The following is a 288,358-nucleotide window of genomic DNA, read 5'->3' as shown; positions in this document are numbered from 1 at the left end:
TACACATATTGGGAATTCAATTAAACACCACTGACCATCTGATTGAGAATTCAGAGTCTAGAGTAGCTGACTCAATACAAACATATGGCTTAGTCCCCATCAAAGGAAAAATCAAGTCACTGTATTCCCTTCTCCAACGCTGAATCTCCTTTGCAATGTGGGAGAAAACAGAAGTGAACTAATAAAAATAGACCATGTAACGAAGATTAGGGAACAGGCAAACGGTAGAATACAAAATTTCTCTAATTTTATCATAAAATCAGAGTTCTTCAGCTAAAGATCCACAGTGAGATACTTCTTAATTCAATTCAATTAAATCAATGCTTACTGAGCACTACTTCAGGATATTTAAAATGAGGAAGACACAATTTGAGCTCACACTGCCAAAGGCTGGGGGATAAGAGAAGCATACAAATGACTATGTGAGGTTGAGGGATGTTAAGCGTTAAAAGTGAAAAGAAGGGAAGAAAACAATATTAAACCACCTTTAACCCTGTAAAGAACTATATGAAGTATTTATAGATAAGCAAAACAAAGGTTCAGACAAGGTAAAAACATTTTTTCAAGGTCATATAGCAAGTATATAGTAGGGTATAGATTCAAATTCAGGACTAACTGACCCCAAAACTCAATCTCTCCCAAAGGACATATAAATCATCTCTGGTTGGTTAGCTGGATGGAGGTTTGGAGGCTGGTAGAGAGAAACCAGGAACCGTTTCTTAGGGAGGCAGTTATTTCAGGTAGCACTTGGAAAAATATATACAATTTTGAAAAGCTAAGATGTTAAGGAAGGAGAACAATTCCAGGGGAAACAGCATAAGGCACAGAAATAGGGTCAATATTTGGAGAGTGTACTTACTTAGTTCAGATAATCTACAGCACAAACTCTTTACAAATAAACATTAAATTGGACACACGTTTTGGGGGCCAAATATTGAGGTTAAGTGATTAGTGCATTAATCCAGGCAAGAGTCTAAACTAGGATTTCAGCAGTTAAAAAGGAGAAGGGGGACTGATGTGAGGGACAATATGGGAAATTACTCTATATTTACTCCACATTTAGGGGGGAAAAAGGCAGGGAAGTCCAATAAATGAGTTTGAATTAGGAAGGGAAAATTATCCCTGTCCCACCCTCTTTTGCCCTATAGAAGTCAAGAAGTTGGCAAACTATGGCCCACAGGCAAAATCCATCCCACCCTCTGTTTTTGTAAATAAAGTTCTATTGGAACACAGCCATGTCCAGTCATTCCTGAATCATCAATGACTGCTTTCACCTTGCAACAGCAAAAACCATATGGTCAATAAAACCTAAAATATTTACTTTCTAGCTCTTAACAGAAAAAATCTGCTGACATTTACTCTAGTCCCACACCTTATAAGCTCTTTCAGTATTTTGTTCTGATCTAAGTATGAAGCTTATGTGGCTATTTCTTGATTGATCAATTTCCAAGATTATCATTTTAATTCCTATCATAGTAATTGAGAAGTTGGCTCTCTTACACCATCAGCCTTCTTCCCACTCTCCCCGCAACACACACACACTATTTTCTCCCAATAGGAATACATATCTAAATCAGTAGTCAGTGTTTAAAACATCACTATGATATTCTTCATTATTGAGCCAGATAATGTAATGTGATTGTTTCCATACTTATAAAAATGTCTTTCTGAAGTTAATAATTATCATTTGTATCACTTACCTATCACTGTTTTATTCCAAGTCCAAAACGTTTGTCAACTGTCAATTTTTTTCAAATGTTCAAACCTACCAAATCCTTCACTGCTTCTATTTGTTCCTCTCAAAACCCTCCACAGTCCTCCATCCTTTTTCTCCAGTCTGGACTGTTTGCTCTCTAAGCCTAATAAACAGCTATTTCCACAGAAACTCTTTTCTCTGCCCTCCTATATTGAATCTTTTGTTTCCTTCATCCTATGTCTTTCTCTTTATTGATTTCCTCCTCTTTTTTATGCAAGTTCATCCTCCAGAAGCTTTCTATGAAAGGACACATAAGACATAAATGTTTTAATCCTTCTATGTCTCAGCACTTCTTTATTCTATCCTCATATCTAATCAATAGTTTTGCTGAATAATGAAATAATGCTGAAAATGATTTTCCCTCATAATATTTTTAATATTTTATTTATTTATTTGGTTGTGCCAGGTCTTAGTTGTGGCAGGTGTGCTCCTTAGTTGCAGCTCACCGGTTCCTTAGTTGAGGCACGTATGCTCCTTAGTTATGGCTCACTGGCTCTTTAGTTGCAGCATGTGAACTCTTAGTTGTGGCATGCATGTGGGATCTAGTTTCCTAACCAGGGATCGAACCTAGGCCCCCCGCATTGAAAGCGCAGAGTCTTAACCACTGCACCACCAGGGAAGTCCCCCTCATAATTTTGAAATCTTTGCACCACTGTCTTCTACAATCCACTGTTGCTATTAAAAGTTTGATGTCATTCTGATTTCTATTCATCTCTATGTGACTTCTATGTTTTCTTTTTCCTTTGCTTTATATACCCTCCACAAAGCTTTCAGGATTTTACTTTAATTTTACTTTTACTTTAATGATGTTCTTAAATTTCAGCATGATGTGGTTTCACAGTCTTTTCTCATTAATAATGCTAGATACCTGGGGAGTCTTTTCAGACTACAAACTTTTATCCTTCTGTACTAGGAAATTTTCTTGCAATATTTCTTTGATAATTTCCTTCAGGCCTTTTTCTTGGTCTCTATTTGTATCAGTTATCTATTGCCACAATAATGATGCCTAACAAAGCATCCTAAAATTCAGTGGCTTAAAACAATAATCATTTATAATTGTTCTGGATTCTACCAGTCAGCTAGGCAGTTCCACTGATCTTGGCTGGGTTTGTTTAGGCAGTTCTTTCTGGTCTTGGCTGGGCAAGAAATTCTGTGGTGGGCTGGCCATTAGCTGAATTAAAATGGCATTGCTAAGATAAGGCCCTGTTCCATGAGTCTCATCCTCTAGCAGGATAGCTCAAGCACGTTCTCATGATAATCACATAGGTTTCAGACAGGAAGCAGAAATGTATTTTAAGCTTCTGTATCAAATTTTCTACTCCTCACTGGCCAAATTAAGTCTCAGAGTCAAGTCCAAAGCAAGTGTCAGAGGTCACCACGAAAGGGCTTAGATATCCACATTCACATGTGGAACCCCTATTAGTCAGATCTCAAGTATGCTGCATTGATCCTCTAATTTCCTTTTCTATCCTCCTGCCCTCCAGTGCCTAGCACCGAACTTCAGTAAATATTTTGATGACTGAAAGAACTCAGAACTCAGTCAATCTAAATGTACGTTCTCTGTAACTCAAGCTATGTTATTGGTTCATGTTTTTTTCAGTGACAATGTAATGAGCTCTTAAAACCTGTAAATGGCTGTTCTAAAAATAGGCAACAGCCTCTAAGGTAACTATAGAAAGAAGAGATTAAATGCCAGGACTCCAGAGTTAGACAGGAAAAGCCCTTTTAAAGGCTACTCTGATGTGCAGTGTCAAACCACACTGTCCCCCTGGGGCACGGGGAGCAACAGGTGATTAAGACTGGTCAGGTTGGGTTGGAGACCATACTGTATAGAGATCCAAGTCCAGAAAACAAGGGATTAAAGTCTCCCCATTTGCCATGGTGAGAAACAAGCCAGGAAGCTTTGGAACCAAATGGGGGCAACAGTGTCTGAGGTGTCAAAAGTCAGGAAGGAGCTAAGGACCTGAGGACCAGTGTATCATAGCACTGCTGAGAAAAAGGCAAAGTCTCAATGGTGAAGGCAAACAAAGGGCCTGGGAACATAGTAGGTGAGAGAGCAGAAGAGAGAGTGAGTTTGAGCCTAAGGCAGGTTTCACTTGATTGTTGAGCTATTTGCCCTAGGGCTTAGAATATGAGTGAAGTGCTTTTCATCTGGATTTCTCAACCTTGGCATTATTGACATTCGGGGCCAGATAATTCTTTGTTGGGGGTGGGGTACAGCTGCCCTCTGCACTGTAGGACTGTTGCAGCCTTAGCCTATGCCCACTAGATGCCAAAAAATGTCTTCAGACATTGCTGAGTGTCCCCTGGGAGGCAAAATCACCCCTGGTTGAGATCCAATGTTTTACCAGTGTTTGAATCAAGTGGCCGCTGTTGACTAAAGAAAGGGTGAGGGGGAACAGTGATTATAAATGACTCTGTAAATGTTACATATTTTCATATGAATTCCAAAAGGAATCAGGACCAAAGGTAACCTAATCATGAACACAGGTTGGCAGAGATGAAATAAATACCAAGAAGAAGTTTTTGTATTTGCAAATGCATGAAATGTGAACTATTTTAGATTATAGTGAAGAAACAGTGTTTGGAGTAAGGAGATTGGAGTTGACATAATCAATAGCTTACAACTTAATATATAAGACAGATATGTAAATAAATTATTCATAGTTAGACTGATTATAATCAGATTATCCCTATGTTATAGCTTTAAAAAAAAGAACTCCTTCTTCAGAATTGACAAAAGTAACAGCCTCAAAATAAAAGTATACAGAATGAATGAATGAGCAAATGAACAAGCAGATGGATAAATAAGAAATCAAACACCAAACTAGTAAAGCTTTTTTTGGGTCTTAGGCAAGATGTGGTACATCATATAAATGAAAGCTTCATTATTCTACTACATCTCCTTTCATTTTCCTTAAATGTCATTCTCACTATAAATGCTAATTGGTTTAGCATATATAATAAATTAATCTGGTGGTAGAATAATTCTATAACACAATCCATGCTGGAAAATCTTTGCTTCTCAGCTTTACAGATAATGAAGCTTCTAAATAGATCTAGCCCAGTAGTCTGTGCACAGACCAGACTGATACTGGGCTAGAGTGCACCATACAGCCTCTCCAGACATACAGCCAGTGTCCATCTGATTGGTCAGTGCTTGTGCCTTATCAGTTGTTAAACAGTTTTAATGTCATGTTTGATTGGTACAGTTTCTCAATTTTAGAGCAACAGGCTCGGTTCCCAAGAAAAGGGATCATAACTATATTACATTCTTTCTCCCTCTAAAAGTATAAAAATACTAGTTACCAACTGAGCTAGCACAACAGATCCACCGAGTTGGACTGATTCTGCCTTTAACACCTTGTTAATTCATGATGACAATTTATTCATATTTTAGTTGCTTTGAAATATCTGATGCTACCACTGAGATAATCTCCATTCCTCATGAGACGGAGTCATATAAAACTGGGTTTGAACCTGAGCACCATCAGGGTCTGTCTATGTGACCCTGCGCAATGCGATGTTTAACTTCTTTTAAGGTTGAAGTGTATATAGGACTTTAACCACATGCAAATGAGGAAAATAATACCTCATAGGTTTACTGTGAGAATCAATAAGGAGATGATAAATCTATGATTAGCATACACTAGGTGCTCAAAGAATACAAGCATTTCCTTTAATATAAATTTACTGAGCAAACTTATCTTACAACTCTTTCCTCTTTGCTTAACCTTCTTTAGATTCTTCTACTTTATCAACTTGTCATTCATTCTTTCATTTATTCGAAGTTACAAAGAGCATAAACTTATCACTGCCTCTCCTAAAACATCTCCCAGATATCTCTGGAATCCATAGTGAAAAGTAGAAATTATGGTTCTAAATTGGCCTTCACCCTGAAAAAACAGCTTGCCTTTGTTTTAAAGTGTCCCTCCACCATCTCTGACATTTTCCAGCATTGAGGAAAGAACACTATTGGCTTTTAAGTCAGGCAGTCCTGGATTCCAAATCCAACTGTATTTCTTACTTAGTCAAGTTACTTGGTCCAGTTACTAAATTTCTGAGTCTCAATGTCCTGCAAACTAACACATATATGCCAATGAGCACAGTGCCTACGAAATAATAGGTACTATAGCAAATGATTTAATTTTTCTCAGCACTGAGGTTGCTAACCAAACCTATGTTCTCAGTCAACAATTTCTCTCAAAGATACAATCCAAAAAGATATAGTCCAAACCATATGCCATTATCATGCTCTGTTCCACAATTATTCACTCATTTAGTTATTCAACAAATAATTTTCTGAATGCCTTATATGTTCTAGGAATAAAATAATAACATTTGTACAGCACTTTAAAGGATAACTAAGCCAAAGTTTCAGGACTGAAGGAGCTCAGGGTCTAGTGGGAAGGCAAACATGCAAACCAACAATTACAATGCAGTATGCTAAGTGCTAAAAATAGAGATGTGTGGCTTCCCTGGTGGTGCAGTGGTTAAGAATCCGCCTGCCAATGCAGGGGACACAGGTTCGAGCCCTGGTCCAGGAAGATCCCACATGATGCGGAGCAACTAAGCCCGTGTACCACAACTACTGAGCCTGCGCTCTAGAGCCCGTGAGCCACAACTACTGAGCCCTCGTGCTATAACTACTGAAGCCCACGCGCCTAGAGCCCATGCTCCACAAGAGAAGCTGCCGCAATGAGAAGCCCGTGCACCACAACGAAGAGTAGCCCCCCTCTCTGCAACTAAAGAAAAGCTCGTGTGCAGCAATGAAGACCAAACGCAACCAAAAAAATAAAATAAAATAGAGATGTGTACAAGGTGCAGGGATGCACAGAAGATAGAGATCAGGCAAAGTTTCCCAGAAGAGATGATTATGCTGGAACTGAGTCTTGGAGGATGAACAGGGCTTTGCAGAGCACACAAGGGAAAGATGGGTATTCCAGGGGGAATAACAATAGAAAGCGCATGATGCCTGCTGACAATGCCAAGTACAGAAATCAGGTATGGCTGGAGGATGCTGTTGCAGAGGACTGGTGGAAAATGTGGCAGGTTGGAAGGAGCCAAATTACAAAAGGCCTCAAATGATACTCCAAAGAGTTTGGACTTTATTCTTTAAGCACTGGAGAGTCACTGATTTCTAAGTCAGAGAATAACATATTTTAAAACAATTCCTCTAATGTCAGAGGAACGAAAGGGGAGGAAGGGCTGACATTGGAAGTGGTGATAATGAATGGATGCAAGTGGGAAGAGAAAGGTTCAAGGACCGCGCTGGGGTTTCTAGCTTAGAGGAATGGTGCACAGTGGTTCCACTAACACAAAGGAGCCATACAAGTGGCAGAGCAGAACTATAGGTAAAGATAATGAACTTTTTGGAGTTTCACACCTCCACTGAGAGGGAGATGTTCAAAAGACCATTGGGAACAACATTTCTGAAGTACAATAGAGAGGACTAAAGTTGAGATATAGATTTATGATAGATATTTGGGCGTAATAGTTTTTTAAAAGCAAGGAACATGCCTTTTAAAAGAAATGTAATTTGTTTAGACTTCTCTCTCGACTTCAAATAAAAAGATTACAAATTTAAAACCTTAGTCTATTGCACATATATTACACTTTAACATAAAAAACATGAAAAGACATCAACATATTAATGAAAACAGTAAACCCTTACCAAAGATAAGTATTTTATATTCATTTACTTATCACTTTTTTAAAGCAGTCTACTAACTAGTAAGGACATTCTCCTTACCTATAAAATTAATATATTTCCAAAATAATGTTCACATGGCAAAAAAAAAAAAAATCATGCTTCATCTTCTGAATAAACAAGTGTGTTTAATTTCCTGAGTAAACATTACTCGTACTTGACACTGAACAGAGTCCAAATTCACTGAAGGAGTTAAGAAATTTCTAAAATCCCAGGAGCAATAAGCCTCACCCAGAGAATCTAGTCAAGAGCTTACTGTAAAGAACTAAAAGTCAATGTCATACCAAAATTTTAAATAACATCATGCAGCCCTCTATTTAATAAATTATTTCAAAATCAGGTCACAATTGACAGACACACTATCTTGGGCAGACGGGAGAGAGTAGATAAGCAGAGAAAATTTCCTTTTCTCTAGTGAAGCATGTCCACCAACTGTCATATCTGGAAAACAGCCAAAATGAGCACTTTATTTGCAAAAAGAACAGGAGACTCTTGAAATACTGGCAAAATGTGTGGTGTATAAAATATGGAATGTAGAGAATTCTTTTAAGATTAATTTTATGGATATTTGGAAATGTTTCTAAGACATAGATTAAAAGTATAAGTCCATCCATGTAACAAGCTCTAAAAGCCAAAGGTAGAGAGAGCCCTTGAATCCCTGGGGATAATCTTTACCCTTTTCTTCTAGATGGTGACCATCTACCCAGGGTTAAGGTCCCCTTATGCACTTCCAAGGCAGATATCTGGCCTCACAGATATTTACCTGAATTAGTCACATGAGTTACCTTGAGAAAACCATGGTAAAACTATGTCTCTTTCTCTTAACTTTCTTTTCCTTATGTTTCTTAACATTTCAATTCTTCTTTTGTCATAGAGCATTTTCTAGTTTCCTGGCTACATGGCTTACCAGTGAAAGCCGACACAGATGAGTTGCTGAGAAAAATAGCTGAACTATTAAGAAGGAAGAGAGAAAAGAGGAAGGGAACCTAGAAATGTTAACAATGAGAGGAAAACCCTGGACTTTGTCCGCATCTGTATAAACTTGTAACTCTAGATTAGTGTTCTCAATTCAGCTCAGGGGCCATGGGCAACTAAGAGTCACCAAAGGTTTTCTAAATGGACTTCTCACTGATCTAAAACAAATGCATACTAAAAATGTAATAGTAGGAGTCAGGATAATGTTCACAGCCAACAACCAGGGAAAAGAGAAGGGTAAGCAATCATTTTGAGTACCTTTACTATTAGAAACTCCCTGGCAGTTATAACATTTCTACTAACAGCATTGTCATCTTGGATAAGGTGCCCAATTGTATCACAACGTATTCTGGCTCTTTAAATAAGTGAGGGAAGCATAACAGAGGGGAAATGGGAAAGGTAAGGCGAAGAAAGACTTCTGGGGACTTCCCTGGTGGCACAGTGGTTAAGAATCTGCTTGCCAATTCAGGGGACACGGGTTCGATCCCTGGTCCAGGAGGATCCCACATGCCGCAGAGCAACTAAGCCCGTGCGCCGCAACTACTGGCCCTGCGCTCTAGAGCCCATGAGCCACAACTACTGAGCCTGCGTGCCACAACTACTGAAGCCCGCGCACCTAGAGCCCGTGCTCTGCGACAAGAGAAGCCACCGCAATGAGAAGCCCACACACTGCCATGAAGAGTAGCCCCTGCTCGTCACAACTAGAGAAAGCCCGTATGCAACAATAAAAACCCAACACAGCCAAAAATTAATCAAGTATAAAAATTTTTTTAATTAAAAAAATTTTTTTAATTTAAAAAAAAAGAAAGACTTCTGGTTTCAGTGTATTCTCTCAAGAAGTTCACAAAATAGTCAAGGTAATAAATTTTTTCCACATGACCTTTTTCTTAGATTGTGTCCCCTTTTCCCCCCCCAACCATGAGGTTGAGCCCAAAGAGATCCAGCAGCCCCTAGTATATGCTCTGTGCTCCTGTCCCTCTGATCCTGCTGCCTTGATTCCTGGTCCTTTCAACTCCTGGCAATTCAACTTTTACTTGATTCTACAAGATCCATACAGTCCTATAAATTCCTATTTCAGTGTAAAAGAGCAAGCAAGCAAGACTTCTGAGGAAGGTTACATTAGATATGGATCTTATACTCTTTTCCTCAGCTACTTTCCATCAGAGAAACAATATATGGATTACATTACTGAGAAAATAATACCTGTCAATCCCAGATTCAAGAATTTTGGAAGGATTTCAAAGGGAATAGGGTATAGACAGGATAGATACTCTGTGTAGTCCCATGTTCCGCTAACAAATGTCACAAACTACAAAGTTCAAGAACCATTTCTATGGAAGCCCAAAGATTCCATTAAAATAGAAAGCCAAGATACAAAAAGGAATACTATGAAAAGGTCATATGTTATTACAGGTATACTGATAATAAAAAAAGATAAGAAAGTAAGAAAAGAGTAGGAATCATGATCTCTTCAGATCCCTATTATCTTACACATTAAGTATGTTGTTTAAATCCAGGCCTGTTTGGTTCCGTTACTAGCTAGTAAAACCAAAATTTTAATCATCCTTCCATTGAAGTTGTCTTCCCAGACCTAGAAAAGGAGAGTAGCAATTGATAATACTGCCTGCTGCTTATTTTTTCTTGGATTTGGCAGGAAAAGCTGAAAGGTCTTTTAAAGTACAGAATATAACTGCAATGAATTATTTCTGAAATGCTCTCAACTATTTTCTTCCCACTTTTTGCAAATAAAGAGGGTATTTTTCAGCTATAGCAAATGCTTATTAAAGAGCTTCCTGAAAGTTTCTTTGCTTAGATTTGTTTCAAGGAATTACAGAATCCTGATAATAATTTAAAGTCTGAGAGATCCCCAGTATAAATTACCTACTGTCTTGGTTCATTTGCAGCAATAATCATTTTTATAAGACCTATGCAGATTTACCATATGTTAAAATATACTTGGTCAATTTCCTAACATAATGCTTTTGTGACATCTTGAAAATCATAGTGGGAATATCATATAACAAGAAAAACATACCTCACAGGGAACTGTACCTAATGCACTGTGGTAACCTAAATGGGACGGAAGTCCAGAAGGGAGGAGATATCTGTAAGTGTATGGCTGATTCATTTTGCTGTGCAGTGGAGGCTAACACAACTTGTAGAGCATCCATACTTCAATAAAAATTAACAAAAAGAAAAAATAGAAAAACCTACTTGCTAAAATCCTTATCTCTATCAAATTCTGCAAACTCAACTCCCTCAAAGAATGACAGTTTCTATCTCAGTGCTTTTATAACTTTTTTTCTGCATTATCATCATCTTACTGAAATTCTTGGGAATGCACTTCGCTGACAATTATGATAAAGAGTTTCAGCTAAACAGAGCAAAAAATACATAACGATTTTCTGTCTCTCAGTCAATCTGGACGCCTACTACATATCCACAACAATAGACATGAAAGAAAAGCTCATAAAAAATACAAAGTGCTGACCAGCCTAACAAGTTATCATCATCTGTCCTCCAAAATGCAAGGAGAAGTAGTGTACAAAGAACTGCCACACAGTACTCAAGCTTTGGTCATAATCTCCATGTTACCCAGAATTCTTAAATGCCAATAGCCTGATTTTCTTCCAAAACAAGGCTACCTGCACTGCTGACTTGGAGAGATTAGTAATAGTAGTAGTAGTAGTAGTAGTAATAGTGTCATCATCACTGATGTTAAAAAAAAGAGCATTATGTTACTCTCCTCTTCCACTTCCTCTTCCACTCTCCTCTTTTTCTTCCTCATCATTTCCCTTCTCTTCCTGAACAATTCAGTCCTTAGAGCCATTAAGTAGGGCAGAGAAAAGGAGGCATCCACACCAGAAGAAAGAGGGAAGCCGCAGTGGCCTACAGTGAAGCGATAGAGCCCAAGCCAGGGGAGAAGGATGACGGGATTGGGGACAGCTGACACCATATTGGGGTGTCAGAGCTTAAGCAAGCTGGAGAAGGCATCCTCATACAGTAGTGGATGATGTGAGAGGGTGAGAGCCCAAATAGGGTGAAAACGGTGTCCATGTAGTAGTGGCAGAGGGGAACATCCTGATGTGGGGTGTCAGAGTCCAAACAGGGTGAAGACTGTATTCACATACAAGGGTCACACCCAGTGCAGGGGGATTAGGCTCTAAGAAAAATTAAAAAGGTATCCCTCTGTAGATGCCAACTGGCATAAGGAGTCAGAGCCTGAAAAGGGCAAGAGGGTTTCTGTGTAGGAGACAGCCTAACATGGTGGCAGAGCCTGAGTGGGGCAAGGAAGACAATGATACAGAGAGGGTAGGCAGTAGAGGGAAGGATTGGTTACATACAGGGGAATTTATCAAATAAGTATACGTACTAAAGCGAAGCGAAGCCAAGTTTTTCACTACTGAAAATGGAAGTTACAAATATAGGCAGGGAGAAACTAACATGAATCCTGCCTGTGGAGTTGGAATAGAATTAGACATATCATTGTAAACTCATGGATTACAAAAAATATAGATATAGATGTTAATATGTGTATCTTTGTATGTGAATATTTTTTTTCACTCCCGTGCTGAGATAATCTGAGATAGGTGACATGCCAAAAGCAATGAGCATACCTAGCACCCAAAATCTTAACTTCTAATTACCATTTTCCAATAAAAGGAACCATAGCTTCTTGGAGAAATGGTTGGTTCAGGACTGAAGCAGAGAAAGATGAGTCTTGGAACATTTTATGATGCCAAAAGCAAGGAAATGATGAAAAGAAGTCAGCCTGAAAGGACTTGTACTGGCTAAGTTTGGGACAATTTAAGTATCAAAATTAATAATGTCAATAATGCATTATAACCCATGCAATAAAATAATAAACCATGAATCCATATGTATTTACAGGCATACCTCGTTCTATTGTACTTCACTTTATTGCACTTCGCAGATACTAGATTTTTTACAAATTGAAGATTTGTGGCAACCCTGTGTCAAGGAAGTCTATCGGTGCCATTTTTCCAACAGCATTTGCTCAATTCATCTCTCTGTGCCACATTTTTGTAATTCTTGCAATATTTCAAGCTTTTTCATTGTTATTATATTTGTTATGGTGATCTATGATCAGTGATCTTTGATGCTATTATAGTATCAATAATTATTTCGAGGGAGGGAGACATTCAAGATGGCAGAGGAGTAAGATGTGGAGATCACCTTCCTCCCCACATATACATCAGAAATACATTTACATGTGGAACAACTCCTACAGAACACCTACTGAACGCTGGCAGAAGACCTCAGATCTCCCAAAAGGCAAGAAACTCCCCCACGTACCTGGGTAGGAAAAAGAAAAAATAAAAAACAGAGACAAAAGAATAGGGATAGGACCTGCACCACTAGGAGGGAGCTGTGAGGCGGAGACAGTGAGTTGGGGGGGGGAGGGGAGCTTCGGAGCCACAGCGGAGAGCGCAGCAACAGGGGTGCAGAGGTCAAAGCGGAGAGATTCCCGTGCAGAAGATTGGTGCCGATTGGCACTCACCAGCCCGAGAGACTTGTCTGCTTACCCGCCGGGATGGGGCAGGGGCTGGGAGCTGAGGCTCAGGCTTCCGTCGGATCCCAGGGAGAGGACTGGGGTTGGCTGCGTGAACACAGCCTGAAGGGGCTAGTGCGCCACGGCTAGCCGGGATGGAGTCCGGGAAAAAGTCTGGAGCTGCCGAAGAGGCAAGAGACTTTTTCTTGCCTCTTTATTTCCTGGTGTGCGAGGAGAGGGGATTAAGAGCGCCGCTTAAAGGAGCTCCAGGGACAGGCACGAGCTGCGGCTATCAGCGCGGACCCCACAGATGGGCATGAGATGCTAAGGCTGCTGCTGCCACCACCAAGAAGCCTGTGTGCAAGCACAGGTCACTCTCCACACCTCCCCTCCCGGAAGCCTGTGCAGCCCGCCACTGCCAGGAACCCGTGACCCAGGGACAACTTCCCCAGGAGAACACACTGCGCGCCTCAGGCTGGTGCATCGTCACGCTGGCCTCTGCCGCCACAGGCTCACCCCGCATCCGTACCCCTCCCTCCCCCTGCCCTGAGTGAGCCAGAGCCCCCGAATCAGCTGCTGCTTTAACCCCGTCCTGTCTGAGCGAAGAACAGACGCCCTCAGACAACCTACACGCAGAGGTGGGTCCAAATCCAAAGCTGAACCCCAGGAGCTGTGCGAACAAAGAAGAGAAAGGGAAATTTCTCCCAGCAGCCTCAGGAGCAGCGGATTAAATCTCCACAATCAACTTGATGTACCCTGCATCTGTGGAATACCTGAAGAGACAATGAATCATCCCAAAATTGAGGCAGTGGACTTTGGGAGCAATGAGATATATTATTTTTTCCTTTTTCTCTTTTTGTGAGTGTGTATGTGTATGCTTCTTTGTGTGATTTTGTCTGTACAGCTTTGCTTTCACCATTTGTCCTAGGGTTCGCTCTGTCCATTTTCTTTTTTTTTTTTAAGTATAGTTTTTAGTGCTTGTTCTCATTGGTGGATTTGTTTTTTGGTTCAGTTGCTTTCTTCTTTCTTTCTTTTTTTTTCTTTTTTTAATAATTTTTATATTTTTAATATTTATTTTTTATTTTAATAACTTTATTCTTTTTTTCCTCTTTCTTTTTTTCTGCCTTTTCTTCTGAGCTATGCGGCTGACAGGTTCCTGCTGCAGCAGCCAGGTATCAGGCCTGTGCCTCTGAGGTGGGAGAGCCGAGTTCAGGACATTGGTCCACCAGGGACCTCCCAGCTCCACGTAATATCAAATGGCGAAAGTTCTTGCAGAGATCTCCATCTCAACACTAAGACCCAGCTCCACTCAATGACCAGCAAGCTCCAGTGCTGGACACCCTATGCCAAACAACTAGCAAGACAGGAACACAACCCCACCCATTAACACAGAGGCTGCCTAAAATCATAATAAGGTCACAGACACCCAAAAACACACCACCAGATGCAGACCTGCCCACCAGAAAGACAAGATCCAGCCTCATCCACCAGAACACAGGCACTAGTCCCCTCCACCAGGAAGCCTACACAACCCACTGAACCAACCTTAGCCACTGGGGGCTGACACCAAAAACAATGGGAACTACGAACCTGCAGCCTGCAAAAAGGAGACCCCAAACACAGTAAGTTAAGCAAAACGAGAAGACACAGAAATACACAGCAGATGAAGAAGCAAGGTAGAAACCCACCAGACGTAACAAATGAAGAGGAAATGGGCAGGCTACCTGAAAAAGAATGCAGAATAATAACAGTAAAGATGATCCAAAATCTTGGAAATGGAACAGAGAAAATACAAGAAACGTTTAACAAGGACCTAGAAGAACTAAAGAGCAAAAAAACAGTGATGAAAAACACAATAAATGAAATTAAATTTCTCTAGAAGGGATCAATAGCAGAAAAACTGAGGCAGAAGAACGGATAAGGGACCTGGAAGATAAAATAGTGGAAATAACTACTGCAGAGCAGAATAAAGAGAAAAGAAGGAAAAGAATGGAGGACAGTCTCAGAGACCTCTAGGACAACATTAAACCCACCAACATTCGAATTATAGGGGTCCCAGAAGAAGAAGAGAAAAAGAAAGGGACTGAGAAAATATTTGCAGAGATTATAGTTGAAAACTTCCCTAATATGGGAAAGGCAATAGTTAATCAAGTCCTGGAAGCACAGAGAGTCCCATACAGGATATATCCAAGGAGAAATATGCCAAGACACATATTAATCAAACTATCAAAAATTAAATACAAAGAAAAAATATTAAAAGCAGCAAGGGAAAAACAACAACTAACATACAAGGGAATCTCCATAAGGTTAACAGCTAATCTTTCAGCAGAAACTCTGCAAGCCAGAAGGGAGTGGCAGGACATATTTCAAGTGATGAAAGGGAAAAACCTACAACCAAAATTACTCTACCCAACAAGGATCTCATTCAGATATGACAGAGACATTAAAAACTTTACAGACAAGCAAAAACTAAGAGAATTCAGCACCACCAAACCAGATTTACAACAAATGCTAAAGGAACTTCTCTAGGCAGGAAACACAAGAGAAGGAAAAGACCTACAATAACAAACCCAAAACAATTAAGAAAATGGTAATAGGAACATACATATCGACAATTACCTTAAATGTAAATGGATTAAATGCTCCAACCAAAAGACATAGACTGGCTGAATGGATACAAAAACAAGACCCATATATATGTTGTCTACAAGAGACCCACTTCAGACCTAGGGACACATACTGAAAGTGAGGGGATGGAAAAAGATGTTCCATGCAAATGGAAATCAAAAGAAAGCTGGAGTAGAAAGCTGGATATTTTCTCATATTACACAAAATAGATTTTAAAATAAAGACCGTTACAAGAGACAAAGAAAGACACTACATAATAATCAAGAGATCAATCCAAGAAGAAGATATAACAATTTTAAATATTTATGCACCCAACATAGGTGCAACTCAATACATAAGGCAAATGCTAACAGCCATAAAAGGGAAAATTGACAGTAACACAATCATAGTAGGGGACTTTAACACCTTACTTTCACCAATGGACAGATCATCCAAAATGAAAATAAATAAGGAAACACAAGCTTTAAATGATACATTAAACAAGATGGACTCAATTGATACTTATAGGACATTCCATCCAAAAACAACAGAGTACACTTTCTTCTCAAGTGCTCATGGAACATTCTCCAGGAGAGATCATATCTTGGGTCACAAATCAAGCCTTGGTAAATTTAAGAAAATTGAAATCATATCAAGTATCTTTTCTGACCACAACACTATGCGACTAAGTATCAATTACAGGGAAAATTCTGTAAAAAATGCAAACACATGGAGGCTAAACAATACACTACTTAATAACCAAGAGATCACTGAAGAAATCAAATAGGAAATCAAAAAATACCTAGAAACACATCACAATGAAAACACAACAACCCAAAACCTATGGGATACAGCAAAAGCAGTTCTAAGAGGGAAGTTTATAGCAATACAATCCTACCTTAAGAAACATGAAACATCTCAAATAAACAACCTAACCTTACGCCTAAAGCAATTAGAGAAAGAAGAACAAAAAAAACCCCAAAGTTAGCAGAAGGAGAGAAATCATAAGCAGATCAGAAATAAATGAAAAAGAAATGAAGGAAACAATAGCAAACATCAATAAAACTATAAGCTGGTTCTTTGAGAAGAAAAACAAAATTGATAAACCATTAGCCAGACTCATCAAGAAAAAAAGAGAAGACTCAAATCAGTAGAATTAGAAATGAAAAAGGGGAAGTAACAACTGACACTGCAGAAATACAAAGGATCATGAGAGATTATTACAAGCAACTATATGCCAATAAAATGGACAACCTGGAAGAAATGGACAAATTCTTACAAATGCACAACCTTCCGAGACTGAACCAGGAGGAAATAGAAAATATGAACAGACCAATCACAAGCACTGAAATTGAGACTGTGATTAAAACTCTTACAACAAACAGAAGCCCAGGACCAGATGGATTCACAGGCGAATTCTATCAAACATTTAGAGAAGAGATAACACCTATCCTTCTCAAAGTCTTCCAAATTATAGCAGAGGGAGGAACACTCCCAAACTCATTCTACGAGGCCACCATCACCCTGATACCAAAACCAGACAAAGATGGCACAAAGAAAGAAAACTACAGGCCAATATCACTGATGAACATAGATGCAAAAAACCTCAACAAAATACTAGCAAACAGAATCCAACAGCACATTAAAAGGATCATACACCGTGATCAAGTGGGGTTTATCCCAGGAATGCAAGGATTCTTCAATATATGTGAATCAATGTGATACACCATATTAACAAATTGAAGAATAAAAACCATATGATCATCTCAATAGATACAGAAAAGGGTTTGACAAAATTCAACACCCATTTATGATAAAAACCCTCCAGAAAGTAGGCATAGAGGGAACTTACCTCAACATAATAAAGGCCATATATGACAAACCCACAGCCAACATCGTTCTCAATGGTCAAAAACTGAAACCATTTCCTCTAAGATCAGGAACAAGACAAGGTTGTCCACTCTCACCACTATTATTCAACATAGTTTAGGAAGTTTTAGCCACAGCAATCAGAGAAGAAAAAGAAATAAAAGGAATCCAAATCGGAAAAGAAGAAGTAAAGCTGTCACTGTTTGCAGATGACATGATACTATATAGAGAGAATCCTAAAGATGCTACCAGAAAACTAGTAGAGGTAATCAATGAATTTGGTAAAGTACCAGGATACAAATTAATGTAGAGAAATCTCTTGCATTCCTATACACTAATGATGAAAAATCTGAAAGAGAAGTTAAGGAAACACTCCATTTACCATTGCAACAAAAAGAATAAAATACCTAGGAATAAAGCTACCTAAGGAGACAAAAGACCTGTATGTAGATAACTGTAAGATACTGATGAAAGTAATTAAAGATGATACAAACAGATGGAGAGATATATCATGTGCTGGATTGGAAGAATCAACATTGTGAAAATGACTATACTACCCAGAGCAATCTGCAGATTCAATGCAAGCCCTATGAAACCACCAATGACATTTTTCACAGAACTAGAACAAAAATGTCACAATTTGTATGGAAACACAAAAGACCCCGAATAGCCAAAGCAATCTTGAGAAAGAACAATGGAGCTGGAGGAATCAGGCTCCTGGACTTCAGACTATACTACAAAGCTACAGTAATCAAGACAGTATGGTACTGGCCCAAAAACAGAAATATAGATCAATGGAACAGGATAGAAAGCCCAGAGATAAACCCACGCACCTATGGTCACCTTATTTTTGATAAAGGAGGCAAGAATATACAAAAGAGAAAAGACAGCCTCTTCAATAAGTGGTGCTGGGAAAACTGGACAGCTACATGTAAAAGAATGAAGTTACAACACTCCCTAACACCATACACAAAAATAAACTCAAAATGGATTAAAGACCTAAATGTAAGGCCAGACACTATAAAACTCTTAGAGGAAAACATAGGCAGAACACTCTATGACATAAACTACAGCAAGATCCTTTTTGACCCACCTCCTAGAGAAATGGAAATAAAAACAAAAATAAACAAATGGGACCTAATGAAACTTAAAAGCTTTTGCACAGCAAAGGAAACCATAAACAAGATGAAAAGACAACCCTCAGAATGGGAGAAAATAGTTGCAAATGAAGAAACTGACAAAGGATTAACTGCCGAAATTTACAAGTGGCTCATGCACATGAAAGGATGCTCAACATCACTAATCATTAGAGAAATGGAAATCAAAACTACAATGAGGTATCACCTCACAGCAATCAGAATGGCCATCATCAAAAAATCTACAAACAATAAATGCTGGAGAGGGTGTGGAGAAAAGTGGGCCCTCTTGCACTGTTGGTGGGAATGTAAACTGATACAGCCACTATAGAGAACAGTATGGAGTTTCCTTAGAAAACTAAAAATAGAACTACCATAGGACCCAGCAATCCCACTACTGGGCATATACCCTGAGAAAAGCATAATTGAAGAAGAGTCATGTACCACAATGTTCATTGCAGCTCTATTTACAATAGCCAGGACATGGAAGCAACCTAAGTGTCCATCGACAGATGAATGGATAAAGAAGATGTGGCACATATATACAATGGAATATTACTCAGCCATAAAAAGAAACAAAATTGAGTTATTTGTAGTGAGGTGGATGGACCTACAGACTGTCATACAGAGTGAAATAAGTCAGAAAGAGAAAAACAAATACCGTATGCTAACACATATATACGGAATCTAAAAAAAAAAAAATGGTTCTGAAGAATCTAAGTGCAGGACAGGAATAAAGACACAGACGTAGAGAATGGACTTGAGGACACTGGGAGGGGGAAGGGTAAGCTGGGACGAAGTGATAGAGTGGCATGGACTTATATATACTACCAAATGTAAAATAGAGAGCTAGTGGGAAGCAGCCGCATAGCACAGGGAGATCAGCTTGGTGCTTTGTGACCACCTAGAGGAGTGGGATAGGGAAGGTAGGAGAGAGATGCAATGGGGAGGAGATATGGGGATATATGTAAATGTATAGCTGATTCACTATGTTATAAAGTAGAAGCTAACACACCATTGTAAAGCAATTACACGCCAACAAAGATGTTAAAAAAAAAATTGTTTCAAGGTGCCATGAACCATGCCCATATAAGATAGCAAACTTAACAGATAAATGCTGTGTATGTCCTGACTGCTTCACTGACTGGCCATTCCTGTCTCTCTCCCTCTCCTCGGGGTTCCCTATTCTGAGACACAACAATACTGAAATTAGGCCAATCAATAACCCTACAATGGCCTCTAAGTGCTCACGTGAAAGGAAGACTCAGTCATCTCTTACTTTAAATCAAAAGCTAGAAATGATTAAGCTTAGTGAAGAAGATACGTCAAAAGCTGAGACAGGCTGAAAGCTAGGCATCTTGCACCAAACAGCTAGCCAAGTTGTGAATGCAAAAAAAATATTCTTGAAGGAAATTTAAAGTTCCACTCCAATGAACACACAAATGATAAGAAAGCAAAACAACCTTATCACTGATAAGAAAGTTTTAGGGGTCTGGATAGAAGATCAAATGAGCCACAACATTCCCTTAAGCCAAAGCCAAATCCAGAGCAAATGAAGTCTGAGAAAGACATGAGAAAGCTGCAGAAGAAAAGTCTGAGGCCAGCAGAGGTTGGTTCATGAAGTTTAAGGAAAGAGGCCATCTCCATCACATAAAAGTGCAAGATGAAGCAGAAAATGCTAATGTAGAAGCTGTAGCCAGTTATCCAGAAGATCTAACTAAAATAACTAATGAAAGTGGCTACCCTAAACAACAGATTTTTCAATGTAGACAGAACAGCCTTACATTAGAAGACAATGTCATCTAAGACTTTCATAGCTAGAGAGGAGGAGTCAACATCTGGCTTCAAAGCTTCAAAGGACAGGCTGACTCTCCTGTCAGCCTGTTAGGAGCTAAGGTAGCTGGTGACTTTAAATTTAAGCCAATTGTAAATCAACTACACTTCAATTTTTTAAATTAATTAAATAAAAATAAATTGAAGCCAATGCTCATTTACCATTCCAAAAAATCCTAGGGCCCTTAAGAATTATGCTAAATCTACTCTGTCTATGCTCTATAAATGCAACAGGAAAGACTGGATAACAGCACATCTGTTTACAACATGTTTTACTGAATATTTTAAGCCCACTGTTGAGACCTACTGCTCAGGAAAAAAAAATTCCTCTCCAAATATTACTGCTCAGTGACAATGCACCTGGTCACCTAAGAACTATGATGGAGATGTACAATGAGAGTAATATTATTTTCACACCTGCCAACACAATGTCCATTCTGCAGTCCACAGATCGAGGAGTAATTTCAACTTTCAAGTCATTATTTAAAAAACATATTTTGTAAGGCTATAGCTGCCACAGATAATGATTCCTCTGATGAATCTGGACAAAGTCAATTGAAAACCTTCTGGAAAGGATTCACCCTCTGGATGCCATTAAGAACATTCATGATTCATGGGAAGAAGTTAAAATATCAACAGGAACAGGAATTTGGAAGAAGTTGATTCCAACCCTTATGGATTACTGAAGGGTTCAAGACTTTAGTGAGGGAATTAACTGCAGATGTGGTGGAAAGGGCAAGAGAACTAGAGATGGAAGTAGAAACTGAAGATGTGACTGAATTGCTGCAACTCATGATAGACCTTGAACAGATGAGAAATTGCTTCTTATGGAATGGCAAAGAAAGTAGTTGCTTGAGATGGAAGCAACAAAGGATTTAGAATATTACACAAACTTAGTTGCTAAAGCAGCAACAGGTTTTGAGAGGATTAACTCTAGTTTTGAAAGAAGCTCTATTGCGGGTAAAATACAAAATAGCATTACATGGTACAGAAATCATTCGTGAAAGGAAGAGTCAATTGAGATGGGAAACTTCATTTTCTTATTTTAAGAAGTTGCCATAGCCATCCCAGCCTTCAGCAACCACCACCCTTATCAGTCAGCAGCCATGAACATCGAAGGAAGACCCTCCACCAGCAAAAAAAGATTACAACTCACTGAAGGCTCAGACGTTGTTTAGCATTTTTAGCAATGAAGTATTTTTTTATTAAGGTATGTACCGTGTTTTTTAGACACAATGCTATTGCATATTTAATAGACTGTAGTATAGTGTAGTGTAAACATAACTTTTATATGCATTGGGAAACCAAAAAATTCATGTGACTTGCTTTATTGTAGTGATCTGGAACTGAACCCACAGTACCTCTGAGGTATGCCTGTAAATAAATAAATGAATAAGAGAAAGTTTGATGAGGAATGGGATATTCACATAGTGTAAATGTACTTCCCCACAAAATAGTTTTTACAAATGGAAAAAGAGTAATTGTATATAGAGAAGTCCGACAGACACTAGTAAAAGCAAGTGATTAAAGAGAACATTATCAGAAATAGGACAAAATCAAAATCACATGCCATCTGATAGGATACAATGAAAAGAACACAGCATCCCCTCTGTGATATTCCTACCAAAATGCATGAGAAAACATCAGGAAAGCCCAAATGAGGGGCATTTTACAAAATAACTGGCCTATAGTCTTTGAAAAGTATCAAGGTCATAAAAGTCAAGGCAAGACTGAGAAACTGTACCATACTAAAGAAGTTTAAAGAGGTATGACAACTAAATGTAATGGGTGATTTTGAACTGGATCCCAATGATGCATACCACTGGCACACCTGAGTGGGGTCTGGGGGTTATTTCCTGATTTTAGTAGATGTAGTGTGGTTATATTGGGAAATATCCTTGTCTTTAGGAAGTAACTAAATACAAACTAAGGTATTCTGGGGTGCTAGTACATTAGGCTGGCAACTTACTCTCAAATGGTCCAGGAAAAGAAACAGTTCTTTGCCTTGTACTTCCAGGTTTTCCTCAAGTATGTGATTATTTTTTTAATTTTTTAAAGAAAACTATTTGAGAGTATATAGTTCTATCTTCAGCTGTTAAAGAATTACTTAAACCTGATTCATGATCAGATTCAGATCATACACTGGTATGCAGTGGAAGATGAGAGCCAAATGTTGACACTGGACTAAGCCAAAGAAAAAGTTGAATTTATGAGCTTTCAGACCCTAGTAAAATTAGACACTACTATATAGTTAGCTATCATCCTATGTGTGCAATTTTTGTAAGGGCCTAAAGAGAAGTCTATTTTCTATCCTCCAAAGCACCATCATCATGGTAAATACACAGTACACACCCTCAAAATATTTGTCAATTAATAATGCTTTAAAAAGAAAGATAAGGAAAATATTAATGACAGGCTTATTAGGAACCCATTAACCACATGGATTATAGCAGAGCACATACAACTCCAACAGAACACAATCTCTTTCTGTTCAAATTAGCTTCGTGAGGAATGTAGAAGATAAGAATAAAGGCTACATCTTTGGTGACCAGAACCACTCCTAAAAGTAGGCAGGAAAAAGTAATCTCTATCTCTGCAGTCAGGAAGACTGGACAAATCATCATCCCCAATGGCCTGTCTTGGTGCCTATACCATTAACGATTTAGGCTAAGACAATGTCCCTAAAGAAGTTACCTATTAAAATGCAAATACCCCAGAGTTCCCATTGAAATAAAGATACTCTGAATCTATACAATTATTCCTTGCACAGCCATTAATGTCCTAGTAATAATAATAATCATAACAGAAGCATGCATTTGAGTCCTCCTATGTGACAGGCACTGTGCTAGGTACTTTATATAAATTATCTCTACTTCTTACAACTCTACAAGACAGGTATTATCATTTCCACTTTATAAATAAGGAGACTAAAGCCGAAAGAAGTGGAATAACTTGCCAAGGGCCAAAAATCCATTCAATAGCAGTTTTCATTCAATCCCAAGATTCAGACTTTTTCCATTACATCTTGCTGCTTCTTTCTACTATGTCATTTGCTGTTTTTGAAAATGGAGATCTAAGGCATGAAGGAATAAAATGTAATATAGGAAACTTTTTTTGGTACAGGGTAAAACTGAATGAGAGTTCTGAGTTCCAGATAAAAGAAGCCAAAGAATGCCTCACAACCAAGACAGAAAGAAAGGCTCTGAAAAGGGACAGAGGTACACAGAAAGAGAGGAGGTGAAGGTCCTAACTGCCTTGGTTCCTTGGTTTTTCTACACAGCCTAACACTAGACTTGATGAGGTCCCTGAGTTGTTAATGAGCTCAGTTAAGAACTATGAGCTCAGATTTATCAGCTTGAAAGAGATACATTATAAAGTTTATTAAGTGAGGACTATGGTGAACACTTTATTTTCCTCCTTTTGTAAGAGGGAAGAAATAAGGAGATATAAATCACACCCATCTGAATCACACCCATCTGACAAGGTATTAGACCACCTTTGAAGACAACAGAAGTTATATAACATCAAGTGTCTAAGAAATTTTGGATAAAACAATTTCACCCTGTTTCAGGTGAAAATGATGACTGACAAAGAAATATTTTAAAACATCTTTGACTAACTTAACATTGAATTCAGTTTACTGTTTACATGCCATCAAGAAACGAATGTAGGACTTCCCACTGGACCTACTTAACCACTGTAGGCCCAGTGGTTAAGACTCCGCACTTCCACTGCAGGGGTCGCAGGTTCAATCCCTGGTGGGGGAACTAAGATCCCGCATGCCACACAGCACAGCCAAAAAAATAAAAATAAACTTAAAAAAATTTTTAAACTTGGTAAATAAAAAAAAGAAACAAATGTAAAGCAAAATACTGCCTATAATGTGAAACTGTATGATGAGCAAAAGCAAAAATAATGAGAATTATGCAAGATCTGAAATACGTTACTATATAATTTTGTAGAAAATGTACTTTCTATTTATATACTGGAATCATATTGGCATTTTCATATTTTAACCAAAGACATACATTGGTCCCTATGGAACAAGGAAGCAACATGGACAATAAAACGATCTCTGGGATCAGAAAGACCTGAATTTGAATCTTGGATCTGTCACTTACTAGCTTTGTAACTTTGGACAAGTTATTCAATTTTTCTGCTCTTTTACCCCATATATAAATATGGAGTTAATAATAAATACCTTTCAGAATAGTGATTCCACTTCTAGAAATGTATATTAAGAATATAATTTTATTGAAAAGATGATTTGTATAACAATGTTCATCAAAATATTACTTATAATAATAACAAGTTAAAATATCCAAGTATCGAGTATTAAGGGAATGTTTAAGTAATGGTATATACATCACCAGATCAGTGGTTCTCACACTTTACAGAGTACACAGCAATTAAACTAGGGAAGCTTGTAAAATGCATATTCCCAGACCTTATACCCCAAAATTCTGATCTAGTAAGTCTGAGATGGGAATAGGAAATGCATATTTTTAACAAACGACCAGGAGTGATTCTGATGGAAGAGGTCTATGAAAATTCTGCATTAAATGGAATACTATGGTGTGATAAAAAATGATTATGAAGACTTTGGAATAACACTAAAAAAGTTTGATATATTACTAAGCGAAAAATTCAGGATTCAAACTGTACACTCTATCGAATAGCAACTACATTAAACATACATAGGAAAAAGTTATTTTAGCAATAGGATTGGAATGATTTTTACTCTTCTACTCAATTTTCTGAAACACAGTCATGCTATTATCATAAATGAATAAGTAACATATCAAAATTTGAAACAAAAAGTCAACGGATCTCCATGGCCTTCAGATTAAAATTCAAACTCCTAAGGGCAGCACACAAGTACTTCAATCCCCAGACTTACCTCATATCCATGCTCTGTAACAAACTACTTCTAATATCCCACATTATATATATTCTACATTTTCACACACAATTATTAAATATACTGTTCCTTTTGCCTGAAACACCCTTCCTGCAAATTGTCAACCTGACAAACTCCTACTCATTCAACAAGATTCAAGAATCACCTCCTCTCTGAAGTTTCCCCTGACAACTCCTCCAAACAGACTAAAGGTATCTCCTCCTTGTTCCTGGCATTCCTGTAGCATTGTTTGAGACTTCCATCACAGCACATATCACACTGTATTAACTCTTTGTTAAATATTCTCCCATTATTCTACAGGTACTTGTTTGTAATTCTTCACCTTCTCCATTATGTCTCCAAAGTTTCTATGAAATTCAGAGTAACAGACCACTCTGGTCACTAGCCAAAGCAAGCCAACAGGAAGCAACTCTGTTCTAGGCTACTCCACCACCATGGAGTTTACCATGCCAAAGAACATCTCTGCATAATTCCTGCAGCTCCCCACAAACAAACTCCCACTCACTCCCATGCCTCCATACTAGAAGTAAAATATCTACACAAAACAGGGATAATTCTCTAAGTAAATATAGCAGTTTTTTAGTATATTCAAAACATAAGATACTAAATTCAGCATATTTATATGCTACATGAAACATTTCAAATGCAGATTAGTAACTAGAGGTATCAAACAAGGATTCAAAGTGGCTAAATACTAATTTGGGGGGGAAAAAAGAAAAAAAGAAAAGAAAACTTTAGTGTGGAAGAATGCTAATTGGGATCCAGGGGACAGAACTTCAAACACCTCCCCAGTAGTAAAACATGGGTTTATGAAAAAACCTACATATTGAGTAAACTTACAACATGAATTTTTTTAATAACAAGAAAATGGATGTGGAAGAATTTGAATCTAAAACCACATTAGATATTAAAGCTCTTATACAATTCTATTCTATATCTTTGTTATAATAAATGAAAACATCTTAGGAATAATTTCCGGAAATAGGCAAAATATATACCATATGCTGATACCTAAGATCAGTATATAACAGATATCCAATAAAAAGTTCTAGGGACTAATCAAGTAGCAAAAAAAAAAAAAAAAAAAAGGATTTTCCAGCACCAGCCCTATGCTATCCTATTTCTCTTGACTCCAATCAAATCCCTTTCCCCTTCTACAGCACCAGCCTTGTAAGAAGAAAGGATAAATGACCACCTTTATCCAACCCACACCTGCAAATCTGAAAAATCCATCCCATCAACTCTGCCATTGGAGTTCCATAGCTTTAGTATTTTGGCCTAAAGTTTTGTTTCCTCTTTAAATGAAAATACTAAAAGAGCTTCCTCTTCCTAAAAGCCTTTACCAGTCAATCATATTTCAGTATGAATTGTCAGCACCCACAAATAATTGGTGGTGGTGGGGTAAGGTTAGGAAAGGCACTGAGTCCATGACGTGTGAGGAGAAATTAACATTGAGATATGCAGGAAACTAGAGATGATGAAAGCAAACTCTGTAAACGCCACAATTTTGAAGGTGCAATTTTTGTTCTTCTTAATCTACTTGTCACTATACACAGCCCACCCCAACTCAACTCCTCACACAAAATCTGCTACTCTTGGAGAGGGACAGTTGGCACAAAAACTAGAGGCAGGTTGAACCTGTACTAACTAGAATGGAGAAGAGACTTCCTTTCTAGAAAAAGAAATTTGAGCAGGAAGGGTTAGAGGAAATGGGGTGCAGGGAACAGAAATATCAAGCAGGCAGCAAGAAATGAGGTTGGCTGTTTATGCCCACAACCATCAGTCAAGAGATGATCCAATTTAAGGGCAACAAGTTTAGGCCAATTGTTTCAGCTCACTTAACTAGAAGTAATTAACCACTTTAATTAAAGCTGCTCTCACAACACAATAGAACCCAGACAATTCTACAGCACAACTGAATCAAAATTCATTCTATAGACAGATTCATAAAGATATGCTGTTAAATAATAAAGCACTATATATAAGAAACACTCTCAGAGGTGAACTTTGGAGATTACAGTAGAAGGAAATGAGGAAAACAAAATTTATCCTTTGACCATATATTTTGATTCACCCTCAAAAAATCACACAATTGCAAGCCTCACCCAGGTTTAACACAAATGTAGAATTCACCTGCTGTCCTACTGACACAAAAGAAGAAAACCGGACTCTAAGAAGAGTTCTTAGATCTGTGTTACACAAAAAAATGCATTGGGCTGTCAACTGGCATTGTGCCTCTGGCTGCCATATGGTTTACATGACCATGTCATCACAGACTAGAGAAAGAACTGGCACACAGATGAGTCTTCTGTGTAAATTCCTGCTTTTTCAAATGTAAGATAATCTCTCATATCAACATATAATGAATAACCAAAACTCATCATATTTTAATTAATTAAAAGCATGCTGCAATATGTTCAAAATGGAAACCAAAGACACACTGAAATGCATTAAATGTTAAATAGCTTCAGGTTCTGTAGGTTGAAATTAATCTTTTCTAACCCATGATTTGAATTATAGTCAGCTTCCATTTCTAGTTAAATACTCAGGAAAATGTTCTAAAATAGCCTCTTTGAAAGAATTTTCCAAAATTACCTCAAATGCATAATTAAGTAAATTATTTCAGTATACAACTGAACTAATCAAATTGTGTTTACTGTCACCCGAGAGGTTAAATTGCCAAGGTCAGTAGGCACACTACTGAATACTGTAAGTTTCTGCATTAATGTCAGTGAAGACCTACTTCACTCATCTGCAACTGTAAGAAACCACTGAGATGCACCAGGAATTGGGCGATGTAAAAACGGACAGGTTGAGTAGTCACCAGCTGGTTGTCCTAATTCCCTGCTACACATCAGCCTCACAGTTTTGAAGAGGGAGCTGAAAACCCTTTAGTTGAGAAAGAGGTCAATACCAAAATTCCCTCTCCTCTCTCCTCACTCCCCATCATGCAGCTGGCACTGTTCACTCTGGCAGACACAGCTCCCTGAACATAATGGTGCAATCACCACTTCAAACACCATTACTATCTAAAATAGATAACCCACTTGCAACTTGACTATTTTTATAGATATAACATTTCCATGCAGTTTAACTGCTCTATTTGTGATTTATTCCATTTAACTAATACAGTTTCCCTGGAAATGAGTACCTTATATCAGAGTCCCAATAACCACAATTGCCCAAATAGTTGTGAAAATTACAATACTTCCAAGTTGCCTCTTATCTCCTTGTATCCATCACCAAAAACTTCATGAACTGAATCCTGAATCTGAAAAATTGATAAGCTCTCTGGTTTATATACCTTTGATAACACGAAGATTATTTTTTCCTCAGTTCTTACTGATATACTTCTTCACACAGGAGTCTTGAGAACTGGATTCCTTATGTTCAACAAGAATTTACTAAATACACTTTACATAGTATTCGACTCTTTGAGGCATTAAGAAAATCAAGTAAATTTGAGGTATTAACAAACTTTTTACTGCTTTATCAAAGTACAAATAATTCTTAATCTAGACTGAAAAAGAAATAATTTAACACAGTTTAAATGGGAATTATTTTTGTTTAGATTAAAAGGTAGTTATGCCAAAGAGAGAGATTTTAAAAAGCTCTGCAGCTGTCTCATGAAAGATATGTTAAATAAAATGAAATTTCACATATAATATGAAGGAAGAAAAGGAGGGAAGCAACTCAATTTGAGTACTCTAATGAGCTCTGATGAGCTCAGATTTTTTTAAGGATGAAAGAGGGTGGCGAGAAGTAAAACTGAAAACAAACACAAAAGTGAAGTTGTACACTTGCCCTAGAAAAAGGCTAATGTCCTTTTCAGCTAAGTTTGAAAAAAGGAGGGAAGTAATAGAAGTTCACTGCTATGACAGCTAATGTAACTTTAATCTCTCACAGAGTAAAACTGTGGATGGTTTTAGACCACAAGAGAATCTCCTAAGACATCTAACAACACCAAGAATCTGATTCTTCCCAACATCTACTTTGCTCTTATCCCTAGTGAGAATCATTTTCAAACCAGAAAGGATAAACAAATAATGCTAGGAGATTACTGAAGCTCCAAAAAGACAGAGATCATAAGAGACACTTAGCTGCTTTAAATGAATCTAAGTATCCAGACCCAAAAGAATTAAAAGCAAGGGGGTAGAACGAATTTGCACAATACTAGGCATCATCAATGGTTCGCTATCAGAAACAAGCTATAACAAAGTAGCCTAATTTTCGTGGAATTTATAGACTTACTACTACAGGGGTAGATCAAAGGAATGACAAACAGAACATAATGTGAATATAGAAAGGCAATAAAATACCTCATAATATTCAAACAGATATATTGGAGAGAAACAGCTGGCTAATAGTTCTGTTAAGTGGCTTCAATGTTAGTAGGAAGACCAAGCATAAAGATTGCCATTTTTAAATTTATACCCATCTGAAGAGAGGTTCTTTAGAGGTTTTCCTTACACAATACATGTTCGCTGTAGAATACTGGAAAATGCAGATAAGCCTAAATAAATAAATAAATAAAGATCACCCACAATTCCACCATTCAACAAAGAATACTACTTACATTTTGGTGTTTATCATTCCAGACTTCTTAATGTACAGTATAAATGTTCACACACACTTATTCTTTGTTAAAGAAAAGGATCATACTACAAATGCTGTTCTGTAACTTTTTTTTTAATTCAAATATATCAAGTCCCAGTATATTCTATACTGGTCAAATGACACCTAGTGCATTTTGTTCATTTCTGGTCACCACATTTGAAGAGAGTCACTGAAAAATTTGAGAATATGAAAGAAGAAAAAGAGGGTAGTGAAAAGTATAAAAATGTAAGTTCTTACCACCTATGCTCTATTGCCACATGACAACAGGCTGCTAAAATCTTGGGGAAAAAATAGATTTATAAGAAAACAATATAGCTAAAGAACTGCCCTGGCTACTTTGTATTGACTCATAAAGCCAAACTAGTACCAACTGCTGGAAATCACAGGGAGGTGAATTTCAGCTCAATAAAAGATGAATTTTTTTAATTATTAGAGCTGTCAAAAATGGAATGGATGGATCTAGCCATTGCAGGGTTTAACAGAACTGGAATAACTGGTAAAGGATGTTAGAGGTAAATTCTCTAAGTAAGAAGTTGGATGAAAAGGCCCCTTTCTATTTTAAGATTCTGTGGTTCTAATGGAAAACTTACTACAGAAATTTACTCCTAGTATAATGTGAAGCCAAACCCTTAGTAATTAAGGCCTTAAGACAGAGAGTCAACAAAATGGTAAGGAAATGGAGATACTTAGTCTTGATAACGAAAGTAGGAAGAGGTGGCACTAAAGACTTTAAAATTGTTGAAGCATTGTTACATAGAAGTCGAGATTAAATTTATTCTGAAAAGCTCCAAAATTTAAAAACTAAAAACAAAATGTAGCAGTTCAACAAAGGAAGATTTCAGCTCAATGGAAGGGAAGGGAAGGTTTACTAATAAATTAGAGCTTTCTAAAATGAAAAAAAAGAAGAAATAGAGTCAAGTGCTTTAAAGCTGTGTGAGAAATAACAGCACAATGATGAACACCAATGTGCATTAATTTCTTTATACCTCATTTAATCCTTACAACAGCCCTATATGATAGGTATTATTACTATTTCCACTTCATAGAAGAGCACAGTGAGGCTTAGAAACATATTTATATTTATTCAAGGTCATTCTTACTATTGCTAAAACTCACAGTGTCACCCAAACATACCTGATTCCCCATCATACAGTTACTGCTCACTTAGTAGGTAATATGTGATCAAAAGCATCTTCAGGAAAGTCTTTATCTACTGATCCCTCAAAGGGCAGTCATGAGTTGTTTTTTGGGTTTTCTTAAGCAAAAAAAAAAAAAATTAAGGATTTTTAAATTAAATTATTATTCATAGCAAAAAAGTGTTCAGATTAGACTATCTAATTGGCCATGTACCTTAAACTTCTGCAAATAAAACAGATTCAATGAGTAAGACTTAAGACGCAGTAAGGCAAATCTGAATCACAGAACTTAAAATCTTTGCCATTACTAATTATGTGACCTTAGGCAAGTTCTTAATCTTCCTACCTCTTTAGTCCTTCATCTGAGAAATGAGGACCAACATCTTAAGGTTGATACAAGAATTGAATGAGATGACACACACATTTAGCACAGGTTCCAACCCTATTACTACACAACACAAGTAATAAAGTAGGGCAGGGGAGTACCAAACCTATTCCACAATTCATTCCAAAATAGTTTAAAATTTTGAAGTGTCATTATGTTTGAAGGAAAAGGGATAATTATCTATTATCCTGTAAATAAACTTTTGATGACAATCATTTGTGATATAAAGTGACAGCTAAATAAAATGTGCCTTCTTAGGAATTTCATTTTATGCAAAGGATCACCCAAAGAATATAATTTCAATTCTCATTTTCCCCAAAGGCGCTGTTTTAGTTATTTATTCAGTATGAGATAGATAAATGCAAGTTTAAAGGTTATTGTTTTTGATTTTGATGTTTTACAGCTTGGTTCAAACTACTCTAATGAACACATTTTTTTTTAGGTTTTTTGTTTTGTTTTGTTTTGTTTTCTATGTGCATTCTCATTGTAGGGCTACTATTGCTACCTCTGACAAAATCAGCAAAAGAGAAAACCTCTCATTCAAGAAGTACATTGGGGTCAAAATTTTGATGTTTTATTTATGTTTACCAACATTAAATAGTTGCTATTCTATTCCTAAAATTTGACATCTATTCTTTTTTTTTAAAGGCACAACTGAGAAGGTATTTAAAAGATGTTTACCTTTAAGTTCTATCACAAAGATAAGCTTTTTAAAACACCATTACTCTCAATGAAATTAACCAAAATTCTCACTGTTCTCAAAGAATTCTTTAGTGTTTTTCCAAAGAAATTGATTATTTTTAGAAACCTCTTTCAGGATATAGGTTTCTAGCCATAATTATTTTTATCACTGATATGATCCACTGGCAAACATACTTATTTTACCTGCAATTTAAAACTATAGCCAAATAAACTGCTTCTGTATACACTACCTGTGACTAAGGGCAAGTACTAGAGCTATAATCTGAAATATGTACACATTGTCTACCTGTGATTTTTTTTATGACTTCTAAGCTCTTTACATGCCACAGTTGAAAACCATAAGTACTTAACTTTCTTTTGACCCTTATTTGTATCATCAGTAAAATTAGAAATGATAAATGATGCTCTATTCTTTGTCCAAAGTATAGAGCCAAATGAGAAATATACAAAGAAATTTGAAGTACATGTTTTAAAAACATATTTCAATTTGATACTTGTAAAAATTTTTTTGGAGGATGTGATTTAGCTCTTTGGCCAGTCTTTGTAGAAGAAGACATACATACTCACAAGAGCAATGACATACAAACTCAGTCCTTTACCTTACATCTCCTTTCCCTCATATCTCCTAAAGAGAGCAATCTGGAAGGGGCTGGCATTATTAGATTCAAAATCCCCGATGGAGTTACAGAGAGCAGAGCTATTTTGAAAAATTAAAACAGTGACATGGCAACAGTCCAGATAATAAAATGAGTCAAGGTTCTACAGGACGTAGAAAAAATGAAAAGAAGTGCCATCTACTTGTGATTGAAAGTGAAAATTACTCAACAAGGGAGTACACACAAGAGGCATCACTTCTAAGACTTAATGAAAAAAAGTCCCATAAATATTCATTGTTCTGAGGTGAACTGTCATTCCAATAAAATGTCACTGTCAACAAATATAGATGATCACGTGGAGCTTTCTAAAATCCTATCAACTATATTCCAACTAAAGTCATTACACTGTAATAGAAATATTCTCATTTACCCTATTGGCCAGGACTGTAAATAACTGCTTTATCTGACCACCACAACATATGAAAACTTGTGTAAAGAACACAATGTCATCACCCAAAAGTTTGTATTAAGCACCTGTCAAGAGTAGCAAGAAACAGTTTTTAAAAACCAAGAAAATCACTTGAGCTTAAAAAATTTTTACAAGTACAGTTGAGCTGTCTAAGAGATGTTTTAGGGTGAAGATATGAATGATGACTGATGCCTCCAAAAATATCCAGGGTAAACTGAATAGCCATGATTTTAGAAACTAAATAGCTTTCCTTGAATTTTATCTAGTGAATATTCTTCAGGCGTCCTCCCTCACAACTGATTTCATTTGCCCATCAATTCAACTTTTGTTTTTTCAAATATGTAAATCAACCCTGCTATTTCCAAGGTACTGCCTGCTGAATAAAGACCTTGACTTTTTTTTAAATGTCATCTTAGAAAGATTCTCCAAGCAATATTAGTCTCACCTGGAACATCTTCCCATTAAAAGGCCTCTACTATATTCCATACACACTTTCCCAATCCCGACCTGGCATCCTTCATCCTGAGATATAATAACCAAGTTTCACTCAGCCATGTCCAGGTGGCTGAAAGTACTGCTGGGGCTGCCTAACCTGCCTCATCAAGTTTTACACACACCCTGTACTGATGACATCTCATCAGAAGGCTCACTTTCTTCATTTTGGGGGATCATATCCCACAGCACAGCAAATGCCTTCTGCAAGAGAAGGGTAGCAGCAACCAAAGGCTGTGGCTTTTGCAGAATAATTGCACGCACGCAATACTTCTTTGCCAATTTCATTTAAGTAGACAAAAAAAAAAAAAGGCCGGGTTCGAAGCAGAAAATATATAATAAACACTGACGTAAAGCGGGTGAAACGCAGAAATTCTTCCAGCAACACTAGTACATATATAAGTTCTGCACCACAGCTCAGAGAAAAGTAGCTACCGACGCATTGATGGAAGGCTATCTTAAAATTACTCAAAGAATCTAAGGCATCAATCTGACCGGGAGGTGCATGCCTCCTCTCCATACACACATTCTGTTTTCCTACCTAATTTAAGAATGAATCGCTGGCAGCCACCAGGTGCAATAACCATGAGGAGCAGGACGTATCCATCACAATGCACAACGAGGTGTGCAGACCCGGAGCCGGTTCCAGTCCTTACCTTAGCAGATTAGACAGGGGCAGGGGTCCGGATCCACCGCCCAGGATCCCTCCTTTCCTGCCAGACAGGAGTTTCTCCACCAGAGCCACATTTCCAGTGCGAGCAGCTTCCAACAGCTCCTGGTCCTTCCCCATAGTCTCTCGCTGACTCCCTCACAGAGTCCTTTCCCCTTCGGGTCCTCCTCCCCGCCCACCCCCACTGCCCCCAAATCCAGGGCCCTCCCCGCCCCACCCTAAGATAATGCCAGAGCTTCGGCACCGGGAGATGCGTGCAGCCCCCAGCCGGGGACACCACTCTCCGCTCCTCTTCGGGGCGCAGCTTTCACAATGAGAATCAGACCATGTCTTGGAAAAGGGTCTGGCCGAGCTGGGAGCCGCGACGCGCCCTCACAGCCACTCCCCTGAATTCCCGAGGCCTGGTTCCCGCGGGTGGGGCGTGAGGGGGTGGGGACCGGGGGTGCTTTTGAGGAGCGGGAGGAGGATGGTGAGGAGTGAGGAGGTCGGAGGAGGAGACGGAGACCGTCCTCGCCTGAGCCCGAGCACCGCGAACGCCCGCGGCGGCGGCGGCGGCGGCCCGCGCGCCCTCGCGCCCCGGCCCGGGTTCTCCTCAGCTTTCGCGCCCGGCCCACTCGGCGGTTAAGGCGGCGGCGTCCGCGGCCCGCGGCGGAGAGAAGCGCGGCGGCGGCTGCGGCTGTAGCGGCCGCGGCCCGCGCCGAGGCCGGACGGTGAGGACGAGCCGCGGCGGGCGCGTGCCGAAGGCGGCGGTGGCGGCGGCGGCTCGGGGATGGGATAGGGAGGGCGGACGCCCGGGTCCGTCGGCTGCGGCGGCGGCAGCTCTGAGGCCTGGCGCCCGGGGCGGCCGTCGCGCGCGGGGGGCGTGTGCGCGCGGGCAGGTGCGGCCAGTGAGTCCGTCCCGAGTTGGGGGGGGGGGGGGGAGGGGAGGAGGTGGGGGCGGGGCGCCGGGACGAGATTCTCCTGGTTTTCGTGGGCGGGGACCCTCCCTCTTACAGTCTCCTTGGGAGAGGTTTAACCGTGTGAGGACTGGAGTTCTCCGGGCCGCTGCGACTCCTCAGCCGCGCGGGCGCCGGCGCCACGCCTCGGGTCAGTCACGACGCGTGAGGAAAATCCTCCATGTCCGGGATGGGAGGCTGGTGATGCTGGGAAGGAGCCCTTCTGCCACCGCTTCTGTCGGTGTCCGGGTGACTGGACCGGTTTTCGTCCTTCCGTTTACCTCCCGAGACGACTGAGACCTGCGCTTGCTTAGAAAGAAGAGGTTTGTTTTCTTCTAGTTTCTGTGACACTGGCCACTGAATGGTTTGTGACTGTTCCAGTTTTTCTAAGGTCTTTGATCAGTCCTCTATTTCAGTTGGGCTTTGAGGATCTGCTGACTTGTGAAAATACCAGGAAAAAGGCTCTCATTGAAAATTCTAACACATTCACACTGGGAAAAAATATAAATGAGCATGGATTAGACACCCACTTTAATTTGCATATTCATCAGCAATTCATTGTGCATGGTTGGCTTGATTTTGTTAGCTGCTCTCCTTGCCCGCGATGGAGAACACGCATTTATTTTCTTTTGAAACTTCATGTGACACCCTATGCGTTGCCTTGCCCTTGGAATAGACTTCATAAATGTTAACTTGTTGATAATCAGTTGGGAGGAAAGGGACATAATGGGCGCTTTCCTCACAACAATTGAGTGAACTGGATATTACTACCATATATCCATTTTGGTAATGAGGAAATAGTGGGTCAGAGGGTTAATTAAATTTCTCAAGATGCTGCATATAGTAAGTGGCTGACAGAACTGGACCACAGAACTGACTCACTGCTAGCCCGTGCTTCTCCCCATATACCTTACTGCCCCCATGAAAAAATAAAATGGACAGACAATAATTATCACAGACATTTGATGAGCGGTTACTAGGTACCAGGTACTATGCTAAGTTTTTTTCATGTTATCTCAGCCTTCATAACAATCCCATGAGATGAGTACCATTTTTATCCTTATTTTACAGATGACGACACTGATTAGCCCAAAATCATGGAGCTGGAAAGTGAGCCAAGACTCAAATCCATGACTGCCTGCTATAGGCGGAAATTTTAAGTAAATAACTGGAGAAAACTTAAAGGACATTCAGAAATAAGTAACAACAAATGTATATGTTAACATTTTTTAATGAAATTTAGTATTCTGAGATTTTATTTGAATGGTTCAAAGTGTTAGGTATATTGTGGTTGCTTATGGGAGGCTTCCTGAAGGAAGTAGATTTTGAGCTAGTGGGTTTTTGTTTTGTTTTTGTTTTTGAATCTGTTTTAATAATAAGAGGATATTATATATGATAATAATATGATCCCTGATATACTGGGACTAGCAGACCAGTTAAAGAAACAAGAGGTAAGGAGCCATTAATTTCATTTTGAAAATGGCACACAGAAATCCTTCTTCCACTTTCCTAATGTTGCCACCTAAGCAAAACATATGTATCCCAGAATATACTATAAGTATTCAGTTGGTCAGAGCTAAAAATAAACAATTTTGAGAAGCAACAATGTTTCATCATGGCTGAGTTAGTGATCAGGAGGGTCAACTCCCAATGGGAAACCATTAGTAATGATTTATTCCAAGAATCAGTTCCACAGTTCCAGGTACTCTAGTGGTATATGATACTCCAAGCCAGTTTTCAACTTCAAACTCTTTGTTTGTAGTTACATCATAGTTTCTTGTTGAAGAAGACAAAGGCTTGACTGCATGGGAACTAACATGCAAATTAAAAGTGAAAACATTCTTCCAAAAATCTGGAGAGGCCAAAAAAAAAAAAAATTCAGATTTTTTTAAACATCCAGATTTCATCAAGGTATTGTGCATCTGTGTGTAGTGGAAAGAGCCAGAAAATCTTGGGAACCAATTGCACAGGCTAGATCTCAGTTGGCACGTATGTAAAATGAAGTTATGTCTGATGGTCTCCACTGGCCTTATATTGTATGCCTGTGATGAAATATGGTCTTAGTCCATTAAGTTATATGCATAATTGAAGCTAGAAATCAAGTATGGGGATAAATTTGAGATCAATTTCTATTCTGTTTTAATAACAAAAATAAAAAGATATTTATTCTCCACATTTTTCTAATTGAACCTTTTTTTTTCATCAAAATCTATTTTGCTATTCTCAATGGACAGTATTAATTATAGTAAATGTATATATGTACCAGGAACAATACTAGAGTATTTTTTCTCTTTTTATTTATTTTTATATATAACATATTGTGTATATATACACATGTATATATTGTGTATATATATATATGTCATTATACATGTATATTACATATTGTTAGATATTATTGTATATATGTTTTATATACACATACAAACCAGTCAGCATTAAATGAGACAAAGTAAAGAATCTAGTATTGTTCCTGGTACATAATAGCATAATATATATATACTAGATATTATAATTCCTGCAGAAGTTCTGAATCCCTTACTCTAAAGTCTGATATACACAGATGTAATTCTGTATACTTTTTAGCAAGTTGAGAATTATTGCAAGTCACTCCTCTTGGGGTTGACTAATAAAAGAAGGGACTAGGGGTTGAGACTAGAAAAGGGAGATAAGGCAAAAGACAAAGCAAGTATAAGAAGCCTTTGAAAACATAAAGTGAAGGAACATGAATCAAGATCAATCTTAGAACTGCATACCAAGGTCTGTTTGCAGTGAGGAAGAGGAGAAGATGATGTCTTATAGCATCATGTTATCAGCTGAGCTAAGATAGGATAACTCTGTGATTTAGGGAGTGGGTTTGGAAAATATCTACTTTCTCCATCGTGAGCTCTACAGTTACTCTGCATAACTGGGACTGTGATAGGCTGTGGGACAGAAGTTAGCAGCTCCAGGTTACAGAATACTATGAAGATATTAGGCATCTGAATAGAACACCAAGTTCTTGCTTTCTGCATTCCATTTAAGTTTGTCTCCTCATGCCTACATGGCACAAACTTGCCCTTCATCGTCTTCCTGAGGAAACCCAGACACCAAGCATATCATCATGTTTGCAGTCTTTCTGAATTTATGGTCATGAATGTTGAAGGCCATGGAATGTCAATCACCCATCTTCTCCAGGTTCTAACCGACTGAGAATAGACACAAGGAACCAAATGAACATCTCATTAGAGTGTCATCTTTATTACCTGGATGAGGTAAGTATCTAATATCCCACAAAGTGCAGGGATCCATACTAAAACTAGACTGAAAATGAGACTAGGAACTTCCTCTCTGTAAATGTGCACCCTGAGACCTGCCTGTGGAGAAAGTTAGATCTGAAAATTCGTATAGCCAGCCAGCCTAAAGCATGTCTCACAAATGGAATCAGAAGATCAGAGAGAATGATAGGTTTCTAGGGCTGCCTTTGGAAAGCATCCTGAGACACGTACTGATGCCCAAGTATGCCCACCATCTTGTTACGTAGCAGAAGAGAGCCCACTGCCCTTCTTAGTGATCCATGAGACAGGCATTGCAAGAGAGAAAGCAAGCCAGCATTGAACCTGTATCTTGTTTTAAAGGAAAGTAATCCCACCTACTGGTAAAGTGATTCCAATGGAAGCAAGTAGGGAAAGAAAGCAAAAGTGGGTTTCCCTGGTGGCGCTGTGGTTGAGAATCTGCCTGCCAATGCAGGAGACACGGGTTCGAGCCCTGGTCCAGGAAGATCCCACATGCCGCGGAGCAGCTAAGCCCATGCGCCACAACTACTGAGCCTATGCTCCAGAGCCGGCGAGCCACAACTCCTGAAGCCCGCACGCCTAGAGCCTGTGCTCTGCAACAAGAGAAGCCACCACAACGAGAAGCCCGCGCACGGCAATGAAGAGTAGCCCCCGCTCGCCGCAACTAGAGAAAGCCCACGTGCAGCAACGAAGTCCCAACGCAGCCAAAAATAAATAAATTAATTAAATATATGAAAAAAAAAGAGCAATATAAAAAAAAAAAAAGAAAGCAAAAGTGTTTGCTATAATACAATTCCCTCTTGGAAAAAAGGAGAAGTTTCTTCTCCCCTAGGGAAATTTGATGTGGAAAAATAAGGGTTTCCCCCAAGACCATCACATCACACCGCACAACATTCCACCACCATCCTGCTGATTCTGTCATTAACTTCCTCCTCTCTCAGAGCCCCCTGTCTATGTGCTACTACCTTTGAAAACCTGTGTGCCCCACAGGTGACCCAGTACACAGCCCACTGAAAAATGTAGTCTTGTCTCCAAACTATTTCTCACAGAGAGAAACCCCTGAAATGCCAAAAAATAAATTTTTACCATCTCTATTTATTTTCCACTGAGGAAAAGAGCTAGCATCCTGATAAACCTATTACACAATCTCTAGAGGGGTGACTAAGAAGACACAAAGAATGTAATATGCACTTTTGGAATCTCATCTCATGTTTCTCAAGGGCTAATACCTCCTTCTTACACCCCATCCTCTACTTCTGTCTTTCTCCTACACATGGGTCACAAACTTTTTCATTAAAGGGCCAGAGAGTAAATATCTTCAGCTTTGTGGGCCACACAGTCTCTATCACACTACTCAACTCACCATTGTGGCATGAAAGTAGCCATAGGCAATATTCAAAACAAACGGAGTGTGGCTGTGAACCAATAAAACTTTATTTATGTATACTTAAATTTGAATTTTGTATAATTTCCACATGTCACAAAATATTCTTCTTTTGACTTTTTTTCAACCATTTAAAAATGCAGGGACTTCCCTGGTGGCGCAGTGGTTAAGAATTCTCCTGCCAATGCAGGAGGCACGGGTTCAGTCCCTGGTGTGGGAAGATCCCACATGCCGCGGAGCAGCTAAGCCCATGCGCCACAACTACTGAGCCCATGCGCTGCAACTACTGAAGCCTGCGCGCCTACAGCCCATGCTCCGCAACAAGAGAGAAGCCACCGCAATGAGAAGCCCGCGCACTGCAACGAAGAGTAGCCCCTGCTCGCCACAACCAGAGAAAGCCTGCGCAGCAACGAAAACCCAACGCAGCCAAAAGAAATTAAAAAATAAATAAATAAAAGAAAAAAATAAATAAAAATGCAGAAACCATTCTTAGTTTACTGGCCATATAGGCCATGGGTAGGTTTTGGTCCATGAGCCATAAGCCTACAGATTTAGGAGTGACTTATTCTAAAGCCCTTTTGGGGGATACTTCTTTGCTTGGCCGAATTGTTTAGAGGGGGGAGGAGGGCAGGAGCCTGGAATCAAATTATCCCCTCAGGCAGCCAAATATGCCCAGCCTGGGCAGAAAGGAATGCTTCCCATCAGCAAATCATCTCTAACTCTCTCATATCTCAAGGAAGATCCTTTCTTGAGATGAGCAGAAGACTTGTCTCCAGAGGAGATACTTAAACTGAGACTTGAGAGATATATGGCAAAGGGAAGCAGGAGGTGGAAAAAGAGTGTTCCATGAAGAACACTGTTTGGAAGTCTGTACACTTTGCTCTTTAGAAGGCAGTTGGGAATTATACTCTCAGAACTAAATCCCTATGTTACCTCCTGCCATCTTTTGCTTTACCTCTGCTCCTATCTTGTAATAATTCACTCACATCTCCCAATCATGTTTGTATTGTTTATGGAATTTAAGTGTATTATTGTTATTGAATGTTCTTAATTTCAAAATTATATAAAGTATTATACAAGTACTTTTTCTAAAAATGAAGTTGCTTTTTCACTTGCATATATTCTCTGATTCTTTTTTTTTTTTAATAGGAGTTCTTTTCCCATTTTTTTAAAAAGTCTTTATTGAATTTGTTACAATATTGCTTCTGGTTTTTTTTATGCTTTGGTTTTTAGGCTGTGAGGCATGTGGGATCTTAGCTCCCCCACCAGGGATTGAACCCACACCACCTGCATTGGAAGGTGAAGTCTTAACCACTGAACCGCCAGGGAAGTTCTTCTGATTCCTTTTTTTTTTTTTTTAATTTATTTATTTATTTATTTTTGGCTGTGTTGGGTCTTCGTTTCTGTGCGAGGGCTTTCTCTAGTTGCGGCGAGCGGGGGCCACTCTTCATCGCGGTGCGCAGGCCTCTCACCATCGTGGCCTCTCTTGTTGCGGAGCACAGGCTCCAGACGCGCAGGCTCAGTAGTTGTGGCTCACGGGCCCAGTTGCTCACGCGGCATGTGAGATCCTCCCAGACCAGGGCTCGAACCCGTGTCCCCTGCATTAGCAGGCAGACTCTCAACCACTGCGCCACCAGGGAAGCCCTGATTCCTTTTTTAATTGGTGATATTTGCCCACTTCAAAGGAGCTTCCCTCTTTCTTCATATGAAAAAAAAAAACAAAATAAATAAATCATGGCTTGTACGTTTTTTAATGTCTATGTATACTTTATGGATCAATGAAAAGGAATGGGAGTTAGCTGCATGAAACAACTTGAAAATAAAGCTAAGCCGAATGAGAAAATATGAATAGTTAATTCTAACTATAATCATCCAGCATACATATGCTTTTTAATTCTCTTACACTAACAAAGAAACATGTGCAACTAATTCTCTATTTATTTACCACAATCCAAAGTCCTCCCACCTTCCATATTCATGGACCATCTTCTTCCTATTACCCAGCTGAGGTCCAAGCCTGCCAACTGGGGGACCAAGCTGGGCTGGATTTGCAGCCAAGAACAGAAGGGGAGTAATTGTGAGATTTTCCTGGACTCAGTAGCTAACATTATCTGACTAAATGTGTCTTCTTCTACATTGGTACCTAAATGCTTTCCAAAGCACTTTTTCTGTTATACCACAAATTACGGTTTTGTAATTTAAACACACACACATACCTAGAACTGTGGTCAGAAGACCTGGGTTTCAATCCTGGTGTGACCTCTTCTTAGCTTAGAAAACTTCTAGAGCCATCAGTCCATAGAGAAGTATAATACATACCTTTACAAGTATATCAGTTTGCTATGGCTGCCATAACAAAGTACCACAGACTGGGTGGCTTAAACAACAGAAATTTATTTCTTCACAATTCTGGAGACTAGGGTCTTCAAGTTGAAGGCAGGTTTGGTTTCTTTTGAGGCATCTTTCTTTGGCTTATAGATGGCCACCTTCTCCCTATGCTTCACGTGGTCTTCCCTCTATGTGCATATGTCCTAATCTCTTCTTATAAAGACACCAGTCTTATTGGATTAAGGCCCATTCTAATAACCTCATTTTAACTTAACTACTTCTTTAAAAACCATATCTCCAAATACAGTCACATTCTGAGGTACTGGGGGTTAGGACCCCAATATATGAATTTAGAGGGGACACAATACAGTCCATAAGAGGGTTGATGGATGTTTTGTGGATCAGATTAAATGAGATTTAAAAAATGAAGGCACTTGACTCTTAGTAGATATGCGATAAATGCCAGTTAAGTCTAAACAAGTAATTTTTAAAATATCCATTTTATATTATTATTTACTACAATTTTTATAGTATCCATATCTAATGTAATGTTATCCAGAAACATTTGATGTTGAAGGTAAATTTTAAATAAGAAATCTGTACTTCCTATAGGGATACACAACTACAATTCTGTAATAAAGTAATCCAAAATGCTTGAGTTAATTCCTTCACCGCCTTTGAGAGTCAACAGTAATCAGGGAGAAATTACTTCCCTTCAGTATCCGTGTGATCATATTGTTTATGAGAATCATAAAAATTTTCTCTTTGGGGGAATTCTGAGTATTTTAAACATCCTAGTAATTGCAATTAATTTTACTCAAGGCTTTGTTTCTAAACTAGAGTCAAACTTTTAAGTTTCATAGCTTGACATAGAAATCCAAAATGTGTATAAACGTGTATGTGTATGTATGTGTTTCCCACGCATGTAGAAAAACAGTAAAGTTAGAAAAATACTGTGGTAGTCTTAATAAATACATTAATAATCAATAAATACTACATCAATAAATGCATTATTACTATAATTCATACATAAAAGTATATGAAACTCTCAGTACTTTTGCAGGGACCTAGTCTAAACAGGAAAGAGGAAAGATAAGGACCTCCCCAATACTCTCAATCATTGAATTGCTTTTCTTAAAAACTATCAGCCCAGTTTTTTTTGTTTTTTGTTTTTTGTTTTTTTCTTGTGAAACATAAGCATTTAAAATATGTTATAATTTTGTAACTATGGTACAATATTTCTTCATTTTCAACACTCTGAGAGCTGCAAACCAAAAACCAAATACATACGGCTTAGCCTTCTCTTTTCTCTGAAAGACCATGACAAGTGGCAATTTCTATGTGTTCAGAAACTTAGAGGGTGCCTGAGAAGTCTGTGGCAGCCCAGTTTTATGATGATTTTCAGTAGCTGTGAAGTGTCCATTTAATAAACAGGATCACATGCACTAATAGAAAAGTACAGATATTACTTGACTCAAATAAGTTTGCTCTAAGAATATGAATGAAGGAGAACAAAGAATTAAACCATTTACAGAATATGCGACCTGAAAGAAGTATTTCACTTGTATGTTTCCTGGTTGGAATATGTTGTTTTAGGTGAAGGAACCTATAAGCAAAGATGATTACTGCAGCCCAAGTTGATAAGAAAAACATTGTAAACACCTAGAGTCTAGAAAAAAGAAAAAAATGAAATTATTTTCTAGTATCTATAATTATGGAAGCAGCATAGAGAAAATTCCAGAGAGTCCAGGGAATTTGGGAAGGATGGGGAAAGAAAATACTGAGACATTCAAACCGCTAGGGTAGGTAGGGACTCAGCGAACTACTTCTCTTAAAACACTATGAAATGGGCTTCCTTTGTGGCACAGTGGTTAAGAATCCACCTGCCAATGCAGGGGACATGGGTTCGAGCCCTGGTCCGGGAAGATCCCACATGCCACAGAGCAACTAAGCCTGTGTGCCACAAATACTGAGCCTGCGCTCTAGAGCCTGTGAGCCACAACTACGGAAGCCCACACACCACAACTACTGAAGCCCGCATGCCTAGAGCTCGTGCTCCTCATTGAGAAGCCTGCGCACTGCAACGAAGCCCCAAAGCAGCCAAAAATTAATTAATTAATTTTAAAAATAATTATCAAAATAATTAATTTTTAAAATAATTATCAACATAATTAATTTTTAAAATTATTTTAATAATTATTTATTATTTTTAAAATAATTATTAAAATAGTTAATTTTAAAAAACACTATGAAAGAGATCAACACATTAAAAACACCCCCCACATAAAACATTTAAAACTCACTCCACCGTATAACCTTCTTCTCTAGATATACATCACTTTATACTTGTAAGAATGTGGTAAGATAAACAAACAAAAAATCCTCCTCTCCCATTCCCTTTTCCCTTTGTTCCTCACCTTCAGCAACCCATCTCCCACGATAAATAAATAAATAAATAAATCAAGTATCCCATTGCTCAAAGGAGGTACCTGGTAAATAACCTCAAGTTCTCTTCCTGGCTTTTGGCTTCCAAAATCTTAGGCCCTTAAGAGAAGGATGAGGCATTTCAAATATGAAGAGGGGGAATTGAGGATAACAGGGTTCCTCACCTCACCCCCATCCTGGAATAGAAAATTGAGACCACCCACACCCATATAGCTTAACTACTGGTACTGAGAACTGAGGTCACCTGTGTCAACATGACTTTTAAATTTACTCCAGGAAATTCTTTCCCAGGAAGACAATGCTATTAACCAATAAATAATTTCACTGTTTCCTTCAGGAACTTCCTTGAAATGAATTTATCTTAACAAAATCTTTGCTCATCTGGGTAAATAGCCCCTTTTTAGGATTGTAGAGGGGGAAATGTGCTTTAATGGAGAACTTTGCACTGTTTAGAGCACACTCTTCTGGGTTATGTGATTCCGATTATGTGGAGGTTCTGTGCCTTTCATTGCCTGTAAGCTACTTCAGAACTCTGTAAGTTCTAGATAACTGATAGCAATGCAGAATAATTCTTGCCTATATACCTGCAAGTAAATTGTCCAATGAATGTCCACTAATGTTTTGGAGTAAAGATCTAGCAGAGGTGCCATCTTATAGGACTAAGGAGGTGTAGTATTTCATCTTCCCATTTTCCTATATTCCTCCTAATTCTTTTTTTAAATTAATTTTTATTGGAGAATAGTTGCTTTACAATGTTGTGTTAGTTTCTACTGTACAGCAAAATGAATCAGCTATACATATACATATATCCTCTCTTTTTTGGATTTCCTTCCCGTTTAGGTCACCACAGTGCATTAAGAAGAGCTCCCTGTTACTATACAGTATGTTCTCATTAGTTATCTATTTTATACATAGTATCAATAGTGTATATATGTTAATCCCAATTTCCCAATTCCTCCCAACTCCCCATTCGCCCCTTGGTATCCATACATTTGTTTTCTACATCTGTATCTCTATTTCTGCTTTGCAAATAAGATGATCTATACCATTTTTCTAGATTCCACATATAATAAATGCTGGAGAGGGTGGGGAGAAAAGGGAACCCTCATGTACTGTTGGTGGGAATGTAAATTGATACAGCCACTATGGAAAACAGTATGGAGGGTCCTTAAAAAACTAAAAATAGAACTATCATATAACCCAGCAATCCCACTACTGAGCATATACTGAGAGAAAACCATAATTCCAAAAGACACATGCACCGCAGTGTTCATAGCAGCACTATTTACAATAGCCAGGACATGGAAGCAACCTAAATGTCCATCAACAGAGGAATGGATAAAGAAGATGTGGTACATACATACGATAGAATATTACTCAGCCATAAAAAGGAATGAAATTGGGTCATTTGTAGAGATGTGGAAGGACATAGAGAAGTTTTGGTCCAGAACAAGAAGTAAATTTAAAAATGTATTCTTCTTCTAATAGTAGATGAAGATAGGTAGAGGAGACAAAGATGATGAAAAGTAATAAATAACTAAATATAGATTTATTCATTTATACATTTTTATTCCATGTGTAAATTATTCTATTAATTTTGTCAAATAATGTACTATATTTTTCAGGTGACTTAACCAACACTTCCCTTAAAAATATATCTATAATTTTAAAGTATAGACATTCTGATCTCAAAATTAGCTGTACAGGCTTCCCTGGTGGCACAGTGGTTGTGAATCTGCCTGCTAATGCAGGGGACACGGGTTCGAGCCCCGGTCTGGAAAGATCCCACATGCCACGGAGCAACTAGGCCCGTGAGCCACAACTACTGAGCCTGCGCGTCTGGAGCCTGTGCTCCGCAACAAGAGAGGCCACAATAGTGAGAGGCCCGTGCACCGCAATGAAGAGTGGTCCCTGCTTGCCGCAACTAGAGAAAGCCCTCGCACAGAAACGAAGACCCAACACAGCCAAAAATAAATAAATAAATTAATTAATTTTAAAAAAAATTAGCTGTACAAATACATTTTTGATTACTTACACATTCCTGAATTTGTTATAGACATTTGAGATAAAGAGACAACTAAACTCCAAATAAATGAGTTTTACTGGAAACTTTACTGTTATATTAAATTCATAATCCCACAATTCATTGTCTGTTACTCAAATCATGATAGGTATCAAATTATTTACAATATGATTAAGATTTTTAAATATTAAAACTGTACTGCACAGAGATAATTATGTTTTGTAGAATATGGATTGTTAGGCATTTTTAATTGATGCTTATCAGCAACAAGTTATTTGCTGAATAGCAATCCTTTGTTTTTAAGAGAACCCCCCTTAAGGTTTAATGTATACACGTTTAAGATCATTTTGAAGCATATTTATATAACATAAAATTCACCCATTTTAAGTGTAAAGTAGTATGGTTTTAGTGAGTGTATAGAGTTGTGCAACCACAACTAGAAATAAGTTTTAGAACACTTTAATCAACCCTCCAAATTCCATTATGCCCTTTTGTGGTCAAGCTGTCCCTCACCCCCAGCCACAAGGCAAGCACTGATCTGCTTTCTGCTGTTATGTTTTTGCTTTTTCCAGAATTTCATGTTCATATTTCATATGTGTTTTGTGTCATTTATTTTTTTACTTATCATTATGTTTTTGAGATTCTTCTACATTGTTCTGTATATCAGTAGTTTATTCTGCTTTACTTGCAGTTATATTCTGTTGAATGTATATGCCACATTTTGTTTATACATGGACCAGCTGATAGATATTTGAGTTGTTTCTATTGTTTGGTTATTATGAATAATGATGCCATGAACATTTGTGTACAAATCTTTGTGTGGACATATATTTTCACTTCATTTAGGTAAACCCGTAGGAGTAGAATTGCTGGGTCATGTAGTAGGAGTACATTTCAATTTTTAAGACACTGACAAACTGTTTTCCAGTACCTGCACCACTTTGCAATTCCACTAGCAATGTATGAGCGTTCCAGTTGTACCATATCTTCACCAACACTTGACGTTTCGGTCTTTTTAAATTAAGAAATTCTAACATGTGTATAGTAGTATCTTACTGTGGTTATAATTTGCATTTCCCTAATGACCAATCAAGTTGGGCATCTTTTTTTGTTAAGTACCTGTACAGATCTTTTTCCTGTTTCTTAAAACTGTGTTATTTATATCATTATTGAGTTGTAAAAATTCTTAATTAGATGTGGACACAAGTCCTTTGTCAGATATATGCTTTACAAATATTTTTTCCCAAGCTGTAGTTTGTCTTTTCATTTTCTTAACAATTTCAACAAGCAAAAGATTTTAATTTTTTTGAAGTCTACTTATCATTTTTTAAATTTATGGTTCATGCTATTTGTGTGTTGTCCCAAGGTCATGAAGGGTTTTCTCCTATGCTTTATTCTGTAGGATGTATGTGTTTTTGCCCTTACATTTAGGTCTGTGATCTATTTTGAATTAATATTGGTTTATGGTGTGAAGTAAGATCAAAGTTCATTTCTTTTCCATGTGGATATACAGTTATTCCAAAAACATTTCTTGAAAAGCCTATTCTTTTCCAATTGACTTTCTTTGATACCTTTACTGAAAATCAATTGACCACATAAGTGTGGGTCCATATCTGGATTCTCAGTTCTGTTTCATTGATCTATATGTCTACCCTTATGAATTCTTTCATTTTTAATCTTGAAGAATGGGATAATGTTTAGAGAAAAATAATCATGTTTGATACCTTCCATTGAAACATACAATTTATCTAAATTTAAATAAAATAATAGGCAAAAAAGGATGATTAATCTTTCTTTAAAATGTATTCTTTACTACAGTTTAAAGCAAAAAGGATAATTAGATCATTTTGGATATTTTTACTGGATGTGGAAAAAAATAAATGGAAAAGCCTATTGTCTGAGGCAGTAAACTATTATTAACTACTGTGCTGCTTATATTCATTAAGAAAAAATTTCAAATTTAAGAGGGTTATATAAACATGATTATGAGACAATTGCAGCATAGTAAGAACACACATAGTTCCTTTAAACTGGTTAAAGTCTTCAGCCATGGATGAATTACATCCATGGGTATAAAACATAGTACTAGGTGATGTAATGACAGGATCATTGTCAGTAATTTTGAGAGATGGAGAAGAACACAAGACTTGCCAGAAGACTGAAGATGCACAGATGTTTCCATTTTCAAAACATAAAAAAATAGATTGCAGAAGCTAAAGGCTAATAAGCATGATACTGAAAGCTGGTACAATTATAGAAGAGATAAAGCATATATTTTATCAACATCTTTTCAAATGATCACTAGAAGAAAAATTAATTTTTTTCACCAAAATTATTAAATTACACACCTGAAAATGGCTAACATAGATCCTGAATGACTGGGACTAGAAAATATCTTTTTTAAAGTAAAACAACCTCAAACCTTTCTCTGGGAAATCATACAATGGGAAGAAAGAAAATAAATGAAGTAAAAAATAATGGCATCCAAACAAAATTATTTTTAAAATATCACATGTAATTCAACACTTAAAAAATGGAAAATCTTGATGAAAGGTACTAATCTCAAATTATAAAAATTGATGTCTCCTCTGTGCATGTTAAGTCTAGTGACGCCAAGTATAGACTAAGAAATACCCAGAAGTTGAATTTATGAGTTTGGAGACCAGGGAAGAGTTAGGGCTAGTTATATGAATCTGGGACTAGTCAGTGCATTTGTGGTATTTAAATCCATGAGACTGGAAGAGATCACCTAGGAAGTGAGTATGGACAGAGAAGACCAACAACTGTAGAAATTCTCTTTTTATTATTTCCATCTTCACAGTGAAATAATAATCAAAGTCATGGGCTTGAGTGGAAGGAGAGGAGAAGGAGTGTTGGAGGTTTGTGGAAAGAGGAGGGAAGCATAAAATAGTTGAAGAGTAGACCTGTGAATATAGAGGGATTAGGAGGCAGCCCTGATGGCTTAGGAGTGATCGGTGGCCATAAATTTAAAGCAAAATCAGCAGAAGGATCAGCAAAAGAAGCAAGAATTATTGAAATGACTGAGGAAAACTTTCAGTGTTAGAATTGAATCTGCCAAGTTAAAATGCCAAAGGCCAAGAAAAATAGAGACCAACGTCTATACATGCTGTCGGGACATTTTAAAATTTTAGATATTTTAAAAAATATTGCTAGCAGGACTTCCCTGGTGGTGCAGTGAATAGGACTACTCTGCCTTCCCAATGCAGGGGGCCCGGGTTCGACCCCTGGTCAGGGAACTAGATCCCACATGCATGCTGCAACTCAGAGTTCACATGCCACAACTAAGGAGGCGGCAAGCCGCAACAAAGGAGCGCACATGCCGCAACTAAGACCTGGCACAACCAAATAAATAAATATTTTTAAAAAGTATTTCTAGTAATCAGTCAACAAAACAAGTTATATTTCAAGGAACAAGAATCATGCTGACCTCATATTTCCCTGAAGAAGCAATGGAATAACATATAGAGTTAAAGTTGTGTACCAGGAAATTTTTAGTTCCAAGAAATAGAAAATGCAACACAACTAATATAAACAATAAAGCAGATTTATTATCTCACATAAGAATTTCTAAATTGGCTCTGAGATTGGTTAATTTAGTAGTTTAAGGATCTAAGTTCTTTCCATCATTCTTTGCCAAGCTCAGGGGGATCAGTCTTGCCCTGAGTTAATCATCCTCTTGTTCATAAGGTGGTCCTGAAGTTCCAGGCATTACATGTAGACATGACAGCATCAAGCAGAAGAAGAATCTCACTGGTTAGTGTTGTGTCACATATCCATTCCTAAGCCAATCACTTATAAGGGCAATGCAGTTGGCTTAGTATAGTGCGTGACTGGGTGGAGAACGATAGATTACCCAAACAAAACCAGAGTTCTCTTAACAAGGAAGAAGGAGAAATGGCTATTGGGTAGGCAACGAACAGTGCCTCTTTCATGAGAGGGAGAAAATATTGAAAATATTTTGAATATATGAAAATATTTCATGAGAGGGAGAAAAACCCGAAAATAAAAAACCCACTTAAAAGGCACTAAAAGGCTTCCCTGGTGGCACAGTGGTTAAGAATCCATCTGTCATTGCAGCAGACATGGGTTCAAGCCCTGGTCCGGGAAGATCCCACATGCCACGGAGCAACTAAGCCTGTGTGCCACAACTACTGAGCCTGTGCTCTAGAGCCCGTGAGCCACAACTACTGAAGCCCGCGCGCCTAGAGCCCATGAGCCACAACTACTGAAGCCCGCGTGCCTAGAGCCCGTGCTCCGCAACAAGAGAAGCCACCGCAATGAGAAGCCCGTGCACCACAACAAAGAGTAGTCCCCGCTCACCACAACTAGAGAAAGCCCAAGCACAGCAACGAAGACCCAACGCAGCCCAAAATAAATAAATTAAAAAATTAAAAAACCCAACCCACTAAACTATGAGTTTTTATGAGGACATATTCTCAGACATAAAAATACTTCGAAAAACTATACTACCCATATACCTGTCCTGAAATTTTTTCTTGAAAATATTGCAGATGACTGAGAGAAGAATCAAAACAACTCAAAAAGGGGAAATCATGTTATGAAAGAGCTGGTAATCAAGTAAAACAAAGTTAAGTCTAATTACTTGTTTTTGATAAGTATCTCTGCAAATTATATTAAAAACCAAAGGCTTAAATGACATTTAAGCTGCTACCTGAAAACAATATTTAGACAAGTGAAGAATTGGGAGAAGAGCATTACAGACAGAAGGAACAACATGGGAACATTTCTTTAAGGCTGGAGATAAACACAAGTTAGATGAGGCAGGAGTCAGATTGTGCTGAGTCTCATGAGCCATGTTAGGGATTTGGAGTTTTATTTTAAGTATATTGAAAACCGGTGATATATTTTAAGTAGAGGAATGACATATCTGCATTCTATTTTAAGAAGATCATTCTGGTTGCTCTTTAAAACAGCAGATGGGAGGCAGGGCAAGGATGGAAACTGAGAGGCTATTGAAGGTAAGAAATCATATTGCTTGGACTGGGAAGAAGTGTAAATAAAAATGGTAAGCAATTGATAAATTGGAAATATGTGTAGAGAGACTCAATAGGACAAGCTGATGGATTGCATGTATATGAGGATAAGTTGAGGGAGATTGGAGAAACAAAGATCCAAACTTTTGGCTGAGTGGGTGGTAGTGCCATTTACTAAAATGAGAGATACCAAAAGATTATCATGTTGCATGTTAACGTGGGGAGAAGAGAAAGGGAAAGGGGGACCAAGAGCTCTATTTTGAACATTGTAAGTGTGAGATGCCTATGAAACATCCAAGTGAAGATGTTAAGAAGTTCAGAATAGTGGTCTGAGCGGGAGATATATTTTTGGAAGTCTTGGCATATAGAGATATTTAAAACTACAGTAAATGAATGACATTACCTAAGAAAAGAACAATGAAATTCCAGCACACAAAGGTTGGATAGAGAATAAGAAAATAAAGGAGATATAAAAGAAACAAGCAATGAATTAAGAGGAAAACCAAGACAGTGTTGGAATCATGGAAGCCAAGAGCAAGAAGGGAGTATTCAGTTGTGTCAAAAATTGCAAAAAGTCTCATAAGTTGAAGACATGCACATTTTCATTAGATATAGCAACATAGAGGCTAATGATAACAAAAACAGTTTCAGTTGACTAGTGTTGGTGGGGGTGGAACTTCAGGTTGCAGTGGAATTGAGAATAAAGAGAATGTGAGGAAGTGGAGACAGCTTGTTTTAGATAACTCTTCTGAAAAGTCTGGCCATGAAGAAGATTGGAACAATATCTTGGAGATAGACTGGAGAGACACAAAGGCTCAAGAGAAGTTTTTTGTTTTTTAATTTAAGGATGGGAGATACAAGTATATATATTTTAAAAGATGTATTATTTATTTATTTTTGGCTGCATTGGGTCTTAGTTGCTGGCACGCGGGATCTTCATTGAGGCATGTGGGCAGGATCTTTCGCTGTGGCCCACAGGCTCTTCGTTGCTACGTGCGGGCTTCTATCTAGTTGTGGCATGTGGGTTCTCTCTTCTCTAGTTGTGGCGTGCGGGTTTTCTCTTCTCTAGTCGTGACGCGCAGGCTCCAGGGCACGTGGGCTCAGTAGTTGTGGTGTGCGGGCTTAGTTGCCCCACGACATGTGGGATCTTAGTTCCCTGACCAGGGATTGAACCCTTGTCCCCTGCATTGTAAAGAGGATTTTTTTTACCACTGGACCACCAGGGAAGTCCCCACAAGTATATGTTTGAATGCTGATAAATGATCTGATAGTAAGAGTTTGAAGATGTGAGGGAGATGGGGTTTAATTGAAGGAGTGTCTTCAGAAGACTTTAAACCCATCATTAGATTGAGAGAATGGAATTTTGGTATTTTCACCAGTCAACATAGTTATTGAGTGCTATGTGCCAAGCTCGGTTCCAGGCACCAGTGCTGTGAGAATGAAGAAGACAGCCAATAAACCTGCCCTCAAAGATTGTAATTTCTAGTGTGGAAGAATGAAAACATGTAAACGAGCAAATGAATATACAAGATTATTTTGAATATTGATAATTGCTATAAAGCAGTCAAGAGAGAGTCCATGTGTTAGAGCCAGACCATGCTCTGCAAGCCTCCGTATATTATCCATCAGCCAAAATCAAATGGGGGCTTCCAAATCTTATGGGATCCAGGAAAGACTCCACTTCTCTTTCCTTTAAGACTCATAGCCTCACCACTGCCTTTATCTCTGGGACCAAAAGAACAAACATCCTTATACCCTTGATCCCTATTTATGTCATTCATCACAAGCCATGGTCTCCTTACACATCCCTCACTCTCCAGCCATTAATCCCTATACTGATCTGTACATCACCTTTCCTGATTCAATCTTCCATCCCTCTCCAGCACCCAAAACCTTTCCCCCGTGAGTCCTTCTGGAACTCAATTATCAGCAAAATCACATTTCCTTAATGTCTTCTTTAAATATTCCTTTTACTGACTTTATCTTACTGAAACCCGTCTCTCTCCTAAGGCCCCTGCTTCAGGTAGTGGCAGTTTTTCCTTCCACAGTCTTCATATCACAGAGCCTGGAGGTGGGGTAGGTGTTCTGTAATTTATTAATGTTTCCAGAACATTTTCCCTCCCTCCTCTTTTGAAAAACAGTCACCTTTGAATCTTGTACCATCAGACCACAGCATCCATTACCCACTCTTGTTGACGTTACCTTCCAACCCCACAGTTTACTCCTCCTTGATCCTTGAACATTTTAGCTCCTGGATCACTTCACTCTCTAAGACTCCTCCTGTCATTAATCTTGGGGATTTTAAGATTCTCACTGATGAATCATCCAACACCCTGCACTCTCAGTTCTTTGGTCTCCCCACTTCCAATGACATTGCTTTTCACTCTTTGTTAGCTACTCACTCCTAAAATCATTTTATTAATAGATCTTTCATTACCATTAATTAACCTCTACATAATCTCAATTTCAAACATCCTATCCTCCAATCTCTACCTTATTTCTAGAATCCCAACTCCAAACACCCTTCAGTACTATTGGGATCTACAATCCATTGATCCTACCACTATTTTATCATATCTTACCCTCTCATATCCTTACTTCTCTCTCTCTACTCAGGTATTATGGGTTGAATTGTGTCCTTTCTAAAGATATGTTGAAGTCCTAGTACTCCCCAGTACCTGTGAATGTGATCTTATTTTAATATAGGGGCTTTGCAGATGTAATCAAGTTAAGATGAGGTCATTAGGGTGGGCCTTAATCCAATATGACTGTTGTACTTATAAAAAGAGGAAAATCTGAACACTGACACACAAAGGGAAGACAACCATGCAACAACAGAGGTAGAGATCTGAATTATGCTACCACAAACCAAGGAATGCCTGGAGCTACCAGAAGCTAGAAGAGGTGCATGGCCCTGCCAACACCTTGATTGCACACTTCTAACCTCCAGAACTGTGAGACAATACATTTGTTATTTTAAAGCACTCAGTTTGTGGTATTTTGTTACAGAAGCCCTATGAAACCAATACCCCGGGTTAAATTATTGATATATATGGTCAGATGATGACATCATGATAAAAGTTATTAAATGGCCTAATGATGAAATCATTCCCATGCATACACTCTGAGTTCCCTTGCCTTTCTCTTACTTTATTGTATTTGGCTAAACAATAAACCCTGGTTAAATCCCATTTTCAGCTTTCTTCATGACCACAGTTGCACAGTAAAATGTGGCTTAAGAAAAACACACAACCATGTTGATCGATCTTACTTAAAACACATGGTGATTAAATGCAACTGGACCTGAATGGTGCTTGCAATCATATTGTCTTTCTCTACTCCATTCATTCTTTCTCCTATAAAACTATTTCAGGGACTTCCCTGGTGGTCCAGTGGTTAAGAATCTGCCTTCCAATGCAGGGGACATGGGTTCGATCCCTGGTCGGGGAACTAAGATCCCACATGCCGCAGGGCAACTAAACCTGTGGGCCACAACTAGAGAGCCTGCATGCCGCAACTACTGAGCCCTCGCACTCTGGAGCCCGCGCACCACAACTAGAGAGAAGCCCAAGAGCCGCAATGAAGACCCGACGCAGCCAAATAAATAAATAAATCTTTAAAAAAAAAAAACAAAAAACTATTTCATATCTCTCTCTCAAAATCTCCAATAACTTCTCCCTAATCCTCATTCTTAGTAAATGTCCTCACTATTACAATAACCTTCATAAGAAAATTTCCACAAGCTCCCATGACATCATCTCATCTATGTGAGTTTGTCCCCATGTTCTTTGCCTTATATCCATGCTCTTGGCTAAAACCAGCCTTTCCCTTTACACAATATACTATCCCCTCTTCCCTAATCAAAGAAATTGCTCTAAAAATGTCCTTTCCCTCCTCTATCATAAAACTTTCCCTCCCTACCAGATCATTTCTATTAGCTATTATTTCTCCCTTCTTAAAAAAACTAATCAACCACCACTTTTTCTTCCACTTCTCTTCCAGCCATAGCCCTATCTCCTTTTCTCCACAAAATAACATTTATTTCAGTTTGCCATGACAGTTGCAATTTACACTTAATTATTTAATTAAATATTGGTTTAATTATTAATAGTGCCCTTTTCAAATGTGTTCCAGTTTGGATTGTAAATTACATAGCTAGCTTACCTTTTGATGTAAAACTCCTTGAAAGTGTTGTCTGTGCTCATTCTATCCAATGTTTCACCTTTCATTCTCTCTTGTGCCCCATTTCAAAAAGGTCTTTTCCACACTACTCCATTGAAGCTGTTTTCAAGGTCACCAGACATGTCCTTATCCTTAAATCTGATTGTCAGTTTTCACTCCTCACCTTTTTGAGCTTTGAGCAGCATTTAACATAGCCAGCCATTCCCTCCTTCTTAAACAATTTCTTCATTTGGCTTTTAGGGCACCACTTTCCGGTTTTCCTTCTGTCACTGCTTCTTGGTCTCCTGTCCTGGTTCTTCCTCTCCTCTCTGAACTCTGAACAGTGGACTGGCAAACAGCTCAGTCTTTAAACTTCTTCTGCTTTTTATCTATAATCATACCCTCCTTACTCTTCTCCTAAGCTACTTAGGGAAGGAACTAAAACCCATCTCACGTCCCCCACAACACACACTCAGAGTAAAGAGATGATCAAGCCACAGTAGATGGTTCTTAACTTTGTGTAAGGAAGAGAGTTATCTTCAGGGATTGCATTTTGCTGAATATGGGTGTGCATCACAGCTGAATGGTTCAGGAGCAGAGAAGCTGAACACTCCACTAGGCATTTTGTTGTTGTTATTTGTGGGCGACAGTTACTTTATTATAGAAGAATATAATAAAATATTATAGATATAGATATACAGATATAATAAAACAATAAGTTATTATACAATGACAACATCACCATTTTAAAATCTCTAATGAAATAATGGATATAGGCAGGGACCACCAATCACTACTAAAGCCATTAGGTGAAAAGTCGATAAGAAAGTATAAATTTGAGAGATTAGGCTAAGAGAATTTGAATCCACTAAGGAAAGTAAGTATCACTAAAAGTGGGGTAAACAGGCTTTATGTGCATTTGCTGTGATATAATATGAAGTATACAGGGCCACCTATAAAACATTCTTGCCAAAAAGAAAAAAAGGACCTGAATTCAAGCAAGACTCTAGCTCTGACTTCCAGTTTTCTGTTTTTTTTTTTTTAATCTTTATTGGACTATAATTGCTTCACAATGGTGTGTTAGTTTCCGCTGTATAGCAAAGTGAATCAGCTATACATACACATATATCCCCATATCTCCTCCCTCTTGTGTCTCCCTCGCACCTTCCCTATCCCACCCCTCTGGGTGGTAACAAAGCACTGAGCTGATCTCCATGTGCTATGCGGCCGCCTCCCACAGCTATCCATTCCACACTTGGTAGTGTACATATGTCCATGCCACACTATCACTTCATCCCAGCCTACACTTCCCCCTCCCCGTGTCCTCAAGTCCATTCTCTACATCTGTGTTTTTATTCCTGTTCAGCCCCAAGGTTATTCAGCACCATTTTTTTTTTAGATTCCATATATATGTGTTAGCATATGGTGTTTGTTTTTCTCTTTCTGACTTACTTCACTCTGTATGACAGACTCTAGGTCCATCCACCTCACTACAAATAAATCAATTTTGTTTCTTTTTATGGCTGAGTAATATTCCATTGTATATATGTGCCACATCTTCTTTATCCATTCATCTGTTGATGGACACTGAGGTTGCTTCCATGTCCTGGTTATTGTAAACATAGCTGCAGTGAACATTGTGGTACATGACTCTTTTTGAATTACAGTTTTCTCAGGCTATACACCCAGTAGTGGGATTGCTGGGTCGTACGGTAGTTCTATCTTTAGTTTTTTAAGGAACCGCCATAATGTTCTCCATAGTGGCTGTATCAATTTACATTCCCACCAACAGTGCAAAAGGGTTCCCTTTTCTCCACACCCTCTCCAGCATTTATTCTTTGTAGATTTTTTGATGATAGCCATTCTGACTGGTGTGAGGTGATACCTCATTGTAGTTTGGATTTGCATTTCTCTAATGATTAGTGATGTTGAGCAATCTTTCATGTGTTTGTTGGCAATCTGTATGTCTTCTTTGCAGAAATGTCTATTTAGCTCTTCTGCCCATTTTTCAATTGGGTTGTTTTTTTTTTTTTGATATTGAGCTGCATGAGACGCTTGTAAATTTTGGAGATTAATCCTTTGTCTGTTGCTTCATTTGCAAATATTTTCTCCCATTCTGAGGGCTGTCTTTTCATCTTGCTTATGGTTTCCTTTGCTGCACAAAAGCTTTTAAGTTTCATTAGGTCCCATTTGTTTATTTTTGTTTTTATTTCCATTTCTCTAGGAGGTGGGTCAAAAAGGATCTTGCTGTGATTTATGTCATAGAGTGTTCTGCCTATGTTTTCCTCTAAGAGTTTGATGGTGTCTGGCCGTACATTTAGGTCTTTAATCCATTTTGAGTTTATTTTTGTGTATGGTGTTAGGGAGTGTTGTAACTTCATTCTTTTACATGTAGCTGTCCAGTTTTCCCAGCACCACTTATTGAATAGGCTGTCCTTTCTCCTTTGTATACTCTTGCCTCCTTTATCAAAAATAAGGTGACCATAGGTGCGTGGGTTTATCTCTGGGCTTTCTATCCTGTTCCATTGATCTATATTTCTGTTTATGTGCCAGTACCAGACTGTCTTCATTACTGTAGCTTTGTAGAATAGTCTGAAGTCTGGGAGCCTGATTCCTCCAGCTCCGTTTTTCTTTCTCAAGATTGCTTTGGCTATTCGAGGTCTATTGTGTTTCCATACAAATTGTGACATTTTTGTTCTAGTTCTGTGAAAAATGTCATTGGTAGTTTGATAGGGCTTGCATTGAATCTGCAGATTACTCCGCGTAATATAGTCTTTTTCACAATGTTGATTCTTCCGATCCAGAACATGATATATCTCTCCATCTGTCTGTATCATCTTGAATTACTTTCATCAGTGTCTTACAGTTTTCTGTATACAGGTCTTTTGTCTCCTTAGGTAGCTTTATTCCTAGGTATTTTATTCTTTTTGTTGCAATGGTAAATGGAGTGTTTCCTTAATTTCTCTTTCAGATTTTTCATCATTAGTGTATAGGAATGCAAGAGATTTCTCTGCATTAATTTGTATCCTGGTACTTTACTAAATTCATTGATTAGCTCTAGTAGTTTTCTGGTAACATCTTTAGGATTCTCTATGTATAGTATCATGTCATCTGCCGACAGTGACAGTTTTACTTCTTCTTTTGCAATTTGGATTCCTTTTATTTCTTTTTCTTCTCTGATTGCTGTGACTAAAACTTCCAAAACTATGTTGAATAATAGTGGTAAGAGTGGACAAACTTGTCTTGTTCCTGATCTTAGAGGAAATGGTTTCAGTTTTTGACCATTGAGAACGATGTCAGCTGTGGGTTTCTCATATATGGCCTTTATTATGTTGAGGTAAGTTCCCTCTATGCCTACTTTCTGGAGGGTTTTTATCATAAATGGGTGTTGAATTTTGTCAAAAGCTTTTTCTGCATCTATTCAGATGATCCTATGGTTTTTCTCCTTCAATTTGTTAATATGGTGTGTATCACATTGATTGATTTGCATATATTGAAGAATCCCTGCATTCCTGGGATAAACCCCACTTGATCATGGTGTATGATCCTTTTAATGTGCTGTTGGATTCTGTTTGCTAGTATTTTGTTGAGGATTTTTGCATCTATGTTCATCAGTGATATTGGCCTGTACTTTTCTTTCTTTGTGACATCTTTGTCTGGTTTTGGTATCAGGGTGATGGTGGCCTCAGAGAATGAGTTTGGGAGTTTTCCTCCCTCTGCTATATTTTGGAAGAGTTTGAGAAGGTTAGGTGTTAGCTCTTCTCTAAATGTTTGATAGAATTCACCTGTGAAGCCATCTGGTCCTGGGCTTTTGTTTCTTGGAATATTTTTAATCACAGTTTCGATTTCAGTGCTTATGATTGGTCTGTTTATATTTTCTATTTCGTCCTGGTTCAGTCTTGGAAGGTTGTGCTTTTCTAAGAATTTGTTCATTTCTTCCAGGTTGTCCATTTTACAGGCATATAGTTGCTTGTAGTAATCTCTCATGATCCTTTGTATTTCTGCAGTGTCAGTTGTTACTTCTCCTTTTTCATTTCTAATTCTATTGATTTGAGTCTTCTCCCTTTGTTTCTTGAAGAGTCTGGCTAATGGTTTATCAAAATTTTTAATCTTCTACAAGAAGGAGCTTTTAGTTTTATTTATCTTTGCTATTGTATCCTTAATTTTTTTTCATTTATCTGTGATCTGGTGTTTATGATTTCTTTCCTTCTGCTAACTTTGGGGTTTTTTTGTTCTTCTTTAATTGCTCTACATATAAGGTTAGGTTATTTGAGATGTTTCTTATTTCTGAAGGTAGGATTGTATTGCTATAAACTTCCCTCTTAGAACTGCTTTTGCTGCATCCCATAGGTTTTGGTTCGTCATGTTTTCATAGTCATTTGTTTCTAGGTATTTTTTGATTTACTCTTTGAGTTTTTCGGTGATCTCTTGGTTATTACGTAGTGTATTGTTTAGCCTCCATGTGCTTTTATTTTTTACAAATTTTTTCCTGTAATTGATATCTAGTCTCATAGCGTTGGGGTCGGAAAAGATACTTGATACGATTTCAATTTTCTTAAATTTACCAAGGCTTGATTTGTGACCCAAGATATGATCTATCCTGGAGAATGTTCCATGAGCACTTGAGAAGAAAGTGTATTCTGTTGTTTTTGGATGGAACATCCTATAAATATCAATTGAGTCCATCTTGTTTAATGTATCATTTAAAGCTTGTGTTTCCTTATTTATTTTCATTTTGGATGATATGTCCATTGGTGAAAGTGGGGTGTTAAAGTCCCCTACTATGATTGTGATAACTGTCAATTTTCCCTTTTATGGCTGTTAGCATTTCCCTTATGTATTGAGGTGGTCCTATGTTGGGTGCATAAATATTTACAATTGTTATATCTTCTTCTTGGATTGATCCCTTGATCATTATGTAGTGTCCTTCTTTGTCTCTTGTAGTAGTCTTTATTTTAAAGTCTATTTTGTCTGATATAAGAATTCCTACTCCAGCTTTCTTTTGATTTCCATTTGCATGGAATATCTTATTCCATCCCCTCACTTTCAGTCTGTATGTGTCCCTAAGTCTGAAGTGGGTCTCTTGTAGACAGAATATATATGGGTCTTGTTTTTGTATCCATTCAGTCAGTCTATGTCTTTTGGTTGGAGCATTTAATCCATCTACATTTAAGGTAATTATCGATGTGTATGTTCCTATTACCATTTTCTTAATTGTTTTGGGTTTGTTTTGTAGGTCTTTTCCTTCTCTTGTGTTTCCTGCCTAGAGAAGTTCCTTTAGCATTAGTTGCAAGGCTGGTTTGGTGGTGCTGAATTGTCTTAGCTTTTGCTTTTCTGTAAAGGTTTTAATTTCTCCATCAAATCTGAATGAGATCCTTGCTGTGTAGAGTCATCTTGGTTGTAGGTTTTTCGCTTTCATCACTTTAAATATGTCCTGCCACTGCCTTCTGGCTTGCAGTTTCTGCTGAAAGATCAGCTGTTAACCTATGGGGATTCCCTTGTATGTTATTTGTTGTTTTTCCCTTGTTGCTTTTAATATTTTTTCTTTGTATTTAATTTTTGATAGCTTAATATGTGTCTTGGCATGTTTCTCCTTGGATTTATCCTGTATGGCACTCTCTGTGCTTCCTGAACTTGATTGACTCTTTCTTTTCCCGTATTAGGTAAGTTTTCACCTATAACCTCTTCAAATATTTTCTCAGTCCCTTTTTCTCTTCTTCTTCTGGGATTCCTATAATTCAAATGTTGGTCTGTTTAATGTTGTGCCAGAGGTCTCTGAGACTGTTCTCAATTCTTTTCTTTCTTTTTTCTTTATTCTGCTCTGCTGTAGTTATTTCCACTATTTTATCTTCCAGGTCACTTATCTGTTCTTCTGCCTCAGTTATTCTATTGATTCCTTCTAGAGAATTTTTAATTTCATTTATTGTGTTGTTCATCATTGTTTGTTTGCTCTTTAGTTCTTCTAGGTCCTTGTTAAACGTTTCTTGTATTTTCTCCATTCTATTTCCAAGATTTTGGATCTTTACTATCATTACTCTGAATTCTTTTTCAGGCAGACTGCCTATTTACTCTTCATTTGTTTGGTATGGTGGGTTTTACCTTGCTCCTTCAACTGCTGCATATTTCTCTGCCTTCCCATTTTGCTTAACTTACTGTGTTTGGGGTCTCCTTTTCACAGGCTGCAGGTTTGTAGTTCCCATTGTTTTTGGTGTCTGTCCCCAGTGGCTAAGTTTGGTTCATTGGGTTGTGTACGCTTCCTGGTGGAGGGGACTAGTGCCTGTGTTCTGGTGGACGAGGCTGGATCTTGTCTTTCTGGTGGGCAGGTCTGCATCTGGTGGTGTGTTTTTGGGTGTTTGTGACCTTATTATGATTTTAGGCAGCCTCTCTGCTAATGGGTGGGGCTGTGTTCCTGTCTTACTAGTTGTTTGGCATAGGGTGTCCAGTACTGTAGCAGCTGGTCGTTGAGTGGAGCTGGGTCTTAGCGTTGAGATGGAGGTCTCTGTGAGAGCTTTCACCGTTTGACATTACATGGAGCCGGAAGGTCTCTGGTAGACCAATGTCCTGAGCTCGGCTCTCCCACCTCAGAGGCACAGGCCTGACACCCGGCTGGAGCAGCAAGTCCCTGTCAGCCACATGGCTCAGAAGAAAAGGGAGAAAAATAGAAAGAAAGAAAGAAAAAAACAAAAGAAAATAAAATAATTAAAATAAAAAATAAAAAAATTATTAAAAAGTAATAAGAAAAAGGAAAAGAAAGAAAAAAGCAAGAAGACAGCAGCCAAACCAAACAACAACAAATCCACCAATGATAGCAAGTGCTGAAAACTATACTAAAAAAAAAAAGAACAAAAAACGAACAGACAGAACCCTAGGACAAATGGTAAAAGCAAAGTTATACAGACAAAATCCCACAAAGAAGCATATACATACACACTCAGAAAAAGAGAAAAAGGAAAAAAAATATATATATATATATAGAAAGGAAGAGAGCAACCAAATCAATAAACAAATCTACCCATGATAATAAACTCTAAATACTAAGATAAACATAAAACCAGAAACACATTAGATGCAGAAAGCAAACCGCAAGTCTACAGTTGCTCCCAAGCTCGGAGAAATTTCCCTTTCTCTTCTTTGTTCGCACAGCTCCTGGGGTTCAGCTCTGGATTTGGCCCCGCCTCTGCATGTAGGTCACCTGAGGGCATCTGTTCTTCGCTCAGACAGGATGGGGTTAAAGAAGCAGCTGCTTCGGGGGCTCTGGCTCACTCAGGCCAGGGGGAAGAAGGGGTACGGAATGCAGGGCAAGCCCGCAGCAGCAGAGGCCAACATGACATTGCAACAGCCTGAGGTGCGCCGTGTGTTCTGCCGGGGAAGTTGTCCCTGGATCATGGGAACCTGGCAGTGTCGGGCTGCACAGGCTCCCAGAAGTGGAGGTGTGGAGAGTGACCTGTGCTTGCACACAGGCTTTTTGGTGGCTGCAGCAGCAGCCTTAGCATTTCATGCCCATCTCTGGCATCCGTGCTGATAGCCACAGCTCGAGTCCATCTCTGGAGCTCATTTAGGTGGTGCTCTGAATCCCCTCCCCTCCCACACCCCAGAACAGTGGTCTCTTGTCTCTTGGGCAGATCCAGACTTTTTCCCGGACTCCCTCCCAGCTACCTGTGGCGCACTAGCCCCCTTCAGGCTGTGTTCACACAGCCAACCCAAGTCCTTTCCTTGGGATCTGACCTCCGAAGCCCAAGGCTCAGCTCCCAGCCCCCACCTGCCCTAGTGGGTGAGCAGACAAGCCTCTCAGGCTGGTGAGTGCTGGTCGGCACCAGTCCTCTGTGAGGGAATCTCTCCACTTTGCCCTCTGCACCCGTTGCTGCACTCTCCTCCGTGGCTCCGAAGCTTCCCCCCTGCCACCCCCCATCTCCGCCAGTGAAGGGGCTTCCTAGTGTGTGGAAACTTTTCCTTCTTCACAGCTCCCTCCCAGAGGTGCAAGTCCCATCCCTATTCTTTTGTCTCTGTTTTTTCTTTTTTCTTTGGCCCTACCCAGGTATGTGGGGAGTTTCTTGCCTTTTGGGAGGTCTGAGGTCTTCTGCCAGCATTCAGTAGGTGTTCTGTAGGAGTTGTTCCACATGTAGATGTATTTCTGATGTATTTGTGGGGAGGAAGGTGATCTCCACGTCTTACTCCTCTGCCATCTTGAAGGTCTCTCTCTTTTTTATTTTTAAAATTCTCAGTCTTGATGGTTGTAATTCAGTATTTTGAGTTTTTTGTTACATCAATAAAACAGTCCTCCTAAGTGGTTGCAAGAAGAAGGTTAATCACTTCACTGTACTCTCTTAAACTCCAAAACACTCAGGTATATTTTTTCACCTAAACAATCAAATATGTCTTCACATAAAAGTGAAGAATTAAAGTCAAGAATGAGAAATTTTACTTACCATTCAATCAGCTTAATATAAGTTATTGGAAAGAATGAATTGACTTTTGATTGGTGACACAAGCAAAGTGAAAATAAATCCTAATGTATAAATTACTTACTATTGCCTTTTAATCTAAATGGTTTCAAAATCTTTTAAAACCCCGATTACTCCTCTTGGTGATTTAGTGATACATTTTTTTTTTCTAAGACTAGAAAAAACTATCCTACTATACAAATAGAAAAAAAAGACATTTAATTGATTTCATATTTCTTAAAATTTTTCTCATAAAAGAGTTTCAAATCCTCAGTCCTACCAGCCCAGTAGTGTGGGCAGCACTTATATTGAATTTCAATATTGTAACATTAACATGAATTTCCCTCCAGTGTACAATGATCTATTAGATAATATCTAATGGTTTATAAAAATCATCATGCTTACATTTTTGCTTCATGTTATCTTAATTTTTGTGCTTCTCAAAAAAGCAGCAAAAATTTTTTTTAAATGTCAAGTATTATAGTTTAATGAAGAAATCAGTGTTTAAAAACATTACTTCTTTAATGTTTCTATATATATCCTGCATAATTCCAACTTTGGGTATTTTATTCTAAAAGGAAATTGAAACATAGCTCAAAATTTATTCTCTTCAGCATCCCTGGGTGCAAGGTAAAATGAGACTGTTAACACCTTCAGGATTTAGGCACAACTGATCCTGTGTATCAATTTCTCAAAATTGAAAAACTATTTCAGCCACTACGTTTTTGGCCTTATTTCCATTCTGTTTAGCTGACAGGACTGGCAGATCTCAACAGCCACAACACCATATGTTACAATCAAAGCCAGATGACATTCTGGCACTGCAGTGGCTGTATGAATCAATGTGCTAATTTTCTCTTTTGTGATGATTTGTGATAAATCATCTAGAATTTCAAGTATTTAAAATTCAGAAGGACATAATATGGCAAATTTCTCCATTCTCCATCTTTTTCTTTCCCTATGGACTCAAGGAGTCTGCCACTTTTAATAACTACGACCTCCTACTTTTATGCCTATGTTCCATTTCCCCTCGATCCAACTGAGAGGAAGAACTCAATACCTGAAAGACATCTTTGATACCTCATCCATTCATTTTATTCTTTCAACAAATTTATTGAGAACCTACTATGTGCCAGGCACTGTATGAGGCACAAGGAATGCAAAGTTGAACAGTGACAACAAAAACACACACAATTCCTGTCCTCATGGAGTTTACAATGTAGAGGGTCTACATTAATCAAAAACATATAAAATTACAAAGGTGTTCAATGCTAAGTAGTGGTATGTGTTCGTGTGATAATGTATAACAGTGGGTCTTACTCTGGTGAAAGAAATTAGGGAATGCTTCCCTGAGGAAGTGATGAATGAGCTGAGATCCAAAAGACAAATAGGAATTAACTAAGCGATGAAAGTACTTCAAGACAAAGGAATAGCATGAACAAAGGTTCCTATGGTGGAAGAGGCACCTTGATTCTCACTTATTCCAGACAGTTAAAGTGCAATGAGGGTAGAACACAAAGAAAGTGAAACATGGTGCAAAATGAAACTAAGAAGTAATAATAATAACTAACCTCTATTAAATGCTTTTTAAGGTGATGTGCCAGTCATTGTTTTAATATTTTGAGACATTAACTTATTCAACGTTCAGAATTATAATATAAATAGTGGCCCTAATACATAATCTCATAGGCAACATAAAATATTTTTGTTTTAATCATAAGAGCAATGAAACACCATTAATGTGTTTTAAGCTAGAGGTGAAACTGGGGGTAGGTGGGTTGCCTTGATTAAAACAGCACTTCAAAAAAGAGAATTCTCCCTGCCTATAAAAATGAATCAGGAAGGCCAGAGCAGCTTAGGAAGACCAGTTAGGAGTCGACTGCAGTAATTCAGGTAAAAAGTGCTGATGGTAGCTTAGATTAGGAAGGTGGTAAGTGAAGAGAAGTAGACAAATTTACAAGGTAAAATAACAGGATGCAGTAGTGAACTGATTTGGGGGTGGGGGGTTGTAGTTAGGGAGAGGAAGGTGTCTAAGAGGAGTTCTAGGTTACCAGCTTGGAAACCAGGGTGATGGTGGTACCTTAGATTGGATACGTTAATAAAAACTTAAAGAGGAAGTTTTAACCCCTGTACTGACAAGTACTGAATAACAATAACTACAATAAAAATCCAAAAGGAGTTTCTGGTTAATTTTTTCACATATATTTGCCTGCAATCTTATATAGCCATTCTTACACGGCTTAAATAAAAATAATGTTTCATTACAACTAATGTCACATGGTGATCTTTTGAATTCTAGGATAAAATGAGAAAAGAAAAAAAATACAAGATGCCAAGAAAATGTTTTTCACATACGTAAAATTAAAAAGGAAAATACAAATATCATTTTCTTCCCCTGATTACTAACATCTCTGCTAGGGACTTAGCAAAGACATGGCAACTTTATATCTAATTTGTGGTCATTTAAAAACTCTGGTAAGTTTATTACAGGTTGATTCCTATATTTCTCACACAGCTAAAAAGGTTGAGGTTAACTTAAAAAAAATTCTCCCCTTATCTTTTAAATAGTTTGAATAATACACACATCATACACACACACACTTTAAAAGTATTATTATTTATGTTTAAAAGAAAAACAGATAAAAGACCAACAAGTGATTCCTTTCCCCACCTCAGGAAAAATCTGTGAAATAAGGAATAAGATAAAATAAAAGCATATAATTGGGATTTAAGTAAAAAGAGCAGGTTATTGTGATTTCAGTCAAGTCAGTTGTTCTGTCTGAGCCTTATGTTTTTTTATTTAACTTTTAAAATGTGAATAATACCTACCTCCCAGGTTTGCTGTGGGAATTACATAATGCTTTTGGAAGTGTTTTATTAATTTTAAATCTCTATAAAAATAGTAATCACTATAAATTTTTAAAAGTCTAACAAAGCATACAGAATATTCAGATCCACATTAATTATCATCTCTACTGTTTATATCATTTTCTTGAGAAGGTCAAGTAAACTGAAAATAAGAAAAACATTCAGCATCTGTAATACTAGATAATTATAACACATAAATTTAAAATTCATATAGAGCAAATAGCTCAAGTCTGAGAAACACTGCAAGCTCTGAAGAAGTTAATGTCCCATCAATCCTGCTTTTCTATAATAGAGACTGCTTTTGTTGACGATATACCTACAGATCAAAAGTACTCTACTAAGGATATAAGCTATACATTTAAAATATTTAATTAGACCTTTGCTTTTAATCTAAAACTATATAATAGTCTTAGATTAAAATGGTTTAACAGGATTTTTAAAACACTCTGAGGTAAAATAATAACAATTTAACTTGTTCTTTGCTGTATCCTTAGCTCCCAAAACAGGGCCTGTATTTTAAATAATGTTAATTAAAATGGACATTACAGAAAAAAAAAAAAAAAGGCCAGTACCATTTTCAATAAAATCTAAAATCACTCCAACACTTAATGTAAAATGAAACATGTATTTCCTTCCAAGTACTTAGATAGAGGGATGGCTATATAAGTCATGCCAAACAAGCAAAGCACCATAAAGTGTCCGAACATGGTTGAAAATTTGAAAATTTTCAAGTATCTTAAAGAAAGAGCAGTCCAGCTGTTTCATGTTCTATCTTGGTTATATTTATGTTTAAGAATGTGAATTTTAAAATAGACCCCACTTAGTTTAATTCTATCAGAAATATATTTTAAATTGTTAAAAGCCTCTGTTTCTTAAATACTCAAACTTTTATTTCATAATGCATGATTGAGATTCTCTCTCGTGTTGGTTTCAAACTTAACAATCCCTAGAAAATAGAATTCAAAATTTACCAGTTTTTCTTATTGTAGAAGATAATATATATAAGTCACATAGAACTTTAATCAAAACTAGCATTATAAATTTGACATGTGCAAACATCCACCTGTTGTGATACTACAGGAATGGTATGAAATTGTTTTATGTACGTGAAAAGAAAATTCTCTGAAAACGTTCCCTTCCTTAAATAGAGGAAAGATGAAGGTAAAGAACTAATATAAATAGTATTAGTTAAAATTCTTACAGTTACAAATGCTGCTAAATTTAGCAGGATAGTTAAATTACTCTTTTACTTCTAACGATAAACGTTTAAAGGAATGTACAAATAATGCTTTTTAAATCAGTTGGCCATATACTCTAATGTCTTGCTTTTTTACAGTTTGTGCTTTTTATTTTAACATTTGTGCCATCTTCTTTGTTGAAAATTATAGCTTCAACTTACACAGTTTACCCATCACTTCAAATGATTCTTTTTCACATTTTCAAGTTACTTCATAAGCGCAGTAGGGTGATGATTTCTAGAATTTTCAAACCCAGCCATTAGATATTTATTAATTTGACTGGATTTTTTACAGTAATTAAATATAGATTTAAGTACATAATTTTAATAACATTTAAAATGTAAGCCTCCTTTTATTTTACATTAGCCCTAAACGCATCTGAATCTTTGTAAATAATAGTAAATTATTAACAAATAGTGATAAATAGTGGGAACACATAAGATTTTAATTTTTCTTTTTTAAAAATGCCTATAATGTAATATCAAAATTAGGAAATGACATCTTCTATTCATTAGGCAGGTAATTATTTTACAGTATGCGTTGACTTCCCTATATCACACCAGTTTAAAAGAGGGTTAAACCCCAAAACACAAAACAACCAAAAGACTGTAATGCCCGTACCTAGTATTTTCTAAACTGGCTTTGGAATAGTCACCACTTCATCACATTCTATTTCATTTTATTGTCTTTTCATGAAAAGGAAAGTCTTCCACTAATTGGTAACATCACATTATAAATATAACCACCATACTCCAGAGCTATAATTTAAGTTTCTGACTGCCACTCCTGCTATTCAACTGTCATCTTCTTTATGTGATGGAGAAGAGCATCTTTTTCCAAGTGAGCCTCTGCAAGAGCTGTTTTAGCTTTAGCCAATTCCTGTTTAAGAGATTCATTCTCTTCCATGAGCTGAAATGATAAATTTGGAAAATAAGAAAACTTAACCATTTTCAGAAAACACAAACTCTTTATATAGTATCAAAGGTACGACACATGAGTCAGTAAAATTACCCAATGCTGGTGGGGATGCACTTAAGCTGAAAACTGCTTTGAGAAGTTATTTGGAAACACATACCAAGCACTTAAAAATGTCCGTAAGTTTTGACCCAGCAATTCAAAACACTAATTAACTTCTAATTTCCAAATCTAATAGTGATTTTGTTTAATTTCAATTTCTCTTAAGATGCTGCTGACCTCACCACTCCTTGTTAAGCCTCTCTCCTCTTTTGCCTTTTATGCTACAGTTCCTTCTTGTTTATCCCTCTCTACCTATGGACTTTTCATCTCTTCCTCAGCTGTTTAAGAACCCTTAAATTTTTCATATTCTATTAAATTCCATAATTGGTCGCCTTCTCTTACCACTGGAGCCACTCTCTTAGATGCTCTCATCTACTCCTGTGGTTCCAATAACTATAGATAGCCTGATCCAGCACAAGCCTCTATCTTGAGCCCCAGACCCACATTCTGAATATCTCATTAGACATTTTCATCTAGATATCAATAGGTCTCCCCTCATTAAGACTTGGTTCAAGCATTTTATCCTCTTAGAACCATTCCCTAACCCCTAACCAGGAAGATGTGATAAAACTTTCTCCACAGGAAAACACATTTACACAGATATATTAAAATAAATTCGTTGAATTTCAAAGAGTTCTCAGACCTTTTAGTACCAGCTTAAGAATGCCTGCCTTACAGACCAAGTTGGGTATTTCACTATACTTCCCAAACTCTAGTACATATAACACATGAAACAGTATGTTCTGACTACCATTTACATGCTCCTGTCTTTCCCACTAAACTTTGAGTTTCTTAATAGATAGGGAGTGGTATACTGTTACAATTCTATATCCTTAGCTTAGAGTTGACATCCAACAAATCCTGTTAAACAGATGAATGAACTCATTCTGTGGTTCTATCATAGAGAATTAAAATTCTGCTGGACAGAATTTTATAACAGCAAAAAATAAGAAGCAACTCAAATATTAACAAATGTTAAGAGGAACCTTTAGAAATGACAATACATCCACACCCATATTAATCTGCCACTAACAACAAATATGAAGCATCAACTATACTTGAATTAAAAAAACAAATAAAATACATATATGAAGCATACGTAGCAATATGGAAAATATCTGTTAAACAATGTTAAGTAAAAAAAAAAATACAGTTATATACACTAGAATAGTAATTGTTTAGAAAAATTATGGAAAGAGCCTGGGAGGAAAAATTAAAAAATACTGATAACACTGTAGGAGGTTACAATATGTTAGAGTTGTTTTAAAATATTTTTCCAAAGTTCTGAAATATAACAATACTTTTGCAACTTAAAAATAAGACAACAAAATGAATATATCTTCCAAGAAGCCTTCATAGATTCCAGAAACTGGCACTGTCCCACAGTTACTCCTTTATCTTCCATCAGACTACAACCTCTGTGAAGGCTGGGAATGTCCATACCTTGCTCAACATTGTATCAACAGCATCTAACACAGTGCCTGGCATATAACAAGCACTCAACAAATGTTAAATAAGTAAATAATGTCTGAACTATTTAATATTTATTTTAATTGCTGAAACTGAATGAGAATGAACTAGTTTTTCCATTACCTGTTCCCTAGTAAAGTCAAAGGAGCACTCAGGAAAGTTGACTGACCGAGAAGGCCAAGGAACCTCTGGGCTCGTCTGAGTGGCTTGAGTGACACCGTGTTGTTTTTTCAGATCACACTTTCCACTGGTAAGCAGCACTGAATCACTTTTGACATCTTCTTTCAAATCATTTCTAGAGTTAAGCATCTGAGAATCTAATACAACAAATAAATACTCAGATAACATTTCTAAATACTTGATAAATCTTAAGTTCTCTTGTGAAAAACTAATTTAAAAATGAGTATCTCTATTAGTAGGAAGACATTATGAAACAGAAAAACAATAAAGTCAATAAAAGAAAAAAGCTCATTCATTGAAAAGATGAACAAAATCAAAACCAAAAGCTCATCTGTTGAAAACATGAATAAAATTGATAAAACCTTAGACGGACCAAAAAATAAAAAAGGAAACAAATTACTAGAATCAGAAATGGAAGAGGGGACGTTACTATCAACCTAACAGAAATAAAAATAATTGTAAAGGAATACTGTGAAGAACTGTATACCAATAAATTAGATAACTTAGATGAAATAGAAAAATTCCTACAAAGACACAAGCTACCAAAATAGACTCAGTAAGAAATAGACGCAAATACAACAGGTAAAGAGATTAAATCAGTAATCAAAAACAAGTGATGGTGCTTCAGGTATAGCCAGATACTGGAATTCATATGATGTCCTCAGGAGTGTCAATTTAGGAACCTGACTCTCTCTACTTCTCAGGTCCACTTTTCTTCTCTTCTGGATTAGTTCAGTCATATGATGGCAAAGGTAGCCTCTGGTGACCCCAAACAAGTAAGTTTTACAGCCTGTGAACCCTTCTCTCTCAGTGTCCTTTTCAATTCACAAAAAAAGACTCAGAATGCTTGGGTCACAGTCCATTCATGTATCACTCAGTGTCCCAAGGGCTGAAATCTTTTGATCGGCCCTGCTGGGTCCCATCTCCATTTTTGTGATAGGGTCATATGATTGCTAAGTCCACCAAAATCATTTGCAACAGTCATGATAAAAAGGCAGTTCACCATATCAAATTATATTGAGCAGACAAAAGAGTAATACTGCTCAAAATAATTTTTCCCCTTAAAAAGATTTCCAGAAGGGGTTAGCTAAGTCAAAGAACAAAAATATTTTTTAAAGCTTTTGTTCATATTGCCAAATTACCCTCCATAATGGTTCTATCAATTTTACCCCTATTCTGTATATATAAAAATGGAGTAGTACCATCAACATGGATAAATGACATCAAGTTGAGTTTTAGTCTGTTCTTGGGTTCATTATATTACAGTGGTCTCAAATCAGAAACTACTTTTTACAATATTGTCCTGTACTGATTATGTTTTTAGTAGTATTAACTAGGAAAAAAACTACAAAAACTGTTGTATTGGTTCAGACTAGCATACGATTCAGCTTGGCAGTGACTATAAGAGAAATCCTAAAGTACTATGCCATGGAAAAGCCAAATTCTCCACTCTTTCAACCTCAAAAAATTAGTAACACCCCTAAAATTCTACTTGATTACAAATTTATAACATACTTTTGGTTTTCAAACTTTTAGAGGAGCAAAACTCTTCTTTTAAATGAAATCTGACATAGAATGCTAATATGAACTAAAAAAAAAAAGCTGAGTTATATAGGCTGTAGTGAGGAAAATAGAGGGCCCAAGGCCCATTCTATTTAGCCTATATCTCACTACTCATGGGATCCTAAGAATAATGAAAAAAACACTGATCAAACAATTCTGAAACCCATTTTATTTCAATCACTGGGAAGTGGAATGAGGAGAGAAAAGGGAAGGAGAGGAAAAGAAGAGAAGAGGAAGAAATATGGGAAGAGAAAAAGAAGGAATGAAATAGAGGAGGAGGGAGGAGAGAGAGCTAGAGAGTGGAGGAGACAGAGGAGTGAGGATGGGAAAAGAGGAAGAGGGATGTAGCTGTAACTGGAGATAAAGACGGAGAGTTAGCTGTGAGTCTGTTTTGCATATACACTCATTGGTAGTACCTTTTAGATTCCACATATAAGTGAAATCATCAGTATTTCTTTTTCTCTGACTTATTTCGCTAAGCTTAATATTCTCTAGGTCTACTCATGTTGCTGTAAATGGCAGAATTCATTCTTTTTTTATGGTTGAGTAATATTCCACAGTGTGTATGTTTTTATATATATATATCTCATATCTTCTTTATCCATTTGGGTTGCTTCCATATCTTGGCTACTGTAAACAGTGCTGCTCTGAACAGAAACAGACTCACAGATACAGAAAACAAACTAGTGGTTACCAAATGGGAGAAGAAAGCAGGCAGGGGCAAATGAGGAATATGAGACTAAGAGATACAAACTACTAGGTATAAAATAGATTAAAATAGATAAACAACAAGGATATATTGTATAGCACAGAGAAGTATAGGCATTATCTTGTAATAACTTTTAATGGAGTATAATCTATAAAAATACTGAATCACTATACTGTACACCTGAAACTAATATAATATTGTGAATCAACAATACTTCAATTAGGAAACAAAAAGAGGGAGAGATAAGTAGGGAGGAGCAGGTAGGAAGGGAAAAGGAAGAGATAAGAAGGGGAGGAAGGGGGAGGAAGAGGCAGGAAGAAGCAAGTGTAAAGATGGGAGGGACTGGAAAGGGATAGGAAAGGAGAGAACCTGTAACTGACAAGGGTAATTGGAGTCTATTACTATAGAAAGACATATTTCCTTTTATTTACTTTAAAAGAACTTCTTTCTAGTTTTTAAGACAAATTTTGATGAACAAATCCATGCCCCTCATGGATGAAATGTGCATCTTACGACAATGTACATTTTTCCCCTAGCATAGGCTCTGTTAGTTATTTTCTAGATCTTGTACCTTGGACAAGCCATTCAACTTACCTAAACTTTAATTTCTTCATTTGCAAAAAGGAGATGCTAAGAATACTTGCCTTAATTATCTCAAAGGGTTATGGTAAGAATTAAGTGAGTTAATATTTAATGTAAAAAACTTCACAAACTGGAAAGCATTATTCAAATATTAATTGCTGTTAGTACCACAGTAGGTGTTCAATAAATATCTGACTTTAAATCTAGGTTTTAACAGTTCTCTGTTTATTCAGACAGAAGATGTCTATTCATTTATCTTCTCTGAGTGTCATACAGGCACTCTTCTGAGTTTAGGTTTTACACTTTTCTTTAGGTTTAGTAATTTAAAAATTCTTCCCTCATTCCCAGTGAGGAAGTATTATGGCAATGATTCTAAGGCTGTATATGGCAAAGAGCTGTTCATCACAGACCTTTAAATATACAATGCCCCATCCTACCCCCAACATTCCAATATAATCTATTGGGAGGTACTCCCTCACAACACTTTTGCTGGGAGTCAATGTCACAATGGCCACTGTCTCAGATGGGAGTATGCCAGGTCCTAGGTGTGTTGGGTGCAAGACATGTTGAGAGACAGGACACTACTATTAAAAGTAATTAACAATAGATGGCATAGGATATACACACATACCATATACACACACACACACACACACACACACATACACAACAAACATTTTCCATCTTTTTCTCTTATAATAGTGTTATTAGGTTACTCAATTAGTCATATTTCACTGGAGCAACAAGAAACTGTAGTATACCTTTGTAATTTTCTGAAAAATTATTTTAACTTTCTCTTTACTGAAAAACTAGTCTTTCCCAAGAAGTGAGGAGTACTATGATAAGTGGCAATAAATAAATAAATAAATAACAAAAAAAACACCTATTCCTTCATGATGAACTTTATTTAATCACATCCAGAGCAGCTGCAAGTATACCTCATAGTACACTAAAAGAACAGGAAGGAGTAAAGAAAAATATTAGGTAAGCTGCTATTATCACAGCAACAAACACCTAAAACTAATTTTTGAAACATCTACTAGTCAGATTATTCTGAATGCTCCTGTTTGCTAAATAAATTTGTTTTAAGGGAGAAAAACTCAGCATACCTTAAAATTTCTTTCCTTATTTTTCTTTTTTGGCTGTGCCACGTGGCTTTCAGGATCTCAGTTCCCCGACCAGGGATTGAACCTGGGCCATGCAGTGAAAGCACCGAATCCTAATCACTAGACCACCAGGGAACTCCCATACCTGAAAATTTCTTAAAGAGCTATTTGAGAAAGTAGGGCCATTCAAATTATTTACCCAAAGTGCTTCAAAATTCTAAGAAGCAAATAAAACTGTTAAATACTTGTTTATCATGGCTAATATATTAATTTGAGTAGTATTTATGATACATTATCATACAAGCTTTATGTGCGGTACATTAGACTATGTGTTATATTACATACATCATACACTAAAGACCCTCATACAATTCATTTCCACATGATAAGAAAAATAACATAATGTAATCTGCTTCATGATATTGCTCTTAGGAATACACTGAAATAAAACATGAGACACTCTGTATAAAACAAAGCATACTTGCTTATGCTTAAAACATGTTGTTCTTTCCAGAGACAATGGAAAACTACTTTAAAATAAATTGTCTTAAATTTTGTACAATGCTAATATCCTGAATAACACAACAAACTTTTCCATCGTCTCAATGAGCTTTTGAAAGGTACATCAACAATTTACAGGACTTCCCTGGTGGCACAGTGGTTAAGAAACCACCTGCCAATGCAGGGGACACAGGTTCAAGCCCTGGTCCGGGAAAATCCCACATCCCACATGCCACAGAGCAACGAGGCCCGTGTGCCACAACTACTGAGCCTGTGCTCTAGAGCCTGCGAGCCACAACTACTGAGCCTGCGTGCCACAGCTACTGAAGGCTGCACGCCTAGAGCCTGTGGTCTGCAACAAGAGAAGCCACTGCAATGAGAAGCCTGTGCACAGCAATGAAGAGTAGCCCCCACTGGCCACAACTAGAGAAAGCCTGTGTACAGCAACGAAGACCCAACGCAGCCAAAAATAAATAAATATTTTTTTTAAAAGTAATGCTTAAAAAGAAAAATTTACATACATGAGTACTGCTGCTAAATTTAAATAATACCCTGAGTTTTGATGCCCACTTAAAGAAAATCTAGGATATGCTTTTCTCTAACATTTCATCACTACCTAAATGGCTTTGCTGAAAAGATCCAAGTGTCACTGTTAAAACATGACATAAGAAAAATTATATTCCTAAAATGTAAAACATTTGATAAGGAGCAAGAGTTTTCAAAAATGTAAGAAATGAAGTGTATAAAAATGTGACATATTCTGAAAAGATAAATATGTGATTTTTTTTTTTTTTTTTTTTTTTTGGCCACACCGCGGGCCATGTGGGATCTTAGTTCCCCGACCAGGGATCGAACCTGTGCCCCCTGCAATGGAAGCGCAGAGTCTTAACCAATGGACCGCCAGGGAAGTCCCTCATATGGGACTTTTTTTTAACCCATACAACTTTAAAGACAAATCCAAATGGACTTTCCATATTGAAATGATCTTCATGCAAATATATGCCCTTGCTGGACCAGTGATTCACTTTTGCCTTAGCTACTACATTAAAATACAGTTCACAATTGGTAAAATATGTATTGATATTTGACTAATTATAAAATATAGATAAGAAATATAGGGGAAAATACAGAGAAAATTTTTTCAAAGCACCTTGATTTTAAATTAGTTTTTACTCATTAAATTGATGTCTATGTAATTCTTTATTTCTCCATTATGTGTATGCAAGTGGATATTTTTCTTCAGATATTTTAAACCTCTCATTTAAAACAAATATTTGTTTTTGTTTTCTTTAGCAAATAGTAATCAATCTCACTCAGTTGCCAATAAATCCCCAAGAATTAGAGCAAGGATTGTTTTAAATTTTGTCAAGTATAGATATTTTATTTGGGACTTCCCTGGTGGCGCAGTGGTTAAGAATCCACCTGCCAATGCAGAGGACACAGATTAGAGCCCTGGTCTGGGAAGATCTCACATGCTGTGGAGCAACTAAGCCCGTGCGCCACAACTACTGAGCCTGTGTGTCACAACTACTGAAGCCCGTGAGCTTAGAGCCCGTGCTCTGCAACGAGAAGCCCACGCACTGCAACGAAGAGCAGCCCCCACACCGCAACGAACACCCAACGCAGCCAAAAATAAAATAAATTAATTAATTTTAAAAATATTTTATTTTCTGCTACATTTTTATGTCAATGACAAACTTTATTGCACTGATATCAGAGAAATGGCCTGCATGAACTCTATGTTTTGGAATCTGTTGATATTTTCTTTGAGACTGAATTAATAGAGAAGTTTTATGGGTATTTGAAATTACCCGTTTGTTGAATTCAAATATATATATATATATATATATATACACACACACACACACACACACACATATTTATATTTATGTATCTATATTTGTACTCTGAGAGGCATGTAAAAGTTTCTCTATGATTGTAGCATCTCAATATGATATGATTCCATTTCTCTTTACTTCAAATAGGTTTGCTTTATATTTTTTAGTTATGTTGTTAGATGGATAAAGGTTTATGACTGAGGTATGTTTTGGGGGATCTTTTATCAATATGAAATCTCTCTCTGAGGCCAATGACTTTAAGAGCACCTCAGTAAAGAAGATATATAGATGGCAAATCAGCATATGAAAAGATGCATACATCATATGTCATCAGGGAAATGCAAATTAAAACAACAGCATGCCACTACACACCTATGTAGAATGGCCAAAATCCAGAACACTGACAACACCAAATGTTAGTGAGAACATAGAGCAACAAGAAATCTCATCCACAGCTGGTAAGAATGTAAAATAGTACAGCCATTTTCTTACAAAACTAAACGTACTCTTACCCATAAGATCCAGCAATCACACTCCTTGGTATTTACCCAAAGGAGCTGAAAACTTATGTCCACACAAACACCTGCATGTGAATGTGTACAGCAGTTTTATTCATAACTGCCAAAATATGGAAGCAACCAAGATGTCCTTCAGTAGGTGAAATAAACTGTGGAATATTCAGACAATGGAATATTATTTGGCTCTAAAAGGAAATGCGCTATTAAGCCTTGAAAAGATATGGAGAAACCTTAAATCATATAACTAAGTGAAAGAAGCCAATCTGGGACAGCTACATACTGTATGATTCAGGTCTGACTCTGGATATCTCTTGAAGGTAGAGCTGATAGATTTTAGGTGACCTACTATTTTTTACTTCAAAGATCAGGTTTTTAATTTTCAAGGATTTCTAACTGGTTATTTTCCATAAAAGCTTGTTCTTGTTTTGAGTTCAAAATCCTATCATCTGTCTGAGGATATTAATTATATTTCTTTAAAAGTCTCAACTTTTCTTCAGCACTCTGGAGCACTGGAGCACTCTGCTCTGCTTTTTGTGTAAGACAGACCTGCAGTTTTGGGCTCTAAAGCATCTGGGAGCAAGAGCCATACAGCAAACCTAACTTCTCACACCTGAGCTATCTTCACCTGAGCTTTTACCAGTAATGAAGCTGACATTTTGATCTTTCTTGGCCTGACTTCTATGTTTGCTGTAGCTGTTCCCCAGCTCCAGAGAGGAAGGACTCTTCAGTCAAGAGTGCCCCACAAACTGCTTCTACCTCAGCAATAGTCTTCTCTTTCATGGTTTCTGGCTACAGATTTTTCTGGTTCGCCTCTTATCAGTCCCTCACATTTCACCCTCAAGTAGCTACTAACAAAGTGAGGACTAGAACACCTAGGTCTACCAACTCAAGCTCTTTCCACTACTCCACACTACCTTAGAAGACACAGTCCTTACATGAGGAACCTTAGAAATCTTGCTAGAATGGAGATACAAGCACTAAAACAGAACTAAATACACAGCAATATACTATAAGTAACTAATGTATGGAGAATAAGTACTCAAGAATTTTAAGAAGTCACATCAAGTTATAGAGAAGGGTTCGTTGAAAAGGAGAAGCTTGAGATAAACCTGGAAGGACTTCATTCAAAACACATTTGTAGAATAGATACTAAATCAATTGTAGATGAGTTATTCCTGAGCTAGAGGTTCATACATGGATATTTTAACACAATGTCCTCAAAGTGTCCCTAAATCATCTACTACTACATATGCACACACATATAAAATAGTATATAAAAAGTATGAGTGAAAAAAAAAACAATCGGCATACTAATAATGTCAAATTTCAGTTAAATGTTCACTTAAACTGTTTTCATATATACCTCTGATATGAAAAGAGCCATCATCATTTCTCTCTACCACAAGATGATCAATATGAACAGTTACAGGAGCTGGTTCAAGGGATACTGTACTACTACGAGGACTGTCATCCTACGGAAAAGAGAAATAGTATTGGCATGTTGTTATTAAAGTAAAAGATAAAATTAATCATCTTCAATTAATCATTTTCTTAAACACTACTTCAGCCAATGATATTCTTAATGAGTTCGAAATATATCTTTAACATGCTTTAGTTCATACAGTGAGAAAACTGCTCATTTTATTTTGATATTTTCTAATTTCTATGAAAAATCTCTACATCATCACCACAAAGACCAACAAGTTCATATTTCTAGACATGAATCAAAGTCCAGGTAGGCAAAGTGAACATTTATAACATGAAAATATAAAAATATTTGTTAACATACTTTTAAATTTATTTTTGTGTTAGAAACTTGTATCTTCATTGGCATCACTGTTGCAACAGTTTCATCTTCCAAAAAATGTTGAATATTCATAAGAGAAGATATAAGAAACTCAGTGCTAAAGTTTTCTATATGGCACTGCAGAAAGCCATTCTTTTCTGCAAGCAAAGAGTGTATTACAGCACCAGGCCCACTTTCAAATCTCAGAGTAATCTCAGGAGAGGATTTAGAATGAATTACAGCTTTATGATCTGAAACTGTGAAAAAAGAACAAATAAAAATTATAACTTTGTAGCACTACTCAAAAATGTCACTCTCAATTATTTGTCATTAAGAGGTACTGTCACTTTGTACAATGTTAAAGCAATAATAAACTTTTAATATTTACACTTAATTTATATTTACAGTACATATACCACATGCACCCAACCCTAATTTTCCCAATTTCCATTTTTATAGACAATCTTTCTACTGCAATGATGCTGCCTTGTCTATACTTTTCTAAAATATTTATTTATTTATTTATTTTTGTCTGCGTTGGGTCTTCGCTGGTGTGCATGAGCTTTCTCTAGCTGCGGCGAGCGGGGAGCAGGGGCTACTCTTCGTTGTGCTGCGCGGGCTTCTCACTGCAGTGGCTTCTCTTGTTGCGGAGCACGGGCTCTAGGCGTGCAGGCTTCAGTAGCTGTGGCACACAGGCTTAGTTGCTCCACGGCATGTGGGATCTTCCTGGAGCAGGGTTCGAACCCGTGTCCCCTGCATTGGCAGGCAGATTCTTAACCACTGTGCCACCAGGAAAGCCCTGTCTTGTCTATACTTTTATATATATTTTTATTTTTTGGTAACATGGAAAAACAAGCCATGATATAAATCTGATGATGCATAACTCAGATATTTTGAGTGTGTCTGAGTGTGTACATATCTATACATTTATAACGGACAACTGTCATGAAGAAACAGTCATGGCATTTAAAGTGACTCAAGCCATTTCTCAAGTAGTGACAAAAGCCTAAAGTTTTGTACATTCTTCACTAAAATTGGGCCCTTAAATAACTGGAAAAGCAAATAGAGAAGACCCTATTAAAATGTTACTACTAGAAGACAATCTTGAAACTAAAATTATAGCAAAGGAAATATATATATGTTTATATTTATATTTACATTTATTTATGCCTTGGCCTTGTTCCAAAAAAGAATTTGAGGTGGCTTACAGAGCTATAAATACTTGAGTTCAAAACAAATTTCTTTAATTTCAATAAACACCCATAGAATATCTTTAAAAATAAAAGTTCCTAGTGGAACTACTTAAGTGAATTGGCCCTCATGGTAACTATTTTGTTTATTTTACATTACCTAGCTCCAAAAAGAATAGGAGAAAACATGCACATGGTATAATCAGATTAAAAAAATAAGCAGGGAATGGAAAAGTAAAGATAGGTGGTAAGATTATTAACTCAAAATACATTATTTAAATTTCTGTGCCAAAGGTAGACCAAAAATAACTTCCTAGCAGCAAAAAGAAAAATACGATCCGTTTCACAATTCATAGAACCCGTGAGTTAAAAACAAACTGTTCTGAAAAGGTGAAGCTGTTTCAGTTATTGAGGGTCAAAGTTATCTGTCCCATGGGCCCTCATAAGAAGACCCCATTTATCAAATTCATGATGGAAAGATGTTTAATTTTCCTCAGTATGCGTGTGAATACTCTAGTCTTACAGAAGTCAAATGTATATATATTTATGAAGGGGAGAAAGGTGCAAGAAATTAAAGATACGTATATTTATGCACCAGGGATACATCTCCACATGCAACATAAAGTGGAGAGTTGTTTTTAAAACTTTTATTTCAGGTAAAAAATGATATTTAATTAATGTTAGCACTATTTATTAACAATTCAAAATAAATAAATAGTATAGATACTAGAAAAGATCAAAAATACTCCTAGGGAATCCCCTGGTGGTCCAGTGGTTAGGACTCAGTGCTCTCACTTCTGGGGCCTGGGTTCAATCCCTGGTCGGGGAACTAAGATCCCACAAGCCGCATGGGACTTCGCTGCCAAAAAAAAAAAAAAAAAAAAAAGACTCTCAAAGAATTCTTTAAACAATTAAGAACTCGATACTTTAATTTTTTAAAATAGAAGGTAAAAGAAATGGTCACAAACTGATCATGGTTAGTGTTCTTTCCTGTACCAAGAAAAACAAGAGTTAACTAACTTGTCTATTTAACAGTAAGAGCAATTGAAAACAAACAATTTGGTAAATGTGATTTTATTTTGCCTTTTATCTATCCATATGTCTACATATGTCTATCTACACACACACACACACACACACACACACACACACACACACTACTCACTCCAGGGAGCTGAGAGCCAGCCATAAATAATTTCAAACAAAAAAGAGTATTTAGAACAGAGATAAAACAAAACAAAATTCTCATTAGTCAAAAATCACTCCTGCTTATTACCTTTTATGCCATGAAACTTATATTAAGGTCTTCCTATTAAAGGAATCCAAAGTCCACCCATTATAGAAAAACAAAAACAAACAAAAGCAAAAACAACTTTGCAGTTTTAACTGTTCATGTCAGAGTGACAGTGTATATAAACTGTAGATCAAATACAATCTTTGTTCATATGGCTTATTAATGTTTTAAATGTTCAAGCTAAACTATTTTTTTCTCCTTTTCCCTTTATTCTCTTTCCCTTTCCTTTCTTTCTTGTTATTTTGTTTATTTTTAAACAACCAAGACAGCTGTGAAAAAACAAGGTATTAGACAGCACTGACTGTATAACCCATATATATAAGGCATTTCAAAATGATTTCTTCCGTTAGGAACAATATGAAACAAAGTAATAAGTGGGACATGGTAATAAGTGGGCTATAAAGAGAAGTAAAAAACTGTGAAAAAAGTGTTTGTGTTGGGTATAGAATAGGGTCTAGCTTTTGAAATTTTACATTCAATCTTTTTTTGTTGATCTTTCATTGACTACAAAACCTTTCCAACTATATACTTATCTTCCTCCATTTTGTATGCTATTGGGATTTACACCTGCTAATATGAAATTCTTGAATTTTTTTTTAGGAGAGACATTGTAAACTGCAAGGCCTACACATAGAAAAAAGCCAGGAGCCAATTTTTTTCTGTGATGCTGGTTTATAGACAAATGGCACATTTACTTGCAACTCCCAGGATGTGAGGTGATAGCATACGTATTTAATATCATGCAGGACTATATGTATTTCAACATGTTATATATCAGATATAGCATTCTGTGTATATAGCAAAGAAAAATATTCCAGCTCAGTGACTTTTCAAAAGAACACTGTCATTTAAATTTCTTAGTATAACTATTTTAATAAATTCATTTCTTTAAATAACTGAAAATCGTAGTGATAATTCCATATAAAGTTTGAGAAAGGGACAGTTTAATGTGGTATGCCTCGTCATACACTGTGTATTTTGTCGCTTATATCCCTCTATGTCTAAGTGAATGTGTTGATCTTAGAATGAAAAACCATAAGAACAGGATACGTGATTTTACCAAATATCAAGTAACACGCCAGACTCAGGAAATGTTTGCTTATAAGCAAGATAATGGAATATAAAAACTGACACTTATTCTAGTGTAGAACTAACTTTGACCTTTTAGGATTACTTTATCACTCTTTTAATACAGAAAAGATTTTAGTTTTCTCAGACCTATCATCTCAAAGAATGGGACGACTGAAAAAGTAAAAGATGAACTTAACAGCAGAAACAGAAAGAAATGAGGGAGTACCTCTTCAACAGGTTATGTTTCTAATAACTTAAAGTACTTTAGTGAAATATGGTAATCTGAAAGAACAAATCTCTTGCATTATTATAAATAAATGTCATTTTCCTTGAATTCATTTATATCAAAGACAGAATTGCTGATGAATCATATGGATAAAAAACAAAACAAGTTTAGGCTTCCTTGGTGGCGCAGTGGTTAGGAATCCGCCTGCCAATGCAGGGGACACGGGTTCAAGCTCTGGTCCAGGAAGATCCCACATGCCGCGGAGCAACTAAGACCATGCTCCACTACTGAGCCTGTGAGCCACAACTACTGAAGCCCGCATGCCTAGAGCCCATGCTCCACAACGAGAAGCCACCGCAATGAGAAGCCCACGCACCACAACGAAGAGTAGCCCCTGCTCGCCACAACTAGAGAAAGCCCCCGCGCAGCAACAAAGACTCAACTCAGCCAAAAATTAATTAATTAATTAATTTTTAAAAATTAAATTAAAAAAAAAAAGTTTAAATCACATTAAAGTCTTACCTACTGGACGATTACAAAGGTAATGCCGTAGACTGATATTGCCTAACTGATCTGGTGTCACTTGGTCCACTTGAAGACAGATTTCCATATCTTCCCCTCGGATGTCAATTTCTCCATTAACACCAATAATTTTAAACACCACAACTGACATCTAATAAGGATTGCATAAATAATATTAGAATACCAAATAATTCAAAACAAAATTTAGGAAATAACACAGGGAACTACTATAACCTCTAAAAATACAACTGTGACTTAATAAACCAAAAATATATTTGTGATCAACAGAAAGCAGCTATTGCACTACAGTGATAAACTTCTACTTCCTTTCTTCCTACTTAGTCAAGAGAATATTTTTTGGTCACAAAGATTAATTATATGACATTTCTGTGTGAAATTATTTTCACTAAAAGCTGAACTTATTTTCTAAGTCATCCATAAGAATATTTCGCTGGGTGAAGATGGCTTAAAATAAACCAGTAACATTTCTTTTGTAGACAGCCCTTAATAAGGACTGACCACCATCTTTACTATCAAACTTTTTCAAAGTGTATTTAAATTGAACTAAAATAAAGATCAAAATATAAAGAATTGAAAAAAGAAACATAGAACCTTCCCTCCTCAATACAATAAAAAAAAAATTTAGAAGAGTGAAATTCAGAGAAAAACAATTCAGTAAGAGCAAAGGAAAAATTTCAAGAGTAGAAAGAGCAAAGTAAATCACCCACAATCTAAGTCAATTCATTTTACATATTAATGTCTTTAAATGTGTACATATTGAATATGAGATAAAGTTGGTGGCATTTCTCTTCATAGAATGTCTCAAAAGATTACCAGGTCATCATGATTTTCTTGAGCACCCTCTGAATTTGTACTGATGGCATCTGGAGAGGTTTCACCATAATTCTGTAGGTTTGCACTGGCATTTGCCCGATCTGCTGGGCTCTGGTAATTTGTAGTTGAGTTCTTTTTAATACCTGAAATAATACAGAAATAAACTACTAAATTAAAATCAGTTTACACATGGTCCAACAATGTTACATTTATCTAACCAAAACAGACTATTTCTTCAACACTTTGTCAAGCACAGCCATGTTTAAAAGACAATAAGCAAAGAAAAATTAAACTGTGGTTAGTTAGCAAATAATAAGAAATAACTTCCCACAATAAAATGTTAGAGATACTAAACCCTAAACTTAAACGGTATGAAATCTACCACAGCCGACCACAATCTGTGTTCTTCCCATTGCAGGTGTGGTGCTGGTGTTACTAGCAGGTTCCTGGTCAGCCAGTTTTGCCTCCTCTATTCTACCCGACATTCAGTGGTCCCAGTCTGACCACTTCATTTCCCTTTTCAGTATCCTACGGTTCTTCATCTACATGAAGTTAATGCTACTACTGTCAATGTGATTGTTCTCCATCCTTATCAACCTGCCTTAATTTCTCAACATGCTATATTTCAATATTTCTCAAACTGTCTGTGGTAAAAGGCAATTAAAAAAATTTTTGGTGTCCATAACACATCAATACTTTTTAAAAATACCATAAAAATAATTATTGAAAATGAATCGAGAAAAATCAGAAGAACCAAAGACACAAAACAAAGCCTCAATTTTTTTTCACATCAATCTTGCATGGATTCTGACCTTATTTTTTAAAAAAAGCTAATAATTCTGAATATGATTTCAAGGATTAATTCACTGAATGATACAAGCAATCAAGTTACTCTTTCACTAAATCCTTTTGCTTAAGCGATAGTATTTTACAAAGCTTTACTTTGTTGTTGTTGTTGTTAGAAACATCTTTATTATAAGTCTTCATAACACTTCAGTGCATGCATTATAGAATGAGTATCACTTCCATTCACTGAAACAACACTCTGCTGAATGCAGCCTGCAAGTAGCTGGTTAAAAATTTCTTTTTTTTTAGATGTACATTATAATTTGATATCTGTATACACTACAAACTGATCACCACCAAAAGTCTAGTTTACCATCCATAACCATACAATTGATCCCCTTCATCCATTCTGACCATTCCCCTACCCCCTTACCCTCTGGTAACCACCAATCTGTTTTCTGTATCTATAAGCTTGTTTTTGTTCTGTTTTCATTTGGGTTTTTTAAAAAATATATCTCACATATGAGTGATATCATATAGTATTTGTCTTTCTTTGTAATAATTTCTTATTATATTTACTGCTATATAATTAGGTTCTAACCCAGTGCCTGACAAAACAGTAGGTGCTCAATAAATTATTTATTGAATGGATGAATAAAATGATTTTTAGGGCCAGGGAAAATGCATAAATACAACTGTGGTATGAGGAGATAATAAACTCCCATTTCACAGGGAGTTCCTAACATTGCCAGAGGTTAAGATTTCACAGATAAAATAATATTTAAGCTAAAGTAAACAGAAAGAAAAAAGAGCACTCTAGGCACAGGTACAAAGGCTAAGGAAGTTTGTCATAGTGAAGAGATTGACAGAAAGACTGAAATATACTATTGTATAATTAAAGTGTAGTAAGCATGTGGGAAAACAGCAGAAAAGGTAAGCTGGGGCCATATCACATGGAGCAACTATCAGTAATGTTAAGTTTTTTAAACTTAATAGTCTTATAGTTGTTAGAAGTTATCAGGACTAAAATGGAAATTGACATGATAGTACATACATTTTTAAAAGAATATTCTGCCTGTGGAATGAAGTATGAACAAGAAATTGACAAGAAGAGAATTGGGGAGACTAGTTAGAAGCCTGTGGTGGAGTGGTACTCCAGCTACGCATCTGTTCGTTTATAAATATGTATGTATATTCAAAAATATGTACTCACAATATACCTATGTATGTATATGTGTATGTGTATATATATGTGTGCATTAGTGTGCATATGTATAAACATACATGTATATAAAAACACATAGAAAAAGGTCTGGAATTATGTCAATATATACCAAAAGTCAGTGGTAATTACTTCCGGAATGGGGAATGGTATCAGGGCAGAGTAAGGGTGGTATTAAAGTGATATTCTAGATATTCCCGTGACATCTGATTTTTTTTAAAGAGAAAGCATTCATATATTTCTTGTAAAATTAAAACAAAACAAAAGAGAACTCAGAAAAAACAAGTCTTTTCCCAATGAAAATCAATTCCTTTGACAGAAAATTATTACAGTTCAGGAGAATAACGAATGTACAGTCACATATCGTCCAAGTGTTACACATAAAATTAATGCCCTTGTATTTTTCAAGACCCTAAAAACAGCCTACTGCTGGAATCTATTCTAAGACAGTTATTACAAATGAAGACAAAAATTTATGAACAGTGATATAATTATAGCATTTTATAGCTGTGAAAAAACTATAAACCATCTAAACATCCAGTATCAGGGAAACAATTAAAAGGTCAGGGTACATTCTTATGACAATTTAATATAGACAAGTGATAAAAAGCAGGTTGAAAAACCATATATGTGATGTAATACCAAATATACATATATGTGAATATATATATATACATTTATAAGATAAATTATAATTGATATCTCTAGATTGTGGGACTTTTGGGTTATTTTATTTTCCAAATTGTAGTTGTTTATATTTTCCAAGTTTTCCACATTGAGTGGTAGTCACTTTTATTAATTATTTAATTTTCAGAAACAAGAAAATCACTGATGCTTTTTAAGAGTAAGTAGAGATATTTTCTACAGGAACACTGTTTTTGAAGCATCATTTGATCATAAAACAGAAATCCTCTATTAAAGTAGAATTTTAAGCCATAAGGGGGCAAGGGAACTAGGCAATAGAGCTATCTGTGAATCTAGAATAGATTTTTATGACCCATATCAGTAACTTGTCTACATTTAACTGGTAAAGTATGCTGGAAAGGGGATTGCTATGAATTGCCTACAAAAGTGTTGGGTTAAGGCTTTTAGTTTACATATAGTAATCATTTCCCAAGTCTGGGGTACTAGCATAGCATACTGGTTGGTTAAAAGCTGAGGTTCCTGAGTCAGACTAGCTGAGTTCCAAATCTGCCTCTATTACTTCCTGACTGTATATTCATTTCTCTAAGCTTCAGTTTCTAAAGCTATGAGCCTTTCCTTACCTAAGCTGTTTTCAACTACATCAATAGGTTTATTACTCTTCATACACAAAGTAATTCACATTTGCCTCTGGTCTCTTAAGCTTCAGGGTCTGTGGCAACTATTCTCTGGCTTTGGTCCATGGTTTTATTCCTGTTCACAAAGTCCCCAATGCCTTAGTGGTGGGGATGCATCTAATACTAAGTCATTCCTAGTGGTCTGTACTAGGGCATTAGTTGCTTCTGAATAAAATAGGGGAATCATGTAGTTCCATCATACACTATCATGTATGAAAGAGAATTCTGGTTATGGGAATTAACAGATCCAGTCTGGAAAAATTCCAGTCATAGGAGCACATAGTTGAGAATTCATCATGCAAATTAAGCCTACCTAATCAAAATTCCAGATATAGGAGTCCCTGTGATAGAGGCTAGTAGAATTAATGTTGTCTGCTTTACGATCTAAATGACTGTATATAAATAATTGTTGGATGTTGTCCATAAAAAGGAAGGGAGTATCTGGTCAAAAGAAGCAATGAAACAACCATTAGAAAGTTAGGTACAATGCTCTTTGTATTGTGCATGTATGTGTGTATAAATAAATAAGTCTTTTTGGGCTGTGATTGATTATTGAATATAAATAAAAAAACTTAAAACACCACTTCTAAGATTTGTGTATATATAATATGAATTCTTAAACTGTATTGCTTTACCTTTTTCCAAAAATATATGACTATCACTTCCATCACTTTCTAACAACTGTTCTTCCAATATCATGCTGTCAAGTGAAATGGTATCCAGTGAGGTTTGTGAGGGGCTTCTTCTCATGTTCTTATAAGAAACAGAGAGTGGAGCCATGTTGGGTGGGCAACGTTCCTTAGGCTTTCTGCTGTTAACAAACAAAATTATCAGAAAATCATCATGTAAAAGGAAAAGAATTCTTTCTAAAGAATACTTCAAACAAAATAAATATATATTTATATAGTATACACAATTTTTAAAATTATATAAACTTAAAGTATTTTCATATTTTGAAAAACCTACTCTTCCATGTGTTAACTCTAACAATGCCATATTTATCATGGTTTTCTGTCCAAAGCCAAAATATACTCATAAGTACATGCACATGTGTGTGCGTGCATGCACGCACACACACACACACACACAACCCCCACCCCAAATTCTACACACACACACACACACACACACACACACATATACACACACAAATAAAACAAACCTCCCACCCCAAATTCTAACAGTCAGTTGTTACCTTAAAGATGACTGTGATTTAAGTGTTCTGACTGTGGGTGCTTCTTCTTTACTGATTTCCATGTTCTCAGAGAGTGAAACTGTTTCTGGAAGCAAATCTTCAGCTTTAAAGATTGACTCTATGGTTTCATTTCCTTTACTAGTTAAACTATTTGAAAGTATGTTCTGATTACCACCATTATCAAATGACAGCATACTTGAGTCTTCTCTGTAGTTTAAGACACTATTTGAATCTGTATAAGATGAATCCTTTTTGCCACTTGTTTCTGATCCAATTTCTCCTGAGCCACTTTTGCAAACAATTCCACTACTTCCATCTTCGCTTATTTTCCCTAAATTTTTATCTGATAAATAATCCAGAAAAGAAATACCTTTTTGCAGATTTGTATCACTAGCTGATTTAAAAAGCAAAGAATCCTTCAAAGGGACATGGCTAAGGTCAATACTCATAGATCTGTTGTCTGACATATGATTAACAGTTACACTTCTAATTTGTTTTATACCACTATTAACTTGTTTTCTTTTTGAAGACAAAAATTCTCCATTTTCTGTAGGCAAATAATCAGGAACCACTGGACTCACACTTTCAGAAACAGGAGACTTAAGACTATTTGCTTTATCTACTGGATGAAGCAAAAGAGCCACTTCCGCACTTTTAAGTAAAATTCCAATGCAAATGGATGTCTGACTAGCTGGATTGCCAGTCACAGCTTCTACATCTTTTCTTAAATTCTCTGAAAGCAAAATAAGTGACTCGTGGAGGAAAAGCAGGAGCAGATACTGGTAGTGATTGATCTGCATACTGACATGTTTATGAATGTGAACCAGGACATGAATATCTGCATCTGATGATGAAGAGGAAAATCTTAAAAATGTATCTGAAGGTTTCTGACTACCATTTGTCAAGGGATCAGACTCTGTACTATAATACTCCTTCAAGAGCTTTTTCCGCTTCCATCGGCCAGTCAGATCACTGGACTCACTTTGTGATGTATTTAGAGATATCTGATTACAAGTCTGCAGCAATTTTTGTGACAATGCATACCTTTTTGGTTGACAAATCCAGATGGAAAGAGGGAAAGAATCTACAAAATTTATTGGTCGTCCTTTTCCACTTTTCATCCCTTCATAATCTATCCAAAATTGAGAAAAGTACACAGCCCAAACATCCGTGGCAGCAGAAGTTTTAAGAGTGTATTTATTCAACTTAGGAGTAACATTTCCTTTATAAACTTCATGCAGTTTGGTATCTTGTTCATGAGCATGTCTCTGGAAGATTGGATGCAGAAGATTAAAATTGTCACCAGATTTGGGGAAACTGGTATATGTTTTACTGAAAAAATCACAATCTTTGAAGTCTTGAAACAAAGCTTCTAAATCAGAATGTCGACAGTTTGAACAGTATCTTGTATTTGTAGCAATCATTTCTGAACTCTGAATAGAAATTGCATGTGGTTGATCTTGATGACATTCAGAAGATTTCATTTCAGAAGGAATGACAAACTAGAAGAGAAAAAACATTAATCTAGTCTGACTTACAAATCCATATATCTTGAAGATAAAACAATCAAGAGCATGACTTGGTTCAGGAATTCTTTTTGACATTTCACCCCAAAACACTAATTTTCTATCTTCACATAAAATACTCTCCCTCCCAAATCTTATTAAACCAAATGAAAAAGGCTTAAATGATTAACAACTAAGAAAAGAAACAAAGGAAAAAACCCTATAAATAATGAATAAAGTACATAACACACATATACATATTTGTAGACAATATATCACAAAATAAAAGGAACAAAACTGAATTAAATCAATTATTAAATGCTTACTATGCCCTGAGTATATATACGCCCTGAGTAAATAAGAAAGCACAAAGTTTGGAAAAGAGAATTTTTTGTTACGATATTTTAAATCCAAGTGATTTGGAGGATGACTAGATAAGTAAATGGAATGACTGGAAAACTGTCATTAGAATCACTTTTCTGGGAGAAAACTATTAATAAAATAAACTTAGGAGTATAGGTCAAACTATTTAGTAAAATTATTTTCTACAGATAATTAAGCCCAGTCCTCAAAATATTCACAACAAAGAGTTCAAAGTGACTGATTTTAAAACTCAAACTGCCCATATTCACAAAATGTAAAGATCATTATGTAATTGTGTTTTAAATTATAATTATAAATGTTATAAAGTGTGTCTCTTTATATTGAATATTTTAAGGTCTTTGAAACGATCTTTAAAACATTTCTGCAATGCAACTGTTGAGTATTATTAATCTCATTTTACAGAGAAGAAATTAAGGGTATGTAAATTTAGTCTACCAGCAACAGAGCTAGAAACTGAAATATCCATCCATGCCCAAATCTTACTCTATTTACTACACTATACTGTTTTCTTTTTAAATTTTAGCTTCCTTCCTTTAAAGTTTAAATATCCATGGAATTCTGATTATCAACTACTTGGCTATAATAAAACACAACTTTCTATTATCTTTGGATATTAATAACAATAAATGTAACAAATAAAACCCAGATATAACTTAAAAGCGTCACTGTATTATTTACCCTTCTTAAAAAATTTCTATCAGCTCCAGTAAGAAGTAGAAAAAAAATGATATTTAAATTTATTTCTACTGCTTACCTCCAAATGGATAAGCTCCAGTAAGAAGTAGAAAAAAAAAAGACATTTAAATTTATTTCTACTGCTTACCTCCAAATGGATGAGCAGGGGGAAAAAAAAAAGAAGAAAAGTAGAGAAAGAAGGGGTGGGGAAGGGCGGGGAAGCAGTCTCTTAAAGCTTCCATAATTGAAAAACTGAAATTAAAATTCAAATTTCAAAAACAAAATTAATATTGCAATGAAGTTGACTTATATTTGAGCACCCATCTTAAATCCTGGAAATAACTTTTCTTCTGTAAAAATGGGTTTGTTCTCACAGCCACTTGTTTATATGGTACCTTTAGCATTAAGCCATCAACTCGAATATCAACATGCTCATCAGATTTTGAATTGTCATTCAACTTGTACACAGCCATAAACTGATTAAGACTCTGTTTTAAATCCAACAGAAACTGATTTAACCATAGAATACTTCTTTCATCCACAGTAAACTGTAGTGCATTCAGCTGGCTATAAAGGTTGGGAGATGGAACTGTGGAGAAAAAAAATTTTTAAAGATTTTTAATAAACTGATAGTTCTAAATCTTCCCTGAGAACACAAAATACATTTTAACCAAGTTTTATTCTCCTTAAATTAAGATTAAAAGGTTTTGCAATGTTATTTACAAGATTAAAGTGATACTACCTGTAGATGATAGCAAACACATTTGGAGAGACAGAAAACATCTTTCATTGCTTCACTAATGGAAAAATATGCAGTTTAAATGCAAATCAATTAAGAAAATGGTAATAGGAACATACATATCGATAACTACCTTAAATGTAAATGGATTAAATGCTCCAACCAAAAGACATAGACTGGCTGAATGGATACAAAAACAAGACCCGCATATATGCTGTCTACAAGAGACCCACTTGCGACCTAGGGACACACACAGACTGAAAGTGAGGGGATGGAAAAAGATATTCCATGCAAATGCAAATCAAAAGAAAGCTAGAGTAGCAATTCTCATATCAGACAAAATAGACTTTAAAATAAAGACTATTACAAGGGACAAAGAAGGTCACTACATAATGATCAAGGGATCAATCCAAGAAGATACAACAATTGGAAATATGTATGCACCCAACACAGGAGCACCTCAATACATAAGGCAAATGCTAACAGCCATAAAAGGGGAAATCGACAGTAACACAATCATAGTAGGGGACTTTAACAACCCACTTTCACCAATGGACAGATATCCAAAATGAAAATAAATAAGGAAACACAAGTTTTAAATGATACATTAAACAAGATGGACTTAATTGATACTTAAAGGACATTCCATCCAAAACCAACAGAATACACTTTCTTCTCAAGCACTCATGGAACATTCTCCAGGACAGATCATATCTTGGGTCACAAATCAAGCCTTGGTAAATTTAAGAAAATTGAAATCGTATCAAGTATCTTTCCTGACCACAGTGCTATGAGACTAGATATCAATTACAGGAAAAAGTCTGTAAAAATACAAACACATGAAGGTTAAACAATACACTACTAAATAACCAAGAGATCACTAGAGAAAAGAAAGAGGAAATCAAAAAATGCCTAGAAACAAATGACAATGAAAACACGACAACCCAAAACCTATGGGATGCAGCAAAAGCAGTTCTAACAGGGAAGTCTATAGCAATAAAAACCTAACTCAAGAAACAAGAAACACCTCAAATAAACAACCTAACCTTACACCTAAAGCAATTAGAGAAAGAAGAACAAAAAACCCCCCAAAGTTAGCAGAAGGAAAGAAATCATAAAGATCAGATCAGAAATAAATGAAAAAGAAATGAAGGAAACAATAGCAAACGTCAATAAAACTAAAAGCTGGTTCTTTGAGAAGATAAATAAAGTTGATAAACCATTAGCCAGACTCATCAAAAAAAAAAAGGGAGAAGACTCAAATCAATAGAATTAGAAATGAAAAAGGAGAAGTAACAACTGACACTGCAGAAATACAAAGGATCATGAGAGATTACTACAAGCAACTATATGCCAATAAAATGGACAATCTGGAAGAAATGGACAAATTCTTAGAAAAGCACAACCTTCCAAGACTGAACCAGGAAGAAACAGAAAATATAAACAGACCAATCACAAGCACTGAAATTGAGACTGTGATTAAAAATCTTCCAAGAAACAAAAGCCCAGGACCAGATGGCTTCACAGGTGAATTCTATCAAACATTTAGAGAAGAGCTAACACCTAACCTTCTCAAACTCTTCCAAAATATAGCAGAGGGAGGAACACCCCCAAACTCATTCTACGAGGCCACCATCACCCTGATACCAAAACCAGACAAAGATGGCACAAAGAAAGAAAACTACAGGCCAATATCACTGATGAACATAGATGCAAAAAACCTCAAAAAAATACTAGCAAACAGAATCCAACAGCACATTAAAAGAATCATACACCGTGATCAAGTGGGGTTTATCCCAGGAATGCAAGGATTCTTTGATAAATGCAAATCAATCACTGTGATACACCATATTAACAAACTGAAGGAGAAAAACCATAGGATCATCTCAATAGATGCAGAAAAAAGCTGTCAACAAAATACAACACCCATTTATGATAAAAACCCTCCAGAAAGTAGGCATAGAGGGAACTTACCTCAACATAATACAGGCCATATATGACAAACCCACAGCCAACATCGTTCTCAATGGTGAAAAACTGAAACCGTTTCCTCTAAGATCAGGAACAAGACACAGTTGCCCACTCTCACCACTATTATTCAACATAGTTTTGGAAGTTTTAGCCACAGCAATCAGAGAAGAAAAAGAAATTAAAGGAATCCAAATCAGAAAAGGAGAAGTAAAACTGTCACTGTTTGCAGATGACATGATACCTTACATAGAGAATCCTAAAGATGCTACCAGAAAACTACTAGAGCTAATCAATGAATTTGGTAAAGTAGCAGGATGCAAAATTAATGCACAGAAATCTCTGGCATTCCTATACACTAATGATGAAAAATGTGAAAGAGAAATTAAGGAAACACTCCCATTTACCACTGCAACAAAAAGAATAAAATACATAGGAATAAACCTAGCTAAGGAGACAAAAGACCTGTATGCAGACAACTATAAGACACTGATGAAAGAGATTAAAGATGATACAAACAGATGGAGAGATATACCATGTTTCTGGATTGGAAGAATCAACACTGTGAAAATGACTATATTACCCAAAGCAATCTACAGATTCAATGCAATCCCTATCAAACTACCAAGGGCATTTTTCACAGAACTAGAAAAAAAATGTCACAATTCGTATGGAAACACAAAATACCGCAAATAGCCAAAGCAACCTTGAGAAAGAAAAACGGAGCTGGAGGAATCAGGCTCCTGGACTTCAGACTATACTACAAAGCTACAGTAATCACGACAGTATGGTACTGGCACAAAAATAGAAATATAGATCAATGGAACAGAATAGAAAGCCCAGAGATAAACCCACACACATATGGTCACCTTATTTTTGATAAAGGAGGGAAGAATATACAAAGGAGAAAGGACAGCCTCTTCAATAAGTGGTGCTGGGAAAACTGGACAGCTACATGTAAAAGAATGAAATTAGAACATTCCCTAACACCATACACAAAAATAAACTCAAAATGGATTAAAGACCTAAATGTGAGGCCAGACACTATAAAACTCTTAGAGGAAATCATAGGCAGAACACTCTATGACATAAATCACAGCAAGATCCTTTTTGACCCAACTCCTAGAGAAATGGAAATAAAAACAAAAATAAACAAATGGGACCTAATGAAACTTACAAGCTTTCGGAGAGCAAAGGAAAACATAAACAAGACAACAAGACAACCCTCAGAATGGGAGAAAATAGTTGTAAATGAAGCAACTGACAAAGGATTAATCTCCAAAAGATACAAGCAGCTCATGCAGCTGAATATCAAAAAAACAAACAACCCAATCCAAAAATGGGCAGAAGACCTAAACAGACATTTCTCCAAAGAAGATATACAGATTGCCAACAAACACATGAAAGGATGCTCAACATCACTAATCATTAGAGAAATGCAAATCCAAACTACAATGAGGTATCACCTCACACCAGTCAGAAGGGCTATCATTAAAAAATCTACAAACAATAAATGCTGGAGAGGGTGTGGAGAAAAGGGAACCCTCTGGTACTGCTGGTGGGAATGTAAATTGATACAGCCACTATGGAGAACAGTATGGAGGTTCCTTAAAAAACTAAAAATAGAACTACCATACGACCTAGCAATCCCACTACTGGGCATATACCCTGAGAAAACCATAATTCAAAAAGGGACATGTACCACAATGTTCACTGCAGCTCTATTTACAATAGTCAGGGCATGGAAGCAACCTAAGTGTCCATCGACAGATGAATGGCTAAAGAAGATGTGGTACATATATACAGTGGAATATTACTCAGCCATAAAAAGAAATGAAATTGAGTTATTTGTAGTGAGGTGGATGGACCTAGAGTCTGTCATACAGAGTGAAGTAAGTCAGAAAGAGAAAAACAAATACCATATGCTAACACATATATATGGAATCTAAAAAAAAAAAAGAAAATGATTCTGAAGAACCTAGGGGCAGGACAGACAGAAATAAAGACACAGATACAGAGAATGGACTTGAGGACAGAGGGAGGGGGAAGGGTAAGCTGGGATGAAGTGAGAGAGTGGCATGGACATATACACACTCCCAAATGTAAAATAGATAGCTAGTGGGAAGCAGCCGCATAGCACAGGGAGATCAGCTCAGTGCACTGTGACCACTTAGAGGGGTGGGATAGGGAGGATGGGAGGGAGACACAAGAGGGAGGAGATATGGGGATATACGTATATGTATAGCTGATTCACTTTGTTATACAGCAGAAACTAACACACCGTTGTAAGGCAATTATACTCCAATTAAGATGTTAAAAAAAAAGTATGCAGTTTAATCTAAAACTAACTGTATAAATAAGAGGTATTGTTTTGATTTCTTTTCCTATTGTTACAGTCACCAAGAAGCAAACTTCAAAAACTTTACCTTCTTGGGACTCCCCTGGTGGCGCACTGGTTAAGAATCTGCCTGCCAATGCAGGGGACCCAGGTTCGATCCCTGGTCCGGGAAGCTCCCATGTGCCATGGAGCAACTAAGCCCATGCACCACAACTATTGAGCCTGTGCTCTAGAGCCTGCGAGCCCCAACTACTGAGCCTGTGTGCCACAACTACTGAAGCCCACGCACCTAGAGCCCGTGCTCTGCAACAAGAGAAGCCAACGCAATAAGAAGCCCTCACACTGCAATGAAGAGTAACCCCTGCTCGCCACAACTAAAGAAAGCCCGCGCACGGCAATGAAGACCCAATGCAGCCAAAAATAAATAAATAAATTTATATATATTTATATATATAAATATATATATTTATATTTATATATATAAACAGAAACATCTTATTGGGATGTGGAGGTGCTTATCTCTGAGGATAGTAAGGAAGTGGGTTGCTGAAGCGATCATGTCAAGGGAAGAAAGGGGAGGGAATCTCAAATACAGATTGAGTGATGATGGCAGCCACAGAGAGAACTAGAGAGCAAATGTAGTCCAGGATAGAAGAACCCTGACTCCATATCTGGGATAGAGGAAGAAACCTGGTACACTAAGCAGTAGAGAGATCTAGTTGCAGTTTCTAACAGGGGTCTACTTATGAAATAGATTACTACATAGCTATTAAAGATATTTAAAATGAACTTGTAGAAACTAGGATCATTAAGGGAAAAGGACAGGATGTAAATCAAATATGTTAAAGAAACGCATACATTAAAAACAGGACTAACAACACTGTACTTAATGTTGTGGTCTGAAATGCATCCCCTCAAAATTGATATGCTGAAGTTCTAACCCCTAATACCTCAGAATTAGCTGTATTTGGAGATAGGGCTTTTAAAGAGGCAATTATGGTAAAAATGAGTTCATGTGGGTGGGCTCTAGTCCACTATGACAGGTGTCATTAGAAGAGCTTAAGAAATGGACACACACAGAGGAAAAACCATGTGAGAAGACAGCCATCTACAAGCCAAGGAAAGAGGTCTCTGAGGAAACAACACTGTCAACACTCTGACCTAGAACTTCTAGCCTCCAGAACTGTGAGGAAATAAATTTGTTGTTTAAACCACCCAGTCTGTGGTATTTTATTATGGCAGCCTTAGCAAACTGATACACTTATGTTAGTAGAAGTTGTCTCTAAATTGTAGGCTCACAGGCATTTTTCAAATTTTTGGCATTTTCTCTTTTTTTTTTTAATATAATGAATGCATGTTACAATTATAAAAAAAGGTTATATATTTTTAAAGTTGGATCACTTAACAGAAAGGCAAAATGTGAGGACTGAAAATGGATCCCTATACACGGGGATTCAGTATACTATGTTCTTTACTTTTGTATCTGTTTGAAAATTTCCATAATAAAAAGTTGAAAACAGTTAAACGTAAGCAACCAATTTCACTCCTAGGTGGCTAAGATTTAAATTGCTGGGAAGGAGTTTTATATTTTTATCAGAAAAAAACGTATAGATTATAGAATGGGATTATAATTCCCTTGGTGCATGTTAACAAAACTGATAGAAATAAACCTAGATTAGAAGTCTGAAATCCTGGAAACTATAGGCTTTAGTCTGAAGAAAAGTTACTAGTTCAATGAATGAGACATTATTTAAGGAAAACAATTTGGGGGGTGGGTGTTGGAAACAATGGGATTATCCAATTACAGGTAAATAGTTGTGAATAACCTGGGGAGGCAGTGAAATATAGTTGGGGGGAAGGGTAGGAAGAATTTCGATTTAAAAGACCTATACTTGAGTTTCAGCTGTGCCATTTTATTCTTCACAAGGTGCTGAGCAAATGCCTTAACCTATCTTAATTTTCTCATTGTTTCAGTCAAGGAGGTAGAAGAGAAAACAAATTTGAAATACACAAAAGAATACTGAAAAGCATGATGATGGTGAGGAGATTAGATCCTAAAAGGTCGTTACAAATGAGGATTAAAATGTTAAAATAGTTTGACATCTCTTTCTCCAAAGTAATTTCTTTCTCCAAAGGATATCTTTTTTTTTTTATTTAACAACAAAGGCATGAGCATCAGAAATTCCCTTTGAAACTAAAAACCTATATTAAGTGAATATTAAACAAACGACCTAAGTAGGTCAAAGAATCTGGAGTTCCACTTTAAAAAAATTTTTTTCCTCAAATAATATAACCTATTTCGTTTAAACACTTTTTCTCAACTATGATTTTCAAACAAAATAATGAAAAGGTACCACATAAACAAAGGCAAATTTTAGTTTGAAGAATTAGATGAACTGAGACAATAGCAAAGAATACAAATGTAGAATCATAAAGTAGCTTACAAATGAAAATTCATGTAATTCAATGTTTCTAACAAAAGACAAGTGCCAAAAGTTGTCTAAGGTATACATCTGGGTATCAAAACCTAGCCTCCCAAATTCTCTATAACTAAAAGGATAACTTCACTATTCATTTTTTAATGAAATAGTTTTATGTAGCTGAAATATAAATGAAGTTTTACTAAAGAAAAAAAAATGACCTTATTCTACAATAACCTCTCATTCATTCTTTCATTTAACAACAGCTACTAAGAACAAAAATGAGTCAAACCTCAGGGATAAAATGAAGCATGAATACTACATGGTTCCTGATATCAAGGATGCTACAAGCTAGTAAGGGAAAAGAACATATGAACAAATAATAAGTAAAAATGCTATACTAGAGTTATATACTAAACACAATGATTACAAGGGTAAAGAACAATGGACTTTTTTCTTTTTTCACATTTATAATACTCGAAAACTTAGCAAGAAAAAATCAACTTCCCAAGTAATGGACAAACAATAACAAAAAAGGAAACTCTCTTACTTGGAAAATCCTTTCCATCTGGATAGTAATATTCTGTGAATTCTATATAGACAGCTGACATTTCTTGTGGAAGATACAGGGATTTTTTATTGCAAGAAATCATACTTTTGGGTGAGGAACGACATTGTTCTGCTGTAGAGACCTGAAAAAAAATAATTAAGTGTATTGAAGTAACACTAAACAAAGCCCTTTCCAAAGAATTTATGCAACATGGACAGTACTTCAAACTCTTAAAACTACTTCCAATAATTAATTAATTAATTGCCAATGTAATCTTTATCATATATTTAATTTCATATTAAATTATTTTAAAATAATACCAATTAACTTATTCATAAAACTATAACCTCTTTGGATTCTTATTAATTACAAAGTCAATTCTGTACAATTTTCTTTGCAAACTTACTACTTTGAGCCTTACAATAACAGATAGAAAATTTCTGTAAGACAATACAAATAAGTTAAGTGGCAGAGTCAGGACACAGATCCAAGTCCTCAAGACTGAACTGCTTCCCAACTATGTACTTTATAATAGTTCTTTACCATAATTCATTGTTATGAAAAATAATATAATTATATACAGAGCTTTAGTTTAGAATAACAAAAAAATTACAGAGACAGACAGTGGTGATGGTTGTACAGCAATGTGAATATACTTAATGTCAATGAACTGTACACTTAAAAATGGTTAAAATGATAAATGTTATGTCATGTATATTTTACCACAATAAAAATTAATTTAAAAGTAACAGTACAACTATAAATGCTCCTGTCAAATAGTTCGAGCTCTTAAATTATTTTTCCAATAGACTATTAGTTTTAAGATTCATGTTACACATTTTTCACTCTCTGCCCAAAACAGTTAATTTATAATCACATCAAAAACTTGTATACTAATTTCTCCAAAGTTCAACCAATAGCATTTTATCAGTTTCATTTATTTATGCTTGTTTAGCAGACCCAGGAATACATCTCAAGGTTATTTTTTTTCATTCATTCAACAAACATGTATATTTCTCATGTGAAGTGGAATGACTCTTCAATGTTTTATTTGTTTCCCCTTGTATAAATTGCTAATCAAACCTTTGATTATTTGTACAGTCTTCATAAATTTAAGTCAGTTCCTTACATTGTCTAATAAGAAGCTTTTCTCTGCATACATGGAAACAAATTCTTTTCAAATCCAGAGTGTCAAGTTATTTTATATAGTAGACAATAGCCTTTTTCCCTTTTCTTTTAATAGTTAAAAAGTTATTCAAATTGGGATGAACATACTATCTTATTTTCTTCCAGTTACTTTTGTTTGTTTTGTTCTGGTGTATTCGTGTATGTGGGATTTCTTTACTGTATTTCATTCTCAATCATATGGGATTATGGGTGATTCCCCTTCCCCATTTCCATATGAATTTATTCAAGTATAATGCATTATATAGAGAACATTAAGAAAGAAGCAATTGCACAATAAGAAAGTAACTCTTAAATCAGGGTATCTCAAAATTGGCACTATTGATATTTGGGGCCAGATAACTTTGTTATGGGGGCTGTCCAGTGCATTGTAGAATGTTCAGCAGCAACACTGATCTCTACCCACTAGATGTCAGCAGCAACCCCCTCCAGCTGTGACAACAAAAATTGTCCTCAGACATTGCCAAATGTCCTCTGGAGGGCAAAACTGGCCCTAGTTGAAAACTACTGAGTAAAATGAAAACTTTCCAGATAAAACTAAGTCTCAAAGACATAGACTTATCAAAATATACAAAAACAATTCACAAATGATAATACATACTTGAAATCCTTTATTTAAAAAAAAAAAAAAAGGGTCATAGTTTTACTGTGTTGGTCTCAAGGGTTGTGATGTTAGACCATGTTGTACCGATTATAGCCTGAATAAGAATGTTAGTATAAATAGGACAGAGTTCTTAGCTATAAAATTATGTTCACAGTATAGTCAATACTTAGTAGTTAATTAAGGAAAAATCGTATTTTAGTTTATTCCACTAAGACCTTTGTGTAATAAGTAATCTGGCCTACAAAGAGAGGTCTGGCCTTTGTCCCTACTCTTGGGAGGTAATTCTCTTTTTTTTAATGTTTTCTTTTTAAATTTTTTTTTTTGGCCGTATCGCATGGCAAGTGGGATCTTAGTTCCCCGACCAGGGATCGAACCTGCGCCCCCTGAACTGGAAGGCAGAGTCTTAACCACTGGACCGCTGGGAAAGTCCTGGGAGGTAATTCTAAAGTCTTGGAATTTCCTATTCATGGTAGACCCCTGAGACCACAACTGATAGTTTATGCTCACAAGATGACTCAGAATGGGACTGACCACACTTGATAGTCTTAGTAGTATTTTAAGTCCACTTGTAGAGACTAAGTTCAACTATGTGGGCAATATTTCATACATACTGTTACATGTTCATCCTGGGAGGCTAATGTGTCCTAGGGACAAGGAAATACTGAATTTGGAGCCCTTTGAAACTCCACTCTATGCTCTCTTCCTATGGCTGGTTCTAATTCGTATTCCTGCCTTGTAATAAATGTGACTGAGTATAACTGATTTCGGCGAGTTCTGTGAGTTTTTCTAGTAAATTCTCGAATCTAAGCATAGTTTAGGGAAACCCCAGAAACTACAGTTGGTGTCATTAGCCTTGTGCAGACTTGGCAGTCTGGCAAACTGTGCCCTTAACCTCACAGTTTGCCTAATTCTGGGTAACCATATAAATGAAAATTAATGATCTGGTATTTTCTATTCTGTCTAATTTAGCCATTTCACAAAACTGGTCAAGATGTTTTTAAATAAAATGGTGGCACTGGTTTATAAGAGTTGTTTGCAGGAGATACTAAAGGTGTTTATCAGAAGATTTAATTTAAGAAATAAAACATACCTGGTATATATTGAAATCTGCAAGTCTAACCACAACAGAACTAGACATTAACTTAACTTTGGATTGTTGAGGTAACACTGTAGGCGTTTTGGAAGTCCCTTTCAGAGTTGAGTCTTTCTCTGTGGGAAACAAAAATTCCTTTTAATTTATAGTAAAATTATTTTTTACCAGTCACTCTTTTATTACTAAGGCAGCTACTAGAAATATAGATGAACCCTAATTTCTCAAACAAGGTAACATATGTGGAAATACTTTATATATAAACTGATATAAGAACATAAGTTATTATGATGATTACTCTTTTATTTTGTGATAATTATTCTTTAAATGGGAATCATACTTATATCACATTGAAGAAACTCTCATACAATAACTTTTGGGTGGAATTCTTGTTAGAAAGAGGAATCTACCTGTCATTTAAGAGTCTGAAATATTCTACGTGGGTATTACTTTTATTAGTCATATTAATTTAAAAAGTGCTTTGATCTATAAGCCTATGATCTGAATGAGGTACAGGCTTTTTAGACATTAATTAAACACCATATTTATTTACAGAAAATATCATATGGTGAACATACACACACATTCACACAGATACACACACCCAATTAATATTAGGGGAATGACATAATGTTGTTAGAGGTAAAATACCTGTTTGTGTGTGCTGGGGAGAGGCATGTGTTGGGGATTCAGGAGGTGAACCTACATCATGATCCTTTACAGCCTGTTTAAGCATTTCAACGTTGCACTCAAATTCATGTAACAACTCGTTGGCCCAACCATTTTTTATTTTGGTTGCATCACTAAAATACATCCAATGATTACAACTATCTCCTGTAAAATGAATAACAAGTATTTCACTGAAAAATGCACACTTTTCATTTATTCCATTATAGCAAAGCTTCTAATGATAAATATTCATTTTCTCAAGAGATTCTTTAATCTTCCAATAAATTTGCAGCTTTCACCTACTACAGACATTAATCTTCCTAGAAAATATGAGTAAAACATTTAGAATGGAGGGAGTGTCAAAAGCAAATAACCTGGGAGGGTTTCTCTCTAGAACCCATCCTTGGTAGAACATCACTCAAAGTTTCAATAAGAAGCAGCACTGCTGGTCAACCTTCACTGAATGCTCAATCCCTGGCATGCCTCCATTGAATGGAATCCCAGTAAATACCATACAGGAAAAAGTCTCTTCATCAGAGATTTGTTGTAAACTGCAGCCATATATATATATATACACACACACATATATATATATATGTATGTATATGTGTATATATATATATATATATATCATATATAGGAATTTTGGAGGAAAAATTTTAAATCAGGATTATTAGGTTTATCTGTAGCAATTAAGAAAAGTAGTATCTACATAAAAGGGTTAAGAAAATAAAACCTACTTTATGACTTAAAGTTTTACCTTCTAAGTAGGAATGATTTCTATGGTAAAAATTATTTTCAGTATATGTAAGTCACTTATGAATCAGGAGGTCAGACTGTAAGACAAAGCCCTTCAAACAAAACTCTAAACAAATAGTACAACCTTTAAATTCTACCAGGTACTGACACACAAATGACAAACACTGGGAAACTGAAATTTGTGAAGAGAAAAATTTTTATCACATTTTAAAAGTTCTAGAAAACTCATTACAGTTATTTGTATGAATTAAAAAATAAAAAGCCACATATCACCAAAATGCAGAGATGGGTATAAGGTCAAATTACTTAATTTGGCCATAAACATACATATTTTCATTTTTATTATTTGGGGGGAACGTGCCTATCAATATGTGATTATTAAAGAACCTATTAACTCTTATCTATTGATGAAATTTAGAAAATACAAAAAAGTTTTTAAAAAAAGGTTCCTGGAATCCTACAATTTAACTAAAATCACTGTTATCCTTTTGCTTTATTTTCTTTTTTGATTTTTGAATATATATAATTAAAAAATTCAAAACAGATTAATAACTTGCTTTTGTCATAATTAAGAAAATAGCACAAATATGTCTTCTATATTCTAATTTTTTTAAGTTTTAAATCAGTTTACAATATTTCCAATTTCTAACAATTATATTTACTAATAATCTACATAAACCTCAATATAAGATTCATGAATATTTTCTATGGCAATTATATTTTCTTGGTAAGATACTGCTGGGGGGGAAATAATAAATGCCTTGATCTCTTTTCTCCTTAAAAAATTAAATTAAAACAAAATAATAAAATAACAACAAAATGAAATAAATTGGCTATATAATTTAAAAGCAAGATTTACATCTTTTAAAGAAATTGTTATACAAACCTGCTTTGTGATAAGGATAATAATCTATAGTTAGCTGTGTAAAAGACAGTTGCATAGCCCCTCCAGTAATACGTCTGTTTGACTCTGGGAAAAGAAAAAGATGAAATTGAAAGAGAGACAGAGAAAGAAGTATTAAGCAAATATAAGAAACATTTCACTTACCATACCTGCAGTCCAAGCAGTGATAACTGTCTCTCTGTTACCAAGGTTAATTCAATAAGGATTTTAAGAAATGCAATCCAGGGACTTCCCTGGTGGTCCAGTGGTTAAGAATCCACCTTGCAATGCAAGGGACGCCGGTTCGATACCTGGTCCAGGAACTAGGTTCCCACATGTCGCAGGGCAACTAAGCCCTCATGCCACAACTAGAGAGCCTGCGTGCCACAACTACAGAGCCCATGTGCTCTGGAGCCTGCACGCCACAACTAGAGAGAAGCCTGTGCACCACAACGAAAGATCCTGCGTGCCACACTAAGACCCAATGCAGACAATAAATAAATAAATAAATACTTTTTTAAAAAAGAAAGAAATGCAATTCAATCTAGTAAGTATTTATTGAGCCCCTATCCCCTGCAAGGTACTAAGCTAAAAGGTGAGGATACAAGAATAGCAGAACTTTTATATTTACAGACCTAACCATATGCCAAACATTGTTTTAAATTTTTTAACTGTACTTATTCATTTGCTCTTCATGGCAACCCTATGAAATAGATACCATTAATATTATGCCTATTTTCTAGATAAGAAAATTAAGTAAATAGGCCAAGGTCATACAATCAGTTAGTGTAGAGCTGGTTTTGAAACCAGGAAATCCTAACCACTACCTTATATCATCCTGCCTCTTGTTGAAGAAGCAATTGAATCTACTAGGTTAGGTAAGTTTTCTAAAGTCACACAGCTATGTTAAGATTGGAAGTATCTAAAACTCTGTTTCTGTTTTGTTATGTCTGTTCATTTACTTTGTTTTTTAGATTCCACATATAAGTGAAATCATACAGTATTTGTCAATAGGTGATTGCCAGAGGACAGGGAGATAGGGGAAGAAGAAAAATAGGTGAGGGAGATTAAGTGGTACAAACTTCCAGTTGTGAAATAAATGAGTCATGGGTATGAAATGTACAGTGTGGGGAATATAGTCAATAATTACATAGTATCTTTGAATGGGGACAGATCATAACTAGACTTATCATGGTGATCATTTTGAAATGTATAGAAATAACGAATCACTATGTTGTGTAATAGGAACTAACATAGCGCTGTAGGTCAACTAGACTTCAAAAGCAAACAAACTCATAGAAAAAGAGATCAGATTTGTGGTTACAAGAGGCAAGGGGTGAGGGAAGGGAGAATGCGATGAAGGCAGTAAAAAGGTACAAACTTTCAGTTATAAGATAAATAAGTACGAGGAATATAATGTACAGCATGATAAATATAATTAACACTGCTGTATGTTGTACATGAAAGTTAAGAGAATAAATCCTAAGAGTTCTCATCACAAGGAAAATTTTTTTTTTATTTCTTTAATTTTGTATCTATATGAGATGATGATGGTCACTAAACTTACTGTGATAATCATTTCATGATGTATGTAAGTCAAATCATTATGCTGTATGCCTTAAACTTATACAGTGCTGTATGTCAATTATATCTCAATAAAACTAGAAGAAAAAACAAAAATAAAAAATAAAAAGGTAAAAAAGAAATCCGAAGTAGATGAAAAGTCAGTTTAACTCCAACATAAAAATCAAACATTAAGACAGCATAGACAAATCAAATACAAATTAGTATAGAGCTATGTACACACTCTCTATATTAATTTGTTAACTGCAATTTATCTCAACTGGCAGAATTTCTAGTACAGATCTACAATCCCTTATTTAAAACCCTTGGAGCCAAATGTTTCAGAATTCAGAACTGTTTTAGATCTTATTAAAGTAATGTACGTATATCTGTGTATACATACATATATATGTATGTATATAAACACAAAACTGCCAGCAGGTTCTGAGGCAGCACTGAGTAACAAAAGATAGTAATTCTGCAGCAAAACTCAAGTATTTACACTAAGTGGGTATAAGAAAGATGATAAATAGCAACGTGCTCATTTAGATGAAGTTTTGCCAGCAAATGAATTCTTTACAAACTTGTGAAAAAGCATTTCAGACCCTTCTGGATTTTAGAATAGTAGAGAACTGATTACAGATCTTTAAGATGAGGAAGCTATTTTGGTGGAGGGGTTTTCTCCTTAAATAACATCATTTAGCTTATTCTATGAGGGAATATAGAGGGAGGAACGTAAAAGAGCTGAGAAAACACTTTTCTCTGTTTTTTTTGCTGATGACTTAACCTTGACCCCTCATTTTGTTATTTTGGTCTGTTTTAACTTTTTCTGATTTTCCTTTCAAATCACTAAAGCAGAAGATGCCAACTACAAGCCAAATGACACAAAAGGTAGACAAACAAAAGACAGCAAATCTCTCTCCAAACTCCAAATCTTCCTTACCTTTTCTGCTCCACCCTTTTATCTGGTAGCTGATATCTGGCTGCCCTTTCTGAAAAGGCAAGGTAACTTCTATTGCTAAGTATAGGAGCAATAGAAGTTACAGGGGTTGGTCTCAATATTCACTCTCTCAGCTTTAAAAATTCAAAGCAACAACTTTCAAAGACATAGATTCTGATTCAGGTCTGAGGCCCCACGTTGGATGTCTCCATTTAAAAAAGATTATCGGGCTTCCCTGGTGGCGCAGTGGTTGAGAATCTGCCTGCCAGTGCAGGGGACACGGGTTCGAGCCCTGGTCTGGGAAGATCCCACATGCCGCAGAGCAGGTGGGCCCGTGAGCCACGGCTACTGAGCCTGCGCGTCTGGAGCCTGTGCTCCGCAACAAGAGAGGCCGCGATGGTGAGAGGCCCGCGCACCGCGATGAAGAGTGGCCCCCCGCTTGCCGCAACTGGACAAAGCTCTCGCACAGAAACGAAGACCCAACACAGCCGAAAATAAATAAATAAATAAATAATTATTTTTTTAAAAATTAAAAAAAAAAAAGATTCTCAGCTTGATTCTCATGCTCACCAAGGTGTGAGAAACACTGTCCTAGAGGCAGGACCACCTGATGAATCCTTCCAACACTTATGGGCCAGAGACACCCTCTGGAGGAGGAACAGAAATGCCCAGCACCTAGAGTATGGAACCACAGATTTTCCAAGTGACCAAGAGCAGCTCCCTGTTAACCCCGTTACCTGTGTTTACTAAATAGGGAAAAATAAGAGAAGCAAAAGCTAAAAGGAAAGAAAAAACCTTCCTAACTGGGATTTAGCTTCCTGACCAAATTTAGGGAGGATCTGGAGTAAGGAGACACAAGAAATGTTAAACAGCCACATAGTTGTGTTTATATGCCCATAGGGTCAGAAAAATGTAGATAAACCATCATGCTGAAATACATGTGCATCGCTTTTCGGCGTTTTGGCTAAGATCAAGTGAAAATACATGTGCAAATAATTATGAATTGAGTGTGGACTAAAATTTAATTTACAGACAATTTCAAAATTATGAAAAAGTTAATTCCAAGGCAAGTCTAATTTTTCATCAACCTCTAAGGATGTCCGTCGTGAAAAAAAAAGTAATTTTACCATTAGCATTGACAGCTAACAATTAATTATGTTGAGGTACTAACTATTAAAGCAAAATAAAATTTTATACCAATATACAATGCTTAAAATTACACCTTTCATCTACATACCTCAATGAATAAAATTATGACTAGTTATCTTAAGAGTACAGACTACATATTGCATACAATAAACAATCCAGATGTGTAGTAAATTCTAGAAAAACCAAAAAGAGTTTCAAATAGCAGCTTTTATTATTTATTACCTTTTTCTTTAGCATGAATATCATCACATATGTGTAGATCTAGATGAGAAATCACTAAATGATGGGAGGTTTCTTTAACATCAAAGTCATTGAATAGTTTCACAATTGCATCATTTAGATCAGGAGCATTTGAAGTCTGTGGTGTCTTCACTTGCTGGGTAGATGGGGCTACCGCAGAGCTCTAAAAGATTCAAAACTGCCTTAGCACTGCAAGTCAAATATTTGACATTCCCCACTCAAAAAAACTTATATATTTTTAGTAATAAAGTCATAAAAAAAAAGCAAATACATTTTCTTTTGTATCAGTAACTCAGTTTACTAAAATATTTTCTGAATTATGTAGGAATAAAACTAAAACCTAAAAACTGGAGAACTGTAAATAGTTTGAATATGAACCCAATATGTTTTAGTAAATATTTGAATAGCTATATTTATAGCCCTTCCTGTTTTAGAAAATATATTTTTAACTATTAAAGGCAGCTTACTTAAATATTATTAGTTTTATATATTGAAAAAGAAAACAAATGTGAGCCCTGTATACAACAGCTATATACACTATTGTATGTCCTGTAGAAATAAATCATTACTTTGTAAAAGCATTTGTGATATTATTTAGTACTATACGTGCTCTCATGCCTCTTAAGAGGTGTGGTATGTGCTCTGAACTTGGATATCTGAAGAAGCCAGAAAGCAGAAAAGATTCATAACAGATTGTGAGTTCACATTCTTTTCTCCCCAAAGAGAAAAAACAGAATACTGTTGAAGTATAAAGACATCTGTGAACCTCCAACAGCCTAAAATAACTCTGCATACATAAGAATACTGTGAGATGATATGTACATGTTAGCCATAGAACTATACATGAAACTCTGGTAACAATTAACAAAATGAAAACCAGATTTTTTATTAAAAATATTTTAAAATTTTCTAATTAAGAACAGTTTATTAAAAGTATAGTTATTTACAGAAAATTAAAGTACTATATACATATAGCTTGTATACAATATACATATTCTAAATAGTAAGAACTATGGTCATACTGTAAAAGAATTTCAAAGTGTACTTGGTAAATGAGAATCTCTCAATGAAAATGATTGGGGCCCACAGTATTTAAAGAAAAGCAAAGATGAAATATAGTTGTGAAGGCTTAAATTCTAGGGGCTCAAGTAAGCTTTTTTACTAATTAACTGTTAAACTGATTGCCATCAGAAAAATCACTTTTTCTTATGTTTTCCCCCATCTACTTTCAAAGTCTTACAGACTATTATTTATGTCTATGATGGTACTGTTTTGAAAGAAGACACTCTCCTGTATTTCTTTAATCATGTATCCTCTTTTTCATCAAGACGAATACTGATACAAATAAAAACATAAGCATTAATCTCCCTACAAACACTTTTCTTCATACTGAGGTAATTTAGGTTTTTGGATGCCATTTGTGGGGGGAAAAGTGGGCCACTATAAACTCTTTTGCCTCATGAATAATCTTAAAAAACTCTTAATTTTCAAGTTTGTAAAGCTCTCAAGTTATAAAGTTGAGCAAAGGAAAACTGTCACCTACTTCACTCTCTAATGCACTCTCTTGGTACCTCAAGTGATCAGGACATTCTGTATGATAACTAAAGTAGTGACGTGACAACTACTACCCAAGAAAGAAACTCCACAGTAATGTGAATGGTTAAGTACATCTACTATAAAATATTATGGTGTGACAAAAAATACTAATTACAAATACTAATGACATGGAAGAAAACTATAGCCATTTGCTACTACATCCTTACTAAAACTAGGGAAAAATGCAGATGCTTAGGCAAAAAATCTGTAAGGAAATACCCCAAAATGCTAACACTGGTTTTGTTATGGTGGTAGGATTACAGAATTTTGTCCTTGTTTCTAGTTTCCTAATCTGTATCTTTATCTAGCTTCCTAATCTACATTCTATTTTATATAAACATATCCACATATTGCACAAGTAAGAGCTACAGTAACATCAACACGTTGTCTATTGGTCTTTAATTTCAATTACCATCTCTGTTAATGACATCCTAAGCTACATAAATCCTTATTGCAAGCCTTAACAGACTAGTGTTTATGTCTATGATGGTAATATTGTAAAATATTATCTCCTGTACTTCTTTAATTATTTTTCCCACTCCAAAATGGAACTCATTATTACCTTTTCTCAGCCTTACCTCCCCTAATCAAACCTGCTTCCTTCTGCATTTACTCTATTGGCTAATGGAATTACCAATTATTTGAAAAGTTCTCAACTCTTCTGTCTTCTTTATCCTCAACTGGTGAAAGACTCAGATATCTCTCCCCAATTTGGCTTGTTTTTTCTTCTTTCAAACCATTACCAGAGGTCCAAGTCCACCCCTCCCCTAGAATCACAATCTTCCTACTCTTCAGTCTACCCTCTATAATACCACTATGTCATACTTGACTTTTGTTTCCTATTTAAAAACTTCCACTGGCTTCTGCATGCCTATAGGAAAAGTAAACATATAATGCTCATCATGTCTAGTTGCCACTTACTTCTGCTTAAACTCAGGCTACCTGCCTAGGAAAACTCTATTCTATGCTATGGTCCAGTATTCTGTTCATCAAACTTTTAAAATTAGGTTCCCTTGAAGAATTATGAAGACATCTTATTGGATAAATATTAATTATTGGTAGAATGATACAGGGTTCACCATCAATTCTCTGTTTGTTTTTATCGTTTAAAGCTCTGGGAAACTTTGTTCACATAAATAAGTAGATTAGAATGAAATGAATTTTGTTTTAGCAATGTGACACGATTCTTTGAACTCTTTCAAGTTACATGCCAGGATTCACAAAGTGATCTATTGCAAAAAATTATTTTTAATAGTCTAGCAGCTGACATTTATTAAACTTCCTTCAACTGTGCTGAAAGCAAAGAAGTGGGAATCACCTAATTTGTTAGTCTGTCATGGGTCATTCACTTCCAACATGGACAGCAATATTTCAAATTGCCTGTCTTATTTTCCAGAAGTTTTTGAGTTAAAACCCTCCCTTCCCCACCCCCCACCCCCAACAAATCCATCAGAGTAAGAAAGAGGATGAGTAAGAAGAACGCCTTTCATTTGTAAAGTAGGATACTAGGATACGAGTAATTATGGAAAGGGAGAACCAGTCTGACATCTTAATACAAGAACATTCTCACGTAGCCCAAATTTAAGAAAGAGTACAAATCAAAATGGAAGATGTGAAACAATTTCTTTAAAACTTGGAAAGTTGTCATATATTCACAAGGCATGTGTACCTCACTCTCAGAAATAATGCTCTAGGAACACCCAACCCCTTATCTTTATCAGAAAATACCGTGCTCTTTAACACCATCATACTTTGGCAGATTCTATTTCCTCATCCAAAATACCCTTTCCCTCACCTGGAAACTTCTACTCGCTTTTAAGACTTAATTTCATTATCCTCTTCGTGAAACCTTTCCAAACTCCCCAAGCAGTTGATTAAAACTTCTCTGTGCTTCTCTAATCTCCTCATCCCCATTTTTAATTCTGCACTCTAGCATTTACGTTGAACTGCAATGATTTGTTTTATATTTGATTCCCTATTACACTGAGATCCTTGAGGGCAGGATCAGACAATATTTATTTTTACATCCACAACATGTAGCCCTGTACCTTATGACAAAGCAGACAGGCAGTAAACAATGTCAATTTGATAGTCACAGGAAAGCCCATGCACCAGCCAGATCACCAACAAGCTATATATCTAAGATGTAATTACTCTGTTTCTAATGAAATAATTCGTAGAAGTATGATTTCACAATACCCTTTAGTCTTTATTGGATAGATATAAAAAGTCAATTGTACTTATAAAATTATCAAAAGACGCTACACTTTGGGATTTTCAATGTCCCTTCTACAAAAATCTTCATGTCAAATTCTCAGAATTTACTACCAGGAAAGATTAGAAAACCTTTTTCTTTTAAGAAAAAACTAGTAATGCGTCTGATTTTAAGAAAGTGATCAATAAATAGCTTCCCCCATTTTCGTCCCAGCCATCAGACAATTCTAACAGCTTTGTGTTCAACTTCAGCAATTCCCTAGGGCTTTAGTTTCCTATTTTAATATTAATCCTTACATTCTTTCCCTTGACTATAATTACCCAGGTTTTTTCCTTTTGCACTTACTTTAGTAATTTTTAAATTGTATTTTTTTAACTTCCTGAAAAGAAGTATTTATAACATTAAAATACTTTTATGTTATCAGTAACTCTGATGCCAAGCACAGACCTCCAAACAAGGTAAGCACTATATAGATAGAAATACATTTAATATATGCTTTCATATAGATACCATGTAGGTAAAACTAATATAGTAAGATATATAAGAAGATTCCTGGACTCAAAGTATTATAAACTATTTTGCATAAAGAAAACAACCAACCATTCTGATTTTTAAACCATTTACATGTAAAGTGAAGTGTTTTTCCTATTAACATATGATAGCATACCTGTGTAGGTTCAGGAGCCATACTCTTCCTTTGTTCTGTTGATTTTTCTATTGCTTCACTAAGAGATTTTGCATATTGTACCATAGCCTTCAACTGGGAATCCGTTAAAACCCATAATAAGTCATCCAGCATTAGAACTAACTTTGTTGCAATGACATTGCAGTCCTTTAACTGTCAGGAAAAAATGATTCATAAAATTAAGCCAAGTAATTAAACTTATAATGCACTTGTATCTTTTAAAAATTTAAAATTTTTCAATGGTTTAAATATGGATCCTTCCTTATTCACCAAATATTTATTGAGTTCCTATAATATGGAAGGAATACCTCCTAGTATAGGAGATACAGCAGTAAAAAAGACTGACAGATTCCTGTACTTTAACAGGAACAAGTTATATAGGTACAAGTATTTATATAATTTAATTGTTCATTTATAGCTAATAAATCATGTAATTACCTACGTTAATTCAACCCCAGTTGACCCTTGAACAATACGGGGGTTAATGCATATAACTTATAGTCCGCCCTCTGTATACAAGGTTCCTCCACATCCACAGATTCAACCAACCTCAGACCATGTAGTACTGTAGTATTTACTATTGAAAAATATCCACATATAAGTGGACCCATGCAGTTCAAACCTGTGTTGTTCAAGGGTCAACTGCAATTCTAGTAGAAAAAGGGGCATTATAATTAATTAAAGGGACTTCCCTGGTGGTCCAGTGGTAAAGAATCTGCCTTACAATGAAGGGGATGCTGGTTCGATCCCTGGGCGGGGAACTAAGATCCTACATGCGTGGGGCAACTAAGCCCACACACCACAACTACCGGGCTCGCACGTCTCAACTAGAGCCCACGTGCCACAAACTACAGAGCCCACGTGCTCTGGAACTCACGGGCCACAAATACAGAGCCCACGCACCCTGAAGCCTGCGCGCCACAACTAGAGAAGAGAAAACCCGCACGTCACAACTAGAGAGAAGCCTGTGCGCCGCAACGAAAGATCCCACATGCCTCAACTAAGACCCGATGCAGCCAGAAATAAATAAATAATAAATAAATAAATCTTAAAAAAAAATTTAATTAAAAACTGAAATGCTATTTTAAACACATTTCACATTTTACAATATCTGTATTAAGTGTCATACTCTGAAAAATTCTTTTCAATTTAATTTAGTACAGTGATTTGTGTCTAGTACTAGAAAACATATTGCTGAGATTTTAACTGAGCCAAGTTTTTAAAAAAGTCATTACTCCCGCTCATTAAATTTCATCACAATCCACAGTGGACTCTCAAATACTGACATCCTTAAGTAGCTATCTTCCCTATTTATCTAAATTACCAGTCGTACCTTAACCTTCTAAAACTAGTCGTTTTGGTTACTAATAGTGAAGACTTTACCGTTTACCCACTCCTGAGCAAGATTCAATAAGGAGAAATAAAATTATAAAACAGTTAATGTTCAATAAGTATTTGGTAACTGAGAAATCTATTCAATTTATCAAAAATAAAAATCTGCGGGCTTCCCTGGTGGCACAGTGGTTAAGAATCTGCCTGCCAATGTAGGGGACATGGGTTCGAGCCCTGGTCTGGGAAGATCCCACATGCCATGGAGCAACTAAGCCCGTGTGCCACAACTACTGAAGCCTGTGCGCCTAGAGCCCATGCTCTGCAACAAGAGAAACCACCGCAATGAGAAGCCCGTGCACCGCAACGAAGAGTAGCGCCCCACTCGCAGCAACTGGAGAAAGCCCACGTGCAGCAACGAAGACCCAACGCAGCCAAAAATAAATAAATTAAATAAATAATTTTTTTAAAAAGACCCTATTTCCAAATAAAGTCACATTAAAAAAAATCTAAATATTAAACTTAGAAACCTGAAAAATGTTATCATTACACTAGATTTCTTCAAATATTGCTTGGGCATTATATTTCCTTTTATTTTGCACTGTTTTAATATGCCAATATTTCAGCTAAAAAATAATTTTAAATTTCCCATCAATTCTAATAGTTACCACATAAATCAAAAAGGTAACCCTGTTGACTTACTCTTCTTTTAAGTGTGACTCTGATTTTTGATTGGTTGGTTATTAATCGAACAGGAGCACACATAATTTCAAGATGTGAGCTTTGGGTAGCATCTGCCTCTATTCGAATCATCTGCCAATTTATTTCCTTAAAGGTCAAAACCTAAAGAGAATATAGAGATTAGCTTCACTTACACAAAATAGAATAAGAAAAATGTAGATTTGTAAAAACAAAAAAAAAGTTATTATAATAATGTATCTCTTCACTAATTTTCATATGACATTCTAGATCTATCCACTATGCTTTAATTTTTTTTAATTGTAGAATTCCAAATTCAGTAACACATCTTCATAATTATATTCATCATCTGTAAAGCTGTTAACAGTTTTATTCTAAGTAATTTAATTTTAATATAAAGCACAAAGAACATTTGAATTATGTAACCAAGAAGAATTTTAAAAACATATTTTAGTTATGTAAATTTAAAATTCAATTCTGAGAAGCTAAGAAGTTAAAATAGGACTCATTAACTCTGTAAGTTGAAAGATTACAGTAAAAACAATAAAATATGCACATTATATAATTAAATAATTAAAAGTAGTACAGAGAAAAGTATAAAGGGCAAAAGTAAATCTAGTAGTATGTGAATATAGGCAACCATAAAAAGTAATTATTTTAAATATACTTTTTTAAAATTTATTTATTAAAAAAAATTTTTTTTAACGTCTTTATTGGAGAGAGTGGCACGGACATATATACACTACCAAATGTAAAACCGATAGCTACTGGGAAGCAGCCGCATAGCACAGGGAGATCAGCTTGGTGCTTTGTGACCACCTAGATGGGTGGGATAGGGAGGGTGGGAGGGAGACCCAAGAGGGAGGAGATATGGGGATATATGTATATGTATAGCTGATTCACTTTGTTATAAAGCAGAAACTAACATACCATTGTAAATATACTTTTGTATTAATCAATGACTAAAACATTTTTTAAACAAAGAAAGAAAAGGAAAAAATCTTTACCTCTCCTCTCTGTGGATCTTGAATACGAGCAAATCTTAAATCTCCATGTTCCCAGTTCGCATTTACACTATAGATCCGTAGCTGGGAAAGTTCAAAGGATGCATTGAAGGCTTTTGCTCCAATGCGGATGACAATGGAATTTACAGAAACAGTAATTCCCTCAACTACTTTTTCAGCAAAGCCGTATTCACTGGGAAAACAAAGCAGAACAAAATATAATGCACTAAAACCAAAATAAAATCATTAGAAGTGAAAAGGTTTTGTTAATATTCTCACACAAGTACACAAACTGCCATAATAGTATTCATTTTTGTTTAACAAAACACATTTTGGTTAAAACAATAATCTAGTCTGGTTACATGTAAGTTACAAAAAAATGTTCTTCTCAAAATGATAAAAGGTTTTTAAAATTGGAAGTTACTCTCTAAATTATTATAATCACCTTCCAAAGTTGCCTATTCTCAAAAAGCATTAGTGCAGGGGCTTCCCTGGTGGCGCAGTGGTTGAGAGTCTGCCTGCCAATGCAGGGGACACGGGTTCGAGCCCTGGTCTGGGAAGATCCCACATGCCGCGGAGCAACTGGGCCCGTGAGCCACAACTACTGAGCCTGCGCGTCTGGAGCCTGTGCTCCACAACAAGAGAGGCCGCAACAGTGAGAGGCCCGCGCACCGCGATGAAGAGTGGCCCCCACTTGCCACAGCTGGAGAAAGCCCATGCACAGAAACGAAGACCCAGCACAGCCAAAAATAATAAATAAATAAATAAAATAAAATAAAAAAAATTAAAAAAAAAAAAAAAGCATTAGTGCAGACACTGGCATCAATGAAGTAAGTAAGAGGGCTAAATTCTTAACACAAAGAAGGTTGCAGAGGCCAAGTGGAATCTCATAATTTAGAAATAAGGTCAGAAAAAGTTCACATTCTCTAATTCAATTCAGCAAATATTGAGCATCTACGATGGGAACGATGCTAGGACATAAAGAAAACCAAAGTAGAGTTGTGGCATTACAGGGTTTGCAAGTTACTTGGGTAGGAAAAAAAACACATATCCTAGCAACTGAAACATGAGGCAGTCTGTAATTAAGTGTTTTTAAAAGGAATCATCAGTACACTTGGTAGAGGAAGAAACTGTTCATAGTTAATGAGAAATATATCCAGGAAAGAAAGATGAACTTTCCTCAAGGAGGGATGAAAAGGAAGGGAAATCTTAGAATAGGGAAAAGCATGAGCAAAGACATGGAGAATAATAAAGTAAAGGTCACATTTCAAGAATGGTAAGTACAGTATGACTTGAATATAGACTATCAGTATATTTTGACAGGGGGGTGGTGAAAGTTTGCCAAATTGGCACCTTACTTCAATTATGACCATTATTCCTAAATCTATATCACTATCCAGATCTCTTGCTGTAACTTCAGATGGTAAAATTCAAATGTCCACCAGATAGCTCTACCTGGCTGCCTCTCACACATTTCAAAGCCAACATGCATAAAAGTGAGGCCATCATTTTTAATGATCATGCACATTGCTCCTCTATACCTATGCTATGCTTCTTGATTTACTATCTTAATGAATAAATAAAATTACTCATCTTTTCTAAAATTTAGATGACTTATCTTTTAAATCAGGATATACTTTGTAGGTTACATGTAGATTGCATGAAATAATGCGTATGAACCACATCGCCCATCTCTGGACTCATGATACTGAAAAAGATATGACTGTTATTTATAGTATTATAAATAGCAGTATATTATTATTAATACTATTGGAAGTCTCTGAGCCTCCGTTTCATCATTTGTAAAATGAAAATCATACCTATTTCAAAAGGTTGCTGTGGTCCTTAAGTGAAATGGTATATGTGTAGTAATTTATACAGTCCTTGGCTTGACTGAGGTAATTTTGTTATAAAAAAACGTGGTTGTCTACCTGGGGTTTAGAAAATTGAGAACTGAAGAGGAAGAGCTCATCAGCATCCTAGGGAGGAGTTGCTGTGATCCTAAGGACAAATACTGGTCACTTAGACAGAAATATTCCTGGAGTTGGAAGAATATTTCTATTAATATTATCTGAGAATACCCTTTGGAATATCCAAATCCATCTACTCTAATCTATGCACATTAAAAAGTGCTACAATTATATTGGACGATTTACCATCAGAAGGGTGAAGGCTGACTCACTGACTAATGTCTACATGTTTCTGGTTTATGTCATCCATTATAAACTAAATTTCAGTTTACAAATGAGTCTCTTATGAGTTTGGTTAATCTTCACATAGATGTTTATCTCCTTCTGTGAAGTGATAAAATCAAATTTCTGAACTTACGAAGTTTACTAGACCATCAATCTGTGGGAGCATTGTTAGCCTACAGGTTCTGCACAGAAGGAAGGGCCACCCTGTTAATTGTTAATTTCCCTCTATTTTAATCTCTTAGCTAGAAATAAAATCAAATAGATCAGTGTTTCCTTAAATTGCATGACTATAAAGAATTGTTGAAAATACATATTCATATTCTTGATAACCATTCTAGACCTGATGAATCATAACTTTAAAAGAGGAGCCTAAACAACTCTGAATTTCATAAGCACCCTAAATGATAGCTACAATTAGTCAAGTCTGGAAAACACAGAAATAGATTAACATACTACCATACAATATAAGGACTACCATCATGTGATTACAAAGCCAAAATTATAAAGCTTGTTGATACCATAAAAACATGAATTGGGAAGAAAACTATCAACTACACTTAGCATACAATAAGAAAATACCTAATTTCTGCCACACCTAATTAAAATAAATCATTTGTTATAGCAACTTTCCTGATCTTCTTTTGCCCTTTTAATAGTCTTATAAACATCTCAACTTTTTCTCAAATTTTTCTGAGTCTAGCCAATTTTAAGATCAACTGCTCCAACCTACTCTATCTAACCTGAAATCATAATCTAAACTTTAAAATCTCAAATTGCTAGAAAATACATAAACTACAAAGAAGTTCATGTGAAAGCTCTTCTCCCCATCACTATTACATATAGTCCAAATATAAACTGTATATCTGATAAATCTGGCCTTCAGTCAACTCTCAGCAGTGGATGGATCACCATTTGATTCCCACGTGAAAAGCCACTGATCAGACTGCAGGTATTCTCACAGAATGCATTAATAAATGGTGGCTCAACCTTGGTGAAAGAGTAGGAAAATATGAGAGTGCAAGAAAGAGAGTATGTGTGTGTATCTGTATGTGCATGTTCATTCTCAAGAAGAGTTTATCACTGGTTTTATACAGCACCTAGAATACTGTAAATGTTCAGGGCTGCTATGTTGTACAACTTGAGGAGGCACTAATCACATTAAAATCAATGTAAACTTTTTACGTGAATAGCTGCACCATCCAAAAATAGTGCAGAAAACCTGTTTTGAGGAAATGATATACAATACAAGATCCAAATTTACTGAATGCAAAGATAAATAGGCAAGTTTTTGAAGATCTATTTTTTAAGAACTATTCTAACTTCTCAAGGCAGCTTTGTGAAATGCTCCCCATGCTCCTACTTTATTAACATCTGATTTTTATCTATCAAAATTCAATCTGTGTAAAGTGTGAGCATTCTATATTTAATGAATTTTAGAGTAATCCAAAAGGTCTATAATTTTTTAAGGCATCAACTTAACTCTTAAGAGTCATAAAAGTTCCACTGATGCATAGAACAAATGTTATACAGAGAATGTATTCAGGGACCAAGTAAGAGACTATCTGGTTTAGAATGCCTAAGCTCTTCTTTCATTTTCTGCTACTGCTCTGCATTTGATTGATCATTAGTATTTAATATCAAGGAAAGCAAGATGAATAAAAGAGGCTAAAAATCAATTCTGCTACTTTTGCAACGTATTTACTGAAACTGTAAAATGTTTGATGGGAGAAGTGACTAAAATAGAGACTGAAGTTAGGAAATTTTACTTTATGTCCCATTACTGCAGATAACGGGAAAAAAAATGCCCTTTGCCAGTCATACAGACTAATGGAAAGAGCTTACCTTTGTCCTGAAGCAGTTGCAATTGGTGATGGGCCATTTGGGTTTCGTGGTTCTTCACATGTACTCATTTCCATTATTACTTTATCCAAAGACTAATAAAAATATATTAAAAATGTAAACATTAGATATTTTATGTATATTATGTAGATATTATTTAAGACTATTTTCTCTTTCATTTCTTCAGGAGCAAAGAAAACAGTAAGTAAGCAGAGTCATTTTAAATGTTTCTCTAGAGGTCTAAAAAGAGAAATACTAAAAAAAAGTGCTTAGTCCTTTCTCAAGGCACTTATTATCTGGTGGAAAAGCTTATTACAGGAGTATAGTAGAAAAAAACTATAAGAAGTAGCCATATACTGCTGAGATCATCAGGTTTTACAGACGTATAATCGCTAATCCCAGAGTGTACTACATTATTAATTGATAAATTAGATTATTTATTAATAAATAGGACTAAACCACCTCTAAAAGCTTAAACCTGAGCTTTAATTAAAACCTGGGCTAAATAAAATAAATAGAACCAATCTAAAACCTGAGATTTAAGATGTGTAACTATGAAAAAATGAAATATGCAAGAAATATGAAAAAGTAAATACTCTCATAGTAAAAAACTTTCTTTCTCAGTCTAAGTTTTTTCTTGAAGGAAGATCAAATGTCCTTAGTAGTCATCATTAACACATCTCCAGTCATTCTTCATTCTCTATTTAATATTGCACTTATTATCTGAAACTGTCTTGTTTTGTTTACTTGTTCGTTGTCAGTCACCTTGTAAAAATATGTTCTCTCAGGGCAGAGGGGAGGTGCTCAGTAAATATTTGTGGTATGAATGAATCAATAAATGACCAAGTGATCAGTTTTCCTTAAAAAGTGAAGTATATTAAAGAACGTATTATATTAGATCAGTAAAAGCAGAAACACAGAAAGTCTGGACCAAACTTTATTAAAAGAAGAATCCCATAAATAAAGTATAATATACCAATAAAAAGTTAAAAGATGCAATAAAACATACCAACTTACAATATAATATTCTAGACCTGAAAAACTTTAAAGACCCTCTCATTTTAAAGTTCAAACTTCTCATTTAAGGACTGAGAAAACTAAGTACCATCAAAATAGAATGAAAGTTAACTAGCAGAGAAGCCATGAGATTATGTTTCTATGAAACAAAATATTAATATTAGCAGAGTTGTTAGATTATATGCATATATAAGTGTTTATTTCTGAAGCAATTCAGAACTTACCAGACAGATGGGATGTGTTTTCAGTTTTGTCCATGGTATCTACAAAAGAAAATTTTTCTTTCTTTAAAATAAATCATTAAAAAAATAATGTAAAACAGTAATCGACACAGATGCTCTCTTAACATAGTGATAGACATACCAAATTATATCAGATGACTTTTTTCTTAAATTGCAAAATAATAAACTGAGCAATTCATTCATACTCTTGAAATCAGCTGCACCTATTTTATATTAAAAAAGACTACTAGCCTTATTTTCTTGGTCATCTTTTTAAATAAAAATTTCGGGTTCTCTTAATATCTTTTTTCCCCAGTTCTGAAAACACATTTTAATTTTGTAGATGAAGAATTCCCAGCAAAGCATAATCAGTGTTTTGTTCATTTAACAATTTTTTAAATTCTAGAATTCCAACCAATCTCCTTGTAGGTATTCAAGACAAATACAAAAGTGAGACCATTAATGTTAAATGCAAGTAACGTCAAATAAATAATGTTCAAATATATCCTGCACTAAAAATGTCATATTTTTGTAGACATTTGGGTTTATGGAGGATAGAACAAAAATTAAAGGTTACCATCAAAGGATACAGCAACCTTTCCACAATCTTTTCTTTGGAGCCCAATTTTAATTTTATGAAAAGTTAGCATGCAGTATTTCTACTGAGTAGGCTCTCAAACTCTCTAAGTAGGCTCTCAGGCTCTCTAAGTCTAATCTTTAAGAGAAGGAAATGATACGACGTACGATTAGAGCCAAAGATAATAAGAAAGCAGTTTTAATAAGCAGAAATAATATTAAAAGAAAACTTTAGAAACCTCAAAATAAAAAACAAATGAGGAAAAGAGACAGAATTTCAAATAAAAGTATAATGTCCAGAATAAGATAACTTATCAGTCCTTATGTCTTCATTTGAAGTAGTGTTTACTTACTACAAATTTAAATTGTCCCTTTTGACAACAAATCGTGTGAAAAAAATTTTAAATATGTACCAAATTTAACAAATTATTTTATTAATAAAGCATCAACAATTTTATTTAGATATTAATATTAAATTTTAATAAAAATTAAAACCTATAAATTAATAAGTATATATTAGCATTCAATTAAATTCAAAAGGCACACATTCATGCAATTATTTATACAAGGTATCTGTCTTTTAAAATTATGTTAATAAAAATGCTTCTTTTCAGAATTACCTAAAACAAAATATTTATTTTAAAAGATAGGGATGAAATAAATAAAATGAAAACAGAAAATGCCTTGCACAGATATCAAAGTCTCACCCTAATTGATGCTTTATTACAAAAAACTTTGTTGATAGCAAGCCATGTTGGCAAATCCAACATATTCTGGAGCACCTCTTCATCCAACTCCAAATTCTTCAGTTCACCTTCTCCTTTAAGGGTACTTAGATTTATCTTGTCAGGAGATAAATTTTTGGTAAATCTGAAAGAGAATATATATTGACATTTACTTTAGTGTTAGTTACTGTACCCCTGAGTTGTTCTTGCAAATATACAGAGCATTAAGAATGTAACAGCAGCACTAAGAAACACAAAACCACAATGATAGGCTCTACTCTAATCCATGTTTTTCAATGTGGTTTTGTTATTATTGTTTTGATCTCCCTTGTCCATAGCTCTCTTACACAAAGTCTACAGTATTTTTGGTACACATTTAAATATCTTATAACCAGATACAACCAAGCTCTAGTTCTTCCTGTCTTTCAAATTTATGAATACTTAGTTAGTATCCACTATTTTTCAGGAACTATGCGAGGCTTTGAGCCATCCCCTACAACGTTTTGTTCACTTCGCTACAGGCAATATCACAGAAGTGGATATTCCTATTTTGCTAACCAATCTACAAGTAAGGTAAGGAAATGAGGTGGCCCTTTAGAAGTAGTAGCAGCAGCAGCTGCCACCACTGCCATTTGTCATGCCAAGAGCTTAATGAAAGTGCCAAAAGTCACCTAGGAGACTGGACCCTGAATTCTAATTAAAGAACTCAAATTCTCTATAATGATTTAAAAAGAAAAGTTCTTAAACTCAAAAGAAAAGATTGAAAATAATAATAGTTAAAATAACAGTGAACATTTTCCAAGGGTTTATTGGATACCAACCTCTTCTCTTTGAGTGCATGCGTTACTAATTCTCATGATAACCCATTAGGGTCAATACTATTTTCATTCCCACTTTTTTTTTTTAATATTTATTTATTTATTTGGCTGCACCGGGTCTTAGTTATGGCAAGCGGGATCTTCATTGTTGCGTGCAGGATCGTTAGTTGCGTCGTGCGGGATCTTTTAGTTGCAGTATGCGGGCTCTTAGTTGCAGCATGTGGGATCTAGTTCCCTGACCAGGGATCGAACCTGGGCCCCCTGCGTTGCGAGTGTGGAGTCTTAACTGCCGGACCACCAGGGAAGCCCTTATTCCCACTTTTTACAAGAGTAAATATAAAGATAAACTAACTTATTTGCCCAATGTCACAACTAATAATGATGATAATAGTAATAATAACAATAAATTACACATGCACTTTAAAGAACTTTCGTATATATTAATTCTTAACACAACCCTACAAAATAAAAAATTGCTAACTTTACCCAGCCTTACTTTTTCAAAAGTGAAACTATTGACAAAGTTAACTACTGGCTAACAAAGGAGTTATTACCCAGTCTTCTACCATTTTTTTGATATTAAATATTAAAGTAACAAAATGTACTGGGTTATTTACATGCCCTACACATCAACAAGAATCAATATGCATATGCTTCCGCACTGACTCTCAACCAGAATTTCTTGAGCCAGATCTTATCTGGATTCATATCTTCTCACAAAATGTCAACACACTGACTTTGTCAAGATAAAGTTCACATTTAACCCATATTTGACCAAAGATGCTGAGTTGTTTCACACTTACCACCAATCATGTTTCATTTAATAATATGAAGTTTCCTGAGAGGCTGCCATTTCTAATCATATAGGAATGACCTGCCACCGCCTCAAGGCAGAATATTAGTGCAGAAGGGAGCATTCAGTAAGTACTTATTACGGATTCACTATTCCGACACATACACTGGCAAGCAGTATACTGAAGGTTTTTGCCTTTCTGAAATGTTCAGTTTAGTTGGTGAAGAGTGAATACAGTAGGGGTTCTTAATCCAGATCTTCATTGAAATAGGGACTTTTGAGCTGATATCTAAAGGATGAGTAATAGAAGTTAACTAGGCAAGGAAAAGAAGGGGGCAGGAAAGAAAGCGTATTCCAAGTAGAGGGAATAAAACATATAAAGGTTCTGAGGCAGGAGGGAGCATGGTATAAAGTGGAAGTGAAAAAAGATCAGCATCTGGAATGTAGCAAGAGAGCCAAGGGAGCAGTAGATAACACTGGAAGGACAAAGAGAGGACTGATTACACAAGGCCTTGACTATTTTATTCATTCATTCATTCATTCAATAAATTTTAACAGATATCTATAATTTAAAAGGCACTAGGCAGGGTGGGCTTCCCTGGTGGCACAGTGGTTAAGAATCCACCTGCCAGTGCAGGGGACACGGGTTCGATCCCTGGTCCGGGAAGATCCCACATGCCGCAGAGCAACGAAGCCCGTGTGCCACAACTACTGAGCCTGCGCTCTAGAGCCCACAAGCCACAGCTACTGAGCCCACGTGCCTAGAGCCTGTGCTCCGCAACAAGAGAAGCCACCGCAAAGAGAAGCCCGCACACCGCAACGAAGAGTAGCCCCCGCTCACCACAACTAGAGAAAGCCCGCGCGCAGCAATGAAGACCCAATGGAGCCAAAAATAAATAAAATAAATTTTTTAAATAAATAGATAAATAAAAGGCTCTGGGGATTTGACAATAAACAAAATAGATAAAAATCTCTTCCTTCATGGAGCTTAACTGGGGGGTGGAACACAGAGAATTAAGAAATAAGTTAAACATATAATAAGTCAGATTCAAAGTGAAGAGGTACTTCGTATAGTTGAAATAAGAAATACAAATTTAAGTATATTATTTAACCTCACAAATGTAAGCAATGGAAAAGCTAACAATAGTGATATAATTTATTAGGTATTGTAGGTCGGGAAAATTTGGAGTGGTTAATTTAGTAAAATCCTTACCTATCTTGGCAGAAAGTGAGTATGCAAGATCTAACACTGATACATCTAGAATGAACAGCATAAATATATAATTTAGAGCTAGTAGGGTAACAATGAGGTAAATGCGACTGCCACTGGGGAACAAGATTGGAGGGATCAGGAAAGGATGGGTTGGAGGCGTGTTGCTTTTTGTGTTCAGCCCGCTTGAATTCATTCATTCATTTATATAACAAATATTTGTTGTGTGCCAAAAATGTGCCAGACACATAAATGAAACAGATGAGTGGGGGAGACAGGGCATTTTCTAACACAACAATGCCAAAATTTGAAACTGAATATTAGGCAGCCTTGTTCTTTAAATTTTTTATTAGGCAATTGAGGCCAACATTTTGCTCCCCTCTTCTCTTACCCTTCCTCTTACATTGTCATTCTGTAACACAAACTTTTCAGTCAGCTGGTGGCCACACCCAGTCTTGTTTTTTGGTGTTGTGGGGAACTTATGAATGGGGCAGTAAAGGAGAACTCTTACCTGTCCTACCTTTCCCCTCCAATGGCATGGCTAGGAGAGGCCCCAGGATTTCTGTGGAGGGGATTTGTGGTTGTGGAGTTCCAGGTAGCTATGAGACACTGCAGTGAGCTGAAGCAGCAAGGATGATAAGCACACTGAGCAGACTACTTTGGAGCCGGAATGAGAAAAGCTGTCTCTTCTGTATATATGCAGGTACCAGAGTAGTGCATACAGAACCACCTGGGAGCACTTAAAACACTCAATGCCCAGGCACAACCCCCTCCCTTCCCACCCTCACCACTACCAATTAAATTTAAAAGTCTCTGGCAAAGGGACCTCAGGCACATGATTTAAATCATTAACATACAGTTCATAAGCGATTTCTGCACAAATGATTGAGTTAAAAAATTAGAGCTTCAAACCACTTTTCATTCTGATATTCATAATATAAAGTCCAAGAAAGAACAACACTCACTTCCTTGACCTTATAATACATAGTTATAGTGTAAATAGAAAATGTATGGCTTTTATTTCATTAATAAGGTTAATTCTGTGGTCAAAAGGCCCCCCGCCACCAGCAAACATACTAGTTTACAGTTCTAATCTCACCTCTTACCCTCAGTGTCCCCATGCTGTTCTCCAAACATACCAGGCAAGCTCTCCTCCTTAGTATTTTTCACTGGCTGCTCCTACTGCCTGCAACACTATTTCCACCATATCCATAAGGCTAAGTCCCTCACCACCTTAGAGTCTACTCAAATATTACCTCCTCAATGAGGCTGCTGATGAAACAAAATTATTTTAAGGCAGGAAAAAAAATTTAACGTGAAATTTTCTCTGCTGTTTGAGCCACTATACCTTCTCCTTAGTGTGCATTGTGCATCTGCATTATACATTAACTAGATTCCCTAAGAAGATGTAGGAATGCCTGCACACACACACACACACACACACACACACACACATCAATTTCCTGTTGGCACCAGCAAGGAAATTCCTTAGGAGATAGCATTCCCTCCTTAATCATGTAAGGGGTTATGATGACCCACTACTCACTTTGTTGAACTATGTAAACTGTCAATGTCACCTTGATGTTTAACCCTTTGATGTATAACCCTTTGTCTCAAAAACTTATATAACTGTGCTTTGACTTCTAACGGGCAGAACAGTCCTCAGAGCTTTCTGAAAGACTATCTCCCTAGTTATAATTTTCAGGTTGGCTTGAATAAAATTTTCCATTTCTTTCTTAAAAAAAAAATTAAGTCAGATTCTGATAACTATGGAAAAAACAAAGCAAAAGTAAGATAGGAGGTGCAAGCAGAGGACCTTTTAATTTTTAAAAGAGTAGACAGGAGAAGCCTCATTAAAAAGATGACATTTGGGCAAAGATCTGAAGAAAGCCAAGGAGCTAGCTATGCAAATATCTGGAGGAAGAATGCTCTAGGCAGAGCAAAAGCTAAGGGCAAAAACTGAGGTAGGAACATGCTTGGCAGGTCTGAGGAATAGCAAGAAGGCCAATGTGAGTGGAGGAAATGAACAAGGGCAAAAATGAAAGGAGATGAGATTAGAGAAATAACAAGGGCCAGATCATGTGAGGCCTTTTAAGCCACTCTAAGGACTCTCTGGCTTTTACTCTGAGTAAAAATGAGAGTGATTGGAGATGGTTTTTGACAGGAACAGGGATTTTTAAAGGATCGCTCTATTGAGAACAGATGAAAGAAGGACAGGGACAGAAGCAGGGAGCCCAGACAGAAGGTTACTGCAATACGACAGGTAAGAGAAGATGCTGCCTTGGACCAAGATGGAAGAGTAGCAAGTGGTGAGAAGGGAACAATTCTAAACATATTCTGAAGATAAAGGCAACGGGATTTGATAATACAGATTGAAGTCAAGGATGGCTCCAAGGTTTTTGATCTAAGCAAACAGAAGGATAGAACCACCATTTATTGGGGCAAAGAGACAGAGGGAGAAATAAGCTTGGGATTAAGGATCAGAATTTAGGCTTGGAATAGTTTAATTAAGAGATGCTTATTAGATATCCAAGAGGAGACACCAATTAGGTAGCTGGATATTCAAATCTCATTCAGTAGTTGCAGATACAAATTTAATAATCACCAATGTTATATATGGTATTTACAATTGCAAGATGGAGACAAAAAATGAAATGGCTCAAGGACTGTGGTCAAGGACCACTAAGAGGCCAAGTAACCAATAAAGGAGATTAAGAAGGAAGGACCAGTGAGGTAGGAGAGAAATCGTTTTTGTTTTTTTCCTTTTTTGGGTGAGAGAAAATTCAGCAGGCTTGTATGTTGACGACCATGATGCAGAGAAAAGAAAACTACTGATGGACAGACAATGGGTGGAATAAAATCCTTGATTAGAAGACAGCACATAGGGCTTCGCCGGTGGCGCAGTGGTTGAGAATCTGCCTGCCAATGCAGGGAACACGGGTTCGAGCCCTGGTCTGGGAAGATCCCACATGCCGCGGAGCAGCTGGGCCCGAGAGCCACAATTGCTGAGCCTGCGCGTCTGGAGCCTGTGCTCCGCAACAAGAGAGGCCGCGATAGTGAGAGGCCCGCGCACCGCGATGAAGAGTGGCCCCCGCTCACCGCAACTAGAGAAAGCCCTCGCACAGAAACGAAGACCCAACCATAAATAAATAAATAATTAATTTAAAAAAAAAAAAGAAGACAGCACATAGAGTACACAAGAAGAGGGATTGGCTTTGAACAGTTTTGATTTTGGAAAGCATATTAATACTCTATATATGCAAAAAATAAAATAAGAAAAGAATGTGAAGGGGGGAAATACCTAAAACTGAAAGCGACCTGAAATGAATGAACCTAATTGTATTAAAAAATACTGTAACCATATTCAAGGGGAAGATAGGAGGAAAGGACAGAGGGACAGATGGACAAAAACTAATCTGATTAACTCATGAATACAACATTTGACTATATATCCTTGGTGTTCGGCAAGGAGGAGTGATTAGTGGAGAAATCAGGCAACATCTTAATGGGATATGGTACAAGAATGTTCATCTCAATGATATTTACAAAAGGAAAAAAGTGAAAGCACCTAAATGTCCATAATAATCCCTTTAATTATGATACATTATGCCTACATATATATCAAGCAATACGTGTTTAGAATTATATAAAGAAATGGTTATACTATAGTGCCTGGTGAAAATTCAAAGTTCAAAATTATATACTGTGATTTCAATTATGCAAAAGTGGAAGATGGAAAGATTAAAATGTTATTCACAAGAAATTCTATCTTCAATTTAGTTCATACCAAAGGGACAACATGTGCAAGGAACATGGACCTTAATTAAAGTCAGACAAACAAATCTGAATTCTAGTTTAGCCACCTACTGTGACACCCCTCTGCCTCAATTTCCTCATCTGTAAAATGGAGAAAATAATACCAACTCAAAAAATTTTAGTGAGGATTAAAGATAATATGTAAAGTATCTGATACAAAACAGATAATTAAGAGTTCTCTTTCTCCTGACCTGCTTTTTATTGAGTTTAAATTATGAAAGCATTGATTATAGTTTTAACAGGAGCAATATCAAAAGTTCAAGTTTGGGGGGACTTCCCTGGTGGCACAGTGGATAAGACTCTGTGCTCCCAGTGCAGGGGGCCCGGGTTCAATCTCTGGTCAGGGAACTAGATCCCACGTGCATGCTGCAACTAAGAGTTTGCATACCGCAACTAAGAATTTGCATGCCACAACTAAGCAGCCCACGTGCAAGGAACCAGCAAGCTGCAATTAAGGAGCCCTGGAGCCGCAACCTAGAAGCCTAACTGCTGCAACTAAGACCCAGTGCAACCAAATAAATAAATAAATAAATATTTTTAAAAATAAATTAAAAAAAAAAAGTTCACGCTTCAGAATTCCCTTGTAGTCCAGTGGTTAGGACTCTGCACTTTCACCACCGAGGGTGCGGGATCAATCCCTGCTCAGGAAGTAAGGTCCCGCAAGGGGTGCAGCCAAAAAAACCCCAAAAAGTTCAAGCTTATCCAAATAGGACTTTTAAATGGCAGAGCTGTGGAGCTAATCTTGAAAACATATTAATACTGCTCATCTATTAAAATATTTTAAAGAGGAAACTGAAGATGTATTGGTAACTGTCACATCCACAGCTATTAGAAAGTTGGTTTCTTATACTGGGTAGGCCATGGACATATCAAATTATTTATCTTCTATTATTCATACATGAGGCTTTCATTTAACATGTATTTCAGTTTTGCACAAATATTTCCGAAACATTTATTAATATAATTATGTTCCTTCCAAAAACAGAGACAGGAGGATGGTTTTTCAGTCACATTTGTTAACTTAATTGATAGAGGAAAAGCACACTTTCAATAAGTGTACACTAGGTAAACAAAGGGAAGAAAACCCACAAAATAACATTAAGGCATGGACTAGCTATGTGTCTACCTATGCTTTGTCCAAGTGTTGCTATAGGCTCTTTGGACTAAATTGCCATGTGAAATCTCCAGATAATTGTATTATTCTACTAAATATTATAATTGAGAAGGGTTATGATACTGGGCCTGATCCTAAAGAGAATAAATTATTATCCGAAGTAAACCTCTTCAGTTCACTAAAGACTCATATAAAGCTCTAAAAGTTATATAAACATTTTAAAACAAACTTTTTAAAAAATGGTAGAAATCTAGGTCAATGAATTAAACTTCTAAATAATTAATTATTTGGTGGAGCTAGGAGTGGGGTGGGAGAATGGAAGCATGAAATCTATATAAAACCAAAGTAGACATGTTAAAGACTCAAAATGAGGATAAAAAAGAAAGCTGGTTGACTTGAATATGTCAAAGTCATAACAACTATACAGAAGAAAGTCGTAACACATAATAAAGATAAAACTGGCACAATTCTTACTGAATTTTTTATTTTTAAAATTCAGAACACACAATAATGTTCCATTACTATGTACATTATGGCATGTAAAGAGGTTTATTTTAAAATAAACATGTGTTCTTTATTTTAACATTAGTATTATATGAAATAAATTCTAATGTGGATGTATATATTTTATTGGTTAACTATATTTTTAACAATGTAACAATTTTAAAGCTACCTTAAAGCATGCAAACAGGCTTCCATTTTTCCAAAATCTTCTTTAATTACATGTAATACATGAAAATAAATTTACTAGGTTTTTCATTAGTAACAACAAAATAGCTAAGTAGAGGAAAAAAATTTCCAGGCAAATGGAAAGGAAAGGTTTGATTTAGATTACACATTTTACAGTTAATACATAATTAGAATCTAAATTATGTGCACAGCACTGTACAAGGTAAATATTTAGGGCAAAACAAAGTAAGTCAGTCCATATAATCAAGATTTATAATTTGCTTAAGGGAACACAGCACAAATGCACGAAAAGTCAAGAATCGCAGCTCTGCAAGAAGAAAAATGCCGCTTAATACTTAACCTCTCGTGGATGGACCTAGAGTCTGTCATACAGAGTGAATTAAGTCAGAAAGAGAAAAACAAGTACTGTAGGCTAACACATATATATGGAATCTAAAAAAAATAAATTAAAAAAAATGGTTCTGTAGAACCTAGGGGCAGGACAGGAATAAAGACGCAGACGTAGAGAATGGACTTGAAGACATGGGGAGGGGAAAAGGTAAGCTGGGACGAAGTGAGAGAGTGGCATGGACATATATACACTACCAAATGTAAAACAGATAGCTAGTGGGAAGCAGCTGCATAGCACAGGGAGATCAGCTTGGTGCTTTTTGACCACCTAGAGGGGTGGGATAGGGAGGGTGGGAGGGAGACGCAAGAGGGAGGGGATATCGGGATATATGCATATGTATGACTGATTCACTTTGTTATATAGCAGAAACTAACACAATAATGTAAAGCAATTATACTCCCATAAAGATGTTAAAAAAAAATTACACCCCCTCCAAAAAAAAATACTTAACCTCTCAGACTTCCCTGGTGGCACAGCAGTTAAGAATCTGCCTGCCAATGCAGGGGACACAGGTTTGATCCCTGGTCCAGGAACATCCCACATGCCGCAGAGCAACTAAGCCCGTGCACCACAACTACTGAGCCTGTGCTCTAGAGCCCGCAAGACACAACTACTGAGTCCGTGTGCCACAACTACGGAAGTCCATGCGCCTAGAGCCTAGAGCCCACAACAAGAGAAGCCACCCCAATGAGAAGCCCGTGCACCACAACGAACAGCAGCCCCCACTTGCCGCAACTAGAGAAGGCCTGCGTGCAGCAACGAAAACCCAATGCAGCCAAACATAAAATAAATAAATTTTTATTTATTTATTTAGTTATTTATTTATGGCTGTGTTGGGTCTTGTTGCTGCGTGCGGGCTCTCCCCAGTTGCGGCGAGCAAGGGCTGCTCCTCGCCACGGTGCGCGGGCTTCTCACTGCAGTGGCCTCTCCCGCTGCGGAGCACGGGCCCCAGGCACACAGGCTTCAGTAGTTTTGGCACACGGGCTCAGTAGTTGTGGCTTGCGGGCTCTAGAGCGCAGCCTCAGTAGTTGCGGCGCCTCGGCCCAGCCGCTCCGCGGCATGTGGGATCCCCCTGGACCAGGGCTCAAACCCACGTTCCCTGCACTGGCAGGCGGATTCTCAACCACTGCACCACCAAGGAAGCCCAAAATAAATTTTTATTAAAAAAAATAAATAACCTCTCTATGGTTCAGTTTCCTCATCATAAAATGGTGATAATAATAATACCTGCCTCATGGGGCTGTTTTGAGGATTAACTGAGTTAGAACATGGAAAATGCCAGGAATTGTCTCTAACACAGAAAATTCACTGATGTTTAAAAACAAAACAAAATAAACACCACCACCCCCAAAACCAGAGCCTTTCTAATAAACAGACTTGTTTAAAAAAAAAAAAAGAAAAGAAAATTCAGTGAGTGTTACTTACTATTAATATGAAGATGCAGGTTAAATAGGAATATGAACAACACAGAGACATTACATAACCAGTGATTAAAATTTTCTAAAAAAGATTTCTGGCTTGATAAATCACTAAGTATACAGTAGATCATAAATCAGAAAGGTATAAATTATATATCTGATGTTACTGTAAATTTTAGTCATGATTTATTTGAACTTTCATCAGATCCATTTTATAGCTGTATCATAAAAACAAAGATCATAAAGTTTTGCTAAAGCAAACTGAAACAGATTTGTGAGATGAACCATCTCCAGATTAAATATAGTATTTGGGGGTGGAATCATAAAATCTTAGTGCTAAAAACAAACTTAGAACATAGCTTATAAACCCTTTTCTGACCTACTTACCTTCTTCCACAATTACTTCTTTGTATTCAGATAACAGCCCCTCCCTGGGACATTCTTTTAAAACTTCATCAGCTAATATGCATTTCTTGAATTGTTCACCTTGTCCTGAAAGTATTTATGGTTCCTATTATTGTACAGGTTGTTAGAGATTCACATCAATGCCTACTATTCTTCTAAACTTAAGAAGTGGCAAAAAAAAAAAGAAAGAAAGAAAAAGTAGCTATGCTACTTGATAATATTTTTCTCAAATAACAGTTGTAATTAGAAATAATCATTCTCATTCTGATATTTCATGCTATAGCATGAAAAACTAGATTTTACAGGGAATTTTAAAATGCATGTTAAATTGTTTAATATAAAAGTTTAAAGTAGGCACACTTAATCTGAAGTTCTTGGATGGGCTTCAAGGAGTCCAAGATACTTCATAATATTTTCAAAGGGGATTTTTGGACACCGAAAAGGCTAAGAACCATTGCTTTAACGTAATAGGATTAACTGTAACCATCCAGAAAATAAATTACTTCAATACTGTAATTTGATTATTAATATCATTGTTGTTTGATTTAATTAACTTATCATAAACAAACACCTCTCAGGGTGCCTACCCAGTTACCACTGATTCTGTCTTCCCAGAGAAAATCTATAAACATAGGGGAAAGGTGCATACCTAAGACATGTTATATACTTCCTTGGTTACAGGTGATTTGATCTAAAGAATGACAAGGCATTTAGACTCTTCAATCAGATTTCTTCCTTCAGAAATTTAAAACTAGAACACTACCTTAGGATCAAACTGACAAACAATAAAGGAGCAGAACTGAGAAACACAAATCCAACATTTAAGAACTTAAAGATACCATAAAGATTCTTAACCCATCATTGTTCTATTCTCTCCAGTTGGGCCTAACTAAAACCATTGAAATGAACTAGTAACTCAAATCACTAGCTAGTATCTCAAGACTGTGCACCCCTACCAGCATTACGTTCTCACTGCATATGAAAAGATATAAAAAGAACCAAAATCTTTATGTAAGCAAATCTAACAACAGCTTCAGCTTGACTTTATTAAAAACAATATTTCTAGAAGAGAAAATACCTAAAGACCATATGGTAAAGTTGTACGAGAGAACATGTTACTGGAGCATGTTCCCAAAATCTGATAGTCTGCCAAGTCCTTAGGCTAAAAACACTAAGTTATTAATCTGCACCTAATTACATCCTTTCACAGACCATGGGCTTCATCATGCAGCCATAAAGATTCCTCCACTTAAAACTAAGAAACAAATGAGGTTTTTCTAAAGAAACCCCTATTTCCTTTCTGCCTTACCCAACACCATTTTCTCACCCCAGTTGTACCTCCTTTAATCTGGCAACCTCCTCTTAAGGCTAGTTGCCTTCTTGCCCCACTCTATGACTCATTATCTTCAGGCTCAAGAAGTGAATTAGTTAATTTCAAAATTTTGGATATGAGATCAAGAAATAGACTTTACAATCCAGTACAGACATACGAAACAAAAATTTCTCAAAGTGATAGTTTAATACAGTCTGATATTTTCCATTCTATTTCCTCCTTTCAAAATGGTGATCGACTACACTATTTTCACAAGGCAAGCTATGACCCAGTTTAAGAAACAATACATAAGAAGTACATACATCATGACCAAGTATTTATTCCAGTAATGAAGGTTGGTTTAACATTCAAAAATCAACTAATGTAATTCACCATATGAAAAGTAAAATCACATCATGATCTCAATAGAGGCATAAAAAAGCACTGGACAGAAGTTAACACCATGCATGGAAAAATAATTCTCAATAAACTAGGAACAGAAGAGAACTTCCCCAAAACTACAGGGACTTGTACAAAAACCCTACAGTTGCGATCATACTTAATGATGAAAGACTAAAATGCTTTTCCCCTAAGACAGAGACAAGACAAGGATGTCTGCTCTCACCACTTCTATTCAACATTGTACTGGAGGTTCTACCTGACACAGTAAGGCAAAAAAAAATAAAAATAAAATAATAAAAATAAAAGGCATCCGGTTTAGAAATGGAATAAAACTGTGTTATTTCCCAGGTGACATTATCATCTATGTAGAAAATCCTAGGAATCTTAAAAAAAAAAAAAAAACCAAACTACCAGAACTAATAAGTTTAGCGAGGTTACAAGATATAAGACCAACATAAAAAATAAAATTTAAAAAAAATTTAAAAAATAAAATAAAATTAATTAAAGATACAAAAGCCATATGAAAGAGCTCCCAATGGCCAAAGCTGGAAAAATCTGGGCAACAAAATAAATTAAATATCATTGAATTATAACTCAAAGTATAAAATAAATATACATGAGTCTACACAGATAAAAAAACATGACTGAATAAGTAAATAACTGGGAGAAAACAGATTAATCTCCCATACAGAAAATTTTTAAATAACTTAATAAGATATTCAAACCTTAGGGAACTGGAGCAGAACTCCTCACTCATTTTGTGTGTGCTGCACATAGTACTTCCTTCCTTCCAAAACGTACAGTATGAAAGTGGGGAAGAGAGTAATTTTATAGTGGATAACCTGACAAACACTACATCAGCCAGGTGATCAAGGTCAATGTCAACAATAAGAGATCTAAAGACACATACAGACTGAAAGTGAGAGGATGAAAGAAGGTATTCCATGCATATGGAAATCAAAAGAAAGCCAGAGTAGCAATAACTATATCAGAAAAAATAGACTTTAAAACAAAGACTGTAACAAGAGACAAAGAAGGACATTACATAGTGATCAAGGGATCAATCCAAGTAGAAGACATAACAACTGTAAATATATATATGCACCCAACACAGGAAAACCTAAATATATAAGCAAATATTAACAGACATAGAGGAAGAAATTTACAGTAACACAATAATAGTAGGGGACTTTAACACCCCACTTACATCAATGGACAGACTATCCTGACAGAAAATCAATAAGGAAACACTGTTGTTAAATGACACATTAGACCAGGTGAACTTGATTGATATTTAGAGAGCATTCCAACTGAAAGCAGCAGAATGCACATTCTTTTCAAGTGCACATGGAACATTCTTCAGGACAGATCACATGATAGACTACAAAACAAGTTCATTAAATTTGAGAAGACTGAAAACATATCAAGCATCATTTCCAACCACAATGCTATGAGACTAGACATCAACTACAAGAAAAAAAAAAAGCACAAACGTGGAGGGTAAACAATATGTTCGAAACAACCAATGAATCACTGAAGAAGTCAAAAAGAAAATTGAAAAAAAACCTGGAGACAAATGAAAACAAAATGATCCAAAATCTATGGGACTCAGCAAAAGCAGTAATAAGAGGGAAGTTTACAGCTATACAAGCTTACTTCAGGAAACAGGAAAATCTCAAACAACCTAAAGAAACTAGAAAAAAGAAGAACAAACAAAACCCAAAGTTAGTAGAAGGAAAGAAATATAAAGATCAGAGCAGAAATAAATGAAATAGAGGCAAAAAAAATAGAAAAGATAAATGAAACAAAGAGCTGGTTATTTGAAAATTTAAACAAAATTGATAAACCTTTAGCCAGACTCTTCAAGGAAAAAAAGAGGGCCCAAATCAATAAAATCGGAAATAAAAAAGAAGTTACAACTGACACCACAGAAATACAAAAGATCATAACAGATTACTACAAACAATTATACATCAATAAAATGGACAACCTAGAAGAAATGGACAAATCCCTAGAAATGTACAATCTCCCAAGACTGAATCAGGAAGAAATAGAAAATATGAACAGACCAAGTACCAGTAGTGAAACTGAGTAAGTAATTTTTAAAACTTCCAACAAACAGAACCAGAGGGCTTCAAAGGTGAATTCTACCAAACAGTTAGAGAAGAGTTAACACCTATCCGTCCAAATTGTTCCAAAAAATTGCAGAGGAGGAAATACTTTCAAACTCATTCTACAAGGCCAGCATCACCCTGATACAAAAACCAGACAAAGATACCACACAAAAAAAAAAAAAAAAAGAAAAAAGAAAATTCCAGGCCAATATCATTGATGAACATGTATGCAAAACTCCTCAAGAAAATATTAGCAAACCAAATTCAACAATACATTAAATGTATCACACACCATGACTGAGTGGGATCTGTCCCAGGGATGCAAGAATGGCTCAAAAATCCACAAATCAATCAATGTGATAAACCATATTAACAAACCGAAGAATAAAATCATATGATCATCTCAACAGATAAAGAAAAAGCTTTTGATAAAATTCAACATGTGTTTATGATAAAAACTCTCAATAAAGTGGGTATAGATGGAACATACCTCAACATAATAAAGGCCAAATATGACGAACCCACAGCTAACATCATACTCAATGGTGAAAAGCTGAAAGTATTTCCTCTAAGATCAGGAACAAGACAAGGATGCCCACTCTCCTCACTTTTATTCAACACAGTATTGGAAGTCCTAGCCACAGCAATCAGACAAGAGAAAAAAAATAAAAGGAATAAAATTGGAGAGGAAGAAGTAAAACTGTCAGTTTGCAAATGACATGATACTATACATAAAAAAATCCTAAAGACACCAAGAAAAAAATACTAGAACTCATTGATGGATTCAGTAAAGTTGCAGGATACAAAATAATGTACAGAAATTTACTGCATTTCTATACACATATATCAGAAAGAGAAATTAAGGAAACAATCCCATTTACCATCGCATAAAAAAGAATAAAATACTTAGAAATAAACCTACCTAAGAAGGCAAAAGATTTGTCCTCCGAAAACTATAAGACAATGATGAAAGAAACTGAAGACAACACAAACAGATGGAAAGATATACTGTGTTCTTGGATTGGAAGAATCAATATTGTTGAAATGACCATACTACCCAAGGTAATCTACAGATTCAATGCAATCCCTATCAAATTACCAATGGCATTTTTCACAGAACTAGAACAAATAATTTTAAAATATGTAAGAAAACACAAAAGACTCTGAATAGCCAAAACAATCTTAAGAAAGAAGAACAAAGTTGGAGGTATCACACTCCCTGATTTCAAACTACACTACAAAGCTACAGTAATCAAAACAGTACAGTACTGGCACAAACACAGACACATAGATCAATGGAACAGAACAGAGTCCAGGAATGAACCCACACTTACATGGGCAATTCATCTACAACAAAGGAGACAAGAATATACAATGGGGAAAAGACAGCCTCTTCAATAAATGATGTTGGTAAAACTGGACAGCTGCATGCAAAAGAATCAAACTGTACTAATTTCTCACACCACTCACAAAAATAAATTTAAAATGGATTAATAAAGACTTAAATGTAAGAATGGAAACCATAAATAAAACTTCTATAAGAAAACATAGGCAGTATGCTCTTTGACATTGGTCTTAGTAATATTTTTTGGATATGTCTCCTCAGGCAAGGGAACCTAAAGCAAAACTAAACAATGAGACTACATCAAACTAAAAAGCTTTTACAAAGTGAAGGGAACTATCAACAAATGAAAAGGCCACCTACTGAACGAGAGAAGGTACCTGTAAATGATATATCCAACAAAGGGTTAAAACAGAAAACAAAGAACTCATACAAATCAATATCAAAAATCAAAAACAAAAACCAATTAAAAACCGGTCAGAAGAGCTGAAGAGATATTCTCCCAAAGAAGGCAGACAGATGGCCAGAAGGCACCTGAAAAGATGCTCAACATCATTAATTATGAGGGAAGTGCAAATCAAAACCACAATGAGATATCACCTAATACCTGTAAGAATGGCTATTATCAGAAAGACCACAAATAACAAGTATTAGAAAGGATGTGTAGAAAACGGAACCCCCATGCACTGCTGGGGGGACTGTAAATGGGTGCAGCCGCAATGGAAAACAGTAGGTAGGCTCCTCAAAAAAATTAAAAACAGAACTACCATACAATCCAGCAATTCCACTCCTGGGTATTTACCCAAAGAAAACTGAAACACTAATTATAAAAGATACATGCACCCCTATGTTCATTGCAGTGTTATTTACAATAGCCAAGATATGGAAGCAACCCAACTGCTCATCAATGGAAAATTACTCAGCCATAAAACAGATACTGAGAATAAACAGGTGGTTGCCAGAGGGGAGAGGGGTAAGGAAGAAGAAAAATAGGTAAGGGAGATTAAGCAGTACAAACTTCCATTTGCAAAATAAATGAGTCATGGGTATGAAATATACAGTGTGGGGAATATAGTCAATAATTATATAATATCATTGCATGGGGACAGATGGTTAACTAGACTTACTGTGGTGATCATTTTGAAATATATAAAAATATTGAATCACTATGTTGTGTAACAGGAACTAAAATAGTGCTGTAGGTACATTATACTTCAAAAACAAACAAACTCACAGAAGAGAGACCAGATTTATGGTTACCAGAGGGTGGAGGGAAGGGGAATTGGATGAACACAGTCAAAAGGTATAAACCTCCATTTATAATACAAATAACACTAGGAATCCAATTTACAACATGATAAATATAATTAACACTGCTGTATGTTATATATGAAAGGTGTTAAGAGAGTAAATCCTAAGAGCTCTCATCACAAAGAAAAAATATTTTTTTCAATTCTTTAATTTTATATGCATGTAATATAATGGATGCCCACTAAACTTATTGTGGTAACCATTTCATGATGTATGTAAGTCAAATTATTATGCTATACACCTTAAACTTATACAGTGCTGTATGACTTCAGCACAATTATATCTCAATAAAACTGGAATAAAAAAATAACGATAAAACATGCTGATAATATGTACCCTTGATATGACAATAAAAATGCCACTTTACCTTTGTGGTCTTCTTGCCAAAAACCCATAACCCATTCGAATTAAGAGAAAAAGATTAGACAAATCCTGTTTGAGAGACACTGAACAAAATATCTGACCAATACTACTCAAAACTCTCAAGGTCATCAAACACAAGGAAAGTCTGAGAAACTGTCACAGCCAGGAGGAGCCTAAAAAGAAATGATGACTATATATAATGTGGTATTCACAATGGGCTCCTGGAACAGAAAAAGGACATTAGGTAAAAAACTAAGGAAATTTGAATAAAATATGTGCTATAGTAAATAATAATTTATAAATATTGATTCATTAATTGCAATAAATGTACCATACTAATGTAAGATGTTAATAATACAGGAGATGGGATATGGGATGTATGAAAACTCTCTGTACTATCTTTACAACTTTTCTACAAATCTAAAAGTATTCTAAAATAAAAATCATTGAGCTGCATATGGAAGGTTTATCTCAATAAAAAGTTACTGCAATAAAAGTATTGATTGTGTTTCCATATACTAGCAACAAACAATCGGAAACTGAAAATTTTCAAGTACTGTTTACATTAGTACAACAAGTTTGAAATTTTTAGGGATAAATCTGACAAAGGGTGTATAAGACATACTGAAAACTACAAAATATTGCTGAGAGAAATTAAACAAGACAAAATAAAATGGAGAAATAAAACATGTAATAGATCAGAAGACAGTAATGTTAAGATGTCAATTCTCCCCAAACAGATTTATACTTCCCAAGCAAATATCTAGCAGGCTTTTTGGTAGGAACGACAGGCTGATTCTAAAATTTATATGAAAATGCAAAAGACCTGGAATGGCAAAATAACTCTGACAAAGATTAATCCAGTTGGAGGCCTGTACCACCAATTTCAAGACTTATTTAAAAGCTACAGTAATCAACACAGTTTGATATTAGTGTAAAGATAGACAAATAATCAATGGAACAAAAGAGAGTCCTGAAACAGACCCAAGTTTATAGTTAGCTGATTTTCAACAAAGGTGCAAAATCAATTCAATGAGAAAAAGATGATATTTTCAATAAATTGTGTTAGAGCAATTGTATAGCCATATGCAAAGAGAAAAAAAAAAAAGAACCTTGACACTTACCTCACATCACAAATAACAAATTAACTCTAAATGGATCACAGACTAAAACCTAAGAACAGAAACTACAAAACTTCAGTAAGAAAATACAGGAGAAAATCTTGGTGACTTTGAGCTTGGCAAAGATTTCTATAACACAACAAAAAATTCACAAATCAAAAAAAAAAAATCAATAAGTTATACTTTATCAAAATTAAAAACTCTGTGCATCAAAAGACACTGCTTCTGGGACTTCCCTGGTGGTCCAGTGGTTAACAATCTGCCTTCCAGTGCAGGGGATGCAGATTCAATCCCTGGTCAGGGAAGTAAGATCCCACATGCCACGGGGCAACTAATCCTGCGCACCACAACTACAGAGCCTACACACCACAACTACTGAGCCCACACACCACAACTAGAGAGAGGCCCATGCGCTGCAATGAAGAGCCCACGTGCCACAACAAAATCTCCTGCATGCTTCAACTAAGACCTGACGCAGCCATAAATAAATAAATAAATAAATAAATAAATAAACATTAAAAAATTAAAAAAGACACTGTTTCTAAAGAACAAGCCACAGACTGGCAGAAAATATTTACAAAACATATGTCTGAAAAAGGACTTGTATCTACAATATATAAAGAACTCTTACAACTCAAAAATAAGACATCCCATTAATAAAATAGGCAAAAGATTTAAACAGACCCTCAAACCAAAGAAGGCATACAGGTAGTGGATAAGCACATTGAAAGATGCACAATATCACCAGTCAATAGGAAACTACAAATTAAAAACCACAGTCAGATACCACTACTTATCCACTAAAACGGGTAAAATTAAAAAGACTGACTATACTGAGTGTTGGTGAAGATATGGAGCAAGTGGAACTCTCATATACTTGCTGGTGAGAATATGAAACATACACTTCGGAACCACTTTGGAAAGCTGTAAAGCAGCTTCTTAAAAAAGTTATATATGTTGCAGAGAATTCCCTGGCAGTCCAGTGGTTAGGACTCCATGCTCTCACTGCCGAGGGCTGGGGTTCAATCCCTAGTCTGGGAACTAAGATTCCACAAGCCACGAGGTGTGGCCAAAAAAATTTTTTTAATTAATATATGTCAGGAATTCTCTGGCAGTCCAGTGGACTTGGCACTTTCACTGCCAGGGCACGGGTTCAATCCTGGGTCAGGGAACTAAGATCCTGCAAGCTGCATGGTGCAGCAGAAAAAAAAAAAAGAAAAAAAAGTTATATATGCACCCACATATAACCCAACCATTCTAATCCTACATATTTATTGAAGAGAAATGAAAAGCATATGTCCTCACAAAGACTTATACATGAATGTTCACAGCAGCTTTATTTTTAACAGCCCAAAACTAGAAAGAACCCAAATGACCATCAACAGGTAAATGGATAAAGAAGTTGTGGAACATACACAATAGAATATACTCAGCAATAAGAGAGAATGCATAGCACTCCCTCTTGCGAGAGCACCGGAATCACAACTGACTGCTGAATGATCATTGACAGGAAGACACTGGAACTCACCAAAAAAGATACCCCACATCCAAACACAAAGGAGAAGCTGCAATGAGACTGTAGGAGGGGCGCAATCACAATAAAATCAAATCCCATAATTGCTGGGTGGGTGACTCACAAACTGGAGAACACTTATGCCACAGAAGTCCACCCACTGGACTGAAGGTTCTGAGCCCCACGTCAGGCTTCCCAACCTGGGGGTCCGGCAACAGGGGGAGGAATTCCTAGAGAATCAGACTTTGAAGTCTAGCAGGATTTGATTGCAGGACTTCGACAGGACTGGGGGAAATAGAGACTCCATTCTTGGAGGGCACACACAAAGTAGTGTGCACATCTGAACCCGGGGGAAAGAGCAGGGACCCAACAGGAGACTGAACCAGACCTACCTGCTAGTATTGGAGGGTCTCCTGCAGAGGCGTAGGGAAAAGGACACTGGCAGCAGAAGTTCTGGGAAGTACTCCTTGGTGTGAGCCCTCCCAGAGTCTGCCATTAGCCCCATCAAAGAGCCAGGTAGGCTCCAGTGCTGGGTCACCTCAGGCCAAACAACCAACAAGGAGTGAACCCAGCCCCACCCATCAGCAGACAAGCAGATTAAAGTTTTACTGAGCTCTGCCCACCAGAGCAACAGTCAGCTCTACCCACCACCAGTCCCTCCCATCAGGAAGCTTGCACAAGCCTCTTAGATAGCCTCATCCACCGAAGGGCAGACAGCAGAAGCAAGAACTACAATTCTGCAGCCTGTGAAAGGAAAACCACATTCACAGAAAGAGAGACAAAATGAAAAGGGAGAGGACTTTGTACCAGATGAAGGAACAAGATAAAACCCCAGAAAAACAACTAAATGAAGTGGAGATAGGCAACCTTCCAGAAAAACATTTCAGAATAATGATAGTGAAGGTGATCCAGGACCTCGGAAAAAGAATGGAGGCAAAGATCGAGAAAATGCAAGAAATGTTTAACAAAGACCTAGAAGAATTAAAGAACAAACAAACAGAGATGAACAATACAATAACTGAAATGAAAACTACACTAGAAGGAATCAATAGCAGAATAACTGAGGCAGAAGAACGGATAAGTGACCTGGAAGACAGAATGGTGGAATTCACTGCTACGGAACAGAATAGAGAAAAAAGAATGAAAGGAAATGAAGACAGCCTAAGAGACCTCTGGGACAACATTAAACGCAACAACATTCGCATTAAAGGGGTCCCAGAAGCAGAAGAGAGAGAGAAAGGACCGAGAAAATATCTGAAGAGATTATAGTCAAAAACTTCCCTAACATGGGGAAGGAAACAGCCACCCAAGTCCAGGAAGTTCAGAGAGTCCCACGCAGGATAAACCCAGGGAGAAAACATGCCGAGACACATAGTAATCAAATTGACAAAAATTAAAGACAAAGAAAAATTATTGAAAGCAACAAGGGAAAAATCACAAATAACACACAAAGGAACTCCCATAAGGTCAACAGCTGGTTCCTTGAGAAGATAAACAAAATTGATAAACCTTTGGCCAGACTCATCAAGAAAAAGAGGGAGAGGTCTCAAATCAATAAAATTAGAAATGAAAAAGGAAAAGTTACAATGGACACCGCAGAAATACAAAGCATCCTAAGAGACTACTACAAGCAACCATATGCCAATAAAATGGACAACCTGGAAGAAATGACAAATCCTTAGAAAGGTATAACCTTCCAAGACTGAATCAGTAAGAAATAGAAAATATGACCAGACCAATCACAAGTAATGAAATTGGAACTGTGATAAAAATCTTCCAACAAACAAACGTCTAGGACCAGATAGCTTCACAGGTGAATTCTATCAAACATTTAGAGAAGAGCTAACACCCATCTTTCTCAAACTCTTCCAAAAAAATTGCAGAGGAAGGAACACACCCAAACTCATTCTATGAGGCCACCATCACCCTGAAACCAAAACCAGACAAAGATACTACAAAAAGAGAAGATTACAGACCAGTATCACTGATGAATATAGATGCAAAAATCCTCAACAAAATACTAGCAAACAGAATCCAACAACACATTAAAAGGATCATACACCATGATTAAGTGGGATTTATCCCAGGGATGCAAGGATTCTTCAATATACGCAAATCAATCAATGTGATAAACCATATTAACAAATTAAAAAGAAAAACCATATGATCATCTCAATAGATGCAGAGAAAGCTTTTGACAAAATTCAACACCCATTTATGATAAAAACCCGCCAGAAAGTGGGCATAGAGGAAACCTACCTCAACATAATAAAGGCCGGATACCACAAACCCACAGCAAACATTGTTCTCAATGGTGAAAAACTGAAAGCACTTCCTCTAAGATCAGGAACAAGACAAGGATGTCCACTCTCACCACTATTATTCAACATAGTTTTGGCATGGCAATCAGAGAAGAACAAGAAATAAAAGGAATACAAATTGTAAAAGAAGAAGTAAAACTGTCACTGTTTGCAGATGACATGATACTATACATAAAGAATCCTAAAGGTGCCACCAGAAAACTACTAGAGCTAATCAATGAATTTGGTAAAGTTGCAGGATACAAAATTAATGCACAGAAATCTCTTGCATTCCTATACACTAATGATGAAAAATCTGAAAGAGAAATTAAGGAAACACTCCCATGTACCATTGCAACAAAACGAATAAAATACCTAGGAATAAACCTTCCTAGGGAGACAAAAGACCTGTATGCAGAAAACTATAAGACACTGATGAAAGAAATTAAAGATGATACCAACAGATGGAGACATATACCATGTTCTTGGATTGGAAGAATCAATATTGTGAAAATGAGTATATTACCCAAAGCAACGTACAGATTCAATGCAATCCCTACCAAATTACCAATGGCATTTTTTACAGAACTAGAACAAAAAATCTGAAAATTTGTATGGAGACACAAAAGATCCTGAATAGCCAAAGCAGTCTTGAGGGAAAAAAACGGAGTTGGAGGGCTTCCCTGGTGGCGCAGTGGTTGAGAGTCTGCCTGCCAATGCAGGGGACACGGGTTCGAGCCCTGGTCTGGGAAGATCCCACATGCCGCGGAGCAACTAGGCCCGTGAGCCACAATTACTGAGCCTGCGCGTCTGGAGCCTGTGCTCCGCAACAAGAGAGGCCGCGATAGTGAGATGCCCGCGCACTGCGATGAAGAGTGGCCCCCGCTTGCCACAACTGGAGAAAGCCCTCACACAGAAACGAAGACCCAACACAGCCATAAATAAATAAATAAATAAATAAATAATTAATTAAAAAAAAAAACGGAGTTGGAGGAATCAGACTCCCTGCCTTCAGAGTATACGACAAAGCTACAGTAATCAAGACAATATGGTACTGGCACAAAAACAGAAATATAGATCAATGGAACAGGATAGAAAGAGATAAACCCACGCACCTACAGCCAACTAATCTATGACAAAGGAGGCAAGGATATACAATGGAGAAAAGACAGTCTCTTCAATACGTGGTGCTGGGAAAACTGGACAGCTACATGTAAAAGAATGAAATTAGAACACTCCCTAACACCATACACAAAAATAAACTCAAAATGGATTAGAGACCTAAATGTAAGACCAGACACTATAAAACTCTTAGAGGAAAACATAGGAAGAACACTCTTTGATACAAAACACAGCAAGATCTTTTTTGATCCACCTCCTAGAGTAATGGAAATAAAAACAAAAATAAACAAATGGGTCCTAATGAAACTTAAAAGCTTTTGCACAGCAAAGGAAACCATAAACAAGACAAAAGACAACCCTCAGAATGGGAGAAAATATTTGCAAATGAATCAACGGACAAAGGGTTAATCTCCAAAATATATAAACAGCTCATTCAGCTCAATATTAAAGAAACAAACACCCCAATCCAAAAATGGGCAGAAGACCTAAATAGACATTTCTCCAAAGAAGACATACAGACGGCCACGAAGCACATGAAAAGATGCTCAACATCACTAATTATTAGAGAAATGCAAATCAAAACTACAGTGAGGTATCACCTCACTCCAGTTAGAATGGGCATCATCAGAAAATCTACAAACAACAAATGCTGGAGACGGTGTGGAGAAAAGGGTACCCTCTTGCACTGTTGGTGGGAATGTAAATTGATACAGCCACTATGGAGAACAATATGGAGGTTCCTTAAAAAACTAAAAATAGAATTACCATATGACCCAGCAATCCCACTACTGGGCATATACCCAGAGAAAACCATAATTCAAAAAGACACATGCACCCGAATGTTCACTGCAGCACTATTTACAATAGCCAGGTCATGGAAGCAACCTAAATGCCCATCAACAGACGAATGGATAAAGAAGAGGTGGTACATATATACAATGGAATATTACTCAGCCATAAAAAGGAACGAAATTGAGTCATTTGTTGAGACGTGGATGGATCTAGAGACTGTCCTACAGAGTGAAGTAAGTCAGAAAGAGAAAAACAAATATCGTATATTAACGCATGTATGTGGAACCTAGAAAAATGGTACAGATGAGCCGGTTTGCAGGGCAGAAGTTGAGACACCGATGTAGAGAACAGACATATGGACACCAAGGGGGGAAAACTGCGGTGGGGTGGGGATGGTGGTGTGCTGAATTGGGCGATTGGGATTGACATGTATACACTGATGTGTATAAAATTGATGACTAATAAGAACCTGCAGTATAAAAAAACAAACAAACAAAACAACTAATACTAAACTTTCATTGGGTTATTTGTATGGAAATATGTTAATATAAATGTTTCAGACATTACATGAAATTTCTAAAAATCTTATATGTTCTGGTATAATGTTATAAGTCATAATCCTAGTTATTACTTTAAAATGTATATCTCAGAAATAACTAAGTTTCTTGTCAACTGCATTATTATGAACTTTCATCAAATCTTTAACCATGGTCATTTTTAAGTCTTTTGTCATTTACAGACAGTTCTGGGTATACTCTGATGCTTTTGCAAATATGTTCCTATAAAAGGGTTTCATCTTCAAGAAATTCATGGAAAAGACTCTGACAAGTACAGGTTTCTGGTAACTGACTGTACTGCTGAACTGAATGAATAAGCATTTTCAGAACTCTAATGGAAAACTGATGAATTCATAGAAGTGCTAACAAAAGATCAAGATAAAAAAAAAATTAATTACATGGGACTGAGTGAACTGATGAGGATGAGTATAATTTTTGTGACTTTCTGTTTGAATTAAAAAAAAAAAATCCCACAAGGACTCAGAGGCAAAGAATATACAAATCAATTTTCACTGCAAAGTAAAGGAGCTGTTACAGTGGAGGATTACTGGACTGAATGTCAATATTATGATATAGTATGAGTGTGTTTCATGTTTGGTAATTGCAATTATTGCTGCTTTTGTTGTGGTCATCCATGTACAATGCTTGGTGTCAGTCTATTTATCTCTTGTAAAAATAAAATACAGTGTGTGTGTGTGTGTGTGTGAAAAAAAAAAAAGACCCAACGCAGCCAAAAATAAATTAATTAATTTAAAAAATATTATAATTAACATTAAGTACACAAAATAAACTCTTTAAGTCCTTCAGTGAATTGATCAAAACATCCTCTTCATCAAAACAGCCTTCATACCTCATTAATTAAATTAGACTATGATGCTTAACCCATTAAAGAGTAGATAATGCTAATTACTATTTTCTTTTTTTTTTTTTAAATATAAGCAACTTTTTTTTTTTTTTTAAGATTTCTTTATTGATTGATTGATTGATTGATTGCTATGTTGGGTCTTCGTTTCTGTGCTAGGGCTTTCTCCAGTTGTGGCAAGTGGGGGCCACTCTTCATCGTGGTGCGCGGGCCTCTCACTATTGTGGCCTCTCTTGTTGCGGAGCACAGGCTCCAGACGCGCAGGCTCAGTAGTTGTGGCTCACGGGCCTAGTTGCTCCACGGCATGTGGGATCTTCCCAGACCAGGGCTCGAACCCGTGTTTCCTGCATTAGCAGGCAGATTCTCAACCACTGCGCCACCAGGGAAGCCCCTAATTACTATTTTCAAATAGCTGACTATAAGTTATAAAACTCACTCATGCAACATCACAAAGAACTGGTTATAGCTTTAAGTGCATTGCCAAAGCTTATATACTAGAAGACATTCTAAGATTATTGCATGAGCCTGTAGCTACATGGTACAAAAAAAAAAGGGGGGGCTTCCCTGGTGGCGCAGTGGTTAAGAATCTGCCTGCCAATGCACGGGACACGGGTTCGAGCCCTGGTCTGGGAAGATCCCACATGCCGCGGAGCAACTAAGCCCGTGAGCCACAACTACTGAGCCTGCGTGTCTGGAGCCTGTGCTCTGCAACGGGAAAGGCCGCAACAGTGAGAGGCCCGCGCACCGCGATGAAGAGGGGCCCCCACTCACCGCAATTGGAGAAATCCCTCGCACAGGAATGAAGACCCAACACAGACAAAAATAAATTAATTAATTAATTAAAAAACAAACAAACAAACATGAAGTCGGTGCCTGACAAAAAGAAGAAGAATTAGAAAATATTCTCAAAGTATCTTTATGTGGGGCATAATAAGTGCTTGCATCTACAGAAAGAAAAAAAAAATGGGGAATAGAAGAATTACCTGAGGGCAGGAAATTCAGACAAAAGGTCCCTACTCGTGGTGAAAGCAAGTAGTCAGTTGCCAGGGTTTCTTAGACTCCTCTGGTACTCATTTGGGTGATTATGAAACTCACGGCACACCAATCTCCACCACAGCCAGCAGGGATCGCTGCAGGGAATGGGTACACAGGGGACACAGAAGGGAGCAAGTTTAAGGGAAGGAAGAGGAAAGGAATGATATGATAAAAATATTTAGCTCTGATGCACTTTAAAGAAAATACAGTTGTATTTCACACTGGATTAACTAAAGGCAAATGCTGCTTAAATTCTAAGATAAATTAATCATTTATGATTTTCTTCATTCTCTCTACCACTGGTAGCACTACTACTCTATTAAATCAGTGTTTTAAAATTTTTATATTAAAAATAATATTTAACAAAAATGAGATAGCTATGTTGTACAAAAGTTATACAAAGACTGGACTGTACAATTCAACATTAAATGAAACCAATTAGCACAAGCACTCTAAAAGACAAGCAACCTACAAATACAAATTGTCAAAATTTTAACTGCCGAAAGGCCCAGTTAAAACTATAATCCTCATTTCATTTCATAGAGAATACTAAAGAGTAAAGTTACCTATGAAAAATAACCCACAAAACCAAGAGATCCAGCAATAAACTACATCTATATACTCAAAAGTAAATTGGAGAAGTAAAGTATTAGAAAAAAGTTTTAATTTAAATTTTTTGGATATGAATCAACTTTTTAATCCTGCCAAAAATGTATCAGTTTTATGAATACATGTATTTATACCCTATGTGTTCTATGAAGGCCAAAGTAGTATAAATCTATTTCTCCAGTCAGCTAAAAATGTTTCTGAACAACTACTATGTACCACAGTACTGTGGCAGATGCTAAAGATACAATGGTGAATAACACAAGCATAGTTACTGCACTCAGAATTCAAAGCCTATCAGGGTTATTCTACCCTTAAAGAGATGATAGTCTATGGAACTAATAAACATGAAGCTTTTGTTTTAATAAATAGACAACAGTAGAGGAAAACAACACAATGCTATGATAGCAGTGGCAAAAGGAGCCAGAGATTCCTCTCTTAATGGTATTTTTTGGGTAGAAAAAGAGTACATTATACATATAGCTAACATGAAGTCTTAAAGGATAGACTAATATAGAGATTCAAAATTTATACACAACATTCTCTTTGGCTGGGAGAAGTCTCAAAGTAAGTCAGTGAATTATGAGACAGATCAATAGTAAGTCTAATGCCTGAAAAAAAACCCCAAACAAACAATAAATTACCATATCCTGAATCAAATTTGCTCAGCTCTTAATTTTGTTTTAATAACTTGGTCTTGATATGATAACTGCTCATATTTCACTCGTGGAAATAGTCATAAAGCCTTTCACTTGTAACTTAGGTTCAATGTGAGCTAATACCGACTTGTAAATACCAATATTTAATAAATATTAAATTACTCATCCTAAGTAACATAATATGCAGACTTTAAAACATATAAACTGATAAGAGATCAACTTACTAAGGAAATGTTTAGACTGGAAACTGCAGTATTAAGGCAAAGTGCAATATTGCAAAAAAGTGATATTGCAAAAAAATTATGCAAGTAAAAAGAAATAAATGGAGAAATTGTCCTTCCCCAACTTTAAAGAATTGTTGAGTCAAAAGACTATGTTTCCCAAGCTTCAAAGGACTGCAAAGTCAAAGTATTCCCAAGTAATAAAAGAATCTCCTAAGGGATATTGCAGGAGGATGATAAAACACCATAAAAGAGTAATAAGGGAAATGCCAAAAACTAAAAGAAAAGCAAACTGTTAGGTGGGAACAACAGCCTGAACAGGTAGTATAGAATAATCAAATTATAAGGGTGCTGGATCAGTGACTTAACCACTCAACACTACCTGTTAAACCTTGGGAAAGTCAAAAACCTCAATGTTTTAATAATCTCCTTCTAGGAGATAGGAACAAACACCTTCTGATTCTAGGATGATAATATTACAACATCCAATGGACCAAGCATCCAATCTCCATTTCACCTGAAGTTTTCAAATCAATCTCCTAAAAGTAACTTTTCCAAGAATCAATATCTGGTTATAGTTGTAAATTAATGTGAAAGGAATAGGCACCTTGCTCAATTTCAGATGCTTCTACATAGCGTACTTAATAGAAAAAAAGAAAAATCCACTCCCTAAAATTCAACTCACAATTCACTTTTCTGTAATTATCTATTGCATAAGCCAAAGGATAACCACACACACAAAACACTGACATTGTTGTTGCCCGACTATAAGAGGTGCAGTCTAAATTAGCTTACAAATAAAAGGGATCTCCATTAAGATATTTAATAGGCATCCAAATTAATGTATCCAGAGCCAAACTCCCGATCTTCTTCCATAAGCCTGCTCCTCCTGCATATCTTCTCCAGCTTAATTAACAGCAACTCCCATCTTGTCAGTTGCTTATGTCAAAGTCATCCATAACTGTTCTCTTTCTCAATGCACATCTTATCAGCAAATCCTGTGGCTCTGCCTTCAAAACACATCTAGAACCTATGTATCCCAACAACTCTACTGCATCCACCTAGCTCCAAGCCAATATTTTTCTCATCTGGATAGTTGTCACTTTTCACTGGGCTCCTTCTTCTGCCCTTGCCCTCCTATTATTTATTTCCCACTTGGCTGCAGTGATGAATGGCTCAAAGCCTTCCAGTGGCTTCTAATCTCACTCAGGGTAAAAGCCAAAGTCACTACAAGGTCCCACAAGATCTGGCCCTTGTTTTCTCTTTGATCTCATCTTCCTCTACTCACCTCACTCCTCACCTCACTTCACCTATATTGGCGGCCTCGATGTATTTGCCAAAAAATGACAAGTAAGCTTCCATTTCTGGATCTTTGCATTTGTTCCCACCCCCACTTTCAGGTCTCTTCTCAAACAACATCTTCTCAATTAAGCCTTCTCCATCACTAGATTTAAAAGTGCAAACTTTGTCCCCGCCTCCTTGCACTTCCTTCCTATCCCCTTTCTGTGTTATTTTTTTCAACAGCACTTACCACAAATAGATATAATGTACTTCACTTATTCATTTAATTACTCTCAGCCTTCTCTGATTAAAATGTAAACTCCATTGAGGGCAGGGATTTTTGCCCAGCACTATGGACCAGTACCTGGTACAAAGTAGCACTCAGTAAATATCTGCTAAATAAACAACTAGTATATATAGCATTATTGGAGTAAATCAGCATTACTGGAGATTATTTTTAAAACAATACAATTTAAGTAACCAAACATTACTTCAAAAGATCCCCAAACTTATAAAAGTAAATTTATTTATAATCCTAACAGGTAATATTTAACTCACTCTTCTCCCAGTTGCCTCATCCAAGTAAACCAAATCTCACAAATTTGATATGGCAGTACAGTTCTAGAAATAGGTTACATTTAGTGATCCTATTCATGCTTCTTATGCCAGAATAGGAATCACTGAAATTTTCCAAGAGCTGAGACCATGTGTCTCTAATGCCCAGTTCTCAATAACCTGGTACATATAAACTCTCAAAAATTATTTATTGAACTTTAAAAGTGAAAAATGTAAATAATTAGCCTGTCAATAATTATATGAAATCATAATTTGAGAAAATAATTTCTTTTTTTAAAGCTTTTTATTTTTAAAAAATTTATTTATTTTATTTATTTATTTTTGCCTGCAGTGGGTCTTCGTTGCTGCGCACAGGCTTTCTCTAGTTGCGGCGAGCGGGGGCTACTCTTCGTTGTGGTGCGCAGGCTTCTCACTGAGGTAGCTTCTCTTGTTGAGGAGCACGGGCTCTAGGCACGTGGGCTTCAGTACTTGCAGCACGTGGGCTTCAGTAGTTGTGGCTCACCGGCTCTAGGGCACCGTCTCAGTAGTTGTGGCGCACGGGCTTAATTGCTCCGCGGCATGTGGGATCTCCCTGGACCGGGATCAGACCCGTGTCCCCTGCATTGGCAGGCGGATTCTTAACCACTGCGCCACCAGGGAAGTCCTGAGAAAGTAATTTCCAACAGTCTAAATAATCTATGTTGTATTTCCTTTTAAGAATGTCCAATACAAGAACAATTATAGACCCAGTGGTATTCATCTCCAATTACATGCACCTTAACTTCTCTTCAGCGATGCATTTCCATGGCCTTTTCTGATGCCTTGCCCTAAACTAGGCTTACTGTAAAATCTTAAACTTTAACATATATGACACTTTCAGACAAAACATCTAATCCTTCCAGTTTTCTCATTTGCTCTTCTCAACTGCTCTTCTAGTAGATAAAATTTCCAATCTTTTGAGGGTTTTTTCCTTTTCTCCCCAGGCTATCATCGGCTGCCCCACCCCCCTTCTATCCTTATATAGCCTAAACCATCCCATCAATACACTGTGAGGCACTCGAACCCCGCTTCACTTTGCCATTCAGTCACAAGATCATGCAAGCCCTCAACCCTTCCTAATCTCCTTAACAAATATTCCAAATATTTAACAATCTTCTCAGGCCACCCTCCCTTTCTACTTGTTCCTTCCGCTTTGTTTAGGGAGCATGTCTTGTTGAGACTGTCAAGTAGTTTCTCTTACCTAGATCCTTGGAGCTGACCTGTATCCAAGCCCTTGGATATCCAAGTCTGTTTCTCTAACCTTCCCATAACCTCTGTGGTATACTGATATCCTTCTACATTACTTTTCTACTTAAGTTAATCAGAGCCCCTCTAGAGACTCTATGTTTCCACCCCAGACAACTGCTCCTGAACCCTGGACTCCAAACCAAACTGATAACCATGCACCTTTAGTGATCATGTCCCTCTTTTGTCAGGAACTCTTTATTAGCAGTCACCTCCTGGGATGAAGTTCAATTTCAATTTCCTTAACATAGCAAATGAGGCCCTCTGAAATCTAATTTAGTTCAGTGCCTATTAAAGACACCAAATGGAGCAGCAAGCCTGACTCAAAATAGTTCTCCACATGACCATATTTTTGCTCTATAACCCTTTGCCATTGCTAATTGATCCGTGGATAAACAGAACTGGGCCAAACAGAGTCTCTCTCCTAGGAATCTGAAACTTGACAGGAGATCAGATTGGGAGTTATGAGAGATGGGACAGCACCCTAAAGCAGTGGTTCTCAACCAGGAGCAATTTTGCCTTCCCGGGGACATTTGGCAATGTCTGGAGATACTTTTTCATTGTCAAGACTGTGGGAGTGCTATTGGCATCTAGTGGGTAGAGACCAGAGATGCTGCTAAACATCCTACAATGCACAGAGCAGCCCTTCACAACAAAGAATTGTCTTGTTCAAATGTCAATAGTGCTGAGGTTCAAGAACGCTTCCAATTAGGCCCTAGGAGTTGTCTAGTTCCAGATTCTGTGACCCACCCCAAGAGCTTTCTGTTACATTTCCTTTTTCAGCCTAAGTTAAACAGAACAGGTTTTTGTTGTCTGCAGACAATATAATCTTAACTGGCATAGTACCCTAGTTTAATAATCTGACATACATGTGTATACTTTAAACCAGTTTCTCAACCTCAAAACTATTGACACATAGGCCAAATAATTCTTTTTTGGGGGGACTGGGCTGTGCACTGTAGGATGTTTAGCAGCATCCCTGGCCTCTACCCACTAGTCACCACCCCACCCCCACCCCTGCCAAGTTGTGACAATCAGAAATGTCTCCAGACATTGCCAAATGTCCCCTAAGGGGTAAAAACACCCATATTTGACAACTACTACTTAAAACTATACAAAGACTGTACCCAGGTGTGGTGTATGTCTGTCCTGCCAACCCCCCAATAAACCTTGTGCCCAGCATAATATGCCTTGAGCCAAAGGAGTAGTGGGGAGCATGTGTATCTAAATCTTCCCCACCCCTTTTCAGGTCCTGGCTTAAATGTACCCCATCTTTGATCTTCTATTCCCCGCCCTCTGCCTTTGCTGGAGCACGCATGTACACATACCCCAGTAACAGGTAATGAGGCCTTGAGCTGAAAGGTAGCTCCTGCTCTTATTTCTTTTCTTACACTTGTTCTAACTTTTCTTTAGAAGTTTCCATTTCCTTCTGAAAAAAATACTCTCCTAGAGAAGCCTCCAAAACATATTTTATGCTGGTGATGGTATGAAAGATCAGGGTAAATTCTCCTTCAAAGGCTTTTCCTGTTTCACTTCTCTTAAAATGTAACTACTCCAACCCCCATATCCAACACACACACACACACACACACACACACACACACACTAACTCTCCCTCTTCAGTACTGTTTTCATTAACAATGAAAGAGATGCTTGGAATACAAACTAAACAATTAGGCAGGGAACAAGTATATAGATTTACACTTCTCAAATAGTTCAGCATTTGCTTAAAGCATTTGTTAATCTCTTAAGAATAATTCCCCTTTCATACTTTTCCAATATACCAGTTTCTTAAGCCCCTATATCTGAGTAAACCTGGTTTTAACCTTACAATTTCACCATACTTCAATCTCAAGGCTCAGAGTAAGCACTCTCTCTCTCCTGTTGCTTCCTAGATAGTCTTCCTTACTGGAAGACCCCTTATATAAAGGGTCATTTTCCTAGTCCTTCCTTTCTAGGACACCGGCACCACATTTATTCAATGATTCAATTGCCCATTATTCCCTAAAACCACAGGAAAATTGGCCATGCCCAATATCTGCAATAATATTGGTGGCTTATAGTCTTGCCTTAGTTAAAAAAAACAGCAATGTGAGGGAGAGTCAGTTCATTGTTGTCATTCATGCATTCATTCAAAAAATAGTCGTTGAGTGCCTACATTATTCTAGACTCCAAAAAACAAACAACAACAACAAAAATCCCTGTCCTCATGGAATTTACATTCAGTGGCGAAGACAAACGAACTGCAAATAAATAAGTATATATTATGACAGATGAGAATGAACGCTACAGAGAAGAGTATGGTCAGGTAAGCCCTCCGTTAAGAAGGTGCCATGAGTTCCATTCACTGGCCATAAGAAAGGTATTGGAAGGTAATATGTTCTAAGTATTTCCTATCAAACTGTGTTCCAGATGATTAGATCAGTATAGTGACATCTTCATTACCGCATAACCTGTAAAATTAAGCTTGACCCAGGTAATTTCAAAAGTTCATTCCTGGGGCTTCCCTGGTGGCGCAGTGGTTGAGAATCTGCCTGCTAATGCAGGGGACACGGGTTCGAGCCCTGGTCTGGGAAGATCCCACATGCCACGGAGCAGCTGGGCCCGTGAGCCACAATTGCTGAGCCTGCGCGTCTGGAGCCTGTGCCCCGCAACGGGAGGGGCCGCGATAGAGAAAGGCCCGCGCACCGCGATGAAGAGCGGTCCCCGCACCGCGATGAAGAGTGGCCCCCGCTTGCCGCAACTGGAGAAAGCCCTCACACGAACCAAAGACCCAACACAGCCAAAAATAAATAAATAAATAAATAAAAAAGAAAAATCCTTTAAAAAAAAAAAAAAAAAAAAAAAAAAAGTTCATTCCTACTTGAGTAACTATAATTTATCACGACATCCATCATTATAGATGACAAATGACAGCAACAGCAGTAAGATTAATATTTAACCAAGAATATGAATTTGATGCTCTTCAGTTCATCTGACTTAAGGAAGTTTTGAAATGTGAAATAACTGAAAACTCAAGTGCTTCAAAAACTCGTCTCAAAAAAATCATTATTATTTACAACACAGCTATTAAAAATCATACAGATTAAAAAGTAATCCTCGAGAGTGGCATTAACATATATACACTATCAAATGTAAAATAGTTAGCTAGTGGGAAGCAGCTGCATAGCACAGGGAGACCAGCTCAGTGCTTTGTGACCACCTAGAGGGGTGGGGTAGGGAGGGTGGGAGGGAGACGCAAGAGGGAGGGGATATGGGGATATATGTATACGTATAACTGATTCACTTTGTTATACAGCAGAAACTAACACACCATTGTAAAGCAATTATATTCCAATAAAGATGTTTAAAAAATAAATAAAACAAACAAACAAAAAAGTAATCCTCAAGGCTCAATTCTGAATGTGTCTGTTTTGTGAAGTTAGCCATTACCTTTACAACTAATTTTTAAGAGTCCTTCCAAACTGGAGTTCTACAAGAGAATTAAACTCTAATGCCCTAAGGCACTCAATGACTGAACAAACTTTTCTCCTATGCATCTAGAATGGAACTAGCTAAGTACTATCATCCTTGGGAGAGTGAGAAAATAGAAATTCAAATCATTTTCTATAGTCTGAATTTTCTTGTGGGAACTGAGTATGAGAAAGGCTGGAGGACATCTGATAAGTCAGATCTTACTTAAATCATAAAAAATAATAATAAAGATAAAATCTTCCAAAGTGAGATAATTCATTATTGGACTATATGGACAATTTTAAAAGAAACTTTCCAATTAGTGATAATGTTAAGAAATGTAGATTCATAAATGCTGCTATAATTTGTTACTTTAAAAATATATATCTTATTCAATGTTATGAGTGAGGAAAATATTTGCTGAATCACAGAAATAATGGTTTTGTTCCCTAATATATAACCTGTGGTATACAACGATTTGGAAAATCAAGAATTGTACTACGAAAGTATATCATCACACCCAAGTGTCTTCCTAAAATCAGTTAAAATTAATCATTAACTTACAGACAAATAACAGAGAAAAGGGTCATAACTAAGCACTTTGAATTCGCTGTTAACAACTTGCAAACAAGATCCGACATTTAGCCTGTGTCTTGAGACAAATATGGAGAAGTCAGGGGCAGTAACAAACTGCCAGCTTTACTGAGTCATGATTCTGACTAAAACCGCGTTACGAAATGGAAAGAATGACAAGTCTTGGGTTTATTACCACAGATGTTGACTCCCTGAATTTATGGGTCTTAGATTAAAATAAAGCAAAAAACAAAAACAAAAAAAACAAAAAAATTGCTTTGTACGAATGATGTGGGGCTAAAACGACTCCAGAAAGAACTCGCCAAAGCTGGTAACTCTGATTATTTACCTAAAACAAATCCTAACTGTGCAAACAGGCACACCCTCTAATGCATCAGACTGGGAACGGCGAGGTAAGGTGAATTCAGAACAATAACAAGGTTAACAGTTCACTGAAAAAACAATTCTCAGCCCTAACAGTCCACACTGCGCCAGACGCCCTCGGTTAACGGAACCATAGCTCCGAATGGAGGCGAGCAGACACCGGGCACCTGGGTGACAGACCATCTGCAGCCTCCGCGCAGGACCGCCCGAGAGGGGTCCTCCAAACGCCCCCAGACGCCGTGTCGGCGACGATCCCAGTCCGCAGCCTCCCCCCGGCAGCCCAACACGCTCCTCCGCGAGCCAGCCGGGAGTGAGAACCCGTCCAGGGGCGAAGCCATCCAGGGACGAATCCGTCCGGGGGCGAACCCGTCAGGACACTGACTCGTGAGGCCAGTCCTGGGCGCCGCAGGCGACGGGAGATCCGGGGCAGCGACCTCTGCCCGGACTGGAGCGGGGAGCCCGAGGGTCGCCTCCCGCTCGGCTGCCAGTCCCCGCCGCCCCCGAAGCCGCAGGTTGCCTCTAATAACCGACTAGGGCGGAAGCGGACTGGCGCCCACGCCCGAGGCTCTGACTGACCTGGAGAGGTGCTTCAGGATCTGTTTCTTGATGAGCCCAGCCATGGTGCCGAAGCGGGGGGCGCCGCGCTCTCTCTCCGTTCCTCACTGCCTCCTCTCTTCGTGGCCGTCTCCTCTTTGTCTGGGTTAACCCGGCCGGAGGAGAGGCGCGTGAGCACTCACGCCCGGGACAGACCTGAGGCCCCGGCCGAGGCCACAGCCGCCACCGCTGCCGCCAGGGACCGGGAGCATTGCGCTCAGGCAGCCGCGGCCGCCGCCGGCGCCATCTTGGCTGCAGCATCACCTAAGAGATCTGGGGGAGGGCCGGAGCGGGACGGGCTCGGGGTGGGCTCGGGGCGGGCTCGGGGCGGGGCGGGGCAACGCAGGCTCCGGACAGGTTCTTGCTGCCCCGCCTCCGCCCCTGGGACTAGGGCGCTGGTCTTCTGCTACCCTGACGCTGTTGGGTGCTTTGACCCCCAACCCAGAAGCTTCTTGGGTTTTAGACCTCCGTCACCACGCTCTAGTCATGTTCCCGTCTCCATCACTGAGTTCTTCATCCACATCTTCTCTTTTTCATGTCCCTGTCAGAATTTGCTCCACAAATGGCTCTAATTGCTTTGCTTTCTTTACCTACTCAGCTTTCTTCACATTCTTGCCTCAGTGTCTTATCCTTTGTTTAGATATTCTGCTTTTCCCCCGGCTAAATGCTATAATTTGATGTTTCCTCTAGAAATTCTAAGAGAAGTAAAAGTTGATAATGTGTCTTAATAGAACCCGGGACCTGGGAATTAGAAGGCCTAAATTTAAGTCCTGGCTCTAGTATTTTCTAGCTGTGTTAAGCTGGAGAAAATAATTTACTTACTTTTAGCTTCAGTTTAATCTTCTATACAATAGATTAATAATATCAGCCTTACCCAACTCACTAGGTTGTTGTATCTAAAGAAATAAGGATGTAAAATTTCACTTAAAAATTTCTATGTAAAGGAAGGAAATTGTTGAAATAGCAGAGAGAATTATTACAGCTCTGCACCTTCACCCCACCCAGCCCCAAACCAACATTTTACAGAGGTGAAAATGACCACCCAGTGACATCTAAAAGTGGGGGAGGGGAGAATAACACTACCTCTGAGGGATGTATCAGAAAATGCTGTGGGTGTCTATGGGGATGGCCAGGGGATAGTTTACACATAGAGTCCAACACCTGACCCTTTTCAAGCAAGGGAAAGGAGATATATGTGGATTGACTGTTTACTCACTTAACATTTATAATGTACTATAAATGAGGCACTATTCAATTAACTAGGTAGCCTAAACAAACAAAACCTGTACCTGTCATCAAAGAGTTAACAGCCTCAGAGGGAAGGTAAATTCCTAGTGCTAGGACCTTGAGCTCTATCATTAGACTCTTGTTCAAAGCCTTGCTTGACCATTTTGTAGCTGTGTAAACTTGGGCAAGTTATTTCAGTCTCAGCCTCAGTTACCTCATCTATTGGAGATAATAGTATCTAACACAATTTTGTGAGGATTAAATGAGATTATGCATATATAGTGTTGAACAAAGTGCCTAGCATATGTCAAGCTCTTAATAATGCTATTATTATCCTTAGCATAATTGAAAGTAGAAGTAAAGTGCTATGAAAACATAAGGGATGGAGTGATTCTATCTTGTTTAGCCAGAGATGGATTTACAGTGGAGATATTATTTCAAAGGTGAGAATGTCAGTTTAAAGTTAAAAGGACTGGCCCTGAAGTCAGACTTGGATTTGAAACTTTGCTCTGTGGATTTTTAGCTATGTGGTTGTTGTGAGGATTAAGCTAATGAAGTTTAAGTACTTAGAGAATGCCAGACACAACTGTGGTTTAAATTTACATTTTTGTTAATTGCTATTTAATTCTCAAAGTATGATTTTCAAAAAGTTAAAAACGTGACTGTCATACAAATATATAATGAATGTGCATCAAAGATTTGTTAACTCATATTGGCAAGAACAGACAAGATAGGGTATAAAGTTAGCTCACTCATTAATGTGACTTAAATCTGTTGCACATGTTCATTATGTATTTATTATCAGAGTGATATTTTTTAATATTTATTTATTTATTTATTATTTTTGGCTGTGTTGGGTCTTCGTTTCTGTGCGAGGGCTTTCTCTAGCTGCGGCGAGCGGGGGCCACTCTTCATCACGGTGCGCGGGCCTCTCACTATCACGGCCTCTCTTATTGCGGAGCACAGGCTCCAGACGCGCAGGCTCAGTAGTTGTGGCTCACGGGCCTAGCTGCTCCGCGGCACGTGGGATCTTCCCAGACCAGGGCTCGAACCCGTGTCCCCTGCATTGGCAGGCAGATTCTCAACCACTGCGCCACCAGGGGAGCCCCCAGAGTGATATTTTTAACTTTTAAAATTACACGTTGTCAAAATATACATGTATTTGAAAAGTAATAGTTACATGCTTGAGATTCTTTGTACTAAAACCTGGGAGGAGAGAGTGCATGGTGTGAAGGTGAATAGAGCCAGGGCTTTTACTGAACAGTGTGTGCTGAAACTGGCTTATACTGATTCATGAGAACCAGTTGTGCACATCTCTTCCCAACTCTGTGTTCTGGTGTTTGGTGAGTTCAGGAAAGCTTGAAATCAGCCATTGTGACAGTATTTTCACCACAGAAAATGGTAAACACTACAAATCAGGACTTTTTTCTTGGAGATCGGTTGTTAAACATTTACCAGCACACAGTGTAGGATGGGTTGAAGGGGGATGAGATTGCAGATGTATGGACGTTATTTCATAGGCAGTGTCAAGTCTTGGGAGACTTCTATGGTGACTGAATTTGGGGAAGATGATCAGATTTCTGATTTAGAAAAATATTCTGATAACGATACTGGCAGTACAGAGGACAGATCATGAGAAGAGAATGGAGACAGGAGCCTTGAGAAGGCGGCAGCATTACTATTTTTGGTGAGAGATAAGGCAGTATCAGTAAAGGTAAACAAACAAAAAAGGGTCAAGGACAAATTCCAGAGATTAAGACAAGGATTGGAGTTGAAGTTTACTGAGGTTTTTAGTTTGGGGCACTGGGTAGATATTGGGGCACACCACTAATTGAGACAAGTAATATAGGTGAAATAAGCAGTTTTGGAGATAAAATTGTTTTGGATTTGTTACCTTTAAGGTTATCTCAGGACCCCTGGATAGAAACATTTAGGTTGCAGTTGGGGGTAGAAATCTTCTTTAGGATTTATTGGTATTCAATGATAGCTGAAGCCAAGAACAAAAATGATCTTGATCCAGGATCAGATAAATATGAAGGAAAGTGAAAAGGGAAGCTTTTTGAAAGAGCCTATTTTGAAAGATGAGAGGTGAATAGAAATGATGGTTACTCTGTGATGTAAGACTGATAAAATATTTTTTACATGGGGGATCCTATCAATTTAATATTGTTAGAGAAAATAGAATGACGAAAATTGGACATAACTAACTTTGGACTTTCAATGACTTTTTGATACAAAGGAATATAGACACCAATAGAGTGCCTGACTTAAAGGAGTTTGCCATGGCAAAGGTAACAGAATGATCACATGATCAAAGGATGATGATGATGATAATTACTAACAGGTACTTGACTTTTATCATTTACTCTTCATAAAACAATTCTGCAAGGGGGGATAATTATAGTATTCCATTCTACAGATGAGGAAGGTAAGGTGTAGAGAGGTTAACTAACCTGTCCAAAACATGTAGTGGCAGAGCCAGGATTTGACCCAGGAGTTTGAATGTAGAGACTGCACTCTTAACTACTATCTATGATTTCAATAATAAGACCTACTTCATAAATTGTAAAGATTAAATTAGTAAATATACATAAAGCTCTTAGAACAATTTAACCACACGCATTAAGCCCTGTGTAAGTATTAACCCTTATCTTTATCGCCCAAGGTTACACAGCCATTTTGTGGCAGAGTCCGGATTCCAACCTAAAATTCGTTCTCTTAACCATTACGATATAGACGAGTGAGCCCAAGACATTGGGGGAACACATAGGAGGAACACCTAATTTCAGGAAGGGGAAAGGAGGAGTGTGTCAGAAGTCGAGAAGCATTTTTAGATAAATAAGACACAAAGCTCCGTCCAGAAGAACAAGCAGACAGGGAAAACTGTGAGTTAAAAAAGCGAGGCGGTTGACGTGTTGACGTGTTCTGTGTTTGTAACAGGGTGGTTGGATCCAACAGTCAGAAGGGCAGTGGCGGGCAATGAAGCTGAAGAGTCTTCATATCCAATTCCGTGCTGCGTATGGCTTTGCAATTTATTCTTCAAAAGACTTCACTGTCTGCACAATACTATTCGAACACACACCCACCCACAACCTTCCCCCTCAAACCCCCACAAAGATGGTTCGTTATAGGGGTTAGAAGAAACTCCCAAGAGCGACACAACCTGCAAAAGTAAAGAACAATCACACATTGGGCGAAAAAAACCAGCGTTTTCTCTCTTATTGGATCTGGCCAAGACGTAAACGGGTTGAGATAGGAAGCACGGTACGACTCTTGCTGGCATGCTGGGCGGCAGCGCAGTCTCTGGCTTCCGGCGTCCTCAGTTGCTAAGGGAGACCGGAAGCGCCCGTACGCTCCGTGGGTGCAACCATAGAGTGCCGGAAAAAGCGTGAGCAGAGGGGTCGGAAAAAGAAAGCAACTGCGGTTAGTGCTAAAATGACGACCTTAGTGCTGGATAACGGAGCCTACAACGCCAAAATCGGTTACAGCCATGAAAATGTCTCGTAAGTGTTCGCTTCCTCCGAGGGACAAAGCATATATGCCTAGTAGTTACGTGTGTTACGCTTCATCTTGGGACGTCTGTAAACTGCAAACGCCCCCGCGCGGCCCTCAGGCAGAGGGATGCTCTCGTTGGAATTGGGTAGTTTGAATGCTTTGAAGTGGGACTTTGTTACTAACTTTGGGCTACGTGGCCCCGGAAGTGGGACGTGTTTCGTTTCGTAACAGGAAATAGTTCAGGAAAATAGGCTTCTAAGGAAGCGGTTCCCGACAGAGGGGTCCGTACACAAAGTTCATGAACCCTCAGGAATCGTGGGCAACATTTTGTGTGTATATGCATTTTTGGGGGGACGCGATCATAGCTTTCATCAGATTCTTAAAGGGTTCCATGGCCCCCAAAAGTGTTAAAAACCGCTGTTTCAGTGGCTGTAGACTTTGAAGGCTTTGTACTTTAGCCCTTCTAAGTGCTCATTGGCTGACCTGGTTGATCAGACTCAAATACTACACTGGCATTCATAAACTATGTTTGAGTAGAGACTAAGCAAATTAAAAGACACGCTTTTGCTCTAGAGTATTCACAGGGGACTCTTTCCCTTCCTCCCTCCTTTCCTTTTTCTTTTTTTAGAGGACAGACTGCGTAGGAATGTATATTGTTACAGTCTTATTTTGGCAATGTGTATCATTGTCCTCATCCTTTGACAGCAGTTCTGTTATCAGTTACTTAAGGAATAATTTAGAAGTCTTGATAAGAATAGGTGCAGAATACTCTATATCGTGTATAGACATTGTGTATGGCGACACAAAGGTGGGGGGAGAAGCAAGCTAAATAATCAAGAACAGTAAATTGACTAAAATTGTAATACAACCATATGATTGACTACAAGGCAGGTTTTAAAATTATGTCCTTGGGCTTCACTGGTGGCACAGTGGTTAAGAATCCGCCTGCCAATGCGGGGGACACGGGTTTGAGACCTGGTCTGGGAAGATCCCACATGCTGCGGAGCAACTAAGCCGGTGAGCCACAACTACTGAGCCTGCGTGCCACAACTACTGAAGCCCGCACGCCTAGAGCCCGTGCTCCACAACGAAGAGAGTAGCCCCCAATCGCCACAACTAGAGAAAGCCTGTGTGCAGCAGTGAAGACCCAATGCAACCAAAAATAAATAACATAAATAAATTTAAAAATATATTGTTTAAAATTATGTCCTTGAAGACTGTTTAAACATAGAGAAAATGACAGCATAGTAAGTGAAATAATCAGGTATAAAACATTTTTACAGTATTATCCCAATTAATGCAAGGATTTTAATCGCCTTTAGCACAAAATAATCCTTATACCAAAATGGAATATTTTGGGGTGACAAATTATGCTCCCCTTCACTTTTTCTCTCTCTGTCCCTTTCTCTGTATGTGTGTGCATATATATGCACACACACACACACATACACACACATACATGTGTACACATGTATGATGGATAATGGTTCTAGTTTGTCTTCCTAACCAGATTGTAAACTCATGGTGCGTAGCAGCCATACTTAAAAATACTTCCTACGTCTGTACCTTATAGCATCTTGCTGATTGAAAATCTTTGACTCCATGGAAACTTAATTTTATGGTCAGAATTTTGAACTTGCAAATTTTTTTTTTTTGTTACCAGAATGGTATTAAGAATCTTCCAGGAACTTTACTTCAGCCCCTCTTCACCTCTGTGCAGTGGCAGAGCCAATACCCACCTGTAAGGATGTCCTGAAGATTACTTGAGAAAGATAATGGGTCCAGTACAGAATTGGTATATACTAGAACCTTTAAAAAAAAAAAAAAGGCATGTAAAAATTTTTTGGAGACAGAATGAGAAACACTGGTTTTGGATATTTTTTGACATCAAGGGTGGTGGTTAGGTAAATGTATTTTTAGGAACTAAGTATTTAGGGAATAATTACATTATTTGTTTCTTTGTTTATAGAGTTATTCCTAACTGTCAGTTCAGGTCAAAAACGGCACGTCTTAAAACTTTTACTGCTAACCAGATAGATGAAATAAAGGATCCTTCTGGACTCTTTTATATTCTTCCTTTTCAAAAGGTAATTCAACTATGTCATTTCTAGCATTAAAGACCTAAATTGAAGGATAATTTGGAATGTATATTTAAGATTTTGTATGTATGAAAATATTTTTGGATATGAGAGAAAAAGTTATTTAAATTTTAAATAAGATCTTATTAAAACCAAAAGTTTAATTTAAATTGTCATGTTAAAAAAATGACCATAATTAATTATACTTCAATGAAAAAAATCAGCTATACTTCAATAAATAAAAATAAATGACCATGATTTAGTCATTGATTGTGAGTACTGAATTTTACTTGTTTATGTTAAAGCTAAATGTAATGAACACATTAAAGAAAAAGAGTATAGAGAGGTGTCTTTTGAACCCTTGATATTTTGGTTATTGTTAATTTGTAATATTTTGAATTTCTAAAAGGAGAAAAACATACCAATATAATAGGTTTGAAATTCAAACAGCATTAGACTGGTGAATGTGACCATAGAGAGATAAGAATCAGTGATTTAGAATATATTAATCTGATTTTTAAAAAATTGTTCAAATATTTTTGATAATTAAATTCATAAAACAAATTTTTTAGGGCTACTTGGTGAATTGGGATGTTCAAAGACAAGTCTGGGATTACCTTTTTGGAAAAGAAATGTATCAGGTAACAAATTGGAGTATGTATTCAAATTTCTATTTCCATGTCTTATTCAAATGAAAAATTTAAATCTGTACTTATATCTTAAGATTTATAAATTTTTGAATATGTTTCTTATATATATTTAAGTCACTTAATCTACTGTGCTTAGCTTTGATTTTCAAATAAGTGTAAGTGAATGGAATTTCCATTGTGAAGTGGAATTTGAAGTTGAGAAGAGATAGTCTGTATGAAACTTAAGATTAAAATTTTTACTTCAGATTTCTGCTATTCTTAGACCAATTCACTGTCTAATTTTTTTTCACAGTAAAATATTTTTGCTGACATATCTAAATGTGTGAATGATACAATGTTAAAATTTTGTGCTTTTAATATCTTTAGTGTGACTTTAGGTATACTGAGAAAATGTTCAAATTTTAATGCTTCTTAAGAGTGTGTGGGAGAGAATTATGTAAACGTTAAATATTCTAAAGCTTCTCACCTTTTAACTTTTAAAAACAAAATAACATTCCCAGTGCCTGTAGTTGTATCATTTATTACTTTTGCATAATTATCTTTAAACAATTTGACAGTACCTTTTTATCAATGCTACCATTAAGAGAGTTAAAATTATATAATAGTTAAAGTGCATGTATTCTGTAACCAGACTTACCAAGTTCAAATCCTAGGTATGTCACTGACTAGTTATATGGACCTTAGTAACTCATTCAACTCTTTTGTGCCTCAGTTTGCTCACCTTTTAAAAGGGAATAATAGTAAGACATGTCTCCTAGTGTTATTGTGAGGATTAAATAAATGTGTTTATATATGTAAAACAAGTACTTATAATTATGACTACAAAGTTACAAAACTTTGGGAATTTTTTTCCTCACATAGGTTGATTTTTTAGACACTAATATTATTATCACAGAACCATATTTTAACTTCACTTCAATTCAAGAATCAATGAATGAAATCTTATTTGAAGAATACCAGTTTCAAGCAGTATTAAGAGTAAATGGTGAGTTAAAGTTTTTATTGAAGTTGAGTTATGTGAATATGAATATGAATAGAGTAAAGAAACACTTAAGGTCCAAGAATATTGGGTGACATTCTTTTTGATTTGAAGGAAATTAAACCTGGAATTTAAAAACTAGATGGACCCTTAGAGATTATCTAGTCAGACTTCTCTCACTTTATCTTTTTACTGATAGGATATTTCTCCCTAATGAAGTTACTAGCCACATATTTCTAATCTCTGAAAGATTATTGTTTCTGAGTTAGTTGTCTTTTCTGTCACTGATGTGTCTGCTATTGTTATTATTATTGTTTGAAATAATGTTAATAGCTCAGGCTGCCAATATAAGGGAAGACAATCTGTAAATATTATCTAGAAGTAAGTTTATTAAAGGCTAGAATCACATTACATGACTGTACAAAGAAAGTATACACGTATTTAGCTTGTAGAATTTAAGTCTATGTAAGCAACAGTATACTGAAATGGTAGGAGCATAATCTCTAAAACAGTGTTCTCAACCAAGGGTGATTTTTGCTCCTGGGGACATCTGACAAAGTCTGGAGACATTTTTCATTGTCACAGCTGGGAGGGTGCTACTGGCATCTAATGTGCAGAGGACACAGATGCTGCTAAACATCTCACAATGCACAGTAAAACCCCCAACAACAAGGAGTTATCTGGCCCAAAATGTCAGGAGTTCCAAAGTTGAGAAACCCTGCTCTGGAGTCACACTGTTTATGTTTGAATCCTAGCTCTGTTACTTGCTAATCATGTGACCTTGGGCACATTATTTAACTTCTCTGTGCTTCACTTTCTTCATCTGTGAAATGGGATTGTTGTGAGGATTAAAACACACACACTCGCGGAGTTTAGAATAGTGCCCAGCATGTAATAAATGCTCAGTAAAATTATCTGCTATTAAAATAATTATTATAAACTGTGAAGTGAATATTTACCTTTAAAAGTTGATCACAAATTTTTTATCATTTTCCACAAAAAATATCATGTTTTAAAGTTTAAGCATTATAAAGAGCTTGTGACAGATTTAAGAATGTTATTTTAAATTAACATTTTTCCTATAAATAAAGTTTTTGTCTTTCTGCTTGTTTTAGTTTGCTACCTTTCTTTATTGCTTTAAATTAATTATACTCTTATTCAGTGTGTTTATTTTTTCTTTATCTTTTTTTTTTAAATAGCTGGGGCTCTCAGTGCACATAGGTATTTCCGAGATAATCCTTCCGAATTATGCTGTATCATTGTAGATAGTGGATATTCCTTTACACATATAGTTCCTTATTGTAGAAGTAAAAAGAAAAAAGAAGCAATTATTCGGTGAGTTGCATTCAATTTTCATCTTATTTCTTAGAATAAACCTGAATGAAGTGTGTAATAAACTGAACCAAATTTGAATTCTTCCTTTTTAGGATAAATGTGGGAGGAAAACTCCTAACCAATCATCTAAAAGAGATTATATCTTACAGGTAATACTTAGCTTTGATTCTTTGGGAGGATGGGTTGCTGGGGGTGAACTTTTTAAAGTAATTTAAAATTATGCCTTACCTTTAGTTCTAAGTTCAGGTGGCAATTCTATATTATTGCTTAAAAGACTATATCACATATATAAATACTAATGATGTTCAAGTTGAAAAGCTTTCTAACATATGAAATGGTAGTGCCCACCAAAAAGACATTTCCAAATTCTAGAGAGCTTAATACATTAATAATATTTTAAAATTACAAATGTACATGTACCTCGTAAAACAAATTTTAAAATGCGTATAAGGAAATAAGGATCCAAAAAGAAAATAGATCTCTGCCTTCCCTTTCCATTTCTCTTGCCAGTTTTACTCCATACACAGCATAATATTTCAACTTTATCTTTTATTCTTTTTTAATCTCTATAAGCCTTAATAATATATTGATATGTTTCTGGATTAGCCAATATTAGTTGACTGTCCACTACTAAAAGATGAAGAATTAGTGTACTTAATCACGTGCCAACTCTTCTCCTGCCTCCTAAATTTTATTAATGCTGTTATTTTTAATTTTATTGTGTTTAAAAACATAACTAGAATTCTTAAATCTCAGTTTTTGCTGCATTAACTTTGGCCGGTATGATACTGTCAGTATCTCTTGGCTTCCCTCTGTGTTATATGTGAAAATAAGTGCATCTACATTTCCTTCTAACTTTCTTCCCTCCTTTTCTTTCTCTCAGATGTATCATTACTTTTTTAAACAGCTTTATTGAGATATAATTCTCATACCATACAATTCACCCATTTAAAGTGTACAGTTCAATGGTTTTTAGCATATACATCCATCACCACAATCAATTTTAGAACATTTCATTACCCCCAAAAGAAGCCCAATCCCCTTAGAGCTGTCTTACCCAGCTCTAGCGCATTTAAAAAAAAAAACTTTTTATTTTGAAATACAGACACAGGAAGTTGCAAGAATAGTACACAGAGCCCTGTGTACCCTTAGTGACATTTTATATAACTAGTACAACATAAAAATGATAAAATTGACATTGGTGCAATACTGTTAACCAGACTACAGATTATATTCAGTTTTCACTATTTTTTACATGCACTTGTCTGAGTGTAGTTCTGTGTGATTTTTATCCCATATATAGACTCATAAACACCGCCACAGTCAAGATACAGAACTGTTCCACCATTACAAAGGAACTCCTATGTGCTCTCCCTTTATATTTGCTCCCCCACCTTGTCCCAGTACCTTGGCAATTGCTAATCTGCTTTTCATTTCTATAGTTCTATTATTTCAAGAATGTTAGACAAATAGAATCATATAGTACATAACCTTTAGAGATTGACGTTTTTCATTGCTATACCATTTCTTCTTAATTATTGAGATTTATAATATTTAGATAATGCTCTTTACTAGTTAAGTCTTCTTGCCTTGATTATAGATTAATTTTTAAAATAGAAAACTTATAAATAGTATTTACAATATTATGATTATGTGAATGTTACTCATTATGAAACCAAATAGAATTAGTCTCAGCTTCAAAAAGATTAGATATTTAATTCCCTTTCCCAGAAACAGCAAATTAGAAAGGTAAGGGAAGGCTGATACAGATGAGGACATTAACCAAAACCCAGGCAGTTTGAGTCCAAAGCCTATATACTTAGTCCTTCTGAATGAAACACTGAATGAAAAAAAAAAAAAATTCATATATTTTTAAAAGCAAGGCTGTTGAAGTCCACCTTGAAGAGAAGAAGCTGGCAGGAACAACTAGAAATACTGATGAAAAAGAATGATAATGAAAAGAGACTTCTCTAGTAGATGATAAAAAATTTAAAACTGTAATAATTAAATTAAGGTGACACTTGTATAAGAATTAACTGACAGGGACTTCCCTGGTGGTGCAGTGGTTAAGACTCTGTGCTCCCAATGCAGGGGGCCTGGGTTCGATCCCTGGTCAGGGAACGAGGTCCCACATGCACGCCACAACTAAGAGTTCGCATGCTGCAACTTAGGATCCCACGTGCTGCAACTAACACCCAGTGCAACCGAATTAAATAAATAAATAAATAAATATTTTTTTTAAAAAAAAGAATTAACTGACAGATCAGTGACACTGAATTGTTGATCCTAAATCAAACATTATATGTAAAAAAAAAATGTAATTACATATTAAACAAAGCATCAGAAACCAATGAGGAGGGGAGTAACTGTTCAAGAAAGGATACAGGGAAAGTTGCCTGTTTGGAGAAAAATTAAGATTTTACTTTGCCTCATGCACTAAAGTTCAGATGGTTGTAAGACTTAAATATACAAATAAAACCACAAGAAATAGTTAACTGAGTTGCTAAGCATAAAAACGGTGGAAGAGGGCTTCCCTGGTGGTGCAGTGGTTAAGAATCTGCCTGCCAAGGCAGGGGACACGGGTTCGAGCCCTGGTCTGGGAAGATCCCACATGCCGCAGAGCAACTAGGTCCGTGCACCACAACTACTGAGCCTGCGCTCTAGAGCCCGCAAGCCACAGCTACTGAGCTCACGTGCCACAACTATTGAACCCCGCACTCCTGGAGCCCATGCTGTGCAACAAGAGAAACCACTGCAATGAGAAGCCCACGCACTGCAATGAAGAGTAGCCCCCGCTCACCACAACTAGAGAAAGGCCACGCTCAGCAACAAAGACCCAATGCAGCCAAAAATCAATCAATCAATAAATAAATTTATTTAAAAAAAAACAACAGTGGAAGAAGTAACAAAGGGTGTATTTTCTTACAACTTCTTTTTAAAATAAACTTTTTATTGAAGTAAAACATATACATATATACAAAGAAGTATAAGACCATGAGTGTACAACTCAGTGAATTTTCACAAAGTGAATACACTCATGTAACCAGAACACAGTTCAAGCAGAATATTACCAGCACCCTTAGCCCCCCTTTTGTCTCTGTTTAGTCTGAAAACAACTGACTTAAGGACAGGATGGATTTTGCCAGCTTTTGTTTTTTAACTATGTAAAAATTTTAAACCTTATGTACATCAAAGCCTTCATAAGCAAAACTAAAGTAAACATAATCCTGAGAAATAAACCTGAAAGAAATATGACACAGGGTTTTCTTTAATATATTAAGAGCTGTTATCAATCCATAAGAAAAACACTACCCTGGTATAAAATGGTTAGATAATTTTCAGAATACAGATGGTCAGTGGCACAAATAGATAATCATTGGAGAATTACATGCTGTCAAAGATTATAAAATGGATAATTCTCAGACATAAAAAGTGTTAAACATCTGTAGTAATCACAGATTCAATTCAGATATTTATTGAGCATTTATTTAGGAGCTTGGGATGCAAAACAGAAAAGAATTACTCTTCCTCATGGCACATTCTAGTAGAGAAAATGCAAATTAAAATACTACTCTTACAATCCAAATTAATAGAATTTTTTCAAAAGGTGTTGCAGATTTGTGATATGGACACTTTTATTTGCTGCTGGTCAGAGTATAATTTGAAATAACTTTTCTGGTAAACAATTTTGCAATATACCAAGAGACTAAATATTTCATATTATGTGTCCTAGAGTATGAATAAATAATGGGATAATCAGAGATAACGATTAAGATGCCTATATTTCGAGTACAGGACTATGCTAAACACTTTACATGTATGATTAGAATTATTTACTTCTTGCACCTGTATTAAGTTGGTGAACTTATTACCTTTTTAGAGTTGAAGAGATTGAGTCCCAAAGAGATAAAGTAATTTATCTACTAAGTTGTGATTAAGCCTGCTTCAGAGTCCAAAGTCCATGTTTATAAACACACGAGTATTTTTCCTCCTGATCTAAACTTTCAATATTTGGAACATGGAAAAATACATTTTAATAGATCCCTCTGGTTGAAATATGATAGGGCAATAAGAACCTGCTGTATAAAAAAGTAAATAAAATTAAATTTAAAAAGAAATACGGTAAGGCATTAAATCATATTTTTAAAGAATATTTAATAGCATAAGAAAATGTTCATGAGATAATGTTTGGGCTAAAACATAAAAAGTAAAAATCTATGTGCAGAGAAAAATATTCAAAGGAATATTTTTGTTTGTTTTTAAAAACATCTCACATTTTTGTTTGTTTTTAAAAACATCTTTATTTTCTACATTAAGCCTGTGTTGTCTCTGATTCACTCATCAAATATTTAAGCATCTACTTTTTGCCAATTACTGTGTGCTGCTGACTAACAGTACTTCTCTAATAGGAAAAGAAAGTGCACATAGTTAAGGCATTTTAGCAAGATTCTATACAGAAAGGCTGGAAGAAAATGTTTCCCTTTAATTGGATAATCCTTGCCACTTAAAACCTCTATTTTCAATTTCCTTCTGCAAACTGGACTGTTTGCCCTCAGAGGGATAATGTGGAGATTAAATAAGATAATGGAATGGGTATTCCATAAAGTCAAAAATATTTTACACATTCAAAAGTTTAATATTTTTAAAAAATCAGTTACCTGAAAATTTAATTCCAGAAAAATATTTTAAATGATAATTGTAAATTATGTTTAAATTTTTTCTTTTTTTATTTATTAGTCATCAATTTTTTTTATTAGTCATCAATTTTATGCACATCAGTGTATACATGTCAGTGTATACATGTCAATCTCAATCGCCCAATTCATCACACCCCCACCACCCCACGGCTTTCCCCCCTTGGTGTCCATACGTTTGTTCTCTACATCTGTGTCTCAACTTCTGCCCTGCAACCTGGTTCATCTGTACCATTTTTCTAGGTTCCACATATATGCGTTAATATACGATATTTGTTTTTCTCTTTCTGACTTACTTCACTCCGTATGACAGTCTCTAGATCCATCCACGTCTCTACGAGACCCAATTTCGTTCCTTTTTATGGCTGAGTAATTAATATTCCATTGTATATGTGTACCACATCTTCTTTATCCATTCGTCTGTCGATAGGCATTTAGGTTGCTTCCATGACCTGGCTATTGTAAATAGTGCTGCAATGAGCATTGGGGTGTATGTGTCTTTTTGAATTACGGTTTTCTCTGGGTATATGCCCAGTAGTGGGATTGCTGAGTGGTATGGTAGTTCTATTTTTAGTTTTTTAAGGAACCTCCATACTGTTCTCCATAGTGGCTGTATCAATTTACATTCCCACCAACAATGCAAGAGGGTTCCCTTTTCTCCACAACCTCTCCAGCATTTGTTGTTTGTAGATTTTCTCATCATGCCCATTCTAACTGGTGTGAGGTGATACCTCATTGTAGTTTTCATCTGCATTTCTCTAATAATTAGTGATGCTGAGCAGCTTTTCATGTGCTTCTTGGCCATCTGTATGTCTTCTTTGGAGAAATGTCTATTTAGGTCTTCTTCCCATTTTTGGACTGGGTTGTTTGTTTTTTTAATATTGAGCTGAATGAGCTGTTTATATATTTTGGAGATTAATCCTTTTTCCGTTGATTCATTTGCAAATATTTTCTCCCATTCTGAGGGTTGTCTTTTCGTCTTGTTTATGGTTTCCTTTGCTGTGCAGAAGCTGTTAAGTTTCATTAGGTCCCATTTGTTTATTATTGTTTTTATTTCCATTACTCTAGGAGGTGGATCAAAAAAGATCTTGATTAATGTCAAAGAGTGCTCTTCCTATGTTTTCCTCTAAGAGTTTTATAGTGTCCGGTCTTACATTTAGGTCTCTAATCCATTTTGAGTTTATTTTTGTGTATGGTGTTAGGGAGTGTTCTAATTTCATTATTTTACATGTAGCTGTCCAGTTTTCCCAGCACCACTTATTGAAGAGACTGTCTTTTCTCCATTGTATATCCTTGCCTCCTTTATCACAGATTAGTTGACCATAGGTGTCTGGATTTGTCTCTGGGCTTTCTATCTTGTTCCATTGATCTGTGTTTCTGTTTTTGTGCCAGTACCATATTGTCTTGATTACTGTAGCTTTGTAGTATAGTCTGAAGTCTGGGAGTCTGATTCCTCCAGCTCCGTTTTTTCCCCTCAAGACTGCTTTGGCTATTCGGGGTCTTTTGTGTCTCCATACAAATTTTAAGATTTTTTTGTTCTAGTTCTGTGAAAAATGCCAGTGGTAGTTTGATAGGGATTGCATTGAATCTGTAGATTGCTTTGGGTAATATAGTCATTTTCACAATATTGATTCTTCCAATCCAAGAACATGGTATATGTCTCCATCTGTTGATATCATCTTTAATTTCTTTCATCAGTGTCTTATAGTTTTCTGCATACAGGTCTTTTCTCTCCTTAGGTAGGTTTATTCCTAGGTATTTTATTCTTTTTGTTGCAATGGTAAATGGGAGTGTTTTCTTAATTTCACTTTCAGATTTTTCATCATTAGTGTATAGGAATGCAAGAGATTTCTCTGCATTAATTTTGTATCCTGCTACTTTACCAAATTCATTGATTAGCTCTAGCAGTTTTCTGGTAGCATCTTTAGGATTCTCTATGTATAGTATCGTGTCATCTGCAAACAGTGACAGATTTAGTTCTTCTTTTCTGGTTTGGATTCCTTTTATTTCTTTTTCTTCTCTGATTGCTGTCACTAAATCTTCCAAAACTATGTTGAATAATAGTGGTGACAGTGGACAACCTTGTCTTTTTCCTGATCTTAGTGGAAATGGTTTCCATTGAGAATGATGTTGGCTCTGGGTTTGTCAGATATGGCCTTTATTATGTTGAGGTAAGTTCCCTCTATGCCCACTTTCTGGCGGGTTTTTATCATAAATGGGTGTTGAATTTTGTCAAAAGCTTTCTCTGCATCTATTGAGATGATCATGTGGTTTTTCTTTTTAATTTGTTAATATGGTGTATCACATTGATTGATTTGTGTATATTGAAGAATCCTTGCATCCCTGGGATAAATCCCACTTAATCATGGTGTATGATCCTTTTAATGTGTTGTTGGATTCTGTTTGCTAGTATTTTGTTGAGGATTTTTGCATCTATATTCATCAGTGATACTGGTCTGTGATCTTCTCTTTTTGTAGTATCTTTGTCTGGTTTTGGTATCAGGGTGATGGTGGCCTCATAGAATGTGTTGGGAGTGTTCCTTCCTCTGCAATTTTTTGGAAGAGTTTGAGAAGGATGGGTGTTAGCTTTTCTCTAAATGTTTGATAGAATTCACCTGTGAAGCCATCTGGTCCTGGACTTTTGTTTGTTAGAAGATTTTTAATCAGTTTCAATTTCATTATTTGTGATTGGTCTGTTCATATTTTCTATTTCTTCCTGGTTCAGTCTTGGAAGGTTATACCTTTCTAAGAATTTGTCCATTTCTTCCAGGTTGTCCATTTTATTGGCATAGAGTTTCTTGTAGTAGTCTCTTAGGATGCTTTTTATTTCTGCGGTGTCTGTTGTAACTTCTCCTTTTTCATTTCTGATTTTATTGATTTGAGTCCTCTCCCTCTTTTTCTTGATGAGTCTGGCTAACGGTTTATCAATTTTGTTTATCTTCTCAAAGAACCAGCTTTTAGTTTTATTGATCTTTGCTATTGTTTTCTTTGTTTCTATTTCATTTATTTCTGCTCTGATCTTTATGATTTCTTTCCTTCTGCTAACTTTGGGTTTTGTTTATTCTTGTTTCTCTAGTTTCTGTAGGTGTAAGGTTAGATTGTTTATTTGAGATTTTTCTTGTTTCTTGAGGCAGGCTTGTATAGCTATAAACTTCCCTCTTAGAATTGCTTTTGCTGCATCCCATAGGTTTTGGATCATTGTGTTTTCATTGTCATTTGTCCCTAGGTATTTTTTGATTTCCTCTGATTTCTTCAGTGTTCTCTTGGTTATTTAGTAACGTATTGTTTAGCCTCCATGTGTTTGTGTTTTTTACGTTTTTTCCCCTGTAATTCATTTCCAGTCTCATAGCATTGTGGTCAGAAAAGATGCTTGATATGATTTCAGTTTTCTTAAATTTACTGAGGCTTGATTTGTGACCCAAGATGTGATCTATCTTGGACAATGTTCCGTGTGCACTTGAGAAGAAAGTGTGATCTGCTGTTTTTGGATGGAATGTCCCATAAATATCAATTAAATCTATCTGGTCTATTGTGTCATTTAAAGCTTCTGTTTCCTTATTTATTTTCATTTTGGATGATCTGTCCATTGGTGTAAGTGAGGTGTTAAAGTCCCCCACTATTATTGTGTTACTGTCGATTTCCTCTTTTATAGCTGTTAGCAGTTGCCTTATGTATTGAGGTGCTCCTATGTTGGGTGCATATATATTTACAATTGTTATATCTTCTTCTTGGATTGATCCCTTGATCATTATGTAGTGTCCTTCCTTGTCTCTTGTAACATTCTTTATTTTAAAGTCTATTTTATCTGATATGAGTATAGCTACTCCAGCTTTCTTTTGATTTCCATTTGCATGGAATATCTTTTTCCATCCCCTCACTTTCAGTCTGTATGTGTCCCTAGGTCTGAAGTGGGTCTCTTACAGACAGCATATATATGAGTCTTGTTTTTGTATCCATTCAGCAAGCTTGTGTCTTTTGGTTGGAGCATTTAATCCATTCACGTTTAAGGTAATTATCGATATGTATGTTCCTATGACCATTTTCTTAATTGTTATGGGTTTGTTTTTGTAGGTCCTTTTCTTCTCTTGTGTTTCCCACTTAGAGAAGTTCCTTTAGCATTTGTTGTAGAGCTGGTTTGGTGGTGCTGAATTCTCTTAGCTTTTGCTTGTCTGTAAAGCTTTTGATTTCTTCATCGAATCTGAATGAGATCCTTGCCGGGTAGAGTAATCTTGGTTGTAGGTTCTTCCCTTTCATCACTTTAAGTATATCATGCCACTCCCTTCTGGCTTGTAAAGTTTCTGCTGAGAAATCAGCTCTTAACCTTATGGGAGTTCCCTTGTATGTTATTTGTCATTTTTCCCTTGCTGCTTTCCATAATTTTTCATTGTCTTTAATTTTTGCCAGTTTGATTACTGTGTGTCTCGGCGTGTTTCTCTTTGGGTTTATCCTGTATGGGACTCTCTGCACTTACTGGACTTGGGTGGCTATTTCCTTTCCCATGTTAGGGAAGTTTTCGACTATAATCTCTTCAAATATTTTCTCTGGTCCTTTCTCTCTCTCTTCTCCTCCTGGGACCCCTATAATGCGAATGTTGTTGCGTTTAATGTTGTCCCAGAGGTCTCTTACGCTGTCTTCATTTCTTTTCATTCTTTTTTCTTTATTCTGTTCCACAGCAGTGAATTCCACCATTCTGTCTTCCAGGTCACTTGTCCGTTTTTCTGCCTCAGTTATTCTGCTATTGATTCCTTCTAGTGTAGTTTTCATTTCAGTTATTGTATTGTGCATCTCTGTTTGTTTGTTCTTTAATTCTTCTAGGTCTTTGTTAAACATTTCTTGCATTTCTCGATCTTTGCCTCCATTCTTTTTCCGAGGTCCTGGATCGTCTTCACTATCATTATTCTGAATTATTTTTCTGGATGGTTGCCTATCTCCACTTCATTCACTTGTTTTTCTAGGTTTGTATCTTGTTCCTGCATCTGGTACATAGCCCTCTGCCTTTTCATCTTGTCTACCTTTCTGTGAATGTGGTTTTTGTTCCACAGACTGCAGGATTGTAGTTCTTCTTGATTCTATTGTCTGCCCTCTGGTGGATGAGGCTATCTAAGAGGCTTGTGCAAGTTTTCTGATGGGAGGGACTGGTGGTGGGTCTAAATTTTTTTCATTTCACGTTACCATTTTTATTTCTGTTTAGGCAGTTACATGTTATGGATGAAACACATGTGATTAATCAAGTGAAAGAAGATGTATGCTATGTGTCTCAGGATTTTTATAGAGACATGGATATTGCCAAGTATGTATAATGGTAACCTAAGAATTGGAAAGTTGATTCTTGGGTAATGTTACATATAGTTAAAATATTTCATAAGTCTCTGTTTTGTTTTCCAGGTTGAAAGGAGAAGAAAATACAGTAATGGTAGACTATGTTTTGCCTGACTTTAGTACAATTAAAAAGGGCTTTTGTAAGGTAATTTTTTAAAGTTTATTTTTTATTGGCGTATAGTTGATTTACAGTGTTGTGTTAATTTCAGGTGTACACCAAAGTGATTCAGTTATACATATATCTATTCTCTTTCAGATCCTTTCCCATATAGGTTATTACAGAGTATTAAATAGAGTTCCCTGTGCTATACAGTAGGTTCTTGTTGATTATCTATTTTATATATAATAGTGTACATTAATCCCAACCTCCTAATTTATCCCTCCCCCCACCTTTCTCCTTTGGTAACCATAAGTTTGTTTTCTAAGTCTGTGATGTAAGGTAATTTTAAAAATACTCAATGATATTTCTTCAAGTGTCCACCTCAGTCAGGTTTGAATAGCATCCAGCTGGGATGGGTGGAATCTCACAGTTTTTGATGACTGCCTTCCTGCCTGGTGGCCATTTCTCTAGGCACCAGTGTATGAATGATTAGTTAATATCTCTACTAAAGTTATTTAGAAAAAGAACTATCTGCCATTATAGCACATAGGACAAATCTGGAGATTAACAGTATCATTACCTATATTATGGTTTACCCTTTTGTGTTTCCTTAAGAATTAGTTTAAGTCCAGTTAGAAGTAGGTTATTTGTTGTGAATATTACTGACACAGCTGACCCAACGCTCTGCTATCAGATTGTAGTTGAAAATGGCAAAATCCAGTGCACTTTCAAAGTGTTGAGAAGAGTTTATCTTGGATGTCAAAACAAAGTAATTTCTCCCTATCTTTGATCAGCTCAGGTAAATTATCAGTTCTGTGGTTGGGTAAATGTGAAGTTTGCCCTTCTAGTTAATGGCTTGGTGAGGAATGGTAGGAAGTTAAAAATGTTTGGTCAGAAACTTAAGCACAAGGAGATAATTTCACAAGGGGACATTTATGGTAATGTTCATTGCAGTATACATTAAAAGAGTGAGAAATTGGGAAGAGCCTAGGTAGCCACTAATGGTAGAAAAATAGATAAACTTTGATATATTCATATTATAAAATAAGCAGTGAAAATGAAGTAGAACTACGTGATCATCATGGATAAATCTCAGAAATGTGTTTCTGTCTAAAACATGATGTCTAAAAGCAAGTTGTAGAAGGACGTATACCATTTCAGGCTATTCAGAATAATTATTATGTTTAGGAATTTATAAATATGAAGTAAAAGTATAAAAACTATGTATGTGAATGATAACACCAAATTTAAAAGGGGGGTGTTATATCTGTGAAGTTACATTAAAATGGTTGATGGATATATGGGGTTTTTTCTTTTTTTTTTTTAATTATTTATTTTTTGGCTGTGTTTGATCTTTGTTGCTGTGCGCAGGCTTTCTCTAGTTGCTGTGAGTGGGCGCTACTCTTTGTTGTGGCGCGTGGGCTTCTCATTGCAGTGGCTTCTCTTGTTGTGGAGCAGGGCTCTAGGCGCACAGGCTTCAGTAGTTGTGGCATATGGGCCCAGTAGTTGTGGCTTGCGTGCTCTAGAGCGCAGGCTCAGTAGTTGTGGCGCATGGGCTTAGTTGCTCTGTGGCATTTGGGATCTTCTTGGAGCAGGGCTCGAACCCGTGTCCCCTGCATTGGCAGGCAGATTCTTAACCACTGCGCCACCAGGGAAGTCCGGATATATGGGTTTTATATAATTATTTATACTTGTTTTTATGCCTGAAATTAAAAAAATTTGGGGGGGCCAGATTATTGAGGTGAAATACACATCAGAATTCAGAGAAAGCTACTCAGGTCCTTATAAAATCAAAATCATCCTGTAATGTCCTTAGAAACATATCCTTGTGGAAGGACCGAGGCTGGCTTTCAGAAGTGGGAATTGTGACAGATTATGGGATCAGGTTGTCTGACATGAACTGGGGAGCGAAACTGGAAGCCCATGTCCCACTTAGGATATGGAAGGTGTATTTTTTTCTTTACAAGACAAAGAAAACTGCCCCAAACATATAGATATCAAGCCATTTTCTCATTAGGCACATTTGATCATCCTCATTTATTATAGCTGATTAAAACAGTCCAGTGATATAAAACACCTTGTGGAGAATTGATAGCACTCTGGACTCATGGTGGTAAAGTAATCCGTATTTCTACAGGGATGGACCCTGAGTAAAGTCTCAGTAATTCCCAGTTCCTCCAAACCTGACTAAAAATCACCTGGGTCACTTGAAGAACAATTGGTATCCATGTTCTCAGTTCCTGTCCCTGGAAATGCTTAGTGCCTAAGTTTGAAAACTTAAACTTAATCTCTAAAAAAGAAAAAAATCTCTTCCAAATGATTGGACTATCAACTATGTTTGGAAATCTTTCTCTTTTTTAAAATGTAGTTCTCTCCTGCCCTGCAAATGAGAACTTATCAGTTTATTGGATGTTATCTGCTGAACTCTGCCAGTTTCCTTCCCAAATCATAAGCCTTGATTTCTCAATCCTACACCTTACATAGTGAGCTAGTAGAGTTGTGATTGTTCCCCCAGTTGATTATTGTTTTACTCATCAGCTTTGGAGAAAAAATGCAGAAGCCACATTGTATTGTTTGCAGCTCTTTTATTGACCTTTGGCCTTGTGATCTGAATCTTGTTATGACTGCACTTCACTAATTGAGTATAGACTCCTTGTTACTTGTACACTTTAACATCAGTTGAGTGGACATAGTCAGTTGGACTGGACTTTTACCAGATGATGGAATGTTACATCAAATATTTATTTCAGAAATAATGGATTAATCTTTACTTTGTCAATTAATGTTAAAATTTGTACCACAATACATGTTAAATTGTGTACATCTTAATAATTTTTAAGGTTTAGAAATGGTCATATTTTGGATATGTTAGGATTACTCCTGAAATGTATTTTTTTAATTTAATACTTGATTAACTGGTTTTCATCATTGCCTGACAATCAAAATCTTTGATGAGAACTGTTAAATACTTATGAAACTAGAAAAACAATACTGCATAAGATGAAAGAGAATTATACTTGTTTGAGAGCCTTTATACTTAGGATATTGTTAAACTTGGACCTTGATAGTTTATTCAAGAATATTTTTAAATACTTAGGAAAAACTTACAACCTTGATTTTCTAGTACTGATGATAGTAACAATAATAATAAGGTCTGTAATATTGTTACTGATTACAACTGATAGAAATTCCAGTTTTATCTTTTAACAGAAAGAGAATGCTTACGAAACTGTTAATGAATGCTTTACTGACCTAAATTGAGAAAATTGCCCTCATAGTTAACTGTTACCACTTTCTGCAGAGCCATTGTAGTTTAAACATTTCTTTCATGGTACCAGAATGAAATTTATGAGGGCTGTACAGTAATCATGACTTGCATTGACTAAAATAGCGACTCCCAGCTGCCTTTATAAATTCCTTCATTTGTCTATGTCTAAAACAAAAATCTTTTTGAAATTGTACTCTTAGAAACAAAAACTACTTGTAGTTCCAGATTATATATTAACGATTAATGGCTTTAGAGCTAACATTCAGCAAGGATATCTAGTTCTGGCTTTTCCCCCAGTTAGATATTTGACCCTGGGTCAGTCACATGATCTTCTTCTGTAAAATCAGGGCTGTGGACTAGATAACCTCTAATGTTTTGTCAAATTAAATTCTCCAAGTCTGTATCTGTCTCAAGTTATTTTGAGTGTTGACAATATGAGTTATATCCTGTACACTCAAGCCAATATCATTTTTAAATGAATTTGTAAATTTATAGGAAGTATCTTCCATTCTGCCTGAGAAGGAAGAATACTTTATCTGTGAAGAAATAATATTCTTCTCTTTGCTAGGGCAACCATAGTTTAATTGGGTTAAAAGTGATGTGTAGTTTTCCTTGTTCTTCCTAGGGTATTGTGAATTTTGTGTAATTTTTAGGATATTTTTATTTAAAAATAATGTTTCAAGGGACTTCCCTGGTAGTCCAGTGGTTAAGAATCCATGCTTCCAGTGCAGGGGATGCAGGTTTGATCAACTGGTCTGGGAACTAATATCCCACATGCTGTATGACATGGCCAAAAAAATTAAAAAAAAAAAAGTTTCAAGCATGGAATTTCCAAATGATAGAAATCAGAATCATTCATATCCAGGTTAAGAGAGGCAATGTAGTAGGAGGAATATATTGCATGTGCTTGAGTTATTAATTGAATGATCTTGAGCAAGTCACATAACCTTGCCTAGCCCAATTGCATCATTAGTAAAAGGAAAATATATCTACCTTACAGGTTTATATGAGAATTCAGTATGATAATGTATGTAAAATGCCTAAAACAAACACCATATTGTTGACTCACATGCTATACTGGGTAGTGGATATGTGATGGCGAACAGTGTAGATGATGAAGGATAATACAGGGTGATAGTAAGAATACTAGAGGGACCTTTTATTTGGGAGTCAGAAGAAGCCTCTCTGAGGAAGCTGAAACCTGAACAGAGAGTAGGTGACTAATTATATTAAGGAATAGTTTTTATATACTCTACTCTTTAACAATAAATTATTAATATTTCTTTTCATATATTTTAAGTATTTTTATATTTATATAGAGGATTGGGATATACTCTGTTACAGGTGGAAAATTGCATATACGAGTCAAATGAACTTAATGTCTTTAACAATCTAGAAGAGCTGATGAGTCTTAGTACAATTGAGAAGGACCATTATTTTAATGATGTAGAATGATGTAGAAGGAGATTATTTTTTTCTGGCCCCTTCAGGAGCACAGCTCACAGAGTGGGTGGGTTAACAGAAAATAAATAGCAAAAGAATTTCAGTGATAAAGTCCATGTATTTGCTTAAATCATTTTGGAAACTGGTTTTTGAATAGAGGTTGAATAAATAATAAAGAAATTTAATGATGTAGGCTTTTTGCACAAGGGAAAGGGGAAATCCTAATAGAATAAAACCATAGTGCCCAATAAACATCTAAGGCAAGGCCAGGGGAGTGAAAGTAGATAGCGGTGGAAACATAAGGTACAGTGTTTTTTATTTAGAGTATGTTCTTTGTTCTTTAGAAACTGGAATCACTCTGTTCTTAGAGGTAGATTATGAAGTTCCTTCTCCTCTATTCTCCTTTTCTTTCTTTCTGTTTTAAAATGTATGGAATAAAACCACATCATCTTTGGGGGAATAGCTATATTAAGAGTCAATTTGTGTGGTTAGGCAACAGCAGAGAAGACCACATTTTTCTAACTTTTGAGAATCCTGAAACTTCCAAGAACATGGTTAATATATTGGTATTACATATTACTAAATGTTTTTAGTCATGTGAGCTAGATAACATAACTTAAACTTTTCATCTTATTTTTCTTTAAGCCAAGAGAAGAAATGGTGTTAAGTGGAAAATACAAATCTGGGGAACAAATTCTTCGTCTGGCCAATGAGAGATTTGCTGTTCCAGAAATACTCTTTAATCCTTCTGATATAGGAATTCAAGAAATGGGAATTCCAGAAGCTATTGTCTGTTCAATTCAGAACTTACCTGAAGGTGCATAAATAATGAGGAGTAATGATATTTTTTTGAAAATCATAAGCTCTGTGAACCCTAGAGAAGTCATCTGTTTCTTCTAAATAATTTGAGCAAATGGCTACTTTATTTGCAGAGATTTCCAGATCTAACTTGAATAATTCTTTATTGTACTTTATTTTACTTGAATAATTCTTTATTCGTCCTAGATTATAAATTTGATATAGGAAGAGTAATTATGGTCTGCTTGAATTTGAAGAAATTCATCTCTTTATAAGTATTAAATTGCTATATACATTTTAAAAGTTTTAATTTAAGCCAAATTTGCACAGAGTAGAAATTTATAATTAACAGTTTAATGGGTTTTAGCTGTTGATGAGACTGGTTTATTCCTTCTGTTATATTTCAATTAATATACAGGAAGTTAGTTTTAATGAGATTGAAGTATAGTGTTTCACAGTGATTTCTGGGTTCTCCTGAAGCATGATTTAACTAAATAATGCTCTAAAGTTTTGGAGTACCTTTATATCTTAAAAATGTCTTCCTAGTTCATAAGGAACAGTGTAGGCATTGGAGAAAATCTTGCCTATGCAATGTCCTTTCCTCCCATTAAAAAAGAAAAAAAGTCAGATAATGCCATCACCTTAATATAGTTATTTCACAACTAATTTCATATTAATATTTCATATTGATTTCTCATTTTATCTAAAGTTGCAGTCACGAGGTTTACAACATTTTGTACTACACTGTTTTAATGTTGTGTTGTAAGACTCAATATTAATGTAGCAGTACTCTGTCCCTGTTTTGTGAACAGAAGCATTAGGTGGGCTGGCCAGTACCTATCAATTCCTGATAAATTTCCCAGTGGTGCTTGGTAGCCCTTTAAGATTGACTAACCATGTGGCACTTAACATTTGCTATCATGTAACTTTAATGAGTGTAGAACATAAGATGCTTTCTTTAAATATTATTATAGATTGAGTATTTTTCACTATCAATTGTAAGTATTGCACAGTAAGTATGTGTGTCTCAGAGATAACATGGAAACTTGGATTTTCAAGTTAAAAATGTCACGAAGGACCTCCTTTTCATCTTTACACTAGCTAACAGTCTCAGCCTACATAAAGACCTCCTCCATTTTAGGGAAGAACAATTTTAATTTTCAAATGTCTGCTACTAGAATTTTACTCATTTATGTATAGCTTACATGTATATGTAATAAGTTGCTAGTAGTTCAACCCCTTCACCTTAGCCTTTCTTTTAAAGATCTATGAGGTCATATTTCTGTTTAATATGTTTATTTGTAAAAATGATAACCTCATTACAAAATCTTATGTTATAATTTATATGGTTATAAAAAACTATATGGTTTCCCAACCAGTAACTTTCATCCCTAATTGCTTTTATCTAATCTCTCATCCACATTTCTCCAGGAAGATAAGTAGACAGATTTTCTAATGCCTTTTTTCTTTCTATTTTTCTCTTTTAAAAGAAATGCAGCCGCACTTTTTTAAGAACATTGTTTTGACAGGAGGAAATTCCCTTTTCCCGGGATTTAGGGATCGGGTTTACTCGGAAGTTCGATGTCTCACTCCAACAGATTACGATGTTTCTGTTGTGCTGCCTGAAAAGTAAGTGTTGGCTTATATAGAAACAAATCATGGAAGTTAGTTTGCAGATAAAGAGGTTTGTAGGCAGACTTGAGTTTAAAGCCTGGTTCTACCAGGTTGCCAGGTTTATTTCACCTTTGGGAAGCTTATTTTTCTCAAAAAATGAAACGATTTAGCTGCTGGACAATCATTGAAAGGAAGACAGTGTAACTCACCAGAAAAGATACCCCACATCCAAAGACAAAGGAGAAGCCACAGTGAGATGGTAGAAGGGGCGCAATCACAGTAAAATCAAATCCCATAACTGCTGGGTGGGTGACTCACAGACTGGAGAACACTTACACCACAGAAGTCCACACACTGGAATGAAGGTTCTGAGCCCCACGTCAGGCTTCCCAACCTGGGAGTCCGGCAACGGGAGGAGGAATTCCTGGACAATCAGACTTTGAAGGCTAGTGGGATTTGATTGCAGGACTTCAACAGGACTGGGGGAAACAGAGACTCCACTGTTGGAGGGCACACACAAAGTAGTGTGCACATCGGGACCCAGGGAAAGGAGCAGTGACCCCAGGGGAGACTGAACCAGACCTACCTGCTAGTGTTGGAGGGTCACCTGCAGAGGTGGGGGGTGCTGTGGCTCACCATGGGGACAAGTACACTGACAGCAGAAGTTCTGGGAAGTACTCCTTGGCGTGAGCCATCCCAGAGTCTGCCATTAGCCCCACCAAAGAGCCGAGGTAGGCTCCAGTGTTGGGTTGCCTCAGGCCAAACAACCAACAGGGAGGGAATCCAGCCCCACCCATCAGCAGTCAAATGGATTAAACTTTTACTGAGCTCCGCCCACCAGAGCAAGAGTCAGCTCTACCCACCACCAGTCCCTCCCATAAGGAAACTTGCACAAGCCTCTTAGATAGCCTCATCCACCAGAGGGCAGACGGCAGAAGCAAGAAGAACTACAATCCTGCAGCCTGTGGAACAAAACCCACATTCACAGAAAGGTAGACAAGATGAAAAGGCAGAGGGCTATGTACCAGATGCAGGAACAAGATAAAAACCCCAGAAAAACAACTAAATGAAGTGGAGATAGGCAACCTTCCAGAAAAAGAATTCAGAATAATAATAGTGAAGACGATCCAGGACCTCGGAAAAAGAATGGAGGCAAAGATTGAGAAAATGCAAGAAATGTTTAACAAAGACCTAGAAGAATTAAAGAACAAACAAACAGAGATGCACAATACAATAACTGAAATGAAAACTATACTAGAAGGAACCAAAGCAGAATAATTGAGGCAGAAGAACGGATAAGTGACCTGGAAGACAGAATGGTGGAATTCACTGCTGTGGAACAGAATAAAGAAAAAAGAATGAAAAGAAATGAAGACAGCGTAAGAGACCTCTGGGACAACATTAAACGCACCAACATTCGCATTATAGGGGTCCCAGAAGGAGAAGAGAGAGAGAAAGGACCAGAGAAAATATTTGAAGAGATTATAGTCGAAAACTTCCCTAACATGGAAAAGGAAATAGCCACCCAAGTCCAGTAAGTGCAGAGAGTCCCATACAGGATAAACCCAAAGAGAAACACGCCGAGACACACAGTAATCAAACTGGCAAAAATTAAAGACAATGAAAAATTATGGAAAGCAGCAAGGGAAAAATGACAAATAACATACAAGGGAACTCCCATAAGGTTAAGAGCTGATTTCTCAGCAGAAACTTTACAAGCCAGAAGGGAGTGGCATGATATACTTAAAGTGATGAAAGGGAAGAACCTACAACCAAGATTACTCTACCCGGCAAGGATCTCATTCAGATTCGATGAAGAAATCAAAAGCTTTACAGACAAGCAAAAGCTAAGAGAATTCAGCACCACCAAACCAGCTCTACAACAAATGCTAAAGGAACTTCTCTAAGTGGGAAACATAAGAGAAGAAAAGGACCTAGAAAAACAAACCCATAACAATTAAGAAAATGGTCATAGGAACATACATATCGATAATTACCTTAAACGTGAATGGATTAAATGCTCCAACCAAAAGACACAAGCTTGCTGAATGGATACAAAAACAAGACTCATATATATGCTGTCTGTAAGAGACCCACTTCAGACCTAGGGACACATACAGACTGAAAGTGAGGGGATGGAAAAAGATATTCCATGCAAATGGAAATCAAAAGAAAGCTGGAGTAGCTATACTCATATCAGATAAAATAGACTTTAAAATAAAGAATGTTACAAGAGACAAGGAAGGACACTACATAATGATCAAGGGATCAATCCAAGAAGAAGATATAACAATTGTAAATATATATGCACCCAACATAGGAGCACCTCAATACATAAGGCAACTGCTAACAGCTATAAAAGAGGAAATCGACAGTAACACAATAATAGTGGGGGACTTTAACACCTCACTTACACCAATGGACAGATCATCCAAAATGAAAATAAATAAGGAAACAGAAGCTTTAAATGACACAATAGACCAGATAGATTTAATTGATATTTATGGGACATTCCATCCAAAAACAGCAGATCACACTTTCTTCTCAAGTGCACACGGAACATTGTCCAAGATAGATCACATCTTGGGTCACAAATCAAGCCTCAGTAAATTTAAGAAAATTGAAATCATATCAAGCATCTTTTCTGACCACAATGCTATGAGACTGGAAATGAATTACAGGGAAAAAAACGTAAAAAACACAAACACATGGAGGCTAAACAATACGTTACTAAATAACCAAGAGAACACTGAAGAAATCAGAGGAAATCAAAAAATACCTAGGGACAAATGACAATGAAAACACAATGATCCAAAACCTATGGGATGCAGCAAAAGCAATTCTAAGAGGGAAGTTTATAGCTATACAAGCCTGCCTCAAGAAACAAGAAAAATCTCAAATAAACAATCTAACCTTACACCTACAGAAACTAGAGAAACAAGAATAGACAAAACCTGAAGTTAGCAGAAGGAAAGAAATCATAAAGATCAGAGAAGAAATAAATAAAATAGAAACAAAGAAAACAATAGCAAAGATCAATAAAACTAAAAGCTGGTTCTTTGAGAAGATAAACAAAATTGATAAGCATTAGCCAGACTCATCAAGAAAAAGAGGGAGAGGACTCAAATCAATAAAATCAGAAATGAAAAAGGAGAAGTTACAACAGACACCGCAGAAATACAAAGCATCCTAACAGACTACTACAAGCAACTCTATGCCAATAAAATGGACAACCTGGAAAAAATAGACAAATTCTTAGCAAGGTATAACCTTCCAGGACTGAACCAGGAAGAAACAGAAAATATGAACAGACCAATCACAAGTAATGAAATTGAAACTTCGATTAAAAGTCTTCCAACAAACAAAAGTCCAGGACCAGATGGCTTCACAGGTGAATGCTATCAAACATTTAGAGAAGAGCTAACACCCATCCTTCTCAAACTCTTCCAAAAAACTGCAGAGGAAGGAACACTCCCAAACACATTCTATGAGGCCACCATCACCCTGATACCAAAACCAGACAAAGATACTACAAAGAAAGAAAATTACAGACCAATATCACTCATGAATATAGATGCAAAAATCCTCAACAAAATACTAGCAAACAGAATCCAACAACACATTAAAAGGATCATACACCACGATCAAGTGTGATTTATCCCAGGGATGCAAGGATTCTTCAATATACACAAATCAATGTGATACACCATATTAACAAACTGAAGAAGAAAAACCATATGATCATCTCAATAGATGCCGAAAAAGCTTTTGACAAAATTCAACACCCATTTATGATAAAAACCCTCCAGAAAGTGGGCATAGAGGGACCCTACCTCAACATAATAAAGGCCGTATACGAGAAACCCACAGCAAACATCATTCTCAATGGTGAAAAACTGAAAGCATTTCATCTAAGATCAGGAACAAGACAAGGATGTCCATTCTCACCCCTATTATTCAACATAGTTTTGGAAGTCCTAGCCATGGCAATCAGAAGAAAAAGAAATAAAAGGAATATAAATTGGAAAAGAAGAAGTAAAACTGCCACTGTTTGCAGATGACATGATACTATACATAGAGAATCCTAAAGATGCCACCAGAAAAGTACTAGAGCTAATCAATGAATTTGGTAAAGTTTCAGGATTCAAAATTAATGCACAGAAACCTCTTGCATTCCTATACACTAATGATGAAAAATCTGAGAGAAATTAAGGAAACACTCCGATTTGCCATTGCAACAGAAAGAATAAAATACCTAGGAATAAACCTACCTAGAGAGACAAAAGACCTGTATGCAGAAAACTGTAAGACACTGATGAAAGAAATTAAAGATGATACCAACACATGGAGAGATATACAATGTTCTTGGATTGGAAGAATCAATATTGTGAAAATGACTCTACTACCCAAAGCAATCTACAGATTCAGTGCAATCCCTGTCAAACTACCAGTGGCATTTTTTATGGAACTAGAACAAAAAATCTTAAAATTTGTATGGAGACACAAATGACCCCGAATAGCCAAAGCAGTCAGTGAAAAAAACGGAGCTGGAGGAATCAGACTCCCTGACTGCAGACTGTAGTACAAAGCTACAGTAATCAATACAATATGGTACTGGCACAAAAACAGAAACATAGATCAATGGAACAAGATAGAAAGCCCAGAGATAAGCCCACACACCTGTGGTCAACTAATCTATGACAAAGGAGGCAAGGATATACAATGGAGAAAAGACAGTCTCTTCAATAAGTGGTGCTGGGAAAACTGGACAGCTACATGTAAAATAATGAAATTAGAACACTCCCTAACACCATACACAAAAATAAACTCAAAATGGATTAGAGACCTAAATGTAAGACCAGACACTATAAAACTCTTAGAGGAAAACAAAGGAAGAACACTCTTTGACATAAATCACAGCAAGATCTTTTTTGATCCACCTCCCAGAGAAATTGAAATAAGAACACAAATAAACAAATGGGACCTAATGAAACTTAAAAGCTTTTGCACAGCAAAGGAAACCATAAACGACGAAAAGACAGCCCTCAGAATCGGAGAAAATATTTGCCAACGAAGCAACGGACAAAGGATTAATCTCCAAAATAATAAACAGCTCATGCAGCTCAATATTAAAAAAACAAACAACCCAATCCGACAATGGGTAGACCTAAGTAGACATTTCTCCAAAGAAGACATACAGGTGGCCAAGAAACACATGAAAAGCTGCGCAACATCACTAATTATTAGAGAAATGCAAATCAAAACTACAATGAGGTATCACCTCACACCAGTTAGAATGGGCATGATGAGAAAATCTACAAACAACAAATGCTGGAGAGGTTGTGGAGAAAAGGGAACCCTCTTGCAGTGTTGGTGGGAATGTAAATTGATACAGCCACTATGGAGAACAGTATGGAGGTTCCTTAAAAAACTAAAAATAGAACTACCATACCACCCAGCAATCCCACTACTGGGCATATACCCAGAGAAAACCATAATTCAAAAAGACACATGCACCCCAGTGTTCATTGCAGCACTATTTACAATAGCCAGGTCATGGAAGCAACCTAAATGCCCATCAACAGACGAATGGATAAAGAAGAGGTGGTACGTATATACAATGGAATATTACTGAGCCATAAAAAGGAATGAAACTGGGTCATTTGTAGAGACGTGGATGGATCTAGAGACTGTCCTACAGAGTGAAGTAAGTCAGAAAGAGAAAAACAAATATCGTATATTAACGCATGTATGTGGAACCTAGAAAAATGGTACAGATGAACCGGTTTGCAGGGCAGAAGTTGGGACACAGAGAAGAAACTTATGGACACCAAGCGGGGGAAGCCGTGGGGGGGTGAAGATGGTGGTGTGATGAATTTGGCGATTGGGATTGACATGTATGCACTGACGTGTATAAAATTGATGAGTAATAGGAACCTGCTGTATAAAAAAATAAAATAAAATTCAAAAATTAAAATAAAAAAAGAAATGATAAACTTTACTTTCAGTGGATTGAAGGGGATGAAGTATGTGAAGTATCATCCATTATGATTGGTACATAATGGGTGCTCAGTTAATGTACGATCACTTCCCTATAGTGAATCAGTCCTCATTACTTGGAGATTTTTTACAGGCAAAGCAGTTAGGTTATTATCTATTCGATTTGGGACTTCCCTAGTGGCGCAGTGGTTAAGAATCCACCTGCCAATGCAGGGGACACGGGTTCGAGCCCTGGTCCAGGAAGATCCCACATGCTGCGGAGCAACTAAGCCCGTGCATCACAACTACTGAGCCTGGGCTCTAGGGCCCACGAACTGCAAGTACTGAGCCCGCGTGCCACAACTTCTGAAGCCTGTGCGCCTGAAGCCTGTGCTCTGCAACAGGAGAAGCCACCGCGATGAGAAGCCCGTGCACCGCAATGAAGAGTAGCCCCCACTCGCCGCAACTAGAGAAAGCCCGCACACAGCAACGATGACCCAATGCAGCCAAAAAGAAATAAAAAATAAAATATAATAAATTTTAAAAACTTTATCTATTTAGTTTATCTGAGATATGCCATTTCTTGAGAGTTTCTATGAAGAATAGAAATATGAGAATTTAACCAAGATAAATTATGTCAATTGGTAAGGTGTTTTGGAATGTTTTAGAATAATTTAAAATACTTAAAATAAACTTTTACATTTAAGTAGTCTTTTTTTTTAATTCAAAACTCTTTTGTATGTACCCCTTATCCTGTTTTATAAGACAAAGCAGATAATTAAGGTAGAATTTTAGAGCTGTAAGAAAGGCTTATAGATCATCCTCTTCTGTGTGCTTATTTGTAAATAAACAGAGGCTCATGAGTTAGCAAAGGTCTTATGATAAGTTAATAGCAGTAACCAGACTAAAATTCAGTTCTCTTTCCCTGGAGGCAGAAGTTCTCACCCAATCTATGTCTAAATAATCCCCCGTCACTGCTCCACTGTTTTAAGTGGCAGAGTTGCAGACAAGACCCCACATACCTGATTTTTAATTTTAGACTTTTGTTTTAAAGCTAAAGAAGAATTTTTCAAAATCAATAGCAGTTAATAGAAGGCCCTCATCTGATCACTTAATTTTATAGCTATCAGATAAAAGAATAAATTACCATTAGATATTGGAGTGATTTTTATCAGCATTAATGTTCATATACTCTTTAGAATATGAAGCATATTGGATTTTTATCCTGCACTTTAAGTGTAAGTCATGCATACATTACAGGACAAGGGATCTATAGAAATAGTTTTTATTCATCAAATCTTTATTGCACATCTTTTATAGATAGATATATATTTAGGTTTTTTAAGGTTAGGAAATGTAATATAGTAAGGAAAACACTTTTTTCTTTATCATTTTCATATTTAAAACTGAATTGGGGGAGAGGAAGAGTAGAAGTAGAATTACACAAATTCAACCAATTACACAGAATTACAACCAGTTACCTTGGTTGTACATAAAATTAAACTAAAAGTTTGATGTGCTCTAATTTTACTTATTGACCATGTCCTACCATGTAGCAGGTTTATCATGCACTGTGTTTTTTAAATGTCTCATTTATTAGAGGCAACAAAGTATAGGAACAAAAGCACAGAATGTGTGAAAACAGTTCCGAGTTGAATCCTAGTTTCAGTTTTAACCTCTCTGAACCTCATTTTCCATATCTGTAAAGTGGGAGTTATAATATCTATTTCATTGGTTGCTGGGTGAATTGATTTGATGACATATCTTTGTCACGTACAAAAGTTAGACTCAGTTATTACAGTGTTTTTCTTTTTATGCATTTTTTGTATTTTGCTTGTATTCTTGTTTTTTATTAGAGGTAGAAGGTCCATAAATTCAGGGCACAGGGAAAATAAAAAGAACACTTACTTGTAGTGGTGACCAACTTTCCTTTCTGAGTTTGCTTTACTCCTATGAAGTTTATGCTTATTTTCACACTTTAAATGATCTTCTGTTAAATCAGGTTGGGTAGAGATTGCCACATTTTAGTTACTAATTAATGTTTCTGGCATTTCAGTTCTGTAAAATCATCTGGGTTCACTTATTTTACCTTTATTTTTAGCCCTATTACTTATGCCTGGGAAGGTGGAAAATTGATATCAGAGAATGATGATTTTGAAGATATGGTGGTAACAAGAGAAGATTATGAAGAAAATGGACATAGCGTCTGTGAAGAGAAATTTGATATTTAAGAAACGTTTCTGAAAGTTTTGACTGTGGCAAAGGTTTAATTTTCAATGTTCTTTTTAAAGGAAGTTAAGGACCTGTGTTACCTTTCATCCTAAGATAAGATAACATCTTGGACTTATGTAAATACTTTGATCCATGGCTGATTTTCAACGGTTTCTTAGCTAGGTTAGTAAGTAAACTGTAACTCAGCCCAAATTTTCATTTAGGAGCTAGACTTACTATAACAATGCTTATGCTGTTTCCGAGACTGAGTTATCTTTCATTAGAAGATGAAAGAGTGAGTGTATTTTAAGTTTAATACTTTATAGCTAAAAGCACAAACTTAACTGTCTCACTGGTCAGGTTTCCTTAGAAGGTAGTTTTGTGTGACTGACTAGGAATTGGCCAGAGTATTTTCAGGCTGATATGATTTCTCTCTTTCTTTTAGAACTAAGTATTTTGTCTTTAAATTGTCATTTTTATTTGTATATACTAAAGTTGGAAAAACTAATCTATGTGTATGTAATGTTTATTTTTTACTTAGCCTAAGTTTGAAAGGATGAAGACCAAAGCCAATTTATTAAAGTGTTTTTGGTCAGTACTGTGTTGCAGAAATGTATTATTTCACTCATAAAAATACTATACCATTTTTTAGGATGAAATTCTTGTGTCATTGGGCTCATGAATCAAATTCCTGCCAATCTCTTTACCTTAGCTTGGATCATGTGCCTACCCCATGGCTTCAGGGATTTTAACAGCCCTACTAAGATAGCCTAGAGTGAAAGAAGGTAGTTTCCCAAAGGAAAATTAAGGTGAAGAGACAGATGCTGGGCAGGGTGAAAGAGCTGTCCACTACAATTATATTTGGATTATATGGACAGTCCCTGATTTACAGTGGTTCGACTTAATGATTTTTTGACTTTACAATGGTGCAAACACAGTATGCACTCATTAGAAACTGTTCTTCAAATTTTGAACTTTAATATTTTCCTGGGCTAGCGATATTTGGTATGTTACTCTCTTGTGATGCTGGGCAGCGGCAGTGAGCCACAGGTCCCAGTCAGGGTAAACAACCAATATGCTTACAACCATTCTGTACCCACCAACCATTCTGTTTTTCACTTTCAGCACAATATTCAATAAATTATGAAATATTCCACAGTTAATTATAAAATAGGCTTTGTGTTTGATGATTTTGCCCAACTCTAGGTTAATGTAAATATTCTGAGCGCGTATAAGGTAAGCTAGACTAAGCTATGATGTTTGGTAGGTGAGGTGTAGTAAATGCATTTTTGACTTAATCAAAGAAGATCTGTATTAGGTTAGGGCCTGGTCAGTCCTTCCTAGACCTAGGCTAGTTACATTACTTGTTATCATTGCAGAGTTGCAAATTGATTGTGTTTGTGTGATGCCCAGGTAGTAGCATATAATCTGTGGAGAGTGTAGCAAAAAGATGCTGGTGGCATAAAAGAAGTTTTTGCAACCATACAGTGTAACAGTGTAACTGTGCTAGAATTTCAGGGTGATGCAATTAGAGGTATAAAGGTAAGTCACCATTTAAAGGGCTTTCCTTGACTTACCAGGACCTCATCTTGCAGGCAGAATACTATCATCAACAACCAAGATGTTTTTCGTATGAGGAACTGGGGCATTCCTCAAAGCTGCATTTCCAAAACATGCCCTAACTTGAAGTTTCCCATTGTGTTCCGCTGAGAATAATGTGTGTGTCACATGCTTACTACAGTACACTAATTTCTGTTTATGGTGTAGGTCTCATAGTGCTCATTTTTGAGACACTAAAAATTCGTTTCTGAAATTAATGAACATAGATGCTAATCATTTCTCTCTAGCCTTGAAGCTCCCATCAATTTTAACACCTGCCTAATTTTGAAACTTTATTGCTAGAGATAATGTTTTAATATTATACAGTAAGTTGACTTCAAAGAGAACATTTAACATTAGCTCTAAATAATAACAAAGTTATCTATTTTTGAAAGATGTTAAAGATCCTAATTTGAGATTCACTAGAAGTATTGAGCGAGAATTTAGCCACATTAGAGTTTATAATTTTGTGCTGCAAATTGCATGCATGGAAACAGTGTTCTAGCATTGGCCATGCATAATATACACCTTAAGACAATAGAGGATTAGGGTTTACATCAATGACTAATCAAGATAGGATAATCCCCTCCAACACTTTTCTATCTTGGTTTTGAATTTTTTAATTCAGTGGTGATTGGCTTGATGTGGCAAACTGATCATGTTCACCTACTTCTCTACCTGTCCGAAATCCCTTTAAACATTTCTAGTGGAGGAATGCACAGGGAACACTTACTTCAGTGCTTTTTGTGATATATTATTTCTCAAGCTGGGTTGGTGGGCACATGGGTATTCATTACATTAGAATCTTTATTGTGTGCATGAAATAGTTCATATTATATTTTGATAGTAGAGTAAATCCTTAAGTGGACTCTAGGAAATAAAAAGGATGCCACTGATGAACAAATGTGGAAGAATTCCTAAAAGATGGAAAACAAATGGGATTAGGTTGTTAGAGAAACAAGAAAACCTATGTCCCAGATCAGGGCAGGAGGAATCTACTAGAGACGTAAGAGCAATTCCAGAGACGTTTTAATTCAGGACAAATAGAGGAGATCATGGATTAGACAGTGAAAGAATGAATTAGAAACACTGAGCCCGACTCCCTGTTTTTTTTGGGGGGGGGGGGGCTGTGCTGCCTGGATTGCAAGATCTTAGTTCCCCTACCAGTGATCCAACTCCGGGGCCCCAGCAGTGAGAGCATCAAGTCCTAACCACTGGACCGCCAGGGAATTCCCCCGACTCCCTTTTTGGAATGGAGGCTCAGCAGTGAGAGAGTTGAAATGTAAGGGTTGGAGAGAGAAACAGAATAGAACCTGAAATAATGTCATATCCACTAAGAGCATCAGAGTAAAACAACAATTTTTATTTTTATTTTTTTAAATTTTTATTTATATTTATTTATTTATGGCTGGGTTGGGTCTTCGTTTCTGCGCGAGGGCTTTCTCCAGTTGCGGCAAGCAGGGGCCACTCTTCATCGCGGTGCGCAGGCCTCTCACTATCGCGGCCTCTCTTGTTGAGGAGCACAGGCTCCAGACGCGCAGGCTCAGTAATTGTGGCTCACGGGCTTAGTTGCTCCGCGGCATGTGGGATCCTCCCAGACCAGGGCTCGAACCCGTGTCCCCTGCATTGGCAGGCAGAATCTCAACCACTGCGCCACCAGGGAAGTCCCACAACAATTTTTTTAAGGGAACAGTTGATTGTGGCACAGACCTCTGGCTACAGACAAGAGCTCAGACCTAATTAGAATTCTGACAGGGCAGAGCCCTGGGGAGCTTATAGCACACCTTCCTCTTGCCAGAAAAGGCACCAGAATTAGAACTTAGATTCACAGACAGGTAAATAGGAATTCATAAATGAAAAAACAAACAACCAAGCATTAAACGTTTGAGGGATACTTAACACCATCAAAGGGGCACCAAGTCCAACAATCAAGAATGACCCCTTGGGGGACTTCCCTGGCGGTCCAGTGGTAGGACTCGGTGCTTTCACTGCAGTGGCCTGGGTTCAAGCTGGAAATTAAGATCCTGCAAGCCGTGTGGTGTGGCAAAAAAAAAAAAAAAAAAAAAGTCCCCTTATGGAATAAGATTTTAAAAGTTTTAAGTAACATTCTCTAAGAGATTGGTGAGGCAATTGCATCTATTGCAACAATAATAGGTTGCTATACAAGGAACTATATTCAATATCCTGTGATAAACCATAATGAAAAAGAATATATATGTGTAACTGAGTCACTTTGCTGTAGAGCAGTAATTAACACATTGTAATTCAACTATACTTCAAAAATAGGTTGCTATAACAAAGATAAATCTTAGAAATTAAAAATAGGGTTACTTATGCTTAATCTATGGGTTGAACAGCAGAAAGGACACTGCTAAAGACTGAAAAACTAAGCTGATGGAATTTTCCCAGAATGTAACACAATTCAGCAAGCACTGGGATGGCTGCGGAAAGAGGCTAATCAATATCCACAGTATAGGCCATCTCCACCTAAGAGCCTTCCCCACAGAAGAGGCCTTTTGATAAGCTTTCACACAGGACACAAATAGCCTCCCACTTGGGGCCTATTCTGATATGTCCCTCCACATACTTCTTTTCTAAAGCTTCTGGTTCCCAGGTTTCTTATCTCGTAGTCTTCAAGTCTCTGATCCTCTAGTCAAAACATTAGCTGTCATCTCCAGCCATATCTTCATGCAAATTGAACAGCCAGAAATGCTGCTGTCAGTTCTGCTCTCTGACATCATTTCCCTTCCCCAGTGCAGGTTAGGCTTGCCCAGCGGCATGCCATGTCAAGTGGAAGTGGTCTATACAAGATTGGACTCAGGATGGGCAAGTTAATCACATGAGCTCACACTTAGAGCATTTACTCTTCCTACACCATTTACCTTTCCCTCGACCCACATCTGACCAAAGAGAAAACATTCATACCTGGTTTATGAGTGACTATGCATGATACGCTTGGCACCAGCCAGAAGTGAAGTGATGGTGTAAATCAAATGTTGAATTATTACACCCATGACTAAAGAGTTGCCTAATAGTATCACTGGTCACAGAGTTGTTAAGTGACAGAGTTTATCTGTAACAGCAACCTTTTGATTTTTATGTTCAAAAACCTTTTTAGCACATAAGCAATTGCACAGAAAAAAGGTCTCAAGAATGGCTTTCAGTCTTGAACATTCTTTATGTGTATAAATTATATGAGAGAAAAGTTTTATCTCAACGTTTATTTCTTTGAGTTAAAAAATCTTTTATTTACCTGGATAGGACCTAAAAAATGTGAATAATCTAAGAAGTTTAAGCAGTCTTAAGCACTATGAATCAGGATGCTAATTGTCATGAACATAATTTACTGAATATTCTAATAGAAGGTAAGCTTTTCAATGATTGGAAATGGATTTTATTTACACAGGGAAAAAAATACATTGCCCTTAATTTCCTCAAAAAGGCTTAGCCTCAAATTGAATGACAATACCCTTGGGAATTTTTTAAAGCCTAATAACTGTTTGGAGCTGTCACTCGGTGGAGTGGCACTGCTAGGATAGGAGTTTCTCTTTAGGAATTAATGCCCCAGAACCTTCAAAAACCATTCAGTAGCTGAGTAATATTCCACTGTATATATGCACCACATCTTCTTTATCCATTTATCTGTCGATGGACACTTAGGTTGCTTCCATGACCTGGCTATTGTAAATAGTGCTGCTATGAACATTGGGGTGCACGTATCTTCGAATTACCGTTTTCTCAGGGTATATGCCCAGTAGTGGGATTGCTGGGTCATATGGTAGTTCTATTTTTAGTTTTTTAAGGAATCTCCATACTGTTCTCCATAGTGGCTGTATTGTAAAGCAACTATATTCCAATTAAATTTAAAAAAAAAATTCAGAAGTCATTTTATTGATACTTTGTAAACAAGTGTAATTGAAGAGTATCAATAGTGTATGTTGATCAAAGTAGGCTCCATTAGGGAATGTTATAGAATGTCATTCGAATTAAATAATAAACATTTCAAGCATTGCTGAACAACTCAACTTCTAGTAATTCTACTATTTCTAAATTGGATTTTACCTTAATCTAAGGCACTCACTTGCTAACATTTTCCCTTCTGAACCAAAATAGGTCAGGTAGTAAATCCAGGTCTGTGACCCCAGAGCTCAGACCCTTGTTACCTACCACACCACACACTCTCCCTCGTACCTTTGATATTTCTGGTCCAATCTTATACATCCAAATCTATGCATGTATATTTTTATTCTAGAGATTAAAAACAAAAAACTGAGACTCAGAAGATATTTGCTGAAGGTTATAAATAATCTGAACAGCAGATCCAAGGACACAGTAATATCTTTAACACATTTTTCAAAGTGCCAGCCATTCATAGTGATAGCAGTTCCCCACCTGATTCACACGGAACATTAAAATGGAGACTTTCCTAATGAGGAGACTCTCCCCCGCACCCCCTCCAATAAAGAGGGTTGGGCTGCATGTTTCCAGTATTTTCCTGTTTTTCTGGAACCACCCTCTCAGTTCTTCTACTGGAGGTATACTGATTTCCTCCCCAGTTCAAAATAACCATACACATTAGGACAGTTACATCTTCTAGTGTCAGAACTGTTCTACTTTGTTTTCTGTTTTCTTTTAAAGGGGCAGGAACTTAGAATTCATCTAGCTAATGCTCTTATTTTAACATGACACCTGAACATTTAGACTAATAGTTTATCCACGAAGTAAAAGCAAAATTTGGAAAATATATAAATATACGTCAATAAAGGCCTTTAGTGTATTCTCTAAAGACAGAGAATAAATAGTGTTGATTCTCTAACCCAGTGGTTCTTAATGTGCTTGGGTCACAATCCCCTTGGAGAATCTGGTGAAAGCTATGGATCCTCTTCCTAGAAAAATGCCATAAGCACATATACACAAAAAATTGCATACAATTTCAGAAAGTGCACTGTACTTCAGCACCCTGAACCTTTTCATAAACTCTTAGTTGACAACTTTGACTCCTAAGTATTCAAATTCAACCCAACTGGTACAGTTTTTATACAAAAAGATAAAACTGATGACATTAGTTCAATATATATGTTTTCAAGTACTTATAATATACACTTCTCTTCCCTGTGATCAAGGCATAAACTAAGACCACAAAAGAATGTATTTCTGGGTAATTTTCAACAGCGATTGAATCCTCAACCTATGTCACATTGAGAGAATGATGCCATAAAGTAAACTAATCAGTTTAAAAATAAAGGAAGAAAGAGAGGGAGGGAGGAAAGAAGAAAAACATATAATACTTAATGGACTAAAAAAGAATTAGAGAAGGCAAAATCATGGTTTTCAATACTTATGAATTTTAAATTTGTGGCTTTTAAAGTCTTCTACTTAATACGTCTTTCCCTACTTAGATGATTCACAGCATTTAAGTTACAGTAGCCTAAAGGTGTAGCTTAAAAATAATATGTACTAAGGAAAATACATGCTTTCTTCAGAGAACTCATGTATGAAATGTTCTTTTTCTGTGGAAAAAACGATTCTAAGGAAATTAACTGTACCAGATCCCTAATAATAGCAGCACATTTAATAAGTGATTTTAGCAAAACAGTAATTAAATGAATCAGCATACATAATTTAATTTGTATTTCCTTTTAAAGTTAAAAACATCCTTAACATTTTTTTAAGATCTACTCTCTTAGCAACTTTCAAATATAAAAATACAGTATTATTAACTATAGTTCCTATGCTGTACATTACATCCCCAGGATTTTTTTCTTATATGACTGGTAGTTTGTACCTTTTGACCATCTTCCTTAACATATATTTTTAAAATTAATTAATTAATTAATTTATTTTTGGCTGTGTTGGGTCTTCGTTGCTGTGCGCAGGCTTTCTCTAGTTGCGGCGAGCGGGGGCTACTCTTCATTGCAGTGCGTGGGCTTCTCATTGCGGTGGCTTCTCTTGTTGCAGAGCACGGGCTCTAGGCACACGGGCTTCAGTAGTTGTGGCACGTGGGCTCAGCAGTTGTGGCACATGGGCTTAGTTGCTCCGCGGGATGTGGGATCTTCCCAGACAAGGGCTCGAACCCACGTCCCCTGCATTGGCAGGCAGATTCTTAACCACTACGCCACCAGGGAAGTCCCCACGTATTTTAAGCATGATTACACTCACAATGCTTAGAGGCTATCCTATCTCTGAAGTGTAAGTATGGCAGTTTGAGAAAACCACCAGAGGAGTTCTTTATATTGACAAATTATAATTTCTTCTCCCAGAAATGTTAATGCAAAGCTTCTGGATGGTGTTTTTGAAATTCCTTAATTAATTTCTTTTTTCGTTTCAAAGAGATGCTGGGGTTACTATTAATCTCAAGAGCCAACTGGTGAAGATATTGGCTTGTCCTTTCCTTTTGTTTTTCAAACTCCTTGTATGTCAAGCGTTGGCAAAATGTGAAACCTAAAAAAAAAAAGTACAATTGGAAAAGCAAGTTAAAAAAAGAAAAACATGAAAATGTACTTATCCAAACTGGCCTTATCCTGGACTTTTTTTCCCCAAAATATGGTAGATACCATTACTTATGCTCATATTCTCTTTGCTTCAGAGTAATATTGTTTCTTTACACATGCTCTATTCTTTAGCAAAACATACACTGTCGTATTTTGCAAATATTATTTTATTTGATTTCCAAAATAAATCCATGAAGTAGGAGAACCAAGGAACTACTATCCTAGTTTCAAGTGGAATACACAGGAATTTAAGTGAAATGGCAAACAAATTGGAGGTGAAGGGGAGAAAAAAGTTTTCCTTGACCTTCTTATGGTCCTTGGCTGGGTCTGAGAAGTAAACTGACAAAGACAGATTAACAGGAGAAAAGCATACAAATGTATTTAGTGTAAGTTTTAAGTGACATAAGAGCCTTCATAAGGAAATGAAGACTCAAAGAAACAGACCTATGTACTTTTATGCCAGTTTGCTGAAGAGTGCACAGTCCTGGAGGAACGTGACAGGTTAAGGAGAATGATGTAATCGTAATAAACTGGGGAAAACTTAGCAAGGCCTGTTTGTTCAGATTCTTCTTGGCCTCCCTTTGTCTTTGGAGCTAAGGATACTCCTTTCCTCTGGGTATAAGGAGGGCATCTCTCATATGAGGGTTTTATGGCCAGTTTCAGGGAGGAAGGACAAGGGGGAAGTAGGTCAGAGCGACCCTCCTGCTTCTGCATTTTCTCAAGCTCTTTCAGCTTAAAATATTCAATATGTCAGGTGCCATATTTGGGGGTAGTGTGTCCTGAACCCTATCAGAAGCATGGACAAAGAATTTCATGAACATGAGCAGTGTTTTTTCACTGCTCTGTGAGCTGTCTTAGCATGTACAGTCAACCAAGCCTCTCCCTACGCTGATCTACAGATGCGGATGCCTTAGCCTCCAGACACACCAAAGCAACTCTCAGTCAGGGTAACCTTTGAAATCCTAAAGCCCATTAATATTAGGGGGTTTGCCTATTTTCACTATAAACACAGCTTCACTTAAACACACCTATGGTGAGACACCTGGAATTACACTACCTCTGAAAACTTAAAATCCTACACCTAACTCTCTATTCAGAATCTACTGTCCTTCAAATAATAATATAATAATAACTTACGGGACTTCCCTAGTGGTGCAGTGGTTAAGAATCCACCTGCCAGTGCAGGGGACACGGGTTCAAGCCCTGGTCCGGGAAGATCCCACATGCCGCGGAGCAACTAAGCCCGTGTGCCACAACTACTGAGCCTGCGCTCTAGAGCCTGCGAGCCACAACCACTGAAGCCTGCGTGCCACAACTACTGAGCCCACGTGCCACAACTACTGAAGCCCACGTGCCTAGAGCCCGTGCTCCGCAACAAGGGGAGCTACCGCAATGAGAAGCCCGCGCACCGCAACGAAGAGTAGCCCCTGCTCACAACTAGAGAAAGACGGCGCACAGCAACGAAGACCCAACACAGCCAAAAGTAAATAAATAAATTTATAAAAAAAAAAAAATAATAGCTTACAATGAGTGCTTACCATGTATTAAACTTTTTGTACCTTTTCTCATTATATCTTCAATGTTCTAAGGTGTAGGTGTGCAGGTATTATTATTATCAGCCCTGCCTTATCGATAAAGAAACAGAAGCTTGGACCACATGGCTGAGCTAGGATCTGAACCTGGGATTGTCCCAGTCCCAGGGTTTGGGGTCCCTATACTATGCCATACTGCCTTTAGCTCTGTCACAACTCTCGTCACTCTCAGAGCGATGTGACATTTTTCTTTGTTCATCATCTTTCTTTCCCATCCTGAGTCAGACACATATCTGATCACCTGAACCACTTTCTCACTAATTTGTGTCCTCAATTTTCTTGCACTCCAATCTTTCTGCAACACCTGACAAAGCAAAATTTCAGCCCTTAATCAATGCTTGAATCCACCTTTTACACTTGAACATTCAAGTAAATAAGTGCTGCTGAGAAAATTACACTGTCCAAATTGGCATCACTAAAATTTATAATCTACTTCATCTGGATCCTCAGAATTACTCATCAGTCCATTTATTTGTCTTTTCTCAACTGCTTTTCCCATTCCCTGTCTATTTCAAACTATTCCCTTTTTCTCATGTCATCCATTCAATGGTCCCCCTACAACTCCTCAGACAATAGGGTCTCCTCCTTCTACTTTGTCAAGGAAAATGGATTCATCATTTAATGATCTCCTTCGACTTTCTACCTTGGACCTACACATTTATTTATATCCATACACACTGTCAACTTTACTCTTCATATCCCTCCCCCGTTCGAGGCAAACCCTTGGTCCTGTGCCCTTGAAGACATTTCCTCCTGCCTCCTCCAGGGCCTGGCTCCATCAGTAATCTCTTTTGACCTCTCAGCTGGTCATTATGCTCAAATCTCTGGCTTGATTTAGCATCGCCCCAGTTATTCCCAGCTTCTCTCTTCCCTTCTTATCATAGATCCACTCTTAATCTCTTACCCATTCATTCCTTTTCATCCCACTTGCAACCTGGCTTTTGCCTCTCAAGCTACTAAATCAGCTCTCACTAACTGGCTCCAGAGAGTCCGGAGCAGTCCTGATCTGCTGCCACATGCAATCCTCCTCTTTAAAATGTTACATTTCCTTGGCTTTATGAGAACGACTTCACCTCATTCCCCTTCTAACATTTCTTCTCTGTCTCAGTCATAGGTTCCTCTTTACTCACCCCTTGATGATTAGTGTTCCTTGATGTCTTATCCTGGACCTCTTATATTGCTCAACATACTCTAAATGACCTCAATTTCCACATGCTCCCAGATATTTAGTTTTAGTTCATATCTTTCCCCTGAACTTCAAAATTGCACATCCAGCTGCTCTGCTGAAAATATCAACCAGAATGTCCCACACATATCTTAAATTAAAAGGTCAAAACAGATTCAGTCATTTCCCTACACATGTTCCTCTCCTCTGTTTTTCTATCTGAATTGGTGGCAGTCACCTCACCTGGAAACTTGAGAATTATCTTTGAGTCCCCTTTCTCTCGGACCCCCAGATGCAATCAAGTGTTGCCAATTTTACCTCCTAAATATTTCTCAAACCCGTCCCCTCCTCTCCATCCCTCTTGTCTCTGCTACAGTACAGGCCTACATGATTTCTCACTTGGACCATTGTAGTAGTCACCTAACTAAGAACTCTGCTTCCAATCCCCCTGGCCAACCCATTCTCCAAACTGCTGCTAAGCACTATCTAAAATATAAATCTAGCCATATCATTTTTTAAAAAATAAAAAATGCCTCCCCAGCTGCCTAGTGAATTCCTTGGCTGCTAAATGAGGCCCTTCAAGATCTGACATCTATTTCTCTAGTTTCAATTCCTGCCACCGCTCAGCTGTAATTTCTAGCCCGTACCTATTTTTGCTCACAGTGTTCCTCCTGTCCAGAATATCTTCCCCTTCTCCACTCCTCTGGTTTAGCTTGCATCTAATTCTTTAAGACTCCTACTAGGTATCATCTCCTCCACAAGCCTAGCCTGATGCCCTCAAACTAGGTCAGGTAATCCTCCTCCTCCAGTCTTCTATAACCTCCTCTGGCTTGAACATATCCCTCTTATATTTTATTATGATTGATTTATAAATGGTTGTCTCTCTCATACATCAATTCTTTCACTGAATTAATTTATTCAACACTATCTATTGATATCTATAACTACTAAGTGCCAGTTGCTTTTAACATGGAACATAAACTTATTGCGAGCAGGGGCATTATCTTATACATCTTGTATTTTGTGGTGCTTATACAAAGTCTGGCACAGAGTAGATCTTCAAAATGTTTAGTGAATAATTGAATGGATGGATGGATGAATATTTGATATCAGGAACATTTTAAATCAACACATGAATTTCAAGTAATCAATTCAAGCATGCAGAAAAGAGCATACAACACAAAACATAGAGACAATTAAAAAATTCAATTAAGTTGTATACTGATATAATCTGACAATTTTACTGAATAAGGGATAAACTTCAAGAAGAGACGAGAGGGGCTTCCCTGGTGGCGCAGTGGTTGAGAATCTGCCTGCCAATGCAGGGGACACGGGTTCGAGCCCTGGTCTGGGAAGATCCCACATGCCTCGGAGCAGCTGGGCCCGTGCCACAACTTCTGAGCCTGCGCGTCTGGAGCCTGTGCTCCGCAACAAGAGAGGCTGCGATAGTGAGAGGCCCGCGCACCGCGATGAAGAGTGGCCCCCGCTTGCCACAACTAGAGGAAGCCCTCGCACAGAAACGAAGACCCAACACAGCCAAAAATTAGTTAATTAATTAATTAAAATACTTATTAAAAAAAAAAAGTTCAACTTTGAATTTAAAAAAAAAAAAAAAAAAGAAGAGACGAGAGTTAAGCTATTTAGGGAAAAATATTATTAGATAACTCTTCACTTTCCAAGTGCTTATAGCACACGGCACAATGCAAAGCACTTATATTCATTATCTCCCTTTAAGGCATATTGTTGAATAAATGTTGGATGGAAATAAATGTTAAAATGCCTATAATTCCTCCATTTTCCTCAAAGCCAAAACTAATGAAAAATTGAATGTGAAAATCTAATATAGTATGGCAGCCAAATGAAGCTTATCTTGAAATTAGTCAGATGAGATCTAATCTAAAAAGATTCCAGATGTTAGGTTCAAAATACTTCGTTAGTATCTCTGTTTAACAGCATCAAACAGACAGGATGCATGTGGCAACAGACCTGTGGCCATATGCCCTATGTTCGAAGAAGGGAATGGGAGGAAATGGCATCTATTAGCTGAGAAATTCCAAATAATCCTGGCAAATAAATGTATGCCCTACTCTATGAATACTTTTCTAGAAATTAGTAATGCCTTCAAAAACTTTTTTTTTTTTAAGGAAGAAATGTTACCTACATCTCTAGTTGGTCAAGTTACATAATCTAAGTTTCAGTTCTTACCTATAGAATGGGGTAATAATAATGCCTACATAATAGGTTATTGTGTAGAATAATTTCATAAATGCATGTTAGTGCTCAGCACAGTCTGACACCAAGTAGGGTTTAATATTAGTGTCAATTAATATTAAACATCAATAGTACTTAATATTTAAATAATAATACAATTTAAATATAGTATCTATGATTTATAACAATGTTATATTATTATTATTTTTTTAAATTATGAAATCTCATTTTGAGTTTTTTTAATATATAAATTTATTTATTTATTTATTTATTTATTTATGGCTGAGTTGGATCTTTCTTGCTGCGTGTGGGCTTTCTCTAGTTGTGGCGAGCGGGGGCTACTCTTCGTTGCGGTGCGCGAGCTTCTCATTGCGGTGGCTTCTCTTGTTGCGGAGCACGGGCTCTAGGTGCACGGCTTCAGTAGTTGCGGCTCGTGGGCTCTAGAGTGCAGGCTCAGTAGTTGTGGCGCATGGGCTTAGTTGCTCCATGGCATATGGGATCTTCCAGGGCCAGGGCTCAAACCCGTGTCCCGTGCATTGGCAGGTGGATCCTTAACCACTGTGCCACCAGGGGAGCCCCCAGTGTTATATTATTAATATAAATACTAAATATTTAACAACTACGAGGTAGATACTGTTATTCTCATTTTGGAGATGAGGAAGGTGAGGCACAAAGAGGTTAAATAATTTGCCCAGGCAATTTGGCCCTAGCACCCAAAGTTATACCTATTACTTTATTTTTTCTCTCACATGACAATCTTAGGAAATTTGAATTTTAAATATTTTATGGTTTAAAGAAATTAAAAATTAAGGAATCAGATCAATTGCCACAAGACATGGAGTAAAAAGAATCATGGAGCCTTTTCAACTGGGTAGGGGGAAGGGTTTAAGCTTCTCCTCTATAAAAACTTTGTCATTTCCTAGAAAAGAGGAGCGAAAGAGAGAGAGAATGAAAAACAGGAGAAAGCAAAACAGTGTGCACAGGAGCAAGGAAGCAGGCAGGTGGGTAATAAATGGAGGGGAAGGTGAGACCTGGGAGCAGCAATGAGATATAGTGTTTACCTTTTTAGAAGAAAGGTAATCAAACAAAGAGCTTCCAAAAAGAACTAGAGAAGAACTTGCTCTGGAGATATTAAAAAATAACCTTAATGTAACCACCTTTTATAGCATTATATATTTATTACATACTCACCCTTGGCTCCTTTCCAACTTATGTGGCTATAACAGTCACTTAATGATAAAGAAAGAATAAGACTTTATCAATACCTGATATAGCATCTGGATCTTCTCCATGTAGAAGCTTCTTAAGTTTCTTACTAACCAGATCCAATAAAGTAACTGGTGTCTACATAAAAACAGATATTTTCAAATTTTTAATATGAATTTTTTTCTAGCCAGTAATCCCATATAGAAAAAAACAAACCTCAATATTTTTGACCAATGCATAGGGGAAGAGGATTGCAGATGGGGAGAGGGGGCGGGTAGCAGAAGGCCTCTGAATTATGAAGGGTATAAATACTTGAAATTCTTTTTTAGAATTCTTAAAATTCTATATTCTACTCCCACATATGTAGTATATCTGAAACTAGATTAACCAATCATTAGTGCAATGTTCTCTTCTAATAATAAAAATTATTTGTACTTCCATAACAGCACTGGTCTAAATAATCTTCCATTGTAATTACATGATCCATATGTAAATAGTAGCTCTAAAATACATAATAATATCATTCTCTTAAAATGGATAAATACTCCTTTTCCAGTTTTGGTTATACAAAGGAAATCCCAGATTATAACATGTATCTGGGGGAAATAATTCCTCAGCTAATATTGTTACAGAGGGTACCCCCTAGACCTACCAATGTTGAACCTCATATCCACATAGTTCCTTCATCTTGAGCCCCAGGGTACCTTTCCATGAGCTTCTATTGTCCTGAAAATTTACAAACATGAAGCCATCCCCATAAATTCATTCTGTCATTCAACAAAAATTTAGTGAATGATTTCTATGTTCCAGGACAGTTCTAGGTGAAGAATAAGCAGATCTAGTCTGAACTCACAGAATTTACATTCTCATGTGAGAGAAAGACAATTTCAAAAAATCAGCAAATACATAATATAGTTTCAGGTAATGATAAGTGCCATTAAGAAAGCATAAAGCAGGATAAGAAGCTAGAATGAAGAAGATGGGTAGCTATCTCAGTAAGGGAAGGCTTCTGTCTTACTGAGAGGGTATCATTTTGAGCAGAGGCCTGAAATGATGTGAAGGAGTGAGCCATAAAAAGACTTGGGAGAAAATGTTCCAGACATACAGTAGACAACACAGGTAAAGCCCTTTAACAGGAAAAAGCTTGGCATGCTCGAGATCCCCTATTATAAATACCCACATCTCAATCTCCCTGAAATACTTCATTCCCTAATCTCCAGAAACCAGTCATCGGAGCCCCTTCTCCCTGCTTCCTGAATCCTTATACCCCCACTTCCTCCAGCCCACATCAAGTTCCTTTTCTCCCTTTGTGTCCTGCCACAACATTTGAACCAGAATGTTTCTTTACGACACTGCTAGTTCTGACATGAGGGGGAGGTAAAAAATGAAAAAAATCCTTTCTAACTTCTCAACCATATATAGGAAAGAGGAGAATTCATTTACCTAGAGGAGGAGGCAGGGTGAGAAAGAAGAAAGTGGAGAGGCTAAGTGGTAAGGAAGAGGAAGGGAGAGAAGATGTTCTTTCTAAATTCCTGGTTGGAATATGGGACCCGTTTCACAACTAAGCTATAAACATGAATTTTGGTTTAGTGACTGTAGGATTAAACATGTAACCTGAGCCCTAATCTCCATTTATTATATTTTTTGATGAAAAACTAGGTGCAGAATAACAACTTTTTTTTTTAACATCTTTATTGGAGTATAACTGCTTTACAATGGTGTGTTAGTTTCTGCTGTATAACAAAGTGAATCAGCTATACATATACATATATCCCCATATCTCCTCCCTCTTGCATCTCCCTCCCACCCTCCCTATTCCACCCCTCTAGGTGGTCACAAAGCACCGAGCTGATCTCCCTGTGCTATGCGGCTGCTTCCCAGTAGCTATCGGTTTTACATTTGGTAGTGTATATATGTCCATGCCACTCTCTCACTTCATCCCAGCTTACCCTTCCCCCTCCCCATATCCTCAAGTCCATTCTCTATGTCTGTGTATTAATTCCTGTCCTGCCCCTAGGTTCTTCAGAACCTTTTTTTTTTTTTTTTTAAGATTCCATGTATATGTGTTAGCATACGGTATTTGTTTTTCTCTTTCTGGCTTACTTCACGCTGTATGACAGACTCTAGGTCCATCCACCTCACTACATATAACTCAATTTCGTTTCTTTTTATGGCTAATATTCCATTGTATATATATGTCACATCTTCTTTATCCATTCATCTGTCGATGGACACTTAGCTTGCTTCCATGTCCTGGCTATTGTAAATAGAGCTGCAATGAACGTTGTGGTACATGACTCTTTTTGAATTATGGTTTTCTCAGGGTATATGCACAGTAGTGGGATTGCTGCATCCTGTGGTAGTTCTATTTTTAGTTTTTTAAGGAACCTCCATATTGTTCTCTATAGTGGCTGTATCAATTTACATTCCCACCAACAGTGCAAGAGGGTTCCCTTTTCTCCACAACCTCTCCAGCATTTATTGTTTGTAGATTTTTTGATGATGGTCATTCTGACCGGTGTGAGGTGATACCTCATTGTAGTTTGGATTTGCATTTCTCTAATGATTCACTATGAGCATCCTTTCATGTGTCTCTTGGCAATCTGTATATCTTCTTTGGAGAAACGTCTATTTAGGTCTCCTGCCCATTTTTGGATTGGGTTGTTTGTTTTTTTGATATTGAGCTGCATAAGCTGCTTGTATATTTTGAAGATTAATCCTTTGTCAGTTGCTTTGTTGGCAAATATTTTCTCCCATTCTGAGGTTGTCTTTTCGTCTTGTTTATGGTTTCCTTTGCTGTGCAAAAGCTTTTAAGTTTCATTAGGTCCCATTTGTTTATTTTTGTTTTTATTTCCATTTCTCTAAGAGGTGGGTCAAAAAGTATCTTGCTGTGACTTATGTCATAGAGGGTTCTGCCTATGCTTTCCTCTAAGAGGTTTATAGTGTCCATTCTTACACTTAGGTCCTTAATCCATTTTGAGTTTATTTTTGTGTATGGTGTTAGAGAGTGATGTAACTTCATTCTTTTACATGTAGCTGTCCAGTTTCCCCAGCACCACTTATTGAAAAGGCTGTCTTTTCTCCATTGTATATTCTTGCCTCCTTTGTCATAAATTAGTTGACCATATGTGTGTGGGTTTAACTCTGGGTTTTCTATCCTGTTCCATGGATCTATATTTCTGCTTTTGTGCCAGTATCATACTGTCTTGATTACTTAGCTTTTTAGTATAGTCTGAAGTCCGGGAGTCTGATTCCTCCAGCTCCGTTTTTCTTTCTCAAGATTGCTTTGGCTATTTGGGGTCTTTTGTGTTTCCATACCAATTGTGAAATTTTTTGTTCTAGTTCTGTGAAAAATGCCATTGGTAGTTAGATATGGATTGCAATGAATCTGTAGATTGCTTTGGGTAGTATAGTCATTTTCACAATGTTGATTCTTCCAATCCAAGAACATGGTATATCTCTCCTTCTGTTTGTATCATCTTTAATTTCTTTCATCAGTGTCTTACAGTTTTCTGCATACAGGTCTTTTGTCTCCTTAGGTAGGTTTATTCCCAGGTATTTTATTCTTTTTGTTGCAATGGTAAATGGGAGTGTTTCCATAATTTCTCTTTCAGATTTTTCATCATTAGTGTATAGGAATGCAAGAGATTTCTGTGCATTCATTTTGTATCCTGCAACTTTACCATATTCATTCATTAGCTCCAGCAGTTTTCTGGTGGCAGTTTTAGGATTCTCTATGTATAGTATCATGTCATCCGCAAACAGTGACAGTTTTACTTCTTCTTTTCCCATTTGTATTCCTTTTATTTCTTTTTCTTCTCTGATTGCCGTGGCTAGGACTTCCAGAACTATGTTGAATAATAGTGGTGAGAGTGGACATCCTTGTCTCGTTCCTGATCTTAGAGGAAATGCTTTCACTTTTTCACCATTGAGAATGATGTTTGCTGTGGGTTTGTCATATATGGCCTTTATTATGTGGAGGTAGGTTCCCTCTATGCCCACTTTCTGGAGAGTTTTTATCATAACTGGGTGTTGAATTTTGTCAAAAGCTTTTTCTGCATCTATTGAGATGATCATATGGTTTTTCTCCTTCAGTTTGTTAATATGGCTTATCACATTGATTGATTTGCATATATTGAAGAATCCTTGCATTTCTGGGATAAACCCCACTTGATCATGGCGTATGATCCTTTTTATGTGCCGTTGGCTTCTGTTTGCTAGTATTTTGTTGAGGATTTTTGTATCTATGTTCATCAGTGATATTGGCCTGTAGTTTTCTTTCTTTGTGACATCTTTTTCTGGTTTTGGTATCAGGGTGATGGTGGCCTCATAGAACGAGTTTGGGAGTGTTCCTTCCTCTGCAAATTTTTGGAAGAGTTTGAGAACGATTAGCTCTTCTCTAAATGTTTGATAGAATTTGCCTGTGAAGCCATCTGATCCTGGACTTTTGTTTGTTGGAAGATTTTTAATCACAGTCTCAATTTCAGAGCTTGTGATTGGTCTGTTCATATTTTCTATTTCTTCCTGGTTCAGTCTCGGAAGGTTGTGCTTTTCTAAGAATTTGTCCATTTCTTCCAGGTTGTCCATTTTATTGGCATATAGTTGGTTGTAGTAATCTCTCATGATCCTTTGTATTTCTGCAGTGTCAGTTGTTACTTCTCCTTTTTCATTTTTAATTCTATTGATTTGAGTCTTCTCCCTTTTTTTCTTGATGAGTGTGGCTAATGGTTTATCAATTTTGTTTATATCCTCAAAGAACTAGCTTTTAGTTTCATTGATCTTTGCTATCATTTCCTTTGTTTCTTTTTCATTTATTTCTGATCTGATCTTTATGATTTATTTCCTTCTGCTGACTTTGGGGTTTTTTTGTTCTTCTTTCTCTAATTGCTTTCAGTGTAAGGTTAGGTTGTTTATTTCAGATTTTTCTTATTTCTTGAGGTAGGACTGTATTGCTATAAACTTCCCTCTTAGAACTGCTTTTGCTGCATCCCAGAGGTTTTGGGTTGTCGTGTTTTCATTGTCCTTTGTTTCTAGGTATTTTTTGATTTCCTCTTTGATTTCTTCAGTGATCTCTTGGTTATTTAGTAGCATATTGTTTAGCCTCCATGTGTTCGTATTTTTTACAGATTTTTTCCTGTAATTGATACCTAATCTCATTGTGTTGTTTTTGGAAAAGATACTTGATACTATTTCAATTTTCTTAAATTTATCAAGGCTTGATTTGTGACCCAAGATATGATCTATCCTGGAGAATGTTCCATGAGCACTTGAGAAGAAAGTGTATTCTGTTGTTTTTGGATGGAATGTCCTATAAATATCAATTGAGTCCATCTTGTTTATTGTATCCTTTAAAGCTTGTGTTTCCTTATTTATTTTCATTTTGGATGATCTGTCCATTGGTGAAAGTGGGGTGTTAAAGTCCCCTACTATGGCTGTGTTACTGTCGATTTCCCCTTTTATGGCTGTTAGCATTTGCTTTATGTACTGAGGTGCTGCTACGCTGGGTGCATAAATATTTACAATTGTTATATCTTCTTCTTGGGTCGATCCCTTGATCATTATGTAGTGTCCTTCTTTGTCTCTTGTAATAGTCTTTATTTTAAAGTCTATTTTGTCTGACATGAGAATTCCTACTCCAGCTTTCTTTTGATTTCCATTTGCATGGAGTATCTTTTTCCATCCCCTTACTTTCAGTCTGTATGTGTCCCTAGGTCTGAAGTGGGTCTCTTGTAGACAGCATATATACGGGTCTTAACAACTGACTTTTAAATGAGCTTTTAGAATATATTTCATTCAAAATTCATAAATGGGGGACTGCTTCTACTGTATACACTTAGTACCAACTTCTTCTCTAAAATAATGGAAAAGTAACTTCAGTTAATATTGACAGAACTGCTACAAAATTCAAACCAATATGTTTCTAATGACATGAGATAAATTTTTTACACAAAAAAATTAAGAAGGGAACAATTCTTTACAGAGGCTTTGGAGAAATAATGCCACTAAAAGTAACACTGTCTGGTATTAAAATATACTAGTGAGGCTAAGAAATAATCTTTTTCTAAGACCTTTCAAAATATATCAACAATCTGACAATATCTTAGTAACTTATTTGCTACTCCTCTGTTTCAAGTCACCATATCTCTTGCCCAGGTTATTACAACAGCCTCCTAAAAGGTTCTCCTGCTTCTACCTTTGCCCCTCTATAATCTGTTCTCAACACAAAAGCCAGAGTTATTTTCATAAATATCAGTCAAATGAGGCCACTGTTGTGATCAAAACCTTTCATGATTCCCCATTTTATTCCAAAGAGAAGCAAAGTCTCTCCAGTGGCCTACATGGGCCCCCATATCTCTCACCTCATCTCACAACACTCTCCCACCTGCTCACCACTTCCTTGCTGTTCCTCAGCACCCAGTCATGCATCACCTTCAAGGCCTCTGCTCTAGGAACCATTTTCTCTGCCCCAAACCACTTACCCCCACCCTCATGGCCATTTGGTTGACTCCTCCCCCTTCCAGTCTCTGCTCAAATCTCATTTTCTCAGTGAGCCCAACCTTGGCCACGCTGTTTAATAGTGTAAGCTCCTACTAACCTCCACCGTGGCACCCCAAAATCCCCTTAAACTGCTCTTTTTTTTCTATTGCATTTATTGCCTTCTAGCAAACTATATGATGATGATTTATTGTGTGTATTTTTTTTTACTGTCTGGGTTTCTCACTTGGATATAAGCTCCTCAAGGGCCTGCATTCTTGTGTTTTGTTTGCTAGTGTATTCCAAGCACCTAAAACAGTGTCTGGCACAGAGAAATAGGTTGAAGAAATTAATCAATATACTTGCAAATATCAACACTGTTTTAATTCTGCTTTCTTCTCTTTAGCGGGTGTGGGGAAAGAGCATTCCTTCAAACTTTGTACATTACAGGTACTCAGTAAATTATTTATTAAGTGAATTATTTGCTTTTTGTCTGACACAAGTAGCTTAGTAATAAATGTGCCCAGGCAAAATGCCAGATACCTTGAAGAGCTCAGAGTGGAACTCCAGTAGAAACAAGACTAGTTGTTCTGCCCGTACTCTTAATAATGATTTGGATTGCAAAACTGCTTTGGCAAGAGTTTTCAGGACCACCGTTTTGTTATCAAACTGTAAACAGAAAGAGTAACATTAACTTGAATCATTTTTATTCAAAAAAAATAGCAGAAGATTGTAAAAGTGTTATTGCAATTTTTTTCACCTGTTTTTGTAATTTGTAGGCATTGGGTTCTGATGCAATCACCATAAAAGTGAGTAGCCGTCGTAATTCTTCTCTAACGTTGGGCAACAACAATCTTAGATATAGTTGTGTTGCTTCAAGTGCTTCTGTTCTTTTCTCATTTTCTGTTACATGGGTTACAAAGAAGACAAAGCAAGGGACAAAAAAAACAAACAAACCGAGATTATAGTACGTAGCAGTCAATTAAAATGCTATGCTACTGTATGTGGTTTGCAGATTCTTTTTTACACTTAAAAGTTTTTATTAGGAAATATTTCAAACACGCAGGAAATTATCTATATAATATGCCAAACACCTGCATAATTATTTCCAGCATTGTCAAACAGTAATTTGTTTTTAACATGAAATTATATGGCCACCTACAGAGCTAAAAAAGAGACATGATGTGTCACTCAATTTTTATTTTGCTAAAAGGTCACCAAATTAATACAATATTTCCAGATACCTCAATTCTCTAATCCTCTAGTACTATATCAAAATGTTTCTTAGAATGTCCCTGTGATAGAATTACCTTAGATCTAATTGCTATACTACAGTATTACATTTGATAGTACAATTTACATGGCAGGCCAAGTGAATTGAAAAAAGACTCCATGAAGTACTTTGACATCATAGAAGAAAAATATTAAAATGCAATACTCATATAATACATAAAATTTTCTGCAACTTGTATTATTAAAAAAGATTATACAAAAAAACTGAAGTTTAAACATCTCTTACCTAAAAGTTCTATAATTCCTGAATGAATATCAAAATACTCATCAGTTAATAAGCAATCTCTCTCTTGATTATAATATTTTACTATGACATCAAAGAGTAACTTCTTCTGTGTATTCAATCTTGTCTCTTCATTTCTGTTTTGTACTAACTGCTGGCTGACAGTAACTATTAACTGGTCAGGGAAATATTCCAAGCATTCAATTGCTGCATTAAGCCAGTTATCAATCCTGGAGGTAAAAAACAAAATAAAATAAATCAATGGTTAACGTTTCCATTTAACTGCCTGAAACATTGTTTGATAAAACAATAAAATCTAGTTTATAATTAACCAAATCTAAAGAAGAAACTAGTTTTGAGAATCTTTTTAATAATTTTTGCTGGATGACTGAAGGAGTAAATGAGAGGGAATAGCTTTTCTCCTCACCACATACCACCACACCTTTCTGTACCTTTACTTTCAAGGAATTAAAATATTTGTGGGCCACCTTTTCATTATTTGTTTCTAACTTTGTTAAATTTTGTTCAGAGGAGTTCATCTGTACTGTTCCATTCCACTGGTGTTTCCTCTCCCCTTTCCCACTCTGATCATTAGGTGCATATGGTTCTATCACTATTTGAAAATAAGATACCAAATATTTCCCCCATTAAGATGCACTGTTTATCCCACCACACACGGTTTTCCCCTTTTTTATCTCCCGACCTCAATAACATAAGCAACTTAGGATCCTTTCACTCCTCCCTCCCTTCAGTGATGATTTTGGAAGGCCTTTAATTCCCCCTTCTCCTCCACCTTCCCCACCCCCAGGTTTTGCTGAGATAGGTTAGTATTTATCATAATTTCCCTTAATACTATGTCCTTCTTTTTTGATATCTTATTTAGCACACTTATATTTTGTACATTCTCACACAGTCTTACCATATCAACTTCGAATATGTTGTGTGCACATGTGTGTTTGTATGCATGCACATATGTGGGTACAAAATTAGGGAGAAGAGAAAATAGTGAGAGCGCACAGACCAAAGTTCATTGCCTACCAATATTTCCTTTCCTCTTCATCTGTCTCCACCTTGGGGTTCTGGTTATTTCTTTGTAGTCAGATTAAAATCTTTCCTCAAATATTTTCCTAGGAGGGGGTTCCTGAGTGATATATTCTATGAATTCTCAGTGATCCTCAAGTATCTTTCCTTCTTCCCTCCTCTTCTCTTTCCCCTTCCATTTCCTTTTTCCTCCCCACCCCCACCAAGCCCTGTTGAATGGAATATATTGCCTAACATGTGTGACTTATTATCGTCTAGCTCCTAGTGTTGCAGATGAAAAAATTAATGACAGTTGGATTGCATTTCTCTTGCAGATAACCTACACTTTCCACTTGGAAGCTCATAAAGGCTGACTGGCTGCTGTCTGTTTCCTGCAGAGGCACCTAAAGAAATCCTGTTTCTTTGCTGGTGTCCCTATATTCTCCCTGACGCAGGGGCTGGGGAAGACTCATTTGCTGGGTCTTTCTCGGCCTGTTGAATTAGAAGCAAACATGTCATATGCAAACAGGACAATGGTTGACTATCTAAGTGGGTTCACAGGTCTCTGATCATCAAGCTCTTTGTAAGATCTGAAGCTTTCTGGTTCTCAGGTTTGGAGTCTGATGTTCTTTTCTTGTTTGGCCCATATGGGAGAAAGCATCATATCAGTTCTCTTTGCTGGAATCTCAACAGTACCCAAGATCTTATACTTATGGTTCCTAGCAACTGATTTATGATAGGGCTTATTTCATTGGACTGTAATGTTTTGTTTCATGAATGTCTCCCCTACTAGACTGAGGACTGTCTTAAAGCAGGAATAAATAAACTGGTAGAAACCATGATGGTTGTTACTTTACGGTTATAAAACGGAAATAATAGAACTTTGAAAAAACACTCAGGGCTGGTGCAGGGAAAGAATGATGGAAAAATCATGCCTGAACTCATATGAATGAAACCACTCAGATTTCCAATAATCTTCTCACAGGTCATAACCAGTGACTTTCTATTTTAGATCAAATGAGAATTCACAGTGATTAATTTTTAAATCAATGATGGTGTCTGCTCATACATATGAATATGTTCTCACACCTTAAAATACCAAGGGCAGGGGCTTCCCTGGTGGCGCAGTGGTTGAGAGTCTGCCTGCTAATGCAGGGGACACGGGTTCGAGCCCTGGTCTGGGAAGATCCCACATGCCGCGGAGCAACTCAGCCCGTGAGCCACAACTACTGAGCCTGCGCGTCTGGAGCCTGTGCTCCGCAACAAGAGAGGCCGCGATAGTGAGAGGCCCGCGCACCGCGATGAAGAGTGGCCCCCGCTTGCCACAACTGGAGAAAGCCCTTGCACAGAAACGAAGACCCAACACAGCCATAAATAAATAAAGATAAAATAAATAAATTTAAAAAAAAAAAAAAATACCAAGGGCAAAATATATGAAAGAACATTTTAGTTATAAATTGACAATAAAAATGGTCACTCACTCAAGTAGACATAAGCTTGGAATAACCTCTCTGTCGAGGCAAGTGTTTGAGATAACAAGATCTTCCTCTTTACTTAATTGGAGATTTTGTGTTTTAACTGGAGGCTCCAAAATATTTTCTAAGAATGGAATGTGAATCAGTTGAAGAATACGTAGCAATGTTTGTTGTTTCCAAACATCTTCCACGGCTTAGAAAGAAAAATAATATAACTATCATACTAATAAATAACATATACATATCCAACCAGTATCATAGAATTCTTCCATTTCTAGTAATACAACAGAAAAGCTACATAATATAATGGATTAATTTGTTAGGATAATTTAAATTTGCTAAATTACAATTTTTCTTTTCAAGATTGACCTTTAAATAGACATCAGCGTTATGAGCCATATTGATTTTATTTTCGGCTAATTATAAAGTGATATTATCTAGCTTTTAAGGTGATCAATAGGTTAATTCCAGATATATAAAAAAACTACTGGTCCTGCTTATAAATTATTTTGATGATTGGAGAGAATGAGATTACTAATTATTTATAATTTTATTCAAAGCAGAGATAATTGTAGTTAAATTGCTTTTAAATAAAAATACAGTATTAGGTTAATTAGGTTAACTTGGGTTTCTGGTCATTCATGTTAAGAGTTAATAAAGTTTTTCATTATCCTAATTATCAGATCATCATTAATATTTTGTTTTTCCTTTAAATGAAACAAAATTACAAAAGCAACAGCTACAGTAAATCGCTTGTGGAGCTTTACTGCCAGTAGCCTACGTATTAAATTTGGACCATAGTCATGATTTGTTTGATTATAAAGTATTTTGAATAGAATTAACTTGTATAAAAATGGGAGTTTTCATATAAAATTCTGGGTTTCAAGCTTCTCTTTAAAAATATCTTAAGAGGGCTTCCCTGGTGGCGCAGTGGTTAAGAATCCACCTGCCAATGCAGGAGACACGGGTTCGAGGCCTGGTCCGAGAAGATCCCACATGCCGCGTAGCAACTAAGCCCGTGTGTCACAACTACTGAAGCCTGTGCTCTAGAGCCTGTGAACCACAACTACTGAGCCCGTGTGCCACAACTACTGAAGCCCGCGCACCTAGAGCCCGTTCTCCGCAACAAGAGAGGCCACCGCAATGAGAAGCCTGCGCACCACAACGAAGAGCAGACCCCTGTTCGCCGCAACTAGAGAAAGCCCACAAGCAGCAACAAAGATGCAACGCAGCCAAAAATAAACAAACAAATAAATAAATAAGAAAAAACAATCTTAAAATCTCATGACACTGGGCTTGAATTAATGCCTGACCAAAGTTAGCTGATATGAATTAGTGGCTACCCTATTTGCATTGGCATGTCATTTCCAGCTCACCAGAAACCCCACCACTTCCTACTGTATCCCAAACAGTGAAGTTGAGTGTCAGCTACCATTTTCATGGTATTGTCCTGTTGGTTTTGTTACAGTAGAAATTAATTTCCCTATAGTTATATCTCTTCCTTAAGTGGGAAAAGGAAAAATAGCCAAGAGGGCCCTACATTTCAAGCAAAACAACAATTTTTCCTGCACGTTTGAAAATGAAGTACTCACCCGCTCTCCAATCTGCCTGGCTCCTAAAGGCATCTGAGTTTACTACTTCTGAGTTATTGGCCCCAAATAAATCAAATTAACAATCTTTTAGTAAAGACTTGAGATCATAAGTAGCCTCTAATCAATCAGTCCACATTTGTCGATACCAACCTTTGGGGACAGCACTGAACGAGGTGCTAGAAAAAGATACATATATAAAAATAGTGGCCCTTCAGCAGCCACACCCTATGTAAGGAGGTAAGGATAGCCACATATGAAATGGATGAAGGCAAATTTTATCAAGTGACCAAGAAGTATGAATAGATATATTATGAATACATCCAAAAGTGGAAACAAGACTATTCTTAGCAATAGCATCAAGACAGAACATTCATTTACTCAAATATTTATTGAGACCTGTTTTGTATTAGGCACTGTTCTAGGTTCCAGGGATATAGTGGTAACCAAAACAGGCAAAATCCTGGCCTTAATGGAGCTTATATTCTAGTGGGGAGAGGGAGGCAGGCAATAAATAAACAAACAAATAAAAAGTGAAATATGTGGTGTGTCAGCTAATAGTAAGTTTTATGGAGAGAAATTAAGCAAAAAAGGAGATTAGACTACATTAGGGGGTTAGTGTTGCAATTTTAAATAAGATGTGTGGGAATTATCATTGGAAAGATGATATTTGAGCAAAGACCTGAAAGTGAGGGAGCAGAGAAATGTGCATGTCTAGAACATACTAGCCAAGTGCAGAGCTGATAAATAGAATAGCTAGCTCTGTGTGAGGAAATTAGACTCAAGAAGGATACTGTGGCCACACATATAGCCACCACCGTCATCTTAATGGAGCACTTCATACTCAATGATCACTGTGCTGAGTGAAGGGGATCCAAGGGGATAGACTCTACATTTGAAGAGCATACAATCCATCCAGCGTTTAGCATAGCCTACACACACACACACACACACACACACGTGCATGCACATGCACATATGCACATATATGTACATATGAGTGTATGTGTATAGACGCATAAATAAAAAGAAAATATTTATAAAAGGAGGAGGCTGTCTGTGAGCCATTCATCCACTAAATGTAACCTTCCAACAGCTAAGCACTGGGCCATTCAACAGGGATACAACAGTGAACAAGGCAAGGACTGTCCCTGTCTAAGTATCACACACTCCAGTGGGAAATAAAGACACGTAAACAGGCAATTTCATTCAGTGTGTAAATGTTTTGGTGGGAGAAGTACAGTGTGTTCAGTAGGAATCAAACTTTGTTTCAGCTGAGGAAACCTTTGAACAAACATATTCTTCTGGAAGTCAGGTAAAACAGGTTAATAGTGGAATTGCTCCAGCTGATATTGGCATTCCCCTGAGACCTACCCCACAGAGGTGAGGTGAGGGAGAGGTTCTGCACCTTTAGAACCCCTCACATTTCTAAAACAACACACATATATTTCAAAAATATTAGTCATTATATTATCAGTAAGAAACACCTGTAAAAAATAAATCTCAGCAAAGGTGGTTCACCTTAACTCTACTAGTCACACAAATACAAATTTGCAAAAAGCCTGCAGTCCTGGGAATGCATTGCTTTACCACTGCTGGCAGATTTTTCAACTCAATTCAAGTGAAGTTGGTTTCTCAGTTCTTTGGGAATTAAGAAATGACCTTTCTCAAAAAAAAGGAGAAACTCCATACTTTTATTTCTTGGTTAAAATGTATATAGGTGTGTTGCCAACTGCATACCCTTAACCAGCCATATTTTTCCAAATAGAAAGTGGCTTAAATTTTCTTGTTGGCCAGCTAATTATTTAATCTTATAAAACCAGATAGTTTTATATCTGAGGGGGTGGCTTTTGTGCTTGAGGATCACAGAAGAATCAGATTTCAGTGGATAATAACAACAACAAAAACTCCTTTCATGCCTGATTTGTTAGAGTTTAGAGACACTTCCAAATGCACTTTCTCCAAAAAGTTTTGGTATGAAAACGTAAATTCCAAAAAAGTTAACTTTGTTTAACTCATTAAGTACAAGAACAACCAGCCAATTTTAAAGTTAATTCTCTTTTGCAAGCCTTTTTACAAAACAAAAAACAAACAAACAAAAAGCCTACCCTAGCAGATTCAAGACTTTTGAACATAAAGAGATTTCCTATTAGTAATTTATTAAAGACTACGTCTCTCAAAACTATGTTCTATTAGAGAGAACAACTAAAACAGTTTTTTGTGTTTCTCTGTTCTGAAGGCTGACACATTCAGTTGCGACAAAGAGCAAACATACCAACTAAGAGCAAACATACCAACTAAACATAACTTCAGTTGTACCCATTTTATAATTTACAATACCTTGTTGCAACAATAATGATAAAACACTGGGTAAAAGTATGGAAATCTAGGTCTGAATCTTGATGCCATTAGTTAACTGTGGAAACTTGGCAAATTATCTAACTTCTCTGAGTCTCAGTTTCCTTGTCTATAAAATAAACAATATAAACTAAATTGAGTCTGAAGTAAAGCAGTGGTTCCAAGACTTGGCTGATTTTTGTTTTAACATAATAATCTCCTTTTTTAGGGAATTCCTTGGCGGTCCAGTGGTTAGGACTCGGTGCTTTCACTGCTGTGGCCTGGGTTCAATCCCTGGTGGGGGAACTAAGATACTGCAAGACGCACAGTGTGGCCAAAAAAACCAAAAAACAAAAAACTCCTTTTTTAAAAAGCAAAACTTAATAGTTATTGTTGTGTGACTTACTGTTTAAAATCTCTGGCTAAACACAATAGTCTTAAAACTAAAGAAATTCCTGTTTTCACCTAACATCTTTTTGTTAAATATGTTACTCATAAGAGTATATAAAAGTATATGTATCATTTAAAGAGTTTGGGAGATAGATGCAAGAAAGGGAAGAGGCCTAAAACCCTGTTTTCCTTTGTAGAAAATTACTAGATGTCCCTAAAACTGAAAAAGCATGAAGTAGCAGTATAAGCATGACATTTAGAGACGTGAGATACATTTACAACACACATGAATTACAATTTATATGAATTATAAATGGTTGTCTCTGGAGAGGGGGAAATGGGTGAGAGAAGGGTAGGGAATTATTATTTTTTAGTAACAAAACCTGTAGGACTATTTGAATGTTTTACATTATGTGCATGTATAACAAAGATAAAAATTAAAATGTTTAAAAAAGTACGTAAGAGTGCCAGCTTTCCTTCCCTACCACGTCTTATTTATTTATTTATCCTTCTGAGTCTCAGTTTCCCAAACTATAAAACGGAAGTTTTACCCCTCACTTTACAGGGCTATTGTAAAATTACAGACAATAAATATAAAATGCATAACAAATTGCCTGGCCCAGAGAAAGGCCCAATAAATGAAAATTACTTTTATGAGCATCTTTACTGATAAATTATATCCATCTTTAGTTAGAAATTTCTAGAAGTACCCTATATCCTCACAGGAAAATGATGAGACAAGTTTTTCTTTTTCATTTGTAATAGGTAAAAACTGAACTTTTGTTGGCTCCTCTTCTTCAGCCTGTCCTCTAAATATAAATCTTTCTTGGAGCCTTCTTCTAATCCCTCTTCTTTTCTCACTCTGCACCCTTTCTTTGGGCACCGTGCATTTCCCTTATCACACTTATCCTAGTTATTGTTGATAACCTTTGCTCCTCCAGTGTGCAAATCATGCTTGTCTTACTTCCATCATGGTTTGACCACATGCAGTAAAGCGTGTAACCATTAATGAATTGTGTATGCATCCCTCCTAATTGCCCTGGGTATGGGGCTCTTCTTTCAACTGTTAAGTTGCCTTATAAGGACAAAACCACAAGTAGATGAAGTTAATGGTAAAGAGAATTAGAGCAATAGGTAGCCTAGCTAGTTTGTTCTGAAAGGCAAAGAGTAGGAAGATGTTTGGGAGGAGCTTATACAATGGGCAAAGGATATGCTAATAAGAAGATGGTCTTGCATTATAAATAATAAGGACTGGTAATGAGTTTGCATGTTTTTTTTCTGGTAGTAAGGACTGTAGCACCTCCAGTTAATCTGATCATGGTCATTGTAAAAAAAATACACTAAATGTTATTGGATCTACATTGCCTCACCTGTCTTGTCTGATGCAATCACTATGTAGAAGGAAACTCTTTCGGGGAGAGGAGTAGAGAGTCAGTACGCCAAACACACTACTTCTATTGTATCTGAAAAGTCAGTTCTTGGAGACAGTAAAAAGATCAGTGGTTGCCAGGGGGGTAATGGGGAGGGAAGGAGGAACAGGTGAAGTACAGAGCATTTTCAGGGCAGTGAAACTATTCTGTATGATAGTATAATGGTGGATACAGTCATCATACATTTGTCAAAACCCACATAATATACACCACCAAGAGTGAATACTAATGTAAATCGTGGGCTTTGGGTGATAATGATATATCAATGTAGGTCCATGGATTATAACAAATAACCACTCCAGTGCAGGAGGTTGACAGTGGGGGAGGCTGGGTATGTGTGGGGGGCAGGGGGCACATGGGAACTCTCTGTACTTTCTATTCAATTTTTCTGTGAACCTAAAACTGTTCCAAAAAGTAAGGTCTATTTAAAAAAGTCAGCTCTTCTTACAAAGTTCAGAAAAAAATAATGAAAACTGAAATTACCTTCTTTTGAAAGTGGAAGAACAGGTTTGTCAACTGTGATGTTTGGAGGTAAAGCCAGAGTCCCACTCATTGTATCAATAAGTTCCTCAATTCTTTCCTCACCAATCTCTTGTGCTAGAGGATTTGAAATCACTTTGCCTTCTGGTCTGTTAAGAAATAATATGTGAATTTTTCCATTACATACAGGACCAAAATTTCAAATATGCATTTTAATTTACTTATTAAAACTTATTTATACATTTCCTATTTCCAAAAAAGATGTCAGGCAGCTTACAATAAAAGATACAAGTAATAAATGTATTAAATAACAGAATATCACCAGAAGAGGATGTTAGGATTGTAAATAAACAGAAAAAAATATATGTTAATTCTAAGGTTATCATGGCTGCTGTAACAGAGTAGAAAATTTTTGCTCTAGTTTCGTTTCCATAACTTTGGCTTTATCTAGTTTGGCTAAGTCATGTTTCAAAAATTAGGAAGCATATAATTCATCAGAGGAGATAAAGTTTTTCCTGGTACAAATTCTGAAATATTTATGTGATCATGTCCTCCATAACAGTTTTAGAGCAAATGCAGAAAAGATTAATTTTTACATGGCTATTTCTTTTACTGACTTCTGAAAAAAACAGAAAGCATAATATTCAAGGTTTGCTCAATGAAGACTGTTCTGCCAGCAACTAAAAACAATATATTACAGTATCTTGGTTAACACTAACCTTAAAGATTCCTTTGCTTTTATTTCATCATTTAACCCAGTCTCAGAATCCTTTTTTCTTTTGCAAAAAACATAAGATGATTTATTCCCTAGAAACCTGTAGAGACTATTGTTTGAATCCTCAAATTCCAATTCCTTTTCGTTTTTGAATAGCTTCATTCCTACTGGTTCAAATACTTTATGGTTCATTAGAACTTGACAAAGACGAACTCCTTTAAGACGAGAGATATCATTACTACTCAGGCACATATTTTGCATAAGATGACTTAGTACTACATCAACAGCATCAGAACCAGTAAAACAGTCTTTGTATGTTCGTAAATGATGCCTCCTTCTTTTTATTTCCACTTGAGTCTGAAGGGAGTGAATAATACCATCCCATAGCTGAGTAGCTTGAAAAGGACCAGAGCATCCTGAAAAAAAAAAATTAAACATATGTTTCTAACAAATTTAGATTACACAAAAATATGTAAGTTTTTTTGTTTTGGCAACCTTATGCTTTTTTATGGCATATCTGCTAACAATGCCTTTCTTAAGTTTCTTCTCTTCCCATCTTGTGTAAACTATAATATGTTTACTAAGTTTGCACATGTTCGTCTGCCAATAAAATCAGAGTAAACCTAGGAACTTGCTTTACTGATATGAAATATACTACTATGTGAATTTATACATCCTAATGTTACATGCTTAATAACTAGCTAGACTTAGTCTTGAAGAATATTATTTCAGGCTACATTTAAAAGGAATATACACACACATTGGAGTCTTGATTATTACAGAGATGTGGCTTCACCAGACTCTGCTTTTCCTTTCTTCTTTTTGCCTTTTTGAACAATGACAAGCATTGCATGAAAGAAATCTATGGCAAAGAGCTGAAAAAACTAATCAATTTATCTGCCAGCTGTTCTTCTTGAAAAATAAAAGTTTGTGAGGAATAATGAAAATCTGAAAACAATGAAAATGTCCAGTGCCTGGGGAATAGTTAAGTAAATTATGGAATAGCCTTATTATAGGATATTAAGCAGCCATTAGGAAGAATGACATTTATAGCATGGAAGGATTTCATTAAGTAGTAAAAACAAAAAAACCAATGAGGTTGGGCAGAACAATTTATATACTATCATCCTAGTTATGTAAAAATGAATTCCCAACCTACATACAAATATACGTAAATAGAAAAGTCTGGAAGGATAAACCTCAAAGTAACGTTTAGGAAATAGGTGTAATGAAAGGATACTCCCTTTTTATATACATATTTCCAGTTTTTATAACGTACATATATAATTTTTTCAATTAATTGGAGACAGTAAAATTTTAAAATTGAGATATAATTCACATTCCACAAAATTCACCCTTTTAAAGCATACAATTCAATGGTTTTTAGGTACATTCACAAAGCTGTGCAGCTATCTCTATTATCTAACTCCAGACCATTTGATCACTTCAAAAAGAAACCCATATACACATATACACTCTTGATACTATGTATAAAATAGATAACTAATGAGAGTATACTGTATAGCACAGGAAACTCTACTTATTGCACTGTGGTGACCTAAATGGGAAGGAAATCCAAAAAAGAGGGGATATATGTATATGTATAGCTGATTCATTTTGCTGTACAGTAGAAACTAACGCAACATTGGAAAGCAACTATACTTCAATAAACATTAATAATAAAAAAAAAGAAACCCATACAGTTAGCAATCACTGCTCATTCCCCTCTACCCCAGTAAATTTTTATTAAAATATTTTTAATAAGATAAGGGAATACGTTGAAACATCTAGAATGTTGTTTCTAGATTTTCGTTGTTGTTAGAATCTGAGAATTTAAGCTCTTTCTTCCTCTGACTATGAATAACTGGAAACAGGATGTCCAACTTTACATAATGGTCTGATGTTTAGGACAGAAATAACAGCCCATCACCTTCAAATGCCTTCTGTAACAGAAGCTGTCTGTCTGTCTGTCCTTGAACTATTGGCCCAAGACACTGTGGACAGTGCATAGACAGGAGTAGGGCGTGGAGGGTGAGGAGTGGAAAAGGGGAGGGGTTGAGGAGGGAGTAGAGACTGGGTTAGGGTAGGGTGGGGTGGATAAAGCTAGGAGTCTATGAGCGGAGGAGACAAGGGTATTTTCCATCTGCCTCTCTAAGCGTCATTAAACAAGTAGGCTAGGTTAAAGAAATAGTCCTCGTGCTCAAGGACTTGCCATCTAGTACTTTTAACCCCTTGTTGTTCTAAGTGTAGCCCGCTGACCAGCAGCAGTGGCATCATCTGGGAATTTATTAGAAACGCAGAATATCAGACCCTACTCTTGAATCCAAACTGCATTTTAACAAAGTTCCCAAATGATCTGTGTGTATATTAAAGTTTGAGAAGCACCGCTTTCCAGGACTCCCCAAGGAGAGTAGCTCCTGAAAAGGCCCACTGCCCGTTCAGCCGGACTGAGAGAGCAGGTGGGCCGGGAAAGGGGTGGGTCCAGGAAAGGGGCGGGCCCCAGAGGCCTGAGGCGCAAAGTCCAAAACGCCCGCTCCCCTCAGCCGTCCCCCGCTTCGGTGCACATTTGGTTAGGATCTAAAGGGGTACCTGTCCTCCTTTTCCGGCAGAAAACATCTCTAGGGCTCACGAAACTCGACACGCTCCGCCCTGGGCCGGGAAGCTGGCTCTGGCTGCCAAGGCTACGGAACCGCGGAGTCAAAAGAACCGCCATAATCTCGTCCACCGGGCTCCTCCCCCGGCCCGTAACCCCGCCCCCTCCCTGTTCTCGGGAGGCGGAGGCCAAAGACGTCCCGGCCCCGCCCCTTCCGAACAAGCCGGAAGTGACGTCATGCCCGGGCAGGCTGGTCTTTTGGTCTTCTTCCCCCTCCCTTACTCTTCCTCCCCAGTCCCTCCCCTCCCCTCCCCCTTCCCTCCTCCGGTTCCAGCCTTTGAGGCCGCGCGAGTGTGAGAGGCTATGGAGTAAGCCGGCGGCAGTGGCCAGGCGCCGGGGCTGAGCAGGAGCAGCCAGGAGGCGTTTGGGGGGGCGGGGGAAAAGAGCCCCAGCACCGCCCCTCCCGGGGGAGAAGGGGAAGAGGTGAGTGACCCCCCACGGGCACGGAACGACCTCCTTCACCGGCCGCGCTCTCGCTTGGGCTCCCCAGGCAGCGAGAAGGAATGGGGAAGGACCCGCGCCCGGGGTAGGCCTCCCAAGGTCCCCGGGGCTGGCGACTGTTGCTTGGTGACGGGCCTGCCGGCTGCAGGCGGGGCCGGCGGGGCTGTGGGCGCCCGCGCGAAGCCGGGCTCGGGGGGCGGCGAGCTCCGGGGAGCGGATCTGGGAGGCCCGAGTCTCCCGAAGAGGCCTGGAAGCGACTGGAGACCCCGGGCTGGAGCCATCTTCTGGAGGCAGGGCCCCCGGCTCCGGCTCGGGAGCTCGGGTTTCCGTGGTGATCTTGGTTCCCTTTTGGGAAATTGGACACTACTCCGGCACTGGGTGAGAACAGGTCCCCTCAGTTCTGAGGTCCGCCTCTGATAACCTGGGTTACCATCTAGGGCCCTACTGCCCGGCGTCCTTTTCTAACAGTAGCTTTAGTTCTGGAATGGAAGGTTATTGTTTGTGAGGTGGGTGGGGCAGGTGTTTTGTTAAATACACGTTCCGAGGCTCCTGCACTCCTGTTTTTCTAAGCGGGAGAGAAAGGATGGAAGAAGGTTGAGACCCATGAGGCTTGCAAAAACTTGGGATCCGACTGAATGCATAACCTATGATCAGTTATGAAGGGGACCAATATTGTCACGTTAACTGCCATAACAGTCTTCCTGAGACTCCAGACTCAAGCGACTTAAAAGCACTATGTCAGTAGTGACTTACAATTGTAAGTCGCAAACTAGTATTTTTGTAGATCAAAGTCAGGAATCATCTGTATGACTTTTCTTTGCAAATTGGATTCTATGAGTAAGAAGTTTTCTAAGTCGCATTCGCAAGCCTCTCCATTCTGGAAAATTAATATAGTTTAAGGTTAATGCTCCAAACCAACCTGTCACTGTAAAACCGGTCATGTTCTGGTAACAGCTTGAAAGTCAGGTGATTGAAGCTTCCTTTTGGACTTTGCAGGCCTTTTTTCGTTTGGCTTCTTATTTTTTGGTTTAAATATTAATTTTTAAAAAGTTTTAAAATAACTTATCAGCTGAGTGTATAAATAGAATTCTTGAGACACTATTAAACTGTAGCCATAAAAGACACTTTCGGGGGACTCTAAAGGAACGGAACCTAAAGGAAGGATCTTCATTCTGTTCAGATCCACTTAACACACATGCAGAAACCTGTCTCTAAGATCCATAAACACCCAATAAAATAAATAGAAGCACATTGTACTTACATACACTGGAATATTTCTGTAAAAATCAACCCCATACTTGGGAATAACTACTCATACTCACATGTTTGAAATTCATGACTTATCCCCCAAGAAAAAGAGGTCCTCTTACTGTGTTTGACTCAAGTGACTAGCTTCATCATGCATCCCTTTCTATAGCAGTAGAGATTTGACAGCTTCCTGTCTCTCAGGCCTCATATCAGTCTCTCTTGAAGTCTCTTGATTTTGCCTCTTTGAATATCTCTTGAGTCTGTATACTCCTGGTCTTCATACTAGTACTCTAGTTCCAGCCACCATCATTTCTCATTTGAAGTATTTATGGTCTCCTAATTAGGGTCTACCTGCATTTACTGTGTCTCCCTCTGTAGTTTTCCACACCAGACTGAGTGACTTTTTCAAAATGTAGATCTAATCACATCATCTCCATGTTTAAAACTCTTCACTGTTTTTAAGCGCAACTAAAATCTTTAACAGGCTGTTTAAGTCCCTCTTAATTACCTTTGCAACCTCATCTCCACAGCGCCTTCTGGCATTCTTTTCTCCTCCTAGTCACTCTGTTCTTTCTGTTCTGCTTCAGGTATATGGCTTTTGATTATGATGCATCCTTTGCCTGGAAATTCTCTTCCTTTCCTTTTCATTCAGTTAATGCCTGCTCATCATTCAGCTCACGTCAGAGAAGACTTTCCTGATTACGATAGATTCCCCTAATTATATGTTCTCATGACACCATTGCAGAGTTGCCATGCTTATTAATACTTAATAAATTAATGAGATTTCCCTAATCTCCTGATACTGTGTAAGTGCTTAATAAATGTTTTTTAAATGAAAATTCATTGATTGCTTACTAAATGTGCCAGGAATTGTACTAAGCATTTTCTGTGTATCATCTTTAATCCTCACAACAGTCACTTGAGGAATGGTTGGCAATTCCCTCTTTAGAAAGATTGGAATTAGTGTTAGGGAGGCTAGTTGGTGGTCATAGTGCTTGTATCTGGCATTTGAACCCAGATTTTGTTGCCACTGAAGATTGTGTGCTTAATTATATAATTCACTGTGCATCAGAATCACCTGGGGAACTGCTCAAAATATAAATGCCTTGACTGCACATTTATGGATTCTGATTCTGAAGGTTTGAGATAGTACATAGACATCTATATGTTTTAACAAGTTACCCAGTCATTTAGATGTTATTAGATGTTTTTAGATGTTCACCAGAGTTTGAAAATCATTGCTTTGGAGTTTGAAAACCATTGTTTTAGACAACACTTCAGTGCTTTATGAGTTTCAGTTTTCATACATTGTACTACGCTGTGTTTCAGATTTTATATGCTCTTAAATCAAGGAAAAACTGTAGTCCTAGGTAAGTGACCTTAGTGATCATTTCGTCTAATTTCCTACCCAGTTATTCCTTTTCCTCTTTCTCTGGCTAGAGGAGCTGAATAGTGAGACACTGCCACCCCAGTGCTGTTGCTACTTTTTTTTTTAAATTAATTAATTTATTTATTTTTGGCTGTGTTGGGTCTTCGTTTCTGTGCGAGGGCTTTCTCTAGTTGTGGCAAGCCAGGGCCACTCTTCATCGCGGTGCGCGGACCTCTCACTATCGCGGCCTCTCTTATTGCGGAGCACAGGCTCCAGACGCGCAGGCTCAGTAGTTGTGGCTCACGGGCCCAGTTGCTCCGCGGCATGTGGGATCTTCCCAGACCAGGGCTCGAACCCGTGTGCCCTGCACCGGCAGGCAGATTCTCAACCACTGCGCCACCAGGGAAGCCTGCTACTTTTTTTTAATTTCAATAATTTCCAAGTATCTGGTTGACTCCCTGTAGTAAAAGCTATACTAAGTTCATGGGCTGGAAGTGCCTTATAAAGAGTTGGATTTAATCTCTCCTCAAATTTTACTTATTGTTCAAATTAGTAGTTTGATATTTAAGTATATGTTGCCTTATAACCTCTCATTCTGCTTTTAAAATCTTATTGTATACAAACTTAATGATAGAAACAATGTTTTACTTCTTGTTTCTCCTGCTGCACCTTAGCATGGTGTTTTCCACCTCTTCTGTACCCAGTAGTTTGTTAAATGGATGTGTGCTTCACTGTACATTGCTAAGTCTTCTTAGTTTTTGTTTTTGTTTTTTTTTAAGAATTTCACATTTATTTACTTATTTACTTATTTTTGGCTGTGTTGGGTCTTCGGTTCTGTGCGAGGGCTTTCTCCAGTTGCGGCAAGCGGGGCCCACTCTTCATCGCGGTGCGCGGGCCTCTCACGATCGCGGCCTCTCCCGTTGCGGAGCACAGGCTCCAGACGCGCAGGCTCAGTAGTTGTGGCTCACGGGCTTAGTTTCTCCGCGGCATGTGGGATCTTCCCAGACCAGGGCTCGAACCCGTTTGCCCTGCATTGGCAGGCGGATTCTCAACCACTGCGCCACCACGGAAGCCCGTCTTCTTAGTTTTTTATGTTTGTTTCTTAAATAAGGTGTGTCCCCTGAAGTAATCTGTTCTAGCTCAACTTATAATAATTAGATACCTTCTGTAGTTGTAAAGAGAATGATTGTATTGAGCTGGTACAATCTTTGTTTCCTGAGTAAAATTAAACATGGTTTCTGTATAGGCCAAAGAATGTTTTTAACCATGTTTTAAAAACTTATCTTTTAAAAACTTTTAGTAATCTGTAAGCCCCCCTACAAGAAAAAAAAACACGTATTTCAAAAGTATATCTCAGGATCATCTTTATATCTAAACAGATAAGCACTGCATATAGGAGTATAGGTACAAAACTTGGTATTACCAAGTTTTATGAAGCATTTTGTCAAAATTATTTGTCATGTTAATGTAATTCTTATTTCAAATTATAAAATTTTATGAGTATTTGTGCAAATGACTATATAAGTGGTATTTTAAAATTCTCAGACCCTTGTACCTCTTTAAGGACTAAAATTATTTTGAATTCATTTGTAGTTTTTTGTGTTGTTTTTTGTAGTCAATGTGTATTATTTTGTACTTGTTTAAAGTCTAGTCGCTGTAACTAACAGTTACTAAACATAATTTCATTATCAGATGTAATTACAGTAACCTTTTTATTTGCATTATGGTGTTTCCAACAAAAAATGCAAGCTAATTCTACTTATTGTTCAAATTACTAATAAAAGAATATTTTATTCTTGGGGAAGTAGAAAAAGGGACTTTTTGCAGTTTTGCTACTTGAAAATTCACAAAGTTTTATTTTATCCTGCTATATCTAGAGTTTATGAGTAGGCAGAACTGAAAGAATTGCCAGTTCCTTTCAGCCACCTGCCATCAGGTGCCGAATACCCAACTCACCTTCTGCCAGGTGCGTGTAAAATCTAGTATGAACAGATTCATCTACTGGTTTTAGTAAAAGCCAAGTGATGGCTGAATCAGATGGTAGGGAGATATAATCTTGGGATCATACTGAAGCTGCCCCAAATCTTATTTTGGCTGGGATTTACAAGGGGAATATTGAATTTCAAGTGAATTCTACTAAATGGTGTACAAGGGACAATCACTTATATGAATAAATATTTCTATCACTTATAATTTTGTCTTAGAGAAATAAGACTTCTTTATTCATTAATCAAGTGAAATTTGAAAAGCTATCATTTTAAGAAAATATATTTGGTCTCTAGGTTTCTTACATGTCAAAGAGCTATTGCCAATAATTCAAAATCTCATTTAAGCTCAGATCTTATTTCATAAACTCATTCATTTCATTTTTTCCTTAGCCTTCTGTTACTCTCATGATATACTTATTCTTTTTTTTTTTTTTTCTCCGTTCGTCAAAGTAGCCTTCTGTTACTCTCGTATTCTTTTTTGGTCTCCTTGGGTAACCTTTTTCAAGCCCATAGTCTTAACTACTATACTGCTTTAAGCTCATGGTGCCCACATTTTTATTTTCAGCTGAGACATTTTTTTCTAAGTTTTTGGCCTGCATATCTAAAAGCCTCCTAGCTATATATGCATATTAATGTCATTCAGGCAACTCAACTTTAACATGTCCAAAATTGAGTTTTTCCTCCCACAAAACAAGCAATTGTCTCCTATAGCCTTGCCTTGGTAAATGGCTTCATCCTCCGCCTAGGCTCTGAAATGAGAGACTTGATTGGGATTCCTAGTTTTGTCTCTGTCCATTATCTAATTATCTAGTTGGTCACCAAGTTCTCTTAGTTCTAACTTTTCTTAATTTTTCCTTTCCTCTCCTTCCTTACTGCTATTTCCTTAATTCAGCAACCTCTCCCTCTTTTAAAGTTTGTTTAAAATTTGATATATGATACATTAAAATGCATAATGAAGTTTAATATGTAATTATAAAATAAATATCCATGTAACTAACACCTTTAAAACACCCTCTCCACCTATTGTCTCTTTCCTATCTTCCCTATCCCTATTTCCAAGTGTCCTTGCCTTTGTTTTGTTTTTTTTGTTTGTTTTGTTTTTGTTTTTTGGCCTATATACATTCTGAATTACGTATGTATAAAATTCCTGAAGTACAAATTGACACTCTTCAGTCTTGTCATATTCCCTACTTCCACCCCTAGTATATCTTTCACTTTGCATGATGGAGTGATTGATCATTTTACTCATGCCTGAAACCTATCTGTGGCTTATAATAGCTTGGTTTCTTACTACTTAATGCCCTTGGTAACCTGGCTTTTCTAAGTCTCCTTTGCCATACTTCTCTCTTTTCCTCCAGTTTTTATCCGAACTGCTAGTTTTTACTCCTACACTTGTCCCATTCTCTATCTATCTAGTTCACTCCTCCTCCCCTTTAAAGACATCTATGGTTTTGCTGTTTTGGGGAAACTTTCTTCTGTCTGTTCCTCTTCTTTTTGTTCTTATAGCATCTGTGTATGTATATTCTGTAGCATTTTATTACTGTAGGATAATAATGCTGTGGTTGGTTTAATTCTCTGTCTCTTACCTTTGATGGTAAGCTCTTTATGGCTTATTTTTCCTTTACTTCTTTCTTCCCCAGTTTCTTATGTGCTATCAGGTACATAGTGGGTGCTCAATAAATATTAAATAATTCACCGGATTAATTTCCATGTCTATTTCTACCTTGTGTACACCAGTATTGACTCTGGGTGATGGATAGGCATCTCAAATTTGACTATTAACTCTGAAAATATCCTTTGTTTTCATACTGAACTATTTATAGTTTTCAAATCACATCATGTATAGTCTTCCCTCCATGTCTTGGCACGTAGTAATCCTTCTTTCTGGAAGCTCCTTCCCTTTTCTCCTACCTGAAAAACACTTTTTTTTTTTATTGGAGTATAATTGATTTACAAAAAGCACTTCATTTTTGAGCCCATCTTCATGTTCCCAAAGCATGGTACATTCATACCTCTAGTTAATTGCTATAAATCTTTGCAGGTCTGAGTCTGCTACTGGACTGAGTCCCTAAAGATCAGACATGTTTCCATTTACATCTATATTTCCAGTGTATGGCAAGTGCATGGCATGTAATATGTAGCTACTCAGGCAGAGTTAGAGGAAAGTATATGTAGATTTTAAATAGCGTTTTTATGTCTCTTCCACCTCCCCCTCAAAATCAGCAGCAGATGTTCATAGAGAACAACTTGGCGTGGCAATGAATGTTTTCATAATGCCAGTAGCAACATTTTGTAACTGCTTACAGAAATGCAGCATTAAATTTAAAAAGGAAAGTGAATTTTTATTTCTATTTACAGATAGTTCAAATCTTTAATAGAAAGTAAATTATATGAATATAATTTAATTAACTGAGAAAATAAGACAAAAACTAGTGCTACCTTAGCCCAGTGGCCTTCCAAATATTTTTGCTTGTGTATTCTCTAAATAATTTTGTAAGACGTTGTACTTCTTTTTGTGTTTTAAGTTGATGGCATCTGAATTTTTTTGTCAAGGGTTTAGATAATTACAAAGTATCTGATTTCTAGATTGTGGTATATTATGATTATGTTTTACTTTTATCAAAACCTTGGAGTTTTTGCTTATTAATTGAAATAAATAAACTTGTTCCTATACACCCCTGTGACGACTATCTTGTTTCTTAATTGTAATTCTCTGACAGATAAGGCATTGGGTTTTGCTGTTAAGAAATAAAGCACAACCCTCTTCAGAATGTCTTACCAAACTTCTTTTTGCTTTACTCTTAAGAGACTTTCAGGATTAATGTATTCTCAAATTGCATTTTTCCTTTTGGCATGCCTGCCAAAGATTTTTATACCCAGGGAAATACCCTATAACAAGACTGGGATGGCTGAGAAAAATATTTTACTTTGGTCAAGTGGGAGAAAACTGTGAAAAAAGAGTTGGTTAAGGAAAATTTTCAGGACACAGACTTGTTCTTAGGCAAATCAATTTTTGGAAAGAATACACATGGCAGGTGAAGGTTTGAAGAGTGATAGGACTTGAAACCTCTTTCTGTGCCATGGACCCTTAAACAATCTAGTGGACCTGTTCTCAGAGTAACATTTTAACAGCTTGTCAGTTTCTTTCTACAGAAGCCTCTGGGATTCTGATTGGACAGCATTGAGTCTATAGATTGATGGGGAAAATTGACACCTTAACAATATTGAGTCTTCCATTTCCTGTACAAGTTTTTAAGTCATCTTCAGTTTTTTGCAGAAATTTTTGTTATTTTCATTGTACAAGTCTTTGTGTCTTGTCAGATTTATCCATAGGTACTTCATGTCCTTGAAATGGTATTTTTTAAAATTTGCTGTGTTTATTGTGTTTATTTGCATCAATATTTGTCCTTTACATTTTTTACTTTCTTTGCAAGTCAAATTTTTTTTAGTTCCTTAATTTTTTTTTTTTAGTGGCATTTTTTTTTTTTCTCTAGTTGCAGTGAGTGGGAGCTAGCTACTCTTTATTGTGGTGCACGGGCTTCTCACTGTGGTGGCTTCTCTTGTTGCAGAGCACGGGCTCTAGGCATGTGGGCTTCAGTAGTAGCAGCACGCAGGCTCAGTAGTTGCGGCACGTGGGCCCCGGAGCATGCGGGCTTCAGTAGTTGCAGCGCATGGGCTCAGTAGTTGTGGTGCATGGGCTCTAGAGCACAGGCTCAGTAGTTGTGGTGCACAGGCTTAGTTGCTCTGTGGCATGTGGGATCTTCCTGGACCAGGGATTGAACCCATGTCCCCTGCATTGGCAGGCAGATTCTTAACCACTGCGCCACCAGGGAAGTCCCTGTGTGCATCCTTTAAGAGTGAAGTCTCTGTTTCCCTCAGTCCTGTGGAGCTCCTGCAGTTGAGACCTGCTTGCCTTCAAAGCCAGATGCTCTGGGGGCTTCTCTTCCCAGTGCCAGAGCCTTGGGCTGGGGAGCTGATGTGGCGCTCAGAACTCTCACTCCTGTGGGAGAACCTTGGTAATATAATTTTTCTCCAGTTTGTGGGTCGCCCCCCCAGGGTGGTATGAGATTTGATTATGGCGTGAGTCTGCCCCTCTTACCAGTCTCATGGTTCTGTCTTTATGTCTTTAGTTGTAGAGGATCTTTTTGGGTAGGTTTCAATCTTTTTCAACGATGGTTGTGCAGATTGTTGTGATTTTGGTGTGCTCAAGAGAGGAGGTAAGCTTAGGTTCCTTCTACTCCACCATCTTGGCCACTCCTCCCTTCAAAATGGTATTTTTGAAATTTCAGTGTTCAATTGTCTGTTTCTAGAATATAAGAATAGTCTTTTTTAAAAAAAGTATTGTTTTTGTATTCTGCCATCATGCTAAACTCACATATTACTTCCAGTAGCTTTTTTGTGGATTACTTCTGACTTCTCTGTACATGATCATGTTGTTGAGAATAAAGAATTTTACTTCTTCCTTCCCAGTATGTATGTCTTTTTTATTTTAATTTTTTTTTAAAATTTTATAGCTACTTTATTTATTTATTTATTTATTTTTGGCTGTGTTGGGTCTTCGGTTCGTGCGAGGGCTTTCTCTAGTTACGGCAAGTGGGGGCCACTGTTCATCGCGGTGCAGGGACCGCTCTTCATCGCGGTGCGTGGGCCTTTCACTATCGCGGCCCCTCCCGTTGCGGGGCACAGGCTCCAGACGCGCAGGCTCAGTAGTTGTGGCTCACGGGCCCAGCTGCTCCGTGGCATGTGGGATCTTCCCAGACCAGGGCTCGAACCCGTGTCCCCTGCATTAGCAGGCAGATTCTCAACCACTGCGCCACCAGGGAAGCCCCCCAGTATGTATGTCTTTTATTTTGTTTTCTTTTTTTGCTTTGGCTAGGACCTCCATTAGAATACTGAATAGAAGCGGTAAAAGTAGGTATCCTTACTTTGTTCCCTAATTTAGGGAGAAAGTGATTAATCTCTTATCTTTAAATGTGAAATTAGCTATAGGTATTCAAAGGTGCCATTTATCAGGTTGAGGAAGTTCCTTTCTGTTCTTAGTTTGCTGAGAGTTTTTATTGTGAATGAGTATTGAATTTTGTCAAAAAATTTTTTCTGCCTTTACTGAGATGATCATATATTTTCTATTACCCATTATTCAGTTAATATGGTGAATGACATGGATTTGTTTTTGAGTGTTAAATCAATGCATTCCTGAGATAAATTCCACTTTGTTGTGGGGTTGGATTTGTTGGATGTGCTAATGTTTTGCTGAGGATTTTTACCTGTTGATGATGTATATTGATATGAAGTTTTCTTGTGTCATTATTTGGTGTTGGTATCAGGGTGATACTGACTATAGAATATGAAAGTGTTCTATTGTCTTCTATTTTCTGGAAGAGCTTATATGGACCTGGAATTATTTCTTCCTTAAATGTTTGATAATATTCAGCAGTGAACCCATCCGAGCCTGGAGTTTTCTTTGTGGTGAGAGTTGTAGTTATGAATTGCATTTCTTTTAAGTAGGATTATTCTGACTTTCTCTTCAGTTATGGTAGTTGTACCTTCCAAGGAATTTTTTCACTTTATCCAAGTTGTTGAATTAATTGGCTGGCATAAGATCATCCATAATATAATATCTGATTGATTTAGAATCTATAAGCTCTATATAGGAATAGCATCCATAGGATTTCTTCTATTTCTGATATTGGTCATTTGTGTTTTTAAAAGTTTTCTTAATTTAGCTAGAGGTTTATCTTTAAAAAAAAAAGTGTGTGGCTTCATTGATTTTTCTTTTTCATTTTTCTATTAAATAGAGTATTAAATTACATAAAATTCAGTCGTTCCATTGATTTCTACTCTTTATTTCCTTCTTTCTACTTATTTTGAGTATACTTTTCTCTTTTTTTCCTAGCTTCCTAAGATAGAAGCTTATACCATTGATTTTGGATTTTTTTAAAATAAACATTTAAAGCTATAAATTTCCTGTGGGGTACTGCTTTGCCTACATACCACAGATTTTTCATTTTCATTCACTTCAAAATATTTAAAAATTTTCTCTGTGATTTCTTTTTTAGCTCTTGGGTATTTAGAAGTATTGTTTAATTTCCAGATATTTGCATTTTTCTAGATATTTATCTATCACTGACTTCTAGCTTAATTTCATTGTGGTCAATGAACATATTTTGTATTATTTCAGTAGTTTTAAGTATTTTGAGACTTGTTTAATGGCCCAGCATATAGTCTATCTTAGTGAATATTCCATGTACATATGAAAACAAAACACATTCTGCTTTTGTAAAGTGGTGTTTTAGGTCAGGTTATTTGATAGTGTTCAAGTCTTCTACGTCCTTATTGATTTTCTGTCTACTTGGTCTCTCTGTCCATTTGCTAATGAGAAAGGACCCATGAAGTCTCCAACTACACTTGTGGATTTGTCTATTTCTTCTTTCAATTCTGTCAGTTTTTGCTGCATTTATTTTGAAACTCTCTTATTTAGTGTGTACACATTTAGGATTGTTATGTCTTCTTGAGAGTTGACAACTCTGTCATTATGAAGTGTCCCTCTTTGTCTTGAAGCCTGTTCTGCCTGTTATTAATATAGCCACTCTAGCTTGTATATTTTCACATTTTTTTGGTTTTAAATCCTCTTGTAAAGTGTGTTTAAAGTGGGTTTCTTATAAACAGCATACAGCTGGGTCTTGCTTTTCTAATCTAGTTTGATAGTCTCAGCCATTTAACTGGAATTTTAAATCATTTACATTTAATGTAATTATTTATATGGTTGGATTCAAATTTATTATCTTGCTATTTATTTTCTGTTTTTCACATTTGTTCTTTGTTCCTTTCTTCTTTTCCTACTTTTTTTAAATTAATTCAGTTTACTTTAGGATTCCATTTTATTTCCATTGTTAGCTTTTTAGCTTTGTCTCTTTATTATTTTAGTTATTACTCTAGGGTTTATAATATGTCTTTAATATGCCACAGTCTAACTTCAAATGATGTTATACTACCTCACATATAAGAATATTTCAAAAATATACTTCCATTTCCCCCCTCTCTTTTTTTTTTTATAAATTTATTTATTTTTGGCTGCGTTGGGTCTTCATTGCTGTGCATGGGCTTCCTCTAGTTGTGGCGAGCAGGGGCTACTCTTTGTTGCGGTGTGCGGGCTTCTCATTGCAGTGGCTTCTCTTGTTGCGAGGCGTGGGCTCTAGGTGCGCGGGCTTCAGTAGTTGTAGCTTGCAGGCTCCAGAGCGCAGGCTCAGTAGTTGTGGCATACGGGCCCAGTTGCTCTGTGGCATGTGGGATCTTCCCAGACCAGGGCTCGAACCCATGTCCCCTTCATTGGCAGGTGGATTCTTAACCACTGTGCCACCAGGGAAGCCCCCTCCATTTCCCTTCTCTTATCCTTGGTTTGTTTTATCATATTTTTACTTCTACATATATTATAAGCACAATACATTTTTGTTATTTTTGCTTTAAATGATCAGTTGTCTTTCAAAGATAACATGAGAAGTTTTTTATATACCTGCATAATTTTTATTTTCAGAGTCCTCCATTCCTTTTGTAGATTCAGATTTCCATCTGGTATCTTTTGCCTTCTGTTTGAAGGGCTTCCTTTAATATTTCTTATAGTAAATATATGGTGGCAACAAATTCAGGTTTTCATGAAAAAGTCTTTGTTTCACATTTATTTTTGAAAGTTTTTTTTTTTTCTTTCCCTCATGGCTTATAGAATTCTACGTCAGCAGTTTCTTTTAGCTCTTTTGATACCTTATTCAGTTGTTCCCTGGCCTTGTATAGTTTCTGATGAGAAGTTTGGGGAAAATTCTTATCTTTTTTCCTCTGTATATAATTTGCCTATTTTCTCTGGCTGCTTTTAAGAGTTTTCTCTTAATCACTGATTTTCAGCTATTTGATATGACATATTTAGGCATGGTTTTCTTTGTGTTCATCCTGCTTTGTGTTTATTGAATTTCTTGGTGCTGTATAGTTTTCATCAAATTTGGAAATTTTTTGGCTATTTTTCAAATATTATTTCTCCCCTTTCCCCCTCATTTTTGAGATTCAGTTATATATGTTAGACTGTGATATTGTCCCACAGGTCACTGAGACTTTGTTCATTTATTTTTTTCCCCAGCCTTTTACTCTATCCTCAGGTTTCACTGATCTTTTTTTCCTACATTGTCTAATCTGGTAATTATATCCTCTGAGTTTTTTATTTGAGATATTTTTGTCTCTAGAGTGTTCATTTGATTTTTTTTTAATATTCCATTTCCTTTTATTATAGTCGTGCTTTCCTCTAAATACTTGTTTTGCAGGAGAAGAGAGAAGCAAGAGAATAGTCATGTCTCAGGTCTCTGGTGAGTCCCAAGACAGGCTGCCAAGTGAGGGTCCTTGGCTTCCTGTATGGAAAGAATTCAAGAGCCAGCCAAAGTAAAGTGAAAGCAGGTTTATTTAGGGAGATAAACATTAAAATTGGCAGAATGCAGACTGTCTCAGAAAGTGAGAGCGGCCCTGGGATATGAAGTTGTTAATTTTTATGGACTGGGTAATTTCATATGCTAATGAGTGGGAGGGTTATTTCAACTATTTTGGGAAAGGGACAGGGATTTCCAGGAACTAGGCCACCACTCACTTTTTGGCCTTTTATGGTCAGCCTCAGAACTGTCATGGCACCTGTGGGTGTGTCATTTAGCATTCTAATGTATTACAATGAGCATATAATGAGGCTCAAGGTCTATGGGAAGTCAGATCTTCTGCCATCTTGGGCCTAACCAGTTTTTGTCATATCCTCAATGGCTGTGTCATTCTTTTAACTGTTGTCCCCTGACCTCTTCCTTCCTGTCTCACTTGGACATATGATAGTTTTTTATATCTTTGCTGCTAATTCTATAAGCTCATTTTGGAGTCTGTTTTTATTGACTGATTTTGGTCTTGGTTATGATCACATTTTCTTGCTTCTTGGCATGTCTGATAATTATTGATTGCATACTGAACATTGTGAATGTTGTATTGCTTAGTATCTGAAATTATTTTTGTCTCCATTTCATGAGTATTGGGTTTCATTCTGGTAAGCAGTTAAGTAATTTATGATTAGTTTGATCATTTGAGGCTAGCTTTTTAGTTTGTTAGGGCAGGTTTAGGATACTTTAAGAATGGTTTATTCTATACCAAGGCATAGTCCTTCTGGGGTTTCTACTGAATGCCTTTAGTGATCAATGAGGTCTCTCCACTCTAGCTTGAAAAATTAAAAGATTTGCAGCCCTGTATGAACTCTGTAACTATTCAGCTCACAGCTCGCTAGTTGTTCCTTGTCTGACCTTCTTACTGAACTCAGGTTCGGCTGCTTGCTGCTTGAAAGCCAATACTTGAGAGGCAAGTGCTGGTAAGAACGGAAAGGTGCTTTATTCAGGAGGCCAGCAACTTGAGCACATGGCAGACTGGTGTCCAAAAACCCAACTCCAAAGATTCTGCTTGATCATGAAAGTTTTTAAAGGGAGAATCATTTGGGGAGGGGATCAGTCTAGTTTATCTTCCACTGTGTACAGATTTTCTTCTGATTGGTTGGTGGTGCGGTAACAAGGTGGTGTTCCAGGAATCTCATGCTCTACCTGAAGTTATAACCCTCTTCCTGGGTGGGGGTGGGGGGCCTTAGTTCCTGTAGAAGAACTCAAAGGTAGTGTTATGTATATTCTTTGAGGACCAGGACCCTGCCCTGAGGCTGCATTATTGTTTCTTGACTGCTCCTCTTTTGTTTCTGCATTCCCTCCCTTCCCTGATAAGCAATTGTTTGATTTTGCCCTTTGGAACTCAAGGAAGGTCAAGGGGGCTGAATGAAGCCTATTTCCTACAAACAAGAAATGGGGGGACACAGAAAGTATTTGTACCTGAGAGGGCCCCATAGGGTCCTGCTCCGTTTCAACCTGGTGAAGTTGCACACTATGTATGTGCATCTTAGTATTCAACAAAGCATCAGGGGGATCCCTGCCAATTTCTGGAGTTCTTTTTCAGCACTGTTCCCTTCTCTTTTTTTTCCTTAAAACAATTTTTTTTCCTCTTCTTCCCCCTTCTCTTTGAAATTCTATCTCAGAAGTCCCAGCCATCTCAGCATCATTGAATACCAATTTCTTTCCTCAACTCCTTAATTCAGTTAGACTATGCTTGGGATTCTTTTGTCTGCTCCATGGTTTGCAGTGTGCCTCTAGGCAGAAAGCTGGGGCAACCCTAGAATTCACCTTGTTTGCTTTCTCACTGGGATCACATGGCCTGTGCTGCCTGTTCAATATCTGAAAACATTTGTTTCATATATTTTGTCCAGTTTCCAGTTGTTGAGGAGGGAGGGTAAATATAGTGTTTGTTCCTCCATTGCCACCAGAAATGTATAAAATCTGAAAAATATTTTACTACCTATTGCTTGTTCATGTGTTATTGTCCTTTAGCTTTTTGTTTAGAAAATATTCTTAAGTGATTTCATAGTTCAACAGTGATTATTTTAATAGTGGACAAAACTTTTATGAAATACAAATTTATTGCTTAGTATAACATTAGAGCCTTTCAGGTTTTATATAGTTTTTTTTTTTACTGTGAAGAAAGATTCAGACCCTCTACACCACTTTAAGTCTTAAAGGGTCTTATAATATGGACCATGTTATATAGTTGAGCAACATTCATGTTAGTGTCAATGTGAATATGTCTTTTCTCTTATTGGTCTGTGACAATTGAGGTTGAAGCACAGTTTGGTTCCTAGACTTAAATTTGCATTCAAGTATATTGGGTTCTCTGAAGGCAAAACTAACATATAGCTTTTGTTTCTATAAGATTGTTTTGCTCATTGTTTGGGGTATATTAAGCTTTCAGACTAAATAATGAATAAATAAAGAAGTAAAAACAAATGATCTGTGCTCTCCTATCCCCCTATGTTTCTAGGTAACTATAACTACCCAGAATTGCAGCCATGGAGTCCATGCTTAATAAGTTGAAGAGTACTGTTACAAAAGTAACAGCTGATGTCACTAGTGCTGTGATGGGAAATCCTGTCACTAGAGAATTCGATGTTGGTCGACACATTGCCAGTGGTGGCAGTGGGCTAGCTTGGAAGATTTTTAATGGCACAAAAAAGTCAACAAAGCAGGTAAGTTTTAGTTTAGAGTCCAGTTGGAAACAACACACATGCTAATAAGTACCATAATGTGCATATATGCATTTTTATGTTAAGAAATGCTAAAAGTAATGGGTTCTTTAGTTGTCATTTCATCTAATGAAGTCATAGAAAAACAAATGCTTTTAAACATGCCCTTGAATCTCCTGGTTACAAATACATTGTTTGATATATCATCTCATCTTGTACTTTAATTTTGTTTACTTAATAACAAACATATCAGTTGTACAGATGAGTGTATTAGATTTTAATATTTAGCAAAGTGGGGTTTTTTTATTATTTTTTAAACATCTTTATTGGAGTATAATTGCTTTACAATTGTGTGTTAAGTTTCTGCTTTATAACCAAGTGAATCAGCTATACATATACATATATCCCCATATCTCCTCCCTCTTTTAGCAAAGTGTTTTAGAATAAAAATTGCCATGTTCCTTTTTATCTTTATCAATACATTATGACAAAATACTCAGTTAAATTTTTCTAACATTCTTTTTTTAAGCATCCTTATTCCCTCTTTTATTCTATAGCCTTATAGAAAATAGACTTCTATAATATTTTTTCATATTTATTAACACTATAGTTTTTACCATCAGGGGATACATTTGTGACATATAATCAGTAGTATGTTTGAGGGTATATTGATTTAAAAGTTATTTTAAAACTTCTTTTAGTGAAGATTAGTTTGAACGAGTTGTATTTTTATTTTTATTTTTATTTGACTTAAGAGACCAACAGACGGTTCTTAGAAATGTGGAGGATTGTTAGTGTTAAATTTTACTAACAACTTTCTGTTGGAATTGTTAAAGAATTGAAAAATCTCCAGGTTTAAAACCTTTGTGGAAATATGTTCTTTAAAAAGAAGAATCAAAAAAGAAAAATCACTGTTTCCAAAAGTACTTTTACTTCCCTATACGTGAAACATATTGAATTTAAGACATGGGATTTAATACACATATTTTCCAATGACTATCAAAATTGTACAATTGTGGGTATGCATTGTGACTTTTCCAAAATCAACTTATTTCCCAAACAAGTATATTAAAGACAGAATTGGCTTTGGTTATCCTTTTATGAAGGAGGAATCTTGGTTCTATGATAGATTGCTGGTATGTGGTTTGTACCTGACCTGTAAATCTTGTTTTTATTGCCATTTGGTTAGAAGTCTTTAAGTCCAAAGTTGATCTTTATCTTAAATATTGATTGGTCATTTTTTAAAATTTTTTATTTATTTATTTATTTATTTATTTATTTATTTATTTATTTATGGCTGTGTTGGGTCTTCATTTCTATGTGAGGGCTTTCTCTAGTTGCGGCAAGTGGGGGCCACTCTTCATTGAGGTGCACGGGCCTCTCACTATCGCGGCCTCTCTCGTTGCGGGGCATAGGCTCCAGATGCGCAGGCTCAGTAGTTGTGGCTTACAGGCCCAGCCGCTCCACGGCATGTGGGATCTTCCCAGACCAGGGCTCGAACCCGTGTCCTCTGCATTGGCAGGTGGATTCTCAACCACTGTGCCACCAGGGAAGCCCTGATTGGTCATTTTTGAACATTGTTTTCTCTTTCACCAAGAGCTCATCCCAAAAATAAATGGTTTCTTGAGTATTGATTACTTAAAAAGTTATGAATGAGGTCATGAAGTTATATAAATGACCAACCTCCAACACCAGCACAAATTGCTTTTATAATCAATTATATAAAGGGAAAATGAAAGAACACCAAATTTACTAAATTTTGCATTGTTTATTAAGGACGTGATAACATAATATAGTGTCTTTGTCCTTAGCCAAAAGAGTTCTAGGTGTTTGTGTTTATATCATTAGTTCATATGCTGAAATCCTCTGTTAATGTTGGAGCTTCTGTTGTTGCTCATAGAACATGAGAACCAGGCACAAATAATAGATAGTTGATTAGATATTATACATTAATACAGCATTTCTCAACTGCTGACTTCCGGAACTGAGTTCTCTTATGAAACTTTAACTGTATTCCTTTTTTCCCCCAAATTTATTGCTTTGAGGAAAAAGGTAGTTTTAGAATATATCATTGCTCTCTGTGGATATGGTTTTTGAATTTTCTTTTGCCTCTTTCAGACCTCAGAGGGTCAGAACTCTGAGTATCCTGTCTGGACTGCTGGCTAATTCCTTAAGGGATAGCTAAGTCTCTAACCACTTTGGCACTGAAGCCTCGTTTGAATTTCTCCCTTAATTGAAAAGTTTTAGTTCTTTTTTCAATAGCCTCATTTTTATTAAAAGGGAATCAGAGAAAATAGATAATCTAGAGCTATACTTAATACAATATGGTAGCCATACGCTATATATGGCTTTTTCAATTAATTAAAATTTAATAAGATTAAATGCAGTTTCTTTATTGGACTAGTCACATTTCAAATGCTCCATAGCCACATGTGGCTCATATTACCATATTGGACAGTGCAGGTATAGAACTTTCTATCATCACTGAAAGTTCTATTGGACAGTGCTGATTTTAGAGAAACTGGGAGAAAAATAATGGAAAAGGATACTCTGCTAGTCCTTTTCTTCCCCCTTAAAGGGACATTGAGACTGAAGGCATCTTTCTTACCCTCTCAGCTTTATTTGATTTAGCATACAGTGTACTTGACTGTAGTTGTGTTTTATAGTAGAATATATGATCTCAAATTTGACTTTGAGGTAAACATCGGGTAAGAGACTTTGGGCTAGGAGATTCTCATACCTGTTTTTTTTTTAAAATAAAGTTATTTATTTATTTATTTTTGTCTGTGTTGGGTGTTCATTGCTGTGCGTGGGCTTTCTCTAGTTGCCGCAAGTGGGGCTGCTCTTCATTGTGGTGTGCGGGCTTCTCATTGTGGTGGCTTCTCTTGTTGCGGAGCATGGGCTCTAGGCACGTGGGCTTCAGTAGTTGTGTCACGCGGGCTTCAGTAGTTGTGGCGTGCAGGCTTCAGTAGTTGGGGAGTGCGGGCTTAGTTGCGGCATGTGGGATCTTCCTCGACCAGGGCTCGAACCCATGTCCCCTGCATTGGCAGGCAGATTCTTAACCACTGCACCACCAGGGAAGTTCTCATACCTGGTTTTAATAGTTAAAAATATGAAAGTGTTTTCTGTTGTTACATGGCAGTGAAATAAATACCATGGTATTTAAACCATTGCATTTAAAGTTTAAATCTTGTTCTTTTCTCCCATTTCACTTTTTTTACATGATCTTCAAAAAAAGTATCATAATTTCACATTGTCCAAAAAAAAACCAACAACAACAACAACAAAAAACACAACAGTATTTCCAAGTTAAAAGAATCCTTGTATTAGTATTTTTTGGGTTTGCATACCCCTTTAAAGATTATCTGTGTATTTTTTCCTAGGGTTATTTCATTTTCACATTAGTACATGATTAATTATAATTTTCAGATCATGTAGAACTTCTAACTTTTTAAAATTTATTTTTATTTATTTTTGGCTGCGTTGGGTTTTCGTTGCTGCACACGGACTTTCTCTAGTTGCGGTGAGCTGGGGCTACTCTTCTTTGTGATGCGCAGGCTTCTCATTGCAGTGGCTTCTCTTGTTGCGGAGCACAGGCTCTAGGTGCACGGGCTTTGGTAGTGTGGCGCGTGGGCTCAGTAGTTGTGGCTCCCGGGCTCTAGAGCGCAGGCTCAGTAGTTGGGGCACACGGGCTTAGTTGCTCCGCGTCATGTGGGATCTTCCTGGACCAGGGCTCAAACCCGTGTCCCCTGCATTGGCAGGCGGATTCTTAACTACTATGCCACCAGGGAAGACCCAACTTTTAACTTTTTAACCTAAATGTTTGAAGCCGTCTTAGAAGAGTAGTAACAATAGCACCTATGAAACTGATGAGAAAAAGTACATATTTATGAAACTTGGAATGCAGCAAGATAAAGAATTGATAAATAAAAAGTTACTTGCGCCTGGTTACTTGTGCCTTCATTGTACCTGATTGGACATCTGTATTACTAGTCTGTCTTTATGCTTCCAAAAACCAATTTCTGTTGCTTTTTATTATTTTTGAAAGACATTCATTGAAGAAACACCTCATAGTGAATAATTTATGAAAGTGAAATTAAGAATTCTAAGAATCTTCAAGACAAGAGTATAGTTGATTTTTTGCAGTAAAATAAATTTCTTAGACCAGTTTTGTATATAAAATGAGCCGTTAAGATTTTTTTTTAAAATATTTTTAGATTTTATTTATTGATCTATTGATTGATTGCTATGTTGGGTCTTCGTTTTCTGTGTGAGGGCTTCCTCTACTTGTGGCAAGCGGGGGCCACTCTTTATCGCGGTGCGCGGGCCTCTCACTATCGCGGCCTCTCTTGTTGCAGAGCACAGGCTCCAGACGCGCAGGCTCAGTAATTGTGGCTCACGGGCTTAGTTGCTCCGCGGCATGTGGGATCCTCCCAGGCCAGGGCTCGAACCCGTGTCCCCTGCATTGGCAGGCAGATTCTCAACCACTGCGCCACCAGGGAAGCCCTGAGCCGTTAAGATTTTTAAAAGTTATTATTCAGATAAACTTAACCAAATACAACATGTAAACATGTTGAAATGGATAGATCTTTAAATATAGCTTATTAGCACTCAAAGCTACTATTTAGGCTCAAGTGCTATTTAGTTTCCTTTTTGAGTGTTTATTTAGAAGCAGCTCTTAGTTCTTTTTTTTTTTTTTTAAATTTTTATTTATTTATTTATTTATTTATTTATTTATTTATTTATTTATTTATGGCTGTGTTGGGTCTTCGTTTCTGTGCGAGGGCTTTCTCTAGTTGTGGCAAGTAGGGACCACTCTTCATCGCGGTGCGCAGGCCTCTCACTATCGCGGCCTCTCTTGTTGCGGAGCACAGGCTCCAGATGCGCAGGCTCAGTAATTGTGGCTCACGGGCCTAGTTGTTCTGCAGCATGTGGGATCTTCCCAGACCAGGGCTCGAACCCGTGTCCCCTGCATTGGCAGGCAGATTCTCAACCACTGCGCCACCAGGGAAGCCCAGCTCTTAGTTCTTAACCATTACTCTTCCTAGAATGTCTTTCTAGAGATGCTATAAAACATTTCAAGGTGACATTTAGGGAATTTAAATTGTCTAATTTTTAAAATATAAACGTATTTTTAAGAACTCACATATGGAATAGTGCACAAATCATGAGTGAGCAGCTTTCTGAATGTTCACAGTGAACACACCTGTGTAACCAGCACCCGCATCAAGAAAACATTGCTAATACTCATGTCTCTTCACATTTATTACCTCCCCCCACCCCAACCCCGCCCCTTCTCTCCAGGGGTAACTGCTCTCCTGTCCTTTGACACTTAGGAATAATCTTGCCAGTTTTGGAATTTTGTTTAGGTGGAACCATGGCATGTACTTTTGTGTTTGGCTCCCTTTTCTTAAATTTTATTTATTTATTTATTTATTTATTTATTTATTTATTTTTGGCTGTGCTGGGTCTTCGGTTCGTGCGAGGGCTTTCTCTAGTTGCGGCAAGTGGGGGCCACTCTTCATCGCGGTGCGCGGGCCTTTCACTATCGCGGCCCCTCCCGTTGCGGGGCACAGGCTCCAGACGCGCAGGCTCAGCAGCTGTGGCTCACGGGCCCAGCTGCTCCGCGGCATGTGGGATCTTCCCAGACCAGGGCTCGAACCCGTGTCTCCTGCATTAGCAGGCAGATTCTCAACCACTGCGCCACCAGGGAAGCCCAGGCTCCCTTTTCTTAAATTTATTTTCATGAAATACATCTATGTAGTTGAACATAGCAATTTTTCTTTTCATTGATATATAGAGTACTGCTGTGAACATTGTTGTGTGCTGTTGGCATATATGACATGTTACCTAGATATGGAATTGCTAGGTAATAGTGTATGTATTTGTTCAGTGCCAAAAAGCTTTCCAGAGTGTTTGTACCAATGTACACATCCATCAGCAGTTATAGTTCTCCACATCTCTGCCCAAACCTTTCCATAGTTAGTCTTTTGAACTAAAAAGGGCTATTTAATTTTTGAAAATTCAGTGAAATATTTCCTGCTCCCCTACCTCTTGAACTTTTGTAATGTCTAGTAGATAGTTGCTGGGCTTAGAGTTTATTCTGCTGTATTTCTCTTATAGCTTTGAAACTGACTTAGTCTTTCTGCAGAGTAGCATATTTAGGACTAAAATGGTTTTATAAACATAGACTCTTTTCAAACATATCCTTATTTCCTTTTTAAAGAATATTTAAGAGAGATTTCTGAGACAAATGCCCTGCACTGGATTTCATTCGCTTTTCTAATTTTTAATTAGACTTTATTTAAACAAATCATTAAAGGGAAATTTTTTTGGTCAAACTGTATATATAAGTGAGAAATGTTTGCTTCATATATATGTCCTTTAAAATGGAAATACCATCACCATATCTGTTAGATAGGAATACTATAACTATAAAGGCTGCTAATATATTTAAATAATTTGTAATAAAAGCACTACATAAATAGTTTCTGTCCCACCTGTATATATAACTTTTACTTCTTTTCAAGTAGAAGAATAGCTCAACATTTTGAAATCTCTTTCAACTCTCCTATGTCAAGCCAAGGGATTTATTTGGGGGGAAAATGTTTTAAAAAATACGTGTGTGTGTATGTATGTTTATATATAAAATTTTACCTGGTTCTCAGGCTATTCACGCATTTATTTATTGAGCATTTCTGTTTATCTTGACACAAGATTCTGTGTTGCCAGGTGACTACTCTTCAAATGGATTTAACATTTATTAGGCGTCTTCTAGTGTCCCACATTTACTACGATCTTTTTTATCCAGTTTTGGAGTAGTTCTTTTTTAAAAAAATAAGGCAATTTCAGTCTTATTTTGCCTTAAAAGTCATATTTGTTGGCCTATTTCTTTTGCCTTGCTTCATAAGCTTCGTAACACCCCTAGTTAAATTGCTATTCATATGAGGATAATAAAGATTGATCGATTTTTTAAAATTATGCAGTCAAAATTTACCTATTCATATTTATCCACTCTACCACATGTGGGCTTGGACACAGTCCCTTCCTTATTACAGAATTTACATTATGTTATTCTAGATGCCAGTGTTCATGGGGTAAAGCTTGCTAATATTGTGTAGACAGAGGCATAATTAAATTATTATAAATAGTTAAATTCTAAAATATTAACAGCTTTAATGTAAAGGAAACCATTGTGCAAAGGTGAATGTGCTAGTCAAGTTGCTTAGATCAAAAATGATCATAGACTATCTCTAATAATTTTAAGGAGTATATCTTGTTATCCCTCAGTCATCTCAACTTATTTTTAACTTAATCTAAATAAAAACTTAGATTTTGTTTTATTGTTTTGAGAAAGGAACATTGTCCCAAAATCACACACAAAAAAATGAAGAACATGATGCTTGGAGTTACCACCAGCCAGTCCTGAAAGACCCGTAAAATAAAGGATTTCAGGGAATGTCTGTGTTTCAAAAACCATCTCTGGTGGCTCTGAGGAATAGGTTAGTGGAGTTCATGATTGCTATTAGGGAATCCTAGACACATTGGTGTATACTAACTCAGATTTTATTACTTAAATTATCTTGTTTTCAGTGAGAGTTCAACTTTGTAGTTATAGTAAGCAAAGTAGCTTTTAAAAATTATAAATTAGGTCTATATCAAAAGACACAGCCTCCATTATGACAAATATTAATTTTTAGAAAAGATAATTTATTTCATAGCCTTTTTTGTTTAAAGATAGGCTATTGAGAAAAAATACTTTTTATTTATAGATAACTCTCTTTGCCAATGTATTTTAAAAACTGTGAAGTGAATAAACAATAGAGTGCCAAATGTTGCTTACATTATTTTGTATTTGGTATTATTTGTAATTTTGCAAAAAGAACCTCACATTTTAATTAGCGTTAACAGTTGTTGAATCTTAAGCGGAAGATATATTGGATGATTGCACTACCTCATTTTTTTTGTATATTTGAAAATTTTCATAATGAAAAGTTGAAAACGGTTTTAATTCAACATGATAATGAAATGCTTCTAGTAGTTGCTTATCTTTATTGACCATCAGTAGGCAATGAACATCTGAGTATCTTTTAGGTGAAGATCCTGTGGTGGGTACAGAGACACTTATGGCATGGTTTCTTTCTTCAAGAAGCTTGTAATATACATATAGGTATAGACGGATACGATTTTTATACAAGTGATATGTGTTAGCAGTGGGGGTAGTATAGTGAAGTAGTAGAGGAAAGACAAATTTAGAAATTAGATGATAGTCTATTCTGTTGAAAGGTTTCAAGGTACAGGCTAAGAGTTTTCTTTTAGGGAGTCAGTATGAGGCCTAAAGGTTAGTTAACTAGTCATTACTTTGTTGACATTGGTTAATTTTAATTAACTGATCCGAACAAAGAAAATCTTTTTAAGATAGTTGATAACCTGTTCTGATCTGTGTAGGAATCTTTCATTTTTTACCTAAAACAATAAATGAATATCTGAGAGAGAGTTGTGTTTTTCTTTTTCTTTATGAACTGTAATGTTCTGCCTTTAGAGTGGTGAATCTGTAGGAGCTCAGAAGTTACTTCATGTAATCTTTTTTTAAAGACTTAAAACATCTTGAAAAAATAAACACATTTAAATTAGATGCATTTATAAAATATGTTGGAACACTTACTAAAATAAAATTGTACGCATGAATAATGAGATGGGAACTTGAACTTGTAGGTCATTTGTTTTTAGTTCAAATTAATATCACATAATGCTCTTAGCTCCTGTTTGTTCTGTGTCTCAAAATGATCAAAAGAGCTAATATTTTGTGTTTGTGTGTGTGTGTGTGTATGTGTATATGTATATGCCAGGTTAACTTGTGAAAGCAATATATATATGAGTGCTATTTAAAGCTCTCACTCAAATAGTTTTCCTAGAGGCATATATCATGTTTTCCTAGGGTCTTATTTATTGGCCCTGTTATTTCTGGGGAGACAGAATGGTATATTGGCTAAGAAAGTGACCCCTAGAGCTGGACTGACTGGGTTTGAATCTTGATTCTTCATCTTACCAATTGTGAGATCTTAGATAATATGTTTATCTTTTCCACAGTGTCCTCATCTGTGAAGTGAGGATAATAACTTGTCTCATGGGTTGCTGTGAGGAGTGGAATAATTCCTAAAAAGTACACAGGTGCTTGGGGAATGGGGTGTTCAATTTGAGTTACTAAAATAGTCCCTTTACTTTATAACTTTTCAGAGGCTTACTCCTCTAAAATCCTTAACTCATCTATATATGTATAAGGAGGCTCCAACTTAAAACAAGTTTTGTTTTGAGGAATTTACTGATTTGGATTTCTGCAGTGAATCTCCGTTATGTAAATAGGTTGCCAGGCTAACTTGTGAAGGCAATAATCATAATGTAGCAAAAATAATTAGAAGAGAACAGCAATAAAATGGAAAGATACTGTCTTGGTATCAACTCAAAAGATAGTTGAGTAGTAGTAGGTTTAATTAAAAGCCTTTGAAAGAGACATAGAGCTCTGAAAGAGTCATTCAGAATCTTCCATAGAATTTTGGAGGGCTAGCATTGATTCTTTGCTAATTTTACTTCCAACTTTATCAGTTTTCTTTGCATTTATGATGGAGAGCTAGCAGCATCACTGATGTATTACGCAGTTGTAGTATATCACCTATCAATATGGCTATTTTTTGACTGATTTGTTAAGATTAGGTAACTGGATGGGAACTGTTTTCTTTGTGTAACTGAGAGAGAATGAAAGAGAGAAGGTGGTTAAGGAGGTTGTGTGCTTTTAATAGTATAAAATAAGCTGTGACTGATCTCAGAGAGGCGATAGGGGAGCCGTTTCCTGTGCTGGTAACCATTCCCAGTTACTGCCCTTAACAAGAGAAGAGAGAGAAAGGGTGTGGGTTATTCATATGTAAAAGATGCTTACAAATTGAGTTTTTGTATAAATAAGCACTCCCTGACATACAAGACGTTTCTTTTAAAAAGCATTTCAAGATTTCGTAGTATAATCCAGGGTTATCACTATGAAAAGCATTTTAAATTTTTTAACATTTTAACTTTTATTTGAATTCCGGTAAAATAAGAGATTACTACATAGGAGACAACACATTACACACAGTTTGTGTGTATCTCTGATACCAGAGTTCAAAGATGGAGATTTTCCTGTGTTCTCCTTAGATGAGGGTTCTTAGTCTCATACCTCTAAAAATATTTAAATTTAGTAATTATGAAGAAACCAACTTTTTAATATCAGAAAAGTATTACAATGGTGCTAAAATGCACCATTAGTTTTTAGTTATTTCTATTTGTAGACTGTTGTGACGCTCAAATAAAATTTTATTGCTTTTATATATTCTTGATTAATTAGTTACACATTTCTTTCATTAGGAAGTAGCTGTTTTTGTCTTTGATAAAAAGCTGATTGACAAATATCAAAAATTTGAAAAGGATCAAATCATCGATTCTCTAAAACGAGGAGTCCAACAGTTAACTCGACTACGACACCCTCGACTTCTTACTGTCCAGCATCCTTTAGAAGAATCCAGGTAAATTTTTATGAAAACTTACATAAGAGACTTCCTAAACAAATAGTTTAAAAAAAAAAAACTTTATGTTTGAAATCTATCTATACAGTATACTGTCAGTGAAAAGTTCTTATCAACTGAGTGTTGAGTTCTTATGGATTAGTTACTTCTTTGAAATTTATTTGCATATTCTATGTATATGTCTCTTTTTGAAATATTAATAAAAGTTTTCTTAACATTTGCCATGAGTCTGTATTTGTTTACCCTATGTTCAAGACTATAGCAGTCCAAATGGAAGATGTGAGAGTATAGAATACAGTCCCTGCCTGAAAGTAATTTTTCTTGTTAATTTGCTAGAATTCATTGCCCCCTTTTCATTGATTCAATATTCAGAGGCTATTTTTATGTGTATTCCAGGTAGTACTGTTCTAGACGTTTAACCTTTTACTATGTCCAGTATGTCAGTCCATAGTCCTCAGTTAGTCTACTATCTCTTTTTCTCAAGGTGCGCTTGGGAACTGTTGCTGAGAATGACAAGAAAACAGAATTTATGTTGTGTAATCTTAACTGGATCATCAAGCCTTGGTGCTTTTAATAACTCCTTTAGATACCCAGCTATATAAATCTTTTCCACATTACTCATAACCCCTAATTTATTCCTTCCTTCCTACTTAGCAGACTGTATTCCCCTCTCTTAAATCAGATCTTAACCAAATGGTTTGCCAATGCATTCTGTGGACCCTAGGATTTTAAGGATAAGGAAAGAAGAGGCAGGGGGAGGAACCTAGCTGGCAGGGGCCCAGGCTTCCCATCTCCCTTCAACCAGGACAGTTTGGCTTTTATCTATTTTATATTTTGGATTTCTACATAGTTCTTACTTTAGAATCTTCAGTAACCCACTGTCACTTACTCACTTCCCCCAAAGGCACAAGATCTTTTCTTTCAACCTAAAAGAAAAAAATATAATATTTACCATGTGAAAAACTGTACTAAATTTTTTATATTTGTTTAACTCATTTAATTCTCAACAACTATATAGAAGAACTGAGTATTGGAGCTGCTACTACATAAGCCACATAGTTATGGCACCCTGATTCCTGAGCCTATGCTGTGCCTACCCAGAAATACACTTATTTTATGTCTCTTATCATGATAATATTTTACTGCCCTTCTTTGTGTAAATAAACCCAGAAGAAGACTATAGTTGTTGTCTTCTTACATAACACTACTATGCACCCTCTATCTCAAAGTGGACTAAGTTTTGTTGGTCACACTTGTCCTGAGCTTTCCTGACTCCATGCTTGTTTGTGCTATTTCCTCTAGAGTGTTTTCTATCAGTAGTTATAGTGTCACCTATCAGAACCTACCCACCTTTGTTATTTTAACTTGTATTTCTTTTTTTTTTTTTTTTTAATATTCCATTGTATGAATATAGCACATTTTGTTTACCTGTTCATCAGTTGATGGGCATTTGAGTTGTTTCTCCTTTTTGGTTTTTATGAATACTGGTGCTGTGAACATTTCTGTACAAGTTTTTGTGTGGACATATGTTTTCATTTCCCTCGGGTGTACAACCTAGGAGCCAACTTGCTGGGTCATATGGTAACTCAATATTTAGCCGACTGAGGATAAAGTAGGATTTTTTTAAAAAATTAATTAATTAATTAACTTATTTTTGGCTGTGTTGGCTCTTCGTTGCTGCGTGTGGGCTTTCTCTAGTTGAGGCGAGGGGGGGCTACTCTTCATTGCGGTGCACAGCCTTCTCATTGTGGCGGCTTCTCTTGTTGTGGCACGGGCTCTAGGCGCGTGGGCTTCAGTAGTTGTGGCACGTGGGCTCAGTAGTTGTGACTTGCGGGCTCTAGAGCACAAGCTCAGTAGTTGTGGTGCACGGGCTTTGTTGTTCCGCGGCATGTGGGATCTTCCCGGAGCAGGGATCTAACCTGTGTCTCCTGCATCGGCAGGTGGATTCTTAACCACTGCGCCACCAGGGAAGTCCCTAACTTGTATTTGATCATTACATTTTAAGTCTCTTGAAGGGAGAAAGGCCAGTGTTTTATATCTTTCTCTGTCCCTACAGCTTCTTTTATAGTGATTTAAATATTATAGGACTAGGGCTTTATTGGCATTCATGAAGAGAGATAATTCAAAGATTACTTTAAGGCATTTTCATTGATAGGTTGTAAAAATTGCAGTAGCATGGATAGAAATAGGAACCCTTTAGGGAAGGAAAAAAATAACTTCTGGTTTTTAATGACTTAGTAATGTGGAGATGACACTGGAATCATCCAAAAGAAATGTGCTATAGAAAATAATCCAGGGACTTCCCTGGCAGTCCAGTGGTTAAGACTTTGCCTTCCAGTGCTGGGGGTGCGGGTTCAAACCCTGGTTGGGGAGCTAAGATCCCACATGCCTCAGGGCCAAAAAACCAAAACATAAAACAGAAGCAATATTGTAACAAATTCAATAAAGACTTTAAAAATGGTCTACATCAAAAAAATTTTTTAAATAAATAAAAAGAAAAGTAATCCAGGTGAAAGTTCAGAGTTGGTGATGTATATGGGGGTGAGTAAAATATAGGCAGTAATTAAAACCATGAAAAAAAATGAATTTCAAGAGCATGGGTCAAAAGAGCAGAGTAGTGAGGACAGAACTTGAAATGTAGCAGGGAAAGAAGAGCCAGCAAAAGAAATGGGAAGGATCATGTCGTATGACAGGAGGAAAATTGGCAACATGTTATGGAAGCCAAAGGAGGGAAGAAAGGACTCCCTAACACTGGGGACCACCGAATAAAAAGGAAATAAGGACTGAGAAGAATCCATTGCATTTGACTAGTGAGAGGTTGTTAGTGATATTCAATAATTTCAGTAGGATGGCAGTTTGGAAGCTAGAAAGGAACCCAGCAGAGAAGACATGACATTCACATTTATGTGAATAAAGTCCCATAGGAGGAACTCAAAGGAAATTTCAGGAGGATAGTTGCAAATCACTAATATACTGAGGTAAAGTGTAGGGAAATGAGATCATTCATGTTCGATGAACTTTACTTTTTCAAGATAGAACGTGGATAATAGATGAGTAGTAGGTAAAGGAATAAGGAGTTAATGGAATGAGGAGTTAGTATAAGAGGGCTATGAAGGGGTGTTCTTGAAAAATAAAAAGAGCAAGGTTAAATAAAGTATACTATGTATCTTTAGGCTATGAGTCTACAGAGACTTGGGTTTTCTATTTTTTCCTTCAGCTGACGACATAAGCAAGAGAGTAAAAGAAACCTGTGATGGCACCTACAGGGTTAATAAGGGTTTGCCCAGTAAAGGGTAGTAAGGGCGATAGTTTATTGTTGAGTTAGTAGGGAGAAAGACAGGAATAAAGTGTAGTCAGGACTGAATACTTCAAATTTGTTGATTAAAGATACTGGGAAGCTAGGTTAGATGGTGGTAGTAAAAGGGTAGGAGGTGAATGGCTAGTAAACAGCTACGGTTGGGGGAGGTGGTCCTTGAGAGAGGATATAGCCCTTCTGGTGTGTAACTGTTTGTAATGATGATGGAAATAAATATTCATGAAAGATAATAAGGCCTTCAAGCTTGAAGAATAATCTTATGAATATTGATATGACCAAGGATGATTTTGGGACAAGACAAAAAAGGAGAAAAATAAGGGTTGCTAAAATAAACGAGTCCTGGGAGTCACTGGAAACTGTAGAGAAGACTAAGGGGTTTTTGAGCAGTTTTCCTCCAGTGCAGTTGAGCAAACGAAAGCCTGTGTCCACTGTATTAATGAGCTTAGTGTGGGAGTCAAGAACAAGATCAAGATCATCATCTTTATTGATAACTGAGCAGGGAGGACAGTGTAACTTTCTCCTTCAACCTAAGCAGCTCTGTCTTTATCGCTCATACATATTGAACTTCTGCATATGCTTTCATTAGAAAAATGGGTTCAAGGTGAAAGAAAAGTAACTCAAGTATTACTGACAGAACAGCAAAAGGCATATTTGCCATTAAACAGTTACTGTCTAGGTGCAGAGGCTTGATATAGCTTTGTTACTGCACTGCCTTGTAGTTCTTCATTGCCAGAGCCTAAGCCAAAGTCCAAAATGTTAGGACTTGAATCTCAGACAGTTGGTAATTGCAATAGCAATTGTAAACATTTATTGAGCTTACATTTTAGTCAACATGCTATGTATTTTATATGCATTTGCTCATTTGATCTTTACAGTAACCTTTCAAGGTGGTCTTTTATCACCAGTTTACAAATGGGCAAAGTGAGGCTCAAAGTGTCCAAAGTCACCAACAAGGAATAGAGATGCTGGGACTTGAAGTTGGGTATTTGTCTTCAGAGCTTGAGCTCTTGGTCATTACTCTATAAGGCTTATTCAACCTTTATTGAATGTTTCTAATGCTGGGGGCCCGGGATCAATCTCTGGCTGGGGAACTAAGATCCCGCAAGCCGTGCGGCACAGCCAAAAAAAAAAAAAATCAAAGAACAGTAATTTTAAAAATTGGAAACTTGTGACACCTTTAAAAATGATACATAAAATAGATAAAAGCAAAAGTGCTCTGAGATTGAAGTAGTCATCAGGCTAGTCACTCCCACCGGCATCTGGACCTGGCTGCCCGGTCCTGAGATCTTCCACATGGACCTCCTGCCAGGGAGCTCCCCGAGCTCCAGGTGTGTCCATGTGGCCGTGCTCTGGCCAGGATGTCACATCTCCTGGCACGTCCTGCCCCTCAGCAACCTGGGGGAGCCCTGCTGATCCTCTGCACACGGGCTCCACGGTCACTCCCACTCACCCACCCAGAAACAGGAACACCCCCCCCGGCCCCCCTTCCCCCCCAGCACCGAGCACACACATGGCATGCCTGTCCTGGCAATGTGCTGTGGAGGACAAGTGGACATCAGGGCTTGCAAAGTACCCTAGGACAGTGGTCCCCAACCTTTTTGGCACCAGGGACTGGTTTCGTGGAAGACGGTTTTTCCATGGAAGGGGGTGGGGGGCGATGGTTCAGGCAGTAATGCGAGCGATGGGGAGTGACAGATGAAGCTTCGCTCGCTCGCCCGCTGCTCACATACTGCTGTGTGGCCTGGGCCTGGTTCCTAACAGGCCGCGGACCGTTACGGCCCCGAGGGTTGGGGACCCCTGCCCTAGAAGACACCACAGGATGCCGTGTTTCCCAAAGCAAGAACAAAAGGGTTTTCACATTGTTTCCAGGAGCAAAAGACAGTCCAAGAGATGCAAAAATGATGTGCCTCCCCGGGTTCCAACAGCTCACAAAGGTCCCAAGAGACATAATTCAGGACCCCTCCCTCACCCAGGTGTTTGCTCTTAACAGTGAAAAAAAAAAGTGACCGTCCCGTGGGAGCTGGAGCTATGCCCTGTCCCTCTTCCTGACTCATTGCTCCAGAGGTGTCTGTGGGAAATCTACAGGTTCCTTTGAGCATATTCTGAGATTTAGAGCCTTAGAAATAAGGGTAATATCATAGGTATAATGTAACGATATGTTAAATTAATTCATTGGTTTTCCATAAAGAATATCAATCATTCAAAAAGCACAGTTGATATAATGTTTATTTCCTGACTTTTTAAATTTAAAAAATGTATCACAACTGTTAAAACACTTAAAAGACTGAATGATTTATCCAGTGTAATTCATATACAAAGCTTCCTGACTTTGCTTTGTTGGCCTAAGTGTGTTATGTTAATGCTGAAAATAAATTTAAAATTGTCCACCTTCTTGTTGATAGTTAAATAGGACCACTAATATTTTTCTTTTTTAAAACAGGGATTGCTTGGCATTTTGTACGGAACCAGTTTTTGCCAGCTTAGCCAATGTTCTGGGTAACTGGGAAAATCTACCTTCCCCTGTATCTGCAGACATTAAGGATTATAAACTTTATGATGTAGAAACTAAATATGGTTTGCTTCAGGTATGTATTTTTATTCATCATGTGGATGGAATATTTTCCTTCAAAATTGTTTTTAGCCATTTCACATTTAGCTGTATAAAACTGCTTTATGTAAACCTTTAGATCTTTTCAGTAATTTAAAAATTATTTCTATGTTCTAGAATTTTTCTACAGTTTATTGTTGGGCTTAAATTATCTTTTTAATGTATGAAACATAACATTAGTAACCTTTGGAGAAGAGCACTTGTTGACTGGTGGATGTGGTGGTTCCTTTTTAATTTTTTTGAATTTTAAACCTTCACAGTGCATCCGTAAGTCCATCCACTTTTTCTGAGTTTCCTTCCCCTGCTTACCAAAATATCTTCTGCTTTATAGAGTGAATTTATACAGTAGATTCTTTGTTTTTGGGGGGAAGAGATCATTTTATTCATTATTTTTAACAATATTGTTAAGGCATAATTATTTGGCATACAATAAACTTCACATGTTTAAAATATACAGTTTTTTAAGTTTATAGGTGGAACCGTCACTACAATCAAAATAATGTACATATCGACCTTCCAAAATTTCCTCACACCCATTGTAATCCTTCCCTCCTGCTCCTTGCTGTCTTTCTGTCTCTCATCCCAGGAAGCCACTGACTACTTTCTGTCACTAAATCAGTTTGTATTTTTAGAATTTTGTAAATGAAATCATACAATATGTTCTCATTTTCTGGCCTGGCTTCTTTCAATCAATCTAATTATTTTGGTATTCATTCATATAGTTGTGCATATCAATACTTCTTTTATTACTGAGTAGTATATCATAGTTTGCTCATCCATTCACCTGTTGATGATCATTTGGGTTGTTTCCAATTTTGGGCTATTGCAAATAAAGCTGCTATGAACATTCATATACAGGTTTTTGTATGGATGTATGCTTTCATTTCTCTTGGTTAATTACCTAGGAGTGGAATGGCTGGATCAAATGGTATGTGTATATTTCATTTTTTAAGAAACTGAAAAACTGTTTTCCAAATGATCGTATCATTTTACATTCCCATTGCAGTGTATAAAAGTTACATTTTTTTCACATCTTTGCAAAACTTGGTATGGTTGGCGCTTTCAATTGTAACTATTCTTTTTTTTCGTGGGAGCTTAGTTCCCTGACCAGAGATTGAACCCAGGCCCTCTGCAGTGAAAGCATGGAGTCCTAACCACTGGACCACCAGGGAATTCCCTCAATTGTAGCCATTCTAATATGTGTGCAGTGGTATCTCATTGGAGTTTTAATTTGCATTTCCTTAATGAATAATGATGTTGAACACCTTTTTATATGCTTCCTTGCCATCTGAGTGTCTTTTTTGGTGACATGTCTGTTCAGATCTTTTGCTTATTGTTTAAATGGGTTGTTTGTTTTCTGTTATTGAGTTTTGAGATTTCTTTATATATTGTGGACACAAGTTCTTTGTCAGATACATGACTTAAAAATATTCTCTCTTAGTCTGTGGCTTATCTTATTCTCTTAACAGTATATATTTTCTAATTGTGGTAAAATACACATAACATAAAATTTGCCATCTTCGCCATTTTTAAGTGTACAGTTTAAGTACATTCACATTCTTCTGCAACCATCACTTCCATCCATCTCCAGAACTCTTTCCACCTTGCAAAATTTAAGCTGTACCCATTAAACAATAACTCCCCACACCCCACCTCTCATACCTCCCAGCCCCTGGCAACCATCATTCTACTTTCTGTCTCTATTAATTTGACTACTCATATAAGTGGAATCATGCAGTATTTTTCTTTTTGTGACTGGTTTATTTCAGTTAGCATAATGCCCTCTGGGTTCATCCATGTGGTAGCGTGTGTCAGAATTTCTTTCCTATTTGAAAGCTGAATAATATTCTGTTGTATGTATTTACCACATTATGTTTATTCATTCATTCGTTGATGGACACTTGGGTTGCTTTCACCTCTTGGTTATCGTAATACTGCTATGAACATGGGTGAACAAATACCTCTTCAGGACCCTGCTTTCAGTTCTTTTTGGGATATACCCAGAAGTGGAATTGCTGGATTCTATGGTAATTCTATTTTTACGTTTTTGAGGAACTGGCATACCTGGTACAGTTGGCCCTTTCAAATCCAGTTTTCACTTTTTGTTAACAAATTCCATGGTAATCTCAGGCACAAATATAAAATTACCAAATATTAATCCAGTGTGAGAATGAGTGAACATCAGTTAATGTTTGAAAACTGAGCACAATGGTATTCAGAAAAACTTAATTTCAATATGAAGTATAAATATATAAAAATATTAAGAATTAGAATCAAATTGATAAAGGTATTTCTTGATATTTACTGTCTTTAAGTAAGAAACCAAAGATTCTCTCACTTTTCAAACTCAGGAACTGAATAAATTTGGGTAGCAAAGTGCTTTTATTACTGTCTCTTCTTTTGCTTTTGTGCATATAGAAGGGAACTTAATAAATAGTTGTACTCTGTTTTTACAATTGGGTTTTTCTTGCTAATGCTTAGAATGCTCTGGCAACTGAGAATATCTACACTTTTGCATTTATGAAATTTAATTGTTACCTGACGTGTAAAAAATTTTTATTGGGAGAAGCAGCAAATTTGATTATTATGAGACATTTATTATTGTAATTGAAAGGAGTTTTATTAAAAATGTCTTTTATTTCCATTTACAGGTTTCTGAAGGATTGTCATTCTTACATAGCAGTGTGAAAATGGTTCATGGAAATGTTACACCTGAAAATATAATTTTGAATAAAAGTGGAGCCTGGAAAATAATGGGCTTTGATTTTTGTATATCATCGACCAATCCTTCTGAACAAGAGGTAATGAAGGTTTTATTCTTTTCATTTTTTAAAGCTCTGGAAATTTGTGATTGCATCTGGAATAGATTAGAGAATTTATAAGCCTGATAAATGTGTAGAAATAGGCTGTGTGGTACAATGGCATGTTTAAATGTATAGCTTTATAGAAAATTTCTAGTGTTCATTGTACCTACAAATATTTAGCTCATTAATTCCTCAGTAATGTTACTTGAGAAGAAAGTGCTAGAGTTAAGCAAATTTGAGCACTATTGGGTTAAGTAGATTTTTTTTTCCCTCAGAGTGTCAGATACACAAACAAACATTCTGAATCTCTAGCAGTGTTTCCCCAGCTTATTGGATCACAGAATCTTCTTTAGGGAGCATGATAACAATAGCAGTGATAATAATGGGTAACATTTATTGAAGCGCTTTTCTGAACACTTTTTGTGTATTTACTTATTATCCTCACAACGACTCAGTGAGGTATGGGAATAATACAGATGAGTAAGTTAGACTCATAGAATAAAATAATTTGCCTAAGTTTAGGCAGGTGGTAAGTGGTAGAGCTAGGATTTAAACCCAGTCTTTCTGGTTAAAAAGCACCTGTTACTTAGTGATTATGAAACCTGCCTATTTATACTTAGGAAAACACCGCAGTATTTCAAGTTTTTACAATGTAGTTGTTACCTTTAACAACCGTGCTGTGACCTAAAATATATTTCTAATTTAAGTAAATATTTTTAAGGGAAGCAGAAAGAATTAGTATTGGTTGAGTCTATACTATGCGTCAGGCACTGTGCTGGCTCTGTTTTCCATGCATTTATCTTACAACATCCCTTTGAACCTGTTAACTAAATCACATAGCTAGTTAGTGAAAGAACAAGGTCTCAAACAATAATCTATTTGAACTCATAAATTTGAAGCCTGTGTATCAGAAAACATAGGGCAGACCTTTCCATATTCATAATGCATTGTATAGTATAGTGATAATTTGTCTTCTGGGAGAGAGCGCCAATAATCTCAAAGTTATAAGACTTCTTATTCTTATCTCTTAACTTGTTTCATGCACTTTCTAGTTTTGGGATTTGGGGAAATTTAGAATTGAAAGTGATGGTGACATTTTTACTTGCATGACTGAGTATGAATTTAAAACTAAACTGTTACTACCTGACAGTGGTTTGCTTTAATTTAAATATTTAATCTATGTAATCCTTTTTCTGTCTTTTTGTAGCCTAAGTTTCCATGTAAAGAATGGGACCCAAATTTACCATCATTGTGTCTTCCAAATCCTGAATATTTGGCTCCTGAATACATACTTTCTGTGAGCTGTGAAACAGCCAGTGATATGTACTCTTTAGGAACTGTCATGTATGCTGTATTTAATAAAGGGAAAGCTGTATTTGAAGTTAACAAGCAAGATATTTACAAGAGTTTCAGTAGACAGTTGGATCAGGTATTTGCCTTTAAACATTTGCTTGCATTAAAAATGTATTAAGTGTTTGGTTTTTTTCCAAAATATGTTCAGAAAATTCTCTGAATTTTCTGAGATGAGTGTCTCATATTTTAAGTTTTCATAAAGTCAACTTAACAAAAGTAATTCTTAGGATTAATATTTGTTACTACAACTTTAATCATGGCATTTATTTACTAGAGTGAAAATTGAAATATGGTCTAAAGTACTGGGTGTTTTGTTTTAGGAATAGAGACAATTTCAGGTATTACAGATGTGTTTTAATTATCTTGCAACAGTAGAATTAGCCACTTGTTCAATCTAAAAATATATTTTTTAGTAAATTTCAAAAAGTTTTCTTTTTTTAAAAAAAATTTATTATTTATTTTTGGCTGCATTGGGTCTTCATTGCTGTGCGTGGGTTTTCTCTAGTTGGCGGCGAGCGGGGGCTACTCTTCATTGCGGTACGCGGACTTCTCATTGTGGTGGCTTCTCTTGTTTCAGAGCACGGGCTCTAGGCGCACGGGCTTCAGTAGTTGTGGCACTCGGGCTCAGTATTTGTGGCTCGTGGGCTGTAGAGCGCAGGCTCAGTAGTTGTGGTGCACGGGCTTAGTTGCTCCATGGCATGTGAGATCTTCCTGGACCAGGACTCGAACCCGTGTCCTCTGCATTGGTAGGTGGGTTCTTAACCACTGCGCCACCAGGGGAGTCCCTCAAAAAGTTTTCTTAGGGCTTCCCTGGTGGCGCAGTGGTTGAGAATCTGCCTGCCAACGCAGGAGACACGGGTTCGTGCCCTGGTCTGGGAAGATCCCACATGCCGCAGAGCAACTGGGCCCGTGAGCTGCAATTACTGAGCCTGCGCGTCTGGAGCCTGTGCTCCGCAACAAGAGAGGCCGCGATAGTGAGAGGCCCGCGCACCGCGATGAAGAGTGGCCCCCGCTTGCCACAACTAGAGAAAGCCCTCGCACAGAAACGAAGACCCAACACAGCCATAAATAAATAAAAATAAAAATTATTAAAAAAAAAAAAGTTTTCTTAAATGGACTATTGACAGTATAAATGTGTATCTTTTGAATATTTTATATTCATACTTAACATTATTACTCTTTTGAAGTTGAGTCGTTTAGGATCTAGTTCACTTACAAATATACCTGAGGAAGTCCGTGAGCATGTAAAACTACTGTTAAATGTAACTCCAACTGTAAGACCAGATGCAGATCAAATGACAAAGGTGAGTGCATATGAATTCCTGCCTTAGATGGAGGGACAAAAAATGAGTTAAAGTTGATTAAATGCATCTGAAGATTTAATCAGATATAGTCCCCAGATAACATCTGTATTCTTGAATGTATTAAATATTCATCTTCTTTTAATCTTAAAGAGTTAAACAATTTATGCAGGTAAGTGCTCTGATATAAAGTTTAAGATTTCAAATAAAGAGACCTAATAGTTACAGTTAGGCATGCAGAAGTTCTGGACACCCCAAGAATTCATAGCCCTCAAATTCACTCATATAACCAATGGATTTTAATGAATGGTACTGTTTATGCCCTCAAGATATTTTACTTAATCTTTTAATATTTTACTAGTTATATAAAGAAAATGTTACTGTGCACCTAACTCACAGGTACTGATTCTGAAAAACTGACCTTGAAAAGAAAAATAATTTATTACTTTCTTATTCTGATTTTTATAACTAGAATTTTTATTAAGTGGTCTTTAGCATTTTGCTAAATGTTTCTGAATATTTTTTCACCATAATGTGTCAGTTTCAGATATGAGAAGTACTTTAATACTTATCAGAATAATTCTATTTCTCTGTTTTTAGATTCCCTTCTTTGATGATGTTGGTGCAGTAACACTGCAGTATTTTGATACCTTATTCCAAAGAGATAACCTTCAGAAATCACAGTTTTTCAAAGGACTGCCAAAGGTTCTGCCAAAACTGCCCAAGGTTTGTTGTTGATCAGTTTGTTATTATAGTCAGGAGTATAGAATTTAAAATTTACTTTGACTTACTATAATAACCCTTCCAAAAAAAAAAAAAATGTAACTTTTGCCAGAGGTACATAAATGACTATAAAAGGCTACAGACTGAAGTCACAAAAGTTTAGTGGACCTTTTTTGTGTGGTCCAAAAATTATTAAATAGTGTAAAAAATTAGAAGGATACCACCTATGCAAAAGCAGCACTTGGACATTAAACATCAGAAGAGAAGTCCGTAAACTGTCATTGTGGAAATCACTGCCTCACTAGCAATTATACTGCTGTATTGATACTATTCTCTCCAATTCCTTTACTCTCCCTTTCTGGCTTATTAAATCGTGAGGATAATATGGTCTAAAAATATTAGTGAATGCTAAAGAAGCCATTGGCTGGAAAACTAGTAATTCCTTTGCAGAAATATCTCCAGTGTTGAATCTATCAGATATTCATTGGTTATGCACTGTTTGTCTAGCCCTTTACTTAGATGCTGTGGAGAATAAATGGGAAACAAAATACTGTCCTTGCTTTCAAGGGTGTTACAGTAAGTGTAGATAGGGTTAACATGCATGAAACAACAATTAACAGTGTGTGGTATGAATCATAAGTAATGAAGAAATTAAGAGGAGAACTGTATTAGTGAAACTAATTGGGGAAGATTTCCTAAAGGAAGGGTAATCATATGTCCCCCTTTATCTGTAATGTTCCCAAGTTATGTCTTTTGTCCTGGCATAATTAGCAATAGCACCCTATTTTACTCTCAAAAGTGTCCCAGTTTCAACTATAAATTATATAGTCACCTTACCCAAAGGGGTTGGAGATTTTAGACTTTTAACTTCAATGTTAATAGTAAAGACCTGATATAAAGATTAGTTTTATGAAAACATTTTTTGCCTTTCAGCGTGTCATTGTGCAGAGAATTTTGCCTTGTTTGACTTCAGAATTTGTAAACCCTGACATGGTACCTTTTGTTTTGCCTAATGTTCTACTCATTGCTGAAGAATGTACCAAAGAAGAATATGTCAAGTTAATTCTACCTGAACTTGGCCCTGTCTTTAGACAGCAGGAGCCAATCCAGGTATGTATGTAGATATTTTTTTTCCTGTTTATCTAGTTAGTCAATGATAACTATCATTGAAAAGAAAAGGAAAGGATATTTGACTTTTTAAAAATTGAGGTAAGTATGAGAGACTTTCTTTTCCATTAGTCAGAAGCTATTTTGCATATGTTTGAAGTGAACCATTCCTAAAATTATAATTGAACTTTGCAAATAAATGTCTATAGCTCTCCACAGGTTGCTGTCTCAGAAAACAAATTGTAATGAGATTTTGCATGTGTTATATTGTTCCCATTGCCTTATTGAAAGTTATAGGTTTAGGAAAATAAATATTTATTTTTCTCCTGCACTTTTAAGTATTTCTGGTTTTTTGTTTTGTTATTAAGAGTCTTTAATTTGTAGATGGTTTATGCCAGTTGTTTTTCTTTATTTTATTGCTAATAAATAGTTTCACCAGAAGAGGAGAAATGCTTCCAGCACCATGGAAGTAATATGTGTGTGTGTGTATTGTTAAGGGAAAATTTAATTAGTCTCTGATATAGACTCTATTAAAATATTTATTTGCCACATTCAAGGTAGACTTGGATTTAAAAGAGCAGTAAGGTCACATACCTGGGTTAGAATCTTGCCTTCTTTATCTCCTTGGACAGGTCATTACTCTCTTAAAGTTTCTATTTTGCTCATTTCTGAAATGTGAAAAGGGTTGTTGAAATTAAATGAAATTTTCTGGCACATGGTAAATATTATTAAGTTTCAGCTACTCCATGGCAAGAGCTTATTGGTAAACCATTGATTACCTGATTTAATGGTTTTATGACAGACTGTTTGTGGTCCTTCCATTGAAAGGAGGGGAACAGAAGGAAGTCTGTGGTAGTAAGACAGGAGTTCCCCTGCTTAAGGAAAGGGCAGGTGAGAGAACTGTAGGCTTCGAAGCACAGTTCTCCAAACATGGTCAAGGTGTCAGGAGGGAAAGGAGTGGAGTCCCATGTTCACTAAGCTATGCATCAGATAGGATCCTAAGGAACCTATCATCTGAGCTCTTATTTGCCTTCATTCTTTGTATTTTTTTCCCTTAGTAGTAGTAGTAGTAGTAGTAGTAGTAGTAGTAGTAGTAGTAGTAGTAGTAGTAGTAATCTAGCTAAAAATCCCTTCTGAAAAATTTTAACTGAGCCTTGACAAAACTAAGTATTCTGCATGGATAGAAGGGATAGTTTGTTCCTTATTACTTACGTATGTGGTGGCAAACAAATGATCAGGGACAATTGAAAATGTTTCTAGAATTTTTCCTGACAGTCCTTTTCATTTCTGTACCTTTTCTTCTCTTGAACTTCATAGAAGCCGAGTGATGGAATTTACTTCTTTGGGACATCTGACTTTGCTGCTCTCAGGCTTTTATTTTTTTACCTGGTAGCTTTGCAGGTAGTTGGTACTTGTGGGTGAGTGATGTATTACTGAAGATATGTGAGAGTTAGGAAATTAGTCTTTATTTAAATGTTTAAACTGAGAGCAGATGTTAAATATAGTGCTTCTAGAAACATAAGAGACTTGATTTATATGTTTTTGTCTTCCATGCCTTCAGGCTAGCAACATGGTGAGTGTCAAAATACATAACTTATTCTTTTGAAGCTACTTTAAATTTTGGCATTTATAAAGTGTCATAAAGATTCTAGACTTTAATACATTGTTCCCCTTTTCTATACAGATTTTGTTAATTTTCCTCCAAAAAATGGATTTGCTACTAACCAAAACTCCTCCTGATGAGATAAAGAACAGTGTCCTGCCAATGGTTTACAGAGCCCTAGAGGCTCCTTCCATTCAGATCCAGGTATAATATTCAATTTTTTTCCTTTAATGATGATTTTGATTCTTAAAGCAAAAGAAAGAAGTAAAGTACATTTTAAGTTTGTCATAATTTTTTTAATATAAAGCTCAGTAGTATTTATTAATCCATTGAATTGCATGATATATACTACTACTAGTGTGTTCACTCCTAACTAATTTGAAGAATCAATTGATGAATACCTGTATTAATAAAGTAAAATGATTTGTTGCTTTTACTTATCAGTAATGTACTATTATAGAAGGTTTGATTTGTTGTAGTTTGGATTGCTGTATACCTTCTTCCTAAATGAGTAATTAATATATGAATGAAAATGACAAAGATGTATGTGCCTTTTTCTTATGAAAGCGTTAAGTAGGTACTTCTCATACTCATAATTTTCTTTCATGTTTGGTAACTCAGTCTTCTATTCAGAAATGTTGTTCCTTTTGCATTAAAGTTAATTTGTATAGCAGGTAGGTAGAAAAGCAGATAGTAATTTAGTGTGACCATCCCTAATGCATTTATAGACATGCTTTTGTGTTACAAAAGTGCTGTTAAAACATCACATACTTTGCCAAACTTTTAGTTCTGTAAGTTTGCTACTAAAATTTTGGTTCTATGGGTTATCTGGAAAAAAATTTTTGGATTGCTATTAAAAGTATAATTTAGTTTGAGCTTTTTTTTCTCACTTTGGAAAATAAATACTTATGTTAAGAACATCTCACTGCATAAAAAGGTGTCATATTTAAAAGTTTATGGTCTCTTCACCAGTGCAAAAGTTCTAGTAAAGAAAAACAAAGAATTTTACTTTTTATAAGTTATTGACCAAAGCTTTTTTTAAAAAAAAAATGTGAACCTAATACCACACATATAAGGTCACTTGTTTGACTCATTTCAGTCCTTATCTAAGTTTTCTTTTATTCCAAGTTGTGAAGTTGATGTTAAAAATTTTCCTTACAACGTCATCTCTTGCTGCCTTTGTCCAAATGACGTGGAATGATTGGGGAAGGTACTTACTATTACTTTTAAGTGCTTTCCAAAGGAATTGTGAATTATAGCTTCTTGAAACATTCCCACAGGCCCTGTGTAGTCAACCTGGTTTTATATTCAGTGAAATTAGGGAGGAGAGGGAGGATCGAGTGATGTGAAAGGTCATTTTTCTTCCTAAGGGGGTTAGTTTGGCCAGCAAGTATTTTATTAAAATAGTTAATATATAATTCAAATTGAGTTGTGCACTTTGCCAAGTTTTAGAAACTAGCATTTCTGATATCATTCAATATTAAGTGTTTAGTCACCAGTCCAATTAACTAGTATCAACATTGCTTGGTAAGAATCTGATAAAGTTAAAGCCTATCTAAGCTTTGGGAGAGAGAGCAAGAGCAGGAAACAAAAATCTTTTCCTCAAGCTTCATGCGAGTTAGAAGGCTAGGAAGTAACTTCTGAGATTCATTTTTGGAATGGTATTTTTAAACTGAAGTTTGATTAGAACTATTTAAGAGGCTAGAGAGAGTTTAGAAAAGCATTTGGAAAAGTAGAAGATGGTTTACAAAAGTTTTAGGGTCATTAGAGGCATTAATAGAAATGTATATGAGAACCAGTTTTTAAAATTATTTACCTTTAAATAAACGTAGAATTTGTTTTCATTCTCCCCTCCCCACCACCAGTTACAGAGAAAGTAGAAAATAATAGGCAGAAGTTCCTGAGAATATGCTAATTGGACTTCCTTTTGTTTGTTTTGTTTTTTTCCATCTCCTGTTCTTAGGTTCTTTACTCTGTCTCCTCCTATGGTTCTCCCCTCCTCTAGCTAAGTGATTTAGACATAATTTAAGATTTCCCTCTTTGTAACCTACTGCTAGATTATATGGCATAGTGCGTGTGTGCAGTCAGTCTCTCTCTCTCTGTCACTCTGATATCAATTAAGGGCTGAACTTCCCTGTTCCCCTCTGGTAGCAGGAGCACAGTATCTCACTGACTGCTCATCCTTGCTCATTCTCTACCATCTGTGGAAAATAGTCCCTTAAATGTAGTTTGTATTTATTATCCTCAAGTTATATCACCTACTTAATTATTATACTTCTGAATAGATATTAATATTAACTCTTTTCTTTCTATCTGCCTTTTGGAAGTCTGGGGATAAGTTAAAGTAAATAAAATACTTGCCAGTATACTGATAACAGATTTTTAGTGGTTGATTCATTTCTATCTGCTAACCAAACATGAATGTCTTTAAGTTTACCAAATATCATCAATAACTCCCTCCCTGATATACATTTATACCCCCATTTTCTTCAGTAATCTCTTTTTTGCTTTCCTACAAGGATCATTCTGCCTTATAAGGTATCTGAGATTAGGTTCTTCAGCCAGTTAGTTCTCAAGCCATTTCCTGTTCTTTTTTTATCTCATTTAATCCTCCATCATCCCCCCTTTCTTCTGTTATCCTAGGAGTTCCCAGTTCCAGTCATTTACACTATGGCGTGGCATTAAGTTAACAAGAATGTTTTAAATAACTTTTGCTGTTTCTGTCATTTATATTTGCTTTAGTTTCAGAATTTAGAAATAGTTAAAAATATAAAGGAAATTAAAATCCTCTGTCAGAGATGCCCACAGTTAACATTCCCAGATATATCCTTCCAGTTTTTTTCCCTAAGCCTGTAGACAGATTTAAAAAATGGGATTATATAATAGTATCTTATTGCATTTTATCCTTGATATTGTTAAACAGTCTTTGAAAATATATTTTAAAATGTTTGTATTATATCCATCATGTGGATCTATGTAACAGCTAAGAAATTCCTTATTTAAGAGGAATAGTTTTACGTGACTTTGTACTTGATTTTCCCTTGTTGTGAAAGATAGCAAAACTTAGATGTTACTTTTTTTTTTAGATGTTCCTATTTTTAAAAATAAATGAAGAATTAATTGTGTTATCAGGGAAAGAAACTAGGAATGCGATCAGGGAATTTTGGTATATATGCTAGTTGTATGACATAGCGTGAATTTGAGCAAGGTCTTCTGAGCATGTTTCCTCATCTGTAAAATTCAAAATTGATAATAAGTATTTTTCTTTCAAACAGTTGTTAAAAAGATCAAATGATATACCATACATAAAAGTTTATTTCAAGCTATGTGACAAATTAGCCATGCAAATGCAAAATGTTTTTTAGTATGTGAGAGAGTCTTTCTCTAAGATTGATCTGATTTATATTCTTAATAGGAACTCTGTCTAAACATCATTCCAACCTTTGCAAATCTTATAGACTACCCATCCATGAAAAATGCCTTGATACCAAGAATTAAAAATGCATGTCTACAAACGTCTTCCCTCGCTGTAAGTAATCGCATATTAATTTTTGTTTTTCTTTCACTTCTCATTGGCTTAAATAATTTTCTTATTGTTTAATAACCCTTTTGTAGTTTGTTCATATATTTTGTCATGGCTATAAGTAGACTATATATAGTACTATGAAAGTGAGCAATAGCTGTAGTTTTCCCTGATATATAATTTTACAGTATTCCATCCCTGACATTACTCCCTGTCCCCTAACTTTGAGTGCGTCAGTAGAAAATTTGAGGAATTTTTTTCTTAATCCTTTTCTGCTTTAAGCCACAGTTTATTTTTTTTCCATCTTTCTTGCAGAAATGTGGTGCTTTTTGTTTTTTTTACCAACTAATTGTTTTCTGCTTTTCTTAGTTTATTTTTTTCTTTTTAAAAAATAGTTTTATTGATATTATGATCCTGACTAAAAGTATTCTATCTTAACAAATTCTAGCTAAAAAAGTAGGATGTGAAATATTTATCAAAATAGTCAAGATAATATAGATATCACAATTGATAGAATTGTGATAAAAGAGCTCCTAAATATCAGGTTTTAGTAACTGTATTAAAGATATATTTAGAAATACAAAACTTTATGTAGGACAAATATACTTTTCACATGTTGTTAAAATATTTAGTTTAAGAATGACTTGAACCTGAATTAGAGAAAAATACTGGAAGCCCAGTAAAATTAATCACTTGGTGGGAAAATTTAGTCCTTTTTTGTAATTCAGATGACCCCAAGGAAATATTCTTAGCAAACAAATGTGTAATAAAGCTTTTCAAATCCTAATTACTTTATTTAAAAAGATATAAAATTAAAATCATTCCTTACCTTTAGCTACCTAGTATCCTGGCAAAGCAATCAAAGATTCTTTCTGAAACAAGTCAGGGGAATTTATAAATATGTGAATTTTCTATATTAATAAAGGACGAGAGCTTTTAAACCTACTTTTATTCTTGAGGTTTTAACATATACCTATATGAAGATTATACTAATACTTAAAATATTTTGGTCTAGATTGCAAAGACTTTAAATGACTAATTCAGTTTACCTCTTTTAATAGGTACGTGTAAATTCATTAGTGTGCTTAGGAAAGATTTTGGAATACTTGGATAAGTGGTTTGTACTTGATGATATTCTGCCGTTCTTACAACAAATTCCATCCAAGGAACCTGCGGTCCTCATGGGAATTTTAGGTAGCTGAAAACTTAATGTCATTTGATGCTACTTTGTTTTACAATTATGCAAGTAAACTTTTCAATCTATAAAACCATTTTGTACTCTTTTCATGTATATAGCATTCAGTAACTGAAGAATGATGGGGTAAATGCCATGATGTAACTTTTCTTTGTGTTAATTTTAGCAAAAGCTGTAGTACTTGACATTTATAAAGGCATAAGATATTTGGGAATCCTGGCTTCACAGATATCATGATAGCATGTAGTTTTCTCTATAAAATGGTACTAAATAAGAGAGGCAAGCAAAACTACTTGAAATGCTGATACCAGTCTTAATAGTAATACCTGATGTTTATTTGGTACCTGATTTGTAACAGGCACTGTGCTGAGTCTTTTCTCTGCATTACCTTATTTTGTCCTCTCCAAAATCCAATGAGATAGATACTGTTATTTCTGTTTTACGGTAAGGAAACTGAGGCTCAGAGGAGTGAAGTAAGTTATTCAAGGTTATACAGCTGATAACTGGTAGAGCTGGTTTTTAATTTAGATATGTTTAAGTCTGAACAAATATTTTTCACTGCTAAGTGATGTGCCGATGAAGCATTATTGGCCTTACAGCACATTCTATCCTATCAGCATAATTACAAATCACTCTATAAAAAAAACTCTGAAATTGCCTATAAATAGTTAAAGCCCAATCTGGAAATGTTCAGGGTCTGCTGTACTAATAGAGATAGACCTAGCTGTGGAATCACAGAAACATTAACAAGTTACTAAACTTGAAGTTCTTTGTTAGTTTTGAAGAAAAACTATGTTATTCAGCCATGTATCTTTAATACCTACTCTAGTGCCTGATTTATAGAAAGCCCTCAGTAAATATTTGTAGGAATGGTCAGTAAGTAATCTGTTGTGGACCTCTGTAGAAATAGAACTTTTGGGATATGGTATGAAACTTCTGAGCTCAAAGAAGTTAGTCTTCTTGAGAAGGAGTTTGACGTAGTGGAAAGAGCCCTAACCCCAGTCCTGGCTATGCCAGTTCCTCGAGTGACTTTGAAAAGTTTCTTCATCTGTCAAATGAGGATAAAAATAATATCATTATAGGAGTTCTGTGAGAATCAGTGAGACCAACTGAAGGGAAAGTAATGAGCATAGTGCCCTGCAAATAAGCATTTAATGGGCACTCAAAGTTATTCTTTGAGTATGTAAGTGAAGTGTGCATTAACAGCAGAATAACAGCAGATGGTGTGTTCTAAAGCTCTGGATTCTATCTATACAAAACACTTATAACACAAAAGCATTCAGAGAATGAGGAGCAAACGTGCTCAGTTTACCAAATGAAGGCTTTGTGCAATAGGTGTATCAAGCAGGGTCCTGAAAGTTGAGTAAACAGGTAAGACAACAGGGAAGGACTGTGTGGAGTTGACTTAAATTATTGAAGTTCAGAGTTGTTGAGTCTGATTGGTTAAAGAAGTGAATAAAGTTATAGGACCTATACTTAGACACTTTAAATAGATGTCTCAAGTTTGAATGAGATGTCTGAAATATATGTTTAGATGTGTTCAGAATAGAGAGACATTCTGTAGCCTTTCTGCTGCACTGTAAGAACTGTATCTCGTTCTGATAGACTTTTAATTTTATACTATCATTAAATGTGTTCTTAAAACCAAAAGAATACAGGATAAATGTGTCATGGTATGTTAAATCTAAACTGACAGTAAAGCTGAAATCATTCTGATCCATATATAAAAGCATCCTTCTTCTAAGCATTGATAAGGAAAAATTTGTAACTACACTGATTATCAAGAGATTTCATATAGATACACTGTTTTTCTGATTTCTGTTGATTTGTGGTACTGAATTATAACATTTGTCTTACTCTTTTCTGTCAGGTATTTACAAATGTACTTTTGCTCATAAGAAGTTGGGAATCACCAAAGAGCAGTTGGCTGGAAAAGTATTGCCTCATCTGATTCCCCTGAGTATTGAAAACAATCTTAATCTCAATCAGGTAGGAGTAGTTTTGTGCTTTATTCAGTTTATTCAGCTTACTGTTTTCTTGGCATTGAATGTATAAATATATTACATATAAATAGGTAAAACAAGGAAAAATATGCCAAAGAGATAAATGAAGAAAGTTTGTGGGTTCAAAGTAAGGAGTATGTGAGTTGGAAGGATGGATTATTGGAGGCCTAATTGGGAGATAGTAAATGAGCAGAATTTTGAAAGATGTGTAGGATTGGGGACTACTTCAAATTTGGGACTGTGAAATTGACATGAACAAAGGGAAAAAAAATATGTCTGGGCTGTGTATTCATTATTTATTGCTACCTCACAAATCACCACAACTTGCAGGTTTAAAACAACATAGATTTATTATCTCACAGTTTCTGTGGGTCAGTCAAGCCAGGGCATGTATGCTCTGCTCAGAGTTTCTCACAGTGCCGCAGTCAAAGACTGAGGTCTCATCTGAATGCTCACCTGGGGGAGGATCTGTTTCTAAGCTCACTCAATGGTCGTTGGCAGGATTAAATTCCTTTCAGACTGTTGAACCGAAGACCTCAGTTTGTTGCTCTCTGTTAGCTGGTTGCCACGGTGAATTCCTTGTTTCATGGGCCTCCAACACGGCATCATCTGGTTTCATCAAAGCCAGAAAGAGTCTGCTAGAAAGATGGAAGTTATAGTCTCTTATAATGTAATCAAGGAAATGCCATCCCATTACCTTTGCCATATTCTGTTGGTTACAAGCAAGTCACAGGTCCTGCCCATGTTTGAAGGTAGGGGATTACACAAAGACAGAGTAGCAGAATGAGGAGATAATTGGGACCATTTTAGAGTCTATCTGCCACAGGGAATGAATAATACAGTTTGAGAGATACCTATAATATAATCAGGGAGTGATGATATTAAGATAAATTGAGACTAGAATAGGTAGACTTTCGTTTTATTTTATTTTATTTTATTTTGGCCACGCCATGCAGCTTGCAGGATCTCAGTTCCCCCACCAGAGATTGAACCTGGGCCACGACAGTGAAAGCCCTAGAATAGGCAGACTTTAAATACTCATCTGGTTTAGGTATTTGAACTTTCAAGATGTGGTAAATGTTTGAGCAAAGGAACTATGTACTCAAAGGTTATTATAGAATTACCTCTGCATACCTCTATCACTGTAGTTGTCACAGCTATATACTTGTGTGTCTGACTTTCCCAGAAGGCTGGTTGTTAAAGCTTATTCTTCATTATATCCCCAGTACTTAGTACAGTGCCAGAAACAAAAATTTTTATTGAATTGAGAGAAAATTTGAGGTACAGAGTAATGACAAGGCATTTTGTTCACCATAAAACTAATGTTTAATGATGTATAATGGAGAAGATGGGGAAGGGTTACTGTTTAACTGAGAGTGTCAGAAATGGATAGGCTGGCAAGGTTTGGAATTAAAGACTAAAAGTGAATTAGAGCAATGAAGGAAGCAGAAAGCTGAGAGTTAAGCAAGAGAGCTTTTGGCATAGGGGAGAGTGCTGAGTGAATGGAGTTTTCAAATTAGAGAAATTTGTAAAATTAATCAGATCGAAAATTTCATTTGAAGTGGTAGGGTAAGCCCCTGAAGGTTTCTGTCCTTAGATTTCAGTTTTTGTCTTGATAATTTCTTCATATCTTGGATGGCAGGGTTGAAATTAGGATTGGCAAAAAGGGAGGATGAATATTGGGGAAAACTAGAATGATAACATGCCTAAGATAGTCTTCAACTTTTGGTCATTTCTGTTCTTAGTTCTCATATTTATGATTTAGGGTGTTTTAAAATATTCTCAAATGCTTATTTTAGAATATATAATTACATTTGAAGTGTGTTAGTTTTCTTCAGCTTTATGGTTGATTTTTTTGAGGAGCCTATTTTCATCAGCAGAAATACTTAGATTCATATCATCTGGTATTTTACAATGGTTAGCATGGATGTGGTCTGCTTTCCTATTCATTTCATGGACAGGGTTCCTAATTCAAGACTGCCCTCTTCTGTCAGTTCTGATTTAAAATAATCTAAGTATATTACACATTATGTGAAAAAGATAAAGTAACTTAGGAAAATACATTTTTAGCATTTGATTAAAAAAGAGCAAATACCATGCAGCAATCCAAACACAATCACAACTTGTGTTGGGGGACAGTTCCTATGACCACCCCCAGATTCAGTGATTCACCAGGAGGACTCAGGCCTCAGCCAATGGTTGTACTCACAGCTATGATTTATTGTGGTGGAAGAATATAAAGCAAAATCAGTGAAGGGAGAAGGTTCATGGGGCAAAGTCTGGAGGAAACCAGGCTCAAGCTTCCAGAGTCATCTTTTGGTGGAGTCACACAGAATGTGCTTAATTTCCTGGGTAATGAGTTGTGACAGCGTGTCTGAAATATTGCCAGCCAGAGAAGCTCATTGGAGACTCGGTGCCTGGAATTTTTACTGGGGGCTGATCAAGTAGCACCCCCTGCCTGGTACTCAAATTCCAGTTAGGCACAGTGAGCCACTATTATCAGTTAATGGTGGGAACCTCCCGAAATCTGAGTTCCTGGACACCAGCCAAGGGCCAACCTTGCAAGCAGACTTTTCCAAGGATAGCAGTGCAGGCCTACTATGTTAATGCTTCAACAATATAGATGAATCTCACAAACATTATGTTGAGCAAATGAAGCCAGACACAGAGGAGGATCTACTGAATGATTCCATTTATATGAAACACAAAGACGGTTAAAACTACACTGCTAGAAGTCAGAATAGTGTTTTCTCATATGGCGAGGGAGGGTAGGAAATGACTAGAAGGGGGCACGAGGAAGCTTTTGGGGTGCTGCCAATGTTCTGTTCTTTTTCTGGCTACTGGTTAAATTCAGTTTGTGAATTTTTTGAGATGTGCACTTATATGTATACTTTTCTGTGTATGTTATATTTTGTTAAAAAGTTAAAAAAACTAATCAGCAAAGAGTCAGTCATGGTAAACAGCTAAGGAAATATGCCTTTTGTTACTCTCATGGTCAGACAGAGGATAAATGGATGATAGAGCATGGTTGAGAGGCAGCATAACGTAGTAGAAAACAGTACAAGTTTTGGAGACAGACTTAGTATGAATTCTAATTCTGCCATACAAGTTATTTAGTATTTCTGAGTAAGTTGCTTTCTCTCTTGCTGAGCCTGAGTTCCCTCATTTATAAAATAGAAATATTAATAAATTTACTTTGAAAAGTTGTGAGGATTAATAAAATAGTATATTTATAAGCACCCAGCCCAAAGACGTAGTTGTAAGATTTGGGGAGGGGAAGAAAGCAGTTTCTAGAGTCTTCCTGTAATATGTGGTATTATTAAAATAAATTGTTTATGATGATCCTGAAGTACCATAAGAATTATTTAACTAGGGGCTTCCCTGATGGTGCAGTGGTTAAGAATCCACCACCGTGCAGGGGACACGGGTTTGAGCCCTGACCCGGGAAGATCCCACATGCCGGGGAGCACCTAAGCCCGTGAGCCACAACTACTGAGCCTGCGCTCTAGAGCCCGTGCTCCACAAGAGAAGCCACCACAATGAGAAGACTGTGCACCGCAATGAAGAGTAGCCCCTGCTCACCGCAACTAGAGAAAGCCCGCAATGCAGCAACGAAGACCCAATGCAGCCATAAATAAATAAATAAATAAATAAATTATTATTTAAAGTTTAACAAAAGCTTAAACTATGTTTAACTTTGAATTAGATATACTTTATGAATTTTAATTATTTGGAAGTTAGATTATGTATATTTAATATTTCTACTAACTTTTTAGAAAACAAGGCTTATTTTAGCCAAACATGTCATTTTTATAATGATCTGAATAAAGAGTAATTTTTTATGCATTATTAAGCAGATTGTTTTCAGATATGCACAAATTTAGATGGGCATTTTTGGACTAGTCTAGAAAAATCAATATGTAATAACTGCTGGAGTTGAACTTGTATAAGACTGCTGAATAATAGCTGTTAGGCAACTCAGGATATAAAACTTATTGAGAACATGTTTTCTGGAACTTAAAAGTCTCATCAACTATATCACCACCATACAGAGATACTGTAAAAGCTTGCTCTGATACATTGAGCTAAAATATACTATTCTTATGTCATCAGTGCTATGAATGGGTCTATTCTGATAAAAATAGAGAATATTATGAATAACTTGTTGAATTATTTTATTAGATTACCTTTGTGGCTAACTTGAAACATTATAACCATATCAATTTCTTATTACACCAGTTCAATTCCTTCATTTCCGTCATAAAAGAGATGCTTAATAGATTGGAGTCTGAACATAAGACTAAACTGGAGCAACTTCATATAATGCAAGAACAGCAGAAGTAAGTAGGTTGCATATGAATTGCACATGGTCCAGGAGTGACATTAAAGTTATGTCATGGTTGATTTTCTAGAATATGGACTAGAAAAATTGAAGGATTTCAATTTGACTATATGTAAAGCATATAAAAATTTTCCAACATATTAAGTTGAACTGAGTTTAAATAGAATGTTGTTGAAAATCTGATGTCATTTCTGAATACAGAAGCATAATAGGATGTAACCTTAGCGTTTTCTCTGCATAAAGAAAATTCTGTTTCTAAGAAAATCTCTTGTCACATTAGCTACTGGCATTGTAAACTCAGGGTGCTGATTGCCAAGAGCACCACTTAAAAATATTTTTCAAATCTGTGAAATCCTGGTGTTTTGATTTCTCCTTTTTTCTCTAACCCCAGAAACATTTATAGAGAATTCATTCCATATGTAGTACCACAGCGTGTACCTCTTTTTTTGTTTGTTTGTTTTTAGGGAGGATTTTCTAAATTATTTGCAAAATACTAGTATTCAAAGGAAGAGGGGAAGGGTAAAAATTATTCAGTGGAAAATGCCAGTTTTTATGATCAAATCTCCACTATATTCTTTGCTCCAGAGGCAAAACATGATTTTAGGATGCCTGTTAAAGTTTAATCCTGAGTCAAAGACATCTGAAAATCAGTAAAACTGATATCAATCATGAGCCAAGTCCCTCAAAAGAAACTTTTTAGGTTCTGCTCCAGTGTAAGATGAAGGCTTTATGGAAATAAATACACAAGGTGTAGAATGATGTGAAATAGCCCTTTGTATGCACTAAGTATTCTGTGATGTATATATTTATCATGTTTAATGGATTGACTATATTAACTTAGGAACCCTGAAAAATAGTCTTTAAAAATTACAACAGAGAGAAATTTTCTATCTATTATTTATACTTGAGGTGTAAATGAACCTTCTCTTTTTCTCCTTCTATCTAAATCTTACCTGTTTTTCAAGGCATAGATCTTTCCCACATCACTTATTCAGTGATTATAGCATTTATTGTTAGAATCAGAGATTCTGAACTTAATCACATTAAGTTCACATATCATATCTTGTCTCTCAGTGAGCTGTAAACTCTTCTATGGTAAGAACCATGCTTGCCTGGTTTTATGACACTAAGTTCTCCAGTAAATCTCAAATGCTGAGCTTTAAAAAAAAGACGTGTGTACAAATGTTGGTTTTTGGGGCAAGCAGACATTAATAGTAGTAAATAATGAAAAAGATTATGACTATCCTTAAAGAATGAAGTTGCAGTTTGTTTAGACTGTAGTAAATTCCATGTGGATGAACTATTTTTAGTACAAGTTTTATTTTTAAAGCATACATTTCCTTTTATTGCTTTGTCATAACTCAACTCTCTCTTACAGATCTTTGGATATAGGAAATCAAATGAATGCTTCTGAGGAGACAAAAGTTACAAATGTTGGGTCTCAGGTAAGAAGATATTTAGATTATTCTAATTTTTGAAAAAAAGTGCTTGATAGTGTACTCCATTTCGGGGACCTCTGATCTTTAAGCAGTAAAATCACAATCTTGCACGTCATTCAGCTGGTTGACTTTTTGTATTTCAGCATATTGACAAAGTCTTTAACAACATTGGAGCAGACCTTCTGACTGGTGGTGAATCAGAAAATAAAGAGGATGGGTTACAGAATAAACATAAAAGAGTAAGTGTCTTTACTGTTCTTTCAGTACTCGTATTTATATTATATAACTTCTAAAACCACAGATTTTTGTTGGGAAATACTACTTAGCTTAATAAGAAACATTCTTTAATTATCTTTATGAAATTTAAAAGTTATCAGTGGGTCATGCATGATCTGACGCATGTTGAGAATAAACATGCTTAAGATTTTTAACTTCCTTTATTATTCAGTCTCCCATGTTGGTAACATTTCTAGGTTGCCTGACTTCTTTGTCCTTTCTACTGTACTTTGCCAGTCACATCCCTTGATAAATTCTACAGTGTCTCTTCTCTGATTCTGATTTTGAATAACAAACTTTAAAATGATACTTTCCAATTGAAATGTTGGTTAGCATCCAATATAAAAAATATGTCAGTGTTGAATTTCTGCTGAGGGCAGTTTTCTTCTGTTCATTCAACAGTTATGAGTACCTGTATGTGTAGAGCCAAGGAACTACTAGACATTGTTGTTTACAAAATTGTAAGAGGACGTACTGCGAGCTTATAGGTTGGCAAAGTTGATATGAGAAAAAGACAGATGTTGAATTTGATGCAGACGTTAGCAGTGAAAGAAATTGTTCATGTTAAAAAAAACAAGTTGTTTCCTTTTTAACTTAGCTTTTTGATGAGTTTCTAAAATATCTTTGGAGTGAGCTAGAATCTCCCAATTTTATAAAATGATATCACCTAATCATATTCTCATTGTCTGGAAAAAGATGATTCTAATGAATGGTTTTAAAATAATAATTTTATTATTATTTTCATACTGGAAATAGTTTAGCATGGATCCTGTGAGTTTCTACCTAAAGTTAAATCTTATCGTAATTCAAAGTATAACTTACGCTGTGGCAATCACCAATACAGGAGTAGTTTGTAATCTACTTGGTATTGTCAGACATACCAAAAAGAAATCTTCTGTTTTATAAATGGAATTATGAAAGTTGTCAGTTGATGTTTTTGGTTTTGTTTTGTTTTAAGGCATCACTTACACTTGAAGAAAAACAAAAATTGGCAAAAGAACAGGAGCAGGCACAGAAGTTGAAAAGCCAGCAACCTCTTAAACCCCAGGTGCACACACCTGTTGCTCCAGTCAAGCAGGTCAGAGTTCATTTCTTTTGCATAATTCAAGCATACTACACTTTTTTTTTTTATATCTTTATTGGAGTATAAATGCTTTACAATGTTGTGTTAGTTTCTGCTGTACAACAAAGTGAATCAGCTATATGTATACATATATACCCATATCCCCTCCCTCTTGAGCCTCCCTCCCACCCTCCCTATCCCATCCCTCTAGGTGGTCACAAAGCACCGAGCTGATCTCCCTGTGCTATGCAGCAGCTTCCCAGTAGCCATCCATTTTACATTTGGTAGTGTGTATACATCAGTGCTACTCTCTCAGTTCATCCCAGCTTCCCCCCACTGCAAGTCTGTTCTCTACATCTGCGTCTTTATTTCTGCCCTGCCACTAGGTTCATCAGTACCACTTTTTAAAATTCCATATATAAGGCATACTACTCTTAAGGAGTAAGGTAGTATAGAACTTAGTCTACCTACTAGTGTTTTATAAAAATGTATTTCAGAAAATACTTTAATGTGTAATTTCTAAGAAGTATGGGCATCAAGAATTTTCCAACAACTCCTCAATAGCCTGCCTAATATATAATGTTTTGTAATAGTGCTTGTTACCAACAAAGAGGAAGCTAGATTAATGGGAGGGTTCTTAAAAAATATTAGGTCTATGATACTAATTCAATGCTGTTCACTTTGAAATGACCAGGAATATTATATTCATGCGTTTATGTATTTTTGAGCAAAAAGCAATTTTCAGTTTTTAGCTTTTTTGTTATAGTTATGTTTGTGAATTGATTTAGGAATACTTACCTATATGTCCTGGCCAGTATTTATTTCCTGCTATGGTCCAGGCAGTGTTCTAGGTGCTGGTGTTAGAGCAGTGATTAAGGTCTCTGCTGATAGAAAGTTTACACTATTACTGATTTCAGAAATTACTTTATCTTACAAGCTTTCTTTAAATTATTTTTTGTTGTTGTTGTTGCCTCTTAATCATTAAATTTCTTCCTCTGGGAAAAATCTTTGTGGGCCAAGAGGTAAAAATAAAGTATTTTGTAGGTACTTATAAAAGAATAGAGAAAATAAATTTCCACAAAATTTTGATGAAATTCAAAATACAAAAATAATAGAGTATCCTTGTCTGTAATACAGATCTAATGAGAAAAATGCAATTCTGTTTTTTGGTGGAGGTGCAGCGGGGGAGACAACATTTCATTTAATTGGAGTTCAGAGTTGTGTTCCCTGTCATCAAATTGATTGCAAATGTTCATCCTTAAAAAGCCTTACAAAAATATGTGGCAGGCTGGATTTGGCCTGTGAGCTGTGGTTTGCTGTCTTGGTGTAGACTATTGAGCTTAATTTTAACTTGTACTTTATGATAAAATTTATCAAATGTTTACTAATTTTAAAGTAATTTGGAGATAAAGTAATTTACTCATATTTTTCAGACTAAGGACCTGACAGACACATTGATGGATAATATGTCATCTTTGACCAGTCTTTCTGTTAGTACCCCTAAAATTTCTGCTTCAAGTACCTTCACTTCTGTTCCTTCCACGGGCCTTGGTATGATGTTTTCTACATCAATTGATAATACAAAGAGAAATTTAACAAATGGCCTGAATGCCAACATGGGCTTTCAGACTTCAGGATTCAACATGCCAGTTAATACAAACCAGAACTTCTTCAGCAGTCCAAGCGCACCTGCAGTGGCCAAGATGACACTGGGAACACCTTCCACTTTGCCAAACTTCAGTGCTGTGAGTGTTCCTCCTGCTGGTGCGAAGCCGACTCAGCAAAGACCCACAGATATGTCTGCTCTTAATAATCTCTTTGGCCCTCAGAAACCCAAAGTTAGCATGAACCAGTTATCACAACAGAAACCGAATCAGTGGCTTAATCAGTTTGTGCCTGCTCAAGGGTCTCCAGGTGTGGGCAGTTCGGTAATGGGAGCACAGATGCGCATGATAGGACAGTCTGCCTTTGGTGTGCAGACTAATCCTTTCTTTAACCCGCAGAACTTTGCACAGCCGCCACCTACTATGACCAGTAGCAGTTCAGCTAGCAGTGACTTAAAAGATCTTTTTGGGTGAGGTGTCATGCTCCTGTTTTTGAAGGATTACTTCAGTTTTAATCATGGGTAAGCTGATTTACATCTATATAGTTGGCTTGGAGGAAGTACTTCTGTGGGAAAGTGAATGGTCCTGTGACAGAAAAATATCTGTTGTCATGCCAGCATAGTAGTTGTATGGACTCTTTAACAGTTGAGGTTTTTAAAGCCTTGAGGATTTTTTTCCTCTTACCAACTCCCCTTCAGGTTTTTAAAAGACCCAACCCATATCAATCTCAACGAGAAAAAAAAGACACCTGAGTATCTTGAATAGCAGAATTTTTAAATCAAATGTTTATTTTGGCTTGTAAATCTTGGTGTTATTTAAAAAATTGAGTCGATGGTAATTGCAAGTTTCATCTGTTAAATACTACATGGTACACAGTCTGCCTTCACAAGTCATTAGTCTTCATTATTACTATGTGAAAAATCTTGATACTGTATTGATTTGTTTGCATTTAGTGTGACTGAGTGAGAAAATGATAAGCCTAACGAAAAGGATCGGGTCATTTGCTTTTCCAATCTTATTACTTCTCAGATGAACTAATGTTTAGTGCAAAAGACTGAGCAAACACTGCAGAATTTAACTTAACCTTGATTTCATTGGTTCAAACTAAAGGCATTATTAACTATCATAAATGCAAACTAATCGTTGTAAATTATATTTTAGCATGGTCTGCCTCAAATAGTAATGTATTTTTCTGCATTTACTTGGATATGTTTAGAATCGCTTTTTTTCCTACTGTATCACAGACAGAAGAGGTATGTACTGATTTGTACAGGTATTTGACAAAGCCCTCTGATGTGCTTTCCCTGACTACTGCCTTCATATTTCATTTTGAATTCAAACTTCTGAGGTTGCAGCACATATGAATTGCATTTTCAAAAGGAGATTTGTAAGAATTAAACTATATTTAATGAGTATACTTTTGAGATTTCTGCTGTATTGTTTCAAATGTAATAAACTTTACTTCTCTAAAAATGAGCACTTGTATCTTCTGGCTACTAACAGATTAATTTTCAGCTTGATACGTTATGATAACGTCTGACTGTCAGTTACTGCATCTGAAGTTTAAATCTTCTCTAGGAATTTCAGGACCCTTTGTTCGAACATTTTTATGTCCATAATTAGCCATTTTTAGGAAAGAAAGAATAAATTCTTCTAACGGGAAACATGCTTTCTTTTTCAAGGCCTTTCTCTGATATTTTTCTTTGATTTGCTGATTAGTCAACCATGGAATCATGCTATAGATGTCATTTGTATTTCGTTAAATTATATTCCATCATTATGTGATAACTTTAAACTGATCTTTCAGGGAACTATAAATGTATTATAATTGCAGCCATAGAGTTTGTGGTTTTTAATTATCTGAAACCAGCAATCATTTAAAATAAATCATATGAAGTTTAGTGTGCTGACACTACATTTATTCATTGAAAAAATATGTATACACACACTGAACATACAGTACTTGATTATAAAATGTAATTTGATAATATCGCTGGCAGCATTCAGTAAGAGGGTATGTTAAAAAATAAAAAGTCAGCTTAACATCCGGTTTCTGTATGAGCTGTATTTTGTTACATGGTTTTAGGAAAAGGACTGATAGGAATGCTAAAGAAGCTTTTCCAAGAAATGAAAAGCACTAGGAAGAGCAGATGCTTTTGGCAGATACATTCATACCTCGACCTGATTATTTGTCTTGTTCGTAACACAATATCTATCTTGAGAAAAGTTTACATAAGGAATAAAACTGCTT

General features: G+C 36.6%; 5 protein-coding genes and 1 long non-coding RNA gene across 22 annotated transcripts in view; 3 read left to right on the top strand and 3 right to left on the bottom strand.

Annotated features, from left to right (window-relative positions):
• Positions 1-34,533, bottom strand: part of ANKS1B (ankyrin repeat and sterile alpha motif domain containing 1B) — a 1,183,808-nt gene extending 1,149,275 nt beyond the window's left edge. For all 9 annotated transcript variants that reach the window (XM_007165834.3, XM_028166489.2, XM_057556581.1 and 6 more), the window contains exon 1: positions 34,374-34,533. In XM_007165834.3, the coding sequence (XP_007165896.2) occupies positions 34,374-34,507 (134 nt within the window). In that variant the 5' untranslated portion in view covers positions 34,508-34,533. The remainder of the gene's footprint in view (positions 1-34,373) is intronic.
• A 435-nt stretch (positions 34,534-34,968) lies between these two features.
• On the top strand, positions 34,969-37,424 carry LOC130709177 (uncharacterized). The gene is made up of 3 exons (XR_009009662.1): positions 34,969-35,097; positions 35,383-35,645; positions 36,394-37,424. It is a non-coding gene; the product is annotated as an uncharacterized LOC130709177 (long non-coding RNA).
• A 29,568-nt stretch (positions 37,425-66,992) lies between these two features.
• Positions 66,993-159,874, bottom strand: BLTP3B (bridge-like lipid transfer protein family member 3B). Of its 5 annotated transcripts, XM_007165829.2 has the most exons (22): positions 159,585-159,874; positions 149,941-150,087; positions 123,174-123,336; positions 121,894-121,932; positions 120,656-120,747; positions 116,622-116,811; positions 115,618-115,758; positions 113,569-113,739; positions 109,073-109,253; positions 105,202-105,285; positions 103,539-103,721; positions 102,888-103,006; positions 100,009-100,150; positions 92,389-92,582; positions 89,430-90,931; positions 88,870-89,045; positions 84,908-85,050; positions 84,074-84,224; positions 79,774-80,027; positions 79,348-79,456; positions 71,111-71,304; positions 66,993-69,409 (listed from the first exon to the last, which is right to left on the bottom strand). In XM_007165829.2, exons 3-22 carry the CDS (start codon positions 123,234-123,236, stop codon positions 69,290-69,292), a joined length of 4,248 nt encoding a protein of 1,415 aa, XP_007165891.2. In that variant the 5' UTR covers positions 123,237-123,336; positions 149,941-150,087; positions 159,585-159,874; the 3' UTR covers positions 66,993-69,289. The 5 variants fall into 5 exon arrangements, with proteins under 5 accessions (XP_007165891.2, XP_007165890.2, XP_057411913.1 ...); XM_007165828.3 differs by lacking the exon at positions 149,941-150,087; XM_057555930.1 differs by lacking the exon at positions 149,941-150,087 and having other exon boundaries at positions 71,157-71,304.
• A 2,066-nt stretch (positions 159,875-161,940) lies between these two features.
• ACTR6 (actin related protein 6) lies at positions 161,941-195,443 on the top strand. 2 transcript variants are annotated; one of them, XM_057556996.1, is made up of 11 exons: positions 161,942-164,332; positions 166,294-166,411; positions 166,975-167,043; positions 167,914-168,037; positions 169,231-169,366; positions 169,459-169,515; positions 179,252-179,350; positions 179,446-179,524; positions 184,836-185,007; positions 186,479-186,617; positions 194,683-195,443. In XM_057556996.1, exons 1-11 carry the CDS (start codon positions 164,265-164,267, stop codon positions 194,810-194,812), a joined length of 1,191 nt encoding a protein of 396 aa, XP_057412979.1. In that variant the 5' UTR covers positions 161,942-164,264; the 3' UTR covers positions 194,813-195,443. The 2 variants fall into 2 exon arrangements, with proteins under 2 accessions (XP_057412980.1, XP_057412979.1); XM_057556997.1 differs by lacking the exon at positions 179,252-179,350 and having other exon boundaries at positions 161,941-164,332.
• Positions 195,444-202,677: 7,234 nt separating this feature from the next.
• On the bottom strand, positions 202,678-229,216 carry DEPDC4 (DEP domain containing 4). 3 transcript variants are annotated; one of them, XM_057555879.1, is made up of 8 exons: positions 229,072-229,216; positions 226,487-226,898; positions 225,771-225,916; positions 219,548-219,734; positions 217,050-217,276; positions 216,291-216,433; positions 216,074-216,199; positions 202,678-202,832 (listed from the first exon to the last, which is right to left on the bottom strand). In XM_057555879.1, exons 1-8 carry the CDS (start codon positions 229,193-229,195, stop codon positions 202,809-202,811), a joined length of 1,389 nt encoding a protein of 462 aa, XP_057411862.1. In that variant the 5' UTR covers positions 229,196-229,216; the 3' UTR covers positions 202,678-202,808. The 3 variants fall into 3 exon arrangements, with proteins under 3 accessions (XP_057411862.1, XP_057411863.1, XP_057411861.1); XM_057555880.1 differs by lacking the exon at positions 202,678-202,832 and adding an exon at positions 214,805-214,907; XM_057555878.1 differs by lacking the exon at positions 202,678-202,832 and having other exon boundaries at positions 215,934-216,199.
• Positions 229,217-229,332: 116 nt separating this feature from the next.
• Positions 229,333-287,583, top strand: SCYL2 (SCY1 like pseudokinase 2). 2 transcript variants are annotated; one of them, XM_007165826.3, is made up of 18 exons: positions 229,333-229,558; positions 245,093-245,297; positions 255,690-255,847; positions 261,604-261,748; positions 264,423-264,572; positions 265,783-266,004; positions 267,116-267,232; positions 267,830-267,955; positions 268,886-269,062; positions 270,744-270,866; positions 274,078-274,191; positions 275,247-275,379; positions 277,251-277,369; positions 281,623-281,723; positions 283,104-283,170; positions 283,308-283,403; positions 284,399-284,518; positions 285,937-287,583. In XM_007165826.3, exons 2-18 carry the CDS (start codon positions 245,121-245,123, stop codon positions 286,579-286,581), a joined length of 2,790 nt encoding a protein of 929 aa, XP_007165888.2. In that variant the 5' UTR covers positions 229,333-229,558; positions 245,093-245,120; the 3' UTR covers positions 286,582-287,583. The 2 variants fall into 2 exon arrangements, with proteins under 2 accessions (XP_007165888.2, XP_057413041.1); XM_057557058.1 differs by lacking the exons at positions 229,333-229,558; positions 255,690-255,847 and having other exon boundaries at positions 245,134-245,297.
• The last annotated feature ends 775 nt before the right edge of the window (positions 287,584-288,358 follow it).

Source organism: Balaenoptera acutorostrata, chromosome 11 (assembly GCF_949987535.1).
Source record: "Balaenoptera acutorostrata chromosome 11, mBalAcu1.1, whole genome shotgun sequence".
Taxonomy (NCBI): domain Eukaryota; kingdom Metazoa; phylum Chordata; class Mammalia; order Artiodactyla; family Balaenopteridae; genus Balaenoptera; species Balaenoptera acutorostrata.
This window is presented reverse-complemented; position numbering and strand designations above follow the sequence as displayed.

Bases quoted from the DNA above. Each gene is read 5' to 3' on its own strand.
- BLTP3B (XM_007165828.3), bottom strand. From the start codon at position 159,628: ATGGCTGGGCTCATCAAGAAACAGATCCTGAAGCACCTCTCCAG. The intron at 120,748-121,893 runs GTAAGTTCTGAA...TATTTTTATTAG, and splicing joins AAACACATCCCATCTGTCTG to TCTTTGGATAAAGTAATAAT. The intron at 89,046-89,429 runs GTAACAACTGAC...GTTTGTTAACAG, and splicing joins AAATCACAGTCATCTTTAAG to CAGAAAGCCTAAGGAACGTT.
- DEPDC4 (XM_057555878.1), bottom strand. From the start codon at position 229,195: ATGGCGGTTCTTTTGACTCCGCGGTTCCGTAGCCTTGGCAGCCAGAGC. The intron at 216,434-217,049 runs GTAAGAGATGTT...CCCATGTAACAG, and splicing joins AGGAATTATAGAACTTTTAG to AAAATGAGAAAAGAACAGAA. The intron at 216,200-216,290 runs GTGAAAAAAATT...TTCTGTTTACAG, and splicing joins CCTACAAATTACAAAAACAG to TTTGATAACAAAACGGTGGT.
- SCYL2 (XM_007165826.3), top strand. From the start codon at position 245,121: ATGGAGTCCATGCTTAATAAGTTGAAGAGTACTGTTACAAAAGTAACA. The intron at 245,298-255,689 runs GTAAGTTTTAGT...TTCTTTCATTAG, and splicing joins CAAAAAAGTCAACAAAGCAG to GAAGTAGCTGTTTTTGTCTT. The intron at 264,573-265,782 runs GTAATGAAGGTT...GTCTTTTTGTAG, and splicing joins CCAATCCTTCTGAACAAGAG to CCTAAGTTTCCATGTAAAGA.
- ACTR6 (XM_057556996.1), top strand. From the start codon at position 164,265: ATGACGACCTTAGTGCTGGATAACGGAGCCTACAACGCCAAAATCGGT. The intron at 166,412-166,974 runs GTAATTCAACTA...CAAATTTTTTAG, and splicing joins ATATTCTTCCTTTTCAAAAG to GGCTACTTGGTGAATTGGGA. The intron at 179,525-184,835 runs GTAATTTTTTAA...TTTTTCTTTAAG, and splicing joins TTAAAAAGGGCTTTTGTAAG to CCAAGAGAAGAAATGGTGTT.